Genomic DNA, 243,793 nt, shown 5'->3' with positions numbered 1-243,793 from the left:
AAGAACTTATGTTTTAACATTTAACCAAATTGCAAGCAATGCTTATTTAACATTTTCACATCCTAAAAAGTCTTTACCTTACAAACTTTTTTCCATGTCGTCAAGGCCAATACACAACATAATTGACTAGTGATAGAAATACAATGAAATTTCTAAAAACTGATAGGTGAACAAAGATGTTAACATTGCGCCATAGGAAACAGAATATCCGTAGGGTTGATGCACATATAATCCACAACATATCAGCATTTCATATCATTTAGCAAAAGAAATTGAAGCTAACGTCCACTTTTTTGGCTGTCTAAAGGCAAAGCATTTCACATTTTGTCCGTAAAAGAAAATGACATCATACTCCTGCAATTTATAAACGTCAACTAAAATAATTGGTTTTTTTTCATCAAATAAACATAGTGAAAGGAAGAGCAATAGCCACTAACCTCATGTTAATTTGAAATTAATAATCGCTAGAAGATTGTTATTGCTTGTGTCATGATGTCGAGAAGTTCGTTTCTTTATAATTCATGATCTCAAGACTTATAGTTCACACATACATTATTGTTACTTTCGAAAACTCAATTTCCATTAAACATGTTTCTTGAAATAAAGAAAATATTGAAACGAAAAACAAAATTCCGATCAAAATTTTTGACAAGTGGTCTAAATAAAGTTAGCGACCACAATTAATATATAACAAAACATTTTCAAACTATACGCTGGAAAATTTAATCAGACTACAGGCAATGCTTGTGAAATCAACTGATAAGTTCAAATATATTCACAGTACCAGTAAAACCTGGAAGCCATCATGATGTTGATAAATGCCACAGAGTCTTGTGCACAAAAATGATTTACATTTCACCTTCGCGTTCCCCTATTGACCTTCAAAGAGGAACAGTTTTGAATCAACGAAATTACATCATAAAAAATGCAGATACTTAGACTAGACCGATATTCCTCCTGATGTTGATAGGCGAAAACCCAAGAACATGACCCGAAGGTTGGTATATATATAATCCAAATAGCATATGAACATTTCGTAAGATTTAGAAAGCAACTTGAACTTTCAGAGCAACTTAGCTTGTTTGTTATTATTTATTGTTTACAATGAATGCTTTTACATTGATACACAAATGGCATATATGCTATCATACTCCAATATTATAGTTTCCCGTATAACAGTTGTTTCTTCAACTACAATAAGAAGCTCTTATTGTGAAGGATAAGAAAGTCAATCCCTTGTTAATATGAAATTACATATGCCTACAGTATATATTGAACTTTGTTAATAAATGATATTCTTTATGAATAAGTTCCTTATTTTGAGAACTGACTTTATTTTAATTAAACAAGTTTCTTATTTTCTACAGAAAATTAAAAGAAAAATCAATTAGAAAAAAAATTTAAAAAATTAAACATAAAAGCTGACTATCTAAAAAATGCGATCCCACATACATAACACTATGTTTTCAGTTACAAGCTGGCACACTCAACCAGACTGGAGATGATCCTTTATAATTTTGGATACCTTCACCATACCAGAAAATTACAGGTCGCACTAACAAATATTATACAGTCTTGCATACCTTATTGTACAACTTTTTGCCTTCGTGCTCTCCGAGGGGCCTTCAATAAAGAAAGAGAATTTAAAAAATGAAGCTAGAAAAATACAAAATGCAGATACTATGAACATGTTGAAACACATCTCTCGATGACAGACTTACCAATGCTTCTCCATCATTCTCACGTGCCTCCAAATGGGACTCCGTTCCCTTCTCTTTCACAGATGGTTTCTTACCTTTTCCATTTTTTCCATTTTTGCTTTGTTGAAGCATAGATATTTGAGAGCCTGTATTCTTCAATGATTTTTGTTCCTCCCCTACAGATAATGAGAAAATTAGTATTCCTTAGAAAATTGAAATCGGGAAAAAATTAAAAATGTGCTTATCCAAAAAAGCATTTACATGTTCCTTCTTCTCTAAGTGGAATGACAAACTAATTGCAGAGTTTCAAGTTGTACACCTTTCAAAATCTTCTCATACATCAAAGCTCTTATGTATAATACAACCTACAATGGAAAAGGTGCTGGTTACCTAGCATAAACACTTCTAATTGATGGAAAGCCTAAACCTAAATCTTATATTATCATAGAATAATGATCCAAGATTGAGACTAAAATGCAAAATACCACACAAATAGCAGCAACTGAAGAAATATTGTCCCATAAGAAATAGATCACCACCAAATTGCAAATATTTAATAATTTGAAAATTTATGAGCAAACATTACAAGCAGCAAAAGATATATTTTATAGATGTAGCAATCAAGGAATAACAATGATCAATGTCTTCGAAGAAACAATTACCCAGGTTTGACAGAATTCGGATTCACAGTAAAGTTGGTCAATAAACTTTATCACATAACTAACCATACGAGAAAGAAAGAAATTTTAGAGTACTTGATAATAATAGCACAGCGAGGCTCAAAATTGATAATGGCGTAATATAAATAAAGCTAAACAAAAATCTTCAAAGAATGTTATCATATGATTGTAAAGCCCCAACATGTCTCTGAGATAATTATTTTCTGTGACAGGCAAAAATGCAACTCTTGTGCAAACATAAGAACATTTCACAATGCAATCCTAGACATTCTTCTGTCAGTGTTTGGATTCTACATGTGCTGGACATGCAGAATGTTGTATAGATCTTTGCGTTCATAAATGATACTAAAGTGGAGAAGTGGTTTAATCTGCACTGACAAATGACTTTTTTTCCCTTTGATGGGCACTTTTATTAAACAAAAACAAGTAGATTGTAAAATCCTTCAATGGATATAGAGTGGTTTAAAAACACACTAAAAAAAAGTGATTCGAGAGGCATAATAGATACACTAGTCTCAAACAAAGTAATAAGTAATATGATTACACAAACAACAACAAGAACATAACAGCACTTAAGGAAACTATATAGTTTATCATAAGCAGTGTCTATCATAAGCTAGCACACTAGTGATTTTATAGTAAGCAAATTAACGAGAAGCACATCTTTATGCCACCCCTTGGGGATGAAAATGCTACTTCCTGCTATGCTGCTCTTCAATGTTAGTAGCATCATAATCTTTAGGTAGATCACGGACATCATACCTAATCCTTCATGAGTTCGATGGTTGTAGCGCATAGGACACCCTAAGAATCCGCATCGTTTAACATAACCATAGAATTGCAGCAAATGGGCTGTAATTTTTAGTTGGTTATTCTGCATACACTGTGCCAGTTGAATTCTTTGTCTTTTATTCAAGTGTTTCCCCTGTGGCCTCAGCCTGACTTTAAAGACTAATAGAAATAATGTTTTGACCCCATGAAATATTGAGACCAGGTCTGTTCCTGCACCATCAAACTAAGAGCTCTTTATTCATTTCCTTCTGAATGTAGGAGACCAAAGGAGAGGCAAACTGCTTAAGTGACTCATTTTCTTCTTCTTTGGCTTTCATATCAGCCAGCAGCCCAGGCAGAGAGTCATTGATGCTTGCCAGCACCAGTTGCAAAGAGAATTCTTTGCAAATTGCTGTGTATTAGCCTTTGAGGATGCCAGTGGTGTTGGGGGACATCAAGAACTAATAGTCAGGTCCCCTGACACTTTATTAGAAAAGATATGATTGGGATCTCACTAAATATATCAGTATAAGAGGAGGACGTTCTTGGCATAATCAAAGGGTAAGGGATTGTAGAAGAAAAACTGATAGAAAGTTAGGGTTTATGAGGTCCTTTGAAATGGTTTGCAACATAAGAGGCAATGTTGAGAGAGCAGTGATTGTTGTGTAGGACTCTGAATGCTGTTTTGGCACAGTATTTCCCAACAATTTTTTGAATAGCGACTCCGAAGCATCTTGTATCATCCAAAAGGAAGCGGTGTTTTATAAGCACAAGTAGCCAGAACAGACAGAGCACTCTTTGATCAAAGGTCATATTGAGTAAGAAAATGGCAAAAGTCATCATATAGAAACGGAGAGTCTTCAAATGGAAACAAAGTCATCATGTGGAAAACAAGGAGTCATCATATGGGAAGAAAGAGAAATCATATGTAAGTGAGAAGTTAACCTAAATGTGACAAGTCAACAATGCATAGAGTCAACATTAATGTGAAGAAACAAGAGACTAGTGTTGGAAAAGCAATCTTTAAATTGATTTTCCAATAATGAACTGGAGAGACTAATGGAGAGGGAAAAGAAGTTTTTCTCTCTGGTACGTGTGACTCTTGAAGAAAGAGGAAATAGTACAAGTCATTTCAGTTTTTGTCAAAAGATATCACGTGAATGAATGCAAGTCTGAGACATTCTTCCATTAATTTCTCAATTTGGGTTGTTGCTCATATTTCTTGTGTTTCAAAATTTAAAATTCAAAAACAGAATTTTGTGTCTCCACGTTGTGTTGCATCAAAGATGCATACTGAATCTGGTTATTGGATACCCAAGGACAAGGAGACCATTAATTTGGTTCTTATCCTTGCCCTCATGAGATGATATGAGAGTTGGTTTGAATCTAGGTCATAAGTGCATATTGATCCTATGCAAGATTGTAATTCAAGTGACTTCAGCAATAGGTTTCTATTATCGAGTGTGTTGAGAGAGAGTGATATTGAATAAAAGGCAGGACTGAGAAAAGGGGGGGGGGGGGGGCGTGGGGGAGGGAGGGGATGCAACACATAAACAATTAATCAACAACACATATCCAGCACATGAACACCAAGATTTTCTACATGGTGAGCACTTGCCCACAAAATATATCCACTATGTATATCAAATTACAATGAAAAGAGCTCACTGCTTCGGACTTGCAAACCAAGGCTAACTACTCTTGAAGCAAGATACAAAAGAGGAAATGCAAAACCCGAAACTAACTGCAACAAGGCAAAATACAAAAATGATCTAAAAGAAGGATCTCCTGATCATGAAGTTGTCCTTGAACTCTGCATCAAACGACCAACAAGCAACATACACAACTCAGACCTCAACATCAACACTTTGTCTCATATCTCTGCCACAGTCTCAAACATAGCTTGCATATTATTCGAACACAGCTATTCTTCTTTGCTCTTCATTGAATTTCGCACACTTCCTTTCACATTCTCTACTCTGTTATTCCCACTATCGCTCTACACTCTGCTCAAATCAATCATACACTTTCGTTATATACAAGATAGATTATCAAAGCTTGAACCAAGTCGGCCTGAAACAAAATATACTTTCCAGACCAAAAACATACATACTGATCCACTCCAAGAGAAAGAGGAGGACCAAAACCCATCTTCTAGAGATCAATTCACTGATCCGCAATCACCAAAACATATCTACACACTACGCATCCATATAAGCAATTAATAGTCAAAACATATTCTCTAATGCAAATAACTCTAATCCGGATCTCCACATGCTACGGTGAGACCCATAACACATCAAACAAACTTCCACAAATCATATCCGGACCTGGAGATAGGTCTAACATAGAATATCACAACCAGCTATGAACAATGCCACAACATCTGGAGAACACAAAGATATTTCCAGACCACAAAACTATCATATCCAAGATACCAAACTATATCCAAAGAAGATAACAATAACACACAACATCAACAATACTTTCTAGACCCAAACACTCCCGGAACAACCAATAGAACAACTGCATGACCAACACAACAAGGTATCTCTGACCACAGACATTCGGGAACAACACCTATCCGGAACAAGAAGTTTGACATCAATGACAACCATAGCAACACATATTTCCAACAAGTGAACAATCATTTGCCACCAAGAGACCATTGTATAAAAAGTGTAGAAAAAGAGGAAACACACTCCATTTAGTTAATAGTGATTAGAGGATTTTAGAGAGTTCCCTATCTTCCAGCAGACATGGTTAAGAAAGGAGAAATATCCTCCACTAACAGAGCAGTGCATACGAGGTGTTTAGAGTGTTCTCCATTTTATGCAGGAGAATAAAAAACATAGAGTTGAAAGAGTACAATAATATCAAGAGTTAGCTTATCCTCAAGTCCAGATGGCTCCAAGCTTCCATTTTGGCAAGAAGACTCGATGAAATTGTGAACTGGTTAAGGGTTGTGCAAATCAAGTTCAATGTGTGTTTAGTAGTGCTGTAAATAAAAGAAAAGATATAGGATTCCACGTACAAGATGTGGAAGCAATACAAAACCAGTAGTTAGATGCAAGAGAAGACCAGCATAAGCATATGAATTGTCTTGTTACTTGTATTAACAAGCATGTTTTACAAATGAAACATGAAGAAGTGAACATCATGCCAGCCATGAAGAGCACTGATAAAGGTACAGCCAAAAGGGTGGAAATTGAGGAAGAGGGGCTTAAATGTTTGAAGTGTAGCAGCAGAAGCAAAAGACCATCTCTTGCTTAAAATTGAGGTGGAAATGACTAAATATTTGTTTCATTCAGCTGGGGAGAAGAAAGATGAAAGAATCCATAGAAAAAGAAATCCTCATGGAGGATATCAAGGTGCCAGTTGCTAAGCTTGAAGGTGCAGCAAAAATATGTCATTTGGAGAAAAAATGAAAGTGATTGCAAATGATGAGGACAAGAGAAGATGCCAAGCAAATAAGAGTGGTGTTGCAGTACAAGAACTGTCATGTTGGAGAAGGGAAAAAGCAGAAAGAATGATCAGGTGTAAGCAAAGCTAGGAAGCGTGTAAAGAAATCTAAATAATCAACCCAAGACATAAGAAGAAAGTGAAGGAAATAAAAACCAAGAGAAGGAAGTAGAGAACAAGAGAAAGAATAGAACTTGATGGATTTGGATGAATATAGGTGGTTAAGAACCCAGAAGAGTATGGAAAGAGAAAGGATAAAAAAGAGTTGGGTGAAGTGGGGTGTTTTTTGGTAAAACAAGTGGCTGGAAAAAAGGAAGAAACTAGGAGACAAGGTTTTGAACATGGTGGAAGGGTATGATGAGAGCAGATTATGTCCCATTTAATGCCATATTTTATGCCTTTTCATATGCCTTCATATCTATTTCCATATTCCATTTCCAATGTCATTTTACCATATTATGTTGCAATTGATTCAATATATATAAGCAATATTTAATTTAGTTATTAGATAAAATATGTGAATAAATAAATATGACTGTATTTATACAACATGCTAATTGTGAGCTGCAGGAACTTCCTGTCACTTTCAAGTCAAGGACTTTTGACATCAGTTACCTCTTCACATGTTGACCATGTACCAGATCCAATCATGCACAAGCAACCATGAGATTATTGATAAATAAATCTGATTAGAGATGCATTTGTCAGCTGTGTAGATGAAACCTGAAATCTTCTATTTGTCATAACAAGACAAAGTTTAATTCATGGCCAACAGAAAATAGAGCAGACTCAACCAAATGGACTATGGAAGGAAACCCGTGGTGGAGGTGGTTGCATAGCTGGAAAAAAAATGCAACTATTCGCGTCTCTATTTTTGCTTGCTGTTATAACAAATCTGTTTTTAATTACTGGCTACTGCAGAGGATTTACACGGGTCATTATATTATATAGATTGTTTGTTGTGGTCAAAACAAACACTCTATTTCTGTACGTACTGGTTATAAGACAACATGTATATAAGTAGTGTAATATAAGCTACAAGATATAGACTTTTGGTGAGCAGAATATAGTGTACGTAGATTTCTAAGGAAGAATGTATGAAATCATGTTATTCAGAAATTCAATATTGCTGTTCTAAGTTGAACTCAAAAGTTCTCTGATTATTTTCTTCATCCGGCATGTAGTACCCCTCCTCGATCAGCCTCTTTTGTATGTTTTGAGTTACTTCAGTGACTGTTCAGTGGAACATTATGGTATATTGATTCGGATGTCATGCGATGTTATTTCATGCTTTATCTGGATTTATGGTGTATGTTTTAATGCAGTATCTCAGTGCTTACGATTAATGTTATGTATGGATCATTATCATGGACTGACACTTTTCCCTTATATTGCGATGCATTATTTATATGTTGCATGTTTGCAAGTGTATTGGGATGCGAGAGGATGATTTTCCTTCACTCACTCCGGTGAGACAGGGAACATCATGATTCTCCTTCATCGGTGTGCGTGTCGTATCTGTATATATATATATATATTGGTCTATATGCATGTGCGGTTCTTTGGTGTAGGACATTGCAGGTACTAGTACTGGGTAGGTACGGGGTATTGACTCCACCTGGTTTCACAGGTCTGAGCATGCCTTATATATCCGATGGGAGTGGAGGAGATAGTTGTTGTACCCTAGCTTGACCCGCACTTACACTTGTGTGAGTGTTGTCAGTCGGTTGTGTTTCCCCGTCTGGCTGATATCCGTGTCATGGTGCCTTGGTTTGGTCATTTGAGAGTCGTCATTTGATCATTCTTGGTTTGCATGTTTCCATTTATTTAAATGGTTATTTAATTTAAATGGATGATGTTGTCTTATGTGGGCGAATTTATTTAATTATTATGCTTTGTGATTATTGATTTATTTAAATTAATGATTGCTAGATTAAATTGGTTAAATGGCTTAATTTATTGTGTAAAGTTGCATAATGTGTTTTGTGGAACGAAATAAATAATTGCCTAGCCATTTAAATGAAAAATGCTTATGTTGGAAGAAAGTATTTTTGGATATAGAAATTTATAAAAGCTTTCCTTTTTGCTTTTCCAATGAACTTTTGCTTTTTCATTTTAATTGTTGGAAAAAAATTATTTTTTGGAAAAAGGAGTAAATCTGATTGTTTTTACTTTTTAAATATTTAAATCTTATTGATTGGAATAACTTTTTAACCTAGAAAGTTTAGGTTAAAAGGGAATTTTCATGCTATTCCTAAAATTCACGGGAAGAAGGAAGAGGGGGAATTTGGGAGAGAAATTTTGGAAAACTTCCGGGAGGACCTGGAAATTCGACTTGGTTTGCAAGACTGGAAATTCTTCATCTCTTTGCTTGTTGTTGCTTCAAGGTTGGAGGTTCTCTTCTTGTTTTGAATTTGTTATTTGAAATTTTCAGTTTGTTTCCTGTGTGTGGAAATTTATGCAATCTTCTTGTAGATGTTTGTAGAATGATTTGAATGGAAGAAATAGTGTTTATTATTGTTGGTTTTGTAAAAGCTATATCACATGTTTACTTTTAGGAAGGAAATGGCTCATTTCTCTTTCTGTTGTGTGTTTGATCTTGAAAATCAATTTCTTGTTTTACCTCTTCTATTTGGAAAGAATGAACTAGATTTAGCTTCTTGTGTGCTTTCTAGTTTCATGTTGCATAGATTTGGGGTTCTTGTGGGACTAAATTTCATCTTTTACCTTGCTGGTAATTATCCATTTAAGAAAATTGGATTTGGCATTGTGTATGTGTGTGCCCGTGAAATGTTCCGGTAAAGAATCATTTTCATGATAAACGATTGAGTGTATGGATTTTATGCCTTAGGAGGCATGTATCTTAATTGTTTTATTTTCTTGCCTTTTCCTACCATGTGGCGGGCTAGTCCCACCACGCGGGACGGTAGTCTCTGCTGCCCGCATGGTAGCAGTATTGCCGATCGGCAGTACTGCTACGCTACGCGATAGCAGTACTACCAGTCAGTAGCTACTGCTATCGACGGTAGCAGCACTACCGGACGGTAGTCACCGCTACCAGTCGACAGCGACACTACCGATCAGTAGTGCCTGCTACCGATCGGCAGCGGCACTACCGGTCAGTAGTGCCTGCTACCGATCGGCAACAGTACTACCGGCAGGTAGTGCCTGCTACCGGTCGGTAGTGCCTGCTACCGATCGGCAGCAGTACTACCGGCAGGTAGTGCCTGCTACCGGTCGGTAGTGCCTGCTACCGATCGGCAGCAGTACTACCGACAGGTAGTGCCTGCTACCGGTCGGCAGCAGTACTACTAACAAGTAGTACCTGCGGCCCCTGACAGTGGCACTGCTGCAAGTAGGTTTAACCCCCGCGTTACCAGGTACTTTACCAATTCAAACCGGTTAATGCTTTAATGTTAATTTTTAATAAATTACATTTATTTTAAAGCGGTTTTTGGTGTTAAATGAAATATATTTTTTTTAGAATGGATTTTGTGTTGAATAAAATAAAGGTGATTTTCTTGTAATATTTATTATGTGATTAATAAATTTATCAATGAGAATCAAGGCATGAATTGAGAATTCAAATTGGTTAATTTGGTTATATTCTAGAAACGAATTAAAATGCCTATTTGGAATTCATGTTTTTATTCGGTTGAATGTTTAATGTGGATTTCATTCTTGATGGAATATCGATTTGGAAATTGAATAATTTGACTGCTAGAAAGAGTGTTTTATTTAATTTGTCAATCAATGATGTTGCAAGTGTATTATGTGTTATTATGGTATGTGGTTCAGTCGTTCTGTGGTGGCGTATTTGTCTTAACCATGTAGTGTCTTTGCCTTATGGTTAGCCAAGAGTCAGTATGTCCTTGTTTGACCACGTGTTTTCTGACAGTGGTGTTATGGCTGCCTGCTTCGCCATAGGGTCCTCGGGGAGTGACCATGTCTATTTAGTGTCCTTTGAGAGAGTGGCTTTCGCTTGGGGGTTGCACCCAAAGTGGTAGGCATTACCAACCAATGAAAGTCAAATAATAACTGGTAATCTAATGAATTGATTAGGTGGGTAGTATCATAACATTAATAAAGATAATTGTACCTCGTGCATAGGTGAGTGCTAGTACAGGGCTCATAATGTTGCGAGAAGGCCTGGAATGGCAAACCGACCAACTTGTCTTCACGAAAGGCTGGTAGGGTCCGCATGAGACTTAGTTGGAACCGGAGGTTTGAGAGAGGTTACCAGGACAGTGAGCCGGGACCTATGGAGGTTGTACCATGGTATCCATCTTAAGCTATGCGATGACACTCTCTCATTTGGTTCCCTTGTGTATTTGTGATGTTGAGTCACCTGGTTCTGTGGAGTCATATGTGTTGTCATGGAGTCGTAATGTTTGGTCGACCATGTCATGCCTATGCTTGTTTGTGGGTCCTCAACTATCTCCTAACACGGTGGGGTGATTCTATTTTGGGAATTACATGGTCAGGTGGTAGTGCCACTTCCCATCGGATGTTCGGATTTGTACCTTCATGCGAGGATTGGCTTCGCAGGTGTTCCTGTGGTTCGTGGCTCATGCTTCATTCCCATGTTGGAGATTATTGTTATTTGGAGACCTATATGGTCATTGTAATATTGATCTTATGTAACATTGTATTTGGTTGAGATGTATTCTTATATGTGTATTGAGAAGCTATGTATTGAAAGAGCAATATAACCCTATGTTGGGATTTATTCTTCGTTGGTTCCCTTAATTCTGGTGTAAGTCTTCCGCTTGTGTTATCGTGCATGTTGTGTAAATGCACTTATGATGTTTATACTTCAAAAAAAAGAATTGTTTCACCCTTGTTGTGGGTTTTCCTTCAGGGTTCCTGGCGGGGCATTACACAGCAACTGGGAGGAAGGGCGCCCACTCTTTAGCTACTGGACAAATGTACATATTTTATTTCTGCAAGTGTGTTTTTATTATTTCAGCATTGTTTGGATTGGTTAAACATTAGAAATAGATATAGTAATGTTTGTAGTTGGTATTTAATTTCAATTGGTTTCCATGTTTCATATTTAATTCTATGATCCATATGTTTCAGAGTTTGTTGTAATTTCTGTACAATTCTTGTCACTTGAATAGAATAGAACAGATCCTGCCATCAAGAAGTGACAGTTCCTTCGCCAGCTTTATTTCAATTTGCAATAGGTTTTCTTTTCTAGTTGCACTTCATCCCCACTCATCTCACTGCCTGCAGCCCTTGTGCAAATAGCCACGACATCTTTCACAAGTTTACACCCCCAGATTGACACATATAGACCAAACTGAAATTCATTATAAAGTGTTAAATCTTTCTTATTCTTTGCCCCAGTGTTGGCCTATCAGGGTAAATTTTGGCCTATTTGGTGAGTCAAAATTACAGTTCTACCATCCTGATCAAATTTTTGAGGACTATGCTAACAAACTCTTACCTAGAGTGTATGATCCAAGAGTTTTCTAATGGTAGTGCAATCTTGCTTCACCCATAAAGAATTAAATGTTGTACAGGTACAGATTGATGGAAGAAAGTGAATCCTCTTTGATCAAAGGTTTGCTTTTGGAGAGCAAGATATAAATTACAAAGAAGAAATGTCATATGGAAATGAAGAGTCAGTCCAAAGTGAAGATTGAACACAAATCTTTAAATTGGTTTTTTAATAATGAAGAATGGCTCTTGGAGAAAAGGTTTGTTTTAGGGGGAGAAAGACCCTTCGAGAAAAGGAAAAAACACAGTTCAGATCTTGTAAAGAGAGATCAAGTGAACGATTACAAATCTTTAAAGGCCTGTCATAAATCTTTTAATTTATGTTGTTGCTCATGGGTTTTTTTTTTTCAATCTAAATTAAAACCATAGAATTATGCCTTTATACTGCATCAGAAATGTGATTGAATCTGAGCGCCAATGTCATAATAACAAAAAAACATAACAATAAAACAATAAAAATAAAAACAAATCAAACAACATACCAGCACTCGGTAATTCAGGTTTGCCTGCTCCAGCTGCCTTGACGAGATCAACTGAAGAGTCTATCCCCATCTCGCTGCACAAGACAAAATTGCATCATGATCTAGTCAATCTTTCACAAAAGTCAATAAAAATTGCGTATCAAAAAGTCAAATATTTGTCATACTTAAGTTCACAAGATGCAACGTCAATATTACTCAATGCTGGAGTCATAAAACACAGCTTCCTCTGTTTCCCTTTCCTGCTAAACCAATGAAAAAGTAGAAAAGTTGCCACCATTCCAAATTAATCTTTCCACACCATCAAGGACTTTGGACCAAAAAAGCAAGCAATTTTGACAATTGTTATTAAAGACAAGAACAAAAACTGATAAGATGTTGTATGCGTTTACAAAAATTTCAAACAAGAAGTGAAACCAACTGGCTTTCTGGTACCATTGATCATAAAATTAAAGAATACTGTATAAGGCACAATGACATCATTCTAGGGCCTTGTTTGCATGTTGCCAAAAACAATATGAGGAGAACAACTCCGTAATTGAACATTTTTGGGTTCTGTATATTCAAATTATACAAAATTATACAATAAGTTACTCAGCAAAAAATTAAAAATACAAGTGTGTTTTAAACAAAGGAAAATAATTACAAAATGTCAACTTCATGCCACTTTCTAATGCCTAATAATATGGCAATAATAGTTTTGAAAATGTGCAGAGGAAAGATTGCAATACTCTAATAAACAATTTTTTGAGAACTCAAAAATATATGATGAAATATCCTGCCCCAAATTACTCAAAATTTATGAAACCAATAAAACTAATATTTAAGGTACATGATTGGGAGCTTATTGCAAATACCATAGATAGGGAATAAGTGTATTAGAAGAACGGAAGAAAGATCTGAAGTTGATAAACAAGATAAGACACCTTCTAAGAATATTGTTTGCACCATCCAAGAAAATGACGGATTTGTGCCACTCATCACCAGAAGTTTAAGGGACATGCTCATAGTGTTGGGTGCAAGATTCTACACTGTGCTGTAAAAAGATCAAGCTTATTGTACACAAAAAAAGAAACATAGTGAAAATTTTTGAGTCAAATGAAAGTAAATTCCTCACCTAATGAGTCATTGTTGGATCTATGATTATCATGGTCATAAATCGTGTATTTAGAGGTCCAATCAATGTCTCTATGTATGACTAAAGGATTGTTCCAATACACCAACCGAGATAAGAACGAAGCTTAGATGTTAAAGATGGTGCAAAAAGAGTTTGAGGCATAAAAATGGCCTCAAGAAAAAAATTCTAGTCACATCAGAATGGAAGTGTATCTTAGACCTTCCCAAATGCCGACTAATGGGTGCCAGCCATGCTTCTGATGTTGCCTTTGGGTTACTTTTAGATGCCATTCATATCCAAGTGCCTTTGGACAAATGGCAGCAATTACAACCAATAGGCCAGCTAGAATCGGGTTCGCCAACAACATTCTATTGGACTAATTTGGTAGTTCAAGCTGCTAGGGAGGAAGTCGTTCCCCCAACAATGCCACCACCAAGGAAGAGGAGGTGCCAGGAGGAAAGTGGCAAGGGCGCAACAATTACAGTCTCGTCATCTACTGAGGACACCATGCCAGAGAATGCTAGTCCCAAGCATTCTAGTTCAAACGAGGATTCGACAAAGGCTTATTCATATCTAGTACATCTAACACCTCCAACAACAATCCTCATCGTCACATTCGCATAGGCCATACTCTCATCCACCACACTCTCGAGAATTGCTACACGGGGTGAAGAAGTAGTTGCCACTCCAATACCAGTTGCCACCATGATGCCAGTTACCACATCGGTAACAATTGTCGTCGTCATGCTAGTTGCCACACTAGTGTCGGGTGCAATAGTGTTGCTAGTTGCCAAGGCGACACCTTCAGATTTTGAGGGAGTTGGTGCTACTAGGGTGGACAATTGGCTTAGCAAGTTTGAAGTGGCACAAGCTACCCCACCACTGCCATCACCAAGTCTCTTGGAGGAGAACTTGGATTCTCTACCAGTTGAAGGAGAAGCAGATCACTTGGCAATTGGAGGGGAGGTAGACTAGGTAATTGAATGAGAACAACAACCAGCACTTGCAGAGGAAGCAGTGGAGACATCCGCTAAGCCCATGGCTAATCAGCCTAGTGAACCCGACAAATAGGAGAGTGCTACTACTTCTTAGCCTAAAAAGGCCAAGGCCCAAGGTAAAGATGACTCCTCTAGTGAGAACAAGAACCAAAGGGATGCACATATAGATTTCTGACATGACCCCCATATTGTCCTTGGCACAGCGTAGATGTACTAGGCAAAGTTGGAATATATATTCTTGGTCACACATGAAGTGGCTGATCTCTTTCGACAAATGCATATTGGCCTTGCTCCATTGGTGACAACCAAAGCTGAAAAGATTTATGCATTTAAAGAAGTAGATTGTGAGGGGGAGTTCTTTCATTGTTCTGTATCTCATGGATGGTCCACAGTGGAGACCCTAGACATGCTAGAAGCATGGCACCCACTACACCACATCACAACAGGAAGGCATGGCAGAGTACTCACTACACTCCATAGAATGAAGGCATGCCTTCAGGATGTCTTCTACATGATGTAGAGGCCAACCACTTCTATGGAGGAAGCTCATACAACCAAGGTGAATGCACTTAGACATGCAGTTGTTATGAGTGAGTTGTCCACCCATATCAGCATATTTCAAGAGTAGCTTGCCCAGCAGACTTATATAAATTTCCAATGTCTTACAACTGCTGACACACATTCCTTGCTGGACAATAAGTCACAAGTGCCATTACATGAAGCAAATGAATTTCAAGTAGTATAATTGTGAAATATCTCAATTATCAGGTGAGGAGGAATGGGGATTGATCAGCAAACAAGAAATGAGGCCTTGCAGAGACTGTTATATAAGTGGAGACAACGCTACAGGTCTGGAATACTGAAAAAATAAGTATGCTGGCCCATAAGTCTTTATATCCTTTGTCAACTAAGTATTAGATGCCTCCTTTAAGCACCAACCGATAGCCAAAAACCCCAACAACCCCAAGCAGCCTTCCAAAACACCAAACACAGTCAAAATACAACCTGTCATATAATATCAGTCTCCTTAGAACTGTTTGGCCCCTTTCCTAGCAACCCTTCCAACATAGTACTCCAATCTGCTGTCAAATGCCTTATACCAACCCAGCACCCCTTAGAAACTCTCAGCCATTATCGAAAATGCAGAGAATTAATTTTGCTTCAGATCGTGGCACTAAAGGGAGAGCGGTGCCAATTAAAAATTCAAAACCTTCCTCATTTGATGCCAATTCAGTGCCCAAGCACTTATAACCATTGAACAAGGTCTAGGCACTTCCCAGTATGCAGATTTGCCCCCAAATGGCCAGGCGTTTGAGTCTTCACATCCCATACCAGTCAAGGGTGAAGCTTTATGGCTGGTACAAATGTACGGCTACCTTGGAACTAATGAATCAGCAGCAAACCCTTCAAATTCACAATCAAACCTATAGCCTAAACATGTAAATCATCCTCCAAACATGCTCTCATAATCTCAGACTAGATTCGCCGCCCTACGAACATTTTAGGAGGGTCATCCTTGCTAGGACATCGCCCAGGAACATCATTTTGTACGACCAACCATGTAAGCTCTGCAAATGCATTCAAACGCAACAATAACTCCGAAAAATTACCTGATATCAATCTCAAACAAACCCACAGTTAAAAAACCACAAAAGCTTTCATTTCCAAAAAAAGAAAACACCATGAAAATCAGTGTGTTTCCTATATCAAAACACCAAACCAGTTACAATGGATCTTTCACCATCGAAACTAGTGAATATTGACAAGGGTTTTTGTCCTCAATCAACCTTGGGAAATCTTTTTTGTTCACTCCAGCAACATCTTGATAAGTGTGCAACTCTAAATAAAGAAAATGAGAGCCAAAACCCCTTTATATAGAGTTGGAGGGAAATAGGGCAATTTAAAAGTTTATTAATAAATTATTTTCCCTCAAAAGCCTTTTGCACTTTATAAAGTTAATTTATGTATTAAATCTCCTTTGCCCTAAATGTCCACTTTATTAACTTTATTAATTTAGAACACTAAAGTAAATATTTTAACTTTATAACTAGTAGTATAATTTAATAATCCAAACCTCAATCAGGTAATCTCCCCTTGAAAATTGTGTGTCTTTGGTCCTAGTTCTGCAACCATCTGACACTCTACTTGTTGGAGTTGCCTAGTGCCTGTGCTATAGTCAAAGGCATAGGTTTAGAGGGAAGGAGCTTAAAAGGGGAATCACTAATGTGTCAAGAGGAACACCCAACTAACTGACCAACTCTTATATGTGCCAAGCTCAAACAAATGGTGGAAGCATCAAACGGCTCACTTTAACTCCTTCAATTCCTCTTCCCACTTACTTCTTTGCTACCTACATCATTTTCTTTTGAGATTGCATCTTCTAACACCTATTTGTGTTTCTATGAGATACTTCAATTGCCCTTGAAGCTTATGCTTGACCTTGACATCTACAAACTATGATTGTAATGATCTCTATATAAACTTTAAAGTTAAATGACCAAATCATGCTATTGTAAGTATTTGATCATAGGTGAACACCAAATACCATCAGACTATACATTACATCTTGAAATAGCCCAATATCATGTTGAGTCATATAAAATCCTTTTTGTTTTAGGGAAAGAAAATCATGAATTCAAGCAAATACCAACCCTTTGCAATTGTAGATCTGCCGCATGTTCAGCACAATCATAAGCCAATCCTCTATGCCACAATGTCAAATGCAAGCAAAGCACCAACCAATCTGCTCCAAAAGACATCCAATATAAAGCACCACCCTTTTGTTGATAGGTATTCTTTTTCCAAGCCTATGTTTCCCATACCCTAATCATGCTACCTTTGAGCTAGTCATATATGGGTTATGTAAGGCTAGAACAGCGAGGCCTTTGTGTTCTTGTGGACAACTGTTGTTAGTCTGGAGTCTGGACTAGTGGTCTGGTGGAAGGCACCTCAAAGATTCTAGAAATATGCATGAGCATATAGGTGATTCACATCTCCTGATCCACAAAACACACAAACTATTCCTAATTATCCCATTGGTCAATTGATACTATACAGATTGTTTACCCTCTCGGGTGACTGACTTAAAACATACAGATAAAACATGTAATGCAGAATAATAATGCCATAGACATCAGAGAAAATATAAGAAATGTTATTCCATTCATAATCGTATGTCACAAGTTACATTCGGAAGTATATAAAGATACCGAGGGGGTGCGAGTGCCAACCGTCACACGGTAACTACCACCCCTTGGCTGCCGACTAACAAAGACAATTACAACTTACGACTTAATTAACTAGTTTAATTTGCGTACAATATTGCGGCTAACATCATCCCCCCCAAATAAACAAGGTCGTCTCCTGACGACTGAATTACAACATAAAACTCAGGACTGAGAAGGGGGTGGAGAGGTATTCCCCGATGGCAGTATACCATGGTGGTAGTACTGCGAACACTAGTCGAGCGTGGAACTCATACACCTGTTGCGTCCTCGCCTGAAAACACTTTTCTGATACCATCCGATGCTCAAGTGCAGATTTCATCATTAGTGCTTCCTTTGACATCACAGTCCTCCTGTGCCTAAACCAAACTTGTCTACAAAACACGCGTTTCAGTCTCAGCCTCCACCAACTGCTACTCAAATGATACTGTCTCCCTAGCCAATTTGTCCTCGATAGCCACCCACGCTACCCTCTCGGCATCCAACTCCTTGGTATGCTGAGCTAAGTCTCATGCTACTCCTACCTCCAACCTAGTGGTCAGGTCCTCCCGAGCCCTCTGTGCATCCACCAAGGCAACCTCTCGTCCAGTTGAGACATACTTCGAGATCCTCAAAGCGTACAATTCATGTCGGGAAGTGGCCACAACCCTCTGGCACAAAGGCTAGGAGATGCCTCAAATCCTCCATCACACTCCCCAAAGGTTGATAGCTGAACTGAATAACTCCCTGGTGCCGTATGACTTCACGTGCCTACAATGCCTTCTCTCAGACTCTGTTTGTTTGCCAATGTTGAGCTTCCCGCCAATGCTGAGCTTCAGGCTTCTTTCTCACAGTACGGGACAACCCAACACTTACCGTGACTTCTCTGATACCTTCACCCAACTCAAAAAGTGTATTGTATCTCAAAAAATAAACTGGGGGTCTAGGGCATCACCCCAGCGGGGTCGAGGGGCAGCACCCATCGCGTAACACTGACACCTCCAATCGTACGGCCACCTTCCCGTGCAGTCAAAACCCCTCCATCGTATAGATCACCCCATACGGAATACACGACCAACCAACTACCATACACACCGTATGGGCCTCATACACGACCAACCGTCCACCATACACACCGTACAGGCCTCCTTCTGCACACCCAACACAAGTGACAATCAACCGTACGGTGGTATTCCACCGCCGCCTCCGTCGTCAGTGGTCCATTGTACGGTGGTTCCACCGCACGGGGTCCCACCGTACGGTGGTCCCACTGCACAATGGTCTCACCGCACGGTGGTTCCACCCCACGGTGGTCCCACCACCACTGTCAATGATGATTTTCTTTTTCTTTTTTTGCTTTTTTTTTAAAAAAATTTCCAGATTCGGCTCGGGTTTCGTGCCTCTAGGATCGCCCTTTCTCGGTTTGCCTCGCCCGAGAGTCTCCCGCTTTGATCCCGTGCCTCTTGAGTCGCCTGCCTGGCCTCTCAGCTCCCCTTCCATCCTATCAGGTTCCCCTCCGGACTCTCGGGTGTCCTTCCGGCCTCTAGGGTCCCCTGCGCGCTTCTTGTGGGAGGGTTTCAATTTGGACCTGTTGGTGGCAAGTCTATTTTCAATTGCCATCCAAAGACCTGGAACCACAAATTCTACAGGGACCACAGTCTCCTTCCCGTACATAAGAAGAAGAAGAAGAAGAATAAAGATTTTGAAGGCTGCGGCCTTCCACACAGGGTTCCAATCGTTGCCGACACGAATGATCTTGGGATTATCTACGTCACCGAGGTTTGGAGTGTCTCCCTTCCAATATTCTTTGTATTTCGGCAGGTACACCTCCTTTGTTACTTGCTCTGGTTCCTCTACTTCGAGCCTATAGCTCTAGAACATTTCGTAATCCTTCATCTGCCAGTGGAAGAGCCCGTTCAATGACCCCGTCTCATCCTCAGAGCATTCTCCTAGTTTGAGAATCCCTTCGTCGTTGGGCTCCCTACAGCCCCGTCCTTCGTCCCTCAGGTCGCCTTCTCCTTCACCCTCTGATTCCGAAGATGATGCCAGTTCCTCAATAACCAACTACGTCCCAAGGTCTATGATAAACTTCCTTCCTCCATTCTCCATAGACAGAGTGTTCTTCTTCCAGTTGTGGGTGGCCTTGGCTGCCACCGGCCACCCTCTCCCTAAGATCGCATCATACCCTTTTTTCTTTAGTGGGATTACCACAAAGTCCAGTATGAAGGGTTGCGCCCCGATGGTAACTTGCTGGCCCATCAGTGTCCCGATGGGTTTGATTCCATGTTGATCTGCTCCCAGCAAATTGAATGTAGATGGCCACAACGTTGGCTTCCCCAGCTTCCGCCAAGTTTCTTCTGGAAGAACATTCACTCCTGATCCACCATCGACGATGGTGTCGGTTAGAATGGTGCCAAGGATACCCATCTCCACAATGGTCGGGTTCCTTCCAGTGTTAACTGCCAGCAGCATGGGGTCTATTGCAGACCCCCTAGGAACATCTGTGCGGTGGTTGGTATTGCTGCATGGTTGGGAGAGATTATTCAGCAACGCCGTTCGTATTTGAGGCATCGTCTGGAGGAGGTCGTGTACCTTCATAGGCACCTCCAGTTTTAAAATTTGATTTAGTATAGCCTCCTCCGCCTTTGGTTGGCTGGAAGTACCCGTCGTACCCTTCGCCTTCGCCCTTTCTCGTATCTCTTTCTCAATTTCTTCCCGTGCTTCCCATACCCTTGGCTTCTCCGTCTCCAGGTCTAGGCACATTGTGTGTCTAGCTTGGGCGTGGGTTATGGCCAGCACTTCCTCTTCTTTGGTTTCCTCGATATTGAGCAAGTTGACGTCGGACTTCGAGCAGGTAGTGTCTTCGTGGTCTCCCGGTCCGCACCATTTGCACAAATATTGTGTGGCCTCTCCCTTTAGGCAGTCTCGGGCAAAGTGCCCCCACTAGTTGCATGCTCAGCATTGTACCATTGGTCGGCCTTTGGAGTCATATTGGATCCAGCTCCTTGTATTGTTATTGTTGTTTCATCCTCCCCACCGGTTATCTCGGTAGCCTCCCGATGTTGCATTGTTGTTCGCTTGGGAGCTGTCGGTACCGCCCGATGTAGTTGGTTGTTCCTGCGTAAGCAATACTTGTTGGTTTCGTGTTTTCATGTTGTAGGGGCATTCCCTAGTGGGATGCCCCATCAACTGGCATATATCACAAAAGGCCTTCTTTTGGCAAGAGCCTTTCGCGTGGCCGTCCGTCTTACATTCTGTGCACCAAAGCTCCCCTTCGTCGGTCTTGCTCGGACCTCCCTTCATAACCTTCAGCTCTTTCATCATCCTCAGCATGTCCTTCTGCAAGGCTTGCACCTTTTTGCCGGACTCGCCATCGCTGCTGCTTCCCTCGGAAGAGTCATCATCCTCGGACGAGCTATCCTTCTTTTTCTTCTTGGATGTCTTGGTCTCGCTCTCGAGATCCATCGCTCTATTATATGCATCTTCGTACAAGGTTGGTGGAACAATTTTCATCTTCTTCCGGATGGAGTGTTTCAATCCCTCAACGAACCATCTCTTTTTCAACCCATCTGCTGGTTGACTCTCCATTTTCCCCAACAGTTCCTTCAGCCGTCGACTATAGGCTCGGACAGTCTCGTTCTTGTTCTGCTTTGTGCCATAGATTTCGGCTACTATTTCATTGTCGTCTCTGAGGAGGCGAAACTCTATCCTGAACTCCTTCTTTAGGTTGGGCCATGTGCCGACTTTGGTCTTATCCATATCGGAGTACCAGTCGATGGCCACTCCCCTTAGGGTTGCTGGAAATTGTGTTACCCATTCGTTCTGGTCGGTAACACCGTTCGCTGACCATATGGTTTCGCAAGTGCGGCAATGGCGGACGGGATCTTCCTTCCCGTCGCCATTGAACTTCTGCAGCTTTTGCTTACTTGCCATCCCACCGCTGGGTCTCGCTCCTCTGGTGCCTTGTGTGCTTGTACGTGGTGATCCTCCGCCTCCGCCTCCTGCACCTGACCCTCCACTCGTGGGTCCTCCGGAGAAGGTTGTTGACCCCGAACCGAACAAATTGCCTCCCGTACAGTACCCTTGTGCTCTCTCGGCACCGTCGGTCGTACTGTCACCTTCAGTCGTCTCCCTCCGGTTGTCCTCCGAAATGGACAAGTTCTTTAGTAGGTCTCTGTTAGCGTCAATCAGGTTTAGACTTCGCCTTATTTGTTCCACCAACTCTTCACGACTTCTTACCCTACGGTGGTATTCTAGCGAACTGTAGAGTTCTCCTTCAGCACCCTCCATGACTCCTAGGTTCCCTTCGAGCAACCCTACGACAATGTAGAGAGTGTAATTCTCTCCGCCTATCTCTGCCTCTGCAACCTCCGTGACACCTCCTGGGTTCCCTTCAAGCAACCCCTCGGCCGGTCGTCCTTCGGCAAGCTGCCTTAGCCTACGCCTTCGTTCTATTTGTTGTCTAAGATTCAACGCTCTTTGTGCCACTTCCCATTCGTCACTTTGTATCTTTTTATTTTTTGTCCTTATTTAGTATATTTGGCATAAATCACTTCCATACATAGCAAGCACACACCATGTACACAAAAAAAAAAAAAAACTTTTTTATTATTTTCCCTTTCGGCCACAATTTATATCAACATTGTGTCGGGATTATTACAAGGTTCAATTTCCCCTTCGCCTCTTGCCATCACGCTCTGCGTCCCAACGACGATTGTTCTGTTTGCGCGTCGTCAGCCTCTGGGTTAATCTCACCGACGGGTAGGCCCATCGTGTCCATACGCCATCCGCTCCTTCCTTTCCCGAGTATGTCTAGGCAACGGCACCAAATGTTTACCCTCTCAGGTGACTGACTTAAAACATACAGATAAAACACGTAATGCAGAATAATAATGCCATAGACATCAGATAAAATATAAGAGATGTTATTCCATTCATAATCGTATGTCACAAGTTACATACGGAAGTATCTAAAGATACCGAGGGGGTGCGAGTGCCAACCGTTGCATGGTAACTACCATCCCTCGGCTGCCGACTAACAAAGACAATTACAACTTACGACTTAATTAACTAGTTTTATTTGCGTACAACATTGCGGCTAACACAGATTAGATAAGGTCTGTAGTCCGAAACACTGAAGCAGGAAATCTGTAATATTTTGGCTACCCCAGCTCAGCAAAGCATAGCATTCAGCTCATGCCCATGCAACCTATTTACCCACAAAAAGTGTCGGTCCCATTGTTGTTAAACCCTCCTAACTGAGAGCTTTAGGTGTTAGACTGCCTTATTTGTCCCTAGTTTCTGTCTCTTCTTACCCTTAGCATCTCCTGGAGGCAAAACTCTCTGCCTCATTCTGGGGAAAGAAGTTGCAGCTTGAATTGGAAGGATCCAACCTTGCCAAGGTGTGACATACCATGCAAAAGCCTTGTCCAATGTTCTTACCAAATTTTTGACCTTACAACTGAGGATGAAGTCCATGCAAGTCACTGATTTTTCCTTTTTCAGCCATATAGAAAAACCATAATTTTCTGCTCTAAAATACTTGCTGCAACCTATTTGCCAGTTATTTGTCCTTCCACCTTTCATCCCTGAATTTTGGTAGCTTTCTCAAAACCCTGGAAAGTGTTGGTTTGTTTTCTGTATCAGGTTTAAATGTTCAAACTTGCCTGAATGCTATACTGAAATAAAAAATAAAATGTGTCAATTGCTCCACCTGGCTCATATCTATAGTTTTCTTACCAGTATGGTGAATGGAGATGCAAATTCCCATATAACTCTACCAACAGTTATGGACTATACAAGTGTAAACCCCTCCAAACCATACTTCATTTCCTCCATCTAACTTGTCTAAACAACCTTGCCCCATAACATGAGGCTCGGACTTTACTAATGGGTACCCACACCCTACTGCTGACAAGAGACAATACCATTGGAATAGTATCATGTCGTCATATAACATGAGACTTTTACATTCCGTATGGTCCACTATTTTTCTAACAGTTGATCACTTAATCCTGCAATTGTAAGATTTGAATGTCTCTAATTCCATGCTATTGACCTGCTCTACCATTGTATGATTCACCACTATTGTTGTCATATAGTTTAGCACTGTCAATGCAGAACAGTGCACCATCACAATAACCAAACAGCTAACATTTCTCCTTGATATTAAGCTAAAGCAATTCATCTCAAACACAATAAACTCATATATAAGCTCTTGACAGACTTGCTGTTATGGACTTAATTTTATCCTTTAGACATCTTACAATATACTGGAATATAGGACTTCCCGTGCCATTAAAAGTGATAATAACAGTAGTAGAAGCATCTGGAATTATGTGTGCTCTCTTTATTTTCCCTTGGCTTCTGATGCCTACAAGACATACCATCTTTTGCATCAAAGGGAGATAGAACAGCACAATGTTTTTCAGCATTAGCTGCATTTGCTCTAATTAAAATATTTTATATAGTGAATCACTATATTTGAGTAATTTTTAATTATATATCAAATTGCCATGTTGCAGCAGAAATATTCGCAGACATTTGCAACATATTGTGTGATGCACAAACAGTAAAATGTTACACTCATCAACCTTTGTTAAAATTTAGGAAGACCTAAATATTAAAAAACATAACATACCGTCCTTTGGCTGGAAACTTCAGAGCATCCTGCAATCCAGTAACAACCACTGTTAGGAAATGAAATCACACATCAAACATAGAAAAGGAATCAATCATTGAATATGTGAAAAAGTAGTATTCAAATAACAACCAACCTTTTGCCTATTTGTAATGACCTCCCAACGTTCATTACCTAAGTGAAGCAATTCAACCTCGCCATCATCATATTCAATCTTTTTACATATGACGATAAAGTTAGTTGTATGCAAAGATAATTTTCTATATAAAAATAATAATTTTTTTTAACTAAGAAATTCAAAAAATAAAGGTACCATTACAATGTAGATTAAAGAAACAATGTTGCAACTTAGTGTTTCAAGAAAAAAAAACATAATAACAAATGAAGTCAGGAGTTTTTATCCCAATAAATTGCACACTTCTTTACAGTCAAAATGGGGTAGCACTACATTGTGGCCTGATATTTTCTGTTGCAAATGTAGCCCCTCATTCCACCTTATTTGATAATAATATGCTTTAAAACATGATAACAAATAAAATATTACTTCTCTCTAGAGCAAGAGGAGCAGTTACAAACAAAAGGATAAAGAAAATCCTGACTTACTTGGAAGAACTAGGGATGGTACAGATAACTTTCCTAAGGCAAGGGAACTGTAGAAAGAATTAATGATTGCTAAGAAAAAGGGGTGTGAAAGAACAGAAGTAGAAGGGGATTCAGAGATCATCATAAAACTGAGAATAATTGTGGATGGTTGTAAAAATATAATAAATAACAAAAACAAGGCTCATAGGAATGATGGGAATAAGGTGGCAGAGTACATAGCCAATATTGGACACAAGTGGACAAGGAAATTAAGTATGAGGCTGCCCCACTTGAGGGAACCCCACATAATTAATTTAGCCAAGAAAGAATTAGGTATCCACTCCAACCTTGTTAATGAAAATTTAGATTTGGGTATCAACTGAAATGGCCAGACACGGTAATATTTGCATTTACATTGTTCCAAAATAAATATCTGGCTATTTCACTATAATTGTCGGAAGAAAATATTCAATATGAATAGGCATTGATCCAAAATCTATAAATTTAAGAGAAAATAGTTTATACAGGTTTGTAACCCACCTAATCAATCACCTGGACTAGGTGTAAAGAGGAATGCAAAGATCAATGATATAACCAATAGATGAAACACTCGTATACATAGAATGTTCCCTAACCTTACATGGGCCCTGATAATTCTTATATGAGCCCCTAAGATTGTGGAAGTACATGCTGTAGCACTAAAAGCATACTTTTTGTAATTGAGATCCATTTTTTCATACCTAAATTTTTCACTTCTTTGAAGTTTCTCCACATTAGTTCCTTCCTGTGGTTTCTTTTGTTTTATATTTCTACCAGTAACCACTTTTCTATAGATTGATATGGTCAGTAACGCAAGACTTATCTGTAACATGATGGCATCATCAAGTAAATGCCAAATTCATGCTAAATCTAAAAATCTGACCTTAATTTTACTTCTTGGCAATCTCAAACTTCATTTTATTTTATTTTCTTTAACCATGATGATGCCAGCCAACTGGCATGATATACTCATTTTAACTGCACTAAACAATTAAAAGCGGATAAAAAGATTGACCCATTTACATCATATGGACTGACAGGAAATTCAAACTCCAGAAAAATTGAAGCCAAAGAGGACAAATGTTAGTCACACGAGCACAATGATTTTTTATGTTCTGTTACCACATTGATCTTGATGCTTAATTTCCTGCAGCATTGAATTTCAACGATTTGATTATTTCTCTCCGCCTTGACTTTTCAGAAGCAGGAAGTTTACATGAGGAAAAAACTAGATTTCTGCTATGAAAAAAGGAATTTGATCTGTTTGGTGTACTATTCAAAAAATATTTACCTTATAACTATGTTCCATGGGACATGTCCCCCACCCTAACTGGCGCCTCTGTCCCAATCCACATTTCTAAGGCTGCAGGGCAATGGGGGATGTCCCCCTGACCATCTCCAAAGGTTTTCAACAAGGGAAAACATCCCCAAACAGCATGAGATGTCCACATTACAAGGACCATTAGGACATCCTAAGAATAGCTGGGATATACTAGATGTCTCCTTACCATCCCGAGGACATCCAAGCATCCCCAATGGGAAAAAGATTTTTGCCATGTTTTAAAAAAAAGAAACTTTGACTATGGAAATAATCAGTTTTAAAAGGGCCATGGGGCTTCCACAAGCCCTACCAAGCTCCTAATCCAACCATAAAACATAAATCCTCTTAGTTTTTAAAGTTTTCACTATTCTCATTCTAGCTGCTTCCATCAAGTTTGGATTTATCATTCTCACCCCCAAGCTCCACAGTCAGAGGCAATGTCATTTTGATTTCAGTAGCATTCATGCAGTATTTAAGAAGAGAAGGGGCTAAAAGCTGTCCAGCCATTACCATGGGCTCTAAACTATGATTGTAAGTTATGTAACATTTCAGTAAGTTTTCCTCTCTTTTTTTCCATAACACGTATGGAATTTGTTTATGTTTTTTTTCAATTTTCTCGTACACAAAACCATAGTTCTACAGCACTACCAGCCTGTGATAGTAAAATCATCCATCTTCAACAGTAAAAATGGGTGGTAGTGAGACCAATCAAGATGGATAGTGAAGAAGTAAAACCAAGGGAAGTTTAAGGGAGTGTTGGGGATTCCAATTCTGCTATATTATAATATATATACTTCTGTACATATATTATAATATTATTATATATTATTATATAATAATAATATTTATTTATTTTTTTAGGTAATTGCTATCATATGGGGATAGCTCCCTCTTTTTATCAAAACAGAAAAGATTTCATAGAGCATTTTCATAGTGTTCATATCAGCCCAACCAATTTCTAAACAGTGATAATCTACCCTAGATATCAGCATATTCATTTTGACAATTTTGTGTACAAAAATGCCAAACCATAGGCCCAATCCAGTACCCGGGCTGCAGTTGGTTTGGAAATCCACTTCTGATCCGATCCAAAAATGGCCTTCAGAACTGAAAGTTGTTAACTACACCCGCCTTAAATGCTTCCCATGCCACTTCCATATAGTTATCATTTGTTGCCTTCCTCGTTTTGCTGGATGAAGAGCCATCACCTTTCCCTGCAGCCTCCCCATCATCCTTCTCATCACTAACAGTGATGTCTGAAAAATAAGCCCAAAGAGGGCGGTTCAACTCGTTGGCATTCAGGTCCAGAATCGCATTGGCCACCGTTGGCCAACTGTAATGAGTAAGGAAACCATCCCCTATCTCAAAGCATTTTCTTCTGGACCCCAATGCATCCGCAAGTGAGCAAAAAACTGCCTAATAAATGTGTCCATCGTGCCAATGCCTATCTTCCCCAAGGCTTGCAGCGATGACCACTCGCAAATGCGGCCACAATCTCCTCACAATCTATATTGGATAACCTTCTGCACTGTTCCGCAATACCCTCTTCCCTGCAAAGACAGCATAGTCTGAAGATGTGTGCCATTATCTCTCAGAGCACAATCTAACTCTCTACCACAGGCCCTATCTAGGATGTCAATCGACTGTTTATATATATACTAATTCCTACTCTTCCTACATCCCAAAATATCCCAACATTACAGACTGTAGTCCAGCCTATGACAAAGACCAAATCTAGCATAGAATCCATTGTACACATTGTAAGTCTATAATGTCAGTAGTGGCTCCACCAAAATGCAATCTGTAACAGGGCCAATCCATGCATAGAGTACCAATTGTGAGATCCAAACACCATCCATAATGGCATGTCTAATAAGGAAAGACATTTTCAGTCTTACCAAGAAGATCACAAGAGGATTATTATATGACACATTCTGACCAAGAAACAATTGGGGGCCCCATCGTTCCAGCTATGGAAGAGATCATCTCGATCCACCCACATTTGCATTCCTTATTTATAATTGATTAAAAGCCAGGCCAAGATGAGGTGTCTGAACCAGACATGACACCATACTCTTGAACAACCTCCACATTTGCAATCAAATGCACAGCCATATTAGCTTCCCGATAGGCATGGGAAATGCTATAGTCCCCAAATTCTGTGAGTATCTTTAGCAATCCTAATCCAATTGCTCAATTTCCAATTAGGAGTTTCTCCACATATAACAGCCTATACACATATCTAAGAGTCGTCCTCAATATCCACTATTTGAATGTTTTTCTCTTTGCACATTTTTAGTCCTAAAACAAGAGCTTCAAATTTTGCTTCATTATTAGTTGCCAAGCCCATCCACTTGAAGCAACCCAGACACGTTCACCATTCCACTCCCTGATTATACAACCTGCACTAGCCAGGTCAGGATTGCCCTTAGGCACTCTATCAAAGTTTAATTTCCACCTACGCATTTTGCGGAATCTCCAAACGACTTCCTATCTGACTTACCAGCATGTGAAGGTATGGTCCACCTTCTTAAATCTAACCATTGTTTTTGAATCCACTCATTCCATCGGGAGAATTTGCTGCTTCTCTTAAATCTAACTCGATTGTTAGTGATTTCTGCAATATCTTTCTTAATTTTACCAATGAGACCCTCAAACAACATTTCTGAATCCCTAAAAAAATTTCTGTTACATTCCTTCAAAATATTCCATACTAATGTTGAAGGAGCAATGGTCCAAATAATAGCCCATAAAGATTTATTACATGAAGAGGGCCAACTTTGTAAAAACTTAAACAAGCAATCCTGTCTTGGCCCTTCCCAAAGCAGCAAACAAGTCAACCAATCACAGCATTTTGAAGCCAAGTCACAATTTAGAAATATATGATCAGACGTTTCTGAATTTTCCTTGCATAGGGCATAGCGATAAGAGCCCACAATACCCACACTGTTTAATCTGTTTGAGGTCAAACACCTTTTATGTAATGCAATCCATAGAAATGCACCAGCCTTCGGAAGAACTGCCTAATCCAAACATAAGAATACAGGCCATCCACCAACTTCAGCATACCTTTCTTGTATTTGATAACCCAATTTGTTCGAGTACTCACCACATTTGGCACCAAACCAGATAATTTCGTCTTCTAAATAACAAGGGACAACTCTACGCACTTCTAATTCCTTCTTTTGGAGGACACTGGATGTTTCTTGGTAAACCCAAGATGATTGTGTTAATCCAAGAGTACTCAGGACCGAAAGTACCGCATTCCACTTGTATGTAATTAGCAACCTTTGACCCAAACTCCAAAATCAGCCCATCCACATACTCTCTCATATCTAAAATGTCTACCAATCTACTATGCCCATTCCACGAATCAGTCCAAAATTCCGCAGACATGCCACTATTTATTTTCCAAATGAGATGATTGGTGATCGCGTGTCTGAAATATTCTTGCTGGAGATTTTTACTAATCACAGACAAGAACAGGGCTAATTCCAGAGATAATTTACAGGCAGTTTGACATGATTCTTATTAACATTCAACAATGGCTTTTCCAATTCCAAATCCATTAACAATTGCTACAGCCAGGATCAGTAATAACTTCAAGAGACTAATTCATTACAAGAGTTGAACATAAGCATACCAATTATCGCTCCAAATATCATGCCATAAACCTTGACATGTGCTCATGATGATCAAAAGCAGAGACAGTCTGTTCACAAACGATTTGCTGATACTGCTGATGATCTGCTCCTGCTGTTGATGTCTGATCAGTGAATCTGAATCCTTGTTCTGAGCGCTGCAACCCTTCTAACTGACTGCGATATCAAACAAACTGATATTGTTGCCTTCCAATCGTCAAATAAACACCTTCAGCCCTAGCGATAAAGCTTCGAACAGATATTTATTGCTTCCAAAATGAATTTGAATGCTGTTGCAGACCTGGGGCCACGTCCAGAACTGCTGGTAACAGGGGTTTCGTCCTACTTGATAACTAAATTGCAAATAACTCATAAATCGGTAAAAGAAGACCATAATGAATGATTTCTTTGATGAATCGACCCCTTAAATAAGAACTCCATGCTCTCCAAAAAAGCCATCGATTGCCTCTAGAAGACTCCTCATTAGTGACTTAGGCAAATAATATAAGTTATATTGATTATTAAATGACCCCCAAGTATGGTCGCCTAGGAGAGATAACATTATAACTTAAAAATGGCCCCAACTTAAGTCATAACGAATAATTAAAATATTTATGCACAATACTTAAGATTTTTGGCCTTATTTTAATTATTCACTCATTCCTTATTAAATTTTGCCTTAGCTCCAAATTTTCGATAATATCGTGCTTAACAATAACAATTCGGCGATAGTAATATGACTTTATAGTCATCGGATAATACAATGATAATAGTCATTGATCTGCCGTAAGGCAGTCAACAATATGTTAATGTTACTTTCATTGAATATATATATGCCCAATGATATCGATGCTTGCTGATAATGATAATCGATAACCATGGCAATTACATTATACAGCAAGCAGTCGATAATTAATATATTTATCAGTTATTATTTGACAGAATCGAATACATATCAGCGATCACTTTGAAAATCTGTTCGTACCATATAGCATTATTCTTATTGTATTCTCAGATCAAATTTGATATTATCCTTACGAAAGAATATCTAAAGACTATGATAAAATCTGAAAGTAAACATCAGATATACATTGAGATTAAAAGACTTTTGTTTTTCTCTATCAATGATCTATATTCCTTAACAAGCCCATGGATCTAGTCACAATGGATTCAAGTACATGCAACTTTTTGTTGATGATCAGACAAGGAAAATCTGAGTTTATTGCTTGCAAACTAAAGATGAAGCCTTTTCCTACAAAGATTTTCACTCTTATGGAGAAGGATACAAATCATTGTATTCGTGACCTCTGCTTAGATTGGGGGGTATACACCAACATATAATTTTCCACCTACTTGAAGGAAAATGGAATTTGATGTCGATTGATTGCAAGCCACACACCTCAGCAAAATGGAGTTGCTGAATGTTGTAACCACATCATCATGGAAATGGTATGTAGCATGTTGAAGAATTCTCACTTGGGATGAAGGGATAATCTCTATATGGACAACAAGCTAGTTGACCTAACTCCACTATGACCAGTTAGGCATTGAAAATACTATTCACCTGCATCTCGTTCAATGGTTCTTCGAAACTATACTATGGAATGGGTTCCCAAGGGGCAATTATAGTGTCCGATCTAGTTAGTTATCCCCTTCCTTAGAATATTTTGTTTATCTGCATCACTCGGGTACCTACAGATAGATGCACTAGGCTGGACCGAGCAATAGAATGGTACTCATTGTTCTCCCTACTATTCTATGGTGGGAGTGCTTATTTTTTGGGGAACTAATGTACTCTTAGCCATACTATGATCAACTGCCTATTGTAGCCATGAGAACGGGGTGAATGTCAATTCATTTATACCCCACTATACCCAAGGGAGAACAACCGTTGCTTTATACTCTTCTAGAAGAGTGGTTAGTGTGTTTTTCATGGCAAGCAATTTCAGAGCGCATAGGGTGGGGGCTGGCTTTTGTGTCTATTTCTAGGTATCTCGTTCCTTTCTACGGCAACTACTACCCCATAGAATAGTAGGGGCCCACCCAACCCAATCGCCTATCCTTCCACCCACCCCTATTAGGAGCTGGTCTTCTTCACCATGAACCCATAGAGAAAGTGGTTGTAAGGATTCTTCCGGTTTTTGCGGTGAATCGACTTGTATCTACTTAACCAGAATGATTAACCAAAGTGCCTATAAATATACTAGGGGGGTGGCGCATTGAGGATTCACATCCCAACCCCATTTGTTTATCGGATATCGCCTACCCAATCTGTTATATTCAATGAGATACCTAAGCCTACTATCTATAGGAGGTGAAATAGTCTTCAGATATTCTTACTTTCAAATTTTATCATAGTCTTCAGATATTCTTTCGTAAGGATAATCTCAAATTTGATCTGAGAATACAATAAGAATAATGCTATACGGTAAGAACAGATTTTCAAAGTGATCGCTGATATGTATTCGATTCTGTCAAATAATAACTGATGAATATATTAATTATCGACTGCTTGTTGTATAATGTAATTGCCATGGTTATCGATTATCATTATCAGCAAGCATCGATATCATTGGGCATATATATATGTGAAGGGTTATGTCTACGTAGGGGCATGTCCCCTACGTGGCTTTATGCCACGTAGGGTCATGACCCTATGTACCCATAACACTTCAACATGTATTAGCCACCATCATTAGTTATGCACCGATTCATTATCAGCAAGCATCGATATCATTGGGCATATATATATATATATGTGAACGGTTATGTCTACGTAGGGGCATGACCCCTACGTGGCTTTATGCCACGTAGGGTCATGACCCTACGGAACCATAACACTTCAACATGTATTAGCCACCATCATTAGTTACGCACCATCATTAGTATTAGCATGACCCCTACGTGGCTTTATTTTAATCCACTGTGACTAGATCCATGGGCTTGTTAAGGAATATAGATCATTGATAGAGAAAAACAAAAGTCTTTTAATCTCAATGTATATCTGATGTTTACTTTCAGATTTTATCATAGTCTTCAGATATTCTTTCGTAAGGATAATCTCAAATTTGATCTGAGAATACAATAAGAATAATGCTATATGGTAAGACCGGATTTTCAAAGTGATCGCTGATATGTATTCGATTCTATCAAATAATAACTGATGAATATATTAATTATCGACTGCTTGCTGTATAATGTAATTGCCATGGTTATCGATTATCATTATCAGCAAGCATCGATATCATTGGGCATATATATATGTGAAGGGTTATTTGTACGTAGGGGCATGACCCCTACGTGGCTTTATGCCATGAAGGGTCATGACCCTACGTAACCATAACACTTCAACATGTATTAGCCACCATCATTAGTTATGCACCGATTCATTTATCGTGCTCGATACTATCGTGCTTATCGTGCTCAATACTATCGTGCTTAACAATAACAATTCGGCGATAGTAATATGACTTTATAGTCATCGGATAATACAATGATAATAGTCATTGATCTGCCGTAAGGCAATCAACAATATGTTAATGTTACTTTCATTCAATATATATATGTATGTGATTTTAATTGAAATGATAAATATATATATTGAATGAAAGTAACATTAACATATTGCTGACTGCCTTACGGCATATCAATGACTGTTATCATTGTATTATCCGATGACTATCAAGTCATATTACTATCGCCGAATTGGTATTGTTAAGCACGATAGTATCGAGCACGATAAATGAATCGGTGCATAACTAATGATGGTGGCTAATACATGTTGAAGTGTTATGGTTACGTAGGGTCATGACCCTACGTGGCTGTATTATCCGATGACTATCAAGTCATATTACTATCGCCGAATTGGTATTGTTAAGCACGATAGTATCGAGCACGATAAATGAATCGGTGCATAACTAATGATGGTGGCTAATACATGTTGAAGTGTTATGGTTACGTAGGGTCATGACCCTACGTGGCATAAAGCCACGTAGGGGTCATGCCCCTACGTAGACATAACCCTTCACATATATATATGCCCAATGATATCGATGCTTGCTGATAATGATAATCGATAACCATGGCAATTACATTATACAGCAAGCAGTCGATAATTAATATATTCATCAATTATTATTTGACAGAATCGAATACATATCAGCGATCACTTTGAAAATTTGTTCTTACCATATAGCATTATTCTTATTGTATTCTCAGATCAAATCTGAGATTATCCTTACGAAAGAATATCTGAAGACTATGATAAAATCTGAAAGTAAACATCAAATATACATTGAGATTAAAAGACTTTTGTTTTTCTCTATGAATGATCTATATTCCTTAACATGGTATCAGAGCAAAGTTGGTAGAGAAATAAATAAAAGATAGTGACATTTTTTAATTAAAATTCAGACTTGCATTCAAAATCAAAGGAAGAACAATCAAGGTGAACAGTGTTAGAGTGGAGGATAGAATCGAAGGCGCATCCAACTTTGTCTCATGGAAAATTCGAATAATAGCAATTCTTCAAGAACTTGAATTGGATGCATATATAGAAGACACAAAGATGCCCAAAGACGAACAAGAGAAAACAACCTGGAAAAGACACAACAACAAGGCTAAGAAAATAATAATTGATGTTGTTAAAGATCACATTCTTCCAACCATATCAAAACTAAGTACAGCTTATGATATGTTCAAGACCATCCAAAATACATATGGAATAAATAATGCAAGCAGATTGCTTACTTTAAAACAGCAATTAATTCATATCAACATGAACAAAGGAGAAACAATCACATCCTATTTCATGAGGATTTCAGTGTTGAAAGACCAATTGTCAACTATTGGAAATGATGTAGATGATATGGAGCTATCTCTAATAGCACTTAAGGGATTACCATCCAGTTGGGAATCCTTTATTCAAGGCATTAGTGCTCAACCTACACTACCGAAATTCGATCAACTCAAGAACGATTGCACTCAAGAAGAATCTCGACTAATTACAAGAGGAATGGGTCCAAACAAAGAAGGAGAAATTCAAGCACTACATGCTAACACAAGCAACAAAGGGAAGAAAAAGAAGTTCAAACAGCAAAGAGGAAATAACAATCAAAATCACAAAAACAGAGACTTCTCCAAGATTCAATGCTACAGGTGTGATAAATTTGGATGCACTCACAGGTTCTGCCCGGAAAGAAAGAAAGCCCAAGCAACCATAGCTGAAGTCAAGGAAGTAGAGAATCCTCTATTCTTCTTAGCCTTATCAAGCGAGCTAAATTCAAACAAAAATATGTGGATAATCGATAGCGGAGCATCACGACACATAACCGGATTTAGAGATCAATTCGAAACCTTTGAAGGGCACTCAACTGAAGAAGTTACAATTAGAGACAATTCTATCTATCCACTGAAAGGAATTGAGACCTGCTCAATTCAATTAAGAACAAGAGTTGCATTACAATTGAAAGATGTTCTTTTTGTATCGGGTATCAAAAGAAATTTAGTCTCTATTTCAGGACTAGCTGATCAAGGATATCGCATCACCTTCCATGAAGATAAAGTTCTACTCTGGCCTAAAAATTCTAACATAAAGAATCCTATTCCTATAGGATCTAGAGATGGTAGTTTATACAAACTATGTAATACTCAAAAACAAGCACTAAATCATGAAGTATCAAATTCTAATGAAATTTGGCATAGAAGATTAGGACATCTTCGGTTTAGTGCCCTACCTTCTATGGGAAAGATCACCACAAGATTACCTAATCTAAAATCTGATCATGTTGGAACTTGTAATGGATGTGCTCTAGGGAAGAACTCAAAAGGGTTTTTTTCTTCAAGTGAACACAAATCAAAAGTTGTACTAGAGCTTGTCCACACTGATTTGTGTGGTCCAATGTCATTACCATCACTAGGGGGATTTTTGTATTACATGATATTTGTTGATGACTACTCTAGGAAAACTTGGATCTATTTCATAAAACTTAAAGAATCTAATGAAGTGTTATTGAAATTCGAAGAATTTAAAAGCCTTAGATGAAAATCAAGCAGGGAAGAAAATAAAGACTCTAAGATCAGATAATGGGGCTGAATATATCTTTGAAAATTTTGAAGAATTCTACAATTCTGTTAGGATTAAGAGGGAGTGTACAGTACCTTATAATCCTCAACAAAATGGAGTCGCAGAAAGGAAAAACAGAACCATCATTGAAGTCACTAAAGCCATGATGCATAATCAAAATCTACATATCTCATTCTAGGCTGAAGCCTCAAATACAGCTATGTACATTCAAACTAGATGCCCTCATTCAATCGTAGAGAACATAACACCTGAAGAAGCCTTTACAAGGAATAAACCAGATTTAAGCCATCTAAGAATCTTTGGTTGTCACATGTATATTCATGTTCCTAAAGAAAAGAGGACCAAACTAGAACCCTCCAGGAAGAAAGGCATATTTGTTGGCTACAGTGAAGCCACTAAAGGATACAGAGTCTATATTTCAGGACGAAGATCTATTGAAATCAGTAGAGATGTCAAATTTGAAGAGGATGTTGCTTATAAACTCTCTCTAAGTGCAGAAGATGATCAAATCACAGAATCAAATGAAAATCTTACAATTGAGAATCAGAGGGAGAATAGCATAGAAGATCATGAACCTTAATCATCTAATTTTGAGAATGTTGAAAATCCTAACAACAAGAAAAGACCACTATGGGCAAGAAAGATGACAGAAGAAAATAATGTGGAACCTGATGAAATCTTCAGAGAGAATAAGAAAACAAGAAGTCAATCATGTTGTTTATAATTAGGGCTGGCGGATTCCAATTGCCTTGGGCAACATTGGAATCCACCTAAGGGGGCCAGCCCCTTCTCCAACATATAGGGCCAGGCCCTATACCTCTCGACTACTCCTAAAAGGTCCCCACGCTACAAACCCAACACGCCACCATGATAGGGCCGACCCTATCCACTTCGCACAAAAGAAATTAAATAAATTAAAAGACAAATTAAAAGGTTCAAATGCAAGGCAAGCCGACTTGATTTGAAGTGTTTGCTCTCATATAAATAAGGCATATACTTCTCCCAATATTCACCAATTCAGTTTCAAGCAAAATGCGAAATACATCTTCAAGTAGCGAACTTCTTTGGAAGCAGCAGATCATAGCGAACTTCATTTATATGCAACAGATTACCTATTAGATCACAGCAAACTTCATTAAAGGCAGCAAGTTATCATTAAAGACGGTGATCTCCATTGAAGGAGAAAGCAAAGGACTGCGAACTAGTTGAAAGGTGCAATTAATCCTTGTTATGCCCAGCAAGACAGATTAGAAGGACTGCAAATCATGATCTCTGTCAGTAAGCTAGTTGTGTAGTCTTCTATGTCATCTTCCTTGTGACTGCAACATCTATACTCCAGATAAGTGTGTAATTATCAATTGAATCTAAAACCATAATCAGATCTGAGGATCTTTTCTGGCTGGGTTTTTCTTCCTAGGAGGTTTTCCCAGGGTAACCTTGTCTTGTCTTTATGCATTCATTTCTTACCATGCTTAAATCTGAAAAACAATCAATCTAATTAACCTAGTTAGAAACAAATTCTGATTTTCTGAGTTTTATTTAATCTGAGAGTACTAAAAATAACATGGTATCAGAGCTATTGGCTAGATCAAACTTTAAGATTTAGAATTCAGTGCTCCTTTATTTTTAGATTGTTGTCGCATTTGCAAGTCAGGTAAATGGGGCTGAAAGTTGAAGATAGGCTTGATGGGAATCTAAATTTTACTGCATGGAAAGTTCGAATCAAGTTGGCTCTAGCGGAAGAAGACTTTCTACAATTCATAGAAGCGAAAGAGCTAACTGAACCTACAGATGCAGCCGAGCTAAAACAATTCAAAAAGGATGCTGTCAAGGCCACGAAGATTCTCATTGATTCAGTCAAAGACCACCTAGTCACCTCTATTGCCTCATTTACCACTGCAAGAGAAATGTTCAGCCATCTACAAGGTACATATGAAGTTAACAATCTTAGTAGGGCAATTACTTTAAGACAACAACTACTTAATATCAAAATGGCAAAAGAAGATTCTATTATTTCCTACTTTATGAGAATTTCAGAACTAAAGAATCAGCTAGGTTTAATTGGTCATAACATGGAAGACAAAGACCTTGTCATGATTGCCCTAAATGGTCTACCTCACTCATGGAGTCATTTATCCAAACCATAAGTGGCAGGACTGAGTTACCTACCCTTGATCGCCTTAAGAATGATTGCATCCAAGAAGAGTCTCGCCTCATCACAAGAGGGCAAACCAAAAGTCCCCATGTAGATGATCATCACATGCTTGCAGCTCAATGCAAAAAAAGGGGAAATTGGAAGAAACCTTATCCAAAAAGAAATAGGGAATTCAGACCTTTTAGTTCCCACCACCCTTGGAAGAAACCAAGAGATACCCCGCGTGTCCGATGCTTTAGATGTGACAAATTTGGTCACTATGCTAAAGAATGTCAAAATAACCCTAACCAAAGTGAAGCCAACCTAAATGAAGTCTCAGAACAAAATGATGACTTCTTATTCATCTCCGCTCTATCTAGCAGTGTTCCTTCAGATAGCTATACATGGTTGATTGACAGTGGTGCCTCCAGACACATCACAGGCTACTGTGATCACCTTTCAAACTTGGTAGAAAAGGATACCAGCCTTCACGTGGTAATTGGTAATGACGCTCGTTATTCGGTAAGAGGTTCTGGCTCTACTTCTCTACATTTAGACTCCGGTAATTCTCTGCACCTCAGTGATATCTTGTTTGTTCCTGGAATTAAAAGAAACCTAATTTCCATTTCTGCTCTAGAAGATAAAGGTTAAAAAAAGAGGGAAAAGTTCTTGCTTGGCCTAAGAAATCTAGTTTTAAATCTGCTCGTATAATTGGTCATAGATATGATAGTCTTTATAAGCTCTCTACTAACCCCATTCAAGCCCTCATTAATGAGGCTCCTGAATCTTGTGAGTTATGGCATAGAAGACTTGGACACTTGCATTATCAAGCTCTTCCATCCCTTGAAAAGTTAGTCAAAGGTATGCCTAAACTCAGTCAAATCCATGATAACACTTGTAAAGGTTGTGCTATAGGTAAAAATGTTAAAAGTCTATTTCATAGAAGTGAAAATAGAGCTAAACTCAAACTAGAACTTGTTCACTCTGATTTATGTGGTCCTATGTCTATAGCATCTCCTAGTGGATTTCTTTATTACGTAATCTTCATAGATGATTTCTCTAGGAAAACTTGGATCTACTTCTTAAAATCTAAAGAATCTGATGAAGTCTTAAGCAAATTTAAAGAGTTTAAAGCATTAACTAAAAACTCCTCTGGTAAAAGAATTAAATGTTTAAGATCTGACAATGGAGGTGAGTACACCTCCGGTAGCTTTTATGATTTTTGTGTTGAGTCAGGAATTAAGAGGGAGTTTTGTGTTCCATACAATCCTCAACAAAATGGTGTTGCTGAAAGAAAGAATAGGACTATTGTGGAGGCTGCAAAGGCTATGATTCACGATCAAGACTTGCAGACCTTCCTATGGGTTGAGGCTTCTAGAACAGCAGTGTATATCCAGAATAAATGTCCTCACCGTGTTCTAAAGAACATGACCCCGAAAGAAGCCTTCATAGGATCCAAACCAGACATCAGTCACCTCAGAATTTTTGGAAGTCCCATTTATGTTCATGTACCCAAGGAAAAGCGATCAAATTTGGAACCCTCCGGAAAGAAAGGCATGCTAGTCGGCTACAGTGAATCCTCCAAGGCATTCAGGATATACATCCCTGGTCAAAGGTATGTTGAGGCAAGTAGGAATGTTACATTTGAAGAAGACATTGCTTTTAAGAAATCGAAAGGTTCTTGTGTTATTGATGAAGCTAATGACAATCAAGATATAAACGTTGATACTAACCCTGAGATTCAGAGGGAGCGGGTTGAACCTCCACCTCAAGAAGAACATAATCATCCACCAGAGCCCATGAATCCCACTGATATTCCTAGTGACATTGTCATTACTAAAAAGAGGCCTCTTTGGGTAAGAAACACCATTCAAGAAGCCGAAAGATTTGCTGCTCCCGGTGGCACCTTTCGTGAAACTAAGAGACCTCAGGTATTCTCCAACTACGTTGCATTGATGTGCAATCTCATTGAAACTGAACCTTGCAATGTTGAAGAAGCCTTGATTCATCATGCCTAGAAGCTTGCTATGTATGAAGAGTATCAGTCAATCATCAAGAATGATGTGAGACATTGTGCCAAGACCCAAAGGTAAATCTGTTGCTTCCTCTAAATGGTTATTTAAAATTAAACATAATGCTGATGGTAGCATTGAAAAATATAAGGCTAGATTTGTAGCTCGTGGTTTTTCTCAAAAGGAAGGCATAGACTATGAAGAAACATTTGCTCCTGTTGCTAGATATACTTCTATTAGAACGATAATAGCTATTGTCGCTGCTAGGGGTTGGAAACTACATCAGATGGATGTTAAGACTGCCTTCCTCAATGGTGTCATTGAAGAAGAGGTCTATATTGAGCAACCTGAGGGTTATGAGATTCAGGATAGATTAACTCATGTGTGCACGTTGAAGAAAGCTCTGTATGGCCTTAAACAAGCTCCTCGTGCTTGGTATGAAAGAATTGATAAATACTTGCTAAGTCTAGGTTTTTGTAAAAATGATGCTGACTCTAACATATACTTTAAGGTGAAATGCTAATCCTAGTTCTATATGTGGATGACTTATTCCTTACTAGTAAAGATGAACTTATTATTAGATGCAAGAAAGAACTAGCTTCAAAATTTGAAATGAAAGATTTAGATCTAATGCATTATTTTCTAGGTCTAGAAGTATGGCAAATATCTAAGGAAATTTTTCTAAGTCAAGGAAAGTATACTATTGACATTTTGAAAAGATTTAAAATGATGGATTGTAAACCCATGTCTACTCCTATGGAATCTAACTTAAAGAAGTTAAGTGTTTCTGCAGCTAACTCTGATTTTGCAGATCCATCCGAGTACCGGCAGTTGATTGGATCACTGATGTATCTAGTTAACACTAGACCAGACATATGTTTTGCTGTGAATGCTATCAGCCAGTTTATGAGCATGCCCAAACATGTTCATCTTGTTGCAGCCAAGGATATCCTAAGATACTTGCGAGGCACAATTGGTTTTGGGCTGAAGTATCCACTTAACACTTCAATAACCTTTGAAGGTTATTCAAATGCAAACTGGGCTGGAAGCGTCAAAGACAGGAAAAGCACCTCCAATATTTGTTTTAGCTTGGGATCCGCAGTGATCTCTTGGGCTTGCAGAAAACAATCCTCAGTGGCATTGAGTACTATTGAAGCTGAGTATATTGCAGCAAGTGTAGCTTCCAGAGAAGTAGTGTTGCTTCGCAAGCTTCTTGCTGGGCTGTTTGGTCAAACTTGGGATCCTACAGTTATTCACTGTGACAACTAGAGTTGTATTAAAATGTCTATCAATCCAGTGTTTCATGACAGGTAAAAACATGTGGAAACCCACTATCATTTCATTCGGGATATGGTGCAAAGAGGTGCTATTCAGCCGAAGTATGTCAGCGCTAATGAGCAGGTTGCAGATATTCTTACCAAGCCTCTATCCAAAGTGAAGTTTGTGTACTTCAGGGACAGACTTGGTATTATGGAAAATGAAACCCTAATTGAGAGGGAGTCTCAATCTCACTGATACATTGTGTTGTATCAAACCACCCTTTGCGGGCAATGTAAGGTGGTATTGTAAACTTCTCAAGGAGAAGTATAATTATTAACCATCCTCTGCAGGCAATGTAAGATGGTATTGTAAATGTTAAACATCCTCTGCGGGCAATGTAAGATGGTATTGTAAATCTTCTCAGGGAGAAGTGTAATTGTTAAATCATCCTCTGCGGGCAATGTACGATGGTATTAGTGTAATTGTTGACCATCCTCTGCGGGCAATGTAAGATGGTAGAAAAGATCCTCTCCACCCTCTGCGGGCAATGTAAGGTGGATCCAGTCTTCGCTTGTGTGCAAGATGGAAGATTATGGTTAAGATTCTCTTCCCTAATTAAGAGGGAGTGTTGTTTATAATTAGGGCTAGCGGATTCCAATTGCCTTGGGCAACATTGGAATCCACCTAAGGGGGCCAGCCCCTTCTCCAACGTATAGGGCCAAGCCCTATACCTCTCGGCTACTCCTAAAAGGTCCCCACACTACAAACCCAACACGCCACCATGATAGAGCCGACCCTATCCACTTCGCACAAAAGAAATTAAATAAATTAAAAGACAAATTAAAAGGTTCAAATGCAAGGCAAGCCGACTTGATTAGAAGTGTTTGCTCTCATATAAATAAGGCATATACTTCTCACAATATTCACCAATTCAGTTTCAATCAAAATGTGAAATACATCTTCAGGTAGCGAACTTCTTTGGAAGTAGCAGATCATAGCGAACTTTGTTTATATGCAGTAGATTATCTGTTAGATCACAGCGAACTTCATTAAAGACAGTGATCTCCATTGAAGGAGAAAGCAAAGGACTGCGAACTAGTTGAAAGGTGCAGTTAACCCTTGTTATGCACAGCAAGACAGATTAGAAGGACTGCAAATCATGATCTTTGTCACTAAGCTAGTTGTGTAGTCTTCTATGTCATCTTCCTTGTGACTGCAACATCTATACTCCAGATAAGTGTGTAATTATAAATTGAATCTAAAACCATAATCAGATCTGAGGATCTTTTCTGGCTGGGTTTTTCCTCCTAGGAGGTTTTCCCAGGGTAACCTTGTCTTGTCTTTATGCATTCATTTCTTACCATGCTTAAATCTGAAAAACAATAAATCTAGTTAACCTAGTTAGAAACAAATTCTGATTTTCTGAGTTTTATTTAATCTGAAAGTACTAAAAATAACAAATCATGCTATGTTGCACTCATGACCGAGCTTACAAAATCTGAACCATCAAACGTTGAAGAGGCTTTAACATGTCAAGCTTGGAAAGATGCAATGATTGAGGAATACCAATCTATCTTAAAAAATGATGTCTGAGACATTGTATTTAGACCAAAAGACAAATCAATTGTCTTCAAAGTCATTATTCAAAATCAAATATGCACCAGATGGTAGTATTGAAAAACACAAAGCCAGATTCGTTGCCAGGGGGTTTTCTCAAAAGGCTGGAATTGATTACGAAGAGACATTTGCTCCAGTTGCCCGATATACTCCTCTAAGAGCCATTATTGTCATTGCAGCGTCTAAAGGGTGGAAGATACATCAAATGGACGTAAAGACCGTATTTTTGAATGGCGTTATTGTGGAAGAAGTATATATAGAACAACCTAAAGGCTTTGCTACACATGATAGAAACCTCTATGTGTGTAAACTAAAAAAGCTCTCTACGACCTTAAGCAAGCTCCCAAGGCATGGTATGAAAGGATAGATAGTTATCTCTCCAAGCTAGGATATTCCAAAAATGAAGCAGATCCTAACATATACTTATGGTGACATGTTAATACTTGTTCTCTATGTTGATGAATTGTTGATAACTAGAGAAGATCATCTTATTGCAAAATGCAAACAAGATCTTGTGGCTAAATTTTTCTAGGTCTAGAAGTATGGCAAAAAGAGAATTATATTTTCCTAAATCAAGGAAAATACACCACTGATATCTTGACCAAATTTGGTATGATGGATTGTAAACCTCTATCTACTCCAATGGAAACAAATCTTCATAAGCTCAGAAGTGAAGCAGTAGATTCAGAACCTACAGATCCTACATACTATAGACAAATTATTGGATCTCTTATGTACCTGGTAAACACTTGCCCTAATATTTGTTATGCTACTAATGTGTTAAGTCATTTCATGTGCGAACCTAAGAAGATTCACCTAATGGCTGCTAAGCATATTCCGAGATACTTGCATGTTACTATTGCACTTGGCCTGAAGTATGAAAATGTTGAGATACAACTCCAAAGGTATTCTGATTCCGACTGGGCAAGCACTTCCATTGATCGTTAAAGTACAACGGGCTGTTGTTTCAGTCTTGGATCGGCTATGATATCCTAGTTTAGCAGGAAACAGTCAGCGGTTGCTCAGAGTTCCACTGAAGCCGAATATATGGCTGCCTGGGATAGAAGGGTGCTCAATGTTGTTCTCCAGCAAGAAAACTAGAACAAATACTTATGGTTGGCTTGCACAATGCTCACTGGGATAGAAGGGTGCTCAATGTTGTTCTCCAGCAAGAAAACTAGAACAAATAACACACCACTTCTCAAGTGAGGGAAGCCCTTTGGCCACTCATTTCTTCCTAAATGTAAGAAAATAACTACTGCTCAAATGACCAAATCGACGATGGCATGACATACAAAGATCACTATCCTTAATCACAAAGGCTTGATTATTGTCCATTGTATTAATGCCTAAACATTTTAACTATTTCAAAGGCTCCGTTGGAAATATTGTCATTGATGTCAAAGGCACTCAACGAGATTGTTGGTTTAATTGTCATTGATGTCAAGATAATATGAGGGCCCAACTTGGTAAAGAAGATTGCCAATTCGTATAAAGAGGAATGTGCTAATTACTAATGTACTTCAATGTACCACATCTTAGAAAAATAACAGGATGAGTTCTAAGTATAGATCCTTGCTCAATAATGTAATGTGTATCTGATGATATTGAGTCACTATGATTACTCATAAAAACCGTAATTAATATGCCTAATACTAGCATTGTTTAGAGTGATCAATATCCTTAGCAATTCATGAAGGTAAAGATAATATGATTGATCAAAGGGGTGCAATCTGTTTAAAGAAGAATGGCTTGCAAATGGAGAAATGTATAGCGACAATCATGTTAAAGATTGTGATCTATTTGAAGAAAGATATGGCAGTGGATTTGTAACTTATCAATGAGCAGATATACATATAATCAATGAGCTATTCTACGAAGAGATATACCTATAAAAGTGCTTATTAGATATGTGGGTTATATGTCTTATTGATTAATAGTCTGTCTTATATGAACAGCCGACTTCACGTGTTTATTGACAGTTGACTTGAAGATTTGTGACTATAAACAAGCGAACCTTTTAGAAAGATGAAGGTTGATAACAAAAACAAGGCCATATTGTTTGAAGAATAAGCATCGATAAAATGACTAATAGTTTTTATGAGTAACAGAAACAATTTGCTTGAAGAAAGCAAAGCAACCCATGACTAGGACAGCGCTGTTGACAAAGACAAGCAGTGACAGATGAAAAATTTTGACAATATCATTAATAAGTAATGTATGCCAAGACAATACAGCAGTTAAAGTATATCTAAAGACGTGAGAGATAGCAGTGATTGGTTAGTTTGAAGAAGGTAGCAAAGAAGGTGCAATTTGCTATCCAATATGGTGGCTGAAAGTAATGCTTCATCAAAGATGGATAATATTAATAAATATTAACAAGTGACATTTCTTATATGCAAACAAACTATTCAGGTGACATTTCTTATTAGCAGAGTTGCGATTCATCTTGTATTGAAATAGTGTGGATTGTTCAAGGTAAAATATGTGATTGCTAAGAGATGATGACCAAAGTAAAGACATTTGAAAGTGTGATTAAGAAATGTCTTTTGTTAAAGAAAATATTCTTCATAAGGTCCAATCTAATTTAACAGGAGCTGGTGGTTCTTATTTAATATGCAAAACAAGTTTATAAGTTGCGGTTCATTTAGATGTGATGTGATTTCTATTAAGGGAGCAATAATTCTTTGTTAGCAAATGGTAACAAAAAGATAGGGTGCCTCCCCTTGAATAAACACTTCCCTCCATAAAGTCGCCTCTTTCCAAAAGTCATGAGAAGATATAAAGGAGAATAAGAAGTGTGGAGTTGTGGGTCCAAGGTATAAAAGATATATATTACATTTATGAAAGCACATTTATAAAGGGTTGCCGCTCTTGGTGAAGAGGTATGTTGGAGTAGTATAAGGAGGTGAGTGAGAAGTGTGTGTTGTGTGGAAGAAGACAATAAGATACATATATACACCAGATTGTAGGTCAATTCATCAGGAAATTATTAGCAGATTTATGATGGTCTTGTGATGAAGAATTCATAAGCAGATTTCATACAGAGATAAAGAAGACTTTGGAGCAGCATCTTGAAGCACATTAAAGAAAGTTGTATGGAAATAGTATGGCAGATTTACAAGAGTTTTATGAGGAGATTGTAATCCATTCTGTGGCAAATTCATTATCACCATAATAGCAGTTTGAAGAAGAGAGTTTGTGGTTGACAAGCTTATCCACCATCCCTTGTAGAAGCAACATTGATAAGGTGGAAAGTTGAATGAGAGGTTGGTGCCTACAAATTCAGAAGTGAGAATTGGTGCTTCCGGTGGGTTGGTGCTTACAAACTAAATGAGGGATTGGTTCCTCTAGTGAGTTTGTGATCACACAATGAATGAGGGGTTGGTGCCTCTAGTAGGTTGGTACATACAATCACTGTAAAATAAGTATTTCTACGAAAGCATTAATTTGTCATGGTTTTCTCCAATTAGGGTTTCCACATAAACATTGTGTTATTGTGTTCTTCTCATGTGTATCTACATGATGACATGTTGACAAGTAGTCGAAATAAAACAGCTTCAAAAATTCCAAATAGACATTCTTATGAAACATATACATAATGTTCAATTCTGTAGCCTACCTTATGGGTTTTGTTCGCAGGATCAAACTCATTTAGAGTTCCAGAATTGAACCTGATCCAAAAAGCACATAAACTAAAATGATAAACACCTAACTCAAAACTAAAGTGTAGATACAAAGAAAGTTATAAATTACAATCTGTACAATATCTACCGTCTATCAACTGGCCACCACACTCTTATACGCTGTCCAACAAGTTCCTCATCCCCTTCTCTATCCTTGTCAGACTTCCACTCAGGGGACTACAAAAATTCTCCATGAAAAATTGAATATCAACCCAAAAGAACTGCAGATATTGTATCTGAAACAAGATTTTTGATACATAAAATTAAAGTTTCTCTACCTCAGTGTAATTTGCTACAGGTGTTTCAAGGCCCCGGGCTACAGCATCATGTGCTATTTTTGAGTCCTTTTTCTGACGGGGATCTTCTACAGCTGTATTACATTCTTCACTGCCCTGTTCCTTCCTTGAGCTCTGGCATCGCAAAGAGCCACCTAGTAATGTCTTCCGACTCAAATGGGACATTCCAGGAACCTTTAAAATTTCATCTTGTATACTGTGTTCAATGTTGGCAGTTTCTGTTTCTTGTTGAACCACTTGAGAAATATTTGCAACAACAGGTAAGTCATCTGAGTCACTGTTTTGATTTTTTCCTTCCATTGTGGTGTTAGTTGGGGAATCTCTCTCCCCAAAATCCTTATTTTCTGCCTCCATCTCTGATCGGTGTTTCTTCAATTTCGCTGGCATGAATTCAGTACCATGCACAGTTAGGTCTCTCTCATTAGCAGAGACAGATTGAACTTTCTGTGGTTTCCTTCTTTTACGGGAATCCTTAGGAGCGTCAGATGTCACCTGAGATTTACTTTTCAAATTTTGACCTTGCTTGCAACTCACTGATTTCTTTTTGTAATCTAATAGTGAATTTCCTTTTTCTGGATCTTCCATTCTGTTCGCTAATGTATTATTTGTCATGCTCTGGTTCTGGATTGACTCCTCCCCTGAATCATGGTCAATTTCTTCTGACAAAAATTCAGCTTGATTCCTCTTGGTTCTCTTTCCATAAGAACTGGATTTCTAATACCATTTTTTATATGACATGATGAGATACATGTTAGATGCTGCTCAAGCCTTAGCGAAAGCAAATACAATGCCTTTAAAAATCAATCAATGATCACAGAAATCATGGTTATTGTAAAAGCAGAAAGAAGCCTCAAAGAAGATTCTACTAAAAACCTACCTGACTAGAATGCAACGTATTTCTTTCATCCAAAAACCATGCCAGTGCCTTCCCCTTGGTTAGACAAGGTGGTAGATAGCTTCCATCTGTCTGCACAAGCCAATACAGTTCATAAAGGATAATTTATAAGTATACCGTGTCTCTCATCCATGATTTACTTCTCTTCATAATAATGTAACATCGATGCTCCTCTTCACTACCTTTTCATCTTTATTTTCTTCAGAAACTTTGTAAAACAAAGAAGGCATAGGTATCCCTCCAGGAATTCTGCCAGAAGAAATTTTGTCTCGCCCCAAATCCTTAGCAATAATGATACCAATGTCACACAGTACATGTAGGTTCTGGGCATAGTTTGACGATAAACAACCAGTTTCATTATACACAATACAGTAATTTTAGTTTCATGAATCATAATACGAGAACAATAAACCAAGAGAAATAGACAAACCTGTGTGAACGATTTATCAACTGCATCCTCAGCCCTTCTTATTGCACGAAAAATGGACAGAATGGCTAACATATTATCAGTCTCATCCTTTCTACCACTATTACTCCGATCTTGGCAGATTAAAACCTGGAGGAACAACAATAACTGCCTGCATAGATATCTATTAATGTCACATTTCAATTAAACAAATATACATATACAGTATATATATAAGGCACACACATCCGTGTATTCTTTATCATACTATACAACAAAGATACCTAATAAAAGGTTCATAAGCTTCTGCATTTTCAGCATCACTTCCTGAAGGAAACTTTGGATGATGTCCAAGGGCGTGGACCAAGTAAACGAGAACATATTCTGGGTACACAACAAGTGCAGCCCCTTCCCCTTGCACAGATCTAGATGTTTGCCGCAGTCGAGCTTCACGATGGTAATTATCAATAAACTCTTCCAGATATTTTTTTGCCTGAAGCCAGATAATGCATATCAGTAAACAGCTTCAGCAACAAAGATATTACTCATCAGATCCTAACAGAGCATCTCAATGCTACAGTTAGGAATGAAAGTGCAAACCACCTACATCTGCCTGAATATCTTTCACAGCATCTGAGGCAGCCAGTGCAAAGGCACAGGCATACTTGTTACCAATTGTATGGTCCTTAAGGCACTTCTGAACCTTATTTAAGAATTGTTGTCTGACATGAACTGAAGAATCCTGTAAATCAACAAAGATGCTTCAAAATTCTTTCTCAAAGGCAAAAATAACAAAAAGATGAAAAAAATTTGAATGTAAATTAACTCGTTGCAGACAAATATTAACTATGCATGTACAAAATACATCTGATTCCATGTACGCAGGACTAAATGTCGAATACCAGCAAAACGGCATAATTTTTCACCATTAAAACATCTGATAATGTCATTCTCTAATATCATTTCATAAAAAGTAAGTATGAGACAGGAAACTACAAACAAAGGAATAACATATAATATTGGGTGCCACTCTATCACCAAAACAATAATTTAAAGTTTAACAGAAGAAAGTAAATCTTGAGTTTTTAATGTACCAGCTAGGACTTGAACCTAGGACCTTCCATTTGCTGCTGGAGTGCTCTACCACTCAGCGACTGACCCCTTTCTGGCCAGGCCATATTTGGTCTAAGTGTGGCTTATTTCCAACACCTGCCCATAACCTACACTATAGATGTTTAGGGCTCCTAGCCTGGCGAGCACTCATACTATAAGCTTTTCATGGACGAACTAGGACTCAAACCTAAGACCTTCATATTGCAGCTAGAGTGCTCTAAAACTGAGCTACTGGACCCTTTGTTGCCAGTCCATCTTTGGTCCAGGTGAGGCTTATTTCTAGCAGTAAATCAGAAAACAATATCTATTTATGGGTCCAACTAAGGAGCCAAATTCATGAACTGAATTAAGATACATTCCAGTATTAATTAAATAAGAACATTAATTCAGAGCATATTTAAAATTTTAAACTTACAAATCAAGAAGCACAAAAAATATACAAAACAACAGATTTAGAGATGAACACTTACTATATTGGATCGTCCACAATTACCCACTCAAATAACAGATTTGAAAAGTTATGAGTAGTGGGTGGAGGAGTATTCACCCAAAAATCAGGACTGTATGCAAGTGTGGAGAGCTTCTGAGAGGTTTGGAGTAAAAATTGGATGTGCGCAGTTAAAAACTCAATACAAAACACTGACGTAACATAAAGATAAAAAAATTGAAAAAAAAAACCAAAAAATTACAAATTAAGATCAATTTTACTGTGAGACACAGCCACAAGGACAAGTAACACATTCACGTACCTATTCCCACATCTCCTGGTCAATAGGTTATTGACAGAATAACTACTGCCATCAAACAATCACCCCTCCACTTAAGGACAGCACCTTCAGTAACAATGGACAATTACCCCATTAAAATACTTGAATTCCGTTTGTGTACAATCCAAAACTATATTAGGATACATTCCATTTTCGTCCTGGGGTTTGTTCCTTTGTGGAGCATTAAAAAAATAAATGACTAATCCCCAATCTTTACAAATATTAGATCACGTAATTAATCATCCTTTGTGCCAGAAAACACCTTATTGCTACTTGAAATGCTGATCTAACAGATGTATTACAATCTTCCTATGCTTGAAAACCACTCTTCAATTAGATGTTTGAATCCAAACAAAACTAAGTTCCAGGGCATTTTGGGGACAACAACGGGGGAAGGCAGGGTACGTGTTTTTGGGAATATCCCCTAGAGGGCCATTTTTAGGGGACGGCAGGGGACAGTGATATACATTTTATATATATATATATATATATATATATATGAATTTTTTTAAATATATTAATATATTATATAGAGAAAGAGAGAGGGAAAGAGTGATATGTCAATAACTAATAACAACAATGTCATTTGTAAATAAATCTTGAGTGTAGTTGTACAACAGCATAATAAATTTCAATAAAGCATTATAACAGCAGTCTCAAACATCAAGAAACCATGGTCTATCAATATCCAAAAGTCCCATATATACAGAAGTCTCAAACATCAAAATACAACAGTCTATAAAACTAAGCCTCATTCAAGCTATCAAAATGAGAAGACCACTATCACCTTCTAGCAGAAGTTGATCATCCAGTGGTAGCCCAACCAACCCCTGGTTGTTGGGTTAGTGTTTTGTTTGGTTTTAACTCTTTATGTCATTTTAGGGTTCCTTGTGGTTTAGGAGTCATTGCAGGCCCTCCACAGACAAATGGAAGCAAAGTAAATTAAAAAAAATTGTTTATGTAAGCCTAGAATCTTTCCCAACTGTAGGGGATGGCTAGCCATTTTGGGGATGGGGGGATGCCAACGGGATGTTCCCGTGCCATCTCAGGGACAGGGAAATGTCTCCAAATGGCTAGGGACGTTTCCTGGCGTTTCTTGGGATTTTTTGGTCAAGCGCGGATGGCAAGGGGGCGTCCCTTCGTCCCCGAAACAGCAAGGGATGGGGATGTCGGGTTATGGAGTAGGGAATGTGTCCCCATGTAACACAGAAATAAAATAATACAACTACCTCAATAATGGCCTACCTTTTCATCCTTCCAAAGCAACTATTTTCAAACACATTTTCAGGTACTTTTACATATTGTCATTCCCTCCTAAATACATTACTAACAACCATACACATAACAAATATCAACTTATTGCAAATCTTTTCATCACGTAGAACTAGAATGTCTCTTATTTACATAACGTCTTGTAACTTCATGCCCTTTGCGTTATTGGTGTGATGATTCCCTTAAACACACCTGTTGAAGTCTCTCAATGAGATGTATTGGAGTATTAGAGCATAAAACTAGAAACCAGGCCAAAGGCATATGAAATGTCAGTCCTAGTGTGAGTCAAATAAATGAGGCTGCCAACAAATTGCTGATACAAAGGAGCATCAACCAATGGTAAAGGACACATTGCCTCAAATTTGACACCAAGGAGGAAGGGAGTAGAAGTATGTTTGCAATCAGCTAAATGGAACCATGAGAGTATGCAGATTGATGGATCTCAGTTCCAGGAAAATAATGCAGCAAACCAAAGTTGATCATCAAAACCTATCATGCAGGAAATTTTCACTACCGCAATGGAGGATGAAGAACTCTCTATCATCAATAAGTCGTCAACATACAAAACTAGGAACAAGAGAGACTCATCTTGCCGCAAGATATAGATGTTCAAATCAAAATGGCATTGAGTGAATCCAACTAAGAGAAGGAAATAATATCTCTTAGCATACCAACCCCAAGGGGCCTATTCCAAGCATAGATAGATTTTAAAATTCTAAAAAACAAAGAGAACCCTATTGAGAACCTTGTGGCTGCTCTACATATATCTCTTCCTCAAGATCCCCATGAAGAAAGGCAGTCTTCACATCCATCTAATGAACCAACTAGCAACATGTAGCAGCAATAGCAAAAATCTAATGATCCTCCTAGTCTATGCTAGAAACCTGCAAAAATCCCTTTGTGAGTAGCTGAGCTTGAACTTATCCATCAACTATCTACAAACAAGTTCCATCCAATATATCCACTTGCATCAAAAAAATATTCTTCCTTTAGTAACAGGGACTAAATCCCAAGCATTGTTCCTCAGCAAGTACCTATACTCTTCTTGCATAGTTGCATCCAACACAAAAAAAGGTGATGAAAACATGAGGTGGTGCCTAGAATTGTGATTCAGCATGCCTAGTAGATAAAGGATTCCCAACCCAATCACTTGCCAACTATGACATTTGTCAAGCCCAAAGGGTACCAAAATAAGAGAGCTAGAAAGAGATTCTATACATCAAAATGGTGACCACAAGAGAAGAGAGGATTCTCCTCATCGTCACTCTCATCAAGTGGATCTGCCTGATCTGAGGAACTATCATTTGTCCCAAGTATACCCCAAGTGACAAAAGAAGAAACATCAACAGTTGGAATCGAAGATCCCTCCTCTCAGTGGACAACTCATGAGTAATTACACAAAGAAGCCAATATCAATTTATCTCATCTAAATAACCTACGAAGATTGGGCTATTCTAAGGATTCATAGCCTTTTGTTTCTCAATGGAAATGTGGATCCAAGTTGGACATCCAAAGACCATCAAATGTTTCACTATAGATTTCCTTCCACTTGAAGAACTGAAAGGAGTAAGTACTTTCAAGGCTTTATGAGGGTATTTTGTGGATATAACTCACAATTTATAGACTGTACCTAAAATTGGGATGCAAGGGATCTACAATGGATCATGCGGTTAGTCATTTTCATCGAGGATTTGTTCTTAGATTTTCCTACCATGCTTTATTGAGAGTTATATAGAGTATAACCTACATTTTGAACCCCTTTGTAGTACAAATGTGCTCAAACTAATGATTGACATATTCACCACCACTATCAATGTGTAGACTTGATGACTTTCCTAGATTGTTTGTCTATGACTAATATGAAGAAACTACACCCCAAGTAAACCAAGAAAAATTGTCAATGAAGTTAATAACATATCTAGCCCTCCTAAAAGAAGGCTTCAAAAATAGACCAATCAAATCATTGTAAACCAACTCTAGAATTTGAGTAGCTATCCATAATATGCCTTATTAACCTTATCTTCTAGGTGTTTACCAAGAATGCACCTCTAGCAACATTGGAAAAAATAACTACAAGCGACCCTATAATCATTCCTTGTTAGTTGAGTTGTTGTGACAAATGTGAAAAGGCACACAATCAAGACTGATGATCTACTCTCCCAACTACTACCAAGGAGCCACTATGCAACTCACTAATGACCAAAAAATTGGAGTAAACTTAACTCATTTCCCTAAACCTATGTGTGTGATCCAGTAATTTGAGAAAAGATTAGTTGACAAGGAAGGGACATAGAGAACATCCTAAGATATTATATCATTTGTCTCAACAAACCACCCTCTGCAAATCTTAATTAGAATATCATCACCCATCAAAACTTGTGGTATGGCCCTTGGTTTCAAACAGCTGAACTCATCTTAATCAAAAGCCATGTGATTTAAAGCACCTAAGTCAACATTGCATGTGGATAGTGGAGATGCAATAGCTAGAAGGGCCTTACCCTTTCTTTCGCCCTTACTATTGTTCTTTTCAGAGGATTCCTCCTATGTTAAATCAACTAAACTAAATTCGGTACCACAATGTTGTTATTTCTAACAAGATGTATGAGGTAATCAAACTAGTTCTTCGTATGCATTCTTCATGTGCTTGTGCTCATCATGTCTAAGTCTCTTATATTGAGAGCATTTCTCTTTCTTACACTTGTTTTATTTAGAGGAAATTGAGTTTGAAGTAGGACCACTAGAAGATGTACGATTATTATCCTTAAGACGATCTTTCTAGTCCTTTTCTATTTATTGTCCTTACCACTAACAATCTTATGTCCTTTTACATCTTGACTGGTTGCCAAGTCATGTGTCTTAAAAGATTGAAGGGATCTCATCTACATGAATTTGTCATATTCCACTCTGAGAGAGAGAACAAATTCACCAAAGGTAGGCATGTCAAATAATGCACCAAGAGTACTTTTTATACCATGAAAAGTAGAGGCGAAGACAATATAAGAAAGACCCAATTTAGATAGAATAGCAAGTGTCCTCTTTCTCTATGGTGCATTGCTTCAACTCTATTGGAAGATTTTTTAACTTAATAAATGAATTATAAATTTTGTCAAATTGCAAGGACTAAGACCTATTAGTTCATTCTCTAAGAGATGACTTTGAATTAATCTTGTCTTCCATACAAACTAGATTAAGTATTCCAAACTTCAATAGGTGTGGTTTACGATTCCACATAAAATAGTAAATCTCAACATAGAAAGACATAAAAATCCAACAAACTTATCATATTTTATCCCCCACTTAATCCTTTTTTTGTATCAATAGGTTCAAGTATTGTTTTCATTGCATATTTATGACATCCTATTTTACCGTATTTGCCATGAGAATAGCTGAACCCATGGTCCAATCCAATTTCCTTGTGGATTTTGATAGAACATGTGAATGGGGAGCTAGTTTATTAAGATGAACCCAAGTGAACTTGTGGGAGGATCCAGACAAATTCAACCAAACTCAAGTAAAGCCCATCAACATCCTAACATATTTTTAGTTTTTTTCTTCCTTTTTTCTCCCTTTCACTGGCCTGATTGCCCTAATACGAATTCATATCCCTAAAAGTGTCATATAAAACATTTCGAACAACAAAGAAAAATCATTTTAGGACATTTTTATTGCAAAAGACAAATCCAATTCCAAAAGGTTGAATTTTCATTCCTCCTCATCATTCAACAAAGGAAGCTGAAGATTAATCTTTAAAGATCCCACCCTAGATTTTTCCTCAGTTTTTCAACTATTCACAATTCTTTCATTTATGACTGTGGTTTATGCATGTTTTAGTGAGTTCAAGGATTTCAGAAAATTGTCTTATGAAATAAGACTTCACAATTTTCTAACAACAGCCCATAAGTATTCATCTCCTTAATCTGTAATCTAATCAAGCCAAGACAAACAAATATTGACTCTATCCTATCAATTCAATCCCAATGCTTAGGACAAAAAATGCACAACGATTACCAGGGCACATGCGATTATTGTGGAGCACCATTGAAATGAAATGAAGGATTTTAATAATGTCCACGAGACCAAAGTCGTGCCTATGGGACCCACGAACAGTGCACACCCCACAAAATCAAGGCACCACGACCTTAATTTGCATGTAACCTCTTCTCAAGATCTGCTCTTCTGCAATGAATTTTTATCAACAAATTTGTTGTTTTTTTATTCAAACAAAGTGTTTAAACTGTCCGTTTTCAAAATGTCTTCATAAATGGCCTGGATATCAAGGTATGTTGTGCATTCCAAAACAAAATGTCTCTCCGTCTCTACTGCTCGTGTTGCAAAATAAGCATATCCTCTTTTCCCACTCTTCTTTAGGCATCATCAATCTGCCTGTTTCACATCTCAAGTGATGAGAGTTGATTCCTAACTTAGCCATTAGCATTTTTGCTTTCCATTTAATATTTTCTCCTATGTAGGCTTTTTCTTCATGATCTCCTGTAGGATTGAATTCTGTGATATAATAGACTTTTTTACATCCATCTTGTTTTGTCCATAACCTACTCTTAAATTTTTCCTTCACAATTTTTTTTATTTCTTCATTGGTGTCTGGGCATTCTTGTATACTTATGTCCCATTTTTCATCGATTTGTCATTCTGTTCCATCCATGTGTTCTTCCTTCTATCTAGTCTTTCCTTCATGATCAACTTAGACCAACAATGTTTTTCCATATTTTGAGTCTCTGTTAGATAGCTTACGAAACAAACCATCACTAAAGCTTCCAAGGGATAGGTGTCGGTTTCTACCAATAGAATCTCATATGGAACAATAGTTTTAATTTTGAAACTACTTATGACTAGATGTTTTTGAATTTATTCCAATTGTCTCTATTTCTGATCTGACATACTGCTGCCCCGAATTTCACATCAGCATAGAATCACTAGAGTGACCAGCAGACCGAAAAGCATTCTCTTGCTTTTCCAATCCCAAAGTTCTACATTTCTACACCTATTTTGTAGCAAGTACAGTGTTTTCCATCCATTTTGCTCCTATGTAGGCTTTTTATTCATGATCTCCTATGGGGGTTGAATTCTATAATATAATAGACTTTTTTTGTCCATCTTGTTTTGTCCATAACCTGCCCTGAATTTTTCCTTGACAATTTTTTTTATTTCTTCATTGGTGTCTGGGCATTCTTGTATACTTATGTCCCATTTTTCATCCATTTGTCATTTTGTTTCATCCATGTGTTCTTCCTTTTATCTAGTCTTCCCTCCATAATCAACTTAGGCCAATGGTGTTTTTCCATATTTTGAGTCTTCTTTACATAGCTTACCAAACGAACCATCGCTAAAGCTTCCAAGGGATAGGTGTCAATTTCTACCAATAGAATCTCATATGGAGCAGCAGTTTTAATTTTGAAACTACTTAGGATTAGATGTTTCTGAATTCATTCCAGTTGTCTCCATTTCTGATCTGACATACTACTGCCCCAAATTTCACATCTATATACAATCATTGGAGTGACCAGCAGACCGAAAAGCATTCTCTTGCTTTTCCAATCCCAAAGTTCTGCATTTCTGCACCTATTTTGTAGTGAGTACAGTGCTTTCCATCCACACAAACCATCGCTAAAGCTTCCAAGAGATGGTGCCAATTTCTGCCAATAGAATCTCATATGTAACAACGGTTTTAATTTTGAAACTACTTATGATTAGATATTTTTGAATTCGCTCTAGTTGTCTCCATTTCTGATTTGACATACTACTGCACCGAATTTCACATCAGCATAGAATCACTGGAGTGACCAGCAGACCGTAAAGCATTTTTTTGCTTTTCCAATCCCAAAGTTCTGCATTTCTGCACCTAATTTGTAGCGAGTACAATGCTTTCCATCCACCTTAAATTCAAAGTAATATTAATTAAAATTATGGTCAGCAATTACAGTTAGTAAACAAAGATTATAAAAACTAAGGGAAACAATAATTGAAGAGACAGCACAAATTAGTATCAGTCCCTTCATGGAAAGGCATGAGGATAAATGATAAGAAGCAGTGATAAAAAAGGAGCAAACAAAGATTAAAGTTAATAATTCATTAGTTAGCAATTGTGAAAGTATATTATGAAACTAGAGTTGCATCTATTTACAAAACATTGCATCCATTCAAGTTGTCACTATTTGTGAAAGATATATAAATAGAGATCAAAAGAGTAGATTATAATATATTATGGGCAATCATGGTTGTAACAGCAGATCGGTTTGCTGTATCTCACTCATGAACTGAATACTTATTTACAGTAATATTAAATTTGAATTTTATTAGGAATAAGGAGCAGATACATGGTCTATAAGATAAGTTGTTTCATATATTCTTATATATACAAATAACAGAAATAATGCAAATAAGATTTACATTTGTTAATCAGATTTATATGATAGTTATGCTTAATTTTATTTATTTATGTATACATTCATAATACATGAGAAATTAGTATATAATGACCTAATCCTTAATCGTTCTCTATTGCCCCTCGTGAGGATAGGTTGGTTTTGTTAGGGAAAGGCAGTATTAATATCTCACAAACTAGGTGAGCCCCAAAAGGTGGTATGGACAGGTGTTCCTAACACCCTTAGGGGGACCAAGAGGTGCTATGGACGGATGTTCCTAAAACCCTTGGGCCTGTTTGTGCAGAATGGTTTTCTAGCGCCCTATCATAGTAATTCTCCATCCTTTGTTAGGGTTGATGATTAGGAAAGAAGTAAGGATTGGGAGCTTGAATATGGTAATTATCAATTGTATAATGAATACTAATGAAAGATCCCTAACCAATCTGGACTGAAATTTTTCTTGCTTTCAAGCTGCTGTAATAATGTTTGATAACTGTTTTGCTGATGGTTTTTGATTGAGTTTGTTTTCAATAGTTTGCATAGTGTTTTTCCATAATCAAATGCCAATAAACCAATACTTGGAAAGAAAAATGCAAGAATACAATTGACTAATTTAAACTTCAAAATTCTGATTTCTTATGACAGCAACATAATAACTTCCAGAATCTAGGAAACTATTCCATCAAAGCATAATGAACATACCAAGAGTCCAACACCCAACCACAAGAAGGAACTTATTGAATAATCTTAAATAAGCGACAATGGGTGATGTCATAACCCCTCTTTGGACATTGGATTAAATAAATACGATAATTAAAACATTTATAAATTAACATTTAATGATATTGGAAAATCGTCTCATTTATGAGACTTCACGATTTTCCTCTAATATATGATTATTAATGTTTATTATTTGTTATGATTATTATTTATTATTATTGTTTTATTTTAATGTAACGTGCATATTTCAATTATTAATATTATATTAATTATTAAAGAAGTTTTACCATAAAATACTATTAAAACATAAAATAGATATATTAAATACATTACAAAAACATGATAACATAATGAATAATATTATAATAATACAATTGAAATATATATAACCAGATAAATGAATAACCATTTATCTCTATAATAATAAACTATTAAATACCATTTATCTCTATAAAAAGAAATTATTAAATACCATTTATATCTCTAATAACCAATTATTAAATAAAATATTAACTTGCAGTCAATATCAATTACTATTAAATAACTATTAAATAAAAACATAATGGCAGACCAAATTTGACACATGTCAGATTTGTCTGCCTTTGCATACTTGTATAAAAGAAACCATAACTAATACATACGTTTAAACAAACAATATATATAGAGTCAAGAAGCTTTCCCAATATCGATGGAGGCAACAACCAAACCGATCAGCACTAATATCCACTCTCCCTTATCGCTGGATAAGAGAATATCAACCCGGAGGGATTAGTTAAGCTAAATCAGCATGCGAGTTACCCAGTCTGTTTATCGCTGGCTGAGGACCCGATTTAGTATTGAGGAATCTATAATCCATAGCTTTAAAAACTCAACAAATCATCGTTGATTAATAACTTAAACTCACACAAAGGATGCAATTAATATTCATGAAGAGCCACAATTAAGGAAAGGATATGACTATTCTAGATCAAGAGATACGGCCAGTCAGAATTAAAAGATATTTAATAAGTCATACAATCATCTCTTATGGGCCCGGGGCTGCTGTCATTAACAGGTCGGAGAACATAGTCTAATCTGCATTCAAGTGCCTCAAAACTCCTTCCAAGTGATTCGATTCCAAACAAGGGGAAAGCGCCAAATCTCCCAATATGTTCTTGAGCAATTACAAGCATTAAATGATGAAAACCGATGGAGTATAGGGGAACGGACCTGCACAGCTCGGCTCCTTCTCTATAAATAAATTGAACACCAAATCGCCGTATAACCTCTCCAAAAATTATCGCCACATCCTGTACTAAATTTTGGAACCAACTGAAGTCAAAATCGATGCATGTGTAGCAAGGTGTGAACAAAAACGTGGCATCCAAGGTCTGCAACTATGTCACTGATATGCCCTTATGTCTTCGATCTGCCTCTACGAATCATCAATAGGAATCGCCTAGGTGCCAAAGAGATATAGCTATCTTGTTTGCCCAAACTATGCATCAATAAAGTGATTTTTCAAAGTCTGAAAATCTGAAGCACAACCACGATCTGATGTAAATCCTCTTTACGTTCAATATTAAGAGCTGAAAGTACTCCTCACTCTCTAAGCAAATTTGTCTTCAAGAGAAGACTTCACAAATTAGGCACCATTAAGACAAGAATCCACTCAAAAGGAAAAGGGATTGAAGTCTGCGTTAGCAAAGAATCAAGCAATTCAAATCAGAAAACATATCAAGTGATTTCATTGAAAAGAAGAGCGATCCAGATCAGAACAGCGATCACCCCTCTTGTCTTAAGATGATTATAAAGTTCATATTTAAATAATAGCATACAGCAATAATAATTGCTATCCATTGATAGCTATCACTATTTGAAGTTAAAGTTACAAGAATTATTCACCAAGTCAATATCATAACCATTACTTATTTACATCCACACTTTATCTCAGTAGGACATCTGCATATCTACAAGTTCGATATCTGTCTAAGTTGCAAACTGATATCGACTACATCACGGTGAAGATATATTATTCCACATAGACGTTACTGCGGATCAAAAATAATATCCACAATTATGGCTGGGGTAATATACGCCCTCTAAAATTATCAACATTGATCCTTAAAATTGAAAGAAGTCTTACTACAATTTGGGATATAGGCAAAAAATCTTAGGAGCCCAAATAAGGGACATTACAGGTGAGCACTCAAAGACGTCCAATGACACCAAAGGAGTTTATTTGCATCTACAATAATTACTAAAAACAAATATACTAAAATTGCTAAGGAATGTGCCTGGCCTCTAGTTAAGTTTATTGAATTTCCTAAGTTTCCCTCAAAGAATCCTTGATCTAGACTCCGATTGACACCTGTAGCCTGTAGAATGCACCAAACCCTCTGAGTTGTACGATCCAAATGATGAAACTAGAGAGCTGAAAGTTGTAATTGATATTCAATAGAATCCAGATTATCACAAATTTCAGCTTCCCTCTGAGTTGTACGATCCAAATGATGAAACTAGAGAGCTGAAAGTTGTACTGCTAGCAAGGAGGAGGTATAGCTGGCTCAAGAAAAGGTACAGCTGCCTTTTGGGGTCTCCAAATTCTCCTAAATCTGCTGATAAAGTACTAAATTTGCTGATATAACTCTCCACTGAAGCACAAACAGGAATCCTGTATGAATTCCCCGACATTATGAACTGGGTTGACATCCAATTCATTGATCCCCAAGAGTTTTTGTTCCATGGAGGGTTGTCTGCTATTGAAATCCATTTGCAAAGCTCAATTCCCTAGAAGTTGATTGTAAAATGATTCTAAAGATGCTAGGAATGGAGCCCCACACATTACTTTATTACTTCCCAACCCTAATCATACATTTTTGGGCTCTCATGTTTTAATTTAATGAAGTTTATTAAATATAATAAACTCCTTGCCCAATTGCCCAACTTGTGGGTCTTATATTTCATTGATTGGGCCCCACCTTTTAAAACACTTTATGCTTAGGAAAACGTGCCATGGGATCCTTTTTAATAACTTAATTCAACTTTGCACTTTATTTCATAAACTCACTTTAATTAATTATTTTTTTCTATTTTTAGAAAAAAAGACTATATTATAATAACATTATAATATAAAGTAATAACACTATCAAGCGCCCAAATGCCAAGTCTGGACCCCCATGTGCCATTGCTATCATCTCCTATTCACTAAATTCACCTGCATAGATGGCTAACAAGTGAACCTCTATATCTGAGTGATTGTTAACCCCATTTTCAAACAAGTAAAAATTTAAAATTTTCACATCAAACTCTTCAAAATAATAACTCTCATGGCCAAATATTGTCTCACTTGAAAGTTATGTGTTGTTCTCTATTTTCAAATCAACGAGTATATCAAGAAAATTCACAGTCTCCAAGGAAACTAACTATAATGGTTCAAAAGCATTAATAAAATGAATTCTATAACCTTCTCATATTGGTTGAAGACTAAGGGTTGATGACTTCACTTGCAAACTTTCTCTCACACTTTTGCTAATGTTGAATTACCACATTTTATTAGCAAAACATAAATGATTATATGTGTTCAAAACGTGAAAGCTTTTTAGTGAAAAGAGAGAAGAAACCGATGGTGAGAAAAATGCCAATGACAAAGGCCAATGGAGAAATGAAAATAATGTCTTGTTCACACTTTTGCAGCCATTCAGAACTCGCCAATTGATCTTCATTTCACCAATTGCATTGACAAAAGAAGTTGAATCATTGGCCAAAAGTTTTCTCAACGGTGCAAGAATTGGTTATTTTGTCCATCAACAATTTGGAAAAGTGACCTAAGTTACCGATTTGCCGATGAATATCTTAAAGCATTTCAAGTCAATACAAATCGGTGTTTTGCACAAGACTCATAACTTACCGAAACGGCAAATGCTATTTCCATTTTATATCTCCATCGGCCATTTTGCTAAGTTGGCCAAGTTAACAAAGAAGTCAATGCACTTGGGTTTTTCATCTCAAAGGATCTGAATGTTGGCAACTTAAGCCACTTTTGCAAATCACCGATAAGCTAAAGATCAATTCAAAGCTAAGTCACTCCATCATCCACATTTATCAGCAAATTAGCTTGTTCTGCCAAGTTGTGGCTTGTGGCCAAGTCACCGAAAGAGTTTGAATGATTATTTTCGGCCAGTTGTTCCACTTTTCATAAACACCGATAGATTAACACTAGTAAGTTGGCTAACCCCATCAAAATGCCGATTGAATCAAAGAAGGAAGTTAGTTATTATAACTCACTCAACAATTCGATACAAAATCAGGCACACAATGGATGCATTGAAAAGAGTTTCCGAAATACTCATGTGGACAGGCATACAAAATCTGAAACCATAGACACGTCACATGGACAGTTTGACAAAATGCAATTAACGGATGTCACCTCAAGGAAGGGAATAGAATGATTGCAGGTTGTACACTAAAAGGACATGCTAAAAAGACTTTAAACAAATGCAATCGGCAAGCATAAAGCCAAATTCACCCACACCTCTGCCAACTCTCATTGTTTGTCGAATATGGGAAGCTTTAGAACAGAAAACACCTCAAAGAAGTAATCTCACGGCTTGCAATGATTATAAGAGCAGCACCAATCGATTTGTTGAATAGGCTTCACAAACTTTCAAACAAATGCAATTCACAGTTGCAGGTTCGCGTAGACACTAATGCAAAATGTGGAATCATAAAGAACACACCCGGATACCTCGCAGAGATGTATCTCAAGGAATGAAATGAAAGATTACATCATGTGCACAAAATAGATTTTCTTTGTATCGGAAACAGAAATTTTCAAGGCTATGTGATTGATGAAGTAAAGCCAAATTACATATATTTTCCAGCATCTTTTCCGCCTACATCGAAGTGAGAGCTTTGGAAGATGGTATGAAAACTTATCAAAGTATAATGGAAAGCCGATTCTTGTCATACTATGTGGTTATTGTGGATGCATATTGAAGAAGCGTGAACTTTGTAATAAGTTGTTTTGAAGAGTGCCATTTTGTGGGCTGCGATGGTCACAAGATGTGTCTATACAAAGAATGCTCTCAAACTCTTTCAAGTAATAAAGTAATCCGAAAAATGTCCCGATCATATGTCTATACAGAGGACAACAGGTGGTGCGAGGTTCGAAAGGTAAAATTTTTGATAAAAGATAGAGGAATTAAACAGATATGTATTAAATACAGATTGAAGGGTTCACACAAAAATCTTCCTGAAATGTAGACACGATTTTGATATCATTGACACAACATTTTGAAATTGGAGCCGATCATTCGATGCATTGTAATAGAGTGGAAGTTCAAGTGGAGTAATGTTTATATGTTATAGTTGTTCCTGCACTCAAAAGCAATGTACATGTCGGCATGTTTGGCATAACTACGGCAGATGAAGAATGATGACTGAACCGGTAAAAGACTGTTTGTGATGACTTTGTGATGAAGAGATTGAGATTGCATGATTGGATGACTTTGATCAGTTATTTGTGTTGTCAATGATGGCAACTGATGTCTACTATGTTGTATTTTGTCATCTAAGTCTTTTTGGTCTACCGGAAATGCCTTACCGGTATTGAGGACAGTGAACTGAGAATTAGGACCTTAACCAGTAAACATGGAGATGTTTTGATTATTTCCGGCGATTAGTAATGATTGAAGTGTCGCGGTTTGGAGTATTGAGTTTTTATCATTATAATATGCATCTGACCGGAACCGCATCATGTTTTGGTTACTGGAAGGCATGTTTATGATTTTTGTGCTATTTTTGCTAGGGTTTAAGAAGGGTTTAACGACCGGTAAAGAATTCTCTTAACCGGTAATGAGTTTTGGTTTGACGGTGATCTACATCAAGTTCATATGTTGGTGGTAACGTGGCACAACCCGCGTGAAGTGTTTGAATTATGTTTTGGCGCGATCAAGATGGGATTTCTTGGGAATGTGCAAAGTGCATAGCAAAATGAGCTAAGGGTTTGACTTTGTATCAGATCGAGTTGTTGTGATGAGTTACGATCACTCAACAGTTGATATCGATTTGTAATTGATTGTAATGATCCATATGATGATCTATAATGAGTTGTAAAGATTTGTGATGATCTATGAGGTAAGTCTTAGGGTTTTGTAACCAACTAAGTTGTAGAGGTTATTTAAATTGATACAGTTGATGTTTGTTGTGTCGGTGGTTTTGAGAAGTGTGTGAAGCCGAACCCGGGTGTAAGAGATCTGCCAGAGTGTTGCAGATTTGAAGTATAATTAGATCTGATCAAGCAAACAGTTAAGTGCTATACCCAGATCATTCATTGTTGTTCTCTAACAATTGCAGCAGCTAAAATCCCTTAACCGAGTAGGTCCTAACAGGCCTTACATTGTAAATCCCTTAACCGAGTAGGTCCTAACAGGCCTTACATTGTAAATCCCTTAACCGGGTTGCTCAACATCTGAGTGTTCAATCCTCTTGCGAGGTTGATCCCAACAGGTCATAGCTCCTAACAGGGCTCATTATCCAAATCCCTTAACCGGGTGACTCCTAACAAGGTCTGCTCCTAACAGGGCATCATTGTAAGCTTTTAACCGAGCTTGGCTCCTAACAGGGCGCATTCCGAAAGAGTGCAAAATATTTGTGGGTACCAATTCCCACCGTGGTTATTCCCTATTTGGGATTCCACGTGAAAAACATGGTGTTCATATGGTGAATGTTCTTATGTGTTGTTATGTTTATTTTCAATTAATGCATAGTAAATGAACACTTGATGTGCAGACATGATAAATCACTTTAGCAGATGACTAGCAATGGTTACCAGTACTGGTAAAGAGTTTATTATTGCTTTATGGTTGATTTGATGAAGTTTTATAAGGTTGAGTTTTAAGTTTGAAATTGTTGTTAATACTGATTCACCCCCCCTCTCAGTATTAACCAAATCCTCTAAGATTAACAGTACATGGTGATGAAAAGGCCTTTAAGGATGAGCTTGTAATGATGACATGATACATATTGTATTAAAGACAAAGCATCTAATGAAGTCCATTCTCAAAGATACATGAACAAGCAACTCACAACTTAGAAGAAGATATGGAGGTGACCCTATTGACATCAAGTTCTTTCTTCAATGTAATGGATTTGACATTGTCTTTTGAAAAAGTGATTTATGTCACCAATTGTAATTAAAGTTAGCTTTTTGGCTTACTTTTGTAAAAGTTAGGTAAATCCTAACTTGTCTTCAAAAGGTAGTTATTCTAAGTGTTGATTTAGGTAGTTTTCCTAAGTTGGTTGTCCTAAGTAGTTATTCTAAGTGGTTATAAATTAGTTATTGAAGGAAGCCTATAAATACAAAGCTATTTCATTTGTAAAAGGGGACTTTTACAAAGGGGAAACTCTGCTGAAATTCTAGGAGAAACTTGTAACGACATTTTGATTTGCATTATGTATAGAAAGGATTTTGGACTTGTATATTTCCAAAAAAGGATAATGAAGAATACATCTTAGTTCGTGTGTTCTAAATGTATTCATGTGTTATCATTGCTGATTTCCCGTATGTCAAATTGGTAGTCTTTTTATTCATATGCAATTCGGACAATTGATGTGAAGATACACAACCAACCTTTGGTATCTTAGTTTGAATGTGTTGAAGTATCTTATCTCTGCGTATGTCAAGATTTGTCATTCTTCTTTATCATCATTTCATGGCTAAACATATTATGTTATAAACCCCCCTTGTAATTTGTTACAAATGTTGAAAAATCTCAGTTGATGTTCGTATGTCTATCGTTGGGGTTTCTATCTTTTATTTCTCTTTAGTTTTATGTTTTCTCCTTTATGTACTTTCAAGTTAAAAGTTCACAAAAATTCCAAAAACCCCATCATACGAGGGAGCTGCCCCTCTCAAATGCAAAGGAAGATTGCAGTTTGATTGCAATCTCTCCAACTGTTGGAACGATTGTCACTGCTCTTCGGGCGAAGAGGGTCAATTTTGAAGGAGAATTCACAGTGACAATCTGTTTACCAACAGTGATCTACTAGGAAAGAGGAGGACATTACAACTTGCTGTTCTATAGTTTAAATAATCTGATTTAAGGCATAATAATGTAGAATGGTGTCTGTTTAATTATTGGGAAATAGGCTCAACTCCCAAACCTTTGTCATGGATCTCGTGATTAACTTTATTTTTGTTTATAGTTTATACTTTATACTGTTGTTATACTACAGCATTGAATTCTATTATATAAATCAGAATGTAATCTTATTGCATATTATTCCCAACTCAAAATTACATGGAATATTGCTCTTATTTCTGACATCAGCATTGAAACACCTTGCTTAAAATACATTAATATTTTGCTCAGAACTCTTCTACACACAGGCCAGAGCTTGGTATGTTGCAGCAGGAATAAGTCTTGATATAATTGTATGCAGATCTGAAGGTACTTCTTCTCCACAAACTCCAGGAACAGCAATGAGAACCAGATGCAATGTAGCAGAAATTGCAAGCATAAGAATGAAGTTAGCAAGCAAGAAAGTTTATTGCTGCTCGTTGAGATTTCCCAACCGCACCCATCTGAGAGTTCTATGACACCATTCAATGCTTCACGTGACCAGCAGCAAAACACACGCCATCCCTTATTTCTCATGCGCCAAGAATAATACCATATTGACCTCAAACAAGCCTGTATGACCAGCTCCAGCGGCAGCAACAAATCACATCAAGTGTCAAAGTAGAGAAACTCACATTCTTCCTGAAGCGACTGTGGCTAGAGTATAGGGAGCATTAAAAATTTGACCAGGCTTACAACTCTTCACAATGACCACGATTTACTTGTAAAATGGTGTCTAGCTTCATATATATTCGCCCATACCTTTATCGTCTTCAGCTGTAAAAGTCGACGGCTCAAATGGGTCACCATTTGCAGTTTTGCACATTATCAAACACCCAGTTAAATGTAGCAATGTCTCACTCCTCACCGAAATGCACCAAACTGTTCACAATATTGCTGTTAAAACCCTGCATCTAGGGCATAATAACATTCACATCCAGCATTGTCTTCATTACATTTGCCAAACTCTCATATACATCAAGTCTCCATCATTAAAAAACCATCAAATGCTGAAATCTACAGGTGCCCAATTAATTGGAATGAACTCATGAAATTTGTCTTCAAATAAAGACTTCACAAGGTTCAATGACCTCAAACGAATAATCCAAAGCAAACCTGAAAACCTCTGATTGTGGTGCAAGATTATCATTTGAATTGTATTATAGTATATGTGAATTCACATTATTTAATGGCAGCAATAGTGTAATTATATTATATCACATCAGTTATATGATATATCTGCATATTTGTCAATGTGATTTAGTGTGCAGGTTGATTAATTGTATGGATTGTACTGTAAAAACTGTCTAAAGTGTAAATTACAATTATATTCACTTCATTGTGTGTTTGCATGTGTGAAAAAGACATTACACAAATAACTTAAAAATCCTCTACAAGTGTTGTGCAGCATGTGTGTTGGCCTTAGAAAGCCTAAAATAAGAAGAATCTGCTTTACTTGCTGAAGTTAAATTCTCTTACTGGTTTTCAGTATAAGTTACCCAACAATAATCAAAATCTTAATCAACAAATGCAAAGCCACTTGATTTCTGGGCCATATATTATAACTAGATTGAAATGGGAATGCAGTGTGCACAAATCAAGAGTGGATGAAGTTTGGATCCAGCAAAAATCCATTTACAAATACTAACAATGGATACCAATAGTATTTTTTCTATCCAATATCACTCGAATGAATTAGAGTTCACAAGACTGATTATACAGAATACAACATTGTAAAGGAATTCACTATGCAATGTACACTCTTCATGATCATAGTTATTCAAAGAAAAATCATACACTATACTTGTAACAAAGACCTTTAAAAAATTACTAAGCCATAATTTTGAAACAATGATGATGACATGAAACAAACAAATCATTACAGTTTTCAAAATTGCAATCATTGTAACCTAAGTCACAGGATACAGCAATTTTCATGGATGAGGTTCGAATTTAATCGAATTTCAAACTTCTATAAAAAAAATCGAATTTAATCGAATTTCCTCTATAAAGCACTGCTATCCGCCTCTAAACACAACTCAGCTGGTCATGGGTATTCTTTGTATATGCTTTGTATCTATTGGGTCATGGGTGTCTGCAACTGCTGGGTCGCCCTCAGATTTTCTCCAACAAGGGTCGCTATTCTGATAATTTATTAGAAGTATACATATATTTAAAAATAAACAAAATTATAGAAGGCGAATTTTATCCGAATTTTTTTTCAAATTTTTCCCTTGTCGAATTTCATGGCTGTCGAATTCAAATTCGAATTCGAACCTTGTGACTTAGATTGTAACCAGCTACCCTAAGTCTGGACTTCTCTGCAGTTACGTTGAGGATATGTTGACCAATTTTGATTACAGGTGTCAGGATAGCAAGTCGTACAAGTAATAGAAGATGTGTATATACATATATAACCATGATCGTGATAGCTTAAAAACTTCTTGATATATAGCCACGATCTTGATATCTAAAAACTTGTTATTCAATCCCGTAGTTTTTATGAATCACATTCTGATGTTCTTGAAAGCTGTTATCCTTATATAACCAGAAATATGTTCAGCTTATAACCTTCAATACTACTCAACCCTAGAATGAAAAGAAAGCAAGACTCTAAAAGATAATTCTAACGTACACAACAAATTTATTCAATAATTTCAAAATGTAACGTAGCTCACTTAGGAAACCAAACAAGCACAGTCGCTTAAGGAGATACTAACCAGAAATCGTAATCAACAACATTAAAAATACTCTTCTGTAAAATCTTAATATCATATAATATCTGAAATAACAAACCTGAGCTCTCAACACAGTCAAATGAAATATCTGAGGCCAAATATGGAAATCCCATCTCCGAGCAAGTCGCAAAACAGATTTTGCAGCAGTTAGCCTCAGGTAGGCTTTATCACTTTCACTGCATTGATCAGAGTTTCAATTATTAAATAAAAGTTATAAGAAAAGGTAATAGTTTACACTATTAAAGCTTTGTCATTCTTGTATAATCAAAACCTTTGTCCACCAATAATTTATATTGGTGTAGTGTTATAGCTCATAACACCCATATCAATTCCAACCATTTGCTGGCATCAATGATTTACATACTGACATCCAATCATAAGCTTAAAATTGACATCAATGAAAAAGATTAATAAAACACAAAGAAACAAAGGCAAAATAATTCATTTATATTGGACAAGTAATACCATACATCAATTAAAGAAATCCATGTCAAATCACTAAGCATGCATAAATGAAACATCAATAAAAATTAATCTAAGTTGAAATCTGTACATACAGGAATCAATCATAGAATTTACCAAGAGAACTGAAACAACATGAAATATTACTTAAATACTTATCCATTAACAATAGCAACAATCAAACAAACATTTCTGTTCCTCCCTTATATTTAAATATTTGTACATACAAGAATACAACAATGATTTTTTTTGTTAGAATATCATACCATACCATTGTCAAAAAAAATATTAACAATAATAATAAGCCTTCTTATTATTGCTAATAATAAATTCAGTTGTGAGTGGTTGGTCAGTTTCCTTTTTACTAACCAACATTTCTGTGTATATAATTGAATCCCTCATGAAGAACAATGCTGCTCATTACTTCCCTACTTCACTATGATAGCAAACCAGTGCAATGTGAGAACTAATGATCAACGTACCACCTGAAACATCAAAGCATTACAATAGGAGAAGACATGCCTAGTGTGGAAGGAGAAGTTGCTTAAACAAATTATTAGTAGCTGCCATAAACAAAGTCCTTGCCCTACTGCAAATCACAAGAAAAGAATTGCAATGGGATGACATGCATGAGAACATGAAACATCTATGTGGTCCTATTCACAACACCCTCATTATTAAAAAGGTAGGTATAGATTCAATCAAAATCTATAGGTGAAAACACTTTACAGAAACCCTCATTATTAAAAAGGTAGGGAGCAATTCAATCAAAATCTATAGGTGAAAACTCACAGAAACGCAAAATCATGCCAAGCAAAAGCAAAGTCATATCCATAGCAAACTAGAATGAATTATTTATCACAAGAGGAACATTTGGAACAAATATTGTGTCATTTGTAATCAAAACATATGAACAAACTTTTGATGGTAGCATTCTCCTAGATTATTAGATTGTCTTTAGTTATATGGTATTCCCTACGGTCATGTCCCAAGGAATTTTCTAACATACCCTCATCCAAGATTATCTTCACCCTCATCCAAGGATATCTTCAGGATGGACAAACGGAGACAAAATGTCCCCCTTGCATCCCCATTCTCTCTGAAAATTGGTGCTCAAGACAAAGATATCTAACCAATCTAGCAAACATTTCTCAAGACATTCCCCCTATGAAACAAAGTTTTGAGGATGGCGTTGTGACATTTACACACATCGCCTCATTGCAAATGGGACCCCCCAACTTTTTGCTTTGCTTTAGTGTTTTGCTTAGCAATAGTTTCTTAGCTGTTAACCTTTACTTCTAAGTGAAGGTTGATTTTGTCACTCCAAGATGAGTAGTTGAGGTTAGGTCACAAGAAGTTGTCAAGTTGCAAGGAAAGTTGCAAGGAAAGATGTTAAGTTACTAGGGTTTCTCATGGTTAATGTGTCTAGATGATATTAAGTAACCCAGCGATCATTGAAAGGTTAACGGGCAAGATTGTCTAGGTGCGCATGTCATTTGGCATCTTGTGCAAACCAGGCTAGATGTTGCGCCCTAGGAAGTGTTACCTCGAGCTTACAAAATTGTCTTCCAATGATGAAATACATCTAATTAATGAAGAATGAAAACAATGAACTCATGGAAGTTTGAAGAAGAGAATTTTGACTAAGACGTGATTTTGCCTAGGTCATGGTCTTCATAGAGGCCTGCTCACCATGAGCAATTTGTGCGAATGAACCTTCATTTTGCACCCTCCTTCAAAATTTGTGCAATTGAAGGTAGGATTTGCACCCATGCTAAAGAGGCAAGAACCATGAGACAACGTAGGGCAACGTTAGATAAGTGATCAAGATTGATGAAATGGGGTGCGAAAACAAAATTTGATTAAGTCAATTTTTTGCTCAAGTTGTGGTTTTGATACTAGCTGGCTCACCAAGAGCAAATTTGTGTGAATGAACCCCAAAGATGCGTCCAAGCAAAGTATGGTTTGAGCAAGAGCAATGTCAGCATAGGTGTTTAAATGAGTGATTTGTCTAAGTAAGAATTAAAAATGATCATCAAGTTGTGCAAACAAACCCTCAAATAATGCTCTCCTTTGGGTCTTTGTGCAAATGAACATCAATTTTGTGCCCTTCATTTGTGCGAATGACCCATGAAAAGGCGCATAAGCAAGATAAGTTGTGCAAACAACCCTAGAAAATGTGTGTCCCCTTGACAAGTTTGTACAAACATATGATGAATTTGCACCATCCATTTGTGCCAATGGAGCATGAAAGTTATATTCCAACTTTTTTGAAGCTAGTATGGGAAAATCATTTTTTCTTGGACAAGCTCTAATTCCCAATCGAAGAATTAGACATAAATAGCCTTTCACCCAACTATAGGAAATTGTATACCACTTATCACACGCAAGACACACAAACATATGTCACCCACCTGGAATCTTCTCCAACATTTTTGTATGTGCAATAGGCCTATAATTAGAAGCTTTGAAAAACAAATTAAACTTCAACATATTATTTAGTATTATATTTACTTATATTATTTAGTATGTATATTTAAATATAGTATTTAATAACATCTAAACATTACATCTGAGTTACCCATTTGTTGTTGGGAGACTCCAAGTCTCGATCTACTTCAAACTTGATATGTGGTCTAGGTATGCTCAGCTATGGGTACGAACAAGGTTCGACCCATGAATTGTGGATCCAACCAAGACAAACCAAGGCGAATTGCCTATTCACTTTCCATTCCACCAAATTTGAAGTTTTTTTAATTGTTTTTTATTTTTGTTGACTTCTTTTTTACTCAAAAAAGCTATGTTTGCCCCCCTAACCCTAAAATATGACACACAAAACATATGAAGGGCAAAAGCAAACTCATTTTTCATATTGTAAATGAAAAACAAAAATATTCTCCTCGATTGCTGAAATTATTTTCTTGCCTGCCACTACGTGAGTAGAGTTGACGATTGATCGTCAAACGTTCCAAGTTGGTTGTTGTGCTATTCCTATGCATTTGCAAGTGTTCTTTTGTTGTCAAAGAGATCGTAGGGGAAGATTTCCTCAAAAGAGGTAGGTTTTTTTGAGCTACATTGTTTTTTACAAATGACTTTTTTCTTTTGAAAGTTTTGGTCTATTTTAATTCTTTTGGGTGTCTATAAACGTACTTCTTTTAAATGAATTAACAATTAAGTCGTTCATATATATTTTTCTTTTCAATTTTTTTAAGTTTCAATTCTTCAATTATGTTGTCTATTTAACTTCTTGTCTTAGGTATTACAATGGAAATACTTTCTAGCTCTGTGAGTCGAACCCACTTCAAAACTAACCAAAACTCTCCCCTTTGGAAATATACTGAAATGGTACAATAGCTTATAGGTGGTGAAGGTTATATTTGGATTTGTGGTCAATATAAAATTAGATATTTGAGCTCATAAAGTTGAGTGAAAGGCCATTTGTGCAAGACCACTCAACTAGGCATCAAATTTTGTCTGGGTGACGATAATAAAGGCCTTCGAGATGCACAAGTCTTAGCATATATTGAAGAGCAAGAAAAAGAAAACCAACCATGAAATCATAAATAAAATCATCATTTGATAAAAAAGAATCTCGAAGGATGAAGCCCCCTCCACTACCTTCTCATTTCTAGCCTACAAAGAGCCATTCATTTTCGTCCATACCCAAAAAAAAACCTGTGATCTCTAAACATAAGAGATCAAAGGGACCATTGGAAATGGCATTTCAGAATGAGTCTAAAGAAGTTCTCGATCAAGACATAGCAAGACGTGTCTATGCAAATGGATTGACATTCAATGTTGCTTGCTCACCAGATTGGCAAAAAATGTTGAGATTAATTAACAAGGCTCCAAAACAATGCAAAGGCCTACGTTTTGAGGTGCACAACACCTTATTGGATAAAGAGGTGAAATTTGTAGAGGACTCCTTCAAGCCCATCAAGGATTTGTAAGTCAAAACAAAGGTGTCCACCATCTCTAATGAATGAAAAGATGTAAAAATCTGGCCATTGATCAAGGTCGTTGCAGTGTCCCCAAAGGGGGCAATGTTTATGAGAGAAATGGATTGTGAATGAGAGGTGAAAGATGGTGCATTTATTGCTAACATTCTTTGTCAAGCCATTGAGGAAATGGGCCCTTGAAATGTTGTGCAAGTTATAACAAACGATGCCAAAAATTGGAGGGCTGGTGGATTATTGGTTGAGCATTATTCACACATTTTTTGGACACCTTGTGTTGTCAACTCCCTCAACCTAATGCTACAAAAAATTCGCACCGAAATTGATCGGATCAAACAAGTGTATGCTAAGGCTAATGACATCGAAATGTTCATCACCAACCACCATATGTCCCAAGGAATACTTAGAACATTCTTGAAATTGGAGCTATTGAAGTTAAGTTAAATAATAAATAAGTTTCACTTTAGTTAACTTTTTAATTTTAATATACCAATCTATACGTAACATGGGTTGGTGGGAACTATAGGGCATCGCTATAATTCAGAGGCATGTAGGCTGGGATCACACCTTCTTGTTTCCATACACGGAACCACCTTTACCAAAATTGGAGCTACATTAAATATTAAATATATTTCACTTTAGTAAACTTTTTAATTTTAGATTATATTTTTATTTTATTTTATTTTAAATAGCTTGTTGAGATGCGCTCTAAAGGTTCTTGACACACTCTCTAGCATGGTCATCTAAACAAATTAGTCCATATGGGAACAATCTAGCACTACAAGAGCAGGAAATATTAACCAAATGCTCCTAAATGACATTTGGTGGTATCATGTTGACTATCTCCTCTGTTTCAATAAAACCATATTGACTACGATCCGTTATACCAACATGGATAGGCCTTGTTTGGGTGAGGTGATGGCAACGACTCAATGATTGAAAAGATGAAAGTCATCATAAATGTAAAAGAGCAATATGAAGAAAATTTCTTCAAAAAACTACACAAAATCATTGTAGAAAGATGAAACAAAATGATCACTTTGTTGCGTCGTCTTAGCTTTGCATTGAGTCCCAAATATTATAGTTCACAGTTCCTTTCTATGACATCAAGAGTTACCCCATATAGAGATCCTAAAGTCACTCAAGGGTCCAAGGTAGCACTTCGCAGACTCTTCATTGATCATGATATGTGGGATGCAATGAGAGTTGAGTTCGTGGGTTTCGCATGCTCAACAATTGTGGTCTTGATGTTGTTCAAAACAAGTATATGGTATAAAGTGCAATAGACTACACTCAAAAAAGGCATAAGCCCTGGTGTTTGTGCATTCAAACTTGCAACTCCTTACACACAAAGTAATTACAAAGGGGACTCGAGGAAGTGGGATATCAAGCCAAAGCATATTGACTTGGATGCTTCCACTACCCACTTTGTTGCACTTGATGTTGACAATGACTATGAGCCAACTAGTGAGCATGAGAGTGCTAGTGCTAGTGTCAGTGCTAATCGCACTATTTTTGGTTCTTCTAATTTACCACTACATACATCATCGAATATGGATGATGATGATGAAGTTTTTTTGATGACCCATATGAAATTTGATCAATGATGGTTGAGTGTTGACACTTGACATTATTACTTTTTAACTTTAATATATATCATGACATTCAAGTTTGACTAATATTTGAGTATTGATATGTTGGTGTATTTTAGTATGTTATTTGACTATTAATATGGTGGTATAATTTGAACTTAATAATTACTGCAAATATGTATATATTTCTGATTATTACATATTTTTTAATGGACAGACCCAAAGGGAACCCAAACCCCCAAAAAAAACAATTGACTAAACCCAGGTAGCAAAACCTTGGACCCAAACTCAAACAAATAACTTAGCCTGTTGTATTTAGCATTGATATTTAAATATATTAATTAATAAATTTCTTCTAATATAGTATTATATATTTTTTATAAATAACATATATTATATTCATACATAGTTATATTTTATTACTGTAATTTTATAATATCAATAAACTATAAATATTTATCTATATATAATTATATTTAATGAATAAGTAAAACTAAATATACTATTTACTATTTAACAATAATATTATATATAAGAATTACTAATGGTTAGTAAAATTAGATATAGTTTTTACTATTTAATAATTACTATATATATAAACATTACTGATATTAAAACCAATGAAACAAATTAGTTTTGGGTTTAAAATATATAATAGTTTAGGTTTGATAATATAAATTTAAAATTAGTAATATTAAATGTTATTATATTTAAACATTATCTATAAATTACTAGGGATTTTCTCTTTTACTTTTAAGTTCTTAAAATATACACTTTATTTTTCACAATGTTTGTGCAAGCAAAATAGACAGATATTTTAAAAACCCTACTTAGAATTGTTGTTGGCATCCTGAAATGGAGACGATCACATCCAAAACCTTCTCTAAATGCGTCTAAAATTATCCTATGTCACATGACCTTCAATGTGTTCGCAAAATGAAAACCCTCTCTAGTTGCATCTATGACTTTTTTTGCCTTTTTCATGTTTCAAAGAGTCTTAAAAGTCATGTTAAATGGTTGGAATTGGCCTAAAATCGCTCCGTCAAAGTAGGGTATGCATGAAAAAAAAAGAGTAATCATAGATTTAATTTGGCATGGAAAAATTCATTCCTATACAATTTAACAATGATTTTGTACCAAAATCCAATTCCAAGACATTTTGTACCTAGAATTGGCGGCTAAAACCAATAATTCGACTACTTAGTTGTAAAGTAATTGACAAACTGTCTTACTCAACAATTTGACTGAAGAAAGTCATAAAGATCATGTGGCTTCATTAACATAATTAGATTAATCTATAAGTTGCACATTTGGTCCAACATCTTGCATAAGATGTATACCCATTGTTTGCTCAACTTTTTTGTAGCCAAGTGGATAAAATTTCTATCTTGTGAATTTCCTAAATAGATCTCAACTCTTAATAGATAGCAAATATGAAGCAAAGAAGCGTCTAGCATGTTCTTATCATTTTACTAATACCTAGTCTTTATTATGTAATTTGACTACCATGATATTATGAACATCATTCTAACAAATTTCTTAGAAATATAAATGCAAACTATAAAGCCTTGAATCTAGTTTTTCAACATTAATTGTACCATAAAATATAGAAATAAGTTTCTCCCACATTTACGTTGGTCATGCTAGCATAGGAATAATTGTTCATATATTCAATGTTTCACATCAAAATGTAAAATAAAGTGAAATACAACTTCCCTTGGCCATTGAAACCAAACAAGCAAAAAACCTCAAAAGATCATGACTATACACAATTAATCGCAAATCGGCCAAGTTGCCAATTTCTACCCCAAAAAAATTGTAATTTTTTAGTCAACGGTTGTCAACGATTAAATAGCAATTAAATTGTGTTTACCTCACCCAAAAAATTGCATTTAATCACCAAAAAAAAGGCAAACCTTAAAGAAAAAAAAAAAAAAAGTTTGCAAAAATCTATAAAATGGTGCACTACATCCATTCAATATTGCGGTGAAGGGAGAGCAGTCACGAAGAAAGCAAGGAAGAGTAGTCGTGAAGGCAAGAAGAGTTGGTTCAATGATGTCCAACATGAAGGAAGAACACAAATGAAGGAATATTCGATTTCAGTTTCCAGTCGTCACGCCTCCAACAAAAAAGTCCAGTCACCATGAAAATCTAGGCTATTCACAAATCAAATCATTTTAAAACTTTATTTCTTAAATATTTTTCCTAGTATCAGTTTACAATAATCCAATATATACTAAAATATATATTTAAAATATAAATATTATTCATTAATTATATTTAAAAATTGGCAACCTGGCCGATTAGTTTTTACCCAAAAAACGAATAAAATTTTTAATATAGACCAATATTAGGAATATTTCTTTAATATATTTCTTAAATTCATTTCTTAAATATTTTCACTAGTATCTATCTGTTGACGTGGCTAAAGTTGTATCGCTGCAACTCTATCCGGCCAACATAGAATAGAATTTACTAGCTAAGTATCCTATCCTCTCATGAGATAAGAAAATCCCTAATGTTGTTTAGATTGATCACTGGGAATAACCTCAATGTTTCAACTGTCAGATCATGGCTGCATGATAACTCAACGGTCTGATGTGTTTTGCTGGATACACAAAGGGGACTTACGGTTAGGTAGAATCAGTTATGTTCGTACGGGTTCCCTAAGACTCCACAGTCTTGATTCCATCAGATTTTATCTTTGACATGATGTTGTTTAGGCTTCAATTTTGATAATTAAAAAAAGGAAAAAGGAAAGGGAAAGAGAGAAAATATCTAATAGATCTACCTAAGATAGCATATTCAGAAAAATAGACAGAAACCTTAAAAAAACCAGATTTATCAGCATGAGCTAATAAAGCACAATGTCGTAAAATCCGGTGCAATCTTCGAAGGGAGTTGGATTTTCATGTTATTAAACATAAATGCAAAATCAGACATCCATTCACTTGATGTTTAACAACCAAACAAAAACATATAAATTGGTTCAGACTAACCATGCAGGAGGAAATGGCAATCAGCCAATCCTTAATGGTATGAACACTAAGGTTTCTATCAAATATGATCCTCAAAATACTATTTCAACATAACAGGAAAATTAAAAGGTGAAGAAGAAGACCATGCACTCACAAGGAAACAAGACAGCTTTAATATCCATTAATTCTGCATAAATTTCGCCAAAGTTTCAACAACAATCTTAAACTTCTTACAAAATGAGGGAGAAACCATCCCTTATATAGATTTTCAAAAATGGATGAATGGCCAAGATTTAATCTTACTAGCGGCCCAGATTCATCCTATAAAGTATGGCTGCCCATACCTATTAATAAGGAACAAAATATCCCTTACCAACTACCAACTAACTAATAACTACCAACTACCCAACATAAAGTTGCTCCCCAAAAGTGCACTTGCACGGAGCTCAAAATCTGCAATGACTTTGGGTAGTTGAAAAGAAGCTTTGACTTGGAAAAATGCATTTGGAATTTAAAAGAAACAAATATTTTTCAGGAAAGCACTTTTATTTTCCCGAGGTAGATGCTTTCACCAAAAACTCAACTTCCCCCTGCAAGTAGTCCTTCCAAATGTCTCGACCTGTTGCACGTTCTACCCGAACATAATCCTAGAATCTTATGCACAATTGGAACAATTCCTTGCTGGGAGGCATAGAAGGATTACGTATTTTGTACTGCATACCCTCTCGGTGGCGGTCCACATTCTTCAGCTCTTCATTCCAAACTAACCGACGAGCCTCAAAACTCAATATGTCTGCATGCAACCCACTGGCAAATTCCAGGTCCTCTATGGAGTACGTGGTTTTATCAATTCTCAACTTATCCTCACATCGTTATCTTTCATGCCACTATTCCAACCAGAAACCAACGAGCTGTGGATCTTTTCAACAATACTCTCAATGCCAGCCAGAGCATCCTCGCACTCCTCCTTCACTTTGGTGATGGTGTCCCTCATGTCATTCTTCATGCTAACAATCCAGAACCACTCCTTGAAAGTGTTGATGTCATGGGGATCTAAGATAGTATGCAGCATGGGAATCTGAGTGTGGATCCAAAATAGTGCCCTCATGATGGGCAAAACCATGCCTACCGTCTCCTGGGCATTGAAACTTTCTTTCTTTACCTCAAACACTTCGACGCGAATGGACTCTCGGTTGCCGGCCATTTCTCGTACATCCATGATGATCTTCTCTCCTTTTCTCTTAATGTCTCGGATCACTCTCTGACGGCTTTAGCGATGTCACGCACTCCCTCAAATTCAGTTGTAGTCTTTTGTGCCAACGCCAATGGAGGAATATGGCACTCAACAGTATGTTGCAGCAGTCTTAACAAGTGATCTATGTATCCTTTGGCTTGCTCAGCATGAGCTCAATACATATCTCTTTCAACGGTTATTTCATCTAGCTGCCTGGGCATATTCTACACAGAATCCTTGAATTATTCTTTGTCCCTATCGGGATGGATGTGATGCTATAATCAACTAATGTGACCTGGTCTGCTGGTTTGTTCATACGTGGGGCAGCAATATGAATCGTCTAATTCCTTTGCTCATTCTTGGTAATCCTGGAGTAAGTTCTTGGCTTTTTCTTTCCTTTAGCATTTATTTCTCCTATCCGAGGGAAGATGTCCTCGAAGTTAATTGGTGACTTGACAACCGCTTTTCGTTGTCCTGAGCTATCAACTAGTCGTGAGGGATAGTCTGTCCTGATGTGACTACCAAATCCCCACTCTGTTCTTTGGATGCCTCGGCTGATTCACTAGCTATCCGTAACTGATCGGACATGGAAGGAGTATTGGGTGCAATATCTGGTCCTTTACTCACCGTTGAGTTTTCTCCCACTTCACTGAGCAACTGATGTGTAACTTCTAGTAGTGGTTGCTCCTCAGTTCTACTGGGTTCTTGGGTTCTATCTTCTTCTTTCTCTCCCTCAACTGTGGTGTCATCCTTGTTGCCACCTTCCTCTTGATGCAACTCATGTATGCTCTCTTGCGTGGGCTCTTGTTTGTTAATCCCTTGATCTGGTGCAATCTCTCCATCTTGGACCTGATTTTCAAGTCCCTCCAAGCCAATAATCTGTGTCTCTATTTCATGCTCACTTTGCGTTTGTGGATCATTCGCCTCTGATACAATTGGATCATTTTGTAAAGGTGGAGTTGGTAGATGATCAAGCTCGACTGCATCATCCTCCGAACTGAGCTCCTTGGATGAGGTAGTAATTTTTGGCCTCCTAATCAATATCTTTTCCCTTCTTGTCCTTTTTGATGTTCGGACTCGCCTACTGGCCCTTGCCTTCTTTCTTTTCTTTTCAGGTTTTTCAACCTCCTCCCTTGGTGTGCTTGATGTTCCCTCGTCTTTTGAAGACTGGGAATCTAGACACCCATCATATTATATGTAAATTGGGTTCCATCATGGGTTAGCCTCTCTATTTGCTGGGCTAGCCAATTGTCTGTATATCTTCTTGGACCCTCCATGACAGCCTCAAAGTCCGTGATTGGGTCCTGAGCCCAATCAATGGCTGGTGGGAGGTCTTTGACTACCTCATACTCCTAAACCTGCAAGCAGTTCCCATAGTCTATTACCTGATCTGGGACCTGGCGGTACTCAGAAAGTCGCATTTGTTGAACACTTAATCTTGAGTATTCCTGTCGGCGAACCTCAAAGTCATACAAACAATTTCTCCAGTAGTCCTCTATGGACGCCTTGGCCCTATAATGCCTACCATAGACCTTCTTTCCCAATCCAGCAGAATCAAAGTACTTCCTGCGGAAGTGCTCCTACAAACAATATGATGCCAGCTCGTCGAATGATTCCTCGGCTTGCACAAAATTCTTGAAGTGCACATCAAGGTTGCCTATGATCATAGGGAATGTGAATCCCGACTGCTTTTTGTCCCTAAGTATGTTGCCTGCTGGGTGTGCCTGTCTTGCAACCTTGATGAGGACCAATCTGTCTTATGGGTAACGAGGAAGCCGATACGTTGTTCCCTCAAAGCCTGATATTCTGATGTAGGAGAATCTAGGGAACTGAATGAACCATGCATCGTACTTCTGAATCAGTGTGGTAGCCTGCTTTGATAGTCTTATGTACAACCCCCCTTACATTAACCTGACCATGCGCATTGTAAAAGTGTCATTTACACGCTCATACTGACCAATTGCATATGCAATGTTGTTCTTCTCTCTCTAAGCTATGTTATAGTAATGCAGCTGAGGGTAGCAGTCATATACTTTCACCTCATATGGCTTGTTCCCAATCTCACCCCTTTTGATCAATCCTGGTAGCAACTGGTGCCGCGCAAACATATAGACTAAGTAGGAGGTCATGCTGAAGTACTTTTTCTCCTCGAGCTCAACCAGCTGTGTATGAATGTTGTCGCTGATGATTTGAGCCCAATCAAACTTAGCCTTCCCACTGAAGACTTGCTCGCTAAAATAGAACATCCATTCCTCAAATAGGTTGGAGTGGGGAAGTCCCATGGCCCGACTTAGCAAGGTAACCATGTCCCCATATTTGTTGTTGAACTCGCTTCGGCGGGTCTTTTTGCCAATCCTAGTACTTGGGGCTTTTCTTTCTTTAAACCATTTTTCATTTATCAGTGTTTTGCACTGACTAGGATTCATGTCATAAGAGATTTGGGTTTCATCAATGGTTACTGCAGTGGCACGATCAGGAAGCAGGATATCAAATGTTTCTCCAAAGCCTTAGGTGTGAAGTCAACCATCATCGTCTGTCTTACCACCACTAATTTGGTTTTCGGCTGGTAATGCTTGACGACTTCAACCACAAGCTCATAATTTTGCACGGTCGGTGGGAAACTAGCAGCCTAAGCAATACCACTCTCCAACATCCATCTGGGTTTGCCATATGCATTGGGAGAGTACACCCTGTTTATGAAATCTTGAATGTCTATGTGTCCGAGGTCTGTATCCCCTACATTGTCCCAAATACTTTGGACTTTTGACTCTTTGATTACTCCTCCCTGATACTGATATTTCATTTTCTCGAGCTTGCAAGGGATGTCAACTCTGGAGGTTTACAATGTTCCTAGCGCGTTGAGTGCCCTTGAAGACTCTGTCACCGATTTAGGCATTTATTCCTGCACACCAAGACACGGATTACGAGACAAGCCTTAATGCGAAAATATGGGTTAGTAGTGCCCACAGACGACATTAGTATAAAAAATGGTTAAACAGCCAAACAATTTTGAAATTTGAAAGCGTTAAAACAAGCCACTTAAACAATTTTATTCCGTGTGTTTTAAGCATAATTTGGATACTTAAGATTAGTTGGTTTTCTTGGTTTGAGCAAATTTTCAAAATGTTGCTCTCTATGCTGCTGAAAGGTTGAAAGTTGCAACAGTTAACCGGTTAGCACGAATAAGCGCTTTAAATTTTAAATTTCGCTTGTGCCGATCGTGAAGATGATATTACGCATTCCGCAATTTTGGACCAGAATTCCTAAATTTGTCTGTCTGAATTTTCAGATGGAAGGGTCGATTTTGGCAAACTGTAGTTAAATGTTGTTGTGAGTGGTGATAATGTTTTCTCAAATTATACTCTTCACAGTCTCTCACATTTACATTTATATTTCATCCCTAGGTTAACTAGCATGATGTTTTGGAATATTTTAACCATTCGGAGGGTGAGATTTACAACATACCTGGCAATGGATTGAAGAATTTTGCTGATCGTCTGACTTTACCAAAAAGACTTCTCTTGTGCGGTTTTGGCAATCTGACCACCAGACTAAGCGATTTTGGTCTCTTTTTCTTTTGTCTAAACACCCCTATATGAATCCGGGTTACAAAGCTGCCATGCACAATTTGGATGAGCCTCGCGTAACAGTGTAAGCCACTATCCCCCTATCTCCAAACTTCGGGCTGCGGGATTTAGACCTATTTCTTCATTTTCGGTTGTCCAAACCGATTGTGCGACTTTGTATTTCAAACAGTATAGCCCTTGATTCGCAAGAATAAATTTGGAAGTGATATCGCCTTTTGTTTGAAACTCGGGCAAATTAGAGATATAGAGCCTTTACTGATTTTCGAGCTTGTAAGTCATCTTGCTAGTTTATTCACTTTCGGCCCAAAGCAAGGTTTGTGAGTTATAGCTTAAAGAAAATTTCGGCCTCTAAGCCGATTTTGTGCAAATAGGGTCTCTTCTACTCTTTTCGGCTAAAAAGAAACTTTTGTGAGTTTTATTCACTTTCGGCCTTGGAGCGCTTTTTGCACGATTTGATGACTTTGTAAATCGGCCTCTACGGTCAAAATGCGAGATTAACACCCTTTAGCTTTTTGGCATTTATCTCGATTTTGAGAGCTTTGGCGTCTTTCGGCCTATAAGGCGTTTTTGAGAGTTTTTGTAAGTCTTTGTCATTTTCGGTTTTTTAAGCTCTTTCAAATTATTTGTTGACTTTCGGCCTACGAGGCCCTTTTGCAAGCTTCATCTCTTAATTCAGCCTAGGAGGCCGATTTTTTCAACTTTATGTGTTATTTCAGCCTTGAAAGGTATTTTGTAACCCACATTTTGGCCCTTTTAGGCTGAATTTAGCTTTAGAGGCAGAATTTTGAGAGATTGGTTTTAAATAACTTGCTCATAGGTCATGTCACCTTTCCAGTATTTGTGATTTTTACTTTAAGGCTCTTTATTCATCTCCCCTCTGTGAACAAAATCGCGGTCATCTTTTCCAGGACTCAAGACGCATCATCCTCTCAACGCTCAAACTCCTAACTGCTGCATCTTTTCCTCGAATCTACCAAAATTTCCCTACTCGGGACCTCAAGGAGGACGCGACCAAAAAAACGAAAAAAGGGGGGCCCCTGTCAACGACAGGGGGTGTGTGCAAGGCACAACAAATGGCGACTCTGCTGGAGAAATGTTTCCAATCATTCCAGGGGCGTTAGTCTGAATCAAACCCAAAACCTCTGGTTAGCCACCACAGCTCAGATGAAAAGATTGAGAAAAATTCTTTCAAGACTAAATAATGTTACAAGTCAAATTAAATATTGCGTAATCGGATTAGCCAATGTGTGTAATGAGGTTCATTCCAGCTTAGAAAGAGTTGAAGCACCAATGATTCACTATGTCAAGTTACCTTGCAGACTCATACTTCAAAAGCAACTTGGATAGAGCCCCGCTGCCAGCAAGCGTTCATAGCCCCAATGGAGTTATCGCTTGTAAGCTCACAGAGATTGCTCTATTTCCAGTAGATTTTCTTTTCGATACCGGCAGAGGTGTCTGCACTCCCTTTGCCAAATTTCTTTCGATATTTCATTGCTTTTTATATTTCTTTTTATTTTCTCTTGTTTTCACCTTTTCACATTGGCTAGTAAGCAATGAAGCCTACATGGGATTGATCATAACAGTGGTCGCTGAAGCAGAGCTTCAGATTTTGACATTGACACAATGTCCTTTTGACGAGCAACTAATTCTATGCAATTATTAAGTGTATTTTGACGCGAGACAAGATTTTGAAGTGAAAGGTCATCTAGATCGATCCAACCTCTCTATGGGGCGCTCCGGTGATCAAGAGTCTTACCAAAGCTAAGATCAAAGAAGTGGTAGGTCACGAAACTCTGACTTTGTATACCAATGTCGTACAACAAACGCAAACTCCCTCTGCCAAATGACATAAGATCGACCCCCTAAAAAGCGAACCTAAACTAAAACAGAAAGCAAGTTAAACTAAAGCGGGAAAACGGAAAGACTACTCTAATATTCACAGGAAAGGCTTCAAAAGAAACCTAAGGCTAGAAGTAATGCTTAAGGAATTGACCGTTTACGGGCAAGGGATCATCCTCACCTGTTAGGGTCTTCAGTCAGAATGCATTTTCTCCCAAGATTTCAAAAATCTGGAAAGGACCGAGCCACAGATTATCGAATTTCTCGTGCTCTCCTTTCCGCTCATGTGCCTTATCCCAGCAAAGGACAAGGTCCGAAATTGAAAGGCTTTCACCTTTTCTCTCTTGTCAAACCAACATTTGACCACCTCCTGATGCTTGGCAAAGTTGTCAATGGCGTTGTCTCTTTTCTCTTCTAAATATAACAGTTGAGACAACCTAGCTTCTACATTGTTATTGATCCCTAGATACTCTTGCATGAACTGCAAGGTTGGAATTCTCAGTTGTAAGGGAAAAATGGGGTCACGTTCATATACCAAGTGATATGGTGATGTTCCAATGGCTGACTTAAGTCTCGTGCGGTCTGCCCAAAGGGCCAACCTGAGTTGGGTGTGCCAAGCTTTTGGATTTTTATCCAGCAGTGTTTTGACCACTTGTAGCAGGTTCTTATTGGTGGACTCAGCTAGACCATTTCCTTGGGGATGGTACTTAGATGAAAATTTTAACGTTATCTCGTAATCAAAAGCCCAATTAGAAAATTTTAATGATGCAAATGCAAACCCATTATCACAAACTAAAGCATGCGGACAGCCAAAGCGTGTAATAATATTTTCTTCTAGAAATTTAATAACAGCATCAGCATTGCATTGTTTTAAAGATTGAGCCTCGGACCACCTCGTACAGTAATCGGAAGCAGTTAGAATATACCTGTGTTGCACGGAGGAAGGTGGATTGATCATACCAATAAAGTCGAGTGCCCATTGAGCAAACGGTTTCACCTCCACGATTGGCTGCAGCGGCATTGCTGGGGTTTGTTCCTTGGTTCAACTACTTGGAAAACGTGATAGGTCTTCACGTGTTCATGGGTGTCTTTGAATAGGGTAGGCCAATAATAGCCTGCCCTTAATATCTGGTGGGTTGTTGCCAAGCCTGATTCATGCCCCGTTCCATACTTAGCATGGAACTGCTCCATGATATGCTTTGCTTCTTCTCAATTTACGCACCTTAGGTAAATCCCCTCATGGTTCTTCCGGTATAAGACAACTCCTTGCAACATAAAGAGGCTACTTTTCATCCTTAGAGCTATTTTCTGCACTAGATTGAGGTGTGATGGGCATCTCTGATTGAGCAAATAGAACGTGATGTCATCATACCATTCATCGGGCTAGACTTGTTCGAGTAGGTATTGTTGATGAACAATTTCCGAGCATTCTAATGCGAGGGTCTATGTCAAAGCTTGACCTCTAACTAGCTTTATGGGCTCGGTGGATGATGGTCACCCATTTACCTCTCCTTTCTCCCAGCTCATTCTGCATCAGCAACATTTTCACAACAACATCTGGCACTACGGCATGTATCTTACTCCTTAATATGTAGTGTCGGAATTTCTTGATGGCCTTGACCAACACGTAGGCCTGCTTTTCTATATCGGGGTACCTCAACTCTACATCCTTCAATGGGGTACTCATGAATGCTATTGGATGCTCGCCTTCTTCCTTTCGCTAAGTTAAAATTGATGCACAAATATGCTCAGAAGCAAAAGAATAGATGTAGAATGGTTGTAGATAATTTGGGCTTAACAAAACTTGGGCCTGGACAATAGCTTGTTTGATCTCTTCAAAAGCTCTTTTGGTCACCGGGGTCCATTCTATCTTGGCATCCTTCTTGAGCATGTCATTGAGGGGGCAGACTATCTCTGCAAATCCAGTTATAAATTCTTCCCGAAATATGATTTCAGCTCTTTCTTGCTTGCAGGAATGTTGATCTGTAATATGGCTTTGATTCTATCGGGGTCAATTGAGATCCCTCTATCTGAAATTACATTTCCGAGTAGCTCTCCTTCAGTCACTCCGAACATGCATTTTTTGGGGTTCAGAGATACCTCGAATTGTCGGCATCGCTGAAAAACTTTCCTCAGATCATCCACATGATCTTCTCTCTTTTTAGAAAACATTGTTAAATCATCCATGTAGATGATTATGCACTTGCCTAACAAGTCCTTGAAAGCAATGTCCATGGCACATTGAAATGTTGCACCTGCGTTGATCAGACCGAAAGGCATCCGTCTGTAAGCAAACACTCCCCACTTGGTGGTGAATGTTGTCTTCAGTCGGTCTTCGTACTCAACCATTACCTGGTTGTATCCGAAATACCCATCTTGACATCATTTGGGACCCACTGACCATCTGCAATACCTCATCCAACGAGGGTAGTGGGTAGTTATCTTTTTCCGATGCCCTATTCAAATTGCGGAAGTCTACGCACAATCGGATTTTACGGTTCTTTTTCCTTACAGGGAGAAGGTTGGCCACCCAGGTAGAATGTCTTACTGGAAAGATAATGCGGGCAGGCAATAGCTTCTTCACTTCTTGATAAATCAGAGGATCCAAGAGAGCATTTACTGGTCGCTGCCTCTGCCTAAATGGTTTTGAATCGGGCCTGAGTGGGATAGTGTGCGTTATTATTGAGGTATCATAAGTTTTCAAGTCCTCATACCCCCAAGCAATGATATCTGGAAATTCTCTCATGTTTCTGAGAATTCCATCCCTTTCTTGGGTTGTACATACTTTCCCAATCAGCACATTCTTTTGATTATCTATCGTGCCAATGTTGATCTTGTCACATATGCCTCCTTCGGAATCACCTTCCTTGCGAGACTTGAGCTGATCCCAGTCAAAGATCCTTTCAAGTTGTACCATCCCTCTAGGAATAGTGTTCGTTTTGAGATTTAGGACACCTTCAATGTCGATTTCAGCCTCTTGAGGTTCTTTCATCAATAATTTGTGTTGTGAACACATCTGAACTTGTGATGAAGTCTATAATATGTCTATCATCATCGAACATTTAAAAATTGGTGACATTATCAGGAACGGATGGGACTGATGTCAACTCAACCGTGAACTTTTTTAAACTCTGCATTGACAATGGTTCTAATGAGCTTGCAGCTTGTGCCAATGAATCAGCAACCTGGTTTTGTAATCGAAAAATAGTCTTGATGTTGAAGGCATCAAAACTTTCTATTATGTCCCAGACACGATTGCGATAACAATTTAGCCTTTTGTCATGGCATGTGTACTGTCTTCTAATCTGTCTTGAACTTTTTATAAAGAAGTTTTAAAATTTAAAATATGGAGGATTTAGTAATAAACTTTATAACTACATTCTACGTATTTTAAAGAAAGTTTTTAACATTTTATTTTAAAATTAAAAATGCGTAGAATGTAGTTACTAGTAATATTTAAGTTTTTAGTTTTTAATAGTTTTTATATTTTACTTACTGTATTTTAATTTTTAAAATTTAAACTAATTACTATAACACTAACAGTAAACTTACCGTAAATATAAAATACGGTAATAAATTTACTGTTACTATGTTACAGTAATAAGTTCAAATTCTAAAAATTAAAATACAGTAGTAATCTGATTTTTTGTTCATAGTTTTTTATATTTATGATTGAAATTATAATTTTTTAATTTGTTGTTAACACCATGAAACTCAAAAATTGAAATCAAAAGAAAAAAATTAACTTAGAAATTAAATTTATACAAATAGTGAGAAGTTAAGCACTGCAGTTACTGTACCTAATTTTTTTTATTTATTATTATTTTATTCAGATTCAAAATGTCAAGTGGAGGAAGACAAGGGTTGTACCCACTGTGGAAGGATGTTGAACATGTTCCAAGGGCGAAAGGATCAAGTGGAACAGCCACTATCAAATGCGAACTTTGTCCATTGCCATGAAAAGATACCTACACAAGGGTGAAGGCTCATTTCCTTCACCTACCATGTAATGGTGTTGCGAGTTGTACAAATGAGTCTAAAAGACATGATGTTGTGAGAGAACAGGAAAGGGCTGATGGGAAAGTTGCTAGTCGAAGCTCTCATGCTTCAACAACAAGGGCAACTACTGCAGCTTACAGTCATAATATAGAGTCAAAGGTGGATGTGACTTCTAGAAATGTAACCACTGAACAGGCTCACAAAAGACCACACATTGGCAGCTCAAACCCCACTGGAAAAAATTTTGATGTCCAAGGTCGAGAAGCAATTGATGCAACAATTGGACGATTCTTTTATGCAAATGGAATACCATTTAATATTGCTCACTCTCCATTCTATAAAGAGATGGTTTGTGCTATCAATAATGCACCAGCAAGCTATAAACCACCTGGGTATGAAAAGCTTTGCACTACTCTAGTTGATAAAGAAAAAACTCGATTAGAGGAACAAATTGCACCATTGAGAAGAGTGTGAGCTCAAGAAGGATGTAGTATCGTGATGGATGGTTGGACAAATGCTAGGAATCGTCTACTACTTAATATTATGGTAAAATGTAGCAAAGGGCCTTATTTTTTGAAGGCAATAGATTGTTTAGGCAAGAAAAACATGCAGAATTTTTTTATAACCAGCTATGTGACAGCATTGAGGAGGTGGGGGTATCACATGTAGTCCAAGTTGTTACTGATGCTGCCCCTGTTTGTAAAGCAGCAGGCATGTTGGTGCAAAAGAGGTACAAGCAGATATTTTGTACACTATATTGTGTGCATTCATTGAATAACGCACTCAAAGATGTTGGAAAGTTCCAATGGATTTAGATCTCATAGAGAAGGGCAGAAAGATACAAATGTTCATATGTAACCATCACCGTAACCATCACCACACACAAGCCATTTATCGTAAATTTGCCAAGGTGGAACTTCTCAAACCTACTGATACACATTTTGCTTCTTAGTTCATTCTTCTTGACTGCCTTTGTGAAGTCAAAGGAGCTTTGTGTTCCACGGTTGTTAGTGATGCATGGGCAGCTTGGAAGCAATGTACATCAAATATTGCAGTTGAGGTGAGAGGTATGGCCCTTGATGAGCATTTTTGGGCTAATGTTAAGTTTGTTGAGGACTTTATTAAGCCCATGTGTGAGGTGATCAAATTTCAGATTCAGACAAGGCATGTTTGGGAGAGGTTTATAACAGATGCAAAAGATATTTCTCTATATCCTTTGATAGAGGAAAAGTTACATGGAAGGTGGAACAAACTTAACACACCTCTTCATTGTGTTGCCTACGCCCTTAATCATGAACGATATGATATTGAAGTGAGCAAAAAGATGGCTCCATGTCAGGATAGAGAGGTAATAAAGGGATTTTGGGCTGCAGTTAAAAAGATTTATGGCTGAGGTGAGGAAACTTCAATTATGAGAACTCAATGAAATAAGTTCTCACGTGGGCAAGGTGATTTTGCTTCCGTGGAAGCTATATATGATATGACAGTAAAGAAAGACCCTGTAGAGTGGTGGTGGAACCATGGAAGTGAAGCCCTTGAATTGCAATCATTTGCAATACGATTGCTCTCACAAGTAGCCAGCTCTTCATCTTGTGAGAGAGATTGGAGTACTTAAGGGTTTATTCATTCACTAAAGAGGAACCGATTAGGATCAAAGAAAGCAGAGAACCTAGTGTACATGCATCGCTCACTTCGTCTTCTCTCACGTGTAGATCTTGGATATAATGAGGGTCCTCCAACAAAATGGAATCAAATTTCACCTGATGGAGAAGTTGCAGCCATTGTGGATCAAGTGGTTGTAGCAGATGGACTAGCTGTTTTACCCCCTATTATTCTACCATCAAAGGAACTTGAATTTGAGAGTGATGACTATTTGGAGAGCCTCACAGATAAGGACCTTTATATGGATGATCATGGCGAAGAAGAGTAGATGATAGATATAAGATTTCTGATTTTTGTTTTCAGTTTTTTGTTTGCATATCAGCTTGCTAATTATCAAGCTATTTTCAGTATGTAATGACTAATTAGTTTGAAACTTTGACAATGATTGTATGACATTTTGATTTGACTCATTTCACATTTATGTACATAAACTTCGAAGTTAATGTTAATTCTTGTTTTGAAAGTTCAATGTCATTATATTTTCAGATTTTCTATAAATTATTAAATTATATTTTTTTTTTAAATGGTGTCTCAATTACCCCCATCTCCTATTTTGAAAAAATAGTCATACCGGTACCAGTACGAAAAAATATAGACTATTACCGGATTGAATCGAATTTTCTTTAGGAATTTATTTTTAAAATTTTTATTTAATGTTAGTTTTTTTAATTATTTACTTATTTTTAGATTGATGTGTCTATATTAGAAGATAATTATAAATATTTATAATTTGATTTTATAATAGTTGATTTGCAATGTTTTAATTTTAAATTGTATTTTATAACAATTTGTTATATTAGTTCATATTCTTATAAAATATATATAATAATTTCAAATGTTATATAATTTAAAAATTTGTTATAAAAATATAAATATTTAATACAGGATCATATCATAGTCGTTGTTGCATATAAATATTTAGATATATTGTTGCATCTCCATTACATATCATGGTCAATCACTTAGGATGTTGAAGATGGTGCACATGGGTTTTTTGAGAAATCTAGGTCAACACCTTCTACAACATGTGGACCAAACACAAGTGCAGGAAACCACTTTGGAGAGTAGGGGATGGAGGAAAATTGTTCATCAACAAGCAATGAAGGCAATTGCAATTTTTTGGTACTAATCTAGCTTGGCATTCCACGTTGTCAAATCTCCATATTGGCAAGGTATAGTGAATGCTATTGCAGCTACAAGTCTAGGGTTTCAAGCTCTAGCTTACAAGACATTGAGTGTTGGTATGCTCAATGAGGTAGTACAAGATGTTAAAGATGTCGGTTAGAGTGCGCTAATAGTGGTTGCATCATTATGTCAAATGGATGGCCAAATAGAAGGAATTGAACCCTCATCAACTTCTATCTCTTGTTATCTTGGCACTATATTTTTCAAATCTATGGATGCATCAGATACAATTTGCAGCTGCATTGTTCGAGATATACGACATGGTAGTCAAGGATGTAGAGCCATAAAATGTAGTTCAATTTATTATAATGTTGTTGCATGTATTGTTGTTGGGAGACTCCTAACAAAGTAACAGACAAATACCCCTTTTTTTTTTTCCCCCTATTGAACACATTGCCTTGATCTAATCCTAGAGAGCATTGAAAAAATTGAATGAATGCAGTATTATAGACGGCTCGGACGGTTACCAAATTTATCTATAATCGCAAAAGGGGATACAGGAATAGGCTTTGGGGATGGGAGGATCAAGGGCCTAAATTTGGTAGCGGTGGGGGGATGACGGTGGAGCGGCAGTAGGGGATTGGAACTAATACACAAATTGAGGTGAACTGAAATCTTCACAGCAAAATCTGCAATATAACATCTTTGCAAGCGTCCCGTGAAAGGCAAACTAGTTTTAACAAAGTTAATGTCGCAATTAGCATGTAATGGCATGTGCCATATAGCAAGTGACTCGACGACATACCTGGCAGAGGTGGCAGAGGTGGTGGTGCTATAAGGGGAAGTTTCCCCCAAGTCCCAAGTCTAAGAAAATGTCCCCATACAAGGGACGTGGGGTTTTTTAGGGGGGGAGGCGTCCCCATGGGACATCGATGGCAAGGAACTGAGCTATCAAAATTAAACTCACAAAAGTCATGGTGCTAATTTACACAGCCATACATTCTATAGATTCAAATTAACAATTGAATCAACTAGATTTTCATTATATTACTACAAAGTTATATTTGTCAAGATTAACATAGTTGATACTAAATCTTAAACTTCTTGTTTTATGTCTTACCTGGAACAAGAATATGAGCTTGTATTTTTATCTCATCGATGTCTTAATGCTATTATTGCCTTAATAATGTAAATGTCATCATTTCCAAGCTTTGTCCCAATAATTGACTCAAGTTTGTTACCAGTAACATTGAATTTGAAGGGAAGAAAATGTAAACCATGGGAAGAGGGGACTTTTATGGTAACATTTCTATAAGATTATCTTCTTCAATTGTAAATCTTATTTTGCAAGCTGTTCATTAACAACTTTAGTGTATTAACATGGTTTATGTTGTATACTAGATTAGTTACAAAGATTTTCCTCATAGCAATTTGTCACTCCTTATGAACCCATTGCAACCTATATTTATAGCCTATCAATTACCTTCCCTACTATTATTTATCTATATACAAATCATATTTTGACGACTTTGACTCAGACTTGAATCGACAGCACAAAATTTTGACTTGAACTCGAGACATGGCACGGACTCAGCAGACAGCAAAAAAAGCCTCCTTATTGCACAAAAAAAAGAAAAGAAATAAGTGTATTTAAAGGACATAAAAGTGTAATTTGACTATCATTTGTCCCGATGCAAACATTACATGTCATATGATCCTCAAATTATCAAAATTTTAATTTGCATAGTTTCATAGTCAAACATTACACTATAATACAACAAAATTATAAATAATAAATGTATTACAGCATTATAACTGTTTGCATATGATGATATGGAAAAATGAAAACAAAACAACCAAAATACGATCTACATCTTTGTCTTTCCCCTCTTGGTGTTATTTATTTTTTCAAGCCTTGAACTACAAGGTAAGTTAATATCAAAATGATAATACATTGTTTCTTCAAACGTATCTTCGTTTTCCACCATTGCATTCAATTATCTTGCTTCTATTTGATGATTTGATCAACCTTAAATCCTTAAAAATTCTCTTCTCGGACTGTCTTCTAGCGATGTTGACACTTCACTAGGTGAAATGGGCGATAAGCAGAAAAAAAATGACCAAATAAAGTTGAAAATTCACTTAAAAAATGGCAGCCATTATGTCCACATGCCAAACATAAGAGTCTTAGCTTGAGACTCGGAGTGTCTTGCAGCAAGACTCATCCAAGTACTCTCCTAGACTTGGCTAGGCTCAATGTGCAAATCTGATTGACTCAACTCGGCTAGCTCAAGGCATTGGGGATTTGCAAAGTCCTACAAAGTACTCGAAGAGTCTTCAAACTATAATACAAGTTTGTTGTAGCAAATATATAATTATTTACACTTTATCATGTAGATATAATAGTTTGGTATATAACAGGTGGTATGTGATCATGCCATGTTAGAAACTATGGTTTGTAAGTTCATCATTTGCTTGTGCCTACCAATTTATAATAATGTCCTAATGTTCATGGCCTGTGTATATGTATGTATGTATGTATGTATGTATGTATTTGTGTGTATATATATGTATGTATGTATGTATGTGTGTGTGTATGTGTATATATGTATGTATGTGTGTATATGTATGTATGTGTGTGTATGTATGTGTATATCTATGTGTGTATATGTATGTATGTATGTATGTATGTATGTGTATATATATATGTATGTATGTGTATATCTCTGTGTGTGTGTGCGTGCGCATGCATGCATGCATGCTTTAAATGGTATTTGTAGCAAAAGTTCCAAAATATTGTTCAAAATCTGAGCCCCAAAAATGAATCTAACTAAACTCATTGAATCTTGAAATATAGTGGGTCTAACTTAAACAATAAACTGAAGCATGTTCCTCAAAAAGGGTTCTCGTCTTTTTTAAAAGGAACAAAAAGATTCCCTTCTAACTAGCATTTGTCTTTTCACCATTTCTCCCTCGCCATCTTTTCCCATCAAAATTAATTGACATATGTAAACATACAGACTAGATAAGAAGTGGGAGCTATTAAAGACAAATTACTCTGCAAAATAAGTTCATTAAACCCTTAGCTTATAAGGTAATGAAACCATTAGCCAATAAAGAACTATTTAGCCTTTCATTAAAATATTATTAATACTTTTAAAATAGAGGATAAAACACAAACAAGTTAAAAAATAATACCCTGATCACACTAAGATTTTACATTTATAATTAAATTAGACTACCTAAACCCCATTAATGAAATTAAATGAAACAAATCAAATGGCACAGTGAGAAGACGAGGAAACCACCATCACAAACTATAGAATTAAAGATTAAATGAAGTAGCCAAAGGAACCCAATGTTTTCAGGAATTGGGAGATGCAACTACTCGCAGCCTTCTCCATCAACAAGCATCCATACAAAGAATAGAATGCAAGTAAATGTTCAAGGGTCCATACCACCATTAAAGGATTAGGAAGATTAAAAAGAGAGATAACAACTGGATTCCCCTAGTGAAGGAAAGGGGCCAAGCTGAATTCTGAACACACGTCAAAGAGGAATGCCTCCATCACTCTCTGCCTGTCTCTGGCTTTTCACACTCTGTAAGAACTTCTTCTTGTTTATGAACTCCACATTCAATTTGAATGGAGCCAAAGAACAAAGGACATCATGATGGCATTCATGCAGGCAACACCTAGCAAAATCTTTTAGAGGAATGATATCTGATTCTCATCTCAAAGTCAAATTCGATACATCCACCCAATTTGTTGTAATTGATAATAAAATAAATTTCATTCAAGAGTCATCAGTCCTGAAGGAGTTTCAATCAGTTCACTTAAGAAATTAAGGCCATTAAGTAAAATATTGCACCTTCCGTTAATCGTGTTCAAGTTCATGAAAAGGTTTTCAACAAAGAACAATCATAATAGGACTATCAGTGCCAATGTAAATAATTTAACATAACAAGAGAACTACAGATCAAAACTTTCCATTTAAGGAAAAAAATATGAACCTGCCCACTAAAAATTATATTGCATTCAACAAAATGGACTTAACTAACAAATGCTACTAATGATCAAGCACAAACATTTACCCAATATAGCCAAGAAGTAATATAAGTGCAACTTATGTTGTTAGGAAAAGATAAGCTCGTATACCTTGATTTTGAATTATCTGAAATGTCGCCTGTTTGAAGAAGCTTTTCAAGCACACGAAGCAACCCTTTGAACCGCTGTCTGAGATGCCCATCTTTATATGGTAAAAAGCTTTTAACAAGGGCCTTCAAACCATATATCTGCATTTGATAGGAAGAAATTTCAATTTATAAATCTAATACCTTTACCAAAAAAACACACATTAACCAGCCAGATGCATAATTGTGGACCATCATTCAAAATGTTGGGCTCTGACAACTGCTAGCACTCTGCCAATTAGAGAGATTCAAAACAATATATCTTCTCAAAGATATTACTGATCCCAAAGCAATTACAGAGATCCTGCTTCAAATACTACAATTTACACTGATGTAGGTATTCTTTCACAGAAATGGAGGACACTAAATATCAACACTGATCATCTTGATATCATCCTTTTGCATTTCCTCGGCATGTTCTTCACCTTATAAAAATCCAGTAGCAAAACATTTCAACGCTTTTTGAATATTGTATTGCCCTCAAGCTCATAGTGAGGATGCGTCTGAAGAAGTTGCAAATTAATTTCATAGATGCTGATCAAAACCATTCTTGTTACATATAATTTTATGTCTTCCAAAAAACAGTTTAAGTGCACATTATCAGACCCAAGGACATGCCTTACTTTTGAGCTTAGAGACTGCATTAAAGCTCAAAAGCTTCGAGTACTTGGAGAAACTGAACCATTGAAGATCTTGGACCTCATACCCAAGAGCAAAATAAATAAATGCAATATACACTCCTCAAAGAACTCCTAAACTGGTGGCAATCTAACGATATTTGCTCGCAAATACGTCATACATTCTTGGCAGAATCATACAAACAAGGATTATGCAACTTATAAACATCTTGACATACATGACAATAAATTTTTTAGAAACTACTCACTTTAAATGAAATACCAAAGAAGTATATTTTCATTAGATTGCATGTTCTGAGATCAAGCTTCAGAGCACATATTGTTATAGTCACAAGAGACTTGTATGAGGCATGCCACCTATGGAGATGATACAAATTCTTGGAATGGTTAGTATTTCATCAAGGTTAATAAGTCAATTTGGAACTTCTGAGGTTTTTATATATCATATTTTGTATGCAGTCTAGGCATGAGAAACTAGTCGATTGGTACAAGTCATGGGGAGTTGTAACTCTGTATCATCTCAGCATGCTTATAGGTTGAGGTCAACGGTTTACTTATTACCCAACCTTCTCAGAAAAAATTCTCTCTCTGAGAATATCTGAATGATTAGAAATAGTTTCAAAACTGTTTGATATAATTTAATTGCCCAATAATGGCTTCTTTTCATCAGATTCTTCACCAAGCTTAGGGGAGATGATTTTTTTAAGTGGGACATTAATATGCTTGTCATAGTTAAGCTGACTAATTTTGTGCAGATATTGAGCGTAAGTATCTTGCAGCACAAACTCAGATATTACATTTTCTGACTCTTGTTGATCCAAAAAATATAAATATGTATGAAAAGTAACAGGAATTTGTGAAAAATCAACAATACACAGTCTTACATTTGCAGACTGAAATTCGACAGCAGGTTGAACCCACCCCTATCGGGTTGAACCTGCACCTCCAGTCTTGACCTAACTGTTTAAAATAAATTTAAAAATGAAAAGGCCACTTTTGCACTTCCAGCTTCCAAAGGATCCTTCTAGGGCCTGAGATGGATTCTCCAGCATGAACAGCAATTACAAAACAGAAGTGGGAAGTATATTTTGAGCATTTGAAGAAAATTATAATGTTGTATTAATCAAAATAAAAATGAATTCAGATGGTTCGTGGTGGTAATTATCAAGTCAGATGATTCATGGTTGTAATTAGAGGCTGAAAGAATTGTGTATGGAATTAGTGGAGCAAGGGGCAGATTGCATCCATAGCAATGCATTTTAATTGGTAATGTTTTTCATGTTATTATGGTAGATATGAATTTGCCACTATACAAAACTAGTTTTTCCCTCATTAAGGGTTTCCAAGTGAAACATCTCTAATTTCATTGTGTTAGAATCTTGTATTCCAGCATGTTATTTAAATTTTCCTTGTTTGCAACTACGTTCCTTTCACTTAAAAGCTAATATTTGATAAATGAAATTTCAGTAACTAATAAATTTTTATTTCATTATTCTACTTTCATTTGATTACATACGGATAATTTATAAGGTAACAAGAGACTTACAATGAACTCCTCATGTGATGTAATAATATGTTCTTTGATGATATATACAGATAATTTACAAGGAAACGAAAGACTTACAATGAGCTGTTGTAATGTTCCCATTTTCAAGTTCTCTAGCAGTGCAGTTGTCACTGATTTCTGGATTTCCATCAGCTTATTCAGAGGGGTAATTTGATGTTACCAATGAGATCAAACGGTTTAGAGGGGTACCATGATCCTTTCAAATGTTATTTTGGCTTATGGTTGGGGCTCCAAGATTCTTGGAGGGAGCATCTATTTCTTGCAGGTCACCGAATTGGGTCCGTTTATCATTTTTTATCATCGGCATCACTCCTACATAGTTAGATTTCAATTCTGATGCTTTTCGACCATTGTCGCTAATTAGGTGTATTATTGAGCTATGTTTAATTAAAATAATGCATAGGGCACCATTTTTAATTAAAATTATGTATAGGGCACCTCAGTGTTATAGCTCGTTGGAAAGAGAACAGAGAGTTTGCAATGTTCCCTTCCTAGGTGACAGGCAATTGAGCAAGGATTGGTCTATCATCAGGTTCTCGTAGGCCAATGGAGTGAAGAGGGAACCCATACTGAGGCTTGTGGAGTTGCGCAGGGGCTTTATAAGCCATTTTGAATGTTCAAAGGCAATTCCTATTTTTTAGGAGGGATCCCTATTTTTTAGGGAATGACTAAGTGTTCATCGCGGAGTGTCTACGAACCATTCAAAATGATTTGAAACCATCTCCGATTTTTTAGGGAGGACTACCAATTGACTAGTTGACCACCTCGAGGACTGGAGAGTAGAGCAAGAGCCCCTATAAGCATTTTAAGTTGATTGGAGACAATCTCCCACCTTTTAGGAAAATCCCTATTTTCTAGGAAGACACTGCCTATTCACCTGCTATATTTAGACATCACCAGTGTCGCACATACATCATCAATTTTCAGTTTGGGATGGCCATGTGATGGGATTTGAATAAAGATTAAATATTAAAGTCTTGGCTTTGATATTTAATAAAATAATAAAATAAGGTGAATTATAATATCACTTTATAATGCTTTAATAGAGTATCTTAAATTATAATAACGGGCCCCCATTGTGCCATGATGCCTAGAAGACATGAGTTAGGTTGTTTTTAAAAACAACTTAATTTTATTAATTAAGGGAGCCTGAGGGGATCATACATCTTAAGGGAGGCATAAGGGAATGAAATAAAGTTAATAAGAGGACTTAATTTTATTAATTAAGGGAGCCTAAGGGGATCATACATCTTAAGGGAGACATAAGGGAATGAAATAAAGTTAATAAGAGGATGAAATAAAGTTTAATAAACTTTATTTAAATAAATTCTTGCAACCCTAAATGGAATTAGGGTTTGGAGTTAAAAAGACATGAGGAGGCTTCATTCATTTATCTTGGAACTCATTTTTACATTATAGGTTGGAGAATTGAGCTCTAAAGATGATTTTCAACAGTTTTGAGTCTTCTGGGAATAAAAACTCCTTGAAGGTAAGTGTATTGGACGAAACCACAATCCACAGGAGAGAGGGATTCACTTAGAATTCCTATTGCTGCTTCAAAGAACTCTTAATTCAGTGAATTGCATATCTGATTGCAGATTTGAAAGGGGTTTAAGAACTTCATAAGGCAGCATTTGCAGCTCCTAAGCCAGTTGTACAACTCCCACAAGCAGTCGTACCATATATATATATATATATATGCTACACTTATTCAATTCAGCAAGTTGAGGGTTTAGATTTCATACCATTCTTATCAGAAGCACTTCACATCTGCATATCAATAAATTCAGCAGGTGACGGGAGCATATCTCTCATTCATATTATTGATTTGTCAATAGATAGAATAATCTTGCCTAGGAGCCAGGCGTGGAATTCAATAGATCTCCAAGAATTGTTTTTGATAATTATTGTTGGGTCAAATAAAGCTCATTGGAACCACTTCCAGCTTTTGGTGTTCTTAGATTGTATTATGTTCCAGTCCTTTAATAAAACGCATTCCAGCCATGGCGTGGGACTCCTGGTATGCAGTTCTATTGTCCTGGTGAAATAGATTTTTTTATTCTGAGATTATTATACTGTTCCATACACTCAGAATTACCAGTCAATTGTATTTCAATATTTTAAGTTGAAAAGTATTGTTAGATTGGCATTCTTTCATGATCAAACATCCATACAACTCTTGATATCAAACCCAAGCAAAACACCAAATATAAACTATCTTAAACACTCAATCAGCAGCTTTAAAAATCAAAAATTCTCAATGTGATCCGGTTGGGGATCTTTCAGAGTTCGAAATATTGAGACACTTATAATGACTTTAAGTGTTGGAAATGTTTCAAAAGTAAATTAAATCACTTTTTGGAGTTAAAAGGCTTAATAAATAAATAAAATGATTTTAAAAGAGAGTTTCTATAAAGTTCCCTAGAACTTATAAAGAGGTGAATTGAGAGCTCATTTGGTATGTTGAGATTGAATTTTGATATTGCTTCCATTCGGAGGAGATTACTTCTTCATCTTTGGTTTGTGAGGATGAAAAACCCTTGCATGCAACATTCTCTACGTTGTTGAGAGATACAATATGGAGAATAATTGGTGATTTCATTCAGAGGTCACAGCTGTGCTCATTGGAGAAGATCTACATTTCAATTTTTGAGAGTTTATTGAATATCTGATTGATAGAGATCAATTTGGAAGGTGATTTGGAGGGTTTTGTTATTCATTGTTGGTTCTACTTCCTAATGTTAGCAACACCATTTCAAGACCTTGGATGAGAGGGTTTAATAGCAAAAGATTGGTCTTTGAGGGTTTAAATCTGCATTCTTGGCATTTATTATTTGCTACTAATCGGTTCAATACCAGCCGTACCATTTTGGAGTCACTTGGTGAAGTAACTAGGGTTTTTGAACATTGCATTAGCTAGTCATTGCTGTAGCAAACCATTATGTCATCAAATCAGCAAATGGGTATGTCGAAAATAGATATGTAATTTCGTTTTATGATCTGGGTTGCTCTTACATTTAATGGATTTTGTTAAATTGGATCAGAGATTAATTATGGAATTTTTCAGCTACTTGTATTTTTTAGTTTCTTTAATTTTCTGAGTTGTTCATTTATTATCTACACTTAATTTGGCAACTCAAATCCATTGCTAAAACAATCGAAAAATCGAAAAAACAAAAACAAAAATCATAGTACAAGCATGGCAGCATATTACAACTGTGTGATGTAATACTATGTTCTTTTATGATATATACAGCTGATTTCTCCACAGAAAATACCTATTTTACCTAAGCCCCACAACAACTATCAGTATCCGATAGTATAATTGCCAAGGAAAACACATTTGCATAGCTTTTAATGTGTATTTAAGGTTAGAATAACTACATTGATAATTTCATTGTATGAATGCAAGTCAGCCGTTAACAAAAAGGTGACATCCATTTCATGCAGGACCATTTATACGATACAAGCAGCAATAAACGTCTTGTGAACCCTTGCATGAAGAAAAAAAGAAAATTCATGGAATTCAAAGACAAATGTTTTATCCCAAGAGAAACAAAGTTAAGATATCAACTTGCAAGTTGTTAGAAGCATACAATCATGCTGTGTGTATGTTTCAATAGTTAATAGTTACTACTAAAGATAAAATATTCATTTGGACAGCTAAGTCATTTCATAGCATCATAAAAAATTTACCTCTGCCACTAAATTTTGTAAAAAATGGTCTTAGAAGACAAATATCATAGTGATTGGTATTATCATTGACTTCAGATCTAAATTTTGTTAAGTTTTTATGATCAGATTAGATAGACAGTAAATCAAACATAAATGCACAGAATATATCCTGGGAAAATCTTCCTCTAGAAGTTGACTTCAGATCTAAATTTTGTTAAGTTTTTATGATCAGATTAGATAGACAGTAAATCAAACATAAATGCACAGAATATATCCTGGGAAAATCTTCCTCTAGAAGATGAAAAAACCCAGCAATGAATGTCTCTGATTATATTTATCAAATATGAATATGATTTTACAAAGTTGCTTCACTTCTTGAAGCTATATGAATAAGTCAATTCACTCTAGACTGCTGTGATATAATCCGAACTTCTGTAGAATTCACGGACTGCCAAAGGATGAATTATGATCTTCGATCTGACTTGAATGTATTAAGTAATCTGCAGATGAAGGAGATCAATCTGCTGTAGGATGAATTCGATCCACTGAAGAATGTGTATGGTCTGCCAATTTAATCCGAACTTCTGATTGTATCTATTAAATTCCTGTCGAGGAAGTGTGAGGATCATCGAACTATATACCTATATCGAACAGCACGACTTCTCCAAAAATCGGCTCTTCTCAATCATCACGTCTCTCCTTAATCCTAACCAACACGTCTCTTCATTAGAGCGAGTTAGGTATTAGTTATATTAATGAACCGCTTCATTAATTTGCCAATATAAATCAAGGTTCTATATTATAGGATTCAAATTATATTAGATGTGTAAAGCCAATTAAGCCATTCACACATTTGATGGCAAGTCGGCCCTGTAGGATCCGACCGATGCTATACAACAACACTATCACCATGAATAAGCAGATTGTGCATATTACTATCTCCCAAGGAGACTCCCGCAGATATATACATCAACAAATTTTATATGCAGAATTACAAATATCATAGAACTTCGTCAATAGGAAACGAAAGAAAGAAACAATAGTGACATCCTAAGTCACCAGGTTCGGCCGAATTTCTTCCTTGAAGTTCGAAATTCACCGAACTTTAAAACAAAGTATAAAATTTGTTTAAGTTCGTTCAAATTCGTACATTGAAAAAAGTTGATATTTTTTAATCGAGATTTTAGGGTTTTTTCAGTTTTTTTATAAATGAGTGCCAAAAACCTGCAATCTTCAGTACGCCGCGAGTCGTCACTAGAGAAGTGTGGAAGTCGCAGTAGTCTGCAGTAGTCTGTGGTAGTGTTCGAAGAAGCCCGTGTTTGACGCAGTGAGTTCACCTCTACCGCCGTGTTCGACGCAGTGAGTTTGCCTCTGCCACCGTGTTCGACGCAGTGAGTTTGCCTCTGTCGCCGTGTTCGACGCCCTGCCTTTGCTGCTGTTCTGCCAAGTGCTCTTGATGAGAGTTATTATTATTGTACCTTTTTGACAAAAGAACATCTTTGCAATAGTGAAAGCATATGTTTCATATGGTTTATTTTTTATAAATGTGTCATCTTTTTGTAATATTTTTTAATCTATTTATCAATGTTAAACTATTTAGGCAATTTTATAGATATATTGTAAAGTTATTTCAATTTCAATTAAAGAACAAGTTATGAACTATGTATGCTATAAATGGATATGAGGAATTATGTCAATGTCTGATAATTCTGATTTTATCTGCAGGTCTGAAGGAGAGAGATCATTTAATATTTTCTATGTCTACTCCAAATGAATTCAATTGGCATATATATCATTTAGGCAACCGGTCAATTGGTGTATTGACCGGTCATGCCTTTTAGGCATGACCGATCAATGCACCCATTGATCGGTGCCTTTGTAATTATACCATTAACACAATGCTGATTATCGGTTCAAAACACCCGATAGCATATTGTAATATCATAATATAATGACTGATCAATGTAATGAATCGGTTCATATAAACACCGATGATTCAAAGTGCACGATGTATGTAATCCAACCGGTGCAGTTGTTAACTAATGTTAATTCCAAATGAAGCGGTGTATTCATTAAACCCGATAACAAATATGCCTGATATAATTACGCCTGATAACAGATGTGAACCGGTGCCAATGGTTATGCACCCGATAGCAAGTATGTATCGGCTAATAACCCGATGACTTATAGCATTTAGTATGCTATCGGGTTAATACCCCGATAGCATATTAATGCCAATTAATAATTGACATTAATATGCTATCGGGTTGTTAGCCCGATAGCATAATGATAAGTGAGGTTTGTACAATCCGATAATCATATGCAATATAAATCTGACATGAAGCATGTAAATAACAGAACAAGGAAGGTTTAGGAAGATCTTATCTTGCATAAGCTACAATGCATTAACATATATTACATATATTTATTAAAAATTTTAAAAAATTACATATGGCGAATTTAATTCGAATTTTATACATTTCGAATTTTTTCCTTGTCGAACTTCGAATTCAAACCTAGTGACCTAGGTGACATCTAAAAGTGACTAAAGTAGGTCAAAGTAACTCAGTAGTATAACCAATCAGAGTAGCATCAGGCAGACCCTAAAAAGGCCAAAAGACTTTAATTTAGGCAACTAGCACAAATAAATGCTAAACATTTACCATTCATGATAAGTTATCACTTTTTTAAATCATTATGTAACTCAAATATAACCCGATTACCCCAAGTTTCATAGTCGTAGGAATGGTAATTATAAAGGGAAGATATCAAGGATATCTAAATTCCCTCCCCTAAAATATCAAGCAAGTGCCTAAAGGCATCTTCATATAGCCCAAATCCTTCGGACCATCTCAATTGCCAATGATTGGTCAAGTATTAAAGTGAGTTCCTCTACCAAATAGTTAAAGGATACCCTAAAGGCACTTGACTAATGTCAAGGATTCACTTAGACTCATTCTACTCCCTCTGGTTTATACAAGTTTTTAAGCTACTCTTCTTATTCATTGGGTTTCTTTCCTACTTGTCTAAAGAAGTTCCTCACCTCCTCTCTTTATCAATCCAAAGCATTCAAACACTTAGCCAACTTTAGGTGGACAAAGTTCTCACTCGAGTTAGTTGTTCTTCCTTACAATCCAAAGTGTACACACCTTCAATGAAATCAGTAATAGTATTCAATCTTTCTATCAAGGGCCTAAAGGCTAGTTTCCTTATGTTTGATGAATTTACTCATGCTCACTCATAAAGTCAATTGAGTACCTCTCTTAATGATCAATGACCTTCCAATCCCTGCCTACAAAGAATATTTTTGAGAAACAAGTTGAAGGCAATGTTGATGATAATAATCATGTTGCTTGATTCTTGATTTCAATAAGCAGCCCTCCTTCTAGCGCCAATTTTGTTGATGTGTGTTTTATGCACATACGAACACAAAATAAAATACCAAAGTATTTTACCCTCTCTTGAACAAAATCACCTCAGATGCTAAATATCTGATCAAATAAGACGATTCCAAGGTTTCTACGGCCAGTTCTTGACATGTGGGTAACTCAATGGCTTAATGTGATAATGCTGTTTTCACTTGGGGACTACGTAAATGTTCAATTTGGGAAATCTTTCATGAATTTGGATTTGGAATGGGTATGACGATGACTTAAGATTTTGCAATTCGGCTCTTGATCTAATCTAACAAGATTTCTTAAAAAGACAAGGAATGGGGTTTAGGAATTCTATTCTATAGCCTAAAATGCAAGAAAAGGGTGAATGATTCAACGGAATCCTACTAGGCAAGGTCTCACCATCATATCGAACAATATGACACAAGCTTAATGCAATCATCTAAGGTATATTTCAAAGATGTTCAAATCATTACAATCAAACATTGATACCATTCAAATTAATGCATAACAATTGAAGCTAAGTTTGCAGAAAATTCCAGTTGACCACACAAGGCACACTTAATCAGCAAGAGGCTAGTAGTATGGATTAGATGGATTCCACACAAATGCATTCAACAAATTTATTCATTTAATCTAAAATACTTGAAAGTAAATTCTAATCTAATTTGGAGGCAATGATAACCACAAATGCATGCAAAACTTAAACAAAAATCATCATCAATTCGAACAATGGCTTGTATTCAAATCTGCAACATATAACCGACAATTCTCAAAAATCTCCCTTACAAATGAGAGGCAATGGGGTTTATATAGAGCCTCAAAAGAAATGAATGGCCAAGATTCATTTTGAATCAAGGGCCAAGATCATGCCAACACTGCCCTAAAGTTGCCCTAATTAGAGTTTATATCAAAAAAGGAACCACCAACATATGGCCCAATGGAATGACCCCTAATCATCAAGTAGGGAATCTTCTAGAAGATTCCAGCTTGCATCTCTCTCTCTCACACAGCATATTCCAAGAATCTAGCTAATACAAAATCTAATTCCTCCATGGTAATACTAGGCAAAGTATCCTGTTGCACATCCAACGCATCGGAACAAGCATCTAAAGTTTTCTCCCAGGGTGAACCCACAACTGTGAGTTACACTTTTTTGGACGAAGAAATTGCCCTCGTTTGTCCAAAACATAATTTTTACCACTTCTGATCGAATGCCATGTTTGATCAGACCAAAAAAATGATTCAATTGAACGTATTATTTTAAATATGTTCGATCGAATATAAAATTATTAAAAAAAGGGGTTTGATCGAACCCCCTTTTTTAATAGTTTTTTAAAAGGAACGTGGTTGTTTAAAAAAGTTTTACTCAAAGGGGTTCGATCAAACCCACTTGCTAGAGATCTCCCCTCCAAACTCTCCTAGTTTCTGCAAATTTTTGGCCTTCGAAGCTCAAATTGGGGGCTCAAATGGATGAATTTTGACAAACCCAAATGCATTATAGTAATACTCGAAGCGAGCTTTCCAATTATTATTATTTTAATTTATATTGAGTTTATTAACATTTTTTTTAGGTTAACTTAACATAGGTTTCACATCAAAGATCAACTTCTGAGTTCAACGCTTATGGAAAAATAGTGAACAAATGAAAAAAAATTCTGAAAAAATATTTACGCGCTAGGTATTGAAGTCCTCTTTCCAACAAAAACAAAAATTAATTTTCATTACAAATACAAGAAGTTATGTGTGACCAAATGGACATCTGTCAGAATTAAAGTTAACTCGACTTCAAAACTTAATAAAATAAGAAATATTCGAGATAATTTTACAAAACCAATTGCAAACACTGGATATGGATGTTAAAAAAATTAATTTGAAAGAATCGCGTTCATATCTATTATAGAACAAAAAGTTATGCTTGACCAAGTGAGTATCACTCTTTCAAAATGTTGTTTTTTGTAAAAAACTAGTTTTCGAGGGAGATAGAAAACGGAAGCAAATTGATTCCAAAACTTATCAAAAAAATATTTTTAGAATCTACACACAAATCACTAATTCACATCATCTACAAATTCCTTACGGTTTAGCAATAACAGGTGTCTGAATCTGAAGTTTTTTCTGAAAATGAATATTGTAATGTCAAAGTTGGCAAAAAAGTGTAACCCACTATTGTGGGTTCACCCCTCAATCTGGAGTAAGCTTCTACGAATTATGGATATGAATCAGCAAGGAAACCAAATCATCTATATAATTCTTCAAAGAATCCAACTGACTAAAATACATGAACTTCATCTTATCTTTCAATTCTTCTAAGTGTAGACCGTTGGCAACACTAACATCTACCCCCAATAATTCCTCAATAGATGTAAGGATCTTAGATTGTATCTCCCAAATCGATCCCCGCATGCTAATAAGTGGATTTCCCCAAGGCCAATGAGCAATACCAACCATGAAAATCATATATGTCTCCATCATGCACAACTCTCTCCTGAATCAACGTGGACAATGGAACTTTCGCCAAAACTCTGAGGCAGGGAATGGTCTTTTCCAAAATAGACTGGAATTCATCCCAAACTCCCTCCAAATACTGTATCATGAATATGAGTGCCATTGTCCTGTCAAATGCCTAGACAAACTAAGTAAGGAAATCATCTGCTTGCCTCTACATATCTTCAATCCATTTTCCCAACTCAGCATGTGTATCTCTTGCTACCTCATGATCAACATTAACTCCACGATCAACTACAATAGGGGAAACAAAGGCAGGATTCTCACGCCTCATCCTTGCAATATACTCTCTTAGCTTGATATTCTCTTCTCTATACATTTCTTTCTTCTCAATCTCCCTGTCTAACCTCGCATTGATCACTCGAATTGTATCACCAAGTTCCTGAAATTCTTGCTCTTTCATAGTTCGTTTGAGGGTAGCCGCACCTCGAGTCAAATCACCAATTGGGATAGCAACTTGTGCAATCCTCATTCTTGTTTAATCTCTAGCTATATTCGAAAGTATCTTAGCCTTCTTAGGTTCTTTCTCCTTATTACTCCTGGCTAAGTAGTCATCAATATCATCAATAGGTTGGGCCTCTACCATCTTCTTACTCTTCTCCTTGCTCTTCAACAACCAATCGAGAATGGTGGACATCTCCATCCCATCATCAAGACACATTTCCCGATCAAGTTCCCTCAATGTCGAGATAACACCAGCATCATTCTTGTCCTTAGTCAAATCATAAACATTATTACCCAAGCTAACCTCCAATAGGACAGTAGGAGATCTTGGCTGCTCATCATCTTCATTAGGTGGCCTGGATTGAGTTGTGGCATGCAACTCCTGAGTATTATCTGGTAAAATCATTGTGTTGGAACACTATTCAAATTCTTTGTTCTGCACTAGCATGTCAATCTCCTTGATCCGTGAGAAACTAAGGGGAGACAAAGGAGCACTAGGTTTTTGCTTCTTCTTCTTCTTCCTCTCTTGACTATCTCCTTCCCCTTTGTCTTGGATTCTCTAGGTACACTCTTCCTACATTTAGGAACTTGACTCTCCTCATTTGCATGAATCCTCACATCTCTAATTGTTCCCTGATCATCCTCAAGATAGGATTCCACCTGTTTCATCTTCTCATATGTGAAAACAATGCCCATATCTATCAATCTATTCATCTGTTTGTCTACCCATTCTCTGGAGAAATCCATGACATCTCTCATAAGCACATTTAAATATGTGACCTCTGGCTTTGGCCAACTAGGCAGTAGGATAGATTTCTTCATTTTTTTTTCATACTACGGATGAGTATGATCACTATCATCCAATATATGATTAGGAATGAGAAAGAGTTCACACTTTCTCATGAAATCCACGGACATCCTCGACCACATTTTTCTCTTCACTGCTTGTTCATCCATCAAGTTAGCCCAGTAATCTTCAATGTCCACCTTGTGTATGAATCTATCTCCTCTAATCCTTTCAACATTCTTATGTGGACCAAATTTGTCTCTTTTCTTATATGTTCCAAGGCAATACAATGTAAGCTCATCAATCACATTACTAGTTGCAATGGCAGATTGGCACACTTTCAAAGTTTTGCCTATAGCAATAGGAAAAGCCATTTGTGTTCTATGTTTCTCCTTCTGGATGAAATCATATTCCAGAAGTTATCTCACCACCTCAAATAGGATCATTCTATTTGTAGGGTACCTAGGAAGCGTGTATGGTTCGGATCTAAATCCCTGAATCTTAGGTATGTGAAGATGGGACACTATACATACCACGATCCATATTGTTCAATCAATTCCATTGCTTCTTTGGACAATCTCTTGTAGATTCCGCCATGCAACATCCTTGTACTATACATGGTGAATGCATCATTCACCCTCCTGTAATCTTCAACTCTATGCATGTTCAATTGTGGATAACACTCATAACTTCTATATTGTCCTTGTCCATTCCCGACTTCTCCCTTGCATATCAATCCTTTGTATTTGACAAATCTAGCAAGTATATACACAAGGTAAGAAGTCATGGAGAATGACTTAGTTCTTTCCACATTTCTTGACTGGAAATCCAGATTGTCACTGATGATTTTCGACCAATTGATCATTGTTCCTCTCATACAATCCTGGATAAAATAGAACATCCATCCTTCAAATAGGGCACCCTGTGGCATCCCCATCACTCGGTTCAATAGGAATAGCAAATCGTTATATTCCTCTTCAAATATGTGCAAGAGTGATTTAGGCGCCTTGGAATGATGAGGCCTTAGCTCAATCATCCACTCTTTATTCACTACGGTCTTGCATGCATCCGCCTTCGACTTGTACTTCACCTCATACTCATCCTTCATGTCTGCATTGCAGGGAATTCCAAACACTTCGGCAATCGCATCCCAAGCAAGGTAGGCAATTATTACTCCCTTGGGAGTCCGAATCATTCTAGAGAGAGGATCATAGTGTCTTGCGCATTCCAGAACCAACTCATTGCACTGTATGGATTGTGGAAATCCATTGGCATGATAAATACCACTCCTCGTGATGTTTGCATAGGTAGGAAAGGGAATCTGGTTCTTTGTTTTGAACATCCTTTGTCGCATCTGCTCCATATTAAGGAATTGTATGTTTGTGTTTATGATATCTTTCCATCGGGATGGCAATTTGGAATCCGGATAAAATCCCTCCTGGACCATCTTCATTTGCTCCTTCCGAACTCCAATCCCGGATTTAGACATGGTACGTGTACAAAGCTAGAAGTCAATAACCTTGGAAAGTTATCCTGAGAACTATTTTCAAAATTGAATAACTTCTGATTTAGACAAGTTTTAGGAATGGAAATCGGAAGTTTTATACATATTCATAATAAATTCTGAAAATAGAATGTAAATATGAAAAGAATGGGGTATAAAACACTCATAAAACTTTAAAAGCCCTCATTTTCAGACTTAGATAAGGTCTGATATGAAAAACTTAAGTCTGAAGACACCTTTATACTAAGAAAATTATTGAAATAAAGCCCAAAGAGTATACCAGATTCTGGAAATGCCTTGAAAAGGTGTGAAAAGTTTGATTTTTCACTCTAAAATATCTGAAGACACCCTTCCAAACTCAACAATGGTTGCCTAAAGGTCTGAAGGCAACCTGCAACACTCAAAATCAGTCACCTAACAAGGTTGCAGCCATAGGGAAACACTTATGTTTGCTGAAATTTTACCTCCAAAGTCAAAGTTGTCAAATCTGAGCACAAATAATGAGCTGGTAAAAATGTCTATGACTGAGGACAAATCTGAAAATGAAGTTTCAGACTTAGGTTAGCGATAAAGCTCTACCAAATGCTCAACAAAACTCATAAAAACGATGCCCAAGTAAAATTTTCCAAATGTAGAGGTGGCTTGAAATGAAGGGTAAGTCTGAAGACAACCTGAAAATGGTGTTTTCAGACTTCACACCAGCAATGGTGCACTTAGAAAACGCCTCCAAACCTCCCTAGAATGGCCCCAAAATAGTCTCTAAGCAAAATCGCCTAAGTATAAAGTAGCTGGAAGTGAAGAAATAATTCTAAAAAAGGAGTTTCCAGCCAACAATGGTGGTCAAATCACCTTCAGCAATGATGAAATATGCAGATCTGAGAACAATGAGAGCCCTCCAACAACAATGGTGATCAGCAAACACAAGGAAATTACTCCAAAAATGAAGGAATTCGCCCCCAAAACAAAATCACCAAGCTCCCAAGGATGGTGCCACCTAGCAAAATCGCCCGATGTGGTCAAAATGACCACCACATTTGCTGTAATCTGCCCTCTAATGGCAGCGCCCAGGTGTAGAAGGCAAACAAACCTCCAACGTGCAGCTTCACTCCTTCAATGGTGTCCAATGGACACTTCTCAAAAAATCACCCAGCTGGAAGAAACCTCCAAAATCAGCCACTTGACTGTCTTCAATCAATCACATCAGCGAAATATAATATTATTTTAGTGCTGGCTGGGTCTCTTTATTCATGCTTTCACCTTGAAACTTGACCACACAAGCAAAGTGGAAGAAAAACTTGCCTTTTATAATTGCCTAGGAAAATCGATTTGCTTCTAGAAAATATTTAATTATTAAAGGACCATTGCAAATCATTAAATAATTGTTTTTTATTTTTAAATAATCGTTGGTCATCACAAAAACAATTAAGTTTGGGCCCACTTTATTAAAATCTTCCAAAAATTCACCAACTTTGGGCACCTGGGGGAAAATCGCCCCTTATCTGAATTAAAAAATCCAAATAAAACTTATACAAAACATCATAATTGATCTTTGGGGGAAAATCGCCCAGCTTAGGGATAAAAATTCCAATAAAAATCGTCAAATTTGCCAAAGATTCACCTTGGGGATAATCGATTTTCATTTGGAGTCAAAAAAATCCACTTCATTTTGATCACTAAGTCCAAAAATTCACCTTGGGGGAAAATCGACCCCTATCTGGATAATTATCCAGAACAAAATTCAAAAAAAATCAATTTAGGGGAAATTTGCCATTCATTAGGACAATCCTCTGCATAAAAATCCATTAAATTTGATCACAAATTGTCCTCGTGGAAAATCGGTCTTCATCAAGATATCAAATTTCATTCACATCAAAGTCATCTACATTCCTAGGGGAAAAACGTGGGTCATCAAGACAAATTACCACACTTGGCCAAAATTTACCAGCTTGAATGGGGAAAAACAGGGTCCACCGGAAATTTGGGGGAAATTCACCTCCCATCAGGATTTTGAGTGGGGGAAAATAATGGGTCATTAGAAATGTGGGGGAAAAGCACCTCCCATCTGGAATTTTGATCTTTTGACCATTAAAACATGAATTTTCATCAAGAATTTAATGATTTTTCCACTCAAAATCACCTAAACACTTCAAATTTTCAATAAAATGCATCAAGACTTAAGCCAAATTCATCAAAAATTGCACGAGACAAAAAAGAATTCCATTAGTTATCAATCATCATTCCAATCATTCAAATCAAGCAAACACTCAATCAGCAAATCATTCTATCAAATCAAAATTCATTCAATCATCATTGACCAATATATCAAACCAACCTTCATTACATTATCACTCACCAATACCTCAAATCTTACAATCAAAGGAATTCATTCAATTAATCAATCAATCATTCAAATAACCCAGCAAGTTGATTGAATCAAAAAGAAGATAGAAGGCAGATTGATAAATTGAGGAAGGGATCTGCAATTCAGAATACAGCCTTAATCTAGTAACTATTGCGGTGTGCATGGATATGGCTTGATATATAGATGCTTAATATATGCAGCATGATAGTGTTTTAATACAAAAATCCTCACATATTTGTATAGGCCTTTATGTGTATGCAACAAATAATACATTTTACATAGCATCTAATTTATTGAATATAAGCATAAATATGAAATATTTAGATTCCTAATCTATTCATCAAATGGCTGCAATCAATCATAACAACATTAGTGAAGGAGTACATAGAGGGAGAAACTGTTAAGAGGTCCTCTTCTATGAACACCACTTCATGGTGGATGGTTGGAAGCCTGCCACATGAGGCCAGGGGGGGCAAGGTGTATCCCGCCCTTGGGCTTAGATGGGAAGGACACTCCAAAGACCCTATTGTGATTTCCCCACAAACCTTCACAATGGTTGATTGTTGAGATGGATTCAAAGGAGTCTCAATCATAGGAGGGTGAATAAGGTGGCATGAATAGGGAGGGCAGGTACAAGCTTCCTCACTAGGTACACCACCTCATTAAGGATGGATGGCAGAAGGCCACATGAGGCCAAGAGGTATAGTATATCCACTCTTGGGCCTAGCGTGAGGATCGCTTTGGGCACTCTATCATGTCTCCTTATTCGAGCCCATTATGGTTGAACCCAAAATAATGAATTATAGATATTGTATGATTACGATGATTGTCAATGTATGTTCTTTAACCCTAGTAGTAATTATTTTATGAATTGTATCTTCAATAACTATCTAACATGATTGCAAGGTCTCAACTAGGATCTATCTTACTATTACATCATTTGGGTAAAATTATATTTCTAACTATATTATGTTCATTGTTTTTATTAAACTTGTGATTCTAGGGCAAAATTTAGGGTCATCCCAAAAGGGGACTATACAGAAAGAGCCTTCAACATTAAGGAAACTTCAATTATTGAGTAAAACTGAAAGCATGATAGAGCTAAACATTCTAAAATTTAAATCTAAAACATCCATGTTTCATGTGTGAATATAAGTGGTTATTAGAAACAGATGAAAATCTTAACTCGAACGTAAGTCAACTTTATACTGGAAAATCCCAAACAATAGTGAATGTTTTTTCCAATGAATGGAGGCAAGACATATTTCAAGACAAAGGTGACTTGGCTCACACTCTAAGGGTTATTCTTCCAAAAATGGCATACACAATATGGTTTTATGTGATATTGAATCGCTAAAAATTGAACTCAAAAGTTAGTTCATGACACCATGTAATCTACATATGAATTGAATAGACCATACATAACTACTGATCGATGTCATATTCTATTAATGTTTCAAGCTCAAATTCATTTGAACTTGGAAAGGTGTGTTATATACATTACTACCATGTAAAGTTGTCAATTGTTGTTACCAAGCAACATGACTTCTCACTTTGAAAAGCACTTCCTATCAACTGTGCCCCTTAATACATAAATAACCAATCACCTAATTTATACCAATTTCTGTTATTATATTTATGAACCTTTTTTTCAGTTCTAAACAATTAACAGGCGAAGCTGACCCTTTTATGCGACTAGAAAAAATTATTTTTGACTTAAAGACCAACCCTCTTGTTCAGGCACAAGGTCCACAAACCAAATTATTTGGTCAATGTGTATAGATTTATTGTATCCAAGTTGTTTCGTAAAATTAGCAGGTTTGAAATTAATAGATTATCTAATGTAAAGTACATAAAAAATATGGATGTCCCCTCTTTTGAAATGGGATGTCATGTTTTAGAGTATGTTCTCATTAAAGTTTTGAGTAATTGATTCACTGGCAAAGTGCAGTGACCATACTACTCTTGGAATCGGCCTAAATCAGCATCCTAACATTCTCAGGAATGCTGGTAATATTGTTCTATTTTTTAGCATGATTTATAAAAAGGATGCTTTGCATGTAACCCAGGTTTCCTGTTTAGAGGAGAATTCTTAATGATAGAATCTTCTAAGAATTTTCAGATTTAAATTGTATCAGATCAGATTCTCAAAACATATATCAGTCCAATGTTTGCAAACTCATTAATTTGAGTTGCAAGTTTCTCCTGTGATATTTCAGTTAAGATTACTGTCTCCAATTAGTTCAATAGCAGTGGTCGGTTTAAGATCTTTGCAGTGGAAGGACACTTTGACTTACAGTTGCATGGAAGGAAGTTATGATTAAATCTGTTATTAAGCACATTGAGCAGGGCAGAAGATTAGCTAAAAATATGTACAATTTTTCATAAAAGAGATATGGTATTGGTTGAATAGTATCTTGATCTATTTATCTAAACTATTAAATTTGTAATGCTAAGTCTTCTGGTTCAAGATTGCGAAGTCCCGTTTAGATGCATTAACCATCCAACTTTTTTATCATAAAAATACCCATCCATATGCGTGCGCAAGCACAAAAAGGAGAGGTTAGCTGACATAAACTTGCACAAACATGTTTTTATGCATGTCCCTCACAAGACTTCACTAGTACCCTTTCACCATTTCTGGTAACTTACCTAAAACAATGGTGAATAGTAAACCATTTTTGAAAGAAAAATAAGAGATGTAAAAATGAAGTTTATAGGCAAACCTTGAGCTGACACACATTGCTGGGAAGCTCATTCTTAGCATTCTTAAATCTTTGTGACTCCTCCGAAAGGGACTCCTGCCAGAGGTATATGAATATGAAGAATAATAACATCAAAAATGAAACTTCGAAACAAAAATAAAATACAATCCATGGGAGTAACAAAATGGCAAAAAAGCTGTTCTAATCTTAATTTCATTTACAAAATGAATTTCCAAAACAGAGTGAAGAAAAGATGTGAATGAAAAGATGATGAATCTCACACACTCTCTCCGAAGCAGCTTGCGGACAATAAATTTGATTATTTCCTCTTCACGAGTCTCAAAGATTGAAATAGCAGTCTGTGCAATGCAGCCAAGGGACTGCAAAGTTGTTGGAAGATTTTGACAGTCTTCTAGGGAAGACACCAGTTTCTGAGAAAAAATTCAACTTGAATAAAACATAAGATGACAAAAGGAGATAAAAAAGCATGTGTCCCAAAAAGTAATGTAAATAGATTTACAAACAACCTTGGGACTTTACAATCTCCAAAAACAGTAAAATCCACAACACAAACTTATTTAGCAACATCTATATAAACAAAAATGAGGATATAAGCAAATAAAGTCAACCATGCAATGATTTCTTGACAAAATTCAATTCTGAAAACAGCACTGAGATTGGAAATTTTCCAACATGCAATCAGACATGCAGTACCTCATACAACTGTAATAATATTTCTTGACCAGACTCAGCAGATAACGCTGAAATTGCAGATATGGCATATTTTGCTTGTTTACGTTTTCCTTCTGTACAAAGCTTCTCCAGTATTGCACCAATAGATCTGAAAACATTTCAAATATTAATTTTCAAAACTGATAAATTCTAATTATAGAAAAATACTGGAGAAACTGTCCTCAATTGTATATTATATTTGAAATATATACAAGACAAATGTGTCAGAAGATACTCCATTAATCAAATATAAAAGACTTGTATTCACGGACAAATAAGCTCATAAACATGTTTAAACAGGTAACAATGACCAACTATATATCAACGAATAATCTCAACAAATATCATGAATAAGTTTGAAGCCAAACAGGCTTTATGAATGAAAAGGAAAATAACCTTAGATCTGAACAGGTAGAGAAATATTAAGTTAATCCTTTTCCAATTGAGCAAGGGTCATACCAGAAGATTCAAAGATTAAAAGAGAAGGTTAATTACTCTTTTAAATTAAGAGCAATGAACCTCAAGATGAACTTCTACATAAGCAATAACTGTAAAAATTAGAATTCTGCAACTTTTAAAAACAAAGTTTTGGCAATCATTACAGTTGTTCTGTATCCGAAGAAGTATTGCAGAATCAACGTATCAACCACATAATCACTGTAGTGCAGCAGTGATGGAAGCATCAAATGAAGTGAGTGAGACAGTAATGTCCCCTTTTGTTAGATCTTATAAAACTGGGATAATTAACTTGCAAAGATCAATTGCAAGAGACTTCTTTCCTCAAAGTCTCAAATAACACTAAGGATAATAATCAATGATACCACTTCTAATTGTTTATGCTATAAAAATAATAGGATATATGAGACAATATCACTGCTATCTCTGATTCAATCAATTAAGTATATGCAAGATGATTTGGTCTATAAATATTAAAACTGACTGCAATTCAATAATGATAAGATTATCTCTGCTGTCTCTGATATGAATGATTGACAAATATGCAAGGACAATCGTAATATCAATAAGTGTTTCTGCTGAATGATATTAGCCTTTCCTGATATGACAATGGAAAGTATGCTTATGTTGATCGGTAGCTATCTCTGTTATGACAGTATGAAGTACGCTACAAAATATGTCTTCCTATTGCTTATTGCAATGGATGACCTGCTGCTTCAGATATGTCTATACCAATATGCGGATATGTATAATGTTATGTTGCTATTTCTGATACGACAAGATGGTTATGCAAATATACGTAAGGGTATCACTTATAGCGATTGGATGCTGTTTCTGATCTGACTTTATATGCTTGCAACAATAGTAGATGATGCTGTTTCTGATTTGACTATATATGCTTGCAACAATGGTGGTTCTTTCTCTGATATTGAACTTGTTCTATATGCAACTGGTTCTTGACACTAGGTCCAATGCTCAGATTGAGCGACACAAATAGGATATATATAAAAGAGATAAAAGATGCGATGCCATCCTTGGGAATGAGTATTGATTCTCATTAAATATCTTTGATACGGAATGGTTGCACCCCTTTGATTGGGAATAGTCATGTCTTTCCCTTAATCGTATCTCTTCGTAAATATTTATTATTGTCTAATCGCACCTGAATATGAACATAAGTTATTAATTGTTGATCATTTGTTAAATGTCTTAACTTATATTTGTTTGATAAGATCAACTTACTTAAACTTATAAAATCAGATTTGCTTAATGATTAATATATTACTAATGCCAATGTCTTCTTGATTATTGCTGATTAATATTGTTGCTGACCGCTGCTTTCTATCCTCTTACAAATCGTGGCTTTATACATTCGTCCAAGATTAACTGTCACTGCAGAAGTAGTATCAATGAAGTGATATATAAATAAGGATGTTTGCCCTGTCATATATGAAGTGATTATTGCTTGTTGATTATATCATCTATCATTTGTCTTGGACAACAAACCGGATTAATATATGCAGATCAATTCATGTCAATGATAATCTTCTTCATCAACGTATATTGACATTGATGGCAATATTCTCACTCTTGACATAAACTTGTCTATAACATTTCATGTTAACAATCTCCATTCATCTTTTCTCATTTGTCATCAATGACAACTAATCGGATTAAGATGGAAATGTCCTTGTCCTGCCACACCACAGACCATACAAGATTCTGCTACTGGTTTTATTAAAATTTGGATGGGGACATCACAAAGGCTATATAAGCAAAAATCTCCAAAACTACCGATTATACCCAAATTTTTGGAAATTGGCTCCAGACAATTTTTTCTAAAAAAAAATCCCATCTTTTCAAAAAACTGTTGACTGAGATTTTCAACATTTTTTTCTCGTTTAAATTGTGTAAAAACCACATTTAAATCGCATCTAAAACCTTAGTCAATCTCTCACCAATTTGTAAAACCCTCCGAACCTGCAAATGGCGAAGTATTCTATGAATAATGCGGTCTTGCAATATTTTTAGGGCATAACTACAAATGGAAGCTTGTCAAGACGTGCATAGAAGTCGCAACTAGTTGCAAACTTATAGGGAGTCAAGAGGCAGTGCATTTGAGTCAAAGGCAGGAAATATTTTAGCTGTAACAATGCTGCAAATACATTTTATAACTTCAGACAATATAAATAGTATTTACACAAAATTTAATTAGCGCAAGCAAATACATGAATAATTTCCTAAATAAAATTTTCAATGTACACATCGCAAAGATCTTTTGATTAAAACGAACAAGATAAAAGACATTAAATCTATTTTATTCTGGTGGGAATTCCATCCAAACTCAAAGAGATGGTATTTACTGTTGTGACAGGTGAATGGTCTATATTCCAAGGTTGGATTTTAGCTCACCATTCATACTTCATACTTTGTATCTACTTTATCATGGTTTGAATTTATCTATATTCAGATGCTAGGATTTGTGCTGATAGCGTCAAAACGTTGTCACACATAATTTAATTTTGTGTCTACTTATCCTAGCAAATGTTAAATAAAAAGTTAAATGTGCACATCACAAGGATCATTTAATTTAACAAAAACGAAGTTAAAAAATTGTTAAATCTATTTCATTTTGGTGGGGCTTCTATATAAAGAGATAGTATTTTGCTGTTATGAAAAATGAATGATCTATATTTTGATGTTGCATTTTAGCTCGCTATGTCAACTTCATATTTTATGTCTACTTTATCATGGTTTAATTTTGTGTCTACTTCATATTTTATGCCTACTTTATCATGGTTTAATATTGTGTCTACTTCTTATCTTGATTTTTTGCACAACTAAATTGTAAATATGAAGATTGGTTGGTTATTTTATTCAAACAACATTTGATGATCTATCTTTTTCTATAGTGGTAGCCTTGTAAATTAGTTCTCTAGAAAAAAATAATCTATGTTCCTAGAATAGTTTGAATTTATTGCTAATTTAGGCTATCTGTCATATCATTGTTTTGCTTGATGAATATGACAATGCTATAGTTTCATTTTTACAGTCTCGATAAACAAGAGTACAGAGCTAATGTTATGTGTAGGTCATCTTTATCTTCATAACATTAAATCCTTCTCTCAAGTTGTACTACAAAAGTCCTTGGCTGCATAAAAATATCAACCTAATGTTTACATGTAACCCAGTATCGCACCAAGATGTCCAATCTCTATGACATCAAAATCTTGGTCATCGTGATTTTGTATGCTTATTTTGATATTATGCATATCTATCCTAAAGTATGATTTTTATCTATCTTCTACTTCTACTTTATATGAGTCAGTACTTTGACTAAATTTAAAAGTTTGGTTCAATAGCAAAGCTTTTCAATTTGACTAGGTTTTATATCTTCAAACTTTGAAACTGCATAATTCATGCACATTTGACTCTACCAGTTACAAGAAACGGTTTCTCTTTTACTGATTGGTTAGACTTTTATTTGCTGATATATTCTTTAAGTTTCCCACTTGAAAATTTTTCAATGATCAAATGTTTGTTTCTTTTATCCTTTTGGGATGCAAACATGTTTATTGTAGTTGTTTTGAGGTCTTACTAAGTTTTCAAAGGTTTCAAAATTTGTTATGACACCGAAGTCTCTATACATTCTTTTGATATTAATAATCTAAGTCACCAGGTTCGAATTCGAATTTGAAGTTCGACAGCTTTGAAATTCGAATGAAGTTCGATGAGGAAAAAATTCGAAATGTATTAAATTCGCCATATGTAATTTTTTAAAAATTTTAATAAATATATGTAATATATCTATAAAATTGCCTAAATAGTTTAACATTGATAAATAGATTTGAAATCATCACAAAAAGATGACACATTTATAAAATATAAACCATAGGAAACATATGCTTTCACAATTGCAAAGATGTTCTTTTGTCAAAAAGGTACAATAACAGTCAAAGATGTTGATTTTCCCATGTTTTATTGGATGTATTTTAATGTATATATCTGATTCAATCTGATACTTGCATTCTTGGAATTCTATGTGTTCTCAAATTGAATAACAATATACTATATATATATATTCCTTTGGAGAGGCATGTCCTTGAACGGACATGTCTCTCCTTTAATTATAATAATTTAATCAATATTATAATGTTTCATCAATCAATTATTAATTTAGAATAATATAATAGATTAATATTGAATATTAAATTTTATATGATTAATAATAATATAATAATATAGCATAATAAGATATTATTATTAATCAACATATATTATATGTATTCTAAATGATCATTCGATTGAAGCTACAAACATTAACACTCCCTCTTAGCTAGGGAGGATGATCAGACATAATGTGTAGTGATCTCCCATGTCAACACTTATGGCCCTCACCATAGCTACACAAAACATAATTAACACTCCCTCTTAGCTAGGGAAGATAAAATCAATGCAAATGCATTAAGTCTAGATTAATTATGGAATAGAGAAAATATTATCTCACTATGATATCAGGAAGTATGGTATAAACAAGAATATCAAGGCACATGATATTCACCATAACTCAAAAATATCATCTCATGATATTGGGAGTATTTGCATCAACCATATGATGCTCATCACAGGGGACCATAGTCTCAAGGTGTGAATTTGCCTCCATCGGCGATTCTATTCACAAGATATTGCGTGGATTGCCTCTATCGGCAATTCTATCCATAAGCTCTTGTGTGGATTGCCTTAGTTGGTGATTCTATCCATGAGCTCTCACGTGAATTGCCTCAGTCGGCGATTCTATCCACAAGCTCTTACGTGGATTGCCTCAGTCGACGATTCTATCCATGAGCTCTCACGCGGATTGCCTCAGTCGGCGATTCTATCCACAAGGTCTTATGTGGATTGCCTCAGTCGGCGATTCTATCCATGAGCTCTCACGTAGATTGCCTCAGTCAGCGATTCTATCCACAAGCTCTTATCAATTTGCCTTTGCAGATGCGAAGACCAACCAATTATATCTTCTACGTTCACCACATGTATCGTATGTAATTTTATTCAACAAGGGTGGCGGATATATATCATTTGTCTTCATTGGATCGTGCCTCCATAGGGGGTCGCGATCCTATGTGGAACCACGTGGTTCCACATAGGGTCGTGACCCCTGTGTGGAGCCACGATCCTTCTACACCGGCAGGATTACTTAAACCAAACATAACAATAACAAACTAGTATGTTAGTTTAATACTAAATTAAATCGCAAGTATAAAATCGAATTTTCTGGGCGCTAAAACAAATTACGATTTCAGAGTTACGACTGAGACTAAATTTAACACTCCCTCTTAGTCTTAGGAGTATAGACCCAAAACTTAATTTAGCTCAACACTAATCTCATGATAATTACATCACCTAGGTGTGAAGAATCAGCCTATGATTCTAAGGATATACTCACTTTGATATCCATGTTTTAAGTATTAGCCTGTGATGCTAAGGATATACTCACTTTGATATCCCTGTTATAAGTATCAGCCTGTGATACTAAGGATATACTCACTTTGATATCCATGTTATAAGTATTAGCCTGTGATACTAAGGATATACTCACTTTGATATCCCTATTATAAGTATCAGCCTGTGATACTAAGGATATACTCACTTTGATATCTTTGTTATAGTATGTGCACTGACATTAATCCACTTACATAATGTCTACTATAACTTATCATATTACTGATATTCAAATTGTCTGATTTTCAGTTTATATGATCTTCCAAACATTTATAAGATCGTCACCTTACAATGTTAAAATACAAGTGTTCATTAACTAAACAATCGTCATCCTTTAGGAATGAACACAGGGAAAGGTTACATAATTCATATACTCAAGTATATGACCAAGAAGTTTACATAATTTTAGACATCAATTACATTTTAACCATACCAAGATACCTCCTGAAGTGATCAATTTTCACTCTTGCTAGGGGTTTGGTGAGAATGTCAACTGTCTGATCTCCTGTATTGACATATTCCAATCTTATTACCTTTCTCTCTGTCATGTCTCTTACATAGTGATATGGGATCTCAATGTGCTTGGATCTATCATGGAAAACTGGATTCACTGAAAGTTTCATGCAGCTCTGATTGTCACAATGAATGATAGTAGGCTTCAGACTTTCACCAAACAGTCCTACTATCAATTTCCTCAATCATACGGCTTCCTTAGCTGCCATGGATGCAGCTATATATTCAGCTTTTGTGGAGCTCTGAGCTACGGATGATTGTTTTCTGCAAATCCAAGATACCATAGTTGATCCCAAGATGAAACAGCATCCTGAAGTGCTCTTCCTGTCTATCACGCTTCCAACCCAGTCTGAATCAGAGTATCCATGTAGGTTCAATGCAGTGTGTTCATAATGCAGTCCATAGTCCAAGGTACCTTGAAGATATCTCAATATATGCTTTACTGCAACCAAATGTATTTCTTTGGGTTCAACCATGTGTTGGCTGAGTGCATTTACTGCATAACATATATCAGGTCTGGTATTGACTAGGTACATTAATGATCCAATAATTTGTTTGTATAATGTTGGATCTGCAAATTTGGAATCTGCTATAGCTTCTTTTAGTTTATGTAGGTTTGTTTCCATAGGAGATGACATTGGCTTACAATTCATCATTCCAAATCTCTTCAAAATGTCAATGGTGTATTTACCTTGATTTAGATAAATACCATTTGTTTTTTGCCATACTTCTAATCCAAGGAAATAATGGAGTAGACCTAAATCATTCATCTCAAACTCTAAAGCTAGTTCTTGTTTGCATTTTGCAATGAGATGATCTTCGCCTATAATTAATAAGTCATCTATATATAATATGAGTATCAACATTTTACCCTTTGATTATTTTGAAATACAGATTTGAATCAGCAATGTTCTTAGAGAAACCTATCTCTAATAAGTAACTGTCAATTCTTTCGTACCATGCTCTGGGAGCTTGTTTTAATCCATACAGTGCTTTCTCTAACTTGCATACATGTGTTTTAGCATTATTTACCTCATAAGTGTTTCACCTTCAATAGTGAAAATCCCTCTCAATCACTATGATCTAAATTGTCACAAGTTGACTGAACCATCTTCTCCCTCTGAAGCTCAAGTTCTTGTATCAACCTCTTGTCCTCTTTTGAAATGTCAGACTCCCTCTGCATTTGGTCTCAATCATCAATTTGTTTATAAGCATCAATTTATGTCTCCCTTTAATTCAATTTTATTGTGCTTTCGTCCTTAAGTTTAAAACATTTCCTTTCATAAGGTGAGCCCATATAAGAAATATCACGCATGAATCATCTCTCATCATAATTCCCTTTGAATGATGTAGAACATTTTCATAATTTTGATCAACACTTTCATTATGATCTGCCACACACAGTCGTTAATAACTTTTGCAATTTACCAAATTTATCCAATCTCTTCAGTGAGATGTTAGAAAAGCTAATTACAAACATTTCCTCCAAGTTATAGCGAGATCCAACGGTTAAAACAAAAGTTATAACATTTTTCCCAAAACTTATAACCCTAGGTAGGGTTTCAAGTGACCTGCACCAAAGTCGTCATATCTTGCACAAAACTAAATCAACTTTGATGAGATAAACATATTTGAAAACTAGAAACACAGATCTTTCCATCCATATATTATAGTCCTCATTTTGAGGCCAACCAAGGGTGTACAATGGCATATTTCAGACTGAAAATTCTAAAAAAACTGAATTCTCCAACCCTCTCCAACCTCCAAATTAAACTTCACAGGCCTGAGCTCTAATACCATGTTGATTTTCCCAAGTTTTATTGGATGTATTTTAATGTATATATCTGATTCAATCTGATACTTGCATTCTTGGAATTCTATGTGTTCTCAAATTGAATAACATTATACTATATATATTCCTTTGGAGAGGCATGTCCTTGAACGGACATGTCTCTCCTTTAATTATAATAATTTAATCAATATTATAATGTTTCATCAATCAATTATTATTTTAGAATAATATAATAGATTAATATTGAATATTAAATTTTATATGATTAATAATAATATAATAATATAGCATAATAATATATTATTATTAATCAACATGTATTATATGTATTCTAAATGATCATTCGACTGAAGCTACAAACATTAATAGACTTTAAAACTTTAAAATAACTCTAAGTCATCAAGAGCACTTGGCTGGGATGCCAAATCATCATCATCTGTATCACTACTCAGTTCATCATCTGCAAAGTCAGGCTCATCTGCATCTGGCATTGCTATGCCTTCAAGAGTTTGTTCTAAAGAAGTGTTCTTTGCTGATTTGTTCATCAGCAATTTCAAATTGCTGCGAACATAGACAAGATCTCCCAACTTTCCAGTCAACAATTTGTGTTCCACTTTTTGGAATGAATGTGGTCAAAGCAACTCCAGTTCCTCTCACAAGCTGATGAACTTGCTCCCTGGCTCAAAATTCAGGAGCTGATGATCCATAAGCGATCCACCATCTATATCCAGGCATACGTGGCGAGTCATATTTGGCTTCTGCCCCTCCAAACATCCCTTCTCCTCTCTTGTATTGCCAACTTTGATCTCTGATTAGTGCTGCAATTTCTGGATCTGGTACATACCTGCTAATGGCTTGGTAAAGCCCTGCCATGATTTCATTATCACCCCTTCTATCAATAGCAAACAACTTAGGCTCCAAAAAGCAAGCTACTGGATGTAAAGGTGTGTGCATCATTTTCCATCTGCAATCAACTGTCTCCCATATCTGCATATATTCTGCTTCTTCATTATTTAGTGTTTTTTGAATAGATTCCTTACACCGGTCCATGCTTTCATAAAGCATGCCGAGGCAAGGAATGTCACCATCAACCATACAAAGCACATCAACAATTGGTTCATATACAAGCAAAACTTTTGATGCACTTTCCCAGAAATTGCTGTTTAGGATGATTTGCTCTATGTTCTTGCCCTTAGGGCCTTTACAAAGCACTGAACTTTCCCACTGATTGGAACAAATAACAGATCTCAAAGCTGTTTTTTCTTCAACCACTCTTTTCAAAGTGATATAATATGAAGCAAATCTTGTTTCACAAGGACTCAACAATTCCTTTGATGCATGTTGCCTATAAATACTCAATGTGAGACGATGATTCCGTATGAATTTGCAATTGCTCTCCCTCTATGAATAGCTTCATTTACCCATGGGAATTTAGCCAAGTCATGAAGCAACAAATCGAGACAATGGGCTGCACATGGGCTCCAATATATCTGTGGGTACTTCTCTACAATCAGCCTCCCAGCTCCCACACAATTTGCTGCACTATCAGTTACCACTTGAACCACATTTTTCACCCCTACTTCAAGAATGGCTTCCTCTAATATTTGAAAAATATACTCTGAATTTTTCTTGTGGTTCATGGTGTCAATGACTTTCAAAAACACAACACCTTCAGGACAAGACACCAAAACATTAATCGATGACCTTTGACACATATCTGACCATCCATCACTCAATAGAGTGCAACCTGTTTCCTTCCAAGTGGCTTTGACATCAGCTAATTTTTCAGTCACTCTATCTTTTGACCTCTACCAAAGAGTTGTCCTGATAGCCTCTGAACCAAGGGGTGTGTACCCTTTGCCAAACTCTGCAATTTTGTGAACTGCATTACGGAAATGTGGATTTCTCGCAACATTGAATGGAATAGCACTTGTGTAAAACAAACCAGCAATTGCATCATCCACTTGTTGTTTCTCTACTGGTTTCCAAAAGTTGTTCAGTGTTCCACTCTGTTTTGATACGCTCACCGGTTTGGATTGCACGCAAGAGGAAGACATGATAGATGTGAATGTAGATATATCTCCTTCAATTCTCTATTTCTTTTGTGCCTTCTTCATTTTCCCTACCGTTGAAGCAACTAACTCTTTCTCTAGAATAGCTTTAAGTTCTGGAGTCGCACCTATACATGCTTGAACACCTCCACCTGGACTCCCTGTATTAGCAAGGAAGTGGTCCCTAAGCCTTTTTAAAGTTCCAATTATAGTTCCCTCACATAGGTTACATTTGATGTGAGTTTCATTTCGGGTCACATGCTTCCATGCCTCAGAAGTTGATTTAGGAGGAGCCATTAAATGAAAATCTGCATGTTTGGAAAGAAAAATTAAAAAACAAAATAAACACTACATTTATTTCAACCTTTCAAAATATAAATACTTTTAAGTTTTAACAATTTCACAAATGACCTCTTAAAAACAAAGTATAAAATTCGGCTTAAACCTTTCAAAAACAAAATAAATACTATTCTTGTTTAATAAACATAAAAACAAAAATTTAATACATTTTTAGTTTTAAATGAAAAAACTAAATAAACATCACATTTATTTCAAAATTTCAAAATTTCAAAATAAAAATACTGAAGTTCAATAAAACATATATTAATAATTTAATATATTCATTTTTTAACAAAAAAATAAAAAATACTAGTTTTTATTTTTGCTTATTAAATTTTATAAAATTACTACACTACCATTTTAAAAAATATATATATAAAAATGTATTAATTTTTTTTAACTTTACCAAACAAATAAAAAACTAAAATCAAATAATATAATATTAAACAATATAATTAAAAACTATTAATATAAATTATATAATATTAAACAACAATATAAACATTATAAACATTATAAATTTATAAATAAACATTATAAACTATTAAACATTATAAATAAATGTGTATTTTGTAATTTTATATTGTATAACATAATAATAATATTAATATATTATTAAACCTAAGAAAAAAATTTAAAAAAACACGAGGCAGAGGCAGAGGCAACAACTCGAGCTTCGGCAACGTCGGTTTGCAATCGCGGTCTGGTGGGCGACATCGGGTAGCAATGGCGGTCTGCAATCGAAGGTCGGTCTGCAACAACCGAGCTTCGGCGGTCGGCGACGTCGGTCACAATGGCGGTCTGCAGTCGAAGGTCGGGCTACTAGAACTGGTCTGCAATGGTGGTTGAAGGTCGGGCGACTGGAACTGGTGCATCCGCGACTGCAAATCGAGCCTTAACCTAAACTTTGCTTGTTTGTCGCCGTATTTATTAACAAATATTCGACGAAACCCTAAAAAATGCAAGGGAAAAAACACTCTTCGGCAAACACGTCATCCCTAATTTTTTATACGAATTTAATCGAATTTTTTACGGATTTTATAAAATGTTTCAAGTTCGGCGAATTTTGAACTTCAAGCTTGAAATTCGGCTGAACCTAGTGACTTAGTTAATAATCATAGATGAAAAACTTGGTGATTTCTCACCTCCGATTTTTGTGATAAACTCGCAACTATTTTTCAGAAAAATCACCAAAACCTGCCTAAAATTGTCGGAAAACTCCCATGAGACAAAGACATTATAGATTATTTCAGAAACCTAAATTTTTTAGTAGTTATTTCATGTGTTTTTAGCCATGATTGAGGATGATATTTTGACAAATGACCTAGGACACAATGACACAACTAGAAGAGCGAAACAAAGGACTTCAAACATCATTCATTCATCTGCGGCTATGTTTGAAATTAAATCGAAGGTTTTTATAAGCTATGCTTTTATTCATTTCAATTTATTCATTCATCTGCAAAGCTTACCATAGGAATAAGTTAGATTTGGAATTTGATGCTATAGAAAAGAAAACTTATAAAAGGTGTATACAATTCCAAATCTCTTGGGAAACAAAATGATAACCAAAAAAGAAACATGGTTTACAACATGCATAGGTACTAGAAACATCAACCTAGTCAATATAAAGAGATATGTTCCATTTATCCAATCTAGTAAAGATTCATTTGCAAAGAAACATACTTTGGCAAGCTTGCTTAAGAGTGAAAGCAATGTCACCTAAATCATGAATGTAGGAAAACTCCAAAAAGGATTAATAAAGGGGGAAAAAATAAAAAATGGCCATTTATTATAAATGCAATCACAATACTACTTTCCAAAGTTCAGAAACTAATAGATGTAGCATCAAAAGTTTAATTAATACAAAAAGGCATATTTAAGTAGAACCGACACTTTACCAAAGAGATTTTTTCTCAACCTCTTTGTGATCTCCAATGGCCTAGATTAGTAATCATAACAATACAATTTCCAGGACTGAAAATAAACACCTTGAAACCAAGTGATGTATCCTTTTAACTAAAAATAAAGCATTTCAACCCCAACAATGCATCCTTTTTCCTCCCTAACTATGCTATATTATTCATTTGGGTTCAAGTTAATTGAGGCATCTACACAAAGAGATCTCATTTCTCAGCATTGCCTCTTATTATTAGTTCTCATCAGCTCTTATGTGGAGATGAAGGGGGAGTTGGGCTTAGTAGACAGCTTCGAAATGCTCATAGATCAATAACAATAGCCCCTCATGTAAAACAGGACTAATACTAGGGTTTTCTCTATACTCCAAAAAGCTAGCAAGGGAGGATAGGAGATAGGAAAAAGAAACCCTCACTTGGTGTCTAAAATGATTCAGCAGGACGAAATGATGCCCAAAAACTCTCGAGTAGTGGCCATCCATAGTGATGTATTCCATAATCACCTTCAACACATCTCTCGAAAGCGGCTTGATAGTGGCCGCATCATAGCAACTTTTGTTACTCTTAACTAGCATCCTCCTCTCCTTATCAATTTTAGGGAATTTCTTCACCACATGGTCTAAATATTTCATGTCCCTATACAATTTGAGCCACCTAGTTGATAAGCATGTCACCTCGACAATTAAATTCTCATCTATCACCAAAGACTTCCCACACAAAGAAATCTTGCCCTCTTTCCACCTGTTGGCAAAAAATTTCATTACTTTCGGATCCCAGCCATGCAATTTCTCAATGTAGGGAGTAAATACCCCCTTCTCTAAAATCCTCCAAATTGTCGAGGTGGCCCTCAGCCCTTCACAGTCCACAGGCTCAACGCGGCGTCTTTCTCCTACCATCTTAGAATTAACAGAGCCTTGAAGCACAGACTGGTTTGACAGAATGTCCAACCAAGTAAGGAACCAAAAAAACTCCCAAACAACCCAGAAAGCGTGCGAGCAATTATGCATTATACATCCCCAAACCTCGCCACAACAGACTCCATGAATAGTAATAAATGCTCTGCCCATCATCAAATGTAGTGATGTGACGGGAAGCTTCCACGTATCCCATGAGATCTATCATATCTAAGAAAGGCTCTGACATCATCCTCTGGGGTATCTTTGGTATTCCATGTCATCCTCCTTTTAGCCATCACCCCCTTGTTGGCAAAGAAATCCTCCGCCATCGTGTTAGTCTCCCTATAAGAATGGGAAATAAAACATTCTTCAAAAGAATGGATTAAATCTTTTGATAAGTTAATCCATCCTTCTATAGTCCAAGAAGCCTTATTATTCCCTTTGAGGCACTGGATAATATTTTTCGATTCCCCTTCAATCCAGACCTTTCTACAGTTAATTTGACAGGCAAGCCTTAAGACCTGATAGACCCCAATGGCTTCAGGAAGGTGGTTGGTCTGGTTACCCATGGGGAATGCCACCACTGAGACGAACCTTGTCCTTTGAACATGTTATACATTCAAGTGGTTACTGTTTATTTTATATTTGCTCTCACATGCTAAATCTGTAAGTGAAGGTCTCTAAAACAAGAAAGGCCTTTCAAAGGGAACCACAATAAAATGTGCCGTTATATAAAAACAATCTATTGCAACACCCATAGTAGCCTCGATCCTAAAAACAAGATACAAAAGGTTTGACAAAATGCTAAATATTTTAAAGCAATATAATTATATAAACAGAGGAAGACAGTAACATATTAGAGTTCTTTCCAAGAAAAATTCCCAAAGATTAAGTACTTCCTTCAAATAAATAAGAGAGGACCCATGTTAACAGATTCTCCAAAAAAAACTAGTGTTTAATTATTTTATATCTACAGAGAAAAAAATAATTTAAAATAAGGTGTTTTCTTTACAATTTGGTAGATTCTTTCTTCTATGGAACCCCGTCTAATGCAGAACTAGGGGGACCCTGAATTCCAAAAAAGTGGTCAATTTCCAATCCAATATTCAACCTGGAATGCCACTCCAATAAATATTATCGGTACAAGAAGATATATATATATATATATAACAAGATAGTATGATTATTTTTGCATCCCAGCATCATAATTTTGTTTTACAAAACCTTATACCATCATGTTTGGTACTATAGATTTAAGATAGCAAATAAGTTTTTGAAAAATACAAGGTTCTCATATCTATACATATGTGAAGGGCCCCAACTAGTGAGGCCACAAACATGGGGCCTCATCCCTATACTTTGAAACAAATTGTAAACCGACTTGAAACACACCTAAGAAACACAGTATCCACTTCAAGACTTGAACTTGGTACCTATATCCAAACAGCCAATAGACATATGATGCGCCCTTGTGCCTGGAAGACCAAACTTTAATGACTATGTCTAAGAAGCATAAATGATGTTCAATTTGTAAAGCAAGGAATAGCCACAGCTACAACAAATCAAGTCTGGTGTATCCAATCAAATTTTGAAACATGTAATGCAAAGAGTAGACAACTACTGGGGATCAGAACCAGCCAAACCAACAAGATGTGCGATAGACATATAATAATACAGATCAATTGCACTGTCCTCTCTTTCTTAATGAATAACCTGAATGATTATAAAAATACAAATCAAAAGAACAACAAATAAAAATTTGCATCTTATGCTTACTGTTGGTTATGAATGAAAGTGCCCGCCTTTGCTATGATCTGCATTATCCTTTCTTTTAAGGACTCATCATCCTCTGATAACAGACGTAACAAGTCTTCTTCTGATCCTTTTATCAGGAAAGGGAAGAAACTCAGAATTTTCTGACACAGTAAACAAAACAATTTAATACACAGATGCACAGAAATATAGTACCTTCAATAATAAAAATGAAAACATACAGAAACTATAATAGATGCTGTAAAATGTAATTTTTAACCACTAAAAATTACTACATAGACACAAAAAGTGACAAAAGATAGATGCTTTAATCCATAGTAGCAACCCATTGACATAGTATCATAATAAATATAATTCAATTAACTGGATTTAAAATGGGAAAAACTCATGGGAACAAGAAAGAATGTACTATTGTTGAAAAGGGGGGGAAAAAACAAGTGCATGTACATAAAAACTAACATTTTAGAGCATAAAAATGCAAATTATAGAAAATCAAACAGGACTTTCAATAAATTTATTTTACTTTAAGCTAAGAGGATTTATGTATAAAATTGTAAAACAAATAGCTTCCCTTACATAGTGGGTTGTTCATTAATATATGAGACAAACGGAGAAAAAGGGTGAAAATAGGAAGAATTAAAAATAAAAAATAAAAAAGCGAAAAAGGTGTGAATGACCGAAGTGTCATTAGGAGATAGATAGAGAATAAAGAGCAAAGGTGTCAGTGACAGTGAGAGAGGGTGTAAGGATCCTTCCTGCAACATTATAGGTATATTTGTTGGCAGAAATGAAAACATGATTGTTCCAAACTATCAGAGGCCTAGAAAGCTTTTTGATTTAGTGGAATTTGGAACAGAAGAGGAAAGAGAGACACGGGAATCTGGACAGATGACTTGCAAGATTTCAATTTTCAATGTCAATGTGGAGGTGGCTCATAGATTCGATAAATTAATATCCTGGAAAACTTTTTGAAGAAAAAAGTGAATGCAGAAGAAAAAGGTTGTGATTGCAAATTTGAACGAGATTTGGCCTTCAACGGAAAGAATTAAGTTTTAGATCAATTTGAAATAATCATATTGCCTCACCCCTGATGTAAGTTTCTTAGCTTTAGGATTTTTTTAGATTATTTTTTAGTTAGAAATGAATCTTTATAATATTCTTAAGAGGGAAATTTGGGTCAAAGGAAACTCAGGACTACATATCAAGGCCTGGACGCCTATCACAGATTCAGTTAAGGAGATGGTTAAGGATGCACCATTATGGATTTGCAAATGTAAACTACCATAGGAATTATGGTCAGAGGAGGTTTTTAGGGTGATATGCAATTCATTGGGAAAATTTATCCAAAGCTCCTAAACAACTAAGGGGAGGCAAATGGCTACATATGCAAGAATTTGTCTGAAACTGGAGTTGAGAAAACCTGTTTAACCAAGGGATTAACCTGAAGTCTATTTTGGGTGAGTGGATTCAAGAGTTTGATTATCAATATCTTCCTATCAGAATTTTCAGATGTTGGAAAGTTGGGCATATTATCAAACATTGTAGCAAAGCTCTACACAAGAATTTGGAGAAATCTTTAGTGAAGGATAAAGCCATGGGAGAGTGGATAGTTAGCAATACATCCCATCAAAGAAGAAAAACCGATATGCTCTCTGTTCAATCTAAGGTCAGAGATAAGTCAAAAGTGATCTCACCTTTCCATCTGAATAGGGATGATACCAAAATTAGAAAGGATATGATAGAGCTTGGGGAGATGGCAAAGGAATTACTGTGGGAAGGGAGAGTGGGCTAGGAAACTTGAGGATTCCAGTGGATAGTGATGAGGATTCAGTTAGGGATAAAGTCGAAGAAAAAGAATCAAATATGGACTGGTGCATTGCAACTAAAAGAGGCAAGAGGAATGGCAGAAAGAACTATATTTGTCAGCCAATACAAATAGCTGGCAATAATGCAATGAACACCATGCAAGATCTATCAAATGGTACATAGGCATCCATTCAAAAATTTCTCAAAAATGGACACAACCACATCCCTACATCCAAGAAGTTATTAAGATCATTAGCTAGAATATTGGAAGGCTTAATGCTCCCAAGAAGCATTGTTTTCATATACGATTGATTAACGCAGAGGTTTCAAATGTTATGATTTTAGAGGAAACGAAGGTGGTAGATATTTTTTTTAAAAGATACTAAATCTGCTATGGAAAATGGATGAACCGTTAAAGGTGGATGCTATAGGTATGGCAAGAGGGTTGGTTTTGTTGCAGGATAGCAACAAAGTAACAGGTAGGCTTTATATCTCGTACTCAAAAATGTATCAAGACTTTAGTTATTAATGTACAAGACAATTTTCTATGGTGTCCAATGATTACAGGCCAAATCTAGAAACAAAATCTGGTGCTAGCAAAGTATCTCTAATAGCTCTCCATCATTCAAGGTGTTATGTGGAGATCTTACGCTGGTGGATATCCTCCGCAAGATTTGTTGGTTCACATGGAGTGATAGCTACACTACGAATGATTAGATTCTAAATAGACTTTACAGATAGTTGGCCAATTCAAAATAGTTGTTCAAATCCCATCACCTTTTTTTTCCAAGATTATCCACATGGGTGATTCTGGTCATTGGCCAACAGATGTAGTGATGCACCAAGATAGGAGACCAGCTAGTAGTCCTTTTAATTTGGAACCATGATTGGTTTGAGAATCCAAATTTTGAAGAGAACCCAGACGCTAATGAGGACCGAAAATAAAAGGTTGTTATAGTAGGCCACAGTAGAAACTTTATGAGGTCAAGAGAAGAGCTCAAGATTGGAGAGATGGAGGTTGGGAAAATCTTTGCCAAAAATTTTATGTTGGAGAATGGAGTCCTGGAGGCTAAAGTAGTAATTACCAAAGAGCGTCTTATAAACAGTGTTCCACGGGCGTTGGGGACGGGGGGACCAAGGGCCTATATTTGGGGACGGCGGGGGGGACAGCGGCAGGGGGACCAAGGGTTGGTGGTGCTCATATAGTTATACATATACATATAGTACTTGAAAAACTAGTTTTAAAAAGATGTATAACAATATAACAATATAAGAATTAGATTTCAAATGAAACTATAGGAAATACCAAGATTACTTAGATTAGTAATACTATTGCTAAATGCTAAATAAAATTTGACAAATGAAATTGTCAAATTGGAGATTTCTCATTTCTATCATATGAATATCGAAAAAGGAAAACGAAAATACAAATATCTGATGCCATTGCAAAGTCTATAATAATAAAGATGATTACATGATCCATCATTACAATGAGTAGCCAAATACAAATATCGAAATACGAGTAGCAATAGCATTACAAAAGAGACTAGAGTCAAAGACAAAATGACAAAACTCAAAATGTAGCTAATGGAGGCCTCTAATCATCTGCGAACTCCTCCTCACTGGAACTACTAGACTCATGAAGATCAAGGCCCCTCAAGCTCACACCAACTAGCCCTGCATTTGAAGTGGTAGGATCATCCTCATCAATCTGTGAAGGCTCCTTTGGCTCTACATCCCATCGTGTCGTTGGACTCTCCTTGTACACAAGTGTCTTGCGGTCCATGAGATGCAAAGCACTGTATACAGCCACAAGCTTCTCTGCTCTCTTAGAGGTAAGTTTGTTCCTCTTAAAAGAGTGGATGAAGCTAAATGTAGACCAGTTCCTCTCAGTAGCTGAAGAACTGGAAACCTAGGATAGTAGATGAATGGCTAGAGTGGTGGTCAAAGATTTCGGGCCATGACAATTCCACCATAAAAGTGGGTCCTCCTGTGCCATAGTGTCTATATCCATCTTTGCCGCATCTGAATAACCTCTAAGAGTGGCAAATCTTCCCCACTCAGTGTGCATTGTGTCGGCATCTCTGGAATCAAACATCTTCTCTATGCACCTAAAGAAACCTGCCTTCACCTCATCATCTTGAATCGGTGTCAGTCTACCCGGTCTAGCCTTGTGCCACTTAGGATTCAAGGCAAAGGCAGCCATATGCAAAGGAGTATTCAACTTGTCCCATCTACGTTGAATGATAGGGTGGATTTGCTCATTGTAGAATGCTAAAGAGGGTCCTTCACTCGCATAGCAACCCTCATCTAGTCAAGCATAGAGTCAATGCACTCATACACCTCTCCAAGGTTAGGTGCATCCCCATCCCCATATCTGATCACCTAGAATACTGGAGAAATGATGGAGACAATGTATTTCCCATCAATCCAAAACACATCACTCTTCACTATCTCCTTCACCCTTCTCCCCTGCTTTGTCTTGGCCTCAACCCACCTATTCCACTCATTAGTCATAACCATGACTTGCAATGCCTCTTGCAACTCAATCATTCTCTCCAAGTGAATGAAATAGGATGCATATCTAGTCTCAACTGGTTTCAAGAACTCCTTCGCGAAGGTCCTTGTGAGATTTTGCCAAGATCAAGAGGCAATGGAGCACACAAATAAGAGAGACAAAATATATGATAGAAATAAACTGTATTCTATCAAGAGAAAATAGTGATCAACTGGATCATCAATCAATACATACAATGAATATGAGCCTGCTTATATAGGCAAGGCTATATGGATATGTGAGCACACAAACATGACATGTGGCTCAATAAGAAACAAGGGTAGGTAGGAAATAGGTGTGGGTAGGTAGGAGAAACAATATAATATTCCACATGAGGTGGATCACCCACTGAATGTGGAGTGTAACAACAAGATCAACACCATAAAAGGTGGAAATTCTCCTACACACACTATCCCAATATGGCACAAACACCCAAGTGTCTCATACCCAAACTACTATGAAATGCATTATCCTAAGTAAACTTAAGTAAGGTGTAATAATATCCGAGATGAATAATTATTTACACCAACACCCCCCTTTAAGTGCAACTTAGGGGAATGCACTTAAGTCTACAATGCAACTAAGCAATGCAAGATGGGTCCCGGCTACGAGGCCATGTTAGGTACCCATGTACAAATGTAAATGCATGAAAACCAATGCAAGGAAATCTGTCACAAAGCATGGAAAGAGAGAAAAACCCAATAGGAAAAAACCCTCCCCCAAAAGAGAGATGAAAACTAGATACAAAGAACTCTCATAGAAGTATGTGAAGGACAAAACGTGAGGAAAAAGTCCCCCCCATATGAGAGAAGAAGAAGAGAGACTAGGAAGCCCCCCCCTCAATGTGGAATCTGCACCAATGATAGAAGCTCGAAGATGAATAAAGACACTGCTCCACGAACGTCGAACCACGTTCCTCCCTTAGGAAGAAACAAAACCAAAAGTGTATCCATGAAGTCTCCCCAATCATGAAGGGAAGATGAAGCAAAACTACTCATGATGAAAGGAATCTCTGAAAACTACTCAAGTGTCCCCATGTCGATGCTGAAAGGTACCCCCTCCAAAGGTGGTAAACTGTGCCACACTGCTGAAAAAGGCACTCCAAGATCTAGTGGAGATGAATGTAGAACAATATCCAAAGACTCATATGTCTCCTCAAAAGATAAAGAGACCTCCTCCAAGTGTTGTACAAAAGTATCCACAATCATATCAACCTCTAAAGATTGATCATGTAGAGAATGCACAAGAGGGTCAGAGTGATCCCTCGCAACAATCAAAGAAGGATCATCTTCATCAAAGAGAAGATGAATGTCATCGATGATGTCTCCCAAATCTGTAATGGAGGACTCCATAAACAAACCTGCATTGTCTGTCAAGTAGGCATCCCAATCAACTGAAGCTGGAAGACATGGAATATCCTACTGCACTGAATCATAAGAAGGCAAAACTGTCGCACTAGCTGCATCATCAGGTGCAATAGGTGGTGTGATATCAATAGAAGCAGATGATATGCAAGGCTCAAGAACAGGGTCACATGTGAGAATCCCCAAGTTCAAATGCCCAAAGTTCTCCTCAAAATCTGAATCAACATAGGAAGAAACAACCTTATCAATAGGACCAAAATCTGAAAAAGAGTACAACCGAGATGCATGATCAACCACCCCAGTCGCAATGATAGCTCCACTCTCCAAGTCTCTAATGATAACTGAATCAGGTGTGAACTCCACAGTTTTCCTAGTTGCCCCATGTGTGATTTGATAGATGGAAAGAAGATTATTTGTCAAGTGGGGCACACACAACACATCATTGAAGGAGTTATCCCCAATGGCAATAGATCCTTTCCCAATCACATCCATGTATGTATGATTGCCCATCAAAATCTGCGGCATGTGGCAAGGCTCAAATGTAGAAAACATAGCCTGCGAAGATGCCATATGATGAGAAGCCCCTAAATCTAGAAGCCATCTCCCTGAATCATGACTTGTAGTAGCACACAGAGCTTGTCCATTTCCTTTATCTATCCCAAAAGAGTGATCCTTTCCTTTATCCTTGGAAGAAGAAGCCGATGTAGACATTCTAGAAGGTAGGTTGATTCTATTCTTCTCAAGAAGATTCTTCAACTCATCAATATCCTTCTTATAACAATGATGTTCATCATGTCCTGACTTCTTGCAATATCCACAAAAAAGATTGTCCTTATATGATTTCCTCTTAGGTGAGAATGGTGAATCACCTTGTTGTGGAGAGGAAGATTGTGCTCCATCTTGTTGTGGTTTTGACTTAGGTTGCTTTTGATTCTTGCCTTTTCCTTGATTACTTTGATTCCCTTTATTAGCCACCAAAGCTTTGACTTTGAAGATTTGAGAATCCCAATTGTGGTCAGCTTAGATTGCTCAAGTATCAACATCTCTGTGAATAAATCAAATAAGGGAGAAGTGTATGAGGAACCTTGAGCTAACCTATGGGTGTGAAAGCTAGATACAAAGGCTGCATACTCTGAAGGAAGCTTGTCCAACAAGTTATAAACCAATTGAGCATCCTTTTTGTCAATTCCACAATCCTTTAGCTTTGCTCTTAGCTCAGTTGCTTTTGTGACATAATCTTGGATTGTATCAAAATCCTTGGGATCCAAAGTTGTGAGTTCACTATCAAGCTTGTAGCCCTTAATCTCATCAACTTGACCATACAATTTCTTAAAAATATCCAAAGCCTCTTTAATTTTAGTACACTTGACAATGTGAAAAATGAGGTCATCTGATACATACTTTCTAAGTGTTCCAAGTGCCATAGCATTCTTAGTAAGCCATTCAATTTGAGCATTAGGATCAGCCTTAGGATCAGGTGGTGCTGTAATAGTTTCATTTACATAATGAATGAGTCCTTTTTCCATTAGTTTACTCCATGCCTTAATTTTCTATGATGCATAATTATGAGGAGTTAAAAGTGGAAATTTAGGAGAACCCATAGCACCAAAATGAAAAAAGACAAGATAGAGAGAGGCACAATCACACAAGACACCCCCCCCAAAATACTCAATCAAGAAATCCCCCCAAAATGGTGATTTTGGCACTTTATACTTAGTGCGTATACAATGGGCCACTTGCAAAACAAGGCAAAGTGGACTTCTGATTTCTATTTACAACTTCTCAAAATGAGATCTAAGAGACTTCAACAAATACTGCTAGTGATCTAAACTGAGATCCAAGCAAAATACAAGTACCAAATATGCCAAGAATGCCCAAATACTAAAAGTACAATTTCTACTCAAAATCACTGCAAATAGATGGCAGATTATGAAAGTAGATGAAAAAATATGCACTTTCAAAAAAAACGGCACCTGAAAAGGAGTCCATATGAACCCAAATGAAGCCTCCAAAGTTGTAAAAATCGGGATTTCATGATTTTTGAAAAACCTGTATCCGAAAATCAGAAAACTCCTGCACCACTGTACAGATCACGAAATTCTACCCCAAAACAAAAAAAATTGCTCGAAAAAACGAGTCCAGATGAGTGAGATATCGCTATTTGAAAATTGTTTGCAAAATTATAATTTCTGGAAAATTTCTGCCGCAGCGTCAAACTTCAAATGCCTCTAGATTTGGCCTCCGAAGTCCGACTTGGATGAAACAAAAGGCAAAGCTGACTTTCTTGGTCCTCCTCAATCCAATGGTAACCTCAGATTTGACCCATCAAGCTTCAATAATAACCTGCAATAGAAAGTTCCAAAATACACAATACCAAATAGCATCAATTTCTCTCAATTAGCAAACCAATGACACTCTAATGGCTCTGATACCATGTGAGATTTTGCCAAGATCATTTGGCAATGGAAAGCACAAATAAGAGAGACAAAATATATGATAGAAATAAACTATATTCTATCAAGAGAAAATATTGATCAACTGGATCATCAATCGATACATACAATGAATATGAGCCTGCTTATATAGGCAAGGCTATATGGATATGTGAGCACACAAACATGACATGTGGCTCAATAAGAAACAAGGGTAGGTAGGAAATAGGTGTGGGTAGGTAGGAGAAACAATATAATATTCCACATGCGGTGGATCACCCACTGAATGTGGAATGTAACAACAAGATCAACACCATAAAAGGTGGAAATTCTCCTACACACACTATCCCAATATGGCACAAACACCCAAGTGTCTCATACCCAAACTACTATGAAATGCATTATCCTAAGTAAACCTAAGTAAGGTGTAATAATATCCAAGATGAATAATTATTTACACCAACAGTCCTGAAGAGTGCATGTGAAGTGTGGTGGTTGCAGATAAACATCTGCACATCTCTCGCATCGGTGACCACTCTTCTAATCCAGTCTATCTTTCCCATGTCCTTGAGTGCATTGCTCATGGCATGCACACAACATGGGGTCCACCAAATGTGTCTATAGGCTGCCTCAATGAGTCTCCATGCTGCTCTACACACATGGGCTGCGTCTGTCACTACTTGGACCACATTTTGTGGCCCAACCTCCTCAATAGCCTCCCTGAGGACCTGAAACTAGAAATCAGCATTTTTACGATGCCTTGTACAATCAACTGCTCTAAGGAAGTATGGGCCCTCTGCACATGTGACTATGACGTTGATGAGTGGACGATGGCTAACGTCCGTCCACCCATCCATAACTATGTTGCACCCCGATGCCACCCAACATGCCTTCATCTTCTCCATCAAAATATTGATCTTGCAATAGCATTTATCCAAGATCGAGGTCCTCATTTTCGTCTCCCCTGGTGGCACATAAGATGGTCCTCCCTTGGCCACCATAGCCATCATCTCCCTATAATAAGGAGACCGTGTAACATGAAATGGAATGCCATTGGCAAAGAAGAACTTGCCAATGGATTCATCTATCTCATCTCTTAGCTGCACATTAAACATATCAGCAATGGGGTTGCTCTGTGGTGTCTGCAACCTACGTTTCCCAACCCTGGCGGCAGTAGAAGTGGAAGTGGATGGAGATCCAAACATCATTCCTCCCGTTTGCGAAGCATGAGAAGTATGTGGCACATTCTGGTTGCCCTGAAGTGCTGCCCTAGCAGACAAAGTAGTAGGCATTGAAATATTTGTGTCATCTAGAACCCCCCCAAAGCCTGTTAAACTCAATTTTGTATTGTATATTTTTGGCTTCCTCCATAAACTTACAATGTTTCACGCCTTTTCCTCTCCAAAACAGAAAGTGTGCATTCACCCTACTAATGCTACCGAACCATTCTGTGTCACAAATATTGCACTTCCACTTCCTTGTTCCCCCACTTGAATGTGATGTGCCTTGTACTGATATTCGTGAAGCAAACTATTTTAGAGGAGACTTAGGATCAAAATGACCCCTAGCATATGGTGCCAACAACTCTGAAGGGCAACCTGTACTAGCTGGTGCACTCGCCATAGAACTAGGTTGGGTTCCAGGATCAGCCCCATGGTCACCCCCCTCATTTTCAGGTTCATATTCTGAATCATTCTCACTATGAGAATGGATTTCCATGCCATCTTCACTCATGCCTTGGGAGCTCATTGTGAAATTGACACTGCATTTCACAAAATAAAAATAAAAAATAAAATTAGCCTAGTTTAACAATATATTTTTAAAAAAATTTCCTATTCATCTCAAAATGAGATTTGATGTTGAATCTCAAATTCAAATCTCAAGATTCAACATCAAATCTCATTTTGAGTCTTGAGATGAATAGGGAAAAAAAATCCAAAAAAGACATAGAACAATGAAAATCAGAAAATAAAACAAGAAAAAGTTGAAAAACCCTACCTTGTGCTTGAAAAATCTCTCCAAAACGTAGAAGAATCTTCGTCTTCCTCTTCTTCTTGCTTCTAGCAGCTCCTATCACGCTTGCAATCACTTTTCTCACCCCTTCAATCACTCTTCTTCAAGTTTTTCCTCCTCTTCAGCTTGCTGGAAAAAAAATCAGTTTTCCAAAATGAGAGTGAAATGATAAAAGAAACATGCTTTTGTGTTGTTTTTGGGGGTAGGGTGGGGCCCACGTCCAATTAGGGTTACCCCTTAACCCCCCAAAAGGCACATGTTTTTTAAAAATTGCTTTTTTCGGTTTGTTTTGACGTGGGAACGCGGGAGACGCCCAGACGTCTCCCAAGGGGACGCCTTGATGTCTCCCAGGAGACGTCTCCACGTCTCCCTGGGAGACACGGAGACACGGAGACGTCTCCACGTCCCGGCGGCGTTTGGGTGGCAGTGGCGGGACGGCGGGGGACATCACGTAAATGTTGGAGCTAAATGTTGGAGCTGAATGCAATTCTAAGAATGAAAGAAATTTTATATCAACAAAAATCTAGGAAAAATGATTACAAGAAGGCCATCGTAACACCAACTTCTTTTATCCTTTGACAAACATAAGGAAGCAATCTAATAAGATTGTTGATATACAACTCCCTATTGATTCAACGATGAATGACTTGAAAGCCATTAGGAAAGTTGGATTAGATTTCTTGAAAGGATTGTTCACCATAACCCCTAGGGAAGATTGTTGGTCATAACCTTATAAATAGTATTGCAAAGAGAGATAGGCCAACATTCATCCTACGAGTTGGCATCCTCTTTCATGGGGATCAGAGCTAAAAAGGTATTGTTCAACTCCTTCAATATACTTCTTGAGTTCTAGGAAGCCCCAATAGCTTACATCTACCTTGTTCCAACATTTTTGGAAGAAACTAGCAAGGAAGCCATTCAGGCCCAAAGCCAAATGCACGTTGTCCTGATGGACCCTTGATTTTCCCTAGTCAAAATGGACTCTCCCGATGCAAAATGATGAAATTTGATAAGTCCAGGGATTTTGAGTGCAAAAAACACATTTGTCCCGATGGAAAATATGAAATTAAGGCGTAAAAGGACTTTGTCCTTATGGGAGATGTTTTTCCCCTTGAGTTTTTGGACTTTGTCCCAATGGAACATGATTTTCCCCACAATGTGTCCTGATGGACCACGTTTTTCCACTAGAGAGCAAAAATTTGACTAAGTGTTGCCAATTGTCCCGATGAGGTGCGAATTTCCTCAAGGATGGAAAATGAAGTGTGACGAAGTTAAGTATGGACATCTTTCCTTGTCCCGTGAAAGATGCCAACCACTGATTTTGACAGCTGATTTGTTTGTTTGATTCAATTCTTTTGCCAGCGTATAATTATTTTGGTTTTTGAAGAGATTTTAGGATAACTTGCGTGTTATTGACTTTTTGAAAGTTGCACAGTAGAGACAATACAGATAAGAAACTAAACTAATTCTAAAAATAGAAAATCAGAACTCTGATTTTAATGCAGCAAATTACAAAATTCAAGAAAATGATTATTTAAGACAACTAGAGCCAAATTTGGCCTAACAGAGGTCCAACGCCCTGCCTGAATGAGCTTATTTTGATGCCGAAGGTGGTGCACAAAGCAATACAGGAGCCTCCAGGTGCTGCAAGTGGCTCCAAGGTATTTTATTCTCCTAGAATATATTTACCAAAAACAATTTGACAAGTTCTAAGCAGACCCAGATGGAGTTCTGATTTCTTGCCAGGTAAAACCCTCCAGGAATGTAGTTTTTCCCCATCAATTTGCTAACACAACTCCAAAATGATGCAATTCCTCCAAAATAACCATTGACTTCTTCTTATTAGCTGCCAACAATGAAATTTGTACAATAAAACTGCTGCAAATACCCTTATTTTATTTTATTGAAAACTCCATGCAAGATATGGTGGTACAGCTAGCCTGGGAAAGGTACGGCCTGCTGATTGGGAGTATATGCTTGTTGGAAATTGTGACTTTTCTGCTCAGATCAGAATTTCAGACCCTAATGTTGCTGTAATCCACCAAAATGCTCTTGAATTTGGTCTCGAAGACCTAAAAAGAGCTTCCAATGAAGATCAATATGCTGATAAATGTGAGGGTTTTCGTCCTACACCTGCAATTTGGAGGTTTCCGTCCCCAAATTTGCCCCAGAACTCTGCCAATATGCTGCAGACCTGCTGAAGGTAAAGAATTCTTCAAAAATCATCAAAACATAATGCACAAATGAACTCCCAAATGCTCTTTTCACATTCCTCAAACCCTAATTCGAATTTGGGGTTCGGGTTGGACTTTTGGCATCATAAAACATGTTATAATGTTTATTTTTATTAAAAAAATACTTCCCCTAAGTGGGTTAACCCATGGAGGGTCTATTTCCTCATTAAAAGTGGCCATATTATTAAGTTGTAACTTCTAGGAAAATTGCCAAGGGGCCACTTTATTAATATAAGTGATTATATTATTTCACTTTATTACTGTTTATTTAATCCAACTTAGGTAATTTATTCATAAAATGAAATTCGCGACTCAGATCTGAATTTCGTCTGAAGCACTGTGATCACTAATGTTGCCCGAGTCCTGCATGCCAACTGACAATTCCTTCTAAAAAGTAGGGACTCGCCCTAAAATATAGGAACCTCTCTCCAAACACCTGTAATTGCTCAAAAGGATCCTACTCTGCTCCCTAGTCCTCCGAGTGGTCATCTAGTCAACTGCCAGTTCTCCTTAAAAAAAGGAGAGCTCCCTAAAAAGTATGAACTGTCGTCTGAAGGTCCAAACAGCTCACAGAGCCCTTGCAAAGCTCCATGACCCTCAAAATGAGTCCCCTAACCATATCGTTGACCTACGGGAACACGAATGATAGGTCAACCCCTGCTCATCTCATGTCGCCTAGAAAAGGGGACATTACATCCCGATGAGATGTGAATTTCCCCTGGGTGGATTGATGAAGTTTTAATGAGTTTTATGTGTCCAGATAGGGGTTGTTTTTCCCCAAATGAGATTTGTAGACAAAAGCGACTAAATATGATTGTAGACTCCATATGAGGGTTGAATTTATATAGGATGAAATTTTTGGACAATGCAAGTTAAATGAGTGGAATTTTGCTGTCCAAACAAGGGTCGTTTTTCCCCAATGGTCATTCGTGATGAATTATGATGGAATTTAATGCCAAATTTTGTCCCAATATGGATTGATTTTCCCCAGGAGGCCCAAAGTAAATGCAAGTGAAAGATTTAAATGCCAGGTGTGCCCAAATTTAATTATTTTTGCCTTGTTGCAAACATTTAATGATAAGTGGAAGCAAGTTTTTTATCCTGCATTGCTTGTGTGGTGAACTATCAAGGCAAAAACATGAATAAATATGCCCAGCTAGTATTACAATATTGTTATATTGCCTTGATGTGACAGTTGGATACGTGATTGAAGGCAAATTGAAGATCATAGCTGGGCGATTTTTGTCTAAGTGCCATTTTGACACAATTATTGAAGGAGAATTTCCAGACTTGTTGCAGATTGGAGGGCACCATTGGTGACTTTGGCGATTTTTATGCTTGGCACCACCATAGCTGGGAACCACGATTTTGTGTGGTTGGTTGCCTCACATTTTGGGGGCAATTTGTGCATATTTTACTTGGCGCCATTGTTGGGCTTGACTACTATTTGGTCCAAGTGTTTGTCGGGCACTATTATTTGAGAGTTTGGACACCATCGTTGGGTGCCATTGCTGGTCCAGGACTAAGATATTGCATTTCCAGATCTGAGGTATCACCTCCAGTCATCATTGGATAAGAGTGATTTTGTTTGAACATCATTTTAAAAGGATTAAGGGCATTCATGTGAGGACACCATTGCTGCTACAGGTCTGAAACATAATTTCCAGAATTGTCCTCGGACTGATATATCATTTCAAGCCATTTATTTGTGCGCAGGTGTGGCCATTTTCGAGCTTTGGAGGACAAAAACAACTCAAGTGTGAGTGTGTGACATGGCTGTGATCACATCCAGCCATTAATATCTCTCATTTTCAAAGTGTCTTCAGAGTGTATTCAGACCTGGGTATACTTTTTTTGAGTTTCAAATCAGTCATTTTTAGAGTATACCAGAGTGTCTTCAAACTTGGTACTCAGAAAATCAAATCTGAGACAACTTTCCAGCACCTAAATCAACCATTTCCAGGGGTGTCTTCATACATTATACTCAGAAATCAGACCTGAGATATCATCAAACATGCCATTTTCTGAGTTTACAAGGGTGTCTTCAGACCTATTTATGGCAATCAGACTTATCCTAAGTCTGAAAACCAGGTTTTCTAAGAACAAATTTTCCAGATTTTGATCAAATCTCTTGTATTTTCCATAATTTGTGTTACCTAATGTTGAATTTCTGATTTTCATGAGCTTACAGATCCGAAAACTATTTGAAATCAGAACATTAATTGATTCTGAAAAATTATTTGTGGGGACAAGGTGAGGGATATTGAATTGTCCTAATGGGGTTCTAATTTCCACTCCATCAAATGGTGATCAAATCAGACAAAATTTTCAAGGATGATGAGTCCCGATGGGGGTCAGATTTCCTCTTGAGGGAAGAGTTACAAAGGAATGGAAGAATCAATCCAAATGAAGATCAATAACAAAGCAGTCCCGATTGGCATCATATTTCCGCCAAGTGAAGGAATGGACAGAATAATGTGAATGTTTTGAGGACTGATCCGTCCGTATGAGGATGAATTTCCCACCAAAGTTGAAATAAAGTTTATCCCATAGCTGTTTGATTCGATATTTGTTTATTTTGCAGGTTTGCCACAAAGAAGGGAAGCACGATGATCAAGGCTTGAAGAGGATGCAACTTGCAAGGATACCAAGGGCTCAACACTTCAGGGCAACAAATGCAAATGAGGAAGATCAACACTTCAAGGATTGGAAGAGGACTTCAAGACAAGGATTTCCAAAGGCAAAGATGTAGACTAGATCGAACATGAAGAAGACTTCACCTTGATGGTGAACAAATGAAGGAAAGCAAGTTCAAGACATGAGCACTAAGGATTTCACTTCAAGAAATCAGGAACTACATCAAGGAATTTCAATATCAAAGAGCGCCAAGGAAATATTTCAAAATTCCGAGATTGGGAAAAATTTCCAAGCATGAGGATCAAATTGTTCAAGGTAAAAGGACGAATTAATCAAATCTAATAGGCAAGTTCAAGTGGCATTCCAGTCACCTTTCGTTCAATCAAAGGGTACCAAGTCAACGTTCATTCAAGGAGAGAATAAGTGACACATGGCACTACAACAAGTATTTATCTAACTTACCCTCATCTCTCATTGGTCAATGTAATGATGGTTGTAACAAACCCTAATTAGGGTTTATATCATTCAATCTTGGTCATTGATCCTGAATCAATCTGAGCCATTCATTGTAATGAGCTATCTATTTAAGGCTCAATTCTCTCATTTATAAAGGTTAATAGAATAGTTAGCAGTAGAAGAGTAGAAGAGTAGCTGCTAAGGAAATTACGAATTAGGAGTTAGAGTAGGAGTAGAGTAGGAGAAGAAGAAATTTTGGCTAAGAATTGTAAATGGATATGCTCTTTTCATTGAAGATATGGTGAAATGTCTTGTTTCAACAAGTTGCATGGTTTCCAATTCTCATAAGCTTTAATGTCGGTTAATTGAATGAAAGATCTTGTGGGCGATTCATGGTGAAATTCGTTTAATCCTTACCACTAGCAGTTTGCTGAATCTAAACTTGCCTTGCGTGGTCAACTGGAATCCTTATTCAAGCTTAACTTCAATTGCTATCCACACATTGATAGCATTGCCTTGATGGTGTCCAATTGTTGGTGGTAATTTGAACATCATACATTTACCTTAGAAGATTGCACTAGCTTTATGGAGTTGTTCAATGATATCAAAGCAAAGTCTAGTGGAGTCTCACCAAGTCATCCACTACATCCTACATTCCTAGGATTAGATTAGACTCTCTAAACCCTTTCCTTTTGATCTTTCTTTGTTAGATGAGTAAATTCCCAAGTTCCAGCAACGTCCAAGTATTCAAGCATTCATGTACAACGTAAGTCCCCTTGTGATTCTAACATTATCACATCAAACCATTGAGCTTATCCACACGTCAAAACCTGACATTTCGTAACCTTGGAGTTGCCTCATTTGATCGCGAAGCATAAAGCATTTGAGAGACTTTGTTCAAGAGAGGATAAGATACCTTGGTATTTTATTTTGTATTCTCATGTGCATAAAACACACATCAACAAGACCCATCAGAGAGCCTTAATGTGGTTATACTATTGACAATCCTTCTTTGCTCGGTAGCATTATGGAAAAAAATTGTATTTTTGTCTCCAACATCAACCCACATTTCTTGGGATTTTTGCTGCCAAAAAACCTCTTCTTTAGCTAGAATGTCTTCATAAGCTTGCATCGGCTCCTTTTCTCTAGTAAAACAAGTCTGATTCATGCCATTTATCAAAACCTCTTCCCCAAGAAGTTGCAAATCTTCTTCAATCATATCCTTGGTTTCAAAGATATTTTTTAAACGGTTTAGATTACAATGCTTAATTTTTTACTTCAGAAGTTGGAGCTTCCTAACAAAGTAGAACATCTTAGAGCCAATGGGACGTTCTTCCTTCACCAGCCATCCACAAGTCTGAAAAAATTCAGATCTTTCATCCACATGTTCTCAAACTTAAAAGGGCACCTTATTCTTCTCTCCTATTATCTCTAACTAAATTGGAAAGTGATCCGAGCTAAAGCAAGGTATAATCGAGCCTTTCAATGTGAAAAGGAAGGAGCCTAGATCCCCAGCAAAGAGGAATCTATCTAGATTCTCAGTAATATAACTAAAGCCCAATCTTCTATCGGTCCAAGTGTATACCCCATTTAGTAAGCCAACATCTATCAACTAATTCCTATCCACCCAACCTTTGAAATCCGTTTGAGACTAATTTTCACCCAGGATGCCACCATGCTTATCACTATCCAGCATGATGGCATTGAAGTCCCCCCCCCCCAAAATGTGACATAGATTGGGGTTGAGATTGAGCAAAGTATCCAATTCGGCCCAATCTCTTTTCCTAACATGTGATATTGGGCCATTAACATTAACCATGCAAAAGTATACATTTGAAATAACACTTCTAACTTTGACACCCATCTAGTTTGATCCCTCAGCAATGTTATCCATGCTCATTAATGTGTCTTCCAAAACATCGCAATTCCACCTGAAGCACCCATTGCCTACACACCTTGGACTTGCCGACACTTTATTTTCTTCCTAAAATGTTCTTAATCAGCATTGATCAGCTTTGTTTCTTGGATAAGAATGATATTGGCATTTGTGAGCTCCATCCTCCGCTTGACTAAGCACTTCTTCTTAAGGGCATTCAAGCCCCTAACATTCAAGAATAAAAGCCTCATGGCTCTTTGGGAAGGGGGACACATTTCGTAGATCTCAACATCATCATGGTTATAATGGCATATCCCTCTCCATCTCCATCTTAGACACTTAATTCCTGATGAATTTTTCTACATTTGAGTTTCCCTTTACCATAATATGGTTTATTCTCTTTGGCAAATTTATGAGACTCCCAATTTTTCAAAGTTCTCCATTGGACCTTTCATTGATTCTAGGCTTGCTAAATCTCGAAAAAGCAATTCTTGCTCCTCATACAAAAGATTACCATCTCCTTCCACAATAGTCTCCATTCCCTCTTCATTGCCAAAAGCTTGGATATCTTGAATACTACCCCTCTCGCACTCTACTTCTCAGGTATGGGTTAGATCTATACCCTCACAAGCAATCTCTATAAAAAGAACATCAATATCCATAATCATTGATGATTTGTGGTATGGTCGTCTCCTTTTGCTCCCTGAAATACTCTTAACATAGGAGTTTTATGATTTGTCATATCTTCCTCTAAAAATGGGTCTCCATTCTAAGCCTTGTTGATGCACTTAGCAACCTATTTCGGCTCCCTAATGATGATTGTCGAGATTGCTAGGTTTGCTTGAGTTTAGCCTGACTTAGTTTTCAGCCACGCTATCCCTAGCTACTACCACACTGATGGGTCCATTACACTACGAGACAAGAGTTAAGGAGAGGTTTTGTTTTTTTGACACTTCCCCATTCTCTATCAATTCCATAGGAGCATTACCCTTATTTCTCCTTTCAAAAATCAAAACTGCCCCTCCACCTAGTGGCTTCTCTGATATTTGTTTACGGCTCACCAAAGGTATAATAGCGCTCTAGGTAGCCCTAGGAGCCACAAGACTCCTTGAGACTTTGGTAGGGCAACTAGTCTCAAAACCTTTCCCCAAAATGCATCGACCTCCCAAATGGCTTGAATCAATTTCCACCTTCTAAAACCATATACCTTTTTCTACAATGATCTGTAGATTATCCGAGGTTTCCTTATGCTGATCTAATTCCACATAGATCTTAGCTCTCGACCTTAATTTTCGAAAGAAAAAAATCCTCTCCTACTCCCACAAAAATGCCCAACGCTTCCTCTATCATGCTAAGGGCCTCCATATTCCAGCATTTAGAGGGTGAGTTCTCTAGCTTCATCCATCTTAGGAATTTCCTCATTTGATGCTACAACGGATTAAAATTAGGCTCCCATTCTATGTAATAGAAGCTAAAACCCTCGAAGAACAAAGGTTTGCTAAAGAGGATTCCCTTTTTTAAGAATTTGTCCACACATTCTATAAGGAAAAAACCATTAGAGAGTCATTTGTTGCTTACCCTACCTCTAAAGCATCCAATCCACCATTCCATGATCCGCTCGGTTGGACAGCCCATGCCACACCAATTTGCAAAGAAGGTACAGTTGCTAAGATACTCCCAAGTCTAGGGTTTTCAAAGGAATGACAAAAGCCTTGCCCTGTGTTACAATTTTGACTCCTCGATCAGCCTCCCCCTCTCTGATCCCATCCTTCTAGTTCTAAGTCCTCCCATACCTAGAATTGTTTTTTCTCTACTCTCAAATCGATTGCTTTCATCCTACCATCTATGCACCTTTGTGGAAACTCTTGTTGACTCCACCTGATTGGATCATATTCACTCCTATGGCAAATGCAAGTGCTTGTAAGGACACATTTCCCCACATGTCAATGTTCACCCCACCCTGTCTGGACACACGCCATCTTCGCGAGCTAATTTTAAAAATAACTTATATTAATATATTAATATTATTATATATAATAATAATATAATATAAAATATAATAATATAATTATAATATGATATTGATGGGGGTTCTTCCCATAGTGTGTTGGTTGAGTGGTGGTGTTGTTGTGACCACCAAGGTTCAAACCCCTTCTGGGCCATTATGATCGCAAGGCTTGAGACTTCGCTAATCCAATGTGCTTGTGGGTTTCAGACTTAGCATTGTTATATAGGGATGAGGTCCCCATTTTGTGACCTCACCGATTCATAGCTCCAAGTCAAAAGTGTTTCGCATGGAGCCAAGGGGCGTGTTGTGCCAACATTACCAGTCATGTTGAGAAGTTTACTATTATAATTACTATATTAACTACTAAATTATAATTACTATATTAATTACTATATGACAATTATTATATTAATTACCCGACACATTAAAATCATATTATTACTATATTAATATTATAATAGTATATTATAGTATATATACTATTATATTATATTAATATATTATCTTTATAGTTTATTATTATTAATATATTATATATTATTCTATGATATTATTATATAAAAGAGCTCCAATTGGTAGAAAAAATACCCTGACCCCTTGGGGCTATAGCGCACTTGGAACAAAGAGTCGGAAAAGAAAGAAATATAGTGATGTTTCAATCCTTCGTCGATGTAAGTAAGAATAGTTGTAAATCCATTTTATATTTTCTATCAATAAAAAGAAAGGTAATTAACCATGGCACATTCACTAAGAAAAAATACTTGTGTATCTAATGATTTGTTGAGTAAAATAGATAATCTAAACATGAATAAAGAGAAGAGGATAATAGTAACCTGGTCCCAAAAATCTGCCATTGTACCTGCAATGATCAATCATACCATTGTTGTTCATAATGGAAGTCACATTTACCCATTTTTATAACAAATGGTATGACAAACCACAAATTGATATTATTATATAATACAATAATTATATTATATTACTAGAACGATCTAATTTAATAATAATTTATAAAACAATATTAGAGTAAAGAATATACAATTTGAATCTAATAATATAATAGCAATATAATAGTAATATATTATATATTATTGTACTATATTATTACTATATTAATATACAATTAATTATATTATATTACTTAAATAATTTGATTTAATAATAATTTATACAATAATATTAACTTGACTAAGGACTAGACAATTCAAATCTGCTGGACTTTATTCAATAAAAAATAAAATTAAAAAACATGCATTCCTCTCAGCAGGCAATATCGAACATGGAATGCTACGAATTAAAAAATCCTCTTACTGCAACTTTGGAAAAACACTTTCTTTCCGCTAAATGTTGAATTAAAAGGGGTACAAGCAATGAAATATCGGTGGATTGTATTGAGAAAGAATCTTTCAACCAAACAAATGCCAAAAACAATTAAGAAATTGAAGTTTAAAAAAAAAACCCTAGCAAAAATCACAGGACACCCTTGCCAAAAATCATGCACAAAAATCATGCAGCAAAGCAAGGGTAGAAACACTCATAAATTGGAATTAAACTTTTAAAAACTGGCAAAAACCAAAGGAAAACACATCAAACTCAACACGTATGGGGAAAAACTTGTTGAAGTTATAGCTGCGATAGAGATCCCAGATGCAACGTCTCTTATTCATCTTGTGGATTCAGTTACCTTTATTTATCATGCTTCAGTTCATTGGCTTCCGTTTTCTTTTCATGTTCTGTCGGTGAAGATGTCTTTGTGGCTGGTGACTTTTCATGTCTATGTGGTTGTCAGTGACTTTTGATGTCTATGTGGTTGTCGGTGAAGATGTGATTGTCGGTGTCTTTTCCTCTTCCTTTGTGGAGTCTCTTCACTTGCAATTCCGATTCTTTATATTCATCGCCCTTCCATTTTCGTGGCTCTTCTTCTTCTTCGGCAGATGGATAGTTATATATTGTTGGCTTCTCTCGTTTGTCTTGTAACGACTTGAGAACATTGTGTGTGTAGTCTGTCAAATCAGTAATATTATATGTTTTATGTGTTCAGAGTTTTTCAGTCTTATGAAGGTGTATAGAATGTATATGAGATGTATCAATTGACTTCATTGTCATGATTGATTTGTAGAGAATCAAACTTATCTTATTGTGATTGATAGTAATCTGAAACTATCAACAGTTGTATTCATTTTTCAGAGATATAATAAAGTTCATTTTTGAGTAAGCTTTTCACCCTTAGGTGGAGGGTTTTCCCAAGATAAGCTCTTGTGTTTTCTGCTTTCTATTTATTCTGGTTCAAATTTAACATGGTATCAGAGCCAGGTTTAGAAGATTGATCCAGAACCAGAATCTGTAAGTTCTTTATTTCTTTCTTTTGTTTGCCTAAGTTATTCATAATGGTGAACAGATTGAAAGTAAAAGATAGACTAGATGGGTCATCAAATTTCTCTTCTTGGAAATTTAGAATTCTGATTACTCTAAAAGAGAATGATCTCCTTGACTATGTCTCCAAAGATGTAGAAGAACCTTCTGCTGATGCAAAGAAAATTCAATGGAGAAAGAATAGGACTATGGCTAAGAAAATTCTGATTGATTTTGTTAAGGATCATCTGGTTCCTAATATTTCTAAGTTGGGTTCAGCCAAAGAAATGTTTCAGACTCTAAAGGACCTATACGAATTCAACAACACCAACAGAGCTCTAGCCCCGAGACGTCAATTGTTGCATGTTAAAATGGATAAAGAAGAATCAGTTGTTTCATACTTCATGAAAATTACAAAGTTAAAGGATTAGCTCAATGCAATTGGAGAATCTTTTGCTGATAAAGACTTGGTGATATTAGCCATGAATGGACTTCCCAACTCTTGGGAATCTTTCATTCAAGGTATTAGTGGAAGAAATGATCTACCCAAGTTTGATCGGTTGAGAGCTGATTGTATTCAAGAGGAATGCAGATTGGAGGCGAGAGGTATTGGGCGTAATCATCATGATATGGAAAATCAAATCCTTGTTACTCATTCTTCTATGGAAAAAGGCAAAAGAAGAAAGAGGGATAGAGACAAAGAATCACATCTTGTTTCAGAACCAAAAAAGAAAAAGGACTTATCCCACATTCAATGTTATAGGTGTGACAAATATGGTCACATTGCTCGAGATTGCAGATTCAGGTCTTCTCATCTAGCTTCTTCTGCAGAAATCAACATAGGGACACCTCAGGAGGAGCCAAGGTCTAATGTAAGTTCAGAAGATTTCTCATTTTAAAATGAGAATATGACATTTCAGCTTCAAAGGGAGCCTGACATTCCAGCCTGAGAGGGAGTCAAACGTTTCAGGAGCCTCATTGTCTTGAATATTTTGTTAATGAGTTCTTCTCTACGAGAGAAGTTCGAGGTGAAATCCCTTGTTAATGAGTTCTTCTCTGCGAGAGAAGTTCGAGGTAAAATCCCTTGGCTAATGAGTTCTTCTCTACGAGTCTGTGAGAGAAGTTCGAGGTGAAATCCCTTGGTTAATGAGTTCTTCTCTACGAGAGAAGCTCGAGGTGAAATCCCTTGATCCACCCTCTGAGAGTAGCTATGGTGGAAGTCATGTGCATGACTTTATGATTTTTATTTCTGTTTCCATTCACCCTCCAGGAGTAGCCATGGTGAATATTGTTATGTTGAGATAACAACTTTATTGAATAAAATATGTGATAAGACTCTGTTAACATTCTTTGGTTGCAGCTGAATGTATCTGTCATGAGATGTCGAAATGAAGATCTCTCTCTTGCTAAGAGGGAGTGTTGAAGTTATAGCTAAGATAGAGATCCAAGATGCAGCGTCTCTTATTTATCTTGTGGATTCAGTTACCCTACTTCGGTTCATTGGGTTCTGTTTTCTTTTCATGTTCTGTCAGTGAAGATGTCTTTGTGGCTGTCGGTGAAGTTGTGGCTGTCAGTGGCTTTTCATGTCTATGTGGCTGTCGGTGAAGATGTGGCTGTCGGTGTCTTTTCCTCTTCCTTCGTGGAGTCTCTTCACTTGCAATTCCGATTCTTTATATTCATCGCCCTTCCATTTTCATGGCTCTTCTTCTTCTTCGGCAGATGGATAGTTATATATTGCTGGCTTCTCTCGTTTGTCTTGTAGCGAATTGAAAACATTTTGTATGTAGTCTGTCAGATCAGTAATATTATATGTTTTCTGTGTTCAGAGTTTTCAGTCTTATGAAGGTTTATAGAATGTATATGAGATGTATCATTTGACTTCATTGTCATGATTGATTTGTAGAGAATCAAACTTATCTTATTGTGATTGATAGTAATCTGAAACTATCAACAGTTGTATTCATTTTCAGAGATATAATAAAGTTCATTTTTGAGTGGGCTGGGTTTTTCACCCTCAGGTGGAGGGTTTTCCGAGGATAAGCTCTTGTGTTTGTGTTGTTTATAAGTTTAATTTTCTGCTTTCTATTTATTCTGGTTCAAATTTAACAAAAATCACGTTTTTAAAAGGGAAAAATCAAGAATTTTGCCAATTTGTGATTTTTTAGATTTATGCTTATTTGACAAAAAAGCTCTATTTCAATTGCATTTTGGAGTACTTTTAACACTAAAGCAAAGAAGACAACATTATCTGCGAAAGGCAATTGGAGAGATAGCACAAATGAAATGAAGGTGAGGCATCTCACAGACACCTTACAAACTGTTTTGATGACAAATATGATAAGTTTGTTGAGATGTAGGCACCTAGTAATGTTTCATATTATGCACAATGTATCAATGCTAATGCAAGGGCCCAAGGGCTTATGTAATTCATTTTCAGCGCCTGTTTGTGTTTTTGGTGAATTGTGTAAGGCTTTTTGGTTATAGGTTTCAAATAGTAGTGTTGAATTTGGACAGGGTTGATAGCTGGATGGGTTAGGTGATAATTTATCAAAATAATCTTATCATGTTCTAGCAAACTTTGGCTGGTTGTGTAATGAGAAAACTTGCACAAGATGAATAATAATAGGAACTATGTTGCAAATACTTCTTAATAATATGCCCCTTCGAGGGGGCAACCTCCTAATTCATTTTGAGAGGGATACCTCCAATGGTCTTCAATAACAACTCAATACTCAACATGATGATTATGTAGTTTATTTAAGAGTTAAGGTAGCCACAAGCCGAGTACTCATAACACAATACACACAATGGGGTTAGGGGCATAACAGGTTTTGTTGGTCCACTTCTCATCCGCACCTTGTTATTATATTGTGGTTGTTGACTACAGCCCTAGAGGCCTCCTTGGCACCATCATCTTAGGGTGATAGCCTGGTATTGGTTTCATGGTTCCTGGGCATTACCAAGTATATTATAAATAAATAACAATAGTACGTTTAAATTAAAAGAAAAACCCTCATTGTGGTTTAAAATTTAACATCTAAAAATTTATTCAAAGTAAAACTTTAAAAAAACTTTAAACATCCTATAGTTGAACCTAAAATGTACAGCCTTTCCTCTGTAATTTTTTGTCTCAAAGAATTTGAATGAGCCAAAATAAAAGATATAAATAAAAAATTGAAATAATTTTTTGTAGAACTCAGGAAACAGCAAAGCAAAGGTGATTTATCTTGATTACTCTGGATTAATTGTGGGTTTTTCAAGTGTAAGGCTACCATGTTTTAATCTAGTTTCTCATGATCTTGATTACTCTAGATTAATAATGGGTGTTCCAAGAACATTGCAACCATAATTTAACCTAGTTTCTCATGAGGATGGCGTCTGCATAGAAATCACTGTACCAAACAACAGTTTCATACCCATCTATGCTAGAGAGGAATACTTTGAAACTTTGCATGTTTATTAAACGGCGTGAAAGCTACCTACAACAAATAGAATTATACAACAGACCCACACATACAGCTATGTCTCTTCCTTGGGGTCTCTCGGCCAGCTACATTTTTATTGGGTTTGCATTATTCGCAAATTATATAAAGAGGCTTGAGGTAGCAGAAGTGTGTTCCTCTTGTTGCATACAAACCACTACCATTCACCAAATACAGAATTGAATATTGAAAATGATTATCACACATCGTCCCTAGTTTTTGTCATAATGCCATAAATACAGATTAAACTAGCTCACAAATCTTACTTATGTCTATTTGAAAATGCCAAGAGATACCATTCTCAAGATGCTTAATTCTGGATTTGGCACCTGGAATGATAGGCACCTCAAGAATGATAGCTCTTGTTGTTTTTCAGAGAGAATATTTTTATACCAATAGCATTCACATGCATGAAATTCATATTCATTTAATATACTCCATTATTAACCATGGTATATTGGTAAAGTGAGTATTTAAACAATGTCCAATTTACTTAAAAGTGTTCAAAAAACTGCTGCAGATATATTTATGCTAAGGTAGTGAAACACTAAATGAAAAATTTAGTATATATGCATTGTTGCAAATTTATATGAAAATTTAAAGAAATGAATTACACAAATAAACAAAGTCAAATGAATATTACACATTAAAAGCAAATGAGTGTGAAAATATTTTGGCTTATGCCAATTATTGCATTTCCTGATTTCAATTTTTTGTAGTCATAATATGAGAATGGTGAGAAGATTCTGAGTCCTTCCAAGGCTTTTACACAGGAGATAACCATAAACGTTAACTTTTGTCTTTCTACACATCCTCTATCAATCGTCACTTTAGTAAGAGTCATAGGTGCCAATCATAGGGTAAGGCTTAGAAATAGCACAAGTTTGTTGCATTAATATATTGTCATATGCAGTTTTTTATTTTCTAAAGTTTTTATTGTTTTTTTTACATAAGAGTACAGATTCTACCTTGAGAGCTTTCTATTACTTTTTGAAGATTCTCTAAGATACAATTATTTTCTCTCAGCGTAGAATTTTATATCTGTTCTGCCATCATGCTTAAAGTGCTTTAATGTCAATCTTTGTTTTGTTACAGTAATACATTACCCTATTGGTTGTATATGTTCTAAATAATTTTTAAGGTTAAAAAAGATTGTAATTTGGGAGCTTTGAATCCTTTCTTAAGGATGTTTGGAGATATTTTATATTTCTATCACTTAAAATGCTTCAGACTCTTTTATTTTCACTGTTATTATGTCTACAGAGAAACATGATAGAATATGGTTGCAGGATATAAAGCACAGTTTAGGACATGAGCGTTGGCACACACTTTTCGACAATAATGGAAAAAACATATAATTACATTTCTTTTTCACATATTAGAGTGCATATTTTCTGAAAGCCTTTCCTATTTATACTTTTTTGTGGATTATAGACATCAAATTATGTACACGTCCGGAAAGTTCAAAGTTTTTTTATTATGTTTTAGTTTTACTGAAGAAAACAAAATGGAAAACTGAAAAAAAACCAATGCATAAGCCATGTTTCTTACTGTAATAAACAACACACAGAAGCCAAGGCATTTTTAAGTAAAATAATTGAAAAGAATCAACTTTCTGGTAAGTGTTTATGACATAGCATTCCTCTTATTTCAATTTATTTTGATAACTGATTTACTTTTTGATCAAACATTATCAATTTCTCATATAAATATTCTTTTCAAAGGCAGTTCATAAAGTTGACATGTGTAAATTTTTGACACTTTGTTTTCTTTTCCTTACATCTTCACTACCACAAGCTTTCACCCATTCTCTATATTCAGATTGTTAGCTTTCACCCATTTCTTATTTTCACCTTGTCAAATATTTTGGACTCGGCTATACCAACAGCTCACAAATCTTTGTATTTTAAGGTTCAACCAGCATTCAAAGCTTGAAACAATGGCATGAGCTCAAAATGCCCTATGATGCTTGGCTTCGTTACACAACACTACAAACAAATAGATACTAAGATGAGATATTATAAAAAAGGGTACATACATAAGGGAAGACACAGAGCTATTGTAGCTGTGAAAGAAGCAAACTTAGGATTTAAACTAATGGAAAATTTCCCTAGATCGATGTGGATAAAATTTAAATTTATAACCTAGTAGGAGGTTGTTCCAAAGCCAAACCGGATGGCAGTGTCACAGGGGCTAATGATTGTACTTTGTGCACAGTTGCCTACAGCTCATATTTTCAAACCACAGTATAATTGTCTTTTATTTTAGAAACAACTAACAAGTGATTGCATACATTCCATTTAAGGAGTCCCTAACCTTCCATCCCTTTTCTAATAGCAGAGATGTCAGGCTTCATTCTGCATGTGATATTGCCGTCAACCCAGAGCATCCATGAAGCAGACTTGGTTCTTACAAATTCTATTTATGAACTTTAAAAATACCATTACTGTATTCATTGCTTTCTGCTATACCACTTTGCTTGGTAGGTCCATTGTTTGGTGATTCTGTTTGTTACAGTTACAGCCCACCATGCTGGTGCAGGGCACCTAACACTCCATGCAATTTTTGGTTTGTTCTAAGTCTTTTATGTTGTAATATGTGGACCAACCATTTGGAACTCAATGAAGCCATGGTTGAGTTGTCCAAGCTTTTGTTGTGTTCAGGATGCTGATATCCTAGAAGATGTAATGTTGATGTTGTTCACAGGAGCACTACTCTAAATCAGAGTCATCATGTAATCAGGGAGTAATGCATTGTTTTTGGGTCTCTTGGGATGCATTGAGGGCCTTTTTGAGCCTTGGAATGCACTTGAGTGCAAAGTTGCATTCTCAGGATGAAAAGATGTAAAGTTGCTAAGCAACATTTGCAATTTTGCAAAAAAAGTTGCATTTTTGTTGATTGGCGGTGAAGAAGCTGGTTCCAACCAACTGAATCATGATGATATAAGCCAAAAACAACTTCATTGTACAGGTTAGAAGATCTTGGAATGAAAAGCAAGTTTTGATGTGTAAGGAAAATCTTGTTTGACACCGTTTTTGACTGTTTTCTTTGTTTTTACTGTGTAGTACGGTCCAGTACAGACTTGACAAAAGAATCTACTTGCAGGGCATGAGAGTTTCAAGGGTTTAAGCAAGAAATGGCTCTAGCCTGAGCATCCACTGATGGCACCGGTTGAAATCATGTGGAATGCTAGGTTAGGGTCTGTAAATATGTTTAGAGTAGGTTTTGTGTCTTTGCAGTCCTTTGTGGTGATTGTACAATGATACCCTAGGCTCACAGCTAGGAGTTGGTGAGGCTAGGACAGCAGGAGATGTGCGTTTTCTGAGCACATATGTATTGATAGAGCCAAAGTTGGAACATGATTGGAGACCTATTTGAATGCCCTAAAAGAATCCTTGATTGGCTTTTGTTGAGGTTTTGACTAGTGAAGCTTTCCAAAGCCATCTTTGCAAGTCACCCAGGTAGGCCTAAAACCCTCGAAAATAGGGCAGTTTTGGATACCCCATGTGTACGAAGAACCCAGATGGCAATTTGAAATATTGTATGCAATTCTGAAAAGGGTGTGTCCATAAATATAATTTATTTGTGGCCTTGTGTGGGAAGATTTGAAACTAAGCCCTGAAAACCGTAATAGGAGGGCTAATTGCATTAGGCCTATTTGGAGCCTGGTAGAGACAAAGTGAGGTTGAGAAAGCTTGGCGATGGGCTTGAAGGTGAACAAATCCCTAAAAGACATCAAAGACACTATGTAAGTTCATTTTACACACATAGAACAAGTTGGAGAATTAAGATCCTTTGCAGAGGTTGTTGGAGCCCTTGGAAGTGGTGTTAGAGATTGAGGTGGAATCCTCAATAGGAAATTTGATTGTTAAAGATCAATGGCTATACCTTGGAGGCAAGCCTTTAGCCCTTGGAGGTCTAACTAGTAGAACCCTTACCAAGTACCATTGGATGGGCTTGAGTAGCTAGTGGGTTGGAGAGAGCAAGGAAGACAACTAGGTGTTTTAGAGCAACTCCAAGAATCTCTGCATCACATGTTCTACTAGCCTTAAATCCTGCAATCATTCCTCATGTTTGAGATAGGAAGAAGAGTAGTTTTGTTTTCAGATTTCAAAAAACAGTGTGAAAAACAATCACTTCCTCTGTTTCCCTGCTTTCTCCAACACAACTCACAACACTTATTAACTGTTGATACAAGCAGCTGTTCCTCTTCACAAGCATGCAATGGCCACAGAATTGGCAGCTCAGTGTCCTCCATTACCAATATCAACTCCTTTATGTGCACCACCAACAGATACAACTTGCTTCCAAATAATACATATGCCACTAAAGAGAATCACTGCTTATCCAACCACTTTAGAATGTAATCTCTGATAGCATTCCCACCACCAGGCAAGCCTCAGGCAGCAGCAGTAAACCCATAGAAATCACAGGCTTTACAATCATATCCTTTAGAAATTGGAAAACAGATTAGAGGGTGAAAAGCCCACACTAGTTTAGTTTCTTAAACTAGATATTCCTCCACCATACTGTCACCTTGTGCTGCTCCGGTTTAATCTCATTGCACTAAAAATGTTAAATTAAAACTGTTAAATGCAAGCTGCTTGATTTGAGTACTTATCTCACATTCATCCCATCATGGTCTAGGTCGGATGATTTATATAGTTCAATGGACGCCATAAGCTATGCCAATTGGAAAAGCAGCTAGAGGGTGAAAAGTCCAAAATCGTTTAGTTTTCTATGGTAGTTATTCCTCCCCCACATCAACATATGCTTCATGGTGTTGAAAATAATATAAATTATTGCTTACCTTGTACTGCTCCAGTTTAATTCCATTACAATAAAAAGCATGAATTTATAACAATGGTGGATAAATCTTCATAATACAGCTTCAATACAGTGGTCTTGCCATGACTCGACACAAACAATCCATCCAATAACAGGCTTCTAATAGCTGGCAATAGACCATCACCGAGGAATATTTGGAAGCAGGTTGAGACAAATCCTCTTTTACTTCATCCAACTACATTTGAGTCCAACCACAGTTGAAATACAGATAGAAGAGGAGACAGTCCACCAAATAGCAGAATAGCATGTAAGTGCCTTTCTTCTAGAGGTAGAAATCCTCTTCATAAAGACAAGGTCTCTGATCATAGGCTTCGGACTAAAATTAGTGTCCCAATAGTTTATCCTTGAATCTCTTCAAAATTATAAGCTGCCATATCATCAGAGTTTCTGCATAAGTGGGTAAAGCATTGTGTCAGGTGCTAGTGTTGAAGCCTTCTATGCTACAGATTTATGGTGGACATCAAGTTCTGTTGGTGTTGGAAATAAGCCACACCCGGACCGCCAATGGACTGGTCCAAGAGGGGCCAGTAGCTCAGTGGTAGAGCACTCCAGCAGCGTATGGAAGGTCCTAGGTTCGAGTCCTAGCTGGTCCATGTCTCAACATGGTATCAGAGTCAGGTCCAGGCTAGGAGCCCCAAGCACAGGAGAGGTGTGGCTTAAGGGGTGGTGTTGGTGTTGGAAATAAGCCACACCCGGACCGACGATGGACTGGCCCAAGAGAGGCCAGTAGCTCAGTGGTAGAGCACTCCAGCAGCATATGGAAGGTCCTAGGTTCAAGTCCTAGCTGGTCCATGTCTCAACAAGTTCAAGGCCTTAAAGGAGGAGGTAATGTCAATCAATGACATTATATGGAGAATTTGTGTGCTTTTTCGCAGGACCTGGCTTTTTTTTTTCCAGAACAGAGGATGTTTATATATATATCATAGCAACATAATAACATTTATAAATTAGAATCTAGATTCTAATTCTAAAATCATTGAATCAGACACTTCATAGTCTTCTTTTTCCTTGCTCAAACCAAAATCAAAATGAAAATAAAAAAACCCTTTCGCCTTTCACACTTCACATCTTCACCAGTTCTGTATTTCTTCCCTTGCTGAGCGCTGTCGTGAAAGCTCCACCAATGTTTTTTTTATTTTCTTTAAAACTGAGTATGACTTTTATCGATATCAATAATATGGTATTGATAGATAAGTAAAAAAAAATTAATCGCTCAATTTCTTTCGATATTAATAATTATTTATTAATTAATAATTATTAAAAATAAAAAAAATTGATCACTTTCTATCAGCGATTTTCATTAAAAAAATTTAATTGCTTTCTAAATAATTCTTATTAAAAAACGAAAAAAATATTTTTATTAAAAAAAATTGTTTTTTAATTGTACCTACCGCTGGAAACGGCTATCCATCCCCGGGACAGTCATGGGGTGGCTTGGGCGTCCCCTGCCATCCCAGGGACAGTCAACGGTCCCCGAAAAAAAGGTTGACCATTTCCGAATTTCCAGGATGGTTTTTGAAAATTTTCAGGGATCGAAGACGGCTTGGAAACGTTTCCAGTCGTCCCCAAGTCCCCGAAACAGTTTCCATTTCCGGAACGTGTGCCTTTAGGCCGGAAACGCGTTTCCGAGTAACACTGGTGTATTCAGCTAGCTAGAAAAGTTTTAGGGTGAGAAGATGTCGTTATTAGAGAAATTAGCACTAAACACAAACCACTGTGAATGGAGATAGGGTTTTGGAGACAATTTTTTTTTTCCTAGATTTTGGGGGCAGTGATGGAATGACACACAAATGGCTAATAAAAATATATTTTAAAATATACACACACAAACAAGATGTACAAAATTTACTAGTATAGCTATCTTAGATAAATCTATCTAAAGAAATGTCAAGTGATATCAATTGAAACTATTTTATTTTACTTTAAACTATATTTATTACATAAAAAAAATTAAATTTTATTGTATCTACATTGTTTATTTTTTCCCTATTACAAATTTTTTATTTAATAATTGACATCTAATTTTTTATATTTAAATTCTAAACTTCTTTCATTATTCAAAAAAAATATTATTAAATATAAAAAAAATTTAAAATATATTTTTAAAATAAATTAGTTATTTTGTACTAATGATTTTAAAGAGAATATTTTCTATATACTGTAATTAAAAACGTGTTAAATATTTTTGTTTTTATTTTATATTTATATATCTATCCATAACTTACTATTTTGATGAGGATATATTTTGTTTCATATGGTATTTATTGTGAAAATATTATGTTCATAATTAATATTAATATTTTGACATATGAATGGTTGTCAAAATTAAGCTAAAAGGTAAAAGTTGACATTAACACACTCACGCCATCACACTCCAACCCCTTGCTGCCATTGTAGAATGCCTCTCGGCATTAAATACAGAATTGAGAACACAGTTAACAATTGATGAATCAATGCCAATTTTTAGATCATAAATGTTTAATGATAAATTGACATGATATATATATATATATATTGGAATTGGCTCAACAAACAAAAAGTAAATGGGATTCACCTAATCGAGGTTTAATCACCAAAATACTGAAGAAAAAATTGTTTTTACTGGCAAACACAAAACAAACTTTAAATTTTGTCTTTTGAAACCAGGAGGAGGATGACAAATGGTAGAGCTGAGGGATGGAGCCCCTATCCAAAGCCCAAACTAAAGCCTTCAAGGCCACAAAGACCTACATGGTACATGCCATTTTTCTCCTGTTTCTTTCTTGCAAAAGAAATTGTAACAATGCAAAAGACAAATGATGAGAACAGGAAATTGAATGAGGAATAAGAATTCTACAAGTGAAATTAAAGAAAATTCATGTTGCGGACCCTTGTGGGCTCCCATAAGGGTTAGGTTTATAATTTAATTTGTGTTTTTGAAGCCGTAAATTAGATGGCCACAGAGAACATCTTGATCTCCCAAGACATCAAAGGGGCAGCTGGCCATCCCCATGTAATCCCCACAAAAGGAGATGTCCTAGGAAAATTCGTCCACTCTGAGATGTCTCAGGGATAATAAAATTACAAATTGAGATGGGGAGGAGATTTTTTTTCCCATCCCTGGAACATCTACAGAAGGGGAAACAATACAAAAACCCCAGATACATGTTCCTTGGTACACTACTATTTACCATAAAGCTCAACACTCGTGAACATTATATTCATCAAAACAGAGCAATTTTATCCAAAAACTGGTCATAAATTTTCTCATACACACCAGAAGAAGATCGATTCCAGCAATTTTCAAGTTCTGATTTGATGCTGTTTTATAACCATAAGAATGACTCAAAACAGCCTGCACATGTTCCATTCCAAATAATATATAGCTGCATTTCAAATAAAGAGTCTTCAAGAATTCATATTGTGGATGCCGCTCTCCTATTCTTTTCAGCAAATCTTCCTGTAAAAATACCAAATGGCATTCAACAATCTATTAATAGCATTGTCAGAGTTTATAATTTGCATATCTTACATCAAGATTGGATAATAAATGCATGTATACCTTTACTAAATAAGAAAAAAAATATATGTACAGAATGACATTTATAAAAAAAATATTCCCATATGATTCTTGCAACTTACACGAATGGCTTGGGCACTTGCAACCGTTGTGTTTGGGTCAAGCAACTGAGAGAGACCTTTGAAAACATTGTTATCCTTCATTTGGTGCAATTTTTGAAAATTTTCCTCAGCTCTTACAGGATCAATAAAGCATAAAGACATTGTCTTTAGCCCCATCTGAATCTTCTTATTCAATTCCATGGAATCGTCCTCCTACATATTCATCAAATATTTAACCTGCTATTAATGTGACATTAAACAAACTAATCCACCAAAATGTGGAATTGATTTTATATACAATAACCAGAAACTCTTTAGATCAAAAAATCATACAATTAATAGATTAAACATTTCTTGAATGGAAGATGCTAGCCAGATAAGATGTACTTCAAACACCTTATCAATCAGATGTTTTAACTGCTCATAGAAGGTGATATCATAGGAAAAAAATAAAAAATAAAAAATAAAATTATTTAAGAGGGCAAACACTTTTTTATCAACTAACAGACCCTCTGCAACTAACCAATAATACAGCTGTTTGCTACAGATTACATAGACATGATGACCATACTCTCTCCAAAACCTCTAAAATGCAGTACAATGACAACTATACTCAGTTATCGTAAATTTGCACACAATTTGAATTGCGAAGGGGCATCACTGAGAATATCCTATGGCTGTTTACCATGATATACAACCTACAAACCAAAATGCCTAGATGGGGAGTTTTGAAGTGAGATACATTATATAGTTAAATAAAAATTACCCATCAAGCAACAATAGGAGAAGCAAAGAGTAGGAAAATTAGTTGGTGCAGAACAGGGGGGAACAAAAAGAGGTGTAGAGGTGCAGCCAGAAGTTATGGTAGGCAGTCACAGCAGCAGACATGGCAACAAGGGGAAAGAAAATCAGACCAGTATTCGATGCCATGCCCTTGGCAAGATGCCAAAAAGGTGAATTCTAAACAATTTCCAAAGGACACAGATCAAGAAAGTGCATTATGGAGGCAGCAAAGGAAATTCCAAATTTCCAAAGTTTACCATTGAAGGGAAGAATGAGGAAGAGATTCAATCTATAGAAAAACATGACCTAATCAGGATCATACTGATGAAATGGATGGCCACACCAAATATCAAGGCTTGGATCCACAGAGAGTGACTGTATGACAAATTTGATTGAAAATAAATGCTGATCAAAATAACAAGTGGCTGGACATGGCACCACAAACCCTCAAAATGCTGGAATTCATCATTACTGCATTACAAAGAGCACATCAGAAATATACGTGTCATATACATCAAGTATGGTTGCTGTTTTCTGTCTGATATAACCCTAGATTGCCAAATTCTCAGATCTAGTCTGTTAAAATCAATTTTAGGAAAAAAAGCCGACTATTACTAGTGAACGGATTGAATCAAGCACCCAAATCTATCAACAAATCAGCGACTTCAATTTAAATCAGAATTTACCAGTAATTACAGACAATGTCAATGATCAGTTTCCAACTTACAAACATACCATACTGCTGTATGGATGGCAAATTCAGATGATAAACAGACTTGTATGGCTGGATGAGATGGTACCCTTGCTGACACAGATGAAAGCTGGAAGAATACAGCTGTGACAGCTCTAGAAATGCAGATCAGTGGCTGGAAATGGAAGATTAGATCTGCCCCTCAATGCTGTGCACCCAACTAAAGGTTGGAAAATGTGATGTAACAGCAGTAAATGATGTGAAATCTGCTCCCCTGATGCTAGCACATCCAAAAGATGACTAGAATATGCAAGGTGGTCCCAAGATCAGCATCAACAATATCATATAAACCTCCTCTAAGAGCTCTGCTCACCCTCTGAATGCTGTGGCTAAACAAAAGGTTGGTGCAACTCACTAAATTAGCCATGGAATATGTTGCAACATTTTCACACATCGCCCTATTGCAAATGGGAACCCCCACTTTTTTCTTTTTAGGGTAGTCATTTTGATTGTCTTGGCTTGGCAGTAGTGTCTCAGTCGTTAGCCATTGCTTGGGAGAGGAGGTTGAATCAATCAATTAGGAACTGTTATCAAGGTTGCAAAATTGCAAGGAACTCGTCCAAGGTGTAAATTTGTCTTGATTTGAATTTATCCTCATAAGGGTCAAATTTCTACTCTTTGAGCTTAATGATGAAATTATTGCAAGATTGCTGTGAACTTTGTGATGAACAGGTAATTTGTCCCTATCCCCATCAACTTTCCACTCCTAGGAAGAGAGTTGAAACCAAGGATTACAAAGGTCCCTATAAAAATCGATTTCCCACTTGGGGAGATTGGGCAAGTAAAGTAATTTGAACAATCTGGACGTGGAAAAAATTTAAGGATCTAAAAGTCCCTATGGAAATCGAATTTCAACCTTGGAGATGAGCAAGTGAATTGGATTTGAATGATTTGGATAAGGACTAATCCAAGGATCAAAAGGTCCCTATAGAGATCACATTTCCACTGTGAGCAATTATGCTAAGGATTAAATTGTCCCTATCCTAATCGATTTTCCACTCGATGAGATGATGAAATTTCAAAGCAAATTCAAGGACAAAAATAGGGATAAATTTTGTCCCTATGGAGGTCGACTTTCCACTCTTCAAGGCATTGAAAAGACTATGTAACAAATTCATAGGGACAAATCAAGGAAAGCCGTGGATCAAATTTGTCCCTATACACATCGATTTTCCACTCAACCCATAAAAATCAAATTACCTATGATAAGCCACGACAAAAATGGGGATCAAATTTGTCCCTATACACATTGATTTTCCACTAATTAAAATAAGTCATCACCAAAAGGTGTGAAGAAGGAAATACAATGAAGCGTGTAAGATAAGGTCCTGACCCAAGGATCTAAAGCTGAATGTGCAGACCTAAACTGAGGCACGTGAAGAGAGGTCTTAAAAATGTAATGTGTTAAGAAGACCTAAAGGTGGTGCATGGACCTAAGGATCAAACGTGTGGACTCAAACATAAAGGTGGACCAAAAATCACAATATGTAAATCAATCATGAAATGTATGGACCTAAAGGGTGTACTGTGTAGGAGGCTTGTATCAAGTTGGAATGTGTGGAAAGAGGCCCCAAATCAAGGCGTGTAGATTCTAATTTAGGCCTTGACCCAAATCAAAATGTGTGAAAGGAGGGACCTAAAGGGTAGCGTGTGAATGGAGGTCCCAAAATGAAACATGAGAGATAAGTGGGCCCTAAAAGCGTAACGTGTGGACTCATAAGGATCAACCTTAAGGGAGACCAAAGCATAAAGCGTATGGAAGATTAAACATAGAGCTAATTTACCTAAATGAAGCATGTAGAGGATAATTCCAGACTTGAGGAAGGTATTAAATGATTATTTACGATGTTTTAATTCGCATTATGTCTCTTTTGCAGGTATGATTGCAAGAGGATGAAGGAGAAACGACAAAGGTATGTTCTACACATCCAAGGCGAATTAGGAGGATGGAGCAGAAACCGGGCCTTGTCAAAATCAGGCCTAAGCGAGTTTATCAGTAGACTGAGTTTTGTGAGCTGAAGTAGAGCGGAATCCGTCAGAATTTTTTAGGACAAATTCCTTGTGTTTTGAGGTGGATTCACAAGCGGGTCAGACCTGTTCCATTTTGATTGGCAACAAAGGCACTTTTCAGGTTGAATCTCAGGCAATTTCCAACTGAATCAGAGGTATTTTCCAGCAATGAAGCGAATTCTTAAGGGAGAAGGGAATTTCAGTGAGATCACAACAAAATGAAGAAGCAATCAGAACAAGAATAGAAATTAAAAGTGAATTGCAACAACAACACCAGAATCCAAGTGATATAAAAGACATTCAAAGGAACTTCAGAAGGAACAGAAGGTGGTGAATCAACAACTTCAAGGTTCAATCATAGTGCAAGGATGGAAATTCAACATTCTTCAAGGAATAAATTTCAAGGGCACAACATCAAAGGCAGTCAGCACATACACCTTACTCTTCCAACATTACACTTCAAGCTAGGAAGGTATATGCAATATGAAGATGCCAGTTTGCTTCATGAAGAGCGAGATTTTACTATGTAAAAGAGATCAAAGGCAATACGAAGGAATTGAATAAAGTCTGAGGCAAGAAGAGAAACATGAAGACTTGGACTTGAGGCATGAAGACAAGACAATGTGCAAGGGTTTAAGGGTAGAGTGTAATGTTCCCCTTTTGGCCAGCCATGCGATGATGTGTCGTTAGCCCATCTTGCCATGGTCCTGAGGGCTAACCAGTACTTTACAGGGATCAAAGAGGGATTTGGCCCAGGCAAATTCAGTTTCAGGCCAATTGGAGTTGATTTGGTAGGGTTTCTAGATACTTACTATTAATAGTAAGTCAGCAGTGGCTTAGTGACTTGGAATATTTGATGCATTTTAAAATGTCAGTATTTTGGTGATCTTAATTCTTCAGCCGGATTGCTAATTTTATTGAGCTACTTGTTGTTTGGGCAATAAATTAAAAGGTCTTAAAGTTAAATTTAAATATTTGACTTTAATGAATTATTTAATGTTGGGACTTATGTTTAATGGGAAAATTAAAAAATTCCCCTTTATTTAGAGACTTGGCGCTCACTTCCAAGGAAAATAATAATAAATAATGTGAGCTTTATATCCCACATTTAATGTGCTTTAGAAATCGCACCTTTGAAACAGCTATTTAAGGAGGTCTGAAGTACGTTTTTGGGCACTGGAGTTTGAGATTTTCTATGAAGTTTGAGTGATTAAAATAAGGACGCCAAAGTCCTATTGGCTGTTGGGGATGTCAATCCTCATCAGTGACATTCCTAACGCCATTGAGAGATATGGTCTTGGGAATCTATGGCAGAAAGGTCGTATTCAGTCATGGATACGATTTGCTGTACAAAGAAAGGCAGCCTATTAAGGTAGTCAATTGAAGGGTTGAGAGCTAAGTTGGGTGTAGATTTTCGCTGTAGCTATCTTCTTCAAACTGGCTGTGCCAAGTTGCCTAATGCTGTGAGCTGCGTGGAGTACTAACAAACTAATGAGTGCCGTACAGGGCCAAGGCAGACCATACACAATAGAAGTTGCACTCACCAATCATCTTTGACCAGTGAACACACAGCTGGGACTGCATCATTATTCATGGTGGCCATGTTACCACAATACAGACTGTACCACACTCCTGGGTTGCTGAGTGCTGTACATGGGATTTTGAAGACTATTCCTGGAGTTCCAAACTGCCAATGAACTTATTCAAGTTGGAAGCACTGTGTTCCTTGCCAGGCAGTGTACGCTGATAAGACTTGAATATATGTGGGTGCAATTTTAAAAAAAACAGGTCAGCTTTAAGTGTTAAATCTGAAAGGTTATTTGGGCTGTGTTAACTCTTAAACTGATTATAGCATCTTCTTGTTCAATCTTTAACTTTGTATAAGTGCTGTTCTATATTTGTACAAATGCATGTTGCAAATGTTACTTGAATAAACATTTCATAGCCATAACTGCATATACATTGCACTAGCCAACATAAGCAAAACTTTTGACTACAAGTAAACTGTTGACAAATTCCTGGGATAGAAGTCAACCATACAGTTCTTATCCAAGGCAGCCCATTACATAGAGGGGAAATGCATGGTGATGAGTACAAATCAGGATTCACATCAGCTGATAGAAGATGACTCAACCACATGGAATGAACAACTGAAGAGCACACGGTTATACTGAGACATGGGGGTGGGGGGTGAATCAGTATAACAACCAATTTTACTAATTTCAACTTCAATCACAAGTATATAACTTATCTTATTAACATATTTATTGCATACCAACATTAATTTATGTGATTTAACTAATATGAACACAAGTAGAACACAAGATATATACGTGAAAACTCTTACACGGCAAATAATTGCTTTTATATATTTCTTCTTTTACAATGTTTTGTAGGCACCAACCTACTAGAGGCACCAACCCCTAAGTTTGTTTGTGAGCACCAACCCACCGGAAGAAGCAACTCCCAAATCTGATTTTTGTGAGCACCAACCCACTGGAAGCACCAACTCCCAAATCTGAATTTTGTTTCCACCTTATGAGTGTTGCTACTACAACGGATGATGGACAATTCAATCTCTTTAACGAATCTTTTTATATTCCTTTCTCAAATGCATATTCTCTTTTTCACAAATCTGCATATATTTCTCTCACAACTATATCTATTCTCGTTCACAAATCTGCATATATTTCTCTCGCAACTGTATTTATTCTCCTTCACAAATCTGCACATATCTCTCTTATCCATTACATATACTTTCTTCTAAAATAGAACAGAATTACACTTCATGTTTCTCTTTTCTATATCTGCTCAAATTCTCATCATAACTATTTTCAGCCTTCCTTCAATATGGATCTTCAAGAATTATATAATACACAACACACACTCTCTATCTTATATATATCTTCACACACACACTCTATTATATACCTTTTACACTCTCTTGAAGAAATACGTCACTCTTCACTGAGGATACATCTTTTCTAAAACAACGTCTTTTATAATCCAATGTTCTTTTGAACATAAGCACTCAAGGAAGTTGACTTTTGTCTTTTCTATCTGTTGATTTTCCCAGGTTTTATTGGATGTATTTTAATGTATATATCTGATTCAATCTGATACTTGCATTCTTGGAATTCTATGTGTTCTCAAATTGAATAACATTATACTATATATATTCCTTTGGAGAGGCATGTCCTTGAACGGACATGTCTCTCCTTTAATTATAATAATTTAATCAATATTATAATGTTTCATCAATCAATTATTAATTTAGAATAATATAATAGATTAATATTGAATATTAAATTTTATATGATTAATAATAATATAATAATATAACATAATAATATATTATTATTAATCAACATATATCATATGTATTCTAAATGATCATTCGACTGAAGCTACAAACATTAACACTCCCTCTTAGCTAGGGAGGATGATCAGACAGAATGTGCAGTGATCTCCCATGTCAACACTTATGGCCCTCACCATAGCTACACAAAACATAATTAACACTCCCTCTTAGCTAGGGAAGATAAAATCAATGCAAATGCAATAAGTCTAGATTAATTATGGAATAGAGAAAATATTATCTCACTATGATATCAGGAAGTATGGTATAAACAAGAATATCAAGGCACATGATATTCACCATAACTCAAAAATATCATCTCATGATATTGGGAGTATTTGCATCAACCATATGATGCTCATCACAGGGGACCATAGTCTCAAGGTGTGAATTTGCCTCCGTCAGTGATTCTATTCACAAGCTCTTGCGTGGATTGCCTCTGTCAACGATTCTATCCATAAGCTCTTGTGTGGATTGCCTCAGTCGACGATTCTATCCATGAACTCTCACGTGGATTGCCTCAGTCGGCGATTCTATCCACGAGCTCTCACGTAGATTGCCTCAATCGGCGATTCTATCCATGAGCTCTTATGTAGATTGCCTCAGTCGGCGATTCTATCCACAAGCTCTCACGTGGATTGCCTCAGTCGGCGATTCTATCCACAAGCTCTTAAGTGGATTGCCTCAGTCGACGATTCAATCCACGAGCTCTCATGTGGATTGCCTCTGTTGGCGATTCTATCCACGAGCTCAAGTTATTGTAAGATCGTCACCTTCCAATAACCTCAAAAATACAAGTGGAAATCATTTGGAAGTCGTCACTTCCTTATGATTTAGACAGGGCCCATAAGGCATTAAATGATTTCATTAGTATAATAATCAATTGAATCAAGTTTTACCTCATAAGTGTTTCACCTTCAATAGTGAAAATCCCTCTCAATCACTATAATCAAAATTGTCACAAGTTGACTGAACCATCTGCTCCCTCTGAAGCTCAAGTTCTTGTATCAACCTCTTGTCCTCTTTTGAAATGTCAAACTCCCTCTGCATCTGGTCTCAATCATCAATTCGTTTATAAGCATCAATTTATTTCTCCCTTTAATTCAATTTTATTGTGCTTTCGTCCTGAAGGTATGTCAGAGAGAGATTACAAGTAGCTCATAAACTAAATTATCTCGAACAGAAATACCAATGATAGAAGCATACAAGATTTTACTAGCCAATATTATAGCATAAATTACAAACTCAATAATTCATGTGCCTTAATAAAACATGGAATATTTATCTTAAGTTTAAAACATTTCCTTTCATAAGGTGAGACCATATAAGAAATATCATGCATGAATCATCTCTCATCATAATTCCCTTTGAATGATGTAGAACGTTTTCATAATTTTGATCAACACTTTCATTATGATCTGCCACACACAGTCGTTAATAAATTTTTCAATTTACCAAATTTATCCAATCTATTCGGTGAGATGTTAGAAAATCTAATTACAAACATTTCCTCCAAGTTATAGCCAGATCCAACGGTTAAAACAAAAGTTATGACATTTTTCCCAAAACTGCTAACCCTAGGTAGGGTTTCAAGTGACCTGCACCAAAGTCGTCATATCTTGCACAAAACTGAATCAAATTTGATGAGATAAACATATTTGAAAACTAGAAACACAGATCTTTCCATCCATATATTATAGTCCTCATTTTGAGGCCAACAAAGGGCCGTACAATGGCATATTTCAGACTGAAAATTCTACAAAAAAAACTGAATTCTCCAACCCTCTCCAACCTCCAAATTAAACTTCACAGGCCTAAGCTCCGATACCATGTTGATTTTCCCAGGTTTTATTGGATGTATTTTAATGTATATATCTGATTCAATCTGATACTTGCATTCTTGGAATTCTATGTGTTCTCAAATTGAATAACATTATACTATACATATTCCTTTGGAGAGGCATGTCCTTGAACGGACATGTCTCTCCTTTAATTATAATATATTAATCAATATTATAATGTTTCATCAATCAATTATTAATTTAGAATAATATAATAGATTAATATTGAATATTAAATTTTATATGATTAATAATAATATAATAATATAACATAATAATATATTATTATTAATCAACATATATTATATGTATTCTGAATGATCATTCGACTGAAGCTACAAACATTAACACTATCCACTGTTCTTTATAATTAACAAACATTCATTTAGTTATTCCAAGCGATGTATCTTCTAAACACGTCTCTCCCCACTAAAGCAAATCGCACCTTCTCATTAATGACTGTTTTGTTAATGCCTTCAATCGCTACTTAGTAATGATGTTTATTATAAACACATTTTTTATGAGCACTGTTACCTGTAGCATTATCATCGCTGTCTATTATTTTATCAACCTTTATTTAATCATTTCTTACCAGTCTTATTCAGATTGCATGTAATGATTATGTAATATTTTGTTTGATATACCACATAACTTTGTTAATTGCCTTTCGCCATAATTGCTGCCACTTGTCCTGATTGCCTGTCTTCAATGGTTTGCTGATTTGTCTACTAAATAAATCGGTTCCTCCAATTTATGAATCGCTGTCTAATCGTTGTCTTCACTTTAATTGATATTGTTCGCTGAAATTATCTTTTCCTCGATCATTCCCTTCTTAGCTATAATCACTTCTTTGTTCTTAACTCAATTCTCAACTTGGAATTATTATCGCTGTTCTTTTATTGTTTGAGATTGTCATTCAATATTTTACTAAGATCACTCAGAGTAATTACATCCCCCACAAAGTTGCATCAAAGAAAATAATTGATATCTCTGTTTGTAATCATTGCCACCACTTATTTATAATTACTATTCTTTTAATCCTCATTTTTAGTTATTCGCCAGTGAATGCTAGCAAGTCGGTTATACAATAAGTCAATCATATTTGAATTGTATCGATTCTTTGTCTTGGGCATTAATAGTTGTCTTTATTAGACTGAACTGCTATTCATATTAAGTCACCGACTTTGGAGTTACATTAGTTCGCTGCTATCATCTTGCTTAATTGAACTTGATTGTAGTCGCTGCCTTTGGGTATCATCGCTGCCTTTGGGTATCATCACTGCCTCTTTAATTAATCTGTAGTTCATTGTCTTTAATAAAATCGCTGCTCTTTGCTTTCCAGCACTGCCTTTGAGAATATTATACTATCTATGAATCACTTTTCAATGCCACGAATGATTTTCATTTGATATATCTAATAGATAAATGCTATGAATGTTGTATATTTAGATGTCACCGACATTCATATTTAGATGTCACCGACATTCATACTCAATGATTATTGATAATCTCACAAGGTTGATTGCATTTCTTTCCTTTTTATCTGAATTGAACACGTCTTCATGTTAATCGCTGATTCAGAGTCTTCTTTGTCTCAGTGAATTTATTGACTTCAATTTCTGATCGGTTAGAATATTGACTGATCCCATCTTTGATGACTCACTAAGACTGAGTCGACGTTCTTCATGCTGCAGTTGCTACCTGACCATCGTTGTTCTGTTCATACAGTCGACTGTTCTCTGAGTTCTATTTACCAATACTAATGGACTGTAATATGCCTTGTCAACAGTCTCCATCGTTTTTATTCATTTGCTTTCTTTATCCATTATAATAGTTGTATATATTGTTTGTCTTTAAGCACTTGATCTTTCATTTGTATTCTCATTGTTAATCTGATCAACCACTTCAGATTGGCGGTCAAGGTCAATGTCTTAGTCAATAATCACAAAGTCTGCTTTATATTACCAAGTCTGTTTGCTGTCAAAGATATAACAACTTGGAGTATGTGCCTTCCATCATCACACACTCTTGTTGGTCTCACACCAAAGTATACTCATCTGCATATCAGTTTGTCCGATTTATTACTGCTATTTAAGTCTAAAGATCAACGTAGCATGGTCCAAGTATTCTCTATCATGATTATGTTCAATGTGGATGAGGACCTCTTCAATGATCTGCAACAATGCTTTGTAACTTACTCCTTGATATTAATGAGAAATATTATTTTGGTCTTTGACATCAATGACAACATTTCCAACAACATGAGGTCAAGTACAACATGATTGCTAGATCAAAGTTCAAATCATCAAGGAACAATGATGGTGAACAAAAGAAGAAGAAACTCAGCAATTTGTCAAGGAAATTCCAAGATCACGTCTACTTTCCAAAATGAAGAGGTGTTCCACATCAAAGATAAAGAAAATAAAGGAAACCAATCACGTCAAGGATGTTATGGAGCTTGAAAAAGGGAATTTCACTACATGAAAGGGGATCACATTCAACATGAAGGTCTTCACCAAGCAAGATATCAAAGACTCCGAGGTCAAGATGCACACATACATACAGTAATCGTAACATTCAAGAATTACACCAAGGAAGGGCGAATTTGTCACGATGAACATGGAGGCGAAATAGGGACAACACAAGGAGAATTCCCTAACATAAGGATGGAAGAGTAAAGCATTATAAGGAATTCCAAATGATATTCCTTAACATGAAGATGAAATCCAAATGATCAAGTGGAATTTCGAGCATTATGAAGAGTGCCCAAGGGAATAGTTAAAGTGTTCCCAAGTCCAAGACAAGGAATTGCAAGATCAAACATCACCAAGGAAAAAATTAGTTCAAGATTCCCAAACGCGAGAGTGAAACTCAAGGACTTCAAGGTGAAAGATTCAATGGAGCAAGGCAAGTTGATCAAGTCTACAAGGCAAGTTGAGGTGGCATCTCAGTCATCACTCAGCCAATCAAAGGGTACCAAGTCAAGGATGTCTAGATACAATGTACCTAACTCACCTAATGGAGGCACAAAGTTCAATGTACCTAACCTCATCTCTCATTGGTGAGAAATTCAAGATGGGCATGTGTCCAAATTATTGTGAATATTTCATTGGCTAGAAGGAAGTTTGTTGTAACAAACCCTAATTAGGGTTTTATTGTAAGATCTTGGCCCTTGACTGGTGAATCAATCTGATGCCTTTGAATTGTAAAGAGAGTTCTATATAAAGCTTAATGCTCTCATTTGTAAAGGTTAATAGGGAATAGCAGAGAATAGTTAGTATATCATTAGTAGTTACAGCAGGAGAGACTTGAAATTATTACCAAGACTTGTGAATAAACATACTTTTCATTGAAGATATGGTGGAATGTGTTGTCCTTTCTACATGTTGCATGGTTTCTTGTTACTTCTCAAGTTTTAGTTAAAGTTCATTGATCATGATGGATAAGTGTGTGGATGTTGATGATTCCTTGGTTCATACTTTTTGTGGTTTGCTCATTGTAAGCTACAGTGCAAAGTTATCCTGAATCTTGTTATTGTGCTAAGTTCAATTGTGGATATATGTTCAAGTTGTGCCATATTTGGGTATTTGAATGAATATTCATGATATGAAAACCTTTATCATCCTTAGAAGGTTGCACTAGTTTTGTGAAGTTGTTACTAGCATGGCAAAGCAAAGCTCAGATTAAGGAATGTGTCCATCCAAACATCATCCATAGTTATCATTAGTCTTAGAATTAGATTAGTTTCTCAACCCTTAACTCCTGTTGCTACTTGTTTTCCAAGTTAAGTCTTCATGTCCCAACAACATTTGTGGATTACCACATCAAACTGTTAGAGTAATCCACACATCAAGACTTGACAATAGAAACCTTGGAATCACCTTGTATGATCAAATAGCTTAGCATTTGAGAGGTCTTTGTTCAAGAGAGGATAAAATACTTGGTATTTTATTCTATGTATGAAGTGCATAAAAACACATCAACAGAATATAAGAATAAAGTCTGAAATTCACCAATGGCATTTCAATAATAATTCTCCAATTCGCAAGCCACTCACCCCAAATCTAAAAAATTTGAAAGGAACTCGCCAAAAATCAGCTCCAATGCAACTACCGTGTGATGATGCCCTAGATGGAAATGAGGGTTTTCATCCTTAATTCTAAAAATGAAGTCCACGAGGGTTTTTGTCCTCCAAGCCCCCTAAACAGCCAAAAGCTTTCATCCTTGGTTGTGAATTTGAACGCAAATGCTCCAAGTGAAAATGCCAAAAACGAAATTCCCCAAATGAGGCTAGGCACCACCTTTTTTATACCCTTTTTAAATTTATTTTTTAATTATTATTTTATTTTATGGGGTGACCTATGTAATGCAGCGGTTAAAACACTTGCTTGGTGAAATCGCCACCAAGGTTCAAATCCCCGTTGGGCAGCTATGCTCGTAGGCTTTGTGCTTTCGTTGGGCTGGTGGACTCGCGGAACCAAATAAAAATAAATAAATGTGTTTAAAAACATTTTTTCTATGATATTATTTAAGTTGGCACTTTTTAATAATATTATTTGAGTCACCCATTAAATTACAAGCTTTCGAGCCCAAATTAAAAATATTATTAATTATTTTGTTTTAAAAAAGGCACATGACATCTATGCAATATACAAAAATTCAAGTCTTTACCTTACCCTTTTTTATGAGCTTCAACCTTTTAGAAAGTGCCAATCTGTAAAAAAATGCCTAAGCATCATTGCAGTTGAAGTTGCATAAATATGTCTTATGTGGATAAAATGCCTTAGCCACTTCCAAATGTGAAGGAAACAATGACAAACGTGTGTAAAAAACTATTCACAAAACAAACATTGTCAGAAAAAAACCATAGAAAACCAGTCAAAATCAAATACCTTGTGATTCAGACATGTTTGAGATGATTTATTCATGCTTGGCCATGAAAAGACTGATCAAAGATGGTAAACCACAATTTTTAATGGGAGAAAATCAGGAAATGCAGTGACCTGCAAATTATTCATGGTCTTTTTGCAACTATCACTTTTATGATCTATACCAAAAGATGTGCAAATAAAATCCCACTTGCACAAACAACCACAGCTGACACAAACAAGCTCATTATTACAACAATATTATATAAATTGTCAGCATAGAATGATAGACTTGTCATTCTGCATGTGCAACAGTTTCAACCACTCAAGCCATGATAAAAATACAATCGGTGACCTAAACATGTAATTGCTTCTCTGCAATCTACTTTTAAAGTGGAGTGGAAGATCAAAAGAAAAGATCCTTGCTAGAGACTCCAACATAGCTCATCCACCACTCAGAAAATTCAGGTTGCCTACGGTATGCCTCCATATTTTTATAAATATTCCCACAATCTACAATTCCCAATAAAACTCCAAATAAAATTCAAAAAGCCTTCAAATCAACATTTTTGCATTCAAAATTTCTCTATTGGAGAGCATCCACACCTTCAAAATGATTTTTTAGCCACGCCCACCTTAAATTTCTGCTATCAAATTTAAATTCAATAAACCCTAATTGAATAAAAAAGTAATAATATAATGTATTCCAAAATTTTCATTCCCAATTACCAAAACACGTAAAAACATATTTGCAAATTTCAATCTCCTTTCAACACATCCTCCTCCTTGCAGTTTTGCGGCCTTAGTTGCTTTGAAGAGGAAAAATTAGTCAATGCTGTATTGATTTGATTTAAAAATTATAATATTTAACTTATAGAAGAAAACTGGCTTGAATAACATATCCAAATAAGATAAAACCTATTTCTGCTATCATTACCAAATTTTCGGCAGATACTTAATCCTCTTTTGTTGTTAGATCTTCCATCAAGAATATATGCCCTATCTTCACTAATCTAAAAGTTTTGTTGTTTTTAGACATCTATCTATTCTCTCTCCTGAACTGGTCATTCTAACACCATTTCCCAAATGGCTTTATCTTCATGTATTCATACCTCACACTACAGCCATGGTGTAGTTAATATTAATTGGCAACAATAGGTTTTCAGTGTTCACAGTCCATTTAATTGGATTTTTCAAACTTTTATGGAGAAAATTGAGTACCAAATTTTACATCTAGAAATTGCTACAGAATTTTCTACAAAAAAGCTTGAAACATTCAATTAAAACTATAACCAGCATAGGAATAAAACAGGTGAGTTGGATAATATAAGCTCAACTGAATCACCACAAGTAAAAGCATAGTTGGAATGTCGTATAGCCAGTAGTACAACTAGCTCAACCTCCATACCTATTCAAGGTGAGCAAAATCAGAGACACTAATAAAATGATATATACTCTAGAAAAATAAAGGCTATAGTACAAAGTACAATAATAACACTAGGTAAGATAAAATTATACTAACATTTTTGAACAACCCTAAAGGAAAACACTCCCGTTAGTCTTTGACCATATAGATAAAGATGTATAGCACAACTATGCCCTGTTTGCAAGCAGAAATTAAAGCTATATATATGGATGTACAGATACTGCTGCCTTTCTGTTCCACAGAACCAACCACTGACCACTTTGACTCAATTCCTCTTGTCTACTTTTCTTTTCAACCTTCATGGATTGGGTTTCCATCTAGATCATTAACACATACACCTTTCAGCCTCTTTGATTACTATTGCTGTATGTAAATTATTCAAAATACACAATTTTTGCACAGCAGCGGCAATTTTTCAGCTACTTAACAGTAACCTTTGTTATGCCCTTCTCCGGATTTGTGCTAGTATTTCTCTAACTCCCCAAGAGCTTGCCACTAGAGAGCAAAGAACATAATGGTAAGCAAAAAATATAATCGCAGAGTGTAGCGGAAAAACTATTTGAGTACAATTAGCCCATGACCCGCCTCTCAAAGTAAAGCCACTTGAACCATGAGTCATGAGTATGGGTGTCCAAGAAATGAAGAGGGAAGATGTATGGCATCAAAATAGTACTTAATGAACATAAGACTCCATGATATCTGGAATTAATCATAGACCCAGTGCAGTTAATGCTACTAAGATGTAACATTTTGCATGAAAAAATCTGTTTCACATATAAGAAACCTACTTGAGATGAAAACTTATTACAACATTACTGATTTTTTTTAACAGCTGATTCTCCCTGTGTGATCTCAGGACATTCAATATAGTCATTATCATACCACTTACATAACTGACCCGCTTGTGTCTAGATTAATCACCTTAAGCTTAGTCAAGTGAACTGATCTGAAATAAAATAGGAAATCAAAAATAACCCTAATGTTATAGAAGCTTCAACCATCTTGCATGAAGTGGAAATTAGTCCAGGAAGTCTTATATAACTTGTTCTTTGATAATTTGTGTTATTAAAATAGGCATGATGCAGAATATATCAATTGTCATCAACATATTAAAGAAAACTAGGCTTGGGCTAAAAATTCATTCAGTTGAACATTACAACACAAAGCAGGTCTCATTGACAAATTTGAAATTGATATTACCTTTAAACTCTGACGGAGTGACAGATATACTTGCATTTCCTGTTGTAATCTGCAAAATGCCAAGAGGTACACAGAACAAGGTTTGCAAGAAAGAGAGTTTATTTGATGTCCACAAATGACAGAAGCAGGTCAAGAAGACTTAGAAAGTACATCAAGTTACAAAATATAAGTATTACATAGAAAAGACCTTATGTTGTGAAAAATAACTAACTACAGAGAATCAGCATGCACAACAGATCTCCATATACAAGTAAAACGTAATGCCAAAAAAAAAAAAAAAATTAGATACCTTTGCTTCTGAGATAAGATATGCTCTAAAGCTCTAATGTCACTGGGACAGAATACTGAGAACATAGCAATCCAATGGTGGGTTCTCTCATCCACAGGAAGCTGGACAGGAAATAGGTCCTCTGCAAAGATAAGCTCCATTCCTGCTGGCCTGGCAGGTATGCAGTATGAATTTTCAAAATTTATAAATACAAGATCCGTTAAAACAATATAAAATTCCATGTATACATTTAGATACAACACAGGAGTTGGATCCAGCTATACCTGAATTCTTTGCAATCTTTATCAAAACAGATTCTTATAATTTTACTTGGAATCCACTCGAATTCCTCACTGCATGTAATAAAGCCTTCCAAGCACTTCATGCAATAAGCCCTATAAACTTCTACAAGTTTTTGAAGAGTGTCCTTTCTTACAGAAACCTGTACACAAATTTTAGTACCAATGAAGAAAATTAAAAAACAATAAAAGAAAAATTCAAAAACATAGATTACCCAAGCATGGGAGTGTATATCCAACAGGCATCCTACCTTCTTATCACGCAAACGCTCTGCCACATTCTTAATAATCTCAGAAGATACATATCTAGGATTTATTTTCGCTATGTCACAAATCACATTTACAACTTGAATTCGGACTTTATCATCAAAGTCTAGAAGCCGACCTTGAAGCCCAGCTGTAAACAGAACAATGGAGAAATAATAAAAGGGTATTCATTTTTTACAAGCAGCAATCTATGAGAAATCTGCTATGAAATGAATCATTCAAAAAGCATACAATTTTTTTCTTTTCCTTTTTAAAGAAATAGAAGCATTAGTAGTTCTTATCTTACAAAGAATCTCAGAAGCTTCATTTCCAGATGGATTTGCCAAAAAACAATCCTTTGCACATTCCACAGCAGCCAACCTTACTTCCACAGTCTTATCAGAGAATCGTTTTAAGAATTCAGCAAATAGTTGATGGTACTCTTGGGCAACATGTCGTCCATGCAAAGCAAATAATTTTCCCAACAAATGCACTGCCTTCAACCGAACATCTACCTGATCTGTCTGTAAAATTCATAGCACTTAGTTTATTTACTACATTGCATGGTACAAGGTGGGAATACACAACCATAAAAAAATTGAAGAGAGAGTGAAATGCTTAGGGTTTACATAAATTATCCCATAGTCATCCTCAATTTTAAAATAAGTCAGGATCTTATACTTCCAATTTTGAAACAAACAGGCATACTCAAATAAGGATACAAGTAAAAATAGCCTTCGAACTGAAAAAGGTGCTAAACATGTATACCAGTAATTCCTGGGTTAGATTTGGAATGACAGCCAATAGCATATGAGGCGCACACTGATATATTTCAAAAATAATGTTATGATAATTTTCTTGTAGATCACTTCCAGCAGCCTTCCCCTCAAGCATGACTGAAGTTAAAAATTGCTGAACAACTGGCTCCAACTTTTCGGTACAGTGTTGAACTACAGATATTGAAAGCTGATGAGCAGCAAGAGATGCATTCTGCAATCAAATAAAAAGGGACAGGTTATAGAAACCAAATAAATTTAAGAAAAGCAGTGTCCTTCAAAATGGCTACCACCAATGACAAAGTACATGCCTGAAAGCTGAGACTCCAATGTTACCAAGAAATGGGCATGCATAGGTAAAGTGTCGTATAAACAGGTATAAAAGAAAACAATAAACCAACTCTGAATCAGATGTCCCTGACGCTATGAATTAAGACAAGGCCCAGATAAAAGAATAAATTTAAATCAGAGAAACTACAATTGTCTGCATAAATATTCTGTGAGAGTAATTTAGAAACAGATTGCCAGGCTTTCCAAATTTTGAGCTTGAAAGAATCAAAGATCAATGATAATATTAAGATTTGAACCTTAATGTAGGTGCATTAATGACAGCACAGGATGCCGCAAATGGAGAAACAAATCACAGTAAATCTGCTATCGACATAGACATAGCAGGATTATTTACTCCTGTGCTAACAACCATGGCAGGAATATATCATAGTAAACACAACGAGCATTCAGGGGGTCTTAACTCTCATATTCAGATCACATGGTCATTCTTCCATATTCACAAATATATATATCACTGGGACATCTTCATCAAAAAGGGGTTATTAGGGGTACTTCCAGACATCCCCAGGACTTCAAGGAGGCTCCCAGCCATCTCTCATGCATTTCCAAGACTGCCAGCAGTCTCCTGCACCAAACAACTCCAGAGAGCAGATTTTTTTTATGAAAAAAAAACGACATTTTCTTGATGTTCGTACCCCAAAACTCTAATCGCAAAAGTTTGTGGGCCCCACCCACAACCTAAGTACTCCAAACGATATATAAATACAACTCACACTCACTCCAAATCACTATCAAAGCTTGGACACATTGAGCAAGCTGCAAGTTGCATAGCAAGAGTGGGGGCAAGCAAGGCTGCAAGAGTGGGAACATTAGCAAGTGAGAGGGCAATAGCGAGAAGAAGAGCAAGTGCCTAGAGTCGAAGTTTCCTCACATTGATAAAGTTAGAAGCCACCAATCCTTAAAGGGAAGTCATAACCCTTCATCATTAGGGATTTGAACTTTTAATTTAATTGTTCATTTCTAAATGGCTCTGAATGGCTAAATCTGAAATCAATGATATTTATTTGTTATGCTTTCAATTTAAATATACAATAAATCGTTCATAGAATCATACATGGTTATAAAAATTGTTTTTAGGTTGCTGAGCTGCTACTTTTATTAGAAAAAGAAGTTAGAAAAACCCTAAAAAACAATATTTAGGAGTTTAGGTATTAACTTTACATTTATAAAAGCAGTATTTTAGGTTTTTTAACTCATTTATTAAATTAAAATTATTTACTTTTGAAATGTTTATTTGTAATTTTCCATAAATTATTAAAAGCAGCAGTTCAACAACTTAGAAACAACATTTCAGGTTTTAACTTTACATTAAAAAGTTAAAATGAATTTTTAACTTATTTATTAAAATTAAATTATTTGACTTTGAAATGTTTATTTGTAAATTTGCATAAATTATTAATAGTTGAATAAGATTTAAATTTGTATTACCAGTCATGATTTCATCTTGTGTGTATCCTTTGCTTTGCATTTCATGAGAACTAAAGTGAGTAAAACAAAAGTGGAATCCTTGTTTGATGAAAACTGAAGAAAAAGTATTCTTATTTTCATGCATCTTCTATTTTTGTGCTTCCTTCAACCTAAAGTAAGAAAAACAAAATGAAATCCTTGTGTCTTGAGCCCGTGAATAATTTAATGATATTATGGAAAATGTATTGTTTAAAATTTAGACCATAAATTTCATTTCTTGCAATGTCATTATGAGTTCCACTTCTCACAGCATGAGTGATGATAAGAGTCAACAAGCGCCTATAGGGATTGAATCTGAAACTGAATGTAGATGTAGGTGGAGGAAACTAGTTCCATTGACAGAACAAATTTTAATTGTTCTTCTAAGTTATTAAAAGAATCAAGAAAACACAATAAGTCCCCTTTAAGGCAATTTGCAACCAAATAACAAGCAAAACCTAGGCAACAAGAAGCACTAGACAAAAGTATACAGAGATGTAAGGAATTGTGACTCAAAAAAGAGCTAAATTAAATTGATTGTGGGTTTGTGGGACGACCAAACACTTGTACCTTCTCTTTCATTAAGGAGTCCTACTCTTACTAGTACTAAGACTTCCCAAGAACCATGGCTCTGTACTTTTCGATCTAGTTTGGAGGCAATAGAGCCTAAGGCGAAACATAGAATGACTAGTACTAGTGATACCATAAATACAGTTGCAGAATTATTCAATGTGCAAAATAAGGATGAGCTATATGATGCTACTAGCAAATTATTCTTTTCCAATGGTATTCCATTCCATGCGGCTCACTTGGCTTATTATAAGGAGGTTGTGGCAAAAACAGTAACCATCATATGTGCCACCAAGGGTGACAAATTTTAGGACAACAATCTTGGATAAGAACAATTCCAAGATTAATATTTTAATGGAAAAATGAAGGATAATGTCCCAATTGTAAAGTCATAAAGAGATCCTTAGCCTATTATTTAATTTCTCATCTGCAGATGGGGTGGTGCAAGAAAAATAATCCAATAAATTAACTTAAGTTGTTGAAAATGTAATTTTATGATTTTTTCATAGAAAGGCAACTTATGTTTTATTGTTAAAAAGGTTGTTTTAAGAAAGGGACAAAAAATGGAATCCAAAAATTATATTAATTAAAAGGTCTTTCTAAACAGTTTTCAAAATGAAGTTTTGGAAAGAAATGGTGAAAAAGAAAATAATATTATTTTTCCTCAAAAGCTTATATAACAAACCCATTCTCTTGGAATCAAATATAAATTCATCATTTTGCCTAAGGACAAAAACCTTTTTGGCAAATAGATTCAAGTATGAAAACCCTCCTATTCATGTGATTAATTCAATTCAAGGATCGCCTGCATGTTGAACAGTTGCAAAAGATTTTTCAATTTTAGTTTTTTTGGTGTGTTGTGTGAGATTTTTTATTTTATGGTTTTCAAGATTTTTGTTTATATGAAGTTTTTGTGTGTTGAGTTATTTTACAATATCATATATTCTAAATTGAATCAAATATTGTAAGCTATTCGTTGGCCATACCATTTTCAAGCCCAGCTGTAACTAGTTATTGTTATTTATTTTGATTGAGACTATTGTACCACTTATCTCTCAATATTATTCCAGACACATATTTATTTAAGTTTGTACTTAATTGTGTTTGAAGTGTTGTACTCTTTGAAGAAAGATGGCAATTAAATTGAAAGATGAAATATAACATATATTGTTGCAATACACTAAAAGAAATTGATCACGGCCTCTAAAAGCCGTTATTACATTATGGTTCAGTCTGTCATACATCTACGAAGGTAGTTGTACTATGCTGCATATATTTAAGTATGACTTATTTCAAATTTTGACTATTGGTAAACAATTTTAGAGATATTCCTAGAGTTAATATTCAATATTTCTGATCATTACAAAAATATTTTATATAGCAACTTTTATACAATTTACCATCAAAATTAATATAAGATCTATGGTTGTTTTTAATACTGTAAGTCTTTAAGGCTAAGTGGCCATGACATTAGCAAAACACTCCATATTCCCAACATTATTATTTCGATCAATAATATGTACGGTTCTCCCGAAAGATTCGGTATTTGTAATTGTTCTAGAAGGCTTGCTACCAAAACTAATTTCATACATATTTAGTTTCAATTTGTATTTCATCATCAAGGCTTGCCACCAAATTATACATGTCTTTACTTCTAGGTTTGTTTGGTTGTACTATTTGAGTTGTGTGCCTTGCTGCCAACAAGCATTTTACTCTAATATCATTCTAACCCTTTTCACCATATGCTCTAACCTTGCCTGCATCAGGATCTTGATGATCAGAAGGTTACATGTCATCTTTTCTGGGCTAAAATAAAATAATATTATTTAAATTGGGCCCAAAATTTTCTAATTAAAAGGGGCAATTTATTAATGATTATTATAAAAAAATTGTTATTCAACACTTTAAAAAAGTGTTTATTTAACACTTTAAAAAAAAATTAAATAGTATTTACAAGTACTTTTTACTGTGTTATTGGCTAATGCTGGTAAAGCCTGGGTACGCGAAACCATATGGTTCAGGAATGGCCCAAGGTACACCCAGAGTATGGCCTGGGCACCCAGGTTCACTATGGGTCCTTTTGTGAAGGACCCACAATGAACCCAAGTGCCCAAGCAATACCTTGGGCATACTTAGGCAAACCCAGGCCACAGCTATTACTGCCACTTAAGTATTCATTGTATCCATCATGGTGTCCAAAGCATGCAACCTAGTAAACAAAATCTACTCATTGAAAATGAGGGTTGATGTCACAATCCGATATTGACTTAATCGTTGAAAATTCAATTCAATTGATTCATCCCTCTTATAAAATTTGAAGTATACTAGATGAACCTTGATCCAATGTCGGGCAGTAAAACAAAGTGGTTCATTAAAAAACCCTAAAAGACATATTAATGTATTATACTAAGTAACATATGGCATAAAAGCAACAATACAAGGTCTGGCATACACCAATGTCTGAGGCCAGGCAAAAGCCTTACGTAAATTGATAGAATACATACATTTTGTGTTATGTATGCTAAATTTAGGTCTCCCCTATGGCTATGAGGAATAATTTATCAATAAAAAAATAAAAAACGTATTGCCAATAATATCATGCATACATCACCTGCAGCATTAATTCTGATTTGGAAAATGAACATCATAATAAGAACAGGCAATCAAATTTTGTTACTATGCAATGATATTTTGAGACTTGAGTATTTTCATTTTTGCACATTATGAATATGAAGCATTTAAATATTCTATTTATCAGCAATTATGAGTATCACTGTTCTTATAGATTTATAATATATAATTTTGAACATACATATACATACACACGTACCTGTACCCGAGCCCGAGAGAAAACATATTGCCATATCACCATACTAGGTTCAGGTTTCCATACCCGAACTGTCATCTTGGACTTTTCATAAAAAAAATTTCTTAAATGCTTGGGGCCAAAAATTGTTGATTTTTAAATTCTAGGGCCCAATTTTTTGGAAAAAAAAAAAAGACAACCATAAAAGAAGCGCTTGACTTCTCATTTGATCATCATTCAAATTATCCTTTTGCATCCAATTTTCAGATTTGAGTAGTTTGCTAAACCTAAGGCATCCAAGGATGAAGACCCTTGATTTGTTAAGAGATCTGAGGATGAAAACTCTTGTTTCCAATCTTGGTTGATTCCATTGAGAGATGACAATTGTGCTGATTTGTTGAAAGTTTGAAGACATTTTCAGATTGCTACAGTGCCACTATAGTGTTGTTGCTGATTTTTGAAGATTCCAACAAATAGGCAACTTGAGTTTGCAAGCAAATTTTAGTATTTGTTACCATATCATTTTTTAAGAGTCCTAATTAATTTTCAAAATTTTGGATGTTTTAGTCAACCAAAGCAGAGTGCCAAATTGTGAGAAAGAAATTCAGTCATTCTGGATATTAGATCAATCATACGAAGTACCAACTATTAGTTACATTATTTCAGTCATCCAACATGAGCAACCAGCCCATTGTTGTGAGGCACCAGTATTTCTAGGAGGATGTCAATCAAATTTGGCATTTTGCATGTGTTTCCAGGCCTATTCTTCGTTGCAATACACATCTACAGCCATATAAATTAGAGTGATATCATTTAGAGAAAGGTTTGAAAATATTAGTTGTTGTTCCATACTTGTCATCAGCAAATCCACATGCTTCCAGCCTAAAGTCATCTTTTGGAAGAGTAAAGTTGACAATAAATTGCTATTCCAGCGTTATGCCACCATTGGAAGGCTGCGTTTGACAATATACTGCTATTCCAGCCCTATTTCTAATAGACCTGAATCATTTCCAGCTGACTACAGCCTTTTCCAGCACTGTACAGCCAGCCATACATCTCCATGCAACATCCGTATCAATAATCCTGCAATTGCCAACCTCTAATTGCTGCTTACTAACAGTGCAGGATGTGATCTAGGTCTGACTTTCATCTTTTTCAGCAGAATACAGTACTCTATGAGTGCAAAAATATTTTTAAAAATTTTGATTGGTACTTTCCAGCATCCTCATTCATTGTTTTCAATGGCTATACTAGTCAAAAAATCATATGTGAAGATTATTTGGCTGCCCTATATCAGAATTGGCTTTATCGAGCATTCTAGGATTACATGAAATAAATAAGCAAGGTCTGATGTCATTTATTGCAATTGTGAATTGATGTCAACAATTTAAAGGTTTTGAAAAAGTGTGATCAGAATTTGCACTTGCTTATTGGTTTCATTTCTTTTCAAGAAAAAACAGAAAATAATATTGCATATTTCCAAGTGGGGGGCATTAGAAAAGGTGCTAAGGTTCCATGTTTGTTCATTGTGAAATAAAAAAACAAAAAAACTAAAAAACTTTAAATCAGGACATTAAAACTACTTGGGTCACTAGTGGGTGCAACATAATCAATGGATGGGTGGACAAACATCAAGTACAATCCACTCATCAACATCATGGTCACATGTAAATAATACCCTTACTTCATTAGACCTATGGATTGTTCAAAGTACTGCAAGGATGCTGATTTTCAATTCCAAATCCTTAAAGATGCTATTGAGGAGGTTGAGCAACAGAATGTCATGCAACTAGTGACAAATACAGCATATATGTGCAAAGCTACAGGGAAATTGATTAAGGCATCCTACATGCATATTTGGTGGACTCCTTGCTGTATGCATGACATGAATAATGCACTCAAGGCCATGGGCAAAATCATTTGGATTAAAGAGATGGTAAATAATGTTAAAAATGTGCAAATGTTCATCTACATCCACCACGCCTTACATACACTCTTCAAGACCACCTCAAAGGAGGAATTTTTAAAACCTATAGAGACTACATATGCATCTCACTTAATTCTCTTGGAGAGGATGCTTGAGTTGCAAGAATTGTTGCAACTAATGGTCATGACAATAAAGTAGAATCAGTGGCCTAATTCTGAGACAAAGTAGAGGAGGGGTGTGAAGCAGGTAGTGAAGATTGACACTTTTTGGGCTGATGCAAGATACACTATTGCCATCATTACTCCAATTTTAAAAGTCATTAGATAGGGAGATGCTAACGCACTTAGACTTGGAGAGGTGTATAAGTGCATTAATAGTATGTTTGGTCAAATGAAGATCATTGTACAAGAGAAAAATCTCACATTACAGTTCTATAACAAACATATTTAATCCATCACCAATGAGAGAAGCTCAACACTCTCTTGCACTAATTGTCCATGCATTGAACAAGTAGTACATGCAAAGGCATAGCAGAGTTACCCCTATACAAGATTCTAAGGTGAAGGTGGGGTTTTGTTGTGACGTCTTCACACATCGCCCCATTGCAAATGGGGACCCCCACTTTTCGCTTTTTAGAGTAGAAGTTTTGCCTAATTTCCTTGTGTTTGCCTTTGCCGATGAGAGGGTTATTTGAATTTTGAATAGGATCATGTGTTTAAAATGTCAAAATGTTAGAGTGATCCTGAGTTTTGCCTAAGTCTAGGGGTTGCCTTAGGGTTTTGATTTATTCTTGCTAAGTGTTGACCTTCTTGAGCGTTAACGTGTTTTAAACACGCATATCGATGATTTTAAAGTGCCAAGGTGTTTTAAGACCTTTAGGAGTTGTTTTCTCGCTCCTAGGAAGTTATTTAAATTGATTTTGCACTTTATCCCAATAATTTCCTAGTGTTTCGCTCAATTTTTTGGAAAATTTGTTTAAGTCTGATCTAATTTTGAAGTTTCTAAGCGAATTTGAGTGGTTAAAATGCCAAATTCCTAAGGGAAATCCATATTCCAAGGGTTAGAAGGTCAAATTCCATGCTAGAGGTACTTTTCCCCTCATATTCCAGACTACCCATCCTTTTCCCCACTCAAAATCCGAACTACACATGGGTTTCCCCTGAAATCCATACTAGGGTCGTTTTTCCCCTGGAAGCATCAAATTTGACTAAGTGTCAGGATTTTGTCCTGACTGCCTTCGTTTTTCCACCAGGAGTGCAGACTAAAGTGTAGACAAGAATGCAGATGAAGATGAGGAAGATTCCACGCCTGGGTCGATTTTCCACCAGGTATTTGTGACGAATTAATGCGGATTTTGTGCAGACTCTCAGTCCATACCCAAGTCAATTTTCCACTGAGAGCAATATGATGAATTTTGAGTCCAGATTTTTATCTAGACTTAAGTCGAAATTCCACCAAAGGGGTTATTTTTTTGCAAATGAAGTAAATTTGTGTGGATTCTTTATCCATGCCCAAGTCAATTTTCCCCTGGCCTATTTTATGTGCAAGTTTGATGAAATTTTGTCAGGATTTTTATCCCAACAAGGGGCGAATTTGCCCCAAGAGCATTTTAATGAGTTTTTATTGAGAATTTTATCCCAACATGGGGCAATTTTCCCCCAAGGGTTAATTTTGATCTAAATTTTGGAATATTTTAAATAAATTGACCCCAAATTTAATTGTTTTTACAAGTGTTGACGATTATTTAAAAAAATTAAAAACAATTATATAATGACTTGCAATGTTTTAAAAAATTAAAAAATATTATTTCCCAGGCAAGTTGATTTTCCCACAACAAGTGTAAAAGAGCAAAAGTTTTATCCCACATTGCTTGTGTGGTGAAAACATGTTTAAAGAGAGGTGACCAGCATTAAAATATCATTATATTTGCTGAGTGTGATTGCTAAGTTGCTGATTTGGGTGATTTTCTGCAACTGGGCGATTTTGGTGAAGTGCCTACTTGACACATTTGGAGCTCAAAGTTAGTTTTGTTGTTCATTTTATGCCTATTCCCAACTGGGTGATATTTCTTGGCAACCATTGGAGCAAGTTCTTGAGAGTAATTTTTAGATTTGGGAGGTGGCGCCATGGCTGAAGTTGGGTGATTTTTTATTGGGAGGCTGATTCCTCCATATCTTGACGAATTTTGGTGATATTTTTAAGTGTTAAGGGACTGCAATTATTTTCAGACCTTGTTGGGCGCCATTGCTAGGAGTGATTTGACCTCCATTGTTGGTTGGGAACACATTTTCAGAATTATTCTTCATTGCCCAGCTCATCCACACTAAGGCGATTTTGGTTAAGGGCTGTTTGGAGGATTTTTCAGTGCATTTTCAAGGGCTGCCATTGTTGTTACAGTATGAAACTCCATAGTTGCAGGTTGTCTTCAGACTGATTTTCATTTCCAGCCACTTGCCAACTTGGAAAATTTTACTTGGGCGTCATTTCTTATGAGTTTTTTGGACATATGGTGGAGCTTCCATTGCTGATCCAAGTCTGAAACTTCACTTTCAGATTTGTCTTCAGACTTAGATATTTTTTACCAGATTTGACAAACTTCACTTTGGGAAGGTGAAATCCATCAAATACGGGTGTTTCCTATGACTGTGACAATTTTAAATGACTAATTTATTGAAGTTGTGGGTTGTCTTCAGACATTGGGCAGCCATTGTTGGACCTTGGAAGGGTGTCTTCAGACTTTAAGAACTAAAAATCAGACTTTTCCACACCCTTTTCCAAGCATTTTTAGAATTGTGGTATACTTCTGAGCACCATTTTTGACATTTTTCTGAGTATACCAGGTTGTCTTCAGACTGAAACTTCATTTCCAGCCACATAGTTGTGCCCAAATGTGACCATTTCTGAGTTTTGAAGGTCAAAATAATTCAAATGCAAGCATGTGACATAGCTGTGACCACTTCCAGCCATTGATATTCATCATTTTCAGACTGTCTTCAGACTTTTTGGAGCCATTTTTAGACTTTCAAAGGGTGTATTCAGACTTGAGAATCAAAAAATCAGAGTTCAATACACCATTTTTTGAGTATTTTCAGGCATTGGAAGGCGTATTCAGACTTTGTCCTCAGAAAATCAGACTTTTATTACAACTTTGATATCAAAAATCAGTCACTTTCTGAGTGTTTTCAGACCTCCAAGTGATATTTTCGGACCTGGACATTCATTTTTGGGCTCCAAGTATTTGATTTTCTGAGTTTACATGGGTGTCTTCAGACTTAGCAATTGTGATCAGACTTATCCTAAGTCCGAAAATCAAGTTTTCTTGAGGAGAATTTTCCAGATTTCAATCCGGACCTTCATATTTTCCAAAGTTGGTGTTACAATTTTCTAAGATTACCTATCACATGTTGGGACAAATGTCAAGAACAAAGTCCTGATGGTGTCTGGATTTCCACTCCATGGAATGGTGATCCAGTCAACACAAGATTTTCAAGGACAATGAGTCCGGATGAGGGTTGGATTTCCACTGCAGGACGGAATTACATTGGAAGGAAGTTGTCCAGATAGGCATCAAATTTCCACCAAGTGAAGAATGGACAAGGATAATGCGAATGGTTTTGAGGAATGATCAGTCCATATGCAGATGAATTTCCCACCAAGGTTGAAGTTAAGTTTATCATACTAGTGTTTGATTCAATGCTTATTCATTTTGCAGGACTGTTAAGAAGAAAGGAAGCATGATGATCAAGGCTTGAGGTGAAGGAGAATGCACGCAATGCGGATAAGGAAGATCAATACTTCAAAGATTGGATGAGGATTTCTGGACAAAGATTCCAGAAGGTGAAGATGAGGACTAGATCAATCATGAAGAAGACTTCACCCTATGAAGGAAAGCAAGTTCAAGACATGAGCACAAAGGATTCCACATTATGAAATTCGGAACTACATCAAGGAATTCCAATATCAAAGTGCGTCAAGGAAATAATTCGGGATTCGAAGATTGGGAAATTTTTCAAACATAAGGAGGGAACAGTTCATGGAATTCCTTAACATAAGGATGGAATGCAAAGTATCATAAGGGATTCCAAACATTGTGAAGATGAAGAGTGTACAAGGCAAGATGAGGTGGCATCCTAGTCACCATTCGTTCAATCAAAGGGTGCCAAGTCAACATTCATTCAAGGATGGAATAGGTGACACGTGGCGCTACATCAAATATTATTTATCTTACCTACCCTTGTTTCTTATTGGCCAATGTAATGGTGGTTGTACAAACCCTAATTAGGGCTTTATCTTGTAACCTTGGTCGTTGATCTTGAATCAATCTGAGCCATTCATTTCTTTTGAGGCCCTATATAAACCTCATTGTCTCTCATTTGTAAGGGAGAGTTTTTGTAGAATTGTTGGTATATGCTGCAACTATTTGAATCTAAATCATTGTTCAATTGTTGGTGATTTTGCTCTTCAAATGTTGTCTTTGCATTCATGGTTCTCAATTCCTCCAAGTTAGATTAGAATTTTAGTTTAGAAGATTAGTATGTTAGATTGAGTGAAAGATTTGTTGAATTTATTTGTGTGGAATCCTTAATCCATACCACTAGCCTCTTGCCGCTGGTAAGTGCGCCTTGTGTGGTCAATTGGAAATTTGAGTAAGCTTAACTTCAACTATTATGCGTCCCTTGACAAGCATCAACTTGGATGGTGTCGACGTTTGATGGTGATAGTCTGAAAATCCTTAAATATACCTTAGACGATTGCACTAAGCTTGTGTCAATACCTGTTTGTGAGACCTTGCCTAGTTTGATTCCACTAGATTTGTTCATCATTTCCTACATTCCTAGGCTTGGAATAGATTTCCTGAACCCTATTCCTTTTGCCTTTTTTTTAATAAGTCTTGTTAGAAATTAAGTCCAGAGCTTCATTGCCAAGTCCAAACCTATACTGATCCATGATAAGATTGAGCATTCATGTACAACGTAAGTCCCCTTGTGATTCCAGCACTATCACATCAAACTACTGAACTTATCCACACATCAAGACTTGACATTTCGTAACCTTGGAGTTGTCTCATTTGATCCCAAAGCATAGCATATGAGAGACTTTGTTCAAGAGAGGATAAGATACCTTGGTATTTTATTGTGTGTTCGCATGTGCATAAAACACACATCAACAAGTTCATAAAGGCTATTTAAAATATGTATGATGCTCTACATTCTAACATCATTTATATTTTGTGAAAAAAATTACCAATCTTAAGGGATATCCGATAGGGAGATTATAGCACAAAAACATCCAAAACTATGGTGTACCATGCATGAACCTTATTCTTTGACAACCACACTAGCCATTCATTTGTTGACTCAAGTTTCTAGTTCTTCTACCCCTGAGAAAAACTAGCCTACTTAAAGCTTCATCCATTCTACTAAGAGGAATAGACTTGCCTCTAGTAAGGGAGAGAAGCTTGTAGTTGTACATAGCATCTTGCAACTCACTGATCACAACTAACTTATGTACAAGGAGAATCCAATAGCCCAATGGAATGAAAACCCAAAGGAGCCAGCCAAAGTTTATGATGATATGGCATAAGCAAGGTTGGTTGATATCATTTTTTATTCCTTTAACATTTTTTAAAAACTATTTTTTTTATACTATAAATATTTGTGATGCCATCCTCCCACCATCAACAAATCTAGGCCCTTGGTTTCAGTAAAATCCCTTATCAATTTGTACCAAATTTTTTTCACTATTTGCCAAGCTTGACCAACAAACATTAGATCATACAATTTGCTTGCATTTTGATTACTGTGTTTTTTGATTTGCAAATACAATAGTGTTTGTTTGGAAGGTTTGTACTGCAATGAATGTTTATATCATGTTTGGCATTCATTAAACAAGAGATAAATGCGACATTGAACTAGTTGATGACAATACTCATAAATTGAAGTACATAGCAACATATCATATCCTTCTCAATTCAGAATGGGATTTGCAATCTGCTGTTCATAAAGGCTATATACAAGAAACAACAAACATAAATCTAACCTTGGGTAATTAGCAATGATAAAATTTTAAACTTGCAACTACCACTCAAGAATCTACATGCCTCCTCCAATGGATTCTAAGGTGCATCAATGGCCACACCCAACTTATAAGATAGCTTCTATAAACATTAACATTGTGCTAAGGTTCTCAAAATGATATCTCCCAGCACTGAAAGAGATAAAATTAGGGCCCAGCACTTTTGCAAGCTTGAAACCAAGCCAAGAGTCCCCACATCCACCAACAATGATGAGTCAGCTAGCAAGTAATACATTCAAACGCTTAAACTTTGTTCACAAACCCTCACATCCAGCCATTACCATAGCCGACTTGCACAAAACTCATCAACTGTGCCCAACAAAGATGCAATTCACACTTAGGGTGGAGGAAAGTCACCCAGCAATTCTTCACCAAATGGCCTCCAAGTTAACCTCAACTATCACCCAAAACAATTCATAATTCCAATGCCCAATTCCTCGAAGGATATTCAATGAGGAATAGTTACCTCGAACACTCCACAAGGCTGATTTCTCACACCCAACAAGATGTCACAATCTTTCCTAAAAATCTCTGCAAACTCTATCAATTTTGTCTTGCCTGGCAAGACTTAACAAAATTGCATAACTTCAATCTTTCCTGCAAATCTTCTTTGTGCAAAGCCTATAACTATGAATGAGCCACACCACATTAACCAGGGAGGAATCTTTCACCACCAAGATTAATCTTCTCCAAGAGGGTTTTTGTCCTCAAGAATACTAAGATAAGCCAAGTTCGACCCAACAGAACCACAAAGGTTCCATTATAAGAAAAACAAATAATCTGCACAATACCAACTGAGCTCTCCAAACATTCTTCTCCAATCTTTCATGCAAATCTTCTTTTCACACAGCTTGCAACTCTGAATGAACCACACAACATTAACCAAGGAAGAATCTTTCACCACCAAGAGTAATCTTCCTCTGGAAGGTTTTCATCCTCAAGAAGGCTAAGATGAGCCAAGTTCGACCCCACTAAACCACAAGGGTTTCACTAGAGAGAAAACAAATAATCTGCATGGCAACAAATGAGCTCTCCAAACCTTCTTTTATAATCTTTCCAAGAACTTTCCAAAAAACACAATATAAAATCACTTTATAATTTATATAAGCATTATATCTCTGAAAAGTGATTTATTTCATTATTTAAATAAACCTAAGACTTTAATCACTTTGTCAAGCATCCGACATTTAAAACTTCTAATTCTCTTTCCAATGAGCTATTGCACTAAGGTACTCTTTAAATTATTTTAATAAAATTAAGCAACCTTAGTAAAATAATTAAATTAAAGACAATAATACACCCGATTTAAGAAAAGTGTTGAAAAACACCAAATTCGAAATCTGACTGCACCAATGATGAATAATGAAAATCGGGGCCAACTGGGTGACTTACTATATATAGAAACTCTCTCCAAGAATCTTGGAGAACACATTGGAAACCATAATTCATTTGTAAAGCGTCAAAAGAGTCCTCTAGACCAACTAAGCTCATTGCCAACATCAAACGTCACTTCTAACAAGGTTGATGGTCACCAAGAAATCCAAAGCCAACTATAATACTGAAGTGACCAAAAATGGGGACATAGCAATTCCCCTACACTATGACCTATTCCAAGACTCTATGGAACACAAAAGTTGCAATATCCAACTGTAAGAACACCCAAAAGGCTCATGAAAACACAAAAATGGTGTAGGAATGAACCAAACAAATTTTATTATCTGTTGCATCTCTCATTGAGAGTAACCCTCTAATGTGATTAATTTCAAATAGCCACAGTTCCATTAATGTTAGGTTATGCTCGATGAAAATCATATCTATTGAGATGTGAATAATCGTAAACAATCTTTCCTGCGTGTACGGGCAAATCATTTCCACATGTGTGAAAGATACAGCAGAGACAAGGAATAAATTTATATAGCTACAAAATGCAATTATGAGAAATGAATTTGTGGAAAATAGCAAGAACTAGATAAATAGACATTAATATCAAAGGCTGAACCTTGGGAAATTCTATTTATGTTTCCAGCTTCAAATAATTTCTGAAGCTAACCAAATTGCAAAAGGAACACACAACAAAATCTTGTTAACACTACCAGGCTGATCAGGAAAAGAAGAAGTATGATGAAACAGTAGCAGAAGTTGAATGGAAGAGACCGGAGGAAGGGTGGACAAAAGTGAACTTCAATGGGGCGTTGAAGGGCAAACCAGGGCCATTTGGTGTTGAGTTGGATGCCTGGTGAATTGTATGCCGACAAGAAGGGAAGTTTTAACGAGTGTTTAATGATGATTTGACAAGGTGTGTATGAAGTCAATGTACTCTCCAAGGCGGCATTATCATTGCAGGATGTGAGTGTTGGAGTGTGGGAGGACTACCAAGGTGTTGAGTTGGATGCCTGGTGAATTCTATGCCGACAAGAAGGGAAGTTTTAACGAGTGTTTAATGATGATTTGACAAGGTGTGTATTTGGCATTATTTAATCACAAATGTGATCAGCGTTTTTTATTCTCAAGGTTGATGGGCAAAGAAAGTGACAAAAGGCAGTGTCTGAGGTGAAGAATATCTGTTGGAATGGGGGCCAATTTTTCATTAAAGTCAACGAAGCAACAACTTGCTTTTTTTGGCAAGGTGTCGGAGAAAAGGTTGGTGCGGCTGTTTAAACTTTATGAGCCCATTTTTCTTCAAATTCTGGATATTTTGCTTCTAGCTAAATGAAGTCGGAATTTCATTACAGAACAAATGTGAATATCGTTTCCATGCTGATAGCTTGGGGGTTGGAGCTTGGCGCAAAGGAGGAAATTTTATGGGTGATGTGGGCTTGTGTTCCAGAGTTTTACGTGTTTGTTTTGACTTCAGTTCCTGCGAGAGCAGGAGCTAGTCGAGGTTTGCAGCACCAGTTTGGGGAGGGCATTTTGCAAGACAGGGAGGACGTGGAGTTCAGGCCCTTTCTTTTGTGGAACGATGATGCAGACCAAACCGCTCACAAAGAGGAGGCACTCATGGAATGGAAATCGCTGAAGGAATTCCTTCGAGAAAAAGAGGTGGAGCAGAGGATGGCGAGGGAGGTGAAGAAGGATGTGACCAAGAAGATTAATTTTGAGCCACAAGATTTCTGGGTCAATGTGCCAAGAAAAGAGAACTAATTATAGTTTTTGGGTTCTGTTTCTGGTTGCCAGGTTGGGGTAGAAGGTTTAATTTCTGTGTCTTTGGTGTTTCCTGTATAGTGTTGTGGTGGCAGGATACCACATTTTGCTGATGGTTACACTGTGGTATTGGCAAAGAAAGGCACTTTTGATATAGGGTTTAAAAGTCGTAGTATGCGCAGTAAGGAGCGCTTTGATATTGTGATAGGAGTTTCTAGAATTTTTGGTTCAAGCTCTGATACTGGGAACAGGGGTTAGTCCCTAATTTTAAATACTGTTATGTATATGGTTTTTTAAATATATTAAAAAAATACAATCTAATTACCGATCTAAAAAAAAAGAATCTTGTTAAGACTGAGAATTCTACAGTCTGCTATGTCTGTGTGGTAAAACCAAGTTCACAGAAATGTTTAAATGGGAGAACCTGGAATATTAGAGTCCTCACACTCAGAATTGCTAAAATCAATAATGGTGACTTTTGGTTGTCTGTGTAATGAAACAGTGAAGTAAGAACATATTCAATTTAAAATTTATACGATGCATAAACTGCAATGACATAAAATTTCAACTCCGAAAGAGAAGTATGTTTCATTATATATTCAAATATCACACATGATACACTTACTCGATGATCCTTCAAAAGATTGCCAAGAATCAAATCTAACATTCTTTGTGAGATATCTCCACTTTCTTCCAAAATCAGTTCCATTATCGCTGTCATGCCCTGTTGAACACTTGGTGGATGATCTTCTCTACAATTCAGCGCAAACAAGCAGGTGAGTCACAAAGTCAGAAAAGCTACCTATATTCCATTTAAACACTTTCTTAAGCAATAGAATAGAACTTCCAACCCAGGGTGCATAAAAGATAAACTCCCATGCATTGCAAATACCATTTGAAAAAAAACATTGGTCTAAACATGGCACATGGCATGTGGCATGTAGCATGTAACAGCATCATCCTACAAAAATGACAAGAAATGCCATGCATCTCAACTACATCCTAAACTGTAATCATGTGATAAGCAATAACTCATGTTTCTCACAGAAGTAATTCTAACCAGTAGATAATAAGACACTTGCAGCAGCATCCATCTTCTTAGGCAAAACAAACAGCAAGAAAAGGTGAAAGGCCTTGTAAAATATGTGCATATATAATCATCTCTTAAATTTGCAAATTGTAACACAAACAGAAGAATTGAGTGATTTTTCTTCTTTATTTATCTCTCAGTATGGTTTAGCTTATTTTCTTTCCATAAGTTGGTCAATAGATCTCACTGAGAGAAAACTGGTTATAGAATTTTCCTTTTCCTTTCTCACATTCTAGGATCCATTTTGAGAAAGTAACAACAGAAAAAAAAAATCCTATTCCAGTTTTCAACAGGGAAACATTTTTTGATGTTTCACGCCTATTTCAAATGTAGTGTGCAAGAATATTGGTGAAACAGATGGAAACCCATCGATCCAAATAAATATTCTTGCATGTAAATCACATTCATCCCAAATATGAGTATTCAAACCTACCAGCTTCTGCAAACATGATTTTCTAAAGCAAACATGTATAAAAGTGCACCTTTTACTTGAGGAGTATCCATTTCTTACCTCACTACAGAGAAAAAAACTCGAAACATCTCCAAAACTACATCTTCACAATTTATGTCCAGCATTAAAACACAGCACCTCACTTTTGCAATTGTCTCCAATATGTTAACCCTCCTTGAAAAGTAAGGACTTTCCACTTCATCCAATTCTTCAAAAATACTAACAAAAAGCTTGAAAATATCCTGCAGGTATGACCAAATCAGTGCATAATATATGCAATGCGATTATTGTATACACCATTCAAAAAATATGATAGCTGCAACTGGTCACATAACTCAAGGTGCCTAAGAAAAAATAACTATCAAAATGGAGCCAAAAATCAACATCATCACAGAGTTCTCAACCACTAGTTTGCAATGCATCAACTTTCAATCCTTAAAAATTAATACACCAGTCAACAAAATTAAATTCAATGTTTGTCAAGAAATAGACTAATTAAATCAGACTTCTTAAGCAATGCGGATAAAAACATTAGAACAATAATTGTTCAAAGGAAAGTAAGGTGAGCAAATGCTACAAGCAAATACAGGTTGTGGTCCATGTCAACCAAACAACCTTTACCATGAGTAGGTAAAATTTAGAGTGGTCAAGAGTAAAATGGAAATGAATTCCAAAACTACACAGAACTGAAAACAGGTTGCCTCAGCAAGTAAAGTTTAAGTTGGACTTAAAGACAAATTACAAAGCCCTACAGAGACTGCATCAATATTGTATTAAATGGGAAGGCTCCACCGACCAAGCACTTAAGGTAAGAAAAAATGTAAATCATTTCAGTGCATAATGGATTAAGAATCTAGTGCAAGATAGAAAATGAACATAGAGCAGGATGGCTTAAATAATCTCAAGCTTGACAGTGAACATGAAGCAGAAGATACCTTTAACAAATCATCACTGTATGGTGGATCAGGCGCCAATATTCGCATGATTTCACTGAAACACGCAGCGACAAGAAGTCGCGCATCTTTGTCTTTATGTCGAAGAACAGCAGGCTGAACAAGAGCCTCATTGATGGGTCCCAGAACAGATCTTAGAGTTGGAGACTGATTCAGCTCAGATAGAGAACTCACTGTTTGCTGCAGGCCAAAACAATAGATACAAAAGAATTCTGTATATTAGAATATTATACAGAAACTTCTGACATTAAGTTAATTTCAACCAATACTTTAATAGCTTGAAGAGCCATGGAAGGATCCAGCTAACCCATATAGCTCCTGTATTGTTATGCTATGTAATGCTGTCTGTTATTCCTATAACATCTACAATGGTTTGGAATAACTGTGACCACATATATCACATAATGCAATTATGTTGAGCTATGACCTTGCCCTAAACGCTGCAATTATGCTTTAAATATAAGCTAAAACTGAAATGTTAAAATCTGGAATTTTTAAAGATTGAAACAAGAAACTATTAATAAAACTGACAGAAAATCAGGTGCAGTGCACATGATTCTATTAAAAAAGGGGAAAAAACCAAAAACATGACTCTACTCTTACCAAGATAGCTTTAAACATAGAAAACTAAGAAAATTGACTTTCTTATGAAGATATGGGCATCAACTCGGTTCTGAGCAACTACAAAAGCAATATTTCGTTGATTACCTACATAAACATCCTCAAAACATATCCTCCTCTAACTTTCTTTAGATATATATGGTATATGTCATGTTACAAATAACCTACCATATTTTCTAAACCTCTTAAACCAAATTTCTACATTTTGAAACTCTAATTGTCCAAATCAGGAATCTTAAAACAGAATTTTCAAAATAGCCCATAATGAAATATTTGATCTCAAAAAATTCCCTCAATGCAGATTTTACAGAACCAAACATGCGACATAAATGTAAAAATAAAACTATCAAAAAATTGCATAAAAGGTTTTTTTTTCTTTTCTGAAAATATTAAAATATTATATGATAACAATGCCCGTCCTCTATTTGCTTCTCACAAAAGCAATCAGAGATCTAAATGTATTTGGATCTATGGATTTTCCCATTGATCGATAAACTACACATAACTATAGGGAAGAATAAGAATATTAATCATTGAACTCATTTGCATTCTCAAAAAGGCGGTCATATGAGTCACAGTTATTCCAAATCATTGTAGATGTTATTGGAATGAATTAAATCTCCAAACATTACAACCTAATATAGGAACTTCAATGGATTAACAAATAGAAGATTTTGTTTGGAGAGCAAAGTTTTGATAATGAAGTGATTCCCACTTAAATGCAAGAAGTGCCACAATCATAGCAACTCAAACACTATTTCGCCAATTGCTTTGAAGGCCTTGAGATCGAGGAAAACCTTCAATGAGATGAGAGCTCTATGTTAGCTGACAACTAGTTATCCTCCCCACAAACCCAAAAATTGGTGGTACATGTGAAAGAGGACAAGTAAACATAATACAAAATCATGCAAAGAATGATAGTCACCAACCCCAGCATGGGAAAAGAAACCAAGGAAAGACTAATCTCTAAGAACTCGTAGAATGAAGAAACAGTTGACAATAGCAGTCAAGTTAGAAGGAAGCCCTCTTCCCCCAAAATGTCGAAATGGCCCTCTCTAGACTGGGCTGTTCTAATGCCATTTTCAGGAAATGTACCAGCTTGGTATCCATGCTTGCAAAAGACAATGTCCTCTATACTGCATCCTAAAAACTCAGACCTAAAAAATTGCAACCCCCAAACAACGTGATTTTGCTTCTTCCTAGCAAAAGGTTTGGATGCTTCTTGATAACATAGATATACTCCTCCTCGGCCAACCCCCAACCACACATTCTAAAGCTTCTTAACTACTACAGAAGCTACTTTGACTTTGAATTTTGTGTGACTTTGAACAAAGTGATTTGCTTCCTCTTACAAATGTAGGAGCTAAACATTAGCTCAACACCCTAGACCACCTTCAAAAACAAAGAAACCTTCAATGGAAAAAATGAGATTGCTTGATATTAGGATTTATGAGATATGTTGCACAGTATACAATAGCCTTGCTTATATAAGCAAGGCAAGTAATAGGATCAAACAATATGCTGACATGTGTCTCAATCTTATGTTATAAGACAACAACTTACAACAAATAATAAATGACCTAAGACACAAGAAGTAAATGAGATATGATCCCATTGACAATAAAAACTTCTAGAAAGATGACTAGGGCCTAAGTTAACATGTGAATAAAACCCCATTAGGGAATTAGTTAGATACAAAACCTTATTCACACTAACACCCCCATCAATTGCAACTTAGGGAGGAAGAAAACCAATGCAAATCATGCAAAGATGCAACATGCAAGATGGTCCCAACTATGAGACCATTTTAGGTACCCATGTACAAAAGATCTCTCACAGAAGTAAAGGAGAAAAAACACATTAGAAAATACCCCTGCAAAAGAGAATGCAAAAAGCAATCATGTACAAGTGATGAAATGAGTGACGTATGGAGGACTCATCAATACCCCCTAAGAAGTACATCCATCACAAAGATGACATAAGATGACTAACTGTTTTAAGACAAAAGAGAATCCAATGCCTACAAACAACAAGTCTCTTTGGGAAGAAACAAAACCAAGTACAAATGTAGGAATGCTTCCTATTCCAAATAAGAATTGAAAGATAGAAGCATTACAAGGAACAATGATGTCTTTGAAAACTACTCAGGTGTCTCCTTGTCCACGAAAGATGAAGATGCTACAATCCAATCAAGAAAGTGCCCGATCAAAGAAGGTGAAAAACTAGGACTTTGCAAAAACTAGTGTATAACAATCTCTAAAGACATGGTTTGACAACAGAAGTGCAATGATGGTCATATAGAAAGACAATGATAGTCATATAGAACATGAATGATGGAAGTATAAATCAATGACTCAACACAAGGAATCACTGAAGGTAAAGGATGAACAATTGTCTCTACTAGAAAAGTAGGAGCCTCTAAATCCACCTCACCCTCATCTTTTGAAGTTTCAAAGTACCCCAAAGAATCAAACAACCAAATAATATCACAATCTCCTTTCTGAAAAATGAAGAGGCACAAGACAATCTAAAACAAAGATCATTGACAAATGGCTGAGTATTCGGATCTCCATATATCTCCCAATTTTAGTCCAAAGAGCATGAAAACACTCAAAATCAAAAATAGAATTCAAGATATCATTATCAACATGCATAACAATAACTCCTAAAACATGATCCCTTTTACAATTTTACACAAATTTCTTACTAGGTGTGCCCAAAGAAGAAACAATACGATACAAATGTGACAACAAAAGAAGCTGTAATGTCCCCTTGTTGAAATAGGATTTACTAATAAATAATAATAATAAATTAAAATTAAAATTAATATAAGTAAAAGTTAGTTTAGTTTAATGAATGGTCAAAAGGCATGAAATGAAAAATTGCGACTCCCTCAAAAATGAGATATAAAAGGAAGAGAAGAGAACTTCATTTGGGGAGAAAAGGAAAAAAGGAAGCAAGAAGGGAGCAAAGGAATTAAGGAAGCATTAAAGCATTAATGGGAAGAAGATAAGGAAGTGACTCTCTCAAATGGGCAGCACTGATGAAAGGTTGTGACCCTTTCGAAGAATGGTAATTGTGAAAGGTTGTGACCTTTAAGAAGAGGTGTGACTCTCCCTCACATTGGAGGATATAAAGTGGAGAAGTTTTCATTTGAGAAGGAAGGATCCATGGAATAGAACAAAATATCTGAAGCATTAAAAGCAGATTTAGGAGCAGACCTAAATCAGAATCATAAGAAAATCTGGAAGAATGATATGAACATTTATCAAAAAGATCAGAACACAAATACAAATCTACAAACAATAATAAAGCAGGCATCAAAGGAAAAGAAGAAGAAACATTAGATCAATAACCAGAGAATCATACCTGATGAAATAGAAAGGATTCTCATTCACACACACACACACACATATATATCTGAGTATAGGCAGCAGATGAGATTGATATAAACAGCAGATCGGTGCAATAAAATAGGGAAACAACATCGATTTGAACCTGTCCAAATTACCACAGCAGACCGAAAATACATAACCTGCAATAATTCTACAATTATATCAGGCAAAATTTGGTGTGCTCCCAAAAGGGGACATTACAAAATGATTAAAGAAGGGTGAAACGAAAAACCAATTATCATCTATGGGAAATTTCCAAAATTACAAAGACCAAAAACTTCAACAACTTATAGAAACTTCCAAATATGATCAATATTGCATATGAAGCCTTTCCAAATGGACAAAACTTCTCAAAGAGTCACAATGTCCAAGTAGCAAGTCACTATGCCATACATGCAAAAAACTAAATAAAATACAGCTGAGGCTAAATTTGATGAAAGTGCATGGATGGACAGAATGATAAAGCTCTTGAATACCTTTCAGACATTGTTGGAATCACAAAAATCAGATAAAATGGCAAAAAAGTTATGAGCTCGGAGATCCAAAAGGGAAAAAATCACTTCAGTCCTCAATAAAATGCACTTGCAACAAAATGCAGCAAAATGATCTACACCACCGTTGAGCATGTGAAACTAGCTTTATGTCAATATCTAGTGTGCAAAAAAACTGACACCATGACAAGAAGTTACTCGTAAAAAAAAATGCCCTAGTAGGGCTCTTGGGGAATCAAATTGGGCCCTTGGAGGCCGGCAGGCAATCAGCCACATGACTCGGTGCTGCAAAAAAATTAAAGAAAGCGTCACTGCTACAACAATGGTGTTGTAGACTAGCAGCAAGTTCCCGTGCCACCTAAATCTTTAGCCAATGCACTTAACCAATACCTTGATCAAGCCCAGGTGCTTAACTCAAATAGACAAAAAAAAATTTAAAAATCTAATATTTTTATTTTAAAAATTTTGAAAACTTAACCGCCAACGGGAAATTTAGAACCACACCACCTTATGGAATGTGATGTAGAGTCGCAGAATTGTATGATGACATAAACATGTGCAAGAGGGAATTTGCAGGAGAATATGCATCGAAGATGACTAGATATGTTGAAGACCAATCTACCAACCATATCAGCAACCAACAACTTAGCATATTGTACTATATGGATCATACCGATTCCATGCAACCATATAGACAACAATAATGGCGATGGAGAAAATTCTCCCAAAGGCCCAAGACAAAAATATCTGATTTTGACAATCAGATAGTTGATCTTCGGGTTTTGGGGCCTTCTGAGAGCAATGGCAAGGTCTATTTTGGCCCTAAGTGCTCCAAAAATTCAGCTACCTCTTGGATCTGGCAACCTCCTTCCAACTTCCAATCCTTGTAGATTTGGCCTCACAATCTGATTTGGATGAAACAAAAGGCAAAACCAACTTTCTTTAGTGAGCTTAGATTTGCTCAAACAAACTCAATATAAACCTCCAATGAAAACCCACAAGAGGAAATCCCAAATCTGGTTTTTTTCAGGCTTTTTGATTCTCCGGGTCACCTTATGATGCAAGGTAAGAGCATACTCAACTAAAAAACCATCAAGATCTCTCATCTAGCACCAGCTCTATCCCCAAATCTAAGGGTTTTGAATGTGTCAATTTCTGGTACTTCAACAGCATTCTTTTCAATGTGGCAAGCAGTTCTTATTGGGATAATTTGATAACTACATTGACAATTGCTCGAAAAAGCTACAAGGCGTCTTCTCACAAAGACTTGAGTGGGATTATAATTTGTGGGCTAATTTATACTTGTAGTAATCTATGTTTTGAGCTAAGTTTATGTTCATTAATTTGTATTATCTTATGTTGATTTTAGGCTATTTTTTGTGTTCAAAAATTAAAATTTTGTACTTTCGCTTTGTAATTGTAGGTTGCTCATGAATGCAACTGAAAGGGCACAGCTAATAGTGGAAGAACAAAAGAAGCAATGGAAAATATATGGCTAACTATTCTTTCAGATGGGTGGACGGATGGAAAAAACTGCACCATTATCAATTTTTGATAGCTTTAGATGGTGAGGTTATTTTTTTTTAATCGGTGAATGCCTCTAATGAAGTCAAAAATGCAAAAACACTATGTCTAATGTTCGAGGAAGTTGTCATGGAGGTGGGCATAAAAGTATGGTGCAAATCATAACTGATAATGCAACAGCATATGTGGCGGTTCGGAGATTGCTCCAAGCAAAACATAAGACACTTTTTTCAACTTGTGCAAAACCTTGCCTTGAATTTCTTTTGGAGGATATAGACAAAACTAATTGGGTGACACCAGTTCTAGATGATGCAAGGAGCAACACAAAATTTATCAACAATCAGCCTTGGGTTCTTAATTTGATGAGAGATCACACCCAAGAGAAAGAGTTGGTATGATTAAGTGTCACAATGTTTGTGATGGTTTTCCTAACATTGCAAAGCATTATTGGTTCATTGATTGCTTTGAAACAAATGTTTGTGAGTCAAGCATGGCTAAACTCATCTTATTCAAAGAACCCTGAAGGAGAGAGGGTTGCAAGCATAGACTTTGACAACTTCTTTACACAAAGAGCTACAAAGATCATTAAGGTAACCTCGAAACTTTGAATTTAAATTCAAATTGAATATTTTATTTTATAAATTTGTAACTTCAATATTTTTGTATTGATAAATTTTAGGTGTCAAAATCATTGGTTAGAGTTCTCTGTTTGGTAGATGAGGATCAAAACCTGAAGGGGTATATATATAAGGCCATGGATAGGGCCAAAGAGTCCATCAATTTATTATTAAAAGGGAGACAACCTCAAATTTGATCCCATCCAACTCCACCAACCCATCCATGCAACAAGGTACTTCCTCAACCTCCATTTTTCCTATTTAGATACCTTCTTAGATCCTAATGGAGAGGTAATGGAGGACCTCACGACATGCATTCAGAAGATAACACCCTAGGTTGAGGTAAGAAACCTCATTGTCCAAGAATTAAAAAAGTTACAAGACTAGAAGGGGTAGACTCTTTTTCTCAGAGTTAGCTGTCTAAGGAAGAACTAGTTAGACAATAGGTATAAAATTTGGGGTCTTTGTTTCACATACATATTACAAGTTACAAATTTCAAATTTCCAACTATTGATAATTTTATTACTCTACAATATTTTATTTGTAGAGTTTTGGTGAGCAAATTGGGGGTCAAATAAGCCAAAATCTCCAAAAAAATGCTCTTTGCATTTTATGCCAACCTTGTAGTGCATCTAGTTGTGAGCGCAATTGTGGCTTGTTTGAGGCCATCCACACAAAGAAGAGGAACAAATTAGCTCAAAAACACCTCAATGACCTTGTCATTGTTCAATACAACCTTCGGTTGCACACACGAAGGGTAGAGGACAAATCAAAGGATCCCATTAATTTGGATGAGATATCTCCTTACAGTGATTGGACAAGGTGGGATGAGCAACCTCCATAGTTTATTGAAGATGACATTCTTGATTTTGAGAGGCAAGCATTGGAAAATGTGGGTGCAGCAGGATATGTAGGATTGGATGACATTGATGAGGGCAAGGAGTCATTGCCATCTACTATCAAGTTGGAGGTCGAGCTACTGCTTTCCATGCCAAGCGAGGAGCCACAGCAAACTCCAAGGACTAGAACTTCTACCTCTCCCCTAGTTTTTCAGTAGATTAGGTTAGAGGAATATGTAAACCGTTGTATTTACTTTTAGTTTTACTAGTTTCATTTAGTAAGCTATCTATTGTATCAGGTTATCAGCCATCAAGATTCTGCATGATGATGCAATTTTGTACTCAATTTGCATTCAAATCGATGAAAATTGATAGAAAACACTTTGCACTCATCTATTTACTCATTGGATATTTCTTGTCATTGAATTTTGCAACAAAAAAAAAGTGTTTCTAAATAAAATTAAGCAATTTTTTTACCAAGTCAAAAATTTTGGTTCTGCCTAGTTTTTGCCAAGTCCAAATTTTCCAACCATGCTAGACAGGAGATGTTCAACCGCAATCAAACCTGCCAGCTTTGCACAATTCCATTATGAAAAATTCAACCATGGTCAAACCCATCATGTGTAAACATTCTACCATTGTTTCCTTTATCGATGCTTGACTCTGTCTTTTTCTGTCTCATTGCTTCAAGGATCTCTTGTCCATCTTTCTATGAGTAATTGTCTTAAAAAATCAATCATCAAAGGCTGCCTATGAGCACTTTCCTCATGCAATACATCATTCTAAGTTGACCCTATCTCATTGTACCAATCCTTTAAACCATTAGTATGATAAAGAGTGAAAATTCATGCATAGAAGACTTTATCGTCATAGTCCATGACTCTTAGTGCATCTCCTTCATTTGCAAATTATAACTCTATTTCCTCAGAAATAAAAGAACTGAGCTTCTTGCATTGAAGCAACATTAACTTAGTTATCCTTTCCATAACTCATGTATGACCATCTAGTGTACCACTCTCCCAAGGAAAAACAACTCTCAAAAATTGAGCCCCACACCTTGGTCTTATTAGAATATTTAATTATATTTTAGTCACCTATATTTAGTTCCTTGTTTAATGGTCATTTAGCTTTTTAGTTAATTAGCTTTTAGCTCTTTTATCTTTTATCTTTTACTTTAACGTTATGTTCTAATTATAGAACATCATCTTGTAACCTCTATATATACGTGTGTGTATCGTTCAATGTAATCATCCGATTATTGAATCATTCATTCAATTTATTTTTCATGGTATCAAAGCATGGAAATTAAATTTTCAAAAAAATTTGTTATTAAAATTTTTCGAAGTTTTTATTGAAGAGATTTTTTTTAAAAAGCAGATTTTTTTCTCTTCCTGGGCAGTTTTTTTTTGCAGGTTGAAAATTTTCCTAGGGTTTCTGCAATTTTCGACTAGAGTTTTGACCCTTCTGTTCAAGTCGAAATTTTATTTTGGTTACAGATTCTTGGTGGGTTTTTCAAGAGCTCGACTGGGTCGTAGTCAAATTTTTCTGGGTGCATCGTTTTCCGTGCCTCGATTTTTGAGCCGTCGAATCTGCATTCTGTTTTCAGATTCTTGGTGGGTTTTCTGAAAGCTTTTTTGGGTTGGTCTCAAAATTTTTTGGGTGCCTCGTTTTCCGTGCCTCTATTTTTGTGCCAGCAAATTTGCCTTGGAATTTAAAAACAGTTAACAATTTCTGCTCTTTTTGTGGACGTTGGGATTTTTGCTGTTTTTTTTGGCACCATTTATGCTGTTTTAAGTGTGCAGAAAATTTTTATTTTTGGGTTTCTTCCAAACCTCGAAATTTGTGCCTTGGAATTCGTGCCAAAATTCTCCTATAGGGTTTCAGTTTTTTCAGTAGCTGTTTCTATTCTGATTTTTTTTTAAATCAGATTCTTCTGTCTCTTGCTTTCACTGAGTTGACCTCGATCAACCTCGATTTCCGTGATGGCATCATTAACCAACATCATGTTGGAACACAGTCAGAAGTTTAATTATATTTTAGTCACCTATATTTAGTTCCTTGTTTAATGGTCATTTAGCTTTTTAGTTAATTAGCTTTTAAGCTTAATTTAGCTTTTAGCTCTTCAATCTTTTACTTTAACGTTATGTTCTAATTATAGAACATTATCTTGTAACCTCTATATATACGTGTGTGTATCATTCAATGTAATCATCCGATTATTGAATCATTCATTCAATTTATTTTTCAGGTCTCACATGCCAATTCTGTTTATTATATTCTTGATCAAGCTGAAGACCACATCTATAAGAAGCAAATTGTGTGGAAGAGCTTGTTTTCCCATTGTTGACTTAATGAGCTCATTGCTTAGGCTTTTCCTCATTTTGGTCACAACACATTATTTTTCTTGTTTCTATATCAAGAGATGGTGTCAACAAAACTTTATGCCACAATGTTGGAAGTGAGGCTTTCAAACATGAATGGTAAATATATAGCAAGGAGGAATGACAGCTTCAGGGTACATACCAAAAGTATAAATCACATTTCTAATCTTCATGTTATCATTTCGACAGCCCATCAACAATCTCGTAAACCCTTTTATTACTTTAGAGAGGCCTTTTATTTCATACACAGTAATTGTTGTTCAAGAGGTCAACTTATTTCAGTTCTGAAGGTCTTTAAAGCATCTCTCCTATACAGTTAACCTTGTTCTTTTATGAACAACAATATATCAAAACTATGTATCATCGAATTCTAACTAGAATTCAAACAATCAACTCTAATCCTTCTTGTACCTCTATGGGTGTATACTAATGTTAAATAGACTAGAAAAATCATGTTGGAAATCTCATAAGCATTCAGAAACTGACTGTAAGAGAAATTGACATTTTTTGCCAGCATAATGTTGCTCTAATCAATCTCTCTGTCAGCACCAAGTGCTCTCTATCTTCTTAAACATTTCAAAGTCGGTACAAGTTCAAGACCAAGCTTCTTGTACTGAGACCCCATACACTTAGGCATACAAATTACAAAGATTCAAGCAATGTGTAATACCACTGGAATGTATAAATAGATACTATGCTGCTCTAATAACCCTAATTTGGGGCCCAAAGGCATCCAAGAGACAACATAATCAAACTGGTTCAAGTGTGTTATTAATTGGAAAATTTAAGGGATGATGAATGCAACTATTATCCAAAATGCACTAAACAACAAAAGAAATCCAGGAGACAGAAGATAACATGTTAAAACTTGAAATTGCAAGATTTTACTACCCAAAAATTTTGTACAGAACCTGAGAAATCAAATTTGTTACAAAATGCCTATCTGTTTCTATCTTGTTATCAACATATCGACGAGTATGAAAGAATGATCGTAAGAAGATGCCAAATGCATTGGGGTTAGCTTAGGCCCTCATTAAGAATTTCCATATCCCATTTTGGGCCAATTACAACAATCAATAATATTTCATTATTTAAATGGCCTATTTTATCCATTGTGCCAATTAATAATCAATTTGAAGCCAAAAATTAAAATTAGTTCCCTTACAAACTCCCCTTTATCCCGCAGAAAATATGGGAATGGGTTCTTGGGTTCATAAAACTGCATTAACTACAAAGGGGACATTACAAGTAGTCTAAACAATGGTCACTTCTATAAGTTTACAAATACTCAGTAAAAGTGTGTTAGTAGTATTTTGCTCTTAGAATCAATAGTAATAATGGTAAGTTGTAATCTATCTAAAGAAGCTTCCTTGTCTAAGAGAATGGATGGCTTTTTTGTAACCTTCCAGCCATGCTCCCAAATGGGATTCCAAGCATTTGGTCACACATGTCATCTCTTGTTCAATAATAATGCATTACATGGCTACTCCTTAAATGAGAGATTTCTTGAAGCTAAATTTTAAGCTCTAATACTAAATGCCTTTTCTTCTAATCACTTCCAAATTCCAAGTCCTCAGAAAACTTGGCATACTGCAGATCCAAGTCAAGCTTACTGAATTTACTCCAATAACTAAGTGCTTGGAGTAGCAACCATTTACTATTTATGAATTAGCGTCTGCAGGTTCTTGTATATGAACATTTGACTGAAAATGGACTGCTGACCATGTCACTCACAGCTTCTCAGGACCCACAGAACCTCTACTTCCAAGCCAATATGTTATTCCACATTTTCTAAATGTGAGTCGCAGCTAATTTTATCTATATATAGACAATCCTCATGTAGAGAAATATGAGTTGAGCAATAACATGGTCTCCTTCAACAAGATGTCAATTGAAATGAACACCGCACATGATCTTCCTATAATAACTAAATCCGAGTATCTTGCATCAATTTCAAGGGCAGCTATATTTATCTTTTCTGTATGCCTTATTACCAGAAGCCCCTTCTGCTCTCCATTGCCCAAGTCCTACATCCAATTGGCTGCTTCAAAAGTTTGTCAACCATCAATTTGAGATTATTATCATTAATGTAATGAAGTTCTTAGAGGATGCCCTTTCTGGATAGTCATGCAAGTTTTTCACTGTCCTAGAAGCCTTAAACTAGATCATTCGTCTGGTTGTTTTATCTATCAATATCATAGACTTGGCCACCTCCAACCTTTTAAGGTTGTAAATCTATAGCTGCAACAAATCACCTTATTTGTTGTAAATCTATAACTGCAACAAATCACCTTATTTGTTGTAAACCTGTAACTGCAACAAATCACCTTACTTCCTCTGATTACATTTCCCTTAAGTAAACTAAGCTTTACTTACTATAGCGATCCTGAGGCTAGAAACAGTAAATTTTACTCATTAAGAACCATGATTCTATGTGCTAGCTGTCCTCTTTGTCATGTATAGTTCATTATCACATTTTGCCTCATTCAATTTTGGAGTTGTCCAGTTATTTGTCAATACCATCCATCCATTATGCTGGATTTATAGAATATATATAACACTTGCATCACATGGACAACAGAATTGTGTTTTCCAAGTTTGTAAAATGTGTGCGATTTGATTGTCAATGTGTTGAACATAGTTGCTTCTGCAATGCGAAGAAACTTTATTGATACATGGCAAAGGGGTGTTTTAATAATAAAAAATCACCTAGCATATATCTAGATGAACTCTTTCAAAGTCTAAATTCTATATTAAATTCCCCAATGTTTAGTCGTGCCTTTTTTCTAATTTTTCCTCCGAAATAGTCTTGAGAAAATCAAATCAAATTAAACACATATTACAAGCAGAATTCAGCTACTTGTTCAGACTCCCTCTCCTGGCACGGTTTCACCGTGGGGGCCGGGCTTATTATTAAAATAATAAATAGAACAACAACAATAACGGAGGAACGGAGAGGTAATAGAAGATATGCGGCTAAAAAGTAACCTAAATTAAATTCTATACGATGATTTATCCGGATGAAACTGTGTAATCTCAATTCAAACTTTATCGAGACAAGATCGAATTGAAAATACACAGTTTAATCCTGTAAATACAGCAAAATCACCACTTGGAACGTAAAATTAAATTTGACTAGAAATTCTTTTGAACAGGGTTGCAACGGTTCAAATCCCAGAGAGTGGAATTCAATTTTGACGTTTTGAAGAAATAAATTACATAGAAAAAAGGGAGGGGTACCTTCAATAGCTTGAGGAGAGTATCCTTTGAGAGAGGAGCCTGGGCAAGGCGCTTCCCTAACTCCCCTAGAGTCTGCTCGAGCGAAGGAGCCATCATTCCCCCAAAAACACACACAAATACCAGAACTTGCCGTAGGTAACTCTATTCTTGATTCATTTCCAACTTCCGCTCTGCTTTCACGATTTTATTTACGTAACCGCAAATAATCATCGTTTCACATTTTTTTTCTTTTTAAACACCTGCGAAATAAAGCGTCTCCGGGAAAGAGGAAGAGAGCATGTATGTTTCAACAACAATCCATAAGGTTGCGTCTGGCACAGGCTCGCGCCTAATAATATTATGGGCTTATAGGTTTCTATACACAAAGCTCCTTTTATTTTTAGCTACCCATCTTTGGAGGACATGGAATAAACCCTAAATTTATGTAAATTCCCGCCTATTCTTTGATCCCATCAACCATGCCTTATTTACTAGGACCATTTTATTTTCCACCTCACTCATTAATAGGTTAAATTTATTATAGTTTATTATAAGAGATAAATATAAATGATAAATTAATGTAATTAAAAATTAAGTTTTTTATTTATGGGGCGGATGGTTTAGGTTCTTATAGTAAAAGACAAAAGGTAAAATAGACTCTTCTTAAAAGATGAATCATTGGATTTCAATTTTGATAGGGTTCTTAAAGACAGTCATATAAATCCAAGGTGAATTATATTATTCAAAATGCCCAAAGACAAACCTTATTGATTGGATCCAAAAAGTTCAAAAATGGTTCTAATCACTTAGTTGTAAATGTTAGTCTACCACCCTCGAAGTTTCATATTACAATTTCTCTAGCTCTAGAGGGATAATATACTCATAGAATGATAAGGGATTATCAATCAAAACATATAAAATGCTACAAGAAGGTTGCTAGAGTTGTGAGGTTCCTCAAATGAGTTAGTCTAGAGAAGGAAGAAATGGGAATTGAATGGATGTTCACACTAGTAGGTTTGAATTCTAAGGATGAAGAAGAACAATAAGCTACTAGTTTCCATCGTAGGCTTTAATTAATATCATATAATATTAGCAATGTAAATAGGGAAGTAAATTCTTTTGTTATTTTTCCAAAGCATTTTGATGGGCTCTTTGTCCCTACCTTATCAATAAATCTATAAAATTGATTTAAGTGCTTAGTTCAAAAGTGCTAGCTAAGTTGTGTTCTATAATTACTTTTTAAGTTGATATAAAAGAATGAAACCCCATTGTTGCACTTTATTGAATAAAAAAAAAAGTTATAATGAATAAAATGATTTAGATCGAAGAGTTGGTTTCAAATTATATGTTTTATTAGATTTGAATTATAAATAAAATATAGTAATTCTATGTCTCAATGTTAAATAGAGAAAGAATGTTAAATAGGGGAAGACTGAAAAGAGTGTGACTAAAAACAAATACCTTAAAATCTAAAAGTTATGCGTATGAGGCAAATGTAGTTTATAAAATCTAAATATGGATATGAGGCGAATACAATATATAAAATCTAAAAATGGATATGAGGCAATTGTCGTATATAAAATCTAAAACTATACGCACTTGGATCAATTTCACACCTATGACCTTTATCTTAGCATCTACAATTTTGTTATGAATAGTGCGATTCAAGACTTCTAGTGTAGACTCGAACATGTGATCCTTAGAATTTGATATCTACAATAAAAACAAGTTCGTTCATACACCCATAATGGAAAACTTAGTGGTGTTAAAGAACATCATGAGAACTTAATGATATCATGCACATAGTTTTAAATCTTGTAAAGGAAATTTTGATATGAGATCTAAAATTATCATGAGCTAAGACAAAGATGTTTTTAGTGTAAATATAAGTCTAGGGAAACTATGGATGCCAAATTAGTCAACATCGTGTGCTATGGCAATGTACTTGAGACACCCATGCAAAATGGTGTAAAATGAAGTAAAAATGAGTAATAAGTGTACTTTTCATTATTATATTTTACCCAAACACATTGGTGTGCATGTAAATCTACATAAGAAAGCATACCAAAGTAAAAATAAAAGGCGAGCACAATCACAAGCATAATAATAAAAAAAAAATTATGAATCCAATGTTTGAATTGCAAATAAAATTGAAAAGTATAAATAGTAATTTAATATAGCCCCTTAATTTTGTGTGTTCCATAAAAGGGCACAAATGAGTGTGTGTGTGTGTGTGTGTGTGTGTGTGTGTGTGTGTGTGTGTGTGTGTGTGTGTGTGTGTGTGTGTGTGTGTGTGTGTGTGTGCGTGTGCGTGTGAGAGAGAGAGAGAGAGAGAGAGAGAGAGAGAGAGAGAGAGAGAGAGTAAGTTATCTATAGAAATTTAGAACAAGCATGATAACTGAGCAAGAAACAATATGATAAAATTACAAGAAAAAAATGCATTTCTAAGATACTTACATGTGTAGGCCTAGTGTATATATAGATAAAATATGCCACAATTATTGCCTCTTAACTAGAGCAAGTAACAATGCATGTAGTCTGCAACAAATAAATAATAGAATCTCCCCCAAGCCACAGGATCAAATGAAAAACATACAATGGATATACAATAAATTACAAGATGTAGTAAAAGAGAGGTATAGATATTAACCAGTTAAGACATCATCATCAAGTGTGTCTATCTCTACATGCTTGTTAGTAGGTCAACAAACCCATAAACCAAATGTCGCATTCTATTGCAAGTTGTCACAAATGATCTATGAAGCAAGGAGGAGTCATGTTCCTTCATGGGAGAACATATATGTAAGGAATGTAAATCACATGTGGTAGAGAGAAGGCAGATATAAGATATAAAGAAATTAAGAAAAAAGTAGAGACTTAAACCTTCTTGTGTGTGTGTGTGTGTGTGTGTGTCTTTTAGTTAATAAAATAATATGCATTGTCTATTCACTTAATTCAATTATCACAAATGCTCATTTCTTTTACTGTGTCCTTGAGTATAAACTGAGTACATCAAAGGTATAGATCTCTAGATTGTACAACCCCATTGGTTTCATTGTCGGGACCCTATAGAGAATAGTAAAAAATTATAAAACATAAGAAAGGAATAAAGTGGTAGATAATTAATAGCAACAAACTCTAAGGGTCACCTATATGAGAGGGGGATAAGCAATTAGGGGATAACAAATCAAAAAGGAAGAGGGATCTAAAAGGTTTATTAAAAGATGTAATTGTTCAAGTTTTTAACAACTATGTACCACATAAGGATTGATGGAATTCTAGAGCAAAAATACAATGGGAAAAGGAGATAGCAAAGGTGCAAGAGAGACCAAAAGATTAATTAAAATAGTAATGGATAAAAATACTAGAGAAAAAGAAGCAAAACAAAACTAGGATAAAGAGAAAAGCTACCACAAAAGAACAAAAGAGACATAAATAAAGAAAGGGAACAAGTCGGAAAGATGGTAGAAGCACTTCTGAAGAAGAGAGATAAGTGTGCCAATGAGGGTGTTGTTGAGCACGCTGATGTGGGTGCAGCTGAGTAAATTAAGGAGAGAATGAAGTAATCGAAAGAAAAAGATGTCACAAGGGAGAAAAATGAAGATGTGGTATAAAATTATCTTAATCCTAAGAAAATGCTAGCTAAGTATGCACCGATATCATAAATGTTAGTGTAAAGTTACCTCTAGAATTGATATGATACAATGAATAAACAATACCCCTCGACCAAGATTCACCAATAATGCCATTTACATTAGAAATTGGATCAACAAGCAACAAAGAATCAGAAGAAAACATAACTAAATCAGGATTGTTAACCATTTATATTGTTGATTAAGGAATCAAAGAAGTGATAGTTATATTATTGATTGAGGAAATCAAGTGAGTGATACCACAAAAGAAGACAAGATGGGTACATAAGGAAGATGCTCATATTTGAGAAGCAAACAAATGATGCAACAAAGTATATTTTTTGTTGGAATCAATATGGCAAAGTAGGAATAAAATGTGTGGCAGTATCAAACTATTTGACTTTATTGACTCTCAAAGAGGCGACCCCTTAAGTGGTCCACAAAGCATGTCTATCAAATGACAAGGAATGAGATGAGGTAAAGCGAGAATTTCTAGAAAATTTTGAGTCTCCAAAACCTTCAACTGAAGAAGTAGGTAAATTAATAGAATATGAATATGAATCCATTACAAATTGTAACAAATGGTTTAAAGAAGTGATGCAAAGACTTCAAGAACCCCTAAAAGATAAACAAAACATGGAATGATTTATCTTTACAATACAACTAGAAATAAGAATGGCCTTGCATGACAAACACTTAAGTGCATACTCATAATTGGTGACATTGGCATGCCACATAAAGAACCAAGCCTGGCATAAAGTATAGAAGGAGAAGAAAAATAAGAAAGTAGAACAACTAAAACTTAAAATTGAACAACTATGGCACCTACTTCTTAAAGGAAGGAAATATGGGAAATGAATTCCCAGAGAAAATTGGAAAAAAGAAGGCTAACACACTACACATAGACCTCAAAACAATTAAGAAACTAGTAAAGTGGTTATATTGTGGAACTTGCAAAGAGTGGGACGGCCATAAAATATAAGTATGTCCATCCCAATTATTCCAATTGAAAGAAGCCAAAAAATTATTATAGATGTATGGCATATATCAAGGGACTATCAAAAAGACACCTATATGCACAAGACCATGGATACAGAGTGTCCCAATGGCAGAATCAAAAGAATGCAAACTTTATATAAAATCCGTGCAAATCAAAGTCATGCATTGATAAAGGCTAGCTTTGGGGGTAAGAGGTCGAGGTCAAGGAAGGAGAAGGACAAATGCTACCTACTTCAATTTAAATAAGCCAAGGCATTTCACAACTAATTGTAGTGGGGGACAAAAAAACAGTGCGGATATTGTGGCAATAAGGATCACGATGTTTATAGTTGTGATAAGACACATAAATACTATAAAAATTCAAGGCCACGATCTAAGAGTGATAAATTTTAAAACTTAAAATCAACTGGGGGAGCAAGACTCCTTTGCATTGTCCCTAAAATTCCAAAGGAGGAAATAAGAAGATAATAGAGCATGGAAAGTTGAAGATGATACTATAGAAGAAAGCAACATAAGGAATAATATTACAAAAATCTCAAATCTAATAAGAAAAAAAAAAGCAGTGGTAGTCACCGAACTAGGCACTAATACCATAAAGCATAAGGTGGTAACTACGGAGGATGAAATCTTCGAAGGGGAAAAAGAATACCACCCTAACAAAAGGTAACATGACCAAATAACTAAGAAAGTGATTAACTGTGAACAAGGTAAATATAAAGAATATAACAAGTATTTTTTAGAACTAGAGGTAAGCGTATTAAAATAATTGGCACAAATGGTAGGGAAAATGATCTATTAACAAAATTAAAGCAAATTAGCAATACTAGAATAAGGAAAACCTTTCACTATTAAACACATTAGGAAAAAGTGGAAAACATTTGAAGATTGAGCCAGTTATGATTGCCATTAAAATTGATCACAAAAAATATCCAAACTCATGGTTGATCTAGGAGTGGATGTGAATAATCCCAAAGAGAATATAGGATTACTTGGGAAGACTACAACTTGAACCAACTCCATATAGTCTACTGGGCGTGACTATTATGAAAAGCCTATGAACTTGGAGAATGTAGGAGTCAGTGTAAAAGGGGTGAAGAAAATTGTTGACTTTGAAGTAGCAACAATCAAGGAGATATTTGATTCTTTTGATGCACTCTTAGGGCTAATATTGTTTGTGGAATCATATGGGCCTATAGATGCCATTAAGGAGAAAGGATATTGCATATTCCTCTATGAAATAACCAAGATGAATCCTATGTAGAGGAAGTGAATGCAAAGAAATACAATGATGAAGACAAGAATATAAATACCATGTAGCTAAACTTCCCAAAATTGAAATTTGGGAAGAACCTAATACAAAAGGAGAATTGGAAATAAGTGGCATTGATAGAAGCACAAATAGTGAGACTATCTTGAATTATTTGATGCAGGATGAACCAACGGGATACTCTCATAGGGTCTTTGACTCAAGAAGAGTGTTTATGATAAGGAAGTCGCTAGAAAAGAACCCATCCACAAAAAATCTACCACATTACATTTTTGCCAACTTAGAGAGCAATGAAGAAAGCACTACAAGTTATATCACCATGTACAACATATACCATGAGGAATATCACATATTAAGTTACCCAAATATTCTAGAGTAGGGGATTTACATGCATACATTACACAAATAGAGCAAATATTCACAAGTGACGCTCAAAGACTTGAAATTCTTTAGCATAAACTCATATGCAATGTCGCAAGTTGGTACAACACACACAAGGATTATCTTGATAAATGGGAATTTTTAAAAATCCTAATCAAATCAAGATACCTTTTAAAAGAAGGATAATACCCTAACATGCCCACTTATGTATATTACAACAACATCACTAGGAAATGTGTATACACTTTTGGGAGGAGCGAAATGAATATGATGAAAGATTAATCATTTAAGTATTCTATTGAACACTAACACGAGTGGCTCCAACTTGGTATGTTGACCAAGAAAGAAGAGCAGGAACCAAGTCATCGAACAAAGTAAGGATATAATTATTGCATACTTTTTTTTTTACAATGCGGACCCATATATACATCCTACGCTACTTAAAATGAAGAAGATTATATTCAAGTTAGACCCAAATCAGGAGATAGTGGTACCACAACCTTCTTCTCTACCACCAAAAGTAGAAGGGGTATGGAAATACATTGAATGGTTGGAATTATAGTCAACCAACACTTGCAAAAAAAGTTGTGTGACACAATAGAATGATTAAGAGAGAAATGACTTGGAGATAGTGATAAATCATGGAGAAAGGGAGATAGAAACATCTACAAAACCAAAGGAATAATATTATAATAAACCAATAAAACTCATAGAGGATAAAATTGCAAAAGAGGGAGACCCCAAGCTAGCAAAGGTAGGGGATTATTGGGATGAGAAACTAGTAGCTCAAGTGGGGGAGATCCTCTTAGAGTTTGGGAACTTATTTCCTAAAACTTTCATAGATATGAAAGGAATCAAAGAGGAAGTTGGGGTCAAGAAAATACAACTGAAGAAGGTGTTAAACTAGTTTAGAAAAGACCATGTAGGTTTAATCCCATTATTAAAAAGAAATTAAAAATATAATTAGACAAGATGTTGATTGTCAACATCATCAAACTGACGAGGATGCTCAATGGATAAGTCCTATGGTTATTCAAAATAAAAAGATAGATGGAATAAGGATTTGTGTTGACTATAGATAATTAAACAAAGCCTACCTACATTATCCCTTTCCCCCTCCATTCACAAAGGAAATCCTATAATCAATGGCTAGCACAAAAATATACTCATTAACTAATGGCTTGTCTAGTTATCGTCGGGTCAAAATAAGTCGAGAAGACCAACCCAAAACTACTTTTGTTAACATTATTCTCAAAATTAAAAAATAAAACATAATTTAAAATCAAAACTCCAGAGAATTTAAATCCCAAACAAAACGACTCCCCATTCTCCATGAAATAAAATTAATATAACAATTTGAATTAGAAGTTTTTTCCTCAAATAAATTTATTTTATTAAAAAAAAAGCATAAATTTAAGATAAGAAAATTCCACACTGATAAAACTTTTCTCATCTATTCAGAGTAAAAAACTAAAGTTGATCACCTCGCAAGAGTATTCGTCCTACACCTAAGACATCTTATGTAGCCTAAAAAATAAGGCAATTAAAATTTCATAATAAAATGTGAATTATATTATGGTTTCATGGAGATATATTACCTCAATTCGCAAATCAATTCAACACACAAAACCATTGTAGACGTCTAAAATTAATTAAATTAATATTTAATTAATTTAAGTTTGTCCACGTGATTAATTAATTTAATTGTGTTGGTCCCTTTATTCTCGAAATTAATTAAATCAAATTCAATTAATTTGATCACTATAGCCTCATAATTAATTCATCAAAATTGATTAGTTAATTAATTTTAATTAACTAAACTAATTCCTACAAATCACCTATCATCTAGCCTAATTAACTATAGCCGAATCATGCTTATCATTATCCTCCAATTTTATATTCCTCCACTCATTATCTCTCCTCGTGTCGCATCCTCCTAACTTTCCCACTTGCACTTATAATCCCTCATTAATCCACCTAATCACTCTTCCTAATCATTTGCACATCGCTAATCACCTTGATTAGGGATAAGTCAACTCTTTGTCATAAATGGCTTTTCTATCTCATCCTCCAATCTTAAATGCTACCCACTTTTATCCTTTCAAGGAAATTCAAATTCTTTGAATCTCCCCATGCATCCTCTTCCCAAGGAATTTTTTATTTCTTTATCCATTTAGTCTTCCCACACATCCTCTTATTTTGGAATTTTTAATTCCTCTCCCTTCCCCTGAGGAATTTTATATTCCTTTTCTCTTCCCAATGTACTTGGGGAACTCTTCCCCATCTACCTTGAGAGGTGTGGAGACAAGAAATGCCTTTATGGCATGTCTCTTGGATCCCACACCTTGTCCTCTCAATCCTCTCCCACTCTTTCTTTCAATCCTACCCCTCCATTTTGAAATCAATCTCGGCCCTCCATTTTGGCCTCCTGCAATCTATAAATTTGAGTCTCATCTCCTCACAGATCATCCAATCCATCATATTCTCTTTTTTTTAATCGATAATAGTGATTTTTTATTAATAACACGGGATTTTGAACTGGCCCGAACCAGGTGGGGCTACAATTAGGGAGCCTCCTCCCCTAAGCCATCTCCCCCTTCAAGAGAGGGGTCAAAAAAGATACTCCCCTCCTTACCCCGCTTTCTCTTATCCCGCTTTACCTCTATCCATCCATTCGCTTTGGCATTCTCCAAAGATTTTAGATTAAGAGCACCCCCATCATCCCATCCCTTTGCTAACTCGACAAAAATGCTCGGTCTGAATCCCCCCAACCAGCTCTACATCACAACCCCCCATAGAGCTTGAACCACCTTCAATCAGCTGTACACCCCATTAGTAGCCTGAATGGAGATACAACCCCCTAGGGAACCACCATTTGATCTGTAAGGCAAACCTTGCTCGACAGTTGTTAATACTGGAGCCTTTACAATGGGATCTTTGATCAAACCCCGTACATCTTGAGAGTTTTTCAAATTCACCTCCGCCTTATCCACCGTGTAAAATTGGGGAGTTACCTCTTTCCACCAAGAAGCAATCTTCCTCCCCCTATGCCTAGCACAAGAATCCGCACTATGGCCCGTCTTGTAGCAACGCCTACACCTGAAAGGGAGTCCTTCATAGTCCACCGACTGAAGCCAACTACCTTTAGAAGTAGAAATTGAAATGTCTAAAGGGAGATCTTTGGACATATCCATCTCCACCAAGACATGGGCAAAGGTAGTATGTAACAAATTAAGAGAGCCTTCATCAGTCAATAAAAAATTACCTAAAGAGTTCCCAATAGCTTCAAAACACGAGCCAATCCAGAATTGCAATGGAAGATTTGGAAGCCTAATCCACAAAGGGGAGTGATCAAAGGATTCTGTCTCAGGATTGAAAGATGGATGCCATGGTTTAAGCATCAACGAATAACTGTCCTCCCAACACCATTGATGACCACCAATAATTTTGTTTCTATCTTCTACATTTTGAAAAACCACAACAAAAAACCCTTGAGCATGAGGATAAATCCACACACAGTCATCCACAATGGGTTCCCAGTGCTTTGAAATCCATTTATGGAGATCCCCAAGACTTGGCCACAGTCCTCTAAAATGCCCAATAAGCCCTAAGCCAGCAAACACCACTTCATTATGCTCAACCTCCCTCTCTACCTCCTCTATCAACTTGACTATAGTCGGCGAGGTTGCCGGGGTTATGGCCGTAACCGAGGGGGCCCTAAAATATTTATCATGAGGCAAAAAAAAACCAATTGGCTGCGAAAGAACATCTCCCTGATTCATAACACCATTCCTCTGCCCTCCAAACCTATGTTCAGTCTTTGCAAAGGGACGCAAACGGGGGTGAAACCCCAAACCACGATGATCTGATACATGGCCATCGAAAGCAACAAAACCTTGTCGATTAGCAGAAAACCCAAATCTGCTCTTCTGGTGTTTCCTCGACGCTTCCACATGCCCAACATTGTCCACACCCCCCTTTACCACTGATGCCCAACTGGTTGCATTGCGACTGGGATGAAATCCGCTAAACCTCGCGGAAGCCCTCGGCTGCGGGGAAAACCGGAGCGCCATTTTACACATTCAATCCATCATATTCTTATGCTATCCATTTGAGGATGAAAATCTTCCATCACACCCTCATAATGCCAAAAATATTTCCATAGCCAATCCATATCATGAACAACCATCATTTGAATCATATCATATCTTGTTGTGTAGTGGAGAGCAATCCAGAATTCCTCATCCAAGGAGCAAATCAATTGGAGCAACAAGGGTGCCTCTACTTCATCAAACTCAATCCAAGGAACAAGAGAAGGTTTTGAAGGTATAATGGTTTATCTTATGCATGTTTGAATGATTTTATGTTTATTTAGAATAAAACTAACCGTTAGCATTCACAAAACTTTTCTCTTGGTTCGATTATATCCATGATATGTAAAAGGAAGTTGAGGTGTGGAATGTGCTTCATAAAGTAATCTATGAGAAGAGATAAGATTAAATTGATAACACAGTTACAAGGAAATAAACAAAAAAAATCAATATGCTATAACACTATGATTTATGTGGAGAAAACATTTTCAAGATAAAATACCTACACTCCGAAGAGAATCAAAGTATTTTTCAATAATAAAATGGTTATCATACATGTACATAGTTTTGCCATTCGGGTTGAATAATGCCCATAAGATTTGGTAGAATAATGATTAATGCATTTAAGGACTTAATCCATGATTTTTTTAAAAATTAGTTGGATGTTTGGATAGTCTATGGGATAATCATATCACATAAAAGTACCTTTCTTGATGCTTAATAGATGTAGAAGCATGCATATATCCTTAAATTTGAATAAATGTATGTTTGTAGTACCCTTTGGGAATATCCTAGGTCATATCCATATGCAAGGAAGGTTTGATGGTGAACCTATGAAAGTTTCCTTAATTTTTAACTTTCTAGCACCAAAGAATGATTCAGAGATTAAGATATTCTTAGGATATACAGGATATCACAGAAACTCATAAGAGGATATTTTGGCATTGCCACGCCATTGGAAGAATTATTGAAAAAGAAAATAGTAAGAATATTTATTGGAATGTAGATTCCCAAAATGCATTTGATACACTCAAACAAAAGATTGTAGAGGCACCTATTCTCATAGTCCCAAACTAAAACAACCCATTCCATGTTCACGTGGATGCATTTGGTATCACAATAGGGGAAATACTTACTATACCTAAAGGGAATAAAGATCACCCTATTGCTTTTGCTAGCGAGAAACTATCTGTTGCAGAGAAAAATTACACCACCACAAAAAGAGAGGCATTGGGTATGGTATATGCACTTCAAGAATATAGGCATTGTCTACTATCCACCCCCATTATTTTCTTAACTACCATGGGCTACTAAAATACCTACCAAATAAACTTATTATACAAGGCCAGATATGTAAATGGCTACTACTATTCCAAGAATTTTACTTTGAGATTATGGTGAAACAAGGCAAGAACAACCAAGGGCTAGATTATTTATCCCAAATTGAAACTAGGAAGGAACTAAATGCACAAGGAGAAGATTTCCCTAGTGCACATTTATTTGATATCAAAGTAGTACCAGGAGAGTTACAGGATATTGTCTTATTAGTCTCTATAGGAGAATTCTCTAAGGATATTTTGCTGCAAGATAAGAAATCACTATTGCAAAGGACCACACCATACACACTAGTTGGAGGAGAAATGCACCATCTAGGAAGAGATAAGATCTTAAGAAGAGTGGAATATGAGCATGGAAGAGATTTAATCCTAAAAAAGGAACGTGAAGGAATAACTAAAGGACACAAATGCAATGACACCACTACAAGGAGGGTGACACTTGCAGGACTATGGTGGCCAATCCTTTGCAAAGATGCCAGGAATTATACAAAAAGTTGTGACATCGGTCAAAGGATAGGAAAACCTACTAGGAGTGATGATATACCTCTTAACCCATTAACTAAGCACTTTAACCTAATATTTATTATTACTAGGCTAGATACTTAACAAAATGTGCAGGATTTGAACCTACAAAATATTATACCACAAACATTGTCATAAGGTTTCTATATGAAAATATCATCACAAGATATGGATGTCCACTTAGTATTGTAAGTGATCGAGGAAAGAAATTTATAAACAAGACGACCAAAGAACTACTCCAAAGATTCGTGATTTCACACAATAGAAGTTTTCCCTACCACCCACAAGTCAATGGATCAAGTGAAGCCTTAAACAAAATAATTGGAAATCCATTTACTAAAATGTGTAATGGGAGCAGGTCAAATTGGGACACAAAAGTACCTATGGTATTGTGGGCTTATTGCACATCCTATAAAAGGAGTAGCAAGTTTACCCCATTTAAACTAGTATATGGAATTTCTACCACAATATCCATGAACTTTCTAATTCCCAACCTATGTATCACGCTTAATTTATGATTGGAGGATGATCAATCTTTGCCACAAATAATAGAAGACCTAGAGAAATGGGATGAACACCAACAAATAACAATGTATAATCAACACCTTGAGTAGTGGAGACAAAAAGATTGACATGATTGAAACTTGTGCTTAAAATATTTAAGGTAGGATATTTAGTATTAATTTATAATATTAAAATAAAAAATCAAGGGAAAGTGAAGATATGATGACTCATACCATATCATGGACATGATATTAATGAGTCTAGAGTGATAAACTTAGAGAATTGGATGAAAACCTTTTAACAGGGTACGTGAATGACACGCCATTTAAATACTACCACTAGTCCAAAGACTAAGATGAAATCAAATCTAATATTACTGTATATTATGTACCATAAAACTAAAAATATAAAAACCCCAAAAATAAATATTACAAAACTTAACATCTAGATAAACTAGTGTACAACATAATAGGAAAAATATTTAATGCATCTTAACTCCAACACCCATTCAACACATCACATTCCACTAGATTGCTCACTTTTCCTCTATGGTACTCTACACTTTGAGCTAAATCTCTATAACAATTTCCTATATTCTCAACATTCTATAATCTCCCCTTGCAAAATGATGGCTACACTAAAACCATTGTGAATATCTTTGAGAAGCCACAACCCATTTACAAGAAATACATATTCGAGGTAAATAAATAAGGCGCATTCTTTGACATCCCATCAATGTAGTCCACTTGGACGATGTGCAAAGATACATCAATGAGAAAATGACAAAAATAGAACACACGAGGTTTGAAGATCTCCTAGGTCAATCCTCACACCTGATGGAAGCTCTTAGTGGATTGAATACCAGTAAATTGGCCAAAAAACTTGGATATCTGGAGGGATTACCAAGATTTTTGCAATGACAACAAATGGGTAAGACTCTTTCTAAGTTAGTTTCATGATGAATTCATGTTGAGGGATGGCATTCTGAAAAAGAAAGCAATAAAAATTGACAAGGTAACCAAGTTGATAGGAGCAACTATTGATGGATGAAGCATGAATATACAAGAAAACACAAATCTAAATATTTGTCATGTCATGATGGGGATGGCCCACAAAATATACCACGCCAATCAGGAAGACTTAACTATTGCTACTGCCATACTAACAACATATTTGTAATGACACTTTTCTCCAACACTCCAATAAGTGTTACATCAGGATAAATAGATAAAATATTAACTATAAGATCAACTATAAGATGATGTTTAAGATCAAATTGGATGTAAATAGCCAAAATAAGTATGACGTGTAATAATTTGACAAGAATTACAATGTCAATTGTTAACACAATAAATTGAATAACATAGCCACACAATTCAACCATATTATCATCAAATGATATATAAAACCTTTTCAATATATTATAGCGTTAATATTTCCAATACTCATCTTAACTTTGAGCACTTAGAACAATCATTCCAACTCTAAGAAGATTCCAATGGCCTTGGGTCTTTTGTGCCTATAACACCCTCAAAGGTAACTAGTTCTCACATGTAGAACCCACAGTTCTTACACAGAACCCCCAATGCCTCATGACATGAAAAATAAATAGCCCACAATTCTTACATAGAACCTTGCATGCCCTGTGGCATGATAAAAATATAGCCATGGTCAAGACACTCCTAGGCGTATGTTGTACCCCAAGTTAGACACATGTTGTGTTCTCCTTCTTCAAATTCCCATAGCCCACCAAGTCGCCACATTCTTCTTCTTCCATGAGTGATCTCCATGCCCCTTTTAAGTCTCACATGCATGACTTAGATAACATTTTTTTTAGACAAAACCCAAGACTAAGAAAGGGGTTGAATCAGTCTTGAACAAAAACTTAATACTTCAAAGTACAACTTAATTTCAACCTTAACCCCTTAATCATATCAACAACAAAGAAGGATAAAGCAATGAACACATATGCACAAGAGAACGTTATATTTAAGTGAATTTCTTGCAGGGAAATCATTCTCTCTTCCACACGGGACAAACAACATAGTCGAATCATGTGCATTATTGCAAGGTTTACTAATAGCTAAAAAGATTTGCTACAAAATATTACATGTAGAAGTAGATTAATTGATCATAATTAATGAATGAAGAAATAGGAGAATTTGTAACTGGCACATCAAATATATTTTACTACAAGCATGGGATATTCTGGATTTGTTTGAAGACTACATCTTGTCACATACGTATAGAGTGGGAAATAAGCTTGTTGATCACCTTGCTAACATGCGGCGTGATAACAAGGAAATAGACACACTAGATGACAACTTTAAACTTGAAAACTATCCCGATTTGGCATACTTAATACAAGTTGAAAGGCACATCATTCATCAGATGGAAGATAAAGTGGGGTGTCAATAACACATAGGTTATTGATCTAACGGAGGTCATGAAACTATTAGGTGCGCATAATACACATGTTATTGATTGCCCAATCAAGCAACAAAAAGTTTGTGTGACTGCACTTTTATCTCATCGACACGTTCCTTCGCGATGACACATCGTATTTCACCCAGACGTTTTCTCACTTTTTTTGGTCCTCATATGTTTTTCCAATGTGGCCCCTCTTGGTGTGGCATACCACTGGTCTTGTCGAGTTGCCTTTGTTTTTTGGTGTGAGATGATATTTCACCAAGGTCTTCATGCTTACTCCGATGACCCTTTCTTTTTGATAAAACAAAGGTCTCTTCTTAGTGATGTGACTTGGATTTTGGCAGGAGTTAGTCTTTCAATTATGTCTGGCCAATAGAACTTGTTATCCTGTAGGGTCAATGGGGGTGCAGAAATTAGAGGTGTGGGATAGCAGGGAATAAGGGGCCAGTATGATGGTCTTCCTCCGCAGGGGCTTCATGCGACATTTAATGGTGTTGCAAGATAAGAGGGTGCAATGAGGTTAGTGGGCCCCCGCCATCCCGTATGGTTCACTAAGGATGAGGAATACAGAGGAAAGAGAAGGGTTAGCTGGGACGTAGAAATTAGATGTGTAGGATAGCGGGGATCAAGGAGCTAGAGATGTTTCCCGACAGGGGATATATGCGACATTCAATGGCGCTATAGGATAAGAGAGCGCACACACTGAAACAAAGCAAATGTTGCTCAAAATAAGGGACCTCACACCGAAAGAGCCCATCTATCTTAGGGACATCAAATATATTTTACAGCAGGCATTGGGATATTTTGAATTCATTTGACATCATTCATTAGATGGAAGATAAAGTGGGGTGTCAATAACACGTAGGTTATTGATCTTACAGAGGCCAAAAAATTGCCAGGTGTGCATAATGCATGTGTTATTGATTGCCCGATCAAGCAGCAAAAAATATGTCTAACCGTGCTTTTGTCTCATCGACACGTTCCTTCTCGATGAGACATCATCTTTTGTCCAGACGATTATCACCTTTTTTCGGCCCTAATATGTATGTTTTTCCAATGTGGTCCCTCTCGGTGTGGCATATCATTGGTCTTGTCAACTTGCCTTTGTTTTTAGATGTGCGATGATCTTTTGCCAAGACCCCTTTTGACTTTTATTGGCTCTTCATGCTTACTTTGATGACCCTTTCTTTTCGATAAAACAAAGGTCTCTTCTCAGCAATGTGACTTGGATTTTGGCAGGAGTCAGTCTTTCGGTTATGTCTGTTCGATAGAACTCGTTACCCTGCAAGGTCAATGAGGGTACAAAAATTAGAGGTGTGGGATAGCGGGGAACATGGGGCCACTATGGTGGTGTTCCCCCATAGGGGCTTCATGTGACATTCAATGGCATTGTGGGATAAGAGTGCGTAATGAGGTTAGTGGGCCCCCCTCCATCCCACACAGTTCACTAAGGATGAGGAATACAGAGCAAAGAGAAGGGTCAATTGGGGCGTATAAATTAGAGGTGCGGGATAGAGGGGATCAAGGGGCCAGAGGTGTTACCCCGCAGGGGCTATATGCAGTATTTGATGGCCCATCTGTCTTAGTGTCGAAGCCCATCTCTTCAATATAACATTTGGAGAGTCTTGACGACACAGTCTTGCTCTTCGATGAAAGTTGGCTTCCGACATGTCATGAAATGCTCAATGGCGACCTTTTGAGACTATTGCGATATAACCCTATGAAATGTTGTAAATTCTTCAATGATAGTGTAAATCTGCTCATATTGTACCTTTGAGCTATAACCAAAGGTTTTTTTCCTAGTTCTTTCCGACCGCTATGCTCCTATCCAGGTTTTGTAATCTTTTTGTATATTTAATATATTCTAGTGGCTTGCCACTTTTGCCAAAAAAAAAACATTATATTTACGTGGAAAATCCAAGCAAGTAAAAACCATTGTGAGAGTCAACTCACACTATATGAAATAGATATTACAATGTTTATTTTAGGGCTCATTGAACAAGAAAGCTCACTGCTCTCAAAAGGACTTGTAGGATGAGGTTCAATACCTCAAGGAAAGATACAAAGGACTTGTTGAAGAGACTCACTATCTCTAAGAAAGATCTATGAAAATATGAGTTACAATTAACGGGCCTTAAATATCAACACATCTAACAATCTCCCTAAAATGTAGTTGCTCTTGACTCACTACCTTAAGCAACCATCTAGCAATTAAGCTTCAAAGCTTTCACCACATACTTACACTACCTAAAATTTGTATCTTCCATACTTCAGACCAATCCGTACCACTTCCAATTGATTTGATCATGTATATGTACCATTTGCAAGACCTCAAAAATATCAATTAGGTTAGTCAAAATATGAGACAAAGAATGATCCCACAAATTTAGCCACAAAAAGTAATTTCAATGAAAGCGATCCAATCTAAGAGATAAAGAGAACCTAAAACAACTTATAACATATTCTAATGTAGTCCTAAACACACACATGATAGTGCACGTCCTCCCAAGTCAACAACATGGAAACGTCTAGATAATTAATGTAGCACATAACCAATCAACCCAAAACACATCTTTCAAAATAAATTACTCAATTTAGATCCCCACAAGACATAGTAGGACCCAAAAGCAACTCAACAAAATCTCCATCATTGATGAAAACTCCCTAAAGATATCTAGTGCAAGCAAAAGAACAAGCCTTGTCAACCAAATAACTACAAATTACCCTAAAAATAACTCTAGGCATAACATGGCACTAAAAAGATCAACCAACATAATGTGGACCACATAGTTATACTCCTTGAGCATCAATCAACACTTCCAAATACATATTTCATGCTATAAAGCCAAGACAAGCTAGCAATATTAAATTGATATAAAGTGCTTCATTACCAGAATGTTGGGAAGCATAGTTATGAAACAAAACACCATCAATCATACTTTTGGAATGCTTCATCACCTGAAAGATTAACTAAGACACTATACAAAAATTATAAGCATGTTCTCCAAGCCGCAATAACAAATAAATCAATGTAGCAAAACATTCTTTAAACCAATCCTAACTGTAGACACCTAAAATTGTCCTGTCTAATTAAAATAAATATTTTTATTTATTTAATTATTTTATCCTAAGTCTTCTATTAATCAATTAAATTCTTATTTATTTAATTAATTCATTTGTCCTCTTCTAAGCCTTTCCTCATTTAAATAAATACTTTTATTTATTTAAATTGTCCTTTTCCTAAATTAAATAAATACTTATATTTATTTAATTGATCCCACTTCCTCTATTAATTAAATAGTTTTTTATTTGTTTAATTAATTCATTAGCCTTTTCTACCCATGACACATTTCACTCATCTCTTAATTCTTCTCTTACCCACCCCTTTATCATTTAGTTATTTCCTCTACCTACCCTTTAATCCTAGCCGACCATTTATCTCTACACCTCTTAATCTTATCCCTCTATTTCTTAAAGTGTTCTGCACATAAGAGGATACTCTCCTTCATTATCAACCCTAATCATCTAATCATCTAATTACCTAACAATGCAATCAACCATTCTTGCGATCAAGCTATCAACCACAATCCGTTCTTTGTTGAGCTCTTGTGCACACATAAAATCTGAGAGCAAGTATATCAAACAAGATCATTGGAGATAAGAGACAATGTAGATTGAAACCCTACTTGACATGTGAATGGTAATATTTCTTTATTTTGTTGATTTGCATGATCTTAGGTATCTCTATTGGTAGTGGTGAATGTTTCATTGTAGGCCTTATATTGTCTGTGGTTGGATCTTTATGGTTTTACAATAGTTTATCATCACTTTTCACCATATACACTAACGAACCACCAAACTGCCAACTTATTGCAATTACTGGAGAAACAACAACTGCAACAACAAGGACCTTAAAATATAGAAATGCAAGATCCATAGATCATAGACATTATATCCAAAACCATAAGACCATAGCATCAAATGTGAAGGAATGCAAATAATTCTTCTAGATTGTCCTTGACACACTTTCTTAGCATTCACATTCTTCATCATCTTCCAAAGACCAAAACACCTTGTAGCCCTAGTTACTCACTCACGAGCAACAAGAAGTACATTACAACATCTTGTAGAAATTACAGGACAATCACCTCCATAAACAACATATCCATTTTATTATTGTGCTTCTAATCCTCATCTCAATGCTTCTAATCACCATCTTAATACTTCTTACCCTCAACTTAATGCTTCTAATCCTCAATTGAATAGGATATCATCATGATAACATCTATTTCATCCAACATGAACATCAACACCATCATTGAAACATCACAAGTATAAATATACAAAGTGTAGACATCAAACACCAAGATGCTGGACATCCACAACCAGGAACATCTTAAACAAGCATACATCCACATTAATCAAAATACTTGCCAACAACCAAGAATATGTTCAACATCCATCTACATTCCATTTTAATGACAACACTTGCCAACAGTCTTACAATCACAACTCAAGACTAAGCAATATCATCAATGACAACACACAAGTCGATGTTGACATTGTGTGCGGGAAAAGCAAGCCAATAGAACTTAAAATGTGAAAAATGAAGCCCAAGGAGACTTGTCCACACACCCACAGGACTTCTTGGTGCAATCTATGGAGTCATGAAGGATGATTCAACTTCCCAAGGTTGGTTCCATGGTTCTCTATCTCACAAGGTCCCTCAAACCAATTTCTCTACTCTCAGATCACTGAGCAAAGTGGTTTAGGGATGACAAATGCAAGAACGAGGGATGCTTTGGTTGATTTTAACATGAGAATGCAACCTATCTATGCATGATCCTACAAATGAAATGAACTAGATTATAAGATGACAAGATTAGTAGTAATATTATCCTAACATGATATACTAGTTATATAGTCAAGCTATTGATAAAAGAAGCAATCTAAAATGATTATTAGATTAAATCTTATTTGCAAAGAGAGAGACTAAATGTGATAAAATTGAGCATAAGTATGATACTAAGAGCTTGCATATCTTTTTTTGGAGGAGGGAGAGCTCTATTTATAGTGAAAATAGGGCAATGGATGGCTAGGATTGAAAGAGTTTATCAAAGGTCAAGATTGAAAATTATCAATCCATGTTTGCAATTTGCACCAATGAAATGGTGACAATTGTCAACATAGGGTTGGGTGAGAGGAAATGTAAGAAGCATTAAATGCTTGAGAAGACCTAATGGTTACCTTAGGGGGTAAGGGTTAAGGTTAGGTTAGGATTACCCATTGGATAAAGCTTTTACCCAAAGGATAAACTCTTGTGCAAAGGATTAAGGAATAACCATGGTCAAAGCAATAAATGCTTGATGAGACCCTTGGGTTATATGGAGGTTGAGTTTAGAGAAAGTCTTTAATCATGTTGGAGGGTTGAGTTAACCATTAATGGTTTGGAAGACTTTCAAAGTTAAGTTGTTGAAGCCTTTAATGGTTTTCAAAGACTTTGAGGGTTTGAGAAGTGACTTCCCCTTGCCTAGGGATGTGACAATATTTAGGAGATGGGTTAGGTTAATTTAGAAGTGATTAGAAGAATCTAGAAGGAGGTTTAGAGAGGCAAGTGGGAGATGTAGGATTTTGCAAGTGGATGGAGAAATAATAGGATTTAATTGAAATAAAGTTAATTTAATTCAATTTGGTTGCAATTTGGGAAATTGAATAAATTAGATTTATTCAATTTTTCAATTTAGGGTAAACTATTTAATTAAATTTGAATTTAATTAAACATTGGAGAGAAGGGATTTAATTGAATAAAATGATTTATCCCATTAAATGGTAAAAGAGGTTTAGTGAATTTAATTTAAATAAATTGAGTAATTTACTTAATTTAAATAGAGGAATGTGAGTGATTCAGTTAAATTGGATTTAATTAAATAGATGAATGAACATAAAATATTCATTTAGGAATATGGTCATTTTTATATGTCTACATTTTGCCCCTCTTTGAAGTGACGTGTGTGCACATGTTAATTCAAAGAAAATGATGTGTCGTCAAAATTTGATTATGATCAGTGTGATGTTGTTTTTAAGATTTTCATGTCGTGCCCCAGATTTGATAAGTGATGTTGATAATGCCCCCTCGGGAGATGAATCAATTTTTTTTGAAAATTTAATTTAATTTGATAATTTTGTTTCCATATATATGACACCATTTTCTTTGATCCGCATGTGATGTGTTATGGATGATGCTTTTTATATGATGATGCAATGCTTATGTGATTTTATATGTGATGAATATGATGTGATAATGCAGGATGTATGAGATGTATCTTGAAAATGAGACGTATGATATGATATGTTGTGAGATGTATCTTGAAAATGAGATGTATGATATGATATGTTGTGAGATGTATCTTGATATGCAACTAATTGTAAAATGATATGCAACTAATTGTAAAATGATATGCAACTAATTGGTTTTTGAGCATCCTCATTCTGCATTTGTCATCCTGATATAGCCACATGTTATTTTGCTTTCGATATATGTATCATCATTGAGCCTTGATTGATCTTGGGATATGTTGAAAATTTATACAAGCATAATGGTATAATTGAACCATGATGACCTGAGAAAAATTTATATGATGTTTGATTTTGCAAGATAGCACAAGCGTCAAGGTATATTTGAACCAGGACGACCAGAGTGTGGATTGTGTATTAACAGACAAGATTAAACCATTTGTATGCGTAAAGTGGAATCATGTCTTCAGTGATGTGTTGTGAATCACGTCTCGAGATAAGTATCTACACAGTACAAATGATTGCCTCATAGATAGAAGACTAAGAAAAATATTGGAGTTTCCCGATGTTCTCTAGCTTTGAAGCATTGTGGAGAAAATTTAGAGAATCCAATAATTCAAAAATTTCAAATGCAAAAATAGTCAAAACTTTATGCAAAATGCAACATGTGATACTTCAGAAAATCATCCATCGTATTTCTTTTGTGATTCTTGTTTTAGCGATCAATGTTTTGCTTTGTGATTTGTGTGAGTTTTTGGGTTGTTGGATATGATGTTCTGAGTTTGCAAATAGTCTTGATGGTTTGAACATGCTGCAAGTATTTGATGATTATTGCCCCTAGCTAAGTGTACCTCTTGATGCAGGTATGTATAGTGATTTACCAAGCCATGGTGAGATGTGGTGAAAGGCTAGGCGGATAAATCAGGATAGTGACTATGCTAAGTATGTCCTGAATGGATATTTGTGATAAAATGTCGAGTGATGGCCGATAGTGCTTTACTGCGGAGATAAGGATATGGATATAGATAGAGGAGTTGTTCTTTCATAATAGCGCCTGTTACCAGGTTTTCACCAGTTGCTTTTATTGTACCTTTTTATTTGCTTTTTCTTGATTTTTTGATTTTTTGATTTTTTTTGCCTTAGACTACTCAAGTGTAGTATTTCTTTAGATGGATGTTGTTAGTTGGTTCGTCGAGCACATCTCCTTCTGAAGTTGTTAGCTGATAAGCGCCTAATCCATAGACTGATATGATGACATAGGGACCTAACCAGTTAGGTTCAAATTTCCCTTTCTTTTCTCGATCTTGTTGATTTCTAGGATTTTCCTTGAGTACTAGGTCACCAACTTTAAAAATCCGGGGAATGAATTTGTGGTTGTAGCTTCTGCACATGCATTGTTGATATGATTTAAGATGAGCGTAAGCATGCTGGTGTCTTTCATCCAATAGTTCAAGTTCCTGCAGTTGGTTAACTCGATACTCTTCGTCTGGGATTAAGCCTTTCAGAGAGACTCTGAGAGAGGGAATTTCTACCTCCACGAGTAAAATAGCTTATGATCCATATACCAATGAGTATGGTGTTGCTCCTATAGGTGTGCAGATGCTAGTTCTGTATGCCCAAAGTGTTGGATTAAGTTGCACATGCCAATCTTTGCCTGCATCATTCACTGTTTTCTTTAGGATTTTCAATATCGTCTTGTTGGATGCTTCTGCCCGACCATTCCCCTGTGGGTAGTATGGTGTAGAGAAACGATGTTGTATTTTAAAATTTTCACATAGTTCTCGGACATCTTGGTTTTTGAAAGGTCATCCATTATCGGTGATGATGGAGCTTGGAATACCATATCTGTAGATTAGATAATTTAGGATAAAAGAGGCAATTTGTTTTCCAGTTACTGTGGTCATGGGGACTGCTTCTATCCACTTGGTAAAGTATTCTGTTGCAGTTATAATGAACTTGTGTCCATTTGAAGATGAAGAATAAATTTTTCCGACTAAGTCTAGTCCCCACCGACAAAAGGGCCAGGATGTTGTGAATGGCTGCAGTTCCTGTGCCGGTGCATGTATAAGATTGCCATGGATCTGGCATTTAGGACACTTTTTTGCAAAGTGATAAGAATATTTTTCCATTGTTGGCCAGTAATATCCCATTCTTAGAATCTTTTTAGCAAGAGTAGTACCACTGGAATGTGTGCCACATATACCTTCGTGAAGCTCATGTAAAGTGGAGTCAGATTCATTACGGTCAAGGCAATGAAGAAGAGTACCATCTAGACCTCGACGGTACAAAGTATCAGCAGTAAGGGTATAACGGGCAGCTTGTCGGATAAAGTTACATTTTTGCTTTCGGGACAAGTCAATGGGTAGGATATTGGTCATAAGATACTCATATATCATTCCATATAAGGGGCAGTCTGAACTAGTTAAGGCATAGATAACATGGGATTTCGAGTGGCCATAGGTTGGGGAGAACAGTTGCTCTACCAGAAACTCGTAACGACTCTATTGTTCTGGAATTTGTAGTAATGAAGCGATAGTAGCCATTGCATCGATTGCTTTGTTGTTCAACCTTGGTATTTGCTCGAAAGTGATGTGTACAAAATATTGCTTGAAGTCATCCACCATTCGCTTGTAGGGTAGCAGCTTGTCATCCTTTGTCTGATAGTCGTTGTTGATTTGATTGACGACTAATTGTGAATCTCCGTAGACCTTTAACTCTGTGATTTTCCATTCTACTACCATTTTGATGCCTATAACCAATGTCTCATATTCAACCACATTATTTGTGCATGGGAACATAAGCCTATATGATCTTGGTATAGTGTGTCCTTCAGGAGTGATGAATAGAATGCCAGCACCTGAATCATGTTGTGTGTAGGATCCATCAAAGTATAGGGTCCATTGTTTGGTGGAGATAGCAAGAACGTCCCTATCTAGAAATTCAATCTCCATAGTTTGTTTTCCCTATAGTGGTGCTTCTGCTAGTTGATCTGCTATTACTTGTCCCTTGATAGCTCTTCGCTCCGTATAGTGGATATCAAATTCACTGAGAATCATGACCCATTTAGCCAATCGACCTATAAGAGTTGCTTTGCTGAGTAAATATTTGAGAGGATCAATTTTTGCAACTAGCTTAATTGTGTGAGCTAGCATGTAGTGGCAGAATTTTTGAGAGGCGAAGACCACAACTAAACAGGCTTTCTCAATAAAGGTGTAATTTAGCTCATAGCTGTTCAATGTCCTGTTGATGTAGTATATTGCTCGTTCCTTGCCTCGTTGATCTTCTTGTGCTAATAGTGCCCCCTAAGATTTATCTGTTGTCGAAATGTAGAGAATAAGTGGCTTTCCTGCTATCGGTGGTACCAGAACTGGTGGGTTCATCAAATATTGCTTGATTTGATAGAAGGATTTGACACACTTGGCTTCCCATCTGAACGGTACATTTTTATGTAGCAGATGATTGAATGGTAGACTCTTATCTGCTAGTTGAGCGATGAATCGCCTGATTGATTGGAGTCTTCCTTGTAGTGACTTGAGCTGGCTAATATTCTTTGGTGGTGGCATCTCCATGATGGCTTGTACCTTTGCTGGATCCACTTCAATACCTTTAGCTGAAACTATGTAACCGAGTAATTTGCCTGATGTAACCTCGAAGACACACTTCTTAGGGTTGAGCCTGACTTGAAAATTTTCCAATCGTTCAAAAATCTTTTCTAAGGTGCTTAGATGTTCTGCTCTGGTGAAGGATTTAGCTAGTAAATCATCCACATAGTCTTCCATGAAGGTATGCATCATATCATGAAAGATTGTTGTCATTGCTCATTGATAAGTTGCTCCTGCATTCTTTAAGCCAAAAGGCATGACATTCCAACAATATGTTCCCCAAGGACAGGTGAATGTTGTTTTATCTTGATCCTCTGGAGCGATCTTGATTTGGTTATATCCTGAAAAACCATCCATTAGTGATAACATTGCATGGCCTGCTGTGAGGTCTACAATGATGTCAATACTCGGTAAAGGAAAGTCATCCTTTGGACAGGCATTGTTGACATCTCTAAAATCTATGCATATTCTGATACTGCCATCTGGTTTTGAAACTAGTACGATGTTGGAAATCCATTTTGCATAGTCGATGGGTCGGATAAATCCGACATCTAATAGTTTATTTAGTTCAGCTTTGACCATGAGTGCCACATGTGGATTTATCTTTCGCAGTTTTTGCTTAATCGGTTTAGCTCCTGGAGTCATAGACAAGTGATGCATGATTAATTGTGGATCAATCCCGGGCATATCTGCATATGCCCAAGCAAAGTTAATTTGCTTTTCTTTAAAAAATTTGATAAATTCTGACCTTTCTGCTTCTGTCAGAGATTCTGCAAGGTGTATATTTTTGGTTGCTTCTATAGTACCAATGTTGATTGATTGAGTGGGCTCAATCAATATGGGTCATCGCTCATGAAAATGTTCAGGAAGAGTGTCAATTCTCTCATCTTTAGGTGCCTTAAAAAGGTTTTCACCCTCATATGCGTCCTTTATTTTTACTTTTGTGTGATCTAGAGCTGCCATTGACTGGTTTTCAGCATCAGATCCTTTATTTGGTTTATTTTTGTGACTGAGAGATGTGGCACCCTCCTGATTGCAGATATCGTTATTTTGTTCACTGGTAGAGTTTGTTTTCGAGTTGACAGTACATAAGTAATGGATAATGGATTCATCATTCAGGAAAATTGGTATATTATGAATTTCGGGTTCGTCCCAGTCTATGAGGTCCGGAAAGACAAGTGGTAAGGAATAGTTTGGTGGATCAAGTTCTACTGCGATAAGTGTCAGGATAGAGGTTTCATTGTGATTGGTTCGGGTGTTAAAGAAGTCCAGGATTCCGTCGAGGTCTTCGATGGTATCATCCTCCGTATAGACTTGTTCATAATGTTTTTGCTTACTTTCCTTAGCATCATAGATATTTTGTAGTCCAAATTCAAGTAGTCTAATTTCTGTGCTATGTTCTTCTTGAAAAAGGGATATAGAACTAGTATTTTCAGTAGTATCTTCAGTAGCATTTGAGCAGCTACCCCATTCATATTCATTGGAATTAGTCTCAGAGGTATCTTCCCAGATCTTTTCAGTGTTGTGAACAGGTATGTTGAATGGCGAAAATAGATCTTTGATAATTGATACTATTTTGTTGGCTTTCTCTGATTCTACGTCAGATCCTGCTTCTATTCTTTGTATCTATTCGTAGACTGTTTCTTCTCGGGGAGGAATGATGTTGCCCTGAGGTGATTCTGCTTTGTTGGATATTTGTTCATGAATATGATTGACTTCTGTAGATGTTGTCTTCTTGTGAATGGTGGACTCCCCTTGATGTTTCTTCCTTTCATGATGTTCACGTTCTTTACGGATTGTCTCTGCTGACTCAAATAGTGCTTCCTGCCAGGATTCTTCTTTGTACTTCTTCTTTGCTTTCCACTAAGGTTTTTGATATTTGTGTGGTATCTTCTTTGGTAGTAGAGTGAATTCAAAGCCCAATCCTTTTTTGTCTTTACTAAATTGTGAAGGAGGATCCAATGGTTCTGTGACACCTTCCTGATGCTTACCAATAGGTCCTTTGCTATTGTATCCCATTTGCTGCATGATTAAGTAGCCTTTTCCATATAGGTGTGTGGGTATAGCTACTTCCATAGTAGTTGCTCTGTCTTCTTCCTCATCTTTGTATAGCCAACTAAGGATATCCTTTTCCTCAGATTCATGTGCTAAAGTGCCGAGTTGAATGAATGTGCCATCGAACTTGGTGATGGGCTGAGTTGCTTGATGTGTTGATGTTGTAGGTAATCCATGAGATCTAGCTGATGTGGGTAATTTAGTCAAACACATGGGTTCCAGATAGTATTCCCCCATGCCTTGTTCTTTGATTTTCATTTGCTGCTTGAAATCTCTAGGTAATGATTTATACTACTCTTGTTGAAGATCTGGTGCTGAGGAATTCTGTTTCTCTCTATTATGTGGAACCAAACTGTCCTGGGTTGCCCCCATTGCATTACAATGTTGAAATAGATTGTGATTAGCAGATATAGAAACCACCTGCCCATTATAGGGGAATTTGACACACTGGTGATATGTAGAAGGCACTGCTTGCATTTCATGTATCCTGGGTCGACCTAATAAGATATTGTATGTGAGGTCTATGTCTAAGACCTGACACATAGTATCTCTTTGTATTGGCCCGACTTGAATCGGCAACACCACTATTCCTTTAGAGGATCTTTCTTCATCATCATATGCCTTTATAGTAATCTTTTTGTGTGGATCAATAGACTCCTCTGAGAAGCCTAATGCACGGATAAGGTTTAAGGTACATATATTAAGTCCAGCTCCTCCATCTAATAATACTCGTTTCACTCGGTGTTTATAGACTATGACTTCAATATGGAGAGGAGTATTATGGGGATGACTCAACGAGATATTATCGTGCTCAGAAAAAGTGAGATTATGAGGCCCTGTCATATGAGTGACCATGGCTTGGAATTTGTCAGAATCCAAATCTTGAGGTACATTCATTTCTAATAGCGCTTGTTCTAATATGTCGTTGTGTTTTGGTGAAAGTTTCAGCAACTCTAGTATAGATATTTGAGCAGGAGTTTTGCATAGTTGGCTGACTAGATCATATTGAATTTTGGGTACGGTGTTTGTATTCGACGTATGTCCCTTTAAGACATATTTTTGAGCTCTGGTTGTTACGTTGACAGATTCATGATCACGTCGATCTTGAATTGTGATGACACTGACTTGATTGTCCTCAACTGATATATGATTGATGGTGTTATTATAGATGTGATTGATACGAGCTCCACGTGTATCGTTCGAGGTTGAAGCTCCATCCTTGTTGTAGTTTGGAAGAGGATTCTTAAAGGCTCCATGGTCACCATTTGTCTTGAGACCATCTATCGTTAAATCACCTCTATCAATCATGTCCTGAACAATGTTTTTCAGTCTCATGCAATCATTTGTTTGATGACCTTTGTTGCGATGAAAATCACAAAAGTGCGAGTGATTCCACCAAGGTGGTTTGATTTGTGGTTCATAGTTGCTAATTGCTGGTAAAGAGATAATTTTGTTTGCCAGGATTTCTTTGAATGCTGACTCTAGTGA

At 36.3% G+C, this 243,793-nt stretch overlaps 1 protein-coding gene across 8 annotated transcripts; it reads right to left on the bottom strand.

Moving 5' to 3' along the window:
* Positions 1-408: 408 nt before the first annotated feature.
* On the bottom strand, positions 409-215,553 carry LOC131061500 (sister chromatid cohesion protein PDS5 homolog A). 8 transcript variants are annotated; one of them, XM_057995210.2, is made up of 33 exons: positions 215,213-215,552; positions 202,086-202,283; positions 201,211-201,392; positions 200,235-200,361; positions 183,286-183,507; positions 182,825-183,041; positions 182,523-182,668; positions 182,257-182,414; positions 181,994-182,143; positions 181,705-181,753; positions 165,489-165,680; positions 165,124-165,306; positions 131,806-131,945; positions 116,547-116,673; positions 116,114-116,263; positions 115,854-115,928; positions 96,213-96,349; positions 69,680-69,797; positions 49,137-49,271; positions 48,814-49,022; positions 48,554-48,701; positions 48,306-48,446; positions 48,106-48,195; positions 47,211-47,942; positions 47,021-47,109; positions 46,869-46,920; positions 24,692-24,769; positions 24,556-24,584; positions 12,765-12,842; positions 12,601-12,674; positions 1,722-1,876; positions 1,584-1,623; positions 409-879 (listed from the first exon to the last, which is right to left on the bottom strand). In XM_057995210.2, the coding sequence occupies exons 1-32, from the start codon at positions 215,306-215,308 to the stop codon at positions 1,585-1,587; spliced, it is 4,716 nt and encodes a 1,571-aa protein (XP_057851193.2). In that variant the 5' UTR covers positions 215,309-215,552; the 3' UTR covers positions 409-879; position 1,584. The 8 variants fall into 8 exon arrangements, with proteins under 8 accessions (XP_057851193.2, XP_057851194.2, XP_057851192.2 ...); XM_057995211.2 differs by lacking the exon at positions 409-879 and adding an exon at positions 988-1,260; XM_057995209.2 differs by lacking the exon at positions 409-879 and having other exon boundaries at positions 1,400-1,623.
* Between the last annotated feature and the right edge of the window lie 28,240 nt (positions 215,554-243,793).

This window comes from Cryptomeria japonica, chromosome 8 (genome assembly GCF_030272615.1).
Source record: "Cryptomeria japonica chromosome 8, Sugi_1.0, whole genome shotgun sequence".
In the NCBI taxonomy this organism is placed as follows: Eukaryota; Viridiplantae; Streptophyta; class Pinopsida; order Cupressales; family Cupressaceae; genus Cryptomeria; species Cryptomeria japonica.
Note: the sequence above shows the minus strand (reverse complement) of the source record. Positions and strands in the feature narration are given on the sequence as shown.

Excerpts from the sequence above, each read along its gene's own strand:
- LOC131061500 (XM_057995210.2), bottom strand. The coding sequence starts at position 215,308 with ATGATGGCTCCTTCGCTCGAGCAGACTCTAGGGGAGTTAGGGAAGCGC. Across the intron at positions 47,110-47,210 it reads CTGTAGCAAATTACACTGAG|TCCCCTGAGTGGAAGTCTGA; the intron begins GTAGAGAAACTT and ends GAATTTTTGTAG. Across the intron at positions 1,877-12,600 it reads ACCTGAATTACCGAGTGCTG|GGGAGGAACAAAAATCATTG; the intron begins GTATGTTGTTTG and ends CATTATCTGTAG.